Source organism: Anthonomus grandis, chromosome 17, assembly GCF_022605725.1.
Source record: "Anthonomus grandis grandis chromosome 17, icAntGran1.3, whole genome shotgun sequence".
NCBI classification, from domain to species: Eukaryota; Metazoa; Arthropoda; class Insecta; order Coleoptera; family Curculionidae; genus Anthonomus; species Anthonomus grandis.
This window is the reverse complement of record NC_065562.1, coordinates 6,183,756-6,472,113: the sequence shown is the minus strand read 5'-3', so window position 1 is coordinate 6,472,113 and position 288,358 is coordinate 6,183,756. Positions and strand designations below refer to the sequence as shown.

General features: G+C 33.5%; 1 protein-coding gene and 2 long non-coding RNA genes across 5 annotated transcripts; 2 read left to right on the top strand and 1 right to left on the bottom strand.

Annotated features, from left to right (window-relative positions):
* Window positions 1-56,924: 56,924 nt before the first annotated feature.
* LOC126746473 (elongation of very long chain fatty acids protein AAEL008004-like) lies at window positions 56,925-282,138 on the bottom strand. Of its 3 annotated transcripts, none has more exons than XM_050454749.1 (10): window positions 282,075-282,138; window positions 129,030-129,095; window positions 113,570-113,652; window positions 97,755-97,862; window positions 89,896-89,979; window positions 83,275-83,331; window positions 83,076-83,181; window positions 73,068-73,204; window positions 72,703-72,958; window positions 56,925-59,187 (listed from the first exon to the last, which is right to left on the bottom strand). In XM_050454749.1, the coding sequence occupies exons 2-10, from the start codon at window positions 129,082-129,084 to the stop codon at window positions 59,072-59,074; spliced, it is 1,002 nt and encodes a 333-aa protein (XP_050310706.1). In that variant the 5' UTR covers window positions 129,085-129,095; window positions 282,075-282,138; the 3' UTR covers window positions 56,925-59,071. The 3 variants fall into 3 exon arrangements, with proteins under 3 accessions (XP_050310706.1, XP_050310705.1, XP_050310704.1); XM_050454748.1 differs by lacking the exon at window positions 282,075-282,138 and adding an exon at window positions 282,050-282,074; XM_050454747.1 differs by lacking the exon at window positions 282,075-282,138 and adding an exon at window positions 214,713-214,923.
* Window positions 78,865-79,602, top strand: LOC126746474 (uncharacterized). Its single transcript, XR_007663903.1, has 2 exons — window positions 78,865-79,260; window positions 79,318-79,602. It is a non-coding gene; the product is annotated as an uncharacterized LOC126746474 (long non-coding RNA).
* Window positions 245,354-248,526, top strand: LOC126746475 (uncharacterized). The gene is made up of 3 exons (XR_007663904.1): window positions 245,354-245,486; window positions 245,539-245,798; window positions 246,668-248,526. It is a non-coding gene; the product is annotated as an uncharacterized LOC126746475 (long non-coding RNA).
* Window positions 282,139-288,358: the final 6,220 nt, after the last annotated feature.

Below are 288,358 nucleotides of genomic sequence, written 5' to 3'. Positions count from 1 at the left end.
TTTTACAGTACCTAATAGGTACAAAGACAACACTGCAGTAACTAGTCCAGTAACTAGAGAGGTGTCCTTGTAGAACCGCCAGAGCATTTTATGACAGACATCCAAGACAAGAAATTACGCCACATAAATATGCACTAGATTGGTAAGGAAGTTTAAGGAAACGGGATCTGTTTGCAATAAAAAGTGCACTGAGGAAAGAGATGTTAATGAAGCATGTCAAATTGAGGTACTGGAATAATTCACAAAGGACCCGACATTACCTATCCCAAAGTCGCAGAGTTAATTAATATTTTAACAGGTTCTGTACACAAAATTTTCAACAAAAAAATTTTTTTTCTTTACAAAATTCAAATCCTTCAACAATTAGGAGAAGACGATTTTGGAGAATTGAACTTTAGGAACTGATGTGGCAGCGAATTGATCAGGACTCCCATAGAAAAACCGTGCTTTTGTGCCTCTTAAATGTGTAGCACTAATTTTAAAAATTAGTTTCATTTGCCTCCACCAACATGCTATTAGGTCATATTTTACCAGTCGTCAAAACATTATTTTTTATTTTCCTTTCTAGAGCCTTGCTAGGAATGCCATACATTTTTGAGGTCTCTTTTACAGAAGAACCGTTTCTTACAGCTTCAATCATTCGGCTTTAGATTTGCTTGAGAATAATTTCCACAATTTGAGTTATTTCTGGTATAGTTCCTTAGCATTTTTCCTCAGTAAATGCGAAAGATGCGAATTACCTAATAATTATTTAAACGACCTTAATTGACTTACTCATTATAAAACAATAAAACAGTTTGGTTATATTAAAACGCAGATTCAGTAGCTAATGGCTTCTATGGTTATACAGGGAGGCTTGCCACATAACTCGTGTTTTCTCGACCTGAGGCCATTCACGCGACTCTAAATTATTTCCTTTGATGCCTATACCTTTTGAAGACGGGCTTTTGAAGGATATTATAAGTTGTAACCACCAGTTTTTCGAAGTCATGAACTATATTATTATCAGTTTCTTGCTCACAGCTTTGATTTTTGGAGATGCCATTTACGAGTCAACTTTTTTCTAAATGGAGTGGTCAAGCGGCATAACTGTAGATACTCTGATAATGAAAATCCACAGCTTTTTCGAGAGGATCATACTCAGTATCCTAAAAAAATTAATGTATGGGCAGGAATTTATAGTAGCGAAATCATCGGGCCATTTTTTTTTGGAAGATAATTTAAGTGGACAAATTTATTTAGACCTCCTTGAAAATATAATAATATTCTTCAATTGTCAAGTGGATAAAAATGGATACTAAGCGAAAATAATTTGTATTCCCACACTACGCTTTGACAGTTCAAGAATAGCTTAATGACCATGCCTTCCAGGGATGTGGATTGGCAGTCGTGGTGCAACTGAATGGCCCGCACGGTAGCCAGACTTACACTACTAAATTTTTTCCTTTGGGGGTATTTAAAAAGCAAAGCTTATAAGATCCCACCTGAAAATATTAATGATTTAAAGGATCCAATTTCTCGCGAATGTGGAGATATTAGCGGACAAACACTTGCCAATGTTCGTGGGGAATTTCAAAACTTTATTATTGTTGCGCGAATAACGAAGAACATTTTGAGCACATAAAATAAATTTTGTGATCTGACTAGATTGTTGATTTTTGAAATACCCTTTTACATCCTTACTGATTACTAGTCTATAAATTCATATTTTTTATACACCTTTGAGTGGTAGATTGTACTCCCTTAAAATTATGTATCACACTATAGGATAGCCATTTGACATACCAAAGTATGACGTCGATAAAATATTCATTATTATCAGACATTCTAGTTCACTATTCGCTGGTACGTCAACCGACTTAGTTTTTTTTGGCACTGTTAGACAATAGACATTTTAATGCTGCTTACAATGATGTGTCACACGATGGGATTCCCATTTGACATATAAAAGTGAGCTTATCTGGAGGTGATTGGCAGAACTTTGTCAGATGTAAAACTAAACGTCTCCGGTATATCTCGATTAACGGTTTTTTTTAAAGAAATTATTAAGGGTGGCTCGTTGGGAAATGAAAGCACTGTATAGCTTTTTTTATTCAACTGTGTCGATAAAAATATTTTATTAACAATATAGAAAATATATATAGTTGTCATCTACATTCGGGTAGAGTAATAAAACCAGCGGTGCTACATAACGTTGAACTCCGCCCATACAACAAAATATTGCTTATATGCTGCTTATTATTATTTATTTACGAAATGTACTTTTATCCTTTAATATTTATCTATAAAACGCATTCCATTTACCGAAGTGCAGTGATATAAAGTCTTATGGTATATAACTACACAATTTTCTTAGAAAGAATGAAATACCGTTTTTTTAAATCATTATATGGTGCAGAATTTTGCTTCCAGGGTTCATAAAACTTTTTAAAATTATCATGTGTGTAAGCCTAATGGAATTTTTGATAAAGTGTAATATTTTTTGTGCAAGTCAGCATGCGTATTTGTCCAATAAATCGACGCATACCTCTATTTTTTCACTTTATGCAGGCAGTTTTGAGACACTTGGAGGCATGTGATGTTGAGATTGATATATTCTTGGACCTTTCAAAGGCGTTCGATTGTTTGGATAAAAGTATGCTTTTGCAGAAACTTTTTTTGCATATGGTAAGGAGATACGCCCTTAATTGGTTTAATTCTTATTTGAGTAATAGATCGGTTAGGACACAAGTGCATTAGATATTTGGCAAAATACGGTGAATGCAATATATTGGATTCAGCTTTTAGCTTTTAATTAAAAAAAAAGTTTGTGACACAGTTCACACCTTTGATAAGTAAAAACAAATACAAGTGGAAAATCGACACACCTATATAATAAAATTACGTTACGAACAAAATTCCCGCCTCCATTTCACAATTTAGATGTTCGTTTTCTTAAATATGGGCGAACTATTGGCTCACTGCCCTTCTGAATATTAGAATGTCCGATCTTAAACAAAAAAATGTTAATTTGCTTAAACAGTAAAATATATATAAGAAAAGTAATCTACTTAAACTCTTATAATTGTTCTATTGGTTGCATACTCCTTATGCTTATGCTTACATTCATATAGATTTGATTTTGTTGGAATATGTCCATAAAAATATTTTATTAACAATAAAGAAAACATATATAGTTGTCATCTAGGCTAGGATAGAGTATTAAAACAAGCGTTAGTACATAATGTTGAACTGCCCATTCAATAAAAAATTATTAATATGCCCCTTATTATTATTTTTGCATGCACTTATAAATTGAAGAACGTTGGCTAATATTATTATTATTAATAGCAAAAATGAAAAACACCATAAGTCTTATATTATGCACTAAAAAAATAATTTACAAAGAAGAAAATACTACTTTATTTAATCACTTTCTCACTTCATAAGCATGGTTCCAAAGTTCACAATTTTGTTTTTAAAATTTTCATGTGTGTAAGGTAAATAGAATTTTTGAGAGTATAATATTTTTTGAAAAAGCATAGCTATCTACCGACAAGATGACGCATACCGCTATTCACTTTATACAAGCAGTTTTCAGATATTTGGAGGTATTTGATGTTTGTATTGGAATATTCTTGGATCTTTCAAAGGCGTTTAATTGTCTGAATAAAAGTATGGTTTTGCAAGAACTTTTTGTATGGGGTAAGGAGGCACACTCTTAACTGTTTTAATTCTTACTTGAGTAATAAGTCGCTGATAAATGGTACACAACATGCATTGGATATATGGCAAAACACAAAACGGGTACCTCAAGGCAGTATAAAAATAAAATAACTTGCAGGTAACACAAATTTGTTAGTGGAAGGACTGAAAACCTACATATGTAGGAAGATTTGTTTCAAAATATTTATACAATTCATCTAAAAGAATACTGTATTTTCCGAATTTTCAAAGCACTGGTATGGCTCTTGAATAAGAAGCCCAAAAAAGCTTCTCAATCAAGAGATTTCTGTGACACAGAGGCGGATTATAAGAATAAGAGGTTTTTTTTCTACAAACATGTCATCATTCTAATTATTTATGGTTTGTATTTTACTAGATAATCAAGTTTGTTTTTTGGAACAAATTGAATTTTTTTTGTCTATATCAACCATGAATATAATACATACCCATATATAAATATATAAGATACCTTTTTCAATCGACTGTCTACCTATATTTGAAAAAAGCTTACATAGCAAGTTTACAATAAAAACTGATATTTTCATGTTTTTGTTTTCTATCTAAACAAATTAAGATAAACAAAGATTTTTCTAATTTTCTCGAAAACGAATCGACCGATTTAAAAAAGTCAAACGTCAAAAGTCTCCTACGTCTCCTTTTTTCCGGTTACATAATTTTAATTATTGTTTAGGTCTGATGATGCTCTAGTCGAGCGAAACATGTAACCTTCGTAATTATATTTATATTTCGTAATATTACTTTATCTGTGATGCTGTAGATTTCGTGTTTTTTGCCTTTTATAAAAGTCAAAATAAAAGACTTCGAAAGACCTTTTAAAAAAGCTATTACTCGATACCTCTTGCCATTTAAAATTTTTAAGGCGATGACCCTGGAGGGTGAAAGGGGGTGAAGTAATTTTAGGTTAGAAATTTGTCCCCCTTGATAAACCTTTTGACGTATTTCTGCGTTTTTTTTTAAACAGTGGTTTTCGATAAATCCGTGGTTGGAAGTTTTCAAATGAATTTCAAACAGATTGTTCAAAAAAGTTGTTCCCAATTAATTCAGCAAAGGCAAAAACTGCACCCAATATTTAAATTATGTTAGCTTGATTTTGGATCAAATAAATTGTTGACTATATTCCACACATACATGTTACGTTACGCCACAGGTTCATCCATTCGACCGTTCCCAAATTTTAGCTGACGAAGAACTATAAGAAAAACGTTTGTGTGTGAACTTTTAAATAATCAGATTTGACTGTACCGCCTAAGTCGCAAGATCGACTCAATTTTGTATTCATATTTTTTTAAAACAGTTTTTATATTTTAACATATTAAATTTTTTATTGAAAAAAAGGAAACATTCTTTTATTCATTTCAAAACTGGCGCAGTCGGTAAAATAATTCCGGAGAGATCATAATTTCAATTTACCGGGATATCAAAAAATTTTACAAAAACGCGTTCGAGATTGCACGTTGTTCGCTGTCTGTCGTCCCTAGCCGTTTACCAAGTGGAATTTGGAACTATCAAGAAAAGGTCCTCTCAGCTCTCCCCTAGCCTAACGAAGGAATTTGGGATTTCTGGAAGACAGAACCTTGGATTTGGATGAAAAAAATTCAACACAGTCAAGGTGTAATGCCACCGCAATGCTGACTGAGTAGAAGCAGATCGACGAACCAACACAAACACCACAGGCTACAGTCATTCTCACGGAGTACAAGAGTTGCAGGGTGAGTCTTACTGCACGATTATTTAATTTTATCAAATTTATTTTATTTTTCGTTGTTTTTTTTTCTTGTAGGTTGTATCACTTGTACTCAATTTACCACCTTGCACAATGCAACTTCCGATAAAGCAATAAAATTAATTAACCTTTTTGATGGTGCTCGCTCTAAATTGCATAATTTTATTGATTCTGTTGATTTTGTCTATTCAAAATATAATCAAAACGAATTAGATGTTTTTCCTTTTATCGTAAAAAGCCGACTAGAAGGCAAAGCTTTAGAATTTATTGGCTCAAGAGAATTTAATTCTTGGGATGACATAAAAATTGCACTTCTAGAACAATATGGTGAAATACTAGATATTCACTGTTTAAATTTTGAACTCTGCCACTTTAAACAGCAACTTAATGAAAAACCTATAAAGTTTGTAGAACGCATTGAAAGTCAATTAATTAGAATTCATAAAGTTATTAAATATGACATTAAGCTTAACACTATTGAAAAAAATTGCTTGACCACATTTCACAATAAATCTGCCTTAGTGACAACAGTCACAGGTTTAAAAGATCCCTTGTCGCAGTGCTTAAGATCGTTAAAACCTGAGCCATTAACAAAAGTAAAACAATTAATTATTATTATAACTATTATAATAATAATAATTATATATTATTATAATAATTATTATTAATTATAACTATGAAAATCAACAATTTTTTTAAACAAACCAATATTCAGTTTTCAAAAATGAATATTCAAAATCAAAACAGTAATGCATCTTTTAAACCATCAGGTAGTTTTTCAGAAACAAATGCATTTCAACAAAAACCCCCAATAAAATTAACAATTCCCAAATGTAGAATATGCAATAAATTTGGACATAAAGCCGAAAAATGCTTTAAAAATTTGGAATCGCAAGTCCCCGTAAATAATTTTTATTCTGATTCTGCTATAAATATCGAGTGTGAAAAAGACGATGAAATCGAATTGGAAGTTGACGCCGATTTTTTATGCCAAAATCCTATATTACTAGAAAACCCACCTATAACGACCTTGGAATTTACCAAATAAATAATCAGTCATTATTATACATACACGTAAAAACATTTAACCTAAAATTATTGGTAGATTCTGGTGCAGCAATTTCTATTTTAAAACCCCTAAATTTTCTTACAAATTATAAGCTAAATTCCGAAAATTTAGAAGTTTATGGAATAAATAATATCCCCATTAAAATTAAGCATAGCGTTAATTTTTCTATGTTTGCAAAAACTCAAAAATTTTATATAAATAATTTTAATTCACCATTTGATGGCATATTAGGATTAGACTTTTTGAAAAATAATAAGTGTACTCTTGATTTTGATTCTAAATCTATGTTAATAAATAATGAAAAAATTCCTTTATTTTTATTAGGAGATAAAAAAGAAAAGCCTATTAATCATATTTCTCACACAACAAAAATTGAGTATATTTCTGAAAAAATAATAGTTGATCACCTTAGTTTGGAATTACAACGTAAGATTAAAGATTTATGTTTAAGATATCACGATATTTTTCTTAATAAAAACGAACCTTTAACTTTTAATAAAAAAATAAAACAATATTCGAACAACAACCGAAAATCCTATTTACACAAAAAATTATCGTTATCCACACATCCATAAGGAAGAAGTTAAAACACAAATAAAAAACTGCTTGATCAGGGAATAATTCGCGATTCAATTTCACAATGGAACTCTCCACTTTGGATAGTACCCAAAAAACAAGATAAAAGTAGTGTTCAAAAATGGCGTGTAGTTATCGATTACCGTAAATTAAACAACATTACAGTGGACGATAAATATCCATTGCCACATTTTAACGATGCTTTTGATTTATTAAGTAACTCAAATTTTTTTTCCACTATTGATCTTGCTTCTGGGTTTCACCAAATACAAATGAATATTTCTGATATAGAGAAAACTGCTTTTTCATCCGAACAGGGGCACTTTGAATTTACTAGGATGCCCTTTGGGTTAAAAAACGCGCCTAGTACGTTTCAAAGGGTTATGAATGAAATTTTTAAACATGTAATAGAAAAAATATGTTTTATTTATATGGATGACATTCTGGTATTTAGTAACACGATTGAAGAACATTTAAAAAATTTAGAAATAATCTTTGAGGTTTTGCGAAATCATAACTTAAAAATAGAATCGGATAAATGTAATTATCTCACTAACGAAGTTGTTTTTATCGGGCATTTATTAACACCAGACGGTATAAAACCGAACCCTGATAAGGTAAAATCTATAGTTTCTAACTTCCCTTTACCAAAAAATGAAAAAGAAATAAAATCTTTTTTGGGTCTTTTTGGCTACTATAGGAAATCTGTGAAAAATTTTGCAGATATTACAAAACCTCTCAGCAATTTGTTAAAAAAATCAGTTAAATTTAAAATAACACCTCAAGTAATAAATAGTTTTAACAAATGTAAAGAAATCTTGACATCTGATAGTATTTTAATGTATCCCGACTTTGACAAACAATTCATTTTAACGACAGACGCGTCTAATTACGCTCTTGGCGCGGTTCTTTCCCAATTAGATGACGACGGCAAAACAGAAAGACCAATATCTTTTGCTTCAAGAACGCTAACCGATACAGAAATTAAATACTCGACAACCGAAAAAGAATTGTTATCAATGGTATGAAGCACGGATTATTTTCGGCCCTATATTTTTGGTGTCAAATTTCAGCTAATAACGGACCATAGACCATTAGTATGGCTTTTAAATTTAAAAGACCCCAACTCGAAATTATCGAGGTGGCGTTTAAAATTAAGCGAGTATAATTTTAATATAAAACACATTTCTGGTAAATCAAATAAAGTTGCTGATGCATTATCACGAATCCAAATAAATGAAATCACCGTTAAAGATTATCCAGCTTTTCTTAATTCAAAACAAAATATTATGCTGACAAATTTTGATTTTTCAAACGAACAAATATTAGACCCGCAAAATAAAAATACCGTTTATATTTATGATGACTCCGAAAAAAAACGAATTTCACTTTAATATCATTCGTGAGGTATTTCCAGTCATAAAAGACTCCGATTTCGACTCAGTTATCGAATTAACGAACGAAACAAAAACACGTAATTTAATCTTAGCTAAGATTAAGCCGCACTGTAATGAAAACAATTTTAAAATATTGTCGGCTCTCAAATTAAAAGAAAATAAAGTTTATTATGTGACATATTTCGAAAAATATAATTTTTATAAAATGATACAGTTTTTATACCCTCAAACTAAGTTTATTATCTGTAAAAATATTATTACTGTACCCTCAATTGAAGAGCGACAACAACTTATTTTTAATTATCATAATGATCCCAGTAATTACCACAAAGGTATAAAAAAAACTACGAATAAAATTCGCCAATTATATAAATGGAAAAATATGCATAATGACATTGCAGAATTTATAACTTTGTGTCCCACATGTCAAATTTCAAAAATTGACCGTGTAAATCGTACCCAGCCTTTAAATATATCTGATGAAGCCCCAGATAAACCTTTTCAATCGCTTTCAACAGATCTTTTCTTTTTTGACAATGAAATCTTACTAACAATTATAGACAATTTAACAAAGTTTGCACAAGTGTATTTAATTTCTAATAAAAAACCAAAAAGTGTTATTGAGTCTTTACGTGCATATTTTAGTACTTTTGGAATACCAAAAACCATTATCTCTGATAATGGTGGTGAATTTAATAATAAGCTAATAAAGGAATTTACCGAGACTCTTAAAATCAAATGGCATTATACGTCATCAGAATATCATAGCTCAAACGGTATTGTAGAGCGCTTTCACGCTACTTTAGCTGATACTTTGCGGTGTTACCTAATCGAACATAATACCTGTGATATAAAGGATGCCTTATTAATTGCAATTAATTCTTATAATTCAAGTCAACATAGTTCTACTGAATTAACGCCAAATTCTTTAGTTTTTCCTTATAAAGAAAATATTGATCTGGAACACCAACGACAAATGATCTTAAATACTTTTCAAAACGTGAAACATAAGCAAATATCAATTAAAACTAAACAAAAGGCATATTTTGATGAAACGAAAGCAGCAAAAAAAAAATGAAACGTTTGATGTTGAACAAAAAATTCTCTTAAAACGACCCAAAAACCCAAATACACCTAAAACTATTCTTTGTACAGGACCTTACGAAATTTTAAATGTTAATAAAGAAAATAAAACGCTTGAAATATGTCTTGATAATAATGTAATTCGCAAGTTTCATTTTAATAATGTCAAACTTTACTATGAATAATAATTAATTTTTTTTAATAAACATGCAATAAATTAATAAAATATCTCCCCAATATCGACATTATTGTTAAACATTTTTTATTTTTTGTTTCTGTTTGTCTGGATTAATTAATTTGATGTTACAAGTTAAATTAAGTTTGATTTTTTTTGTAAGTTTATTAAATAAAAAAAAATAATTAAAAATTAAATCTTGCAGTTTGGCTCGCAAAGAGAAATGCAAACTCTTCATTTAAAAATGACTTGGCCTTTACTTATGCAAGTATTTTGTTTTATTGCATGGACTTGGCTGCTGATCTGTATGGAACCCATCCACATGATGACATAACGACATCAAGTATCGAGTATAAAAGAGATGCCATGCAGATTGCAGGCTCTATGACCAATGGACCATCCCCATGGTCGTCTTCTTCAGAGGGGAGGTGTTACGTTACGCCACTGGTTCATCCATTCGACCGTTCCCAAATTTTAGCTGACGAAGAACTATAAGAAAAACGTTTGTGTGCTTGTGTGTGAACTTTTAAATAATCAGATTTGACTGTACCGCCTAAGTCGCAAGATCGACTCAATTTTGTATTCATATTTTTTTAAAACAGTTTTTATATTTTAACATATTAAATTTTTTATTGAAAAAAAGGAAACATTCTTTTATTCATTTTAAAACTTACATATGTACATACAAACATAAAGTATCTGAAGGCTGGATAATATTAATTATACAAATCGCGATGAATTTCAAACAAGATGACCACATTAAAATACGCATTATTAAGCGCAATACAGGTTGCAACCAATAAAAACCAGATTTGTGCTTATTTGGGCATCTTTAGAAGCTGTCAGATACAAACAAATACGAGTTGTGATTCCACATGAATTAAATATCTTATCGCGAATTAAAGGTCATTGGATTATTTTAAAAAGAATTAAATATTTCCGGGTTTAATTAAAAATTTATTTTATGTTTACGAACCTTTTTTGTGCCAATTATATTTTTTATGATAATGATATTTTCCGGCATTATAAGATATAAACAATATTCCGAAAAGTTTTAAAATAAATTTAAAATAATGGAAAAATATTTTTCCTAATAATGCACAAAAAAATAGAAAATTTGACTTTGATGGTGAATTTTTCAATTAATAGTTTAAATTTATAACTAGAGAAATGTGTCAGAGATTTAAACAATTGTTGAACAATATAGATACTTAATGGTCAAAAAATTTTTGGAATAATCTAAAATTTAATTTAATGTAATTTAAAAGTCTTATTAATAGCAAATATATACACATCTAGGATAAGTAACGCTGAGAAAAATGCTTCGTAATAATCCTTGGAGCCTTAGTTAATATACTTATATTACTTGATATTTGTTTTTAATAAAATACTTCTGGATACAAAAGTTTGAAAGTGCTCAGACAGAACCTGTCTATTTAAAGAAAAATCAAGGACGAAATAATTAACACCATAGAGAAATTTTATTGCCAGTTTTAAAGCAACCAAGAACATATTGGGAGTCGACTATTGCCAAAGGTTATTAACCAAGGATCGGAGGAATTATGAAAAAAATGCAAAATGAAATTAGAAAAGCAATGAAGTAGAGAAAAAATGGTAAGTCCTCTAGAGAATATGAATGCCGTATAAATTACTGGAAAAAGACTATGGCAGACATGCCGTTGGCTCTTGTCAATCTTTTTTTTTATGCCTACAGGAAGCAGTAACACCAACCCATTGGCATATTGTAGAAATTATTTTACTTCATAAAAAGAATAATATTAAGGACCTCAAGAATTACTTATCGTAAGTCTTCGTATTATCGTATTATAGGTCGTAAGTTTTCTTTCAACACAATTTATCTCAGCCTAGAGAATAGGAACGATTTAGGAAAGGCTATAGAACAAACCATAACCTGTTAGCGATAAAAAATCTATTTGAGAATGTAAATAGGAGAGAGGCAAATCCAGAAATTCCAAGTGCAACGCAGAGTATGTATCAAAAGTATATACCAAATCGCCGAATCATCATTCATCTGAGGTTTGCAGATGACTATGTGCTAATAGCTGCTCGCCTAGATAAGACTACGGAACTGCTGCTTGGAGCTTTATGTTGTAGGAACAACAGTCATAAACTAGATAAGAACATGTAAATATCTGGGCACAAGATTTGCATAGAACCACCGAACTTCTACGTCGTATAAGGGTGACTTGGATAGCTTTCGGCAAGTTGAGTTATGCTTTCAAATATAACCTCCTGAGATGCCTGAAGAAAAAAAGAAGAGAAAAATCCAAAGGTGTAAGGTCGGGCGAACGAGGTGGCCACCGAATAGGAGCATCTTGACCCCTACCAATCCAGCGATTAGAAAATATTTGATGTAAATAGTTCCTAACATTTATGGCAAAATGAGCCAGAGCACCATCAAGTTGAAACCAAAGATTTTGTCTTAAATTTAGAGGTAAATCATCAAGCAAATCAAGCAGTATTTCTTGTAGAAACAACAGAAATAATTCACCAGTCAAATTACCTGGTAAAATGACAGATGCTAAAAGAAAGTTATCCACAACACCTGCCCACTTGATGATGTGTCTCAACTATGGCCCTAGGATACTCTTCAGCCAATATGTGTGCGTTATGGATATTTGTCATGCCGTTTCTCGTGAACGTGGCCTCGTCAGTAAACAGAATCGCCCTTATAAAATCCACATTTTATTTATTCATTTCACATAACCATCTACAAAAGCAAGTAGCAAAAGGCAAGTCTTACCTCGGGATCATCGTGTAAAAGACCCTGTACTTTTTGAAGATGAATTGGATAAAGTTGTTGACTTCATAAAATATGATGTGTCTCGGTTTTCCTAATATTTCCCACCCGTTCAGCCAAAACCTACTAATGTTTAGTGATTCTTCGACAATTCTTAAAATTTCTTCCCCTTGCCCTGATTGCATCGCACGAGATCCGCCGCAATTACCCTTCCATCTTTCGCTGAAACTTCCAGTCTCCCTTAGGCAGTTAATCAAATTTAAAAAATATTTTCTTTTGGGATGAAATCGGTTTGGGAATGTCTGGGTATAGCGTCTAGCGGCTAAACTAGCATTGGAGTCACATTTTCCTAGTTCAAAATTGACAGGTATTTATCGTTTCCAATAATATTTAAAACTTGCCAAACATCAAAAACATATCCGCAATTTCGGAAAAGCGTACATTTCTTGGTCTATGGGCCATTATGGTTTTATAAGTTGTAAGAAAACACACCAAATACAAATATGTAATTAAAAAACCTAGATTTATTTTGTGAGTAATTGAGAAGCTTGTAAAGAGCGTTAGAAGCATATAAATGTGTTACTTTGACAGTACGTAAAAAGTTACTGGATCCGGGAGGTCAGCCAATTTGTTTAGAAAGAAGTATCTAGATTTTAAAATTAAGATATCTAATAAACGAATTCTCAGGCCGACATTTACTAAGAATACTTTTTTTACAAGAAAAGATTGGATAATTAGAATTTTTTACTAGAACTTTATTATACAGGGGTACAAAAAAGTTTTGGTATTTTTAACAGATGCAATATACCGCAGGTGGCGCCCTCTGCAAGGTATAGCAAATCCGTGAACGGATTTCAATTTCTCGTTCCAAAAAACCCCCGCATACCAAATGTTAATTTAATATCTTATAAAACACTCGACTTATTTAAAAAAAACGATTCTATATTTATCACTTTGACGCCCTGTATATTGAATACCGAGCGCCCATTTAAAAAATGAGATAAAGTCGCATTATTTTGGTCCACCCTATATGTGGCCGGCGGATTGGCCTGCTTTTTCCGGACACCCTGTATAAAGCTAAATAATTTAAAAGAACTAAGTATAGGTACTGTACTTATTTCGATTTTTTTTTAATTACAAAAGTTATAATATTCTAATTTATGCACACTTGCTTGATTTTAACGTTCATTATAATAACTTTACTATAGCGTATCCACGTATTTCTTTCTTTGTTGTAATTTTATAATAATACTTAAATTGCAAACAAAAAATCTTTTAGAAATTTTCAATTCGTTCATATTTTAATTTTTTTTAAGGGATATCAAAATTCTCACACCTGCATAACGAAATAAAAAAAACCTCTTTTTATAACAAACTCTATTTTATCAAACTATTTGATATATTTTTAATCTGGTTCACATTAACACATACGAAAATCTCCTGACGCAAACCAGATCATAGCAGAAGTTTTAAAAGAGATAGTACAGCTTGGAGTAAATGTTATACACCTGTTCTGCAGAATGATTTGGGAAACTGGAGTCCGACGACTGGACAATGTCCACTTTCATCCCTATACTAAAAAAGAACTTTGTTAAATTGCAACTACTACAGACAGCCTTACTTGCATGTAATATTAATGCTCCCATGGCTTCATATAATACACGAAAGGCTAAAACCTTTTCTATTGCTTCAAACATCAGAAGAACAAGCAGATTTTGTCCTAGATGTCAGAAGGTAATCGAAAAAACTCTGAACTGAATTTAAGACCCCTCTATTTATGTGCTTTGTCAAATATACAAAGGCCTTCAGTAAATCTTTCGAAGGAGACTGTGACAGTGAGATACAATACATAGAACTATTTTAAGAATAGCTATGATAAAACTAATGATAATTTGAAATAATTTAAACATAACAATAGACATTAAATTAAGGCTGGTGCATCCGATACGTGAACCCTGAATAATTTTTTGAATATGGGTATACCGCCACATGTTAAGAATATTCTAGGTTGAACATCAAACAAATGTATCAATACTACAACAATTCAAAGTGTAAGAAAGTGTAAGACTTCTGAAACTAATACAACAGATATATTTCGGACACATTGCCAGAAGAATAAATACGATGGAAAACTATAGGCAGAGTTGAAGAAAAAAGACCTAGGGGAAGATCTTCAAGTCTATGAGTGGATCAAATAAAAATGCTGATTAATTAAGGGTTATACGAAGTCGAACAACCAGCCCCAGACAGAAGAAAATTTAAAAAAATTGATGATGGTATCAGCACATCCCTAAAAGAGATTAGGACTGAGGCGAAAGAAGGCACATTAACAAATCAAAATAAAATTATAACAGTCAACAATTTTTCGAATTGGCAAGTATTATCCTAACTAACTAGGTGAATGATTGAACCAAAAATATACATACTATTTATTTATATATTTTACAAGTATCAACATCTACAAGGCCATTTATAGATATGATATATAGCTTAAAAAGTACTCTAATAAATAATAATACAATAACAAATACCCAACACATCACTGACCAGTTCAGTTCTGTTTTAGTTTATTTTGTATTATTTCTTTAAACTGATTCAGACTAGTTGAATCAATGTCAATATCGAAAGCATATAAGTTAAAATATTCACAAAGTTTATAAATGGGAGAATTCTTATAAAGGTTGGTTCGTGGATAAGCCAGATAAAAAACTAATGGATAGCGAGTGTTAATTTTGTTTAAAGCGAAAGGTAACTGACTAAGAATCTCAGAACATCTATTTGTTTTTCAGTATTTTGAAAAGACTGCACAAAAATATTCTAATTCTTCTATTACTGCTGAGAGACCGTCTATCAAAAACCTGCAACAAATAATGATTATCACAGCTTCTCTGGGAATATATACCAAATTTCCTAAAATACATGCACTTCAAGAACTTTCTCTGAACGCCTACAACTATTGCCACCCAGATACTGCTCTGGAGGGACCAAATATTGGACTCATATTCCAAGATTGGCAAAACTAAGATATCGAAAAGATGGAGACTCACTTCAACACAACTATTTAGAGTCAATCGATCGACTTATTTCATTTTACCAGTTAATACCTACATTTTTTAATAAGCGGATATCCGTCCTTAAATATATCTATTTATATGATCAACGAAAAAAAAACTCAGGCAGTTCCACCCTGAACATTGAATCGTAAGACAGTGGGCTGCCAAAGGGGCTGCTACATGCTTAGGTTTCCTAATGGTTCCATTGTGCCCCACAGCGGTTATCAGAGCTTTGGAAAAACCAATGAGGCACACTGGTCTGAGCGACTTAATGTCGCTAGGTAACTGTAGGTATACCCAGATATTTGAACCTAGCGCCTCCTCCAAATACCACTGACATTCTGGGTTGTCCGCAATACCTATGGTGTGGAGATGAAATCTTAAAAGCCAGTGTCCGGTTAAAAACCTGTAACTAGCCGGATTTCACCACTCTTTAAGCGCAGTAGCTTTCTGGTGAGACAGATCGAGGGCGCATCTTCGTGTGCCTTCACCAGTCTCATGACAGGGATTTCCATCCATTTCTGGATAGTCAACTTGTCCATCAACATCTACGTTGATACAACAACTACATATTTGGCTATACTGATTGTAGGTTCGAGCTTTACAAACTTGTAAAGGTGTTCAAGTAGCTCGACTTGTCCATCAACATCTACGTTGATACAAGAACTACACATTTAGCTATACTGATTGTAGGTTCGAGCCTTACAAACTTGTAAAGGTGTTCAAGTAGCTTGATGTTCTTTAGGACGTCTTTCAAGATGATATCTGTTATCGACATTATAATTTCTTATTATTGTTTTACCTCGATATTGTGGTACCTTGACAAGAGTTGTCTGACTAGCATTCTTGTCTAAAGATGTAATATCTGGTCTATTATGCATCACACGCTGTTCTGTGAGAACACTGCGGTCCCAGTAAAGCTTATAGTTATTGTTTTCAAAAACAGACTTAGGGATGTATTTGTAGTACGGGAGATTGTATGAGTATGTATTTATATGAGTTTCAGGCGCTTTGCCAGCTCTTGATGCAGTGACTTTCCCACTGCTTCGTATTCTGTCGCAGCGAATGCCTGGCAGCCTCCAGTCAAGTATTTCCTGCGCCTAGCATCTATAGCGACAGTTTTGACTCTGTATAGATGGGTAATTTAGCCCAATTTCTCGACCATTAAATACGTTTTGAAGATATTCCCTGACTTGCTAGGAATTGTGTGCAGGACAGCCATCCATTTGAAACTAAATCTCATTTTCAGGTGCATTACTTTAAGCAGTTTCTTGTTGCTATGACTTGACCTTAAATAACCAGCAAGAGACCCTGCGTTTCTGGGAACATCTTTCTACATTTACTGGATTTACATTTTTACATTAAATTACTACTAAAATACCACCCTACTTCATATTTACTTAATCGCAGAGGTGTTGCTTGGTCTACCTGGCATATTGCAAGATGCAACCAACACGTTTCGAAAAGTATGATCGCAGACTGGCTATTTGGCTATCCAGATGTCTGCTGATATCCATGAGACTTTTTCCTCTAAGATGTCGAGATAGCGTTGCTTGCCCCACTGCACAGCGAGTACCGCGAATACTAGCTTTATTTTGCTCAGTAGGCAATAACAAATTTTGAAAAAGAAAATAATTCCACTTTACAGTAGCGTTACAGCACCCGCGTCGAGTAATCTGGGTGAACTGATTCGACTAATTTGAGACTCTACTTCGGACTGGCCAGATCTGGAATAAATTTGATAGCGCCCTTTAAAAAACGCAAAAAGAAGTTATAGTTATATAGAAGTTTGGAAGTCTACCAAGATTTTTCAATAAATTAGTGACAAACAAAATGTGCCATCAACCTTCATTTTAAAGTAGCATTTGTACAAGTTGGTACAAGAGGTATCATGTCACTTAAAAAATTATGAAGGGTAAATCTTGACCTGACCTGACCCCTTGTCGGATCACTTTTTCATGGTAAAGAAAATATGCGCTTAACGTCGGGATATTTTGTTTTTTATTTTCATACGTCTAAAGAGTTTTTCAATTTAAAGAAAGCGTTAATTTGTCTCAAAAAGAAGCCACAAGTGGCACCATCCCATTTTAAAAAATTAAATAGGGTCACGTTTGTTTCACTCTTTCAGAGGGGAAAAAAGTCCTTTAATACATTTTTATAGGCCGCAAAATTTCTACCTAGACGTAGAATTTATCTTTATAATTTTTTATTAGCGATAAAAGGATAAGTTTGTCAGAATATTTCTTACGATCTAATTTTAGAGCGAAGCTGAGCACTTTGGCATTTAAATGGCTCCTGTAAGGCAATTTTTGGATGCATATTTTCCGGACAGATTGGAAGAAAAGGCATAATAATATTAAATACGCTACCTGATCTCTTAATTAGCAACAATAAATAATGCATTAGTGGGCCTCGGCAGCATGATAGCAAAGGTACCTGCCATGCAGTCGTAAGGTCTTGAGTGCTACTAATAGCACAGAAAACAGACCAAGGAACAATTTCCTCTTTGTGTTCTGTGACTAATAGCCCGATTATGATTGCTTGTATAGTTTAGTTGTTGCTTGTTGCAGTTTAGTTTATAAAGTAAATAGGCGAAACCTACCCTGGAACCAAATAGTGCACTGTGAAATACTTAAAGCCATAAAAGTGCCTTTAAATTTTATTTCATTGTGAAAGCTGAATCATCAGGAGTAAAACATTTAAGAGTGAATTAATGTAATATAAGAGCTCTGAACATAAACATAAACGCCGCACACCAATATTTGCAAACAAACAGACTACATATTTTAGCTCTAACAGAGAGAAAAGTAAACTCGGAAATAACCAAGGTTCATATATCTGAGATATGACCTTATCCGATTTAGGTACAACTTCAGACTCGCCGTCTTCATTAAAAGCGACATATCTTGCCAGCGAGAAAAAGCTCTGAAATCCTCAGGCTTCGATATTATGTGCTTTAAAATAACAACCGAAAGATCTATAAAGTATTTCTATTTCCTCTACAGCTCACCCAACGATATAAACTACAGAAGGCTTTTCACCGAGCTTTTTGATAAATTCGATGATCTGCAAGCAAACCATCAAAGTGCGTGAGACTATTCTAATAGGACTGATGATGAGGGGCGCCAAGCAGAGGAATTTGCGATTAGTCACGTTCTAATGTAGCTTATACGGGAGCTAACCAGAATCCCTTATAGGCAGGGAGACTTTGTTAGCCTCCTGGATCTGTTTCTGATGACTGATCCTGACTCGTATAATATATGCATCACACATTAGATCACAAATTATTAACCATGAAATGTAAACTAGAAATGAAAACTCAGGTTCCACCCATGCCGCGTAGAATTTGACATTATAATCAGCCATCTGAAGACATTTAAAGCAGTTCCACTCTTCGTATCGTTGGAATAATATCTGCAGAACCAATAATCAGTTTGATTGATAATCATCATCAATAATTCAGCGTGTGCGATCGAGATTTTAGAGGCGATTTTTGTAGTTATGGAGGTTTATATTCCGAACATCTTGAAAAGCTCTTCAAATAGCAAGCCGTAGTTTGACAAAAGTTGCACCAAGGCAGTCAACAACAGAAATGCAGCTTATCGCAAATTGCCTCAAGACCCAAAACCTGCAAGTCGTGTCAATTTTGTTTTCTTGAGAAAAGCAGACAATCGATACCTGCAAGAAAAAATATAATGAGATAGTGAAGAAAAAATTTAGCAATTGCCCAAATAGAACAAGATCTTTCTGGTCTGTGGCAAAAGCAATTGGTTAAGATTTCTGTAGGTCAAAAATTCCAATATGGTGCCATTGCCATAACTTTTTTTAGACTTTCTGGATCAGATGTTCGCATTAAAGTCCACCGTAGACCCACAAGGCAAAACACCACCGACTTTGCCAAAAAGGCTTCTTCGATGCCAGAGATAGTCTTCCGTCACGAAGATCTTGAAAAGGTTTTTTAAAGTCTTTCACCGGCCCTGATGAAGTACCGCTAATAGTATTAAAAAAGTGTGCGGTTGTGATTACTCCACCGTTGTGCAAAGTGTTTGCTCTTTCATACAAAAAGAGTCCTTTCCCTGCAGACTGGAAGCTTGCGCGGATTCAACCGATACCTATAAAAGGAAAAAAGACGATGCTGTCCGATAACTTTAGTCCTGTTAATCGCCAATATAATAGAGAAACTTTTTAACCAGCGAATTTTAAAATACCTGGAGTCCACCAACATTAGGGACCGTTAGTATAGTTTTTGAAAACACAGGTCTACTGCCAATCTGTTAGCCTATGTCATGCATGTTTGGACCAAGGCTATCGAGAAATGGTTAATCCCGTGGAATAGCTCTGGATATTTCAAAGGCATTCTATAGGGTCTGGTATGAAAACCTCCTGAACAAAGTATATACTTCTGGTTCGTCACCAACTCTCATTGCTTGGCTGGGAAACCTCTTTGAGAACAGATCTATCTAAGTTGTCGTTGATGGACACAACTCGCAGATGTCTCAAATTAACGCTGGTATCCCTCAGGGCATCTTGTTTCCTACCCTCTTCCTGTTATATATTAATGACAGCTTTGCAGATGATAGTGTATTGGTGCCTGCCTTCAAGTCTAGCAGATGACTTCAGCCAACACCCACTGCTATAGGCGTCGCCAGGTAACAACTATTAATACCGACCTTGACATCATTCTGGAGTGGATTGAGTGCAATCTGATTGGGCTTAACGCAGCTAAGACTTAGGCTGCTGTACAAACAAGGTTGCCTCTGCTGCTTCAAGCCTTATTATGTACGGGCTTTCTTTGCCGCTGTCTTCGTCAGTTTGCTTCTGGTGTGGAGATTGGAAGCATATGTCTTGGCATGATCACGTATCAGAAATAGCTAAAGCGGCTTCTCAAACACTTCGGATTCTCTTCAAAACGAAATGGCCGTATATACCGCAATGGCTTTAACCCCTGTACAAGGCTCAGATTCGTCTATCTCGTAAATATTGCTACATACTGAAATTGTGCTATATTTTAAAATACACTTTGAATTCAATACACTCAATTCCATTCCAAAAGAAAGCCATACGTCTTATAGGAGATCAAGAGATAACTAAAAGATTGGAGAGTTTGGTTCATGGAAGAAAGATGGCTCTGTGTTATCGATATCATTACGGTAAATGCTTTTCCGAACTGATCCCTATTATTCCACATAGAGCTATACATGCAAGATCCACTCGACAGGCAGTTGCAGTTCATGAATATCGAGTGCATCTGCAGACACCTACGCTATATCGCGATTTGCCTTGGCATCTTTTTACGGAGAGACGCAAGTCTGTAGAATTAACTCTCCAATTACCAAAACTGACTTACAACCTCCAGAACTTTAAGAAGAATATCCCCAGATACCTTCGTAGTACTAGTGCTACTCGTGATACTCGAAAAAATGTATAAACAAACCAGAATGTTTTAAAAATTCGAACATTACATGTGTCTTGTCATCCTGATTACTAAGGATGTGTCATATGTCATAATGTTGCATGGTAAGAGTAAGATTTTAGCGCTGACTGAAAAGATATGTACAAAATTCACCTCTTAAGTTTTTCATGTCCTGCCATCTACCTAGAACAATTTGTCTAAAACGGAATCTGATATTGCATATAAGGCAAACAATTTGCTAAGGAACAACAACAAGAACAATGGATCTAAAAACTAAAATTTTGTATCTTTAAGAAGCAGGAAACAAGATAATACAATGGAAATATATCAACAGGTATAGAACTGACTAGTATAATGATGGTGCTTTTATCTCAGACATACATATAAAATGAAAGAGCATTGTGCTACATTATATAGGCTATAAGCGGCCGTTTCTACACATGAAAGTCTAGTAAAACCTAGCCCACATTATTTTTTGTTTTCCATGTGTACATAGACAGATCACTGCTTATAAGTTTAGAAAATTTGAATCTTCGAAGAAAGAATGCTCGTATATTCAAGGTTTGGCTGGTTCTAGATGTATAATACGAATATAAATGAAAGGCCGACAGCCATTAGGCAAGAACAAAGACCTCAGATTCATGTCTTGTAGACTTTATGTTATGTGTGCGAGAAACCGTAAAATAAGTAGTTCTATTTTTTGATAATGGTGATTATTAAACTAGAAACAAAGTACTGGTTAGTTGTTTTAAAGTGTGAACAATATTTGAGTCTAAACAAATTAAATAACTTATAAATAATATTACACAAAGGCGGAGGCATGTTACATTACTATACTATTCCCATACTATACTGTATGGGAAGCTATTGACACGCCCAGGCGGATCACCTGCTGCGAAAAAATGTGTTTGTAATTGCATATTTATTTAAATATATGAGAAAATTATGTAGTAAATAATAAAACGTTATCTATGTTATTAATTTAATAAATTGCTGTTTCACTAAACATGAGGTGTTGATTTCTTTCGCATGCCATACAATAATTTTGCTACAATTGAACTAATTAATTTGATAATCGTAAGCCTAGGAAAATCATCTCTAGCTCGTTTGATCGGCCAAGCAGATTAAAATTACTCAAAAAAAATAAACCACAATAAATTATTGAGAAATAAATATAATAATAAAAACATATAAAAATAATAAATATAAAAACTAATTTATTTTGTTAAAAAAAAATGATTTCGAATTTTTAAGAATTTAATACTAACTGAAATATTTTCCAGAATGACTGTTTTTGATGTAGACATATAAATAGCATAATTATTTTTAGTTTAATGGTGAGCTATTGGAAATTTAGTTAAAGCACGTTAATCGAAGCACAACCAAAAAACTTGAAATGCGGAAATGTTCCAAAGAAAACTAAATCAAGACAGACAAATTTACAAAAAATGAACTTCATGTTTAAAAGCTTTGTGAAAGAAAGTGTTCAAATACTGTTACTGAATATATATACAAATATAAGAAAAAATGTAAAGCAATTATGTAAGAGAATTATAAATTAGAAAAGTACAACTTGTTTTTTGTTAGTAACTTAGCTATACGTGTAATAAAAAATGCATCCCTTAAACAGGCGATATATTTAAAACATGAAAAAACTTTAGTAGTATTTGTAGTATTGTAATCATAAGTATTTGAAGGTAAATAATAATTATTTTTATAATAATAAAAACTTGCCACTCTTGGTTAGGAAAATTAAAAGATTTATTGCCGTGTTATTTGCCGTATATGAAAATCATAGAAATTTTAACCTTTGCGAGAAATTTTTCAGTATCAGATAAACCGCATGAATGATGAGAAGCGACTGCAAACAAGCCTCATGGATGTTGAGTATCGCTTTTAATTAACTAGAATAAGCATTGCCGACATTTATACAAAACTAGTTAACCCTCTAAAGAGCCAATTTTTATTTTATGAAAAAAAATCATAGGCGGGTAAATTCATAACATAAAAATGAATTCGAGGCTTAAAAAAAGTTTATCATAAACCTTTAAAGCTTTGGGGATGAAAAACCTTCCCCCAGTCTTAAGGCAGACCTGCCGACTAAAGGGACAAAAATAGTCAGGGTAAAAAAAGCGAAATTAAACTTGAAATGTATATTTTGTGCCTCAATACAAAAAAATAAGATTAGTGTAATGCTTTATTGTGTATGAAACTCTTGAAAACACTTTTTAGTTGAGGAAAGGCACAAATTTAAATTGCATTTAGTGCAAAAGAACTGAGTTTCAGCTTTACATCCTTTGTTTTTACACATCCTTTTACCGGATCTATCCAAAAGGTCGGGCATGTGGTTCAAACCATCAAATCGGATATATGGCTCGGGGATATATGTCTTAGATTTTTTTGCAGATTGCATTTCTTCCTGCTTCGAAGCAGATGAAGGCCTGCCAGGACGTTTTCTGACAGCTTCGTTAACGCATAGTACGACAGCTACTTGTGCTCGAAACACTGGTAAAGGCGGCGATTCTTTATGAATCCGTTTGTGTAGCAGATATGCGTTGACCATAGCCATGTCAATAAAATGATAAAACAGACGCAATGTCCACTGGCTAGTCTTTAGGCGAATATGGTACCTTCCAAGTAATCCATCCATTAGATCAACTCCGCCCATGTGATAATTATATTCACGTATGATGGCGGGGCATTCAATTTGCACGTACTTTTTTGCAGACCGATCATATCTTGTTGCCTTTGATGGTTGTTTATCTTGGAGAGCACTTTTAAAGAGTAGTACCCCGGCGTATGTAGAAGCCAAACGCACATTTTTGTTGTCCTTCCACAATACAGTTGTCAAATCTACACCATGCGCATTTCCCACATACTCAACAGAAAATCCCTTATCTGCTGTAGCAAGCTGTTTATCTTTTTCACTAGGCAATTTACAATTAGGAATACGACCAGAACGAATTGTCCCCAATGAATAAATGCCTCGGCTTCTAAGATAAATAAGTAGTGGCAGTGTCGTATAAAAATTGTCAAAATATAAAATATGATTGACAAAGTCAGGTATTGTTTGAGATAGCCGGACGACAACATTTGCTGCTGCTCCCAGATTAGGCGTATTGGGCAAAATAACATTGCTCCCTGCGCCAGTAAAGATTTCGAAGGCGTAAGAATAACCATTGCTATCACATAGAACAAATAGTTTGAATCCCCATTTATGGGGCTTTGCCAGCATGTATTGTCGCAATGAACTGCGTTTCATTTTAGTTGCGCACATTTGCTCATCTACGCATAAACGAGGTAATTTTGGAACTGTTTGAAATCGTTCATTTAAATGTTTCACTATCGGTTGGACTTTATATAATGGATCAAATCCAGGTTGATCCCGTTTTTTTTCTTTTGATTTATTATTGAAGTGAAGATACTTACGAATCATAAAGAATCGTTTGGATGTCATTGCCGTACGAACTGGTTTAAATGAATAACGACCCCAGTTGGGTTATCGTTATCCAATTCTGTCGCATTTGGATAACGATATATCGACATAAATATCAAGATGCCAATGTACTTCCGGATCTCAGCAGCATTGGTAACAAATGTTGTCTTGATGTCGTACTGTCGAGCATATAAATTTGTTTGTTCTGCAATATTTTCAAGAAACTCTCGTGTAAAAAATTAGGCGAAGCATTGATATGGAGTTTTTAAATCCTGAAAGTGTAGTGGAAGCTCTGTGGTTCCACGGAATACCACTTCATTTTTATGCAGCTGCCAATGCTGTTTACGCCAAATTATTTCTTTGCATTCTTTTGATTGTGCTAAAAGTGCACTTGGATTTCCCGTAAAACCACCTGTGTTAGGCTCGGAAACATCAGCCTCATCTTCAAATTCTGGCAGAGGAGAACGTGGTCGTTTTTGCTGTCGTTGAAATGAAGTAGATGGTTCACCACACCAAGTCAACGGGGATAAAACTCTTGCAACAACAGAAATTTTTTGTGATTCAGTTGTATAATTCCCTGATGTCGATGGCTGTGAGGTATCAGGTGTTTCAATATCTAATGTCAACAATTGGTCGTCAGGCGTAGAAGATTCAGAAGTTAAATCGTTGCATTGATTTATTTCATCTTCAAGACAAAAATCTGGGTCAGCAAGACTATCATCATCGTCAAAATCGTCTTCCAGCCCATCTTCAATATCGGTGTCAGGTCCTATATCTACATTGTCCAAAAGTTTAAACATTTCGTCCGAAGTCATTTGAGATAAGTCATATAATTCAGGCTCTCGGGGATCCTTCCCGGGCTGTCCTTTCTTGTTTGATGTCATATCTAACCACAAAAAACAAAAATAGTAAGAAAATAAATATTTCGTATGAATGAGATAATTTTCACACAAACCGGTCGATCCGCCTTTAGGCAGGTTGAGGTTATGAGTGATTTATATCAAAAACACATGAACTACTTTTTTTTTCAACGCGTAACTAAAAAATATAACATACATAAACTCACCTGTAAATTTTTTGGCATGAACAGATCGCTACATGTATTTATTTTATAGCACAGAAAATATCATTTGTAGCGAAATAATTATTCTGTAAATTTACTAAGGCGGCACATACGCGACTGACTCTACTGAAAAAACACGGGAACCAATAGCCGTTCTAAGTACGTCAGACACGAAACAAATTCCACCCCAAAGGCGGGATTGCCGCTATGTGGCAAAAAAATTTCAAATGCATCTCTAAATGAGATTTTGATAAAGCCTGCCTTAAGGCGGGTCTGCTGTTAATTAACTATACACTTAGATGCAATCGATATAAATTAAGTACCTACCGAATAAAATACTAATTATCCAATGAATAAATCGCCATATAAGCTCAAGGTCTATGTAAACGTAGACAGAATAATGATAGTTCTTGTATCATTGCGTAGTAAAATATAAGATAATTTAATCAAAACTAAACGATTTAATTTTGATGGTATATGTTTTTAATATACATATGCATCGCCGCAAGAAGAAACTCACCTAAATGTTCATAAAAAAGTCTTACAGGACGGCCGTGAAAAAGTCGCTTAAACGAGCATAGATTCATATTTCTTAGATAGGAAACTCTTATAAGAGCCAATAGAACACTGAACATCGATTGACTGTTGCGCCCTCTGAATGTCGATGAGTAGTACTAACTGAAAATGATAATGAGTTTTTGACGTCAAAAAAGCGGGTAATTTAAAATTTGATTATAGCGCCAAATTTGAATTTAGCTCTACTATATCGTACGCTTAAAATTAGTGTGAAATGTGGGAATGGTTCTTTCGGTATTTAGATTATAGTACGCAAATAAAAGTAACAGATCGAGGACTTTATTTAATATGGGGACAAAAAAAGTCCCAATTTAACACTTTTTCAGGCAGACTTGAAGTGATTGTGTTTATTATTATTAGTAAATTAAATAACCATTCTCTTTACTGTTTATTCTAAGTATTTAATTTTAATTCTTACTTTAAGCTATATTCATATAAAATTCAGGTATTTTTTCTTCTTTTATTTTTTGGACACATCGATTATTATTGCCTCTTGCGCGTCTTTTAAAATAAACAAATTTTATACAGGGTGCCTGAACTAGAAACTATAGCGTTAACATTTATTTTCTTAAATAGAATATATCTATTTACCAATTCGATTTAATGCGTCCTTTGCAACGAAAATTTGAGTTACAGTGTTTAAGTTTAAGTAAAAACTATGACGCCAATATTAAGTTTTTGATGTGATTTCTTAGCAAGTATATAGACCTTATTATTTTCAATCAATTTCGAATTTTAGAACTTACTTGATAACGGTTTGTCATGCGTTTGTGAATTTAATTGTCATATTAGTTGTGATTTCATGCGTCATTTTTTAATAAAATGCATTTATTTGAGAACGAAATGAAATATTCTTGATGAATGGTTCTAGGGACTGGGTACGTACATACCAAGAACGCTACTTGGATTTTCTACAGTTTGAACTTATATCTGCTTTAGTTATTTAAGTCCTTAATCCACAAAAGACTGACATACCTAATATCGATATGTGGTTTCAACAAAACAGAGCAGCTCCTCACTTCGCCATCGTCGTTCGCGATTTCTTGATTGAACCTTTCCTAATAGATGGATTGGACGAAGAAGACCGATTGAGTGGCCACCAAGGTCCCCGGATATAACCTTATTAGATTTTTCCTTATGGGGCTATTTGAAGTTCAAAGTTTATGTGACTAGACTAAATATTGTTGGTGATTTAAAGCAAATAATTCGACAAGTTATTTACCGACTTTAAAAATGCATTGAAGTAAATGGACAAGAAATTATACATCAGTTGCAATAAATATTGTACAAATTTTTTTTTATGTTTCATTTGAGATGTTGAGATGTTTATGTTTCAAGTAAAATGTGACAAACAATTGACTTTAGGCATAAAGTTTGCTATACAAAAAGTATTCAGAATATATCGTAGAATTGTAAAATGATATCGTGACAGGGTGTTTTATTTAAAAAGAAAATGTTGATGCCATAATTTCTACTTGAGGTACCTTGTATCGAAAATTTTTATTGCAAAAAAACATGGAAGTGATAATGCTAATTGACTTGTCTGAAACATAAAAGAAAAAAAAACACCTAAATTTTAAATGTGTTCCTTTTATCGTAAATGCACTGTATATTTAATATATATGATAGAGTTTAAATAATCTGATATACCAATTCGACTAATGGCTTTTGACGGCTATCAACAACTAAACACATCAAAATGGTCTAGGCGACAATTAATTGAAATTTTGGAAATTTATTTGGAAAATATTGAAATACATTTGAATTGATTTTAGAAAAACTAGTGAACATGAAACCGAACATGTGAACATTAAAAAAAATAAATTTGAAAGAAATTTTAATAAAAACGAAAAAGTCCCGCTGTTAATAAAGTGTATCCAAACCTATTATTAATAACAACTCAACATCCGTTTGGCACCCTCTTAATTGAATTGAAAATGTCGTCTTGCTTTATTTGTAGTCGTTGTTTTTGCATAGAGTTCAGCAACTCTTTCCTGGTCAGGAACACTATTCCCTGATTATATTTGTCCAAAAACCTATCAAAACTCCACCTCAGACCATACAAATTCCGACTTAGTACTTAACTTCTTAAATGGTGTGCAAGCGAGACGAGTTTCCAACTATTCGTCACACCCTCAGCCTTGAATCAAGACGACATCATAATCTCCTCGCGCGATTTCCACTTTGGAACAATAATAATAATATAAAATTACAAAATCCGCAAGGCAAAGGATAGAATATAAAAGCGAAGTTTACTTTAGTAATACTCATTAAAGTATTCTTCCACTCAACCCTTATAACTAGCTTAACTCAAAATAACCATAAAATGAAAACATATATTATAAATTGACAGCAGTAACTACTTCGTGTTACTACACCTGCCAAAACAAAAAGATAAAAGAAAATAAAATAAAATTGGAGAAATTAAAGCAACAAAAAACAGAGTCAATATTACAATAAAGTCTATACAAGAGTACATGTTACATACATACTACCGTAAAAGAGAAGAAAATTTATGCAAAAACCATTTAGCGTTGTATAATTCAGATTAAATCAATGAGAAGGATGTTTTTAAATTTGTTACTAGACATAGATAGTAGTTTATGCAGAAGGTCCAGGGGTATGGTGGCATAAAATAATGTTTTCTGGTAAGAAAACGACCTCTTAAAAAGTGCAGTTCTATGTATTGGTGGCGTCAGAGTTCTCTTAGGTCTAATATTAAGAATATGCTTATAACTCCAAATCTAATTTTTCGAAATAAATAGATGGGGTTTTAATTACGATAATTCTGTTACAGGTTACTACAATGAAATCGGCGCCTATTACTTATGTTCAACCATTTAACCTCACTAAATTTATTATTAACCAGTTGACGTCTTCATATTCCATAAATAATCCTGAGACAACAATTTTGTATTCTCTGGATACGTTGGACCAGAGATCCTGTAAGGCAAGCACAATAAAAAATAGGCAAGAATCCGCATAGTCAAGATTGAACGAACAAGAGAGCTACAAAGAATCCTTTTAAGATTTAAGTTTAATGAAGATTTTGAATTATATATTAATTTTAGTTTCAAGAATGCTTTTTTGTACAATTGTTAACATGCTTTTCGAACTTTAGTCCAGTATCTAGCTAAACTCCAAGGTTTTTTACTGTATCCTGGAAAGAAATAAATTCACCTTTAATACAGAGCTTTAATTTATCTTGAACTTATGTCCTAAAATCTCCAGACTTTTCTACAATTAGACAAGGTTGCATATCTAATAAACTTTCGTTTTCAAAATGTTACAAATGGAAAGCAAAGCACAAGAGGTTCCTAGTGCACTATGATGTAGTAATTATTAAGTCATTAAATATGGTCTTATGAAATCCGCAAAGAAACAAGGTTTACCACTAATGTCCAGACTAGCCATATCCTTAATAAATAGCAAAAACAAAATGGGACCTAATACAGAACCCTGAAAAACTTCATATTGTACCCACCAAGCAGACTTCTGCCATTGCCACAACTTAAACTATTCGAGAAGCACGCCTCTAAATAAGTAGTACTCTAATTTGTTAATTAAAATATTATGATTCATACAATTAATGGCGTTAAAAAGGGAAACATAATTATGTTTGTGCATTTTCCACTTAAAAACAATCTTTTTTTAAATTTAAACAGAAAAAAAGAAGTTTTTTTTTTAACCAATCTTTTAATGATCTTCGGTAACGTGGGGAGTTGACAGTTATAAGCTTAATCTTTAGGTTTATTCTCACAGCAGTAAGAAACAACCAATAAACATGCGCAGTAGAGTAAATTGCGTTCGCTGAGAAACATCTGATCAGTTTCAAATCAAAAGTTTGAAGTTCTTACACAAAGTTCTGATCATCATCTAATAGTCAGACTTGTTTTCGGATTTATTTAAAGCAAAGTGTCACAGGATTCGTGTAGCCAATCAACGCCGATCCTCTGAATATGAACATAACCTCTAAATTCTTGTTTGTTGTCGTTTTATATAATCCCTGATATTCGTTTTGAAATTATATTTTAAATTGTTGGAATAGTCTAAAAATACACGTTAAGGAAATTTTGAATCGTCGGAAGAGTCTGAATTATTAGAATTTTATTTATTTTCTCATTTAACATAAAAACGTGAGGTTATTTTTCTTGCTCTTCTTCTTTTAAATTGGACTACACTCAAGCCGTGTTTGATGTTCGCACAGACGGTTTCAAATCGATCAGAAGTTGCAGTGTCCTACGCATGCGCATCAAGAATGGCTTGGAAACAGTTTCAACCTTGTTAGAAATTTGCAGTGAGAACAAACCTATAATCTCCTCCCCTATACAAGGAATAATTATTGCCGCCTTAAGGCAGTTTGGAAAAAAATCGTTTTAGGATAACTTGTAAATTAAATTATTCAGATGATTTAATGTACAGTCCGGCGGATTTGCGCACATTTTTAAAGTAACTCCGTTGGTCTCAAATTTATTCTTAATTCACTTTAAATGTACTTTGAAGCTCTGTTGTTACTACAGGAGTTAAGAACAGACTGTGTAAATTCTCAGTTGCCTTAAGAAGATATGAAACTGAATCACGTGAAGCGAAGATTGTACTAGAAAAAGAAGAAGCTTTGTTTCTTAAATCATTTAAAATAGATAATTTCTTTAGAAACAGTTCGTGATTTTTCCTCTATTGTATTAAATGTCTTTGGCAGCTATTATAGTCTTATGATAAAGTTTTATGTAATCCTAAAGACATTATCCAATAATTTTTTTTAGGTAAGATAGAAAGCGCATATTCTTGGAAAATATACGTATGCCTTTGGTAGAATAAGGTTTATGTTGTTTATTATTGAAAGGCCTAGGATTTAGATTTTTTATAGAAAGGATTTAGATGCCAGACTGAATTATGTTTTTATAAATGAAGAAAATGCGGTATCGACATCTTCAGATAGGGATTCCCAGATGGTTATTTAAAAAATACAGCACAATTTCGGCGTTGGGATTTTACAAAAATTGTTAGTACTGCCTCATCATCTGAGATATGCCGACTAAAGATAAGTCAACAAAATCTGGATCAATTGATGATACTAGTTTTAGTTATTCTGATATATGAGTTAATATGCATAACTATACCAAAAGGATCGAAAATCAACTAAAAGGTAATGCTAAGATTCACATAAAATTAGTAATTTGCTTTTTAGGCATAGAATCAAGTAACTCTAGTAAGTTTTAAAAGAATATATGTACTTTAGCGTTTGATTATCTATAAATCAAATATATAGAGGTTTTAAACCTTATTGTAGGCGATTAAAAATTCAAATACTTTTTCATATAAAAAAACAATTGAACTTGGGTACTGCCAAAAAGTCGTCATTATTACCTTAATGCAATAAATAACTTCTATTCTATTTCTCTATTCACGTCACTTCAACTAAACATTTTTTGTTCTACTTAAAGAACAATATGAGAAATATTAACCGTAACGTTTAACTTCTAACTCTCTGGAGTTGTTGGAGATGAGACGATGAGACGAAAACCTTGAAGGTAAAGAGAAAGATCTACCTAAACTTCAGTTGCTTCAAAGCAATAGACATTGTAGAAGCGATAATATAGCTTACTTAAGAGATCCACGTCACCAGGAAAAGCTCTCTGATGCTAACGCTAATTTGATGTTGGACTTAGTATGCTCTTCAAAAGACACATTGGAAGGTTGGAAATCCTTGGAGAGCTGGTCGTCCAAGAACAGCTCATAGTTTAATCTTTGTATATGGTTAAACCTTTGAACAATTTTTGTAAATGATAATTTATGTATCAATAAACCAAATTTATAAATGAGTGAAAAGTGATTAACTTGTATGTGCAAAATAAGTACTAAATAGTTTTCTTACAGCCCAAAAGCTCATTTGTGGACGTATTATGTTTATTAAGCAAAAATACTTGTTTTGATGTCTCCTGCTTTCTCTTAAAGACATCCTGTATATGCCTTCTATCAATCTATATTTTATTTTGATTACACAAAATACTAATGCATTCGAATAATTTAAAGTTTAATAAAATAAAAAAAATGTGTTATATAAATGCTTAAAGGCAATACAGCAAATTATAAAAGTAATAGCTCATTTGCCACTATAAACTATATTAGCCAGAACAATAACTTTATTTTAGTACTTGTTTGTCATTGACAGATCCTATTGAATTTTTATGATAATAAACTATATAATGGTTATATTATCATAATTTTACCATTGCAGCAGGACCTAAGGCGACGACGTAAAAATTGATACTGTACAGGGTGTCTTATAGCTAGTTGGAACTGAAGGAGATAAGAATGGCTGATAAAATGTGTATATCCCATGTTGACTCTATATTATATATATATATATATAAAAGTACATATATTGTGGATTTCTGTCTGTGGTTTTTTTCGTTAGAAGTGAGCATGTTTTATGGCTCTAATAAAAACTAAGTGACTTTTTCCTTTGCTATTTGAAGCTTATACATTATATTGATAATTTATTTAATTTTATTCAGCATTTCATTAGATAACATCTCGTCAATAGTTTGCATATTTTACTAGTTATTAAAAGTATATCTCTAATTAGGCCCTCAAAAATATAACTTGTATACCACAGGGTTAATCGAATCTAGATTAGACTAAAATAAGGGTCCTAGTTTTAATCTCCTGCGGTGTTCTCGAAGGTGACACGGCTCCGTTAAAAACCATCCGAGAACGTCTCCGGGATGATCATCCCGGAGACGTTCTCTGAGGTGTTTCTCCATTTTTGAAAGCTCATATAGGTAAGTACTGTACTTGCCTATACCGCAGAAAAGTTCCAGTTCCACAAGCTGAGAGCTGGGACACTTCTTTGTTGGAGTGCACGTCAGTATACTTAGGTATCCAAAATATTATAAATTTATTTTTCGTTCCTAGCTCATTAAGTTTCCCTTAACAATACCTTACTATTTTATAACTGACGATATGTGAGCTCATTGCTGCCCTGGTCGCTCAACTGTCGATGAAGATTGCGATGTCCTGCTAGAGATAGTGTCTGTCCCGGATTAATGGAGCGCATCTTTCTATAGGGTTTATTTTTGCATGAAAAGTCCTGGTGTGTTTACCCAGCGACTCTGTAGTATTTGGTGCTTAACCTAAATACTCCAGCTCCTGTTCCTTTTTCGGTTTAAGATCCATCTGTGTACTATTTGATGCTTTTCGATTTTAGTGACTGGGTGACTTTTTCATTTTTTCAGTTACTTTTGCTATCAATCTTTGTAGAGAAATTTGTCACAAAGAGATATTCCCTATTTATATCGTCATTGGGAAGATCTAACAGGGGAATGGGTCTTGTTTGAGATGTCCAGGCTCTCTGATCGATATTCTTGCTAGTCGCTGGCTAATCTAAACACGGAACATGGATGAAGAGGTTCTAGGTCAACTATAACATCCAGTGGTGCTGTGGGACCTATTTTCCTCAGGGCTCCTGTGATGCATACGCATTTGAGTCTATGCAGTTCGTCAAGTTTACGCCTCATAGGCATTGCAGTATTTTGGGGGAACATCCCTAGTTATTCCCCGCTAGGTTTCTACAGATCAGAAAGGCTTTCTGGCTTTATTTTTAGATGTTTACACCAAATAAATTTACTATCTAGTGTGACTCTTAGTTATTTTACTTCATTCAATGTATGTAAAAGTTGTCCAACCAAGTAAATATCCCTGGTGTGTTCCATTCCTGGTGCATTTTCCTTTTATGAATGAATGATACAATGGAGGAGGTTTAGACCAAAACCTAGTAAATCCACCAAATATTATTTCTGGAAAAATACTATTTTTCTGTAACAAGAAAAGTAATATTTTTTTCATTTTTCTTACTAGCAAGCACTATTAGAGAAATCATGATGAAGCATTTGCTAGAATATAAATAAAAAAAAAATTTAGTACAAAATAAAATAAAAACAAAAATGGATTTATTTGGTTTTGCTTGAATTTGCTTTTGATTTGAAAAATTTGCTTGATTTTGCTCACAACTTTATTAGAAAAAATTAACAAAAGTGCTGAATTGAATTGAATTGTCGAAACAGTGGGTCAGGATCCGTCATGCCCCACCGGGGTTTACCAGAGCCCAACGGCCTTAGAGAAACCGATAAGGCTCTCTGGTCTGAAGGACTTAAAGTCACTCGGTACACTGAAAGTGTTACCCAAGAATTTGAACCTGGCGCGCGTGAGTGCTGGGCACTCCCCGACTATATGGTTAACGGTTTCATCCTCCTCACAGCACCATCAGCATTCCGGGTTGTCCGCAATACCGATAGTATGGAGTTGGCTTCTTAAGTGCCAGTAACTGGTTAAAAGACCTGTCACTAGCTGAATTTCATTTTGTCTTTTTAGGCGTAGTAGATTTTTGGTGAGACAGGCAGAGGTCCCACCTAAGTGCGCTTTGGCCTGTCTCATACTCAGTCCATCTTCGGTGGGTCCACTTGTCCAGCAGAACCTTCATTGACGCAAAACAAACGTAACAAAAGTGTTATTCTTACTACTAATACAAACAGAAACATTATGGCATTTCGTTAACTAAGAGCAAAACCAACGCGGTGCATTTTCAAGTTGCAAGTGCAAACTCTTCTTCTAAACAGTGACACTCATTTCTTAGCTCTTCTTCTTCCTGAGTAATACCTCAGTATGTTCAGCTTGATTATTTTCACAAACAGATTCTTGTACTACAAAAAAGTTTCGTCACTTTTCCAAAAGCTGCTGGACACTTTTTATCCTCTTTGGTGGAATGGCACTTAGCAAGTTAACCTCGGATAGCAATTTTTAGATTTTCCTCTTTTAAAAATTGGGCACATAATTTCGGATTGTGTACCGATAATGCTGAAGGCATGCAATTGTAATTTTAATTTATTTAGTTTTTTTAATCCGAGTCTTTTCCAATGAGATTCTTCTCTGTAGAAGAATCTGATAGTCTGATATTCCAACAATCTTGTTAAGGTAATTTTGTAACTTCTTAATGTCTAAAATCTTCCAGTCTTGTCCTAAGACTTTTTCGCTTCCGACTTGTGTATAATAACCAATATATTCCTCTTTATAAACAATGGTTGGGTTGCAATCTTTTCGCCCAAAAACTCTATCTGCTGGCATAAAACTGTGGCCTCTTACTGAGTGGGTGATATTTTTAGGAGAATACTTTAACAGCCAAAAGATTAACATATGAATCAAATGGGAATTTTTGTTCTGGCCCCGACATCCATTTTATCTGGGTTATATTATCGAGTTCCCATGATCTTCAGTCCAAATATAAAACGTTGGGTTTTTGGAGTTCATACCAACACAGCAAAAAGAATAGAGGCTTATTTGGTGCGAATAAAATGCATCGGAAATTGGCGTGCGTGGTAAGGGTGAACCTGCTGCAGGTCAAAGCAGAATGTCAGGGATTCTTTTGCTCTTGTTTTATGAACTTGATATTCAGTCATATATTTGGTTTTCTCTCTTTGGTCTTTTTCAAACTTAATTAAATGCTTTAGACGCGTGCATTGGGAACAGGTATCAGAAGCCGGGGACGAAAATCCAATATTAAATTTTGTTATAAAAACTTTCTAAACATGTGGTAGCCAATTTGGTACTTATTTTCAGCCTGATCATCATACATACGTTGTAACTTTTTAATGCTTATATATGATAAGTTTTATTATCATGTGAACAAGGACGCTTAAATTTCTTTAAGTCTGGATCTGAATTTAAAATAAAATAAATAATGTTAAAAAAATGTAATTGCCTAAGAACTATTTTTTTTTTAATTTTAAAACTTTCATACCTAATTTTACCTTTCATCTTTTCCTCCTAGCTTTTTCGCTTATTCTGCTCCCTTGATTGGCTTCTTCCACAGCTTCTGAATCTCTCAAAAAATCTTCCTCCATATTTTTTATATAGGACCTATTACTGCAGCTTGTATTTATTTTATTTAAAAACCACTCAAGAACAGTTCAAACCAGAAATAATATACAGCACGACTACGACTCAACCACATCAATCAAACTACCGCACCCAATGTTTATGTTTACACTACTTATTGTACCGACTAATATGCGCATGCTCAACATAACGTGTCATCTTAAAATACAGACCCAGAATGATAGACCAGGATGGAAAAATCATTGACCAGAAAGAGAATGGGCACAAGAATAGAGCGTCGTGTCAGTAAGTGACAACAACAAACTATAGGATCTACCATCCTTAAAATGAACACATAACTCCTGTTTGTTAAGGAGAGCTGACGCAAATTAATACTTTAATTATCAAAACTTTAATAGACGAGCCTTTCAAAAAGTATACTATGCTTAACACAATCAAAATCTCTTAGATCTACAACATTTTATTACTAGACATTATTTTACGATCCTCTACAGATCGTAAAATATCGTCTGAGAGAGGAAACTGCACCCCAAGCCCTCCAGAATTTTGTTACACAAGTTTCTGGCTGCTGTCTCCATTGAGTGTTAATGTCTAAAGCCATGTAGCCTAGCAACGGATTTTGCACAAAGTAATTTCCTAATTGACCCTTCAGTCTCAAACATTTTACCATAGGGGTTCATCTTAAACCGTTATGTATTGTATTTATGTGAGGGTATCTGAACTCAATCAGAAAATGCCCTTTGTGATAGGATAATTAATTTTGTTAAAGGAACGTTGTTAGTTTCTTATGGTTTTAATGAACATAGTATAGAAATCAAATCGGTCCCTACTTGAACTATTATTCATAGAATCAATCACGTAATGCACCTGAGTTTAGAATTCACTATAGAAAAAGTAAGGATCACAATTACCAATCAAATATGTCAAAGCGTTTCTGAAAGGCGGAGGCAGCTATTGTTTCTAGGTGGTCGAATCATTGACAAATAACTGATTTAAAATTACAATCATTTATTTTACTTGGTGTCTTTTTTCCATTATTAATAAAAGCTTTAATGATTTTCGACATAGCTTAAGACGGATTACACGAAAATTAAATTAAAAAAAAAAAGACACTTGGCCTCAATTTTTTTACATTTAATTTTTCTGCGATACATGAGGTTCTAGCTGTGTAACGTGATTTAGATTTCAGCTCAAAATGAACCAAGATAGAAATCAATAAGGGCATCCACAAGAATGTAAAGGGACACGGTTTTAATGATTTGAAAACTGTACATATGATCTCAATTTATTGACTTCACTGATCTGTAGAATGAAAGAAAATTCGCAGGTCACCTGACAGAGATACATCCCTAATACTGGCCATATATGAGAATTTGAGAATATAAGGAAAATTACATAAAAAGTACATTTTTTCTGTGACAATATTATATTATGATTACTTACTACAAAATTACCTCTGAAATTTAAAATTATTCAATTTAATTCGTAGTTCTCATAGATTTTATAAAACGACAAACCAATTCTTCTTGTATTATTACTTAACCCAAAAGTATTAAAAAAAAACAGAATCTTATGTATTTGGTAAAATGGCTCGAAGTTTGCAGTTACACTCTGCAAATAGACCGTTAAATCATTAAAAATATTTAATATACCAGAAAAATATAAAAATGTAATATGTAGAAAACTCTCATTTTTAAACCGCAAATGCTGTAATCCGAAAATCCTTTATTTCGTTGAAAACCTCTGCAAAAAGACAAAATGATTTTATTACAACAATCATTTTGTTGGTATTTCAAGTCTGGGTATGACCTAAATACGTGATACCGAAACAAATATGCATCTCGATATTTTTTTATCTAGTGAATGAATTTTAAGGTTAATTTATAACAAGTGGAAACGCCCTTTTCTCCTGACTGTTAAATGGGCGGAAAATAACATATTTTTATTTAATTTGGATTAAATGTCAGATTCGTTTATAATCAATTAAATGATTTTAGTAAAAATTTTGAATAGAAAACAGTAATAGGAGAATGATCGAGTTGAAGTAACAAAAAAACTGTCTAAGGCGTACTCTATAAAATGAAAATTATCATTTATAGCAACAACATTTTTGAACAAATCGAATCAACTTATAAATTTTTTGTAACGTTTATTATTCACCTTACAAAAAAGTATAAATATACTAGCAATACAATTTAGAACATAAAAATAAAACAATAAGGTTAATAAATACAGATGTATCAGACTCTTGCAACTTGCCAGCAGCAAGCTCTGTTATTCCTACATTGCAAAAAAAGTAACTTATAATATATATAAAACAGAAAAAAAGAAACATAAACATTTCCTGTGTTTAATCCTATAATTTAAAAATAATAGTTAAATAAAATGCCGTTGGTATGCTAACAAATGCTGTCTCGATTGTTTTTTAAATGTTTCAATTGAAATGCACAGGTTGAAGTTATGTACATCAGTTCTGAAAGTGATTTTATTAAATAAATATCGAAGTGAGCGATATTTTATAGTTTAAAAAAATAGCACTGTAGAATGCAGTTTTCTTCTATTAACCCTTTAAGACCCTCTGGGCATAATTGAAGGGTGGAAAAGCTAGAGAGCCTAAGTGCCAAAAACATAATTTTACAGGAGAGCGTGTTTTAATTTGTGGTACTTAGGTCGCCTAGCTTTGACGTGCTGAGAAGGTTTTAAATTGGAGGGCCTAAGTACCGTGTTATTATTATTGGGTATTTTAAACAACGGATTGTGAACAAAACTAAAAAACTTTATTTCTAGAAAATTTTAGTTAAAAAATAACATTCTGTATTAATACAAAGAAAAGAACCAAAACTTAAAATAAATGAACAAATTAAACTAGTTTGGAAGACATCTGTAGAATTCCTTATATTCTTCTTTACCAAGATACGGTACCATCTCCAATAAATTTTTCCTTTTATCTTGGTTTATTACTACTCCTTTAGGTTTTTCCAGGAATGTTGCTTCTTTTAAGTGTTGAAGTGTCTTTCCTTTTTTAAATATTTTAATTTTATACCAGTTTTCGCATGTGCCATTTGACGTTTTCATTTCAATATATCCTTCCCGTAAAAGACTGTCAGAAATTCTAATTCCTGTGGTTTTCGAAATGTTCATATTTTTGATATTTACAAGTGTATCAGTTGTTTGCTAAATTTCAAAAAAGTGCCCGACTGAATCCATATCTATGACTTCAAATGGGTTATGGTATCTCGCCGTTTTTACAATATCGTGTAATTCTGAGGGGATAAAAGCTTTTGAATTTCGTTTTCTTTTCTCTATTACAGCGAAATCTCGATCACAGCTGAGAAAGCTGTGTCCACTGATAAGAAATTTGTGAGTAATTTCTTTAAATTGGCCATGAGCTACAAGCCAAATTAGCAAAAACAGCATCATGCGATTTTTATTCTGGCCAGTACAGTTATCTGACCAGATGATTAACCGTTCCTTGTAGCAGAAAGTATTAGGTTCGTTGAGTACTGTAAGAAGACAGGAGGCAATTTCGTCACCACCTCTGGAAGCTGTGGCCTCATGCCACATACACATGTAGGCCTTATTAATATTGCTAATGTGTACTGCCAAGTTATAACACGAAAGCTGTCTTTTATAAAACATGTCACTATGGGTTAATGTTGGAACGAACATAACCTGTTGCAAGTCTATAGAAATGACAGTAAACTGACTAGATGGCAAGGTTGAATTAGAAACATCATTATGCATATCTGCAAGAGCAGCTTTGTATTTGCTATGATGCAAAGCTAATTTTGTTTTGGCCTCAGAACTTTCGGAGTTATTCAAATTAATAGAACATGCCAAAAAATCGCACGTCTTGCATGTGTCGGTCCTTGGTCGATGAAACGACAGATTGGGGAACTTTGTCTTAAATATTCGACTATAATATTTGTATGTAACCACGGAATTTGGATATTTATCTTTGAATGCATGAAAAAGCCGGTTGATGTTAAGATCCGGACTAAGGTACTTTTTAGAAGACTGACTTCTTCCATAATGACTCTCCTCTGCCGGAATTGAGTTTATATGATTTATAACAGATAACTCATCCCTTTCAGTAAACTTTAGGTTTTTTACTCCCCTTTTTTCTTTAAAGATGTATTCCCCATTTTGCTTTCTTAAAACAAGATTGTGTACTCTCTTGTCGGACAAAGCGAATGTGTTACAAAATGTTTTTTTACATACGTGAAGTAATTTTCCTGCTTTATCTGGAATCTGGTAATAAACTGAACATTGCCTTCGACTCGCAGCTGGCGTGTCATAGTGGCCATGATGCCTTCTTTGATTGCCTTCTTTGACCTACCTTATGATTCCCATTAGGTAGGTTCCTTGGTTTTTTTCATCAAGTGAATAGAAATTTTGGTGAAGCTTTAACCTTTGTTCAAAGGAAAGCATGCGGCAACTGTACTTGCATTTACAAGTTACCTACAAAAAAACAACCTTAAGTATCCAATGAAATGTATTAATCAATTATTTTAAGATCATTTAAATTAACAAAAACAATACTGATGTCAAAACTAGGTAGGTACCTAATACAAAGATATTGTAATTTGGTCAATAAAATTAAGCCATTTAAAGTTAACTAAAAAGTTTTTGTGCGAATTACTCTCTTATAAACAAAAATGCTCAATCATTTTATACCAAAAGCATCTACACCATGTTGTACCTACCTATAAAGTTAAGAGGCGTGGTTTTTAACCAAGCAACATGCCGGTCGTGAAACGTTATTGATATTTCCGCGTTAAATTATTATTGGAAGCAATTCGACATAACCATAAGCTTACCATTTCCGCTGGCAATGATTTTGCAGGCCGCAATCTGCCACTTTTAGTTTGATATTCCTTTCCACTGACTCTTCTTTTATTCCTGTCATTTTTCTTATTTATTTTAACCTCCATTTGCACGTTTTCTTCCATGGCAATAAAAATTTAACGCAAACACGTTCGAAGCAGAAGGTAAACTGACAAATAAATAATAAGGAACAATGCGACAGGCGCCGCTGTTGGCACTTAGGCCCACAAGCTCGACCTGCCTTTCTGGAGATAGGTCCTACGTTTATGTCATGCGTGTTTACTGGCGCTTTCAATGGTTATATGGACTTAGGTCGCTTACAGGACATCCATCCCAGTAGATAGGTCTGTTTTTTGCAAAAATGTTAATACTAAAATTTTTGGCACTTAGGCTCTCTAGCTTTTCCACCCTTCAATTATGCACAGTTATTTCAAGTGTCACCCTCTAGTGGTATAAGTTTAAACTAGTCTGTAATATTACTCTGGATAAATAAGTTGTACAGTTTTCTCTGAAGTTTTGGATACGATAGATGGAAGGAGTATCAGAATTTTCATTTATTTATTGGCAATAGCCGCCATGCACCAAATTAGCATATAAGTAAAAATAAATCCATAATAATCAATGAAATCTAAAATGTTTTTTGCATTTTTTTTGCACAAATATTTAGCACAGGGATAGACAAATTTAGTTTCTAGAGTATTTTGATAAAAATATGTCTTTATAAGCATAAAAACATAATCTGTTTTTGTTTGTGCATAATTATGCACACCTGATCTCGACGTTATATTTTTTATACTTATTCGATTTATATACATGTTTGGCATAAGAATAATAAAATAATTTTTTTTATATCTTATTAGTGTTTATTTTGTTTTGACGTTAGTAGATACAGGGTGTATTTTTTTAGGGAAAATGTACGATCCAGAAAATGAAAAAGATGCCGAAGTTTTATTGCAATTTTTGGAATCAACCTTCGACATTGAACTTAGTGAGGAGGAATGGGAGTGTAATAATTTATATAAATTTAAAGAATCTCAACCCAGTGCGCAAAATATTGTTGGCCTGGGTGCTGATAAAGAAGGGCCCACTACAGTGGAAATACCGGAGTTGCACTGGGATGAAGAGGATGACTTGCCCCTGTCAATTTTTGCTGGTCCCCCTACATCACGACAGTACGAATTCAGGAAAATTGTCATGTCGAAAGAATCTATAAAATGGACTAAAGACGATTTTTTGCCCCCCGACTTTGTATGGAAAGAAGAAACGGATATCAATACGTCTGTTGAGTCTGAGGTTCAAGATCCATTACAATACTTCGGTAAATATATAGACGATGTTCAATTTCAAGAAATGGCTGAATTTACCAACATTCACTCTTTTCAAAATGATAAAACTAGATTCAAAACTACAACTTCAGATAAAATAAAAAGCTTGTTTGGTCTACACATTATAGCAGGGTGCTTGAAGTTTCCGCAAGTACGTTTATATTGGAATAAAACTTGCCCAAAAATTTTGAAACTGCGTATCAACATTTTTGGAGAAACTATGTCAAGAGATCGTTTTTTTCAACTTCGTTCTAACTTGCATTGTGTAAACAACTTAGACATTCCCAAAGATACAACAGATAAATTTTATAAGGTAAGACCTTTATATGAAGGTATTCGAAAACGATGTCTGGAATTGAAATTGGAAGAGAATCTTTGCATCGACGAGCAGATTATTCCCTTTAGAGGACATTTTTCTGTTGTTCCATACATAAAAAATAAACCTACACCCTGGGGAATAAAATTGTTTGTTCTATGTGGAAAATCGGGAATGGCCTATGACTTTATTTTATGCCAAGGCGGGTCTACAGGATTGAGTGCCGATTTAATGAAAAGGTTTGGATTTGGTGCCACAATAGTACTTTAACTTTCCGAAAGAACAACAAATGAAGGGCACAAACTATACTTTGACAACTATTTTTCTTCCTATGCTGCCCTTCAAGTTCTCAAGTCAAAAAAAAATATCAGCGGTGGGAACCGTTAGAGTCAATCGATTTAGCAACCCACCATTGAGCAGCGACAAATATATGAAAAGGCAAGGAAGAGGCACTTACGAACAACTAAAGAGTAAGGATAATGATGTTGTTTTGGTAAAATGGATGGGACAATCGTAGTGTAGTTTTGGCTTCAAATTTTGTCGGTGTTGGGAATGAACATACTGTTGTTAGATGGGATAAGAATAAAAAATGCTATATAGATGTACCAAGACCAGAAATCGTAAAACTTTATAATCATTCTATGGGCGGTGGATAGAAGCGGTATTCTGGATCAGATGATAAGTTTGTATAGAATTTATATTCGTTCAAGAAAATGGACCCTAAGAATGATTTTTCATGCAGTGGATTTTCCTGCAGTAAATAGTTGGTTTGAATATCGACAAGATTGTAAGATCCTCAATATTCCAATAAAAGAACAATTATCACTTTTGGAATTCAAAATGCGGCTTGGTGAAAGTTTAATCAAGGCAAATAACACAGTTCAAGGTAATAAAAGAGGTAGACCTAGTGGCAGCGAGACACCACCAATACCGCGAAAAAAACAAAGATTAGGACATGAAGAAACCAGAACTATTCCTGCAATTCGGTATGATAGTGTTGATCATATGCCTCAACTTGATGGAGCCAAAGAAGGAAAACGATGCAAGTACTCAAACTGCAATAAGACTCATTTTTTTTGTGAAAAATGTAATGTGCACATTTGTATAAAAAAAGAAAGAAACTGTTTTTTATTGTCTCATAGAAAGTAATTTTGTTTTATTATACTATGCTTATACCACATGTATTCCATTCTAATGTCAAATTTTTCTTTACACATTTTAAAAAAAATAAAAATGTATAATTTCATCAATAAATATGTTATGCAAGTATATGAATATCTATTTATTTACTTTGTAAAGGTATTATTACATTGTGGTACAAGCCCCCTGTGCACAATTATGAACACACTTTTTTTTGTTTAAATGATTAAAAAAAAATATATATATTGTATATATTATCACTTTTAAGCTCCCTTTTAGCATTAATTTCTATCAAAAAATTGTTTTGCTCTATTAAAAAAAAATCAGGTTTAAAGGGGTTAAACATATTTAGCCATTTAATTTCTTTAAGCTTGTGAGATACTAGATTATTTCTTCTAATTCCAAAAACACATCGAATGCAGGGGTTTTGCATTCCTTGAATTCTTTGAATATCATGACTATCCAGCCAATATACACCACCACAGTGATTGAAATGTGATAAAAGAAGGGAGTCGCATAGTTCCTGCTTAATGTGCTGATCCAGGTAGTGCCTGTGAGGATAAATAGATTTCAAGCAGCTGTAAGATTTCTTAAGTACATTCGATATATGACTGGAAAACTTTAATTGTAAGTCTAGAGTTAAACCTAAGCTTTTAGTGTTCTCAACAACATCAAGTACTTGATTATCAATGCATATAAAAAATTATGAGGACGTATTATTTATGTTATTTTTATCGCCTAATAGAATAACTTAGCATTTTTAAGGGTTTAACTGTAATATATGTTAATTGGACGTCGATTAGTGCATTTAGATCAGCATTTATTTTATTAATCTGTATAAAGATGGTACTTACAGTTTTAATTATACAACAAGAAAACAAGATGTATAGATCCTAAATAGTAATGGTCCCAATATGCTGTCTTGTGGCACTCCAGTGAGAACTGAAAAGTCGTTAGACAAAAAATTATAAATCTTCACACGTTGACCCCTACCGTCCAAAAAAGATCCAATTATCGTAGTTGTAGTGTTACCAAAGCCCACATAGTGCGCAAACTATAAGTTGTGCAACTATATCCATTCGCTCATGAATTTTCATTTTTTAAAAGAAAAATTTGATTTTTTGTAAATCAACTCTTTAATTTTTTTGAAAATTTTTGACCTAAACAGTTTTTTTATTTTTTTTTTGTTTTTAGTTTTTTTTATGTACACATTTGTGTACATTGGTAGTCAATGGTATAAAAGATAAATTAAAACAAAAAAATACTTTGTATGATATATTGCAAAACAGTTGCTTTTTTTTTGTAAGGCACAGGTGATCTTTTTTATCAATGGATGGCAATTGGTCTAGTCTGTCCAAACGAACTTCGGCCACTGGTCTAATTTCTGGTCTTACTTTTAACAGTTTGGGCGTTGAAGGACCCGAACTATCAGCTGCTGGTCGCCCCCTCTTCCTAGTAGATGTTTTTCCTGCCAAGATTAAAACCTCAGCAACATAGGCTCTAAAGTGAAGCAAATCTAGGACATCATTCTTAGCCACACCCAAGTTAGCAGCTTTTTCTTTATATTCCAACCAGCCGTTTACGCATGCCATATCTATGGCATGAGCAAACATTCTCAGAGTCCACTTTTTATACCTAATAAATGTCCGATACAAGGTAATAAGGAAATCCATCTTGTTAACGCCCCCCATGTTAGAGTTGTAGTTGTTTATTACTTGTGGTCTTGAAACGTAAATATAGTCCCTCCCTTTTTTATCCCATCGCCACCACTGGTCTTTATCACCAACTCCCATATAATTTAATGCCATTACAACTGGCCGGTTGTCGTACCATTTTGTCATTATGACTTCCCCATCCCCGCTAATAATTTCTTCGGAACAACCTCGACCTTTTATTTTCATATCCTTATCGGACGAAAATGGCGGATTTTTAAATCAGCTCTTACTGTGCACGTTGTATATATTTGCCTATTTCTAAGGTACTGAAGTAAGTTATAATTTGAAAAATAGTTTTTTTAGCCACACACAATTTTGATTCCAATGGAAGGGAAAGGCATCTTCTCCTAATTGCATCATATAATGGACGCACCTTCCAAAATCTGTCACTGTTGTCCGGTTTTTCGTGAATATTCATGAAGTGAATATGTTGTTGCAATTTATAAAACCTGTTAACAGTAATATTATTGGAAATTAAAAGAATTTGTAATTTATGGGCCCAGTATAACTTAATTCTTGGGTAATGTAGAATACCCATAATGATATGTATTCCTACAAACGTTTTTAGTTCTTCAACCGTCGTAGGAATAAAGCGGGTTTGTTGCTGAACAGCGTAAAGATTTGTATATTCCATCATGGGTTGGAAAATATCTGCAAAATAATTACAGAAAAAAAACGCTGGGCTTTCTAGCTGAACTACTGGTTCTTCTTCTCTAACGTGCCACTCTATCGGTGGAGTGATATACTGCACATTTTTTCGCCAGAATATATCCTTTTTCTTTGAAAGACCATTGTTTTCCAAATAGTCTTCTATATTGGATTTCTTCGACTTTTGTGGAGTTTTTGCCATTATGTTGGGAACAGGTTTAGGTTCTGCTTGTTCTAATTGCTCAGTCTCTTCACGTTATTGAGTTACAGGTGTGCTGGGAACAGGTTCAGCCTCTTCCTCCTCATCACTCATTGCTTGTAATTCTACAAGATAAAAAGTATATATGCTACGCACATTATATAATATACTAGTTCCAAGTGTAAAATATCCTAAAGTAATTTATTATAGTTAATAAACGTATATTTTATAAACACCCTGTATTCATTTATAAGTGTCTCAACCGCCCGAGAATTATCGTACATCCTTGAAAATCTATACTCTAAACATAAATAATAATATAAGCAGAGATTGAGAGAGACCTAAAGAAGTAAAAGAGTCAGTGAGTGCTAGCACTTCGGCTTATAAAGAGCCATGTATATAGAGTGGTCATAGTTGATCAGGTGTGGTGGTGTTTGCCTACAAGGTGGATATTAGAATGGTTGTGATTGTTTTGTGCACAGGTTAATCATGTCGACATGTGAGTAATATTTTATATTGTTGTTGGATAAGTCCATGGCTAGAGCTTTATGGTATACCAGAGTTTGTCGCTGTTTAGCGAGGTATTATCAGGTTGGGGTCGATTATGTAGCAATCGACAGGGATGCCCTCTGAGCGCGCAGTTCCTTCGAGTTGATCTTGTAAGTTATAGAGAGCCCTCACTTGTCTTCTCGATTGACACATTTGGATTCTAAGATCTCGGTATATGTTATCTTAGTTTCCGAGTGTAGAGATGCTTACTGCTTAGCGGCAGTGGAGCGTCTGGGGTAGCCTTAACTATTTTAGGGGACACTAGCTAGTCGTCGAAGAAAGAAGATATATATGTAAATTATAAGCAAACATAAAGTAACTATATTGATGGTTGTTGGCATGACTAAATCAAGGGGACCGAGGTTCCCCGGTGAGTAAACTTAATCTCTTGCTGTATACATGGTGGAGCTCGCTGAATGAATTTCATTGTCAATACTCACGTAAGTTTAATTTTAAAATACCCAAATTTTACACAAGTAATATACCTTCAGGATCAAAATCAAAGCCATCATCTTCATTGAATTCGCCCTCCCTCAGTCCTTCAATGTCTGATAATCCGGCTTCTATTAAATCTAATAATTCTTTATCTGTTAGCGGCGATTTCGGCTCATTATAAACGAGGATTCTATAATATTTAACTATTTACTAATATAAAAAAGAAAAAAGTACCCTTGTAATTTTACTTCTCTGATTCACAGTGTACACAAATGTGTACGTGTCTTCAAAGACAAAAAAAAATTACTTCCGCGAAAAAAACTGAATCTATCACTGTTAGCACTCACAATACCACCTTTTATTAATTTGTTTTTATTTTTTTTTACTATTTTCACCATAAACAAAACACCATAATAATCTACCAGATAACCTTGCACGCGTTACTCAAATATTGCTCGCCAGCTGTTAAAATTACAGTAACAAACTTTTATTGAACGCCCCTAGAGGGCGGCATCTATACTACATGTAACATCCTAATGTACACAAAAGTTGACACTATGAGCAAAACAATAAATTCCTTTCTGAATTTTATATAAGGATGATGATAAATTCATGTACACAAATGAGTACACAGTGAGCGAAAGGGTTAATATACTGACGAATTTGACAATTTAAGACCCTTTCTAATATTTTTGACAAGGTTGGAAGTATACTATATAATTGACCTAAAATGAGAGTAATCTGTAGGATTATTTATTTTAGGAAGTGGAGTCACAATTGCCTGCTTCCAGCACTCAGAATTATTTGATGTACTGTATGAATTTCCACAGGTTGGACTCTAGTAGTGAACATATATTACTTTTTGTATTCTGAGAATAAAAACTTAGGAGTTATTGATCTAATTGATAGTTTAATTCGGTAAAATCGACGAAGAAATTGTTTAATTTTTCTACATCCTTAAACTGCTCAGGAATCGTTTTTATTCTCGATGGTGTAAGTTTATTACTAAGTTCTTGCCACTATTCTTTGCTACTACAATTTTTAAATTTATGTCGATAGTATATTTTGCATTCCATTCGTATAGACGATGTTACCAAGTTACGTAGCGATTTATAATAATCCCATTTGGCGGAGAATTGGTACGTTTGAATTCGCAAAAAGCTTTGTCTCTTAGATTTTGCATTTTTTAAATAGTTTCATGGATCCATGCTTGAAATGGTTTTTTACGTAGCTTTAAAGTTTTAAAAAGGGGCGTGGATATTATAAAGATTAATTAGAGCATCATTAAAGGATATAATTTTTACATCGATTTTTCTGACTTTCATAAGTAATCTTTTTATTGGATGGCTCTGCTTCTATTACTTCGGTTTTTCTTTTCCTACCACTGTTTGTAGATTGACTAGAATAAGGGGAAAACTGGAAACGGTTTTCTTTTTCTTTGTCTGCAGTTTCTTTTTCTCGAGGCATTAAAATTTCACTGCCGATCTTGTTACTATGAAGTAACCTTAAACATTTTGCGTCTTTCAAGTGCATAGCCGTGCATGACTGCAAAATTTTCATTAAATTCTGTAGAGCGTAGATTACTTTAACCATCAAAGTTCCACGTTGCTACCTGTCAACTTCTTGAATGGGTTGCAGCGAGACGCATTGTCACGCGACAGGTGTTTGCCACACTCGCATTCTTCTTGTATCACTTAAACCAAAATTTGATTCACAGGTAAAAAGAATGCATGCTCATTTACGCTCTTGCCAAATCTGATGTTTTTTGGCCCATGCTAATGCCATTGCGTGACTCACACGGGATAGTAGTAGACCTCTTACGGGTTGTTAGACGTAAAGATTATTTTCATCAACCTATTCCTTATTCTTTGAGCAGTGAAATTATTGCAATAAACAATTTGAAACTCACCTCTTAGCTGGGTGGCAGTAATATTGTGGTTCCATTTATACCTTTGCTTTTACTGAACCACTATGGTTTTCCCTTAAATTACTTTAAATTTCTACGACAACCTTTTTATAGTACTCTTGGTAGAATTTACAGTTTCTCCGCTGTATCACACCGCCCTGTATCACACCAAAATCTTGCTCTTTTATTATCAACAAGAATAACTAGTTAGTTATTTTGATATGGTGAATGTAATAAGGCATGTACAAAGGAATATCCAACTAATAATACACACAATTTAGTGTGGAAATAATTTTTTCGTCTATAAAGATTTTTTCACTGATTAACCGATGTAAATAGCATTACAGTCATCACATTTCAGAAAGTACCTTGATTTTTCAAAAAAAATCGATTTAACTAAATTATTAATGATTTTCAATACTATAATCAAATTAGAGTGTACCACTACACTATAATCTGACTATTACCAAAAAACGACATCGATCTAAAAATTGATTGTATTTATTTAAAAATTTTAAATATAATTTTTTAATTATTAAGAAACAGCCCCGAATCATGGTTGAAGGCAATATGCTTGACCATAATAGGTTTAATAAAAAAGGCTAGTCGTCGATTAGGCTAGTCTCTGCACATTGGGGATAGGGCTTCAGTTCATTATGCTCTTGTGACTGATGTTCTGCATCTTCCATTTTCTTTTTAGATTTGGAAAGTTTGATCCCTAGCGGCAACTAATTGTTTGTAATAAATAACTGGCTTTTGTTTTACGATGTTTTGTGGTCGAGACAGTAAGCAAAAAAGATTTTAAATTGGAGGCTTTGGACTGGACTCCCTCAATTTCGGCTTCATTTTAAGGTTCCACAGTATAGTGAAGCAAGAAGGTTAGTACCTGAACTATATTTAAAATGCCTAAAGATCCAAAATCTTTCCGTAAAAGACCTTTATTCAGAAATAAAAACTGACGCCCATGCAAGTAGAATATTATTTTCTATCGAAATACGATGTGTATGTAATCGATGAGACCAAGTGTCCCTTTTAAAATAGGAAAGTTAGTGTCACTTCCAATCAAAACGGAAGTGACACTAACTTTCAAACAATAACTTGACTTGACTTGACTTGACAAAAAACAACTGAATATGTCAAAAGATGCTCTTATAACAATTCCATTGATATTACATATTTCATTTGTTTATCTTAAAGAGTAAAATTGTTATTAGGTGTACCCTTTTTTCTGTGTCACCCGGCGTATATATCCAGAGATCAAAATGAAAATTAAAAATTATATAAGCAGTATGTCTCGTCGCGTTGAAGCTGTGTGGATTGCAAAAGGTGCTCACCAGAGGTTTATTGTGAGTGATGCACCTTGTATCCGTCTACTGCGACCCTAGTGTGCTTTGTGGCATACTCCTAAGAGTTTATACTTCCCCAATCAAGTCCGCCTTCTTTAGGAGTTCGATAATTTCATTAGAAGATGTCATCCATCTTAGGTAAGGCATTGCCGAAGATGGCCTGCCTGGTTCTCCTAGTGCCGGACATAGGATATGCTCTGCAGGCTCGTCCTCATCCATGCATAGACTGCATTCGGCGATTTCCGCTAAATCAATCCTATTCATGTGGTGACGCAGTCTGCAGTGGTCGGTACACATTTCCATTAGCCCTTTTAGGTCCTTCCTGTTAAGTTCGCTTATGGCATCTGTTATTTTCCTTGTTGCGTCCGATATGAAAGCCTTCGCATGGTTGTGTCCTGGTAATTCCTCCTAGTAGCTTTGTTATGCACCAGGGTTGTGATTGTATGTTTTGCCGTATCGTAGGCAATGCCTAATACTGGTTCTGGACCACTCAGGTTAGATTCTGTTCCTTTTTTGGTTCCTGGTCAGCCGCCTTATTTCTTGTGAGCCCAGTATGTCCCGGAATCCATGTTGGGGTAATTTTGTTCCTTTCTACAAGCAGTATGAGCTCGTTTTTACTGCTCTATTGCTCTAGATGTGCAGGTAGAGGACTCTAGCGCTTTTAGAGCCGTCTGACTATCGCTGTAGATTTTGATGGTTCTGCTTTCAAGTTGCATTCTTGCTCAGATTTCAATGGCATATACTTCCGCTTGAAAGATTGAGTGTTTCCCAAGGCAGATAGATATTTCTGTCCCTATATTCTAGCTCCTACTTCAAAATTGGTTTTGGAGCCCTCTGATCCCAAATCTACTCGGATGTCCGCTTTCTCTAGTTCAACTCGTTACATATTATATGATTTCTCCCTGCAGGTATATGTGCAGAGGGGTCAGTCCAAGTAGCACTCTCATAGCGGCTGTCGGGGTAGTTCTGATCGCCCCAGTAATGAGCAAGCAGATCTGTCTTTGAAGGCTGTTAAGTTTTGTTTTGGCCATTTGTTGTATTGCTTTGCCCCACCACACTACAGAGCCGTAGGATATCGTAGGTTTGATGACCTGTGTGTATAACCATTGCATCTGTTTTGGGTTCATTCCCCAACCCTTGCCGCATATCCTACGACAGATCCATAGGGACAGTTTTTCTTTCTTGATTGTTTTGTCAAGATGCGAGTTCCAGTTAAGCGTCCTATCTAAGGTTACCCCAAGATATTTCACCTCGTTTGTAAATTGGATGGTTTTACCTATCAGGATTGGCGGTTTGAGTTGTCTTCAACAGAAGGAATGTCAGGCTTATTGGCTTGAGCAAAGATGCCTCAGCAATTGGTGCACGGCTTTCTGTATGTACCTAACGTTCTGGGAGCTTTCCAGCACATAGAAATATACCTTCGTGCTAGACTGGCTCTAAGTAGTGCTAACAGATGGGGTTAAAGTAAACACCTTTAACCGCGCTTTGCGAGAGTATGGTTCTGGCAAAGAGCTAGTTTTCTTTTCTCAAAACCCAACGTTTTCTCCAAAGTGATGAAGGAATTCGGACCCAGAGAAGATTATATTTTCATGTAAGCTACCCTTCTTTTTAGTGACATTTATATAACACATTTTGGTGTTTTAACTTAAAATAGCATGTGAAAAATCTAGAGCAGAAAAACTTAAATAATTTAGCATGGATCGAATGATATGGTAAGGGACTGTATCTCCTATACGCACTTAAGAGCCCCCCACATCTACCATTGACTATTTTTTTAATCTTTATCTTTATTTTTCAACAGGCCAGAGCCCAATTAAAGGAAGATCAAAATTGGCAATGGTAAAATATAACACATAAAGTACTGAAAACTAACAAAAAAAATTAACTATCGACTTAATTAGAGAGACTTTTTTATTGCAACTCTGGCTCTTTAACAGAGCCAGAGTTGCAATTAAAGTATAAAATGTAATACAAAGTAAAATAACATTATAAGTATTATTAAAAAAGGTACATACAAAACAGAAAGAGAAAAAGTCAACCCATCTTCCAGCAATTGCCCATTGTGTCAATACTTAAAATCATTTGTAAAACTAGGTACCGCAGCATTGAAAGATACCATCAAGAGTGCACGCAAAATTGTTAGTAGTGAGTTTTTGCACATAATAAAAATGGAATCTTGATATTTCATGTCAGTTCTAGCACGGGCAAGAGCAACAGTAACATTTGTTCTTGAGGAAGGACGCGGCACCTGTAAGAAAATGTGACCAAGAAGAGTTGAAGAATCTATGTGACCATTGAGCAATTTCCACAAGAATGCTAGTAGTAGTCTCTCTCCGTAAAACAAGAGCGGGATAAGGGATGATTGTGTTTATAATAGATAGGCACCATCTAAATATCTAAATGTAAGATATTTAAAAAAGCGTATTTGGATGAGTTCAAGGGAGTTAATGTGGCCTTCATAAAATGAATACCAAACTAGAGATTCATATTTACCGTATTGAGATCGAGCTTGGATCGAACCAAAGAGAAATAGGGCATTATCATACAAAGTGAGTTTGCTAAAAAGTCTGCAATGGTAAATAATAAGCCCCAATAGTTTTGAAGAAGCAGCCAATATATAATTAATATGAGGGACGAATGTAAAAATATCGTCAAAAGTAATTCCTACGTCCTTAAACAATTTCGTTCTAAATAAAGTGAAATTGGCAATGGTATAGTTAAATATTATTGGGGGTTTGATTCTATAAGACATAACACAGTATTTAGAAACGTTAAGATTTAGATGATTGCGATCACACTAATTGTTAACCAGGTTGATATTGCCTTGCATTAATAAGCAATCCATCTCGTCCGTGACACGCTAGAAGATTATCAGATCAGCATAGGCTAGTTTGCAGCAAGAGATAATGACTTGAAATCAAGCCATTGACATACAGATTGAATAGTAATAGACCTAAATTGGATCCCTGTGGAACTCCAGAGGTAGGCATAAAGTATTTTGATTTGTAGCCTTCAGTGTCGACAAATTGTTGACGACCAATGATAATAAAGCAGTAAGCTTTTCAGAAAAATTAAACAGCTTTATCAAGTTTTCCAGTAAGATGTAGAGGTCTATCTGGTCAAAAGCTTTGCTGAAGTCAGTATATATTACATCAACTTGACATTTTTTTATTGAGAGTAGAAGAGAGAAATCGGGACAAGGTATAAAGATAACATGGTAAAAAAACCATGTTGATCTATCGATAGTTTCGATTGAAACAGTTTTGTAACAGTAATCTCAAAGTTTTTGGAAAAGTTACATAAAATGGATATGGGACGATAATTTTCAATGTGCTGTAGGTCATCTGTCTTGTGTATAGGAAGTACTTTGGCAGTTTCCCAAATAAAGGAAAACTGGCTGGTTTTGAGGATAGATTAAAAAGATGACATAAGGGGCAACACAGAATAAATGCACAAGCTACCAAACTGGAAATTCCATCTGGGCCAGCGGTCATTTTGTTTTTTAATGTTCTACCTGCAGTTGATTGATGGTCAGCAGAAATTGGTGGGAAAACTTCAACGTAATCCGTAATCTCACTGAGGAGAGAAATTTGTTGGAAATTCTTTTTAGCTGTGATTGTCCCTCCCAGGAATATATTCTAAATTCACCACTAACTATAATTATTGCAACTTGTATATGTCATAATATATCTTGATTGTTAATGATATGGACAAAAAAAAAAACAATAATGCCTTAAGCCTAAAGTCACAAAGACGGATTATCGTAAGCACAAAGGATTGTGTGAAATTTGAAAATGAAAATGATGTTTAATTTTTTTGTTTTTTATGGAGTTATTACTTAACTGCATACCCAGAGAAATTAAAATATTCTTTTATAGTAAGTAAGAATTTCGTTTCTAATAGAAGTTAGGTATTGTTATGTAAATAGGAAATAAAGTGTATTTAATTAACATCTTCATGCATTTTCCTCTGTATACCAGGAAATCTTTTTTGCAACATTTAGCCTTAGTTTATTGTTAGTTTTTATTGGTATATGAATCCACTAAAACGCGAGCATATCATTAGCTCATAATGATACCATATTTTTTTTTAATCTAACCCTGGAATGCTATTTGGGGTACATTTGTACCCCATCATTAATCATATCTCAAGTTAAATGGAAGTGGGCGGGGGGAACGAACGCCGACGGCTTATTAGTTTCAAGACGCGGCAAGTCAGTTAGCGTGCGACAATTGACATTGGCACACGGTTTGTTCTTTTCGAGATTTGTGATATTTGGGGTTAGCGTGTACCCCAGTGTAGCAGTTTAAGTTAAATATACTCTGTGATTATTTCGCTTCTCAGTAGATTTTGGTGATTACTATTATATGAGTAAGTATCTTTTTTTTGAAAAATATTTCTAAAATATGTCTATAATACTTTAAAAATATTTTAATTTTTTTTTTAAGTTATTATATTTTTCTTTGATTTTTAAGTTATTAATGATTTTCTTTGTTAGGCTGCACGAATAATGGCTGGACAGAAAAAGTTCTTCGACCTAACAAAGCCTGAAGATGTCGGAGAATTTCATCGCATTCTCTATGAATCTGATTCAGACAGTTTTTCGGATGACAGCGAGGAGGAAGATGCCGTTATGCCTGATTTTAGAGAGGAGCTAGAAGAGGATGAATTACGCGGCAATCAAATCAATCTTAATTCTTTTATTGCACCAGAACAGACTCAGGATACCTTTCCATCTGATACAGATTCGGAAGATGACAATATACCATTGGAAGAAATACAGGCGATATGGTGGAAATTTTACCAGTGCCTACCAAATTAAGGGGTAAAAATGGGTTTATGTGGTCAGGTAAGAAAGGCGCAATTCATCGTACACCAAAACGAAATCTGGTTTTGCATTTACCTGGAAACAAAAACGAAGCAAAACATATAACATCGGGAACTGAAGCTTGGAAATTATGTTCCACTCAAGAAAATCTCGATAAAATTACCCAATATACTAATAACGAGATCCAAGTTCAACGATTGAAATATTTAAATAAGAACGATGACCAAGATACTAATGCACCTGTTATTACGCCAGTGGGTAAGAGACCTTCTTGGACTAAGGATACAAACAGCATTGAACTCCAAGCACTTTTCGAGCTATTTTATTATGCCGGTGTTATGAAAATGGCCGGAGTTTTGACCAAGGAACTATTTGATAAAGACACAGGAATTCCAATATTCCGTGCTACCATGCCCGAGGCACGTTTCAGGTTTTTGATAAACTGTCTTCGCTTTGATGATAAGCAGTTCAGAGCTGAAAGAAAAGAAACCGATAAGCTTGCAGCTTTTCGAGAGGTATTTGAGAGGTCAATCGTTAAAATGAAGAACCTATATACTCCTTCAAAATATATTACAATTGATGAACAATTGGTTGGTTTTAGAGGGCGATGTCCTTTTAAAATGTACATCCCTTCAAAGCCCAATAAATACGGAATCAAAATTATGTTGTCCTGATGCCAAAACAGCTTTTGCACTTGATGCTGAAATTTATATAGGAAAAGGTTCCACACCAACTGATGTTCCTGTAGCTCAGTATTACTGTAATAAGCTAACCAGTTCTGTCCAAGGAACAAATAGGAACTTGACCATGGATAACTGGTTTACTTCTATTGAGACCGCAAAACATCCTTTGGAGAGGAAAATTACCATTGTTGGTACTGTGAGAAGAAATAAAAAAGAAATTTCTGATTCATTTTTGGAACTCAAAGAAGGGAATCAAAATTCTGCCATGTTTTGCTACAGTGGACATCTGATACTGTTATCATACTGTCCACCCAAGAGTCCAAGAGTGCTAAAAAAGCAGTAATTATGCTTTCGACAATGCACGAAAAAGGTGATGAGCCATTTACGACCAAGTTACCAGAAATTATTCAATTTTATAATTCTACAAAAGGAGGAGTGGATACTTTAGACCAGTTGTGCCACACTTATTCTACTGGTAGAAAAACACGTCGCTGGCCATTATGTCTGTTCTATAATTTGTTGGATATTCTGGGATATAATTCAATGAGTCTTTTGCGTGGCTCTGGTGAAGTGAATAAAGAAATTGTAAAGCACAGGAGAGAATACCTCAAGAAGCTTGCCCTTGACCTGGTCAGACCGCACATAATAAGTCGTTTGGAAGCTCCAACTTTGAGGCGCGAACTCCGTGAAACTATATGTAGGGTCCTCAAGATAACCACTTCAGAAGAAGTACCTACTAGGCTTACAACAACAGTGGGTAGGTGTGTGCTTTGTACCAGAAGAGAGGATCGAAAATCGAGAGTAAGCTGTGCTGTATGCAAAAAGTTTGCAACATAAAAAAAAAATATGCTCAGTGTGTGCCGCATGAACATTTTATTATGGATGTGCGTTAAAAGTGTTCTTAGAGACTCGGTTTAAGTTATTATTTTTCTATAAGCGAATAAATTTTTCGTTTTTCTAAAATACGACGTCTTTTATTTGGGGTACCGTTGTACCCCTGTGTAGCAGATGCAGAGTCGGAAATAAGTGTAGCATTCCAGGGTTAAATAAAACGCAATTGCATATGTAATCATTCGCATTTAATAAAAAATATAATAACATATACCTATACTATTAATTTTGTTAGTGTCGTATTGTGGACAACTTTGGAATTAGTTATTATGAACTTTAATAACATATTCGTTCTATGGCAAACAGTAACGTGTTTAATAAAATTATAAATCTAAAAACAGTAAAAAATACCGACACCTATAACAAAATAAAAAATATGTAGATATTAACCATTCACAAATTAAATTTTTAAGTTGCTGTATTTAAAACACATTGTATTGGGTATATAATCAACAAAAATTAAAATATAATAATACATTTTTCTCGATATGTTCTTTTTTAATAACAAATTAATTACAACAATCTGAATTTAAAAAAAAAATGCCCTAAACATCAGTTTCATAATGGCAAAAATACGAAACATTCTACTCCAAAACAGCTTATAAAAGTAATATTTACACCTTAAAAGTTATTTAAGAATCCTATTGGAAGGCACCCGTACCTAGATATTACTTAAACGTATTCTACTTATTCCTAATTAAGTAAAATTGTATTTTTTTCTAATACTTAAACATATTGCTTTACTCTTGACTTAAGTAAATCAACACGTATCACTATTAACATTTTACAGGAATTTATTTATTTATTTCTAATACTAATATGAAATATTGCGCAGCACATACCATAATATATTAGTAAAATATATGATAAATTGAGCAAGTTCTTACATTGCTATCTCTGACAACAGTATATATCCAATATAGTTTTAATAATCAAAAAACGAATTTTGGTAGCACTTTGTATAAAAAAAGGTCAATATTTGTTGTTGACTCACGAGAAAAACTACATTGGAATTTTTCTAGATATATTCCCTATTGCTTACTATTATAATATTAGACTAGAATCCTCTCTTAACGATTTTTTTCTGTTCACCAAAACCACTTTACTACGCTATATAATTTAAACAATTATAATTTAATTCTTTTTTATTGGTGAAAAAATATAAAAGTACTGACATTATCCGAAAACTGATGAAGATTAGTTTAAGGCTACAATGAATGTTTTTTGGCATAAAAAAATTATTATTTTTTTTGATAATTGAGTCTACGAGCACAATAACGGACTTTTGTTGAATTGATATTTTAGTTAGAACAAACAGTAAATAAAAAATCCACAAATGCTAAATAAATTCTGAATTTACTTAGTGGAAATCACTATAACAATACATTTCTTTCTGTAGTTCACTACTGCATTTCTAATATTAATTGTAAAATATGGCTATATGTTATATCTTTTATAAAAAACAGAAAAATAAAGTTTATATGAATTTTTGCACTTTATTTAAATTTGCTTCTCAATTGTTTCATATAATTTCAAAAATAAAGCTAATATATTACTATAGCTTTTAGATACCATATTGGACTTATAAAGAATATCTTTTTTTTTGTAAAATAAACAATTTTATATTATTTTTGAAGCCAGATCAAATTGTAGATTCTAATACATTTTTTTGGAATATAATTACAAGATATAGATAGATAACGCAGCATAACAAAACAAACGGGGCAAAAGTTTTAATGCCAACTGAATTACAACTTTAAATACATTAACTTATATTCAAAGACAAAAATCTGGATCCAAGAAGAGTCTTAAGTTATAAAACTTGAGTTTTTATAGCTTTAGATTAATTTTACAATTAACTTTTTAGTCAAAATAAAGTAACTAAAATCCAATATTTATATTGTCTTTTGTCTTTTTTAGTTTTTATGTACAGAAAAAAGTATATACATAAAACCAAATTCAAAATCAAATGCCAGTTACAATACCATAATATATATAAACTGAAAAGCATCAACTGCAATAACTTTTTTATACTTTGGTGTGTTTTTATCAAAAGCTAAATAAATATTCATTCAATATCTCAAAATTTTTACCAACCTAGTCAGTAACGTGACGATTTTATTTACTGATTTATAGAAATGTTCTATTAAATTTTATTAGTAAAATCCATTACTGTGCAACGCATTACCCAAAACTCTTTTGTTTATTATATCTAACTCGACTCTAAAGACGGGTATTAAAATATGGACATTCTATTGTATAATAATTAAATATAAAAGTTCCTTTATCACTATTAAACTATATACTGGAGCAGCATGTCATTGCTGCTTTATTCTTTGGTGAAGTTCCGTTGACCTATTTACACCGTTAACATAGTATTCGCTTGCGTCTTTTACTACGCCATTTTGTTTTGAGGCACCATTGATGGCAGTACCTGAAAATTAAATATATAAATGAAACATTTGTTGGTATAAATTTCATTATTAATCAGGTTAATATGCTAGCTTGGTAGGTAAGAGGCATATGGAAAACTGAACACAGTTTTTTTTTATTTAATATTCTTAGTATTTCTGCAATATTCATATGTACAGATCGTGTTATCGTGAGCTACGTATTACTCAAAATAATGGCAACACCACTTGGTTGCGGCTTGCAGGCGGCGGAATTTTTCGTTTTTATTTTTTGAACCGGGAGTCCGCAGACCTCACTTTGCTGTGTTACTGCACGTTGCATTAATAATTTTTGAGCGTTATTTTCGTGTTTTTTTCACTATGGCTGTTTATACCCCTTCCGAAAGAGTTCAACTAATTAAATGGTTTTATGGAGGCAATACGGCAGTACAATGTAGAGATTTATTTTCAGCGACATTTAAGAATAGACCGATTCCTTGTGCAAAAACGGTTTTAAATGTGGTTACAAATTTTGAGACATCTTTTTGTCTTCAAGATTGTAAAAAATGGCACACGAAACGTCAAGAACCACCTGTTGAAGTGGTCCAGGATATAGAACGACGGGAAGAAATGGTTTGCAGTACCCTAAACCTTGATTCGACACGGTCCACTAGAAGTGTTGGAGAGGAACTGGGAATGAGCAATAAAACTGTTGCTCGTATCTGGAAAAAATATGGGTACAAATGTTTCAAGTATTCAAAAACTCAGGAAATATTTCCAGAAGACCAGTGGCGAAGAATGAAATTTTGTGAAAAATATTTTGTTTTCTGATGAATCTTCTTTTCCATTACATGGCAAACACAATCCTTCCATTGTCTTAGGAAAACGAGCACAGAAGTTTTCAGTTTCGTACCCAGTATCCTCAGACATTGAATGTTTGGGCAGGTATTTTGGGCGACAATGTTATAGGGCAATTTATTATTGATGGCACTTTAAACGCCCAAAAGTACCTTGAGTTGCTGCAAAACCAAGTTCTTCCTGCCATTCAAATCCTACCTGATGTAGACCTGGGATCGGTTTATTTTCAGCAAAATAGCTGTCCTGCTCATAACGCGGCTAGTGTAAAAGAATTTTTAACAAATACTTTTCCTAACCGCCTTACCACTAATAAGGCGATATTAAATGGCCTCCTAGATCTCCAGATTTGTCTCCAAATGACTTTTATCTGTGGGGGTACCTTAAGCAGACCATTTACAAGCATGAATTTAGTAGGCCAACAAATTTAGAGTAGTTGCGAAATAAAATTGTCGAAGTTGCCAATTCCATTTTACCTGAAACTCTTTTGGAAGTGCGAAATAGCTTTTACGATAGGTTAAGTTTTTGTTTAGCGAAAGAAGGCGGTTTATTTGAGCATTTTATTTAAAAAATGATATGTTGTTAAGTTTGTTTATTAGAGTTTTATTTCTGATTTTTTATTATATTTTTATCAGAGTTGAAATTTCATTTTTTTATTAGAATAGCGCTTTAATTTTCATTATGCAAAACACAGCATATTAAACATTTTAAGATTACAATTCTATGCGGGTTTTACACATTGTCATGTCTGTAAAACCCGCATTAGAATAAATATTTTAAAAATGCCTGGATTTTCGCGTAATATTTTGGGACATTTTGTCGCCAAACGACGCAACTCCCAAGAAAGTCAGATGTTTACTAATCCCGTTCTCGGGCCGGCCGGGGCGGTGCTCTGTCGCAGGCACTCGTACACGCGCGACGTTGCAAAATTTCGCCTCTATGCTATTCAATAAAATTGAATAGTATAGAGAGAATTTTAGTAACAGAATTTTATAAAATTGTGAATCGATTTGGACTCTTGAAATTTCTGAATTAAAAGAAAATCGGACACGCTTTATTTTCTAAAGAAGGCATCTTATAGTGGAATAGTATACAGGTTGGGGAATTAAAGATTACGCATTGTCTAAAATAAAGGCAACACCGCTTCCTCTCGTAGATGAGAGTCCGATAGATATTTATTGTTTTAGTTTTTTAGAGAATAACGTTAATAATATCGGCATGCCTCATTTTGCTGTGTACTACAGGCTGCCCTGTTGAATTTTAAAGCATTATTATTTTTTTCTCAACCTACTATGGCTATTTATACTCCTTCCAAAAGAGTTCAAAATATTAAATGGTTTTATATATGAAGGCAATTCGGAAGTTCAATGCAGCGATTTGTTTTCAATTACATTTGAAAATAGACCGATTCCTTGCGAAACAATTTTAAATGAGGTTTCCAATTTTTAGACATGTTTGTGTCATCACGATTGTCAGAAATGTAATACTAAAATGCAAGAACCTTCTATCCAAAGGATCTAAAAACAAGAACGACTAGAAGAAATAGCAAGAATTAGCATTATCAAGAAAAACTGTGTGGGGGCCATAAAATTATTACCAGTATTTGGAGAAAACATTCCAAAACTCAAGAGATATACCCGGAAGACCGGTGGCAAATAATAAAAGTTTTTTAAACCATAATGGAAAGTAAAAATATGTGCATCGAATAACTTAAATTAACGAAAAACTAAAAATTCAATATTAACAAATTAATATCGAATTTTGAAAATTGTGTGCCATTTGTTTTGGGCGCCTTAAATTAATATTATTTATGATACGTATGGTCCGTGTTTTGATCTCGCCCTGGTAGGAAACTAGACAGCCTTGGGGCCCACCTAGTATGCCTGCACAAAAGACAACGGGTCTTTAGTAGCGATTGCACAATACAGTTATCCAGAACATCTCAAGTATGTTTGGCGAGGCTCAGACCATAAGCTTAAAGAAATTTATCAAGATATCTCAATATGGTTGGTGAAAATTATAAAAAATATTTATTAGGCAATGAATTGTTAGTTATTAGAAGCATAATGAAGCAATAATTAAACAAAAAAATAAAGAGGTTCAAATGATAGTTACAAGGGGTAGTTCAAGGCCTGAGTTGGAGAGTGTCCTCTTTCTGGTATTTATATCATAAGAAACCACAAGAAATAAAGTAAAAACTCTTTAGTCTGTTTTCTTTAAGAATCTGCTTAAAACGAAACCATCTGGGGTCTTAAATTTTCATATGAAAAAATTACCCGTTAACTGAAATCTGTCAAAATGGTTCTCACCTGATTATACTATGTAAAAGTCATGTGTCAAGCCTGAACAATAAAACTTAAAGAAAAAGAATGAGAAAGAAACTTTTCTAAACCAACTATTGCAAACCTCATACTTAAGATAATCAGATTCTAATTTTCATATCAACAATGACCAAGGCAAATCAAATGACCCAGACATTTGTGAAACCTTCGAACCGCACTAAATGCAACATCTAGATACAAACACCATCAACCCATTCCAGATTATGCTTTAATATGAATTTTACGATTCATCAGAAAAAAACACTGTTTTTTAGAAATCGATTTTCTTCACATTTTTGTATCATGATATCACCAAATACTAAGCGGTGGGCAAAATCTTTAAATAATTCCTGTACTAAGGTGATTTTATAAGGATGAAATTTATGGTGTTTAAGGACATTTCGAACCGATATAAAATAAGCATCTGACTGGTTTACAACTTGGCGTATTGATAAACTTAGGGCTTTAAAATGTTGTAGTATTTTTAGACTTTTTTGATCATGGCTTACAGCTTTTAGCCTCCCTGTTCGTTGACACTTCCAGTTATATGTCTATTGATTACGTCTATTGATCCAGTTCTATTGTCTATGTCTATTTAATGAAATTATCTCAACGGGTAAAAGACGTTTAAAAAGAAACTAGTAACATTTTTATTGATAGAGTATTCTTTTAAACTATCCTATCAAATGCAAAAATACATCATTCCATTAAAAAAAAAAACTTTGGTCTCTACTACTGTTGCGATACCTCCTGTATATGCAAAGTTATCTTCCTAATGTAAATCTGAAAGAGATCTGTAATTTTTATTTGGGATCCTTTTTGGATAAAAGGACGCGTGCACGAATTATTAACGGGGTCCGGGACTTTTTTAACACAGAGTATGTACCACTTTGTATATGTTTAAGTTAACTTGTGGAATAACGTTACATGTCACAGTTAACTTCAAAATGTAGAAGGTAACTTTATCGGGTGGATGGGGTATCAGTTAAAGTTAACTTTATAAAAAATCCTGGTTTTTGACATATAGTCTGTAAATAATTTTGAATATAACCTGACATTGAGAAAGCTTCTATTTCTCGACATATATATTGAGTAGCGGTAAAAAAGCGAAATTATCTTCTCAAGACTACCGGACTGTCAAGCTTTTGATATGTCATATAAAATGCCACCATTTTTCATAGTTCTTTAGTTTGTAGAGGTCTTCTTTCTAGAAGTATATTTATGATGTTGTTGTCTTTGTTTATTTTGGTATCGCAAATCGCAATAATGTTGGCAAACGACATATGCAATATTTTTGAAGACCTATTATCCGACGCAGTAAATATTGTTGAAAGGCCTCGGCGGCCAAGAATATTCAGAAATCTTTTATTTTGTCGAATAAAACAGAACTTAAAAAACGATTTCGATTAACAAAAGACGAAGAAGAAGAAACAAGACATTTATAAGACTGAAATTTTATTGCTAGGGTAACTTGACGGTTAAAGTTGAAGTTAACTTTGGAAAAATATTTATAGTAGCGGCCCTATATTTGTATTCTGTGGTAGCGGCACTAAAACGTACAAATCGCCTACATATTTTGCAGTAATTACTAATTGAGTTCATTTTTGCAATTGGTAACAAAAACGTGTCGGATCTATAATGCAAAGAAGGTATGAGTTGCTATTCGGGCTTAGGAATCTCAAAAGTCTTTTAATTATATCTAAGTTAAATTTAGATGAACATAGTGTTATAAATGGAGTAGTATTATGAATTTAGTAATTTTATAATTTTTTTTTTAGTAATTTAATATTGGATGAATAGTACTGGTCGCGACATCTAGTTAATGGCATTGTAAAACTAATAACTCGTAGATGGCGTTAGCTATTCTTCGCTTTGAATTTTAAATAATTTACTGGAATCAGGTTGTTTTTCTCTCTCTCTCTCTCTCTGAATAACGTGATATTTCTATCTGTCTATCTTTGTCATTGGTTACGTACCATAGAGAAATAAATATTAAATTAATGTTATCACCAGGAAAATTTATTTTTAAATGCAAGGCACCTACTTGTTCTAATACATACTATTGGCCTATTGAGGATTCATACAAAAATAAAATTTTCTTTAAATTTCCTAAAAGTGACATTATTAGGAGGTCCGAATGGTTTAAAATACTTGGTTTAATCCCAACCTCAACAAGGTGTTATTTATGTCAAGAGCATTTTGATGATATTTCATTTACTAGTACTATATATACTCGTTTAAAAAAGTGTGCTCTCCTAATTGCTGGCCCAAGTATTATTCAAAATGCCCCAGTACTGGTTCAGGCACAAGTACCTTGGAAAGATACATTGACTTTATTACCTGCTGTTATAATCCAGCAATCTCAATATAATGTTCTGAATGAACATAATTATGCTAGGCCACTTTTTACTAGGTCTGACGAAAGGTATTATCAGTGCTTGGTGCTAGGAAGTACTAAAAGCACAATAAGTAAAACAACTTCCATTCTACCAGGTCACTACTCAAGGAGGTACATCACCTCGATAAGATCCAGGGATTCTCCTTGAATATTTAAGAAAAAGGACCGATGACATCTAGAATTTAGGGTATACATCAGTGTCAACTAATTTTTAATATCATACTCTCCATAAAGAATATTTTAATTACAGGGTTAGTTTTTATATATTACCACTCCCCTAACATTTTTAGGTACTCTCTGTACAAAAAAGTACAACTTTTTTATACAAATACACTTGCACTATTTCATAATTTTTTAGAGTTTGTGATCGAGATTCCCAGCCTTTACGTTGTTAAAAATTGATTTAATGGGACACTAATTTTAAATTTCGCGCCATTCTAAAATTCTGAATAACACGCCTTTGATTTCTATGACGAATCGGTATTACAGTAGACTATTTTACCGACTGTGACAAATGTCATTTTAGTTTGGTTAGACCGCATCCGTGATGCTGCAATCGAGTTTAGGGTAAAGATGGTGCCTACTTGTTACTATGGGATTGAACCCTCTTATACTTTTAATTACTCTATGATGCACACGGGTTAACTTTTACGTATTGGCATTTTCGATACCGGGCTGTTGTCTTTGTTTTTCCTGTAATTTGAATACTTTGCCTTTGGGATTAGATTGATTTCCGTACTCGCTGCAAGGCAACGTTGTATTGTCAATTCTTGTAAAACTGGGCGAGGAAAACTTGGAAGAGGTACCCAGAAACTGCGTTTTGGCTTTCTTTCCAAATGATGTCGTCTTCAGGTTAATAAGTTCAATTGTTTGAGGTTGGGATTCGACCTCATAATTACCTCATGGCGACACTAGCCATGTAATATGAAAGATTACTTTAATACACTTTATAAAAGACCTTCCAAGATCTTGAGGTAAGCTTGATTCCTATTCTTTGCTAAACGTTTTTTCATGGTTTTTAAGACCGCCATTTTTGAGGTTAATCGTGTTAATTTTGGGGTGTTATGCCGGGTCATAAACCAGATATTATGCCGAGTCCTAAACCAAGTCTTAAGTGAGATCTTAGTTTTAAGGGCCATCCCAAGACCATCCAGGGCCATCTAAGGTGCTGTTCCCATTTCTCATCATAAATTAGACCTTTATCAGGATTTTTCCTTCTTCATGACGTTATTGATTCTGGTTTGTTTTGCCACCGAGATTATTTCTAATTTACACCTTTAAGTTTCCATCTACACTAACATCGTGCCTACATCACAGCTTCGCCGATGATACACAAGGGTACTTATCATTTAGTTGGGAGTAAAGCGAGCTGGCCGTCGCAGCTATTAACTAAGATCTTAGCAGAATCGCCGATTTCTCAAATAAACATTATTTAAAACTAAAAAATAATAAAACAGTAGGTATAATATTTAGGAGTAAAGTGAATAGAAAAAAGTTTCAAACCTATTATTCTCACTTAATAATGACCGTGTTGAATTTAAGGCCGAAATAAAAAATCTGAGGTTGATTATAGATCAAGATTCGAAATTTGTTTCAGACATTAATAAATGTCTACAAAAGGGTTTTATTAACCTAAAACCGATTTTTCAAATAAGATATTTGTTGCCCAAACATTAAAAAATTATCCTATATGATTCACTTGTGCTCTCACGCTTTAATTTTTGTAATACCGTATACGGATCATGCATTACCGCTTTTGACAGCACACGCATACAGAAAATGCAGAATTCTTGACTTCGTTTTATCCACGGAATGCGAAGATTTAAACCAATAACTGAGACAAAATGGATAAATATGAGAGCTCGAAGATTTCTTCACTGCATCACACTGTTCCATAAAATAATACAACAAAAGTCACCACCTTATTTGCACAACAGAATAACTTTTAGGACGGATATCCACAATATTAATATAAGGCACAAAAATATTATTTCCATTCCTCACCACTACACCGCTTTCTACAATGAACATTAACCAGAAATAGCATATTTTCATAATATAATGTTAATAAATAAAGCTTATTTTGGGTTTTACTATATGTTATATTTCTTAACATTCTTTTTGTTTATGTGAGAACCAATTTGCCAGTTAAAGGTTCTTACAATTGCTCTTTAAATAAACACATTAAACTAACTAGAATAATTCATTCCAACCCACCACCAATTAATATTTTCCAGACGGAAAAGCGGTTAGCATATGTGTCCTTTATTAAAGACTTTGAAAATCAGTCAATTTTTATATAAAAAAAACAAATCAAAATAAAAAGTGAATACATCAAAAGTTGTTGCAAAAAAATTAAATAAGACTGCTAGGAGTCCTTCACAAATATACCCGCCTGTGGGCGGATATATGCAATAACTAATTTTTTCGACAAATTTATTTATCAATTTGTCGAAAAAATCAGTTATTCAAAAAATCAGCGTTATTCGATATCATAAATTTCGGTATATTTTCAGTTATGGCTAAGTGCTCCAAATATTTGAATACTTCCAAAATGTCATCCGATAATGCCTTTCTTTGACAGTGAAGGATCTTCCTAATGACACCAATATCGAAGGTAATAGCAAAAGGCTGTAAGCAAATTGCAAACTACTTGCAAATAAGCTGGTTACTCCTGAAGATAATTTAGAACTCGACCATATTTATACTTCTGTAAATGTGGGGTCAAATGAACTCAGGTTTTAAGGTTTAATATTGACCTATTACCCTTTATTAGGCCGAAACGTCGGCAATATTAAAATGTAAAATCTGAGTTTTATTTGACACCACATTTAATTAATTTAGCAAGAAGTATAAGAGACTTTTGGATCACAAAGAAACAATTTATAAATTGGTGGAAAAACTGACAAAGGATATTGAATTTTTTTTTGAAGTTATAGATAATTTTAAATCAATGGAGCCAGAACCTGCCCATTCGTATGATAACTCATCAATAAGTGGACCAAGTACAACTTCTGATGTGCCTAAACCACCAAGTAGAGTTTATAAAAGTCTCTAATGGGACCGATCTCCTGAAGAATCTCCTACATGAAGAAGAAGGTGCATTACTCTCTGGTGCTATTACTTTAAAAACAAGATCAACTAATATAAGTATTCAAATCGCCTGAACCAGCTGTAGAAGAAGAGTTCCGAAGAAGGACCGGACGTTCCTGCCACAGAAACTTTTATGGAAAATATTACTAGCATAACACTCTTTAAATGAATTTTTTTTCAATATTTGAGCGAACAACCTAATTTGTATGCACGCCAGAAAAATATTTCCACGAAGTTCACTAAAGATGCCACTGAACTACGATTAAGCATCAAAATACTTATACTATAAATGTCGATTTATAGCTATCAAATTTTCGAACATATTGGGGATAAAAAATCCTGTGTTGCGATTTGAGCAGATTTGATGGCACTTTCATTTAAATTATAACTTAGCGATTGCAGCTCAATATAGACCAAAATAATAATTTGTATAAGGTTCAGCCACTCAAATAAAATTTAAATAACAAATTTTTATCTGTACCAATGGCTTTAAGACTTCGCGTGAATGAGCCAATGTGCGCACTAAAGATGACAGGAAGCTCTCTAAGGAAATATCTGGCTAATAAACCGCATAAGTGGGGTCTAAAAAAATTCCCCTTTGTAATTCTTCAGAGTTTTCGTATACTTTTAAATTATATGCTGGTGCAAGAGTATAAATCCACCAAATGATCTTCATCCTCTAATGTGGTCGTCGTATATCTTCATAATTTTTATACGCTTCTGGGCCCAGTCGTTTATCTCTGAAGTAGGGCTATCTACTCATTGGGTACGTCCAAACTACCAAGCAATATTAAAATAGCAGAAAACAAATGGAAAGAGGTTATAAGGAAGATATATTGGTAATATATTTGGCGTTGATATATCTTCTATTTTGAGACATGACGTCAAGACTGTTCGACTTATATTGTCTCATATAGTAATACAATCGGCATATTGGCGGTGTAAATTTAATGGATGGACTAATAGGAAGATATCACATTCAGATGAAAACTCGCAAATGGTTTAACTGCATCTTTTATGAAGATGTTCCTTTTGACCAAGTAGGTCATAGTCATAGAAATATGGATTGTGCAAAGTACATAATTAATATACGTAGTTAATTACAATATTCACGGTTAATAAACGCAATGGCTGTTATTCGCGTGTAGGGATCTTCCACAATACCGGATCAAACAAAATACATCTAAAAAATACAAATATATAGAATTTCACACAAAAGGTTTAAACGTATACAATAACATTTAACTTATACAAAAACATTATTCAAGTAAAACTTTTACATGGTGTTTTACGTATGTGTCTTTCATATACAAATTTGTCCTAATGCTAGTTTAATAAATTGTTGTGGATAGCATAACTTGTTCTAATATTTTATTTTAAAGGAGTATTGAGTAGAATTAACTTATAAGTTGGTAAAATTCATTAAGAAATTTAATACCTCATGCAAAGGTTTCTTTTAAACTTGAGTCTTTGATGTGCAGGAATATGAAAAGTTGAATTAAAATGCCTTAAATTAATGGTATGTAAGGAACATCTTGGAATTAGAAATTGTGATAGTAGTAGTAGTTAGAAGTAGTTTGCGATAGTTTTAGTATTTATAATTTTATGTATAATCAAAGAAAAGTGAAATTTGACACAATAGTTATATTTTAAGTGGCCATAACTCAGTTATATATGGCACAACTGAGTATATAATTAACAATAAGTCGACAGGTACTGCTACTGAAACCAAGATATGACAAGATAGTCAGCAATAACTAGTGGCTTATCCTGTCAAAGGCCTTCGAATAGTCCAGGAGGACCAAAGCAGTAAGTCTTCCGTGGTCGAATGCTGATAGGCCGTAGATGTCTCAAGTTTTCCCGGACAAGCGACCTTAGGTAGAGGAAGCAGAAATGATCGCTTCCAGGGCTCAGCAAACGTGAGTGTTTCGATGCTATAATTTATAATATGTGTTATATATGGCAAAATAATTAGGCAACATCTTAATAACATCGACAAGCCTATCCCATCTGTTCCAACAGCCACGGATTTAATTGACAGAAGTGCAGTACGTATGTCATCAATAGTTGCTAGCTGGAATTCGAAATCAGTAACACCAGGCTTTTTATAGTACTTATAGAAGTCTAAAGTATCAGAGTTGGGTGTGAGATGAGTTACTGACTTAACAAAATAGTTATTGATAACCTTTACGTTACTAAGCTGTTTAGGAATATCTTTATTAGCACCTGTAGGGACATTTAGATCCCTCAAAATTCTCCAAGTTAAGGTCTTTGTTAATAGAACTATTATACTAGCAGCATCCTTGTATATTCTGAGAGAATAATGCCCACGAGGAATAAGCCCCAGGTTCCGAGCCTGTTCAACACATAGAATAATGTCTCCATTTATATGAAGATAAGTAAAATTAAAAAGGTGAAATATGGACCTTAAACAATCATATCCAACGATTGGATAGAGGCCTTTTTTGCGTTAAACAAAAATCCATGTTTAGAAGACCACTCAGAGATTCTGTTTAGATCCCTGTTAACAACATGTAACCCCTGGATGAGTCCTCGACTTTAAAAGAATACAGAAGCTGAGTGTTATTAGCATATAGATGTACAGAGCAATCATAAATATGGAATGGCAGATCTGCGGTGAAGCTGGTAAAGAGTAATGGTCCTAGTATGCTACCTTGGAGAACTCCTAAGATTTAGATGTGAAGAGAATCACTATATATGTTTCAGTGGAAAAACCAAAGAAGCGCCATTTCGCAATAAGCCCATCACGGTTAATAAGGTCAAAAGCCTTACTGTAATCCAAGAGTAAAAGACATGATACTTCAGAAGCATCCATATTTTTAGAAAAGACACGAGTAATCTCAGCAAAGGCAGTTGCCGTGATATGACAAGCTTTAAAAACCGACTGAATAATGGTAGTTTCTGCTTGGAAGTGATGAATTCATTTACCATATCAAAATACCAGTAGTTTCGCATTTTGCTCATGTACTTTAAGGTCGAAATTGTTTATCGAATTAATTGGTTTTTATTTCATGTTGTCGTCCATGGATAATTTTTAGAATGAGTTAAAGATACTTTAATTTTTTTTTTTTGAAAACAAAGCCAGATATGAAGATAACATAAGATACGAAAAAGTTGTATTTTTAGTTGCTTAAATACAAAAATAAATAAAAAGCTGCAAAACAATTAATTATTGGCCTTGTTTTTTTCTCAACAATAAGCATGTGGTGCCCACTGACACGCCACTGGACCTAATAATTTCAATCTAGTTACAGCTAAATAAGCGTCTTATAACTTCAAATAACTGCACCAAATTTCAAAAAAATCGGTTTAAGGATAGTTATAGTATTTTTAAAATACCGTAATTTTTTTGAACCTTCATCGCCCTGTATCTCAGAAGCAAAGCAACTCCCGACATACGTTCATAGCAACTTTTTTTCATAAAACGACCTAACGATTCACCCTGTATAGTTTCGTACCGTAGTTAGGAAACACCCTGTATACGACTTTAGCAACTTTGGGAATTAGGTTTTCTAGGGCAGTCTTCCATAGAATAGGGAATTCTTCTTTTTGCAGGCAAATATTAAAAATACTGGTAACTGGATGCACAATATAATCAATACTAAATAATAGCATGTCAAAGCTTATGGCATCCACGCCCTTGCATTTAAATTTAATTCTCTTTAGTGATTTATATACATCATATTCAGCAATATTACGAAGTTGAAAAACAGTTTTTGTGGAAAACATAGTATTGGACGAGTTAAACTTTATAAGCTCTCTATCTACTGCAATGGCCCTCCGACTCATATTGGTAAAATGGTCGGTTATTTCATTTACATTTTGTAGATCATGTGGAATGTCAAAAGGTGTTTTGAAGTGAATAGAAGTCAATTATTCAAAAGTCATATAGGACCCTTTCTCACTGCGAATAGCGCAAGAGAAATAATGTTTCAGATCGCGATAATATTTTTTAGCTGACAAAGTAAGTGTGTCTTTGTACCTATAATATGCTTTTATTTTAAGCTTAATAATTTCTTTGATCGTGTTGGTTATGTAGGGTTTATACTGTGTTCAACAGCTAATAGTTTTGACTGGCGCATATTCAATAAAAACCGTATTTGAACCATGATTGCTACGAATTGAACCTAAAAAAGCGTCTTAACCTAGTTAATACCTTTCAATAAATCATCAAGTATATACTATATAAACTTGACTTTAATTATTGATATTCATTTTTTAAATATACCTGCTTACCATTTGGAAAGTGGTAAGATATTTTTTCCACCAGAGATACTTTTGAACCTTTGGTCAAAGGACTATTTAGCTTAAGGTTTAACAGCACTATGGATCCACCCACTGATTCATATGAAACTATAGAATTGAAATCAATTTTATCCATAGAAGCAATAAATAAGTTTTTATTGAAATTTTTAAAGTCTCGATATGCATAGGCTCTGTAAATTTAGGCTTAAAAGAATAAACAAACCTATAATCTGTCATGACATACAAATCTACAGTTCCTTCAAAATGGTTTAACATTACGATCAACACAAATAACATCTGCCAAACTCTCATTCTCACGATTTAGACGAGTGGGTTCCTTAATAAGTTGTGGGTTTCCAAGATTAAATTAAAGGTCATTGGTGCATATTTTGTGATCAAGAAATTAATGTAAATTTATGTACATCTAAAAATCAATGTAAATTGTACATCAAAAACTCAAAAGTGTAAAATGCTATTTAAGTAGCATTGAATTCAAATTCGATTTAAATTTTTCATAATAAAATTAAGCTAAAATAATTTTTTTCCTGCAAAAAAAATTATACATTAAAAGGTTAATGCGTCCGCACCGTACCTTAACTGCATGTTACTGAAAGTAATATAATTACCGTTTAATTTTGAGACCCCATTCTGGTAATGACTACCGCCATTTGTAAGAGTAGCTTTGGTTTCAGTTTCTTCATTGCCCTTGGCTTTGGCTTCAAGCGCTTTTTTGCTGCCTTTATAGGACTTTTGGTAAAAGTCTTTGAAAAGGAAGAAGAAAAGAACTGCATGTGATCCTATCCACCAGGCGAACACTCTTGGGTAGTTGCAATCAATAAAAAGAAGCTGGAATGCGTGAACCATGATTGCTACGAATTGAACCTAAAAAAGCGTTTTAACCTAGTTAATACCTTTCAATAAATCATCAAGTATATACTATAGAAACTTAACTTTAATTATTGATATTAATTTTTTAAAGATACCTCCTTACCATTTGGAAAGTAGTAAGATATTTTTTCCACCAGAGATACTTTTGAACCTGTGGTCCAAGGGCAGTGAGGAAGTAATAAAAATACATAATGATGTGAACAAATGTGTTAAGTAGGCCGAAAAACGTACTGTGTCCACCTAAAATAGGATTAGTAAAAATTAATTTATCGTATATAATAACTTTTTTAATATAATAAGAAATATGTTTATTAAAAATACATTAAATAATAATAAATAAAAATAAGCGTATTGTATACAATATATAGGGTTGTGTTTTAATAACTGTTAAATTCAATAAAAGGCTAAGTTTTTTTTATTTTTGGATCTGACATTTTTTGACATCAAATGTAAATATACAGGTTGTCCCAAAAAAGGGTGACACAATTATTTTTTCTTAAATGGAACTTCATGTATATTTTTAAATTTTCGGATTCTCTAGACAAATTTCATTTAACTTGTTCAAGAAATAATTACGTGCAATAAATAATCATAACACTTTATTGTAATATAAATTGTTAAATCACATACCAAATTCTTAAAATTTATTTTACCAAATATTGGAAGTGGCCACCATTAATAGCATTTCAAACTACTTATACCCAGTCATTTCAATTACCTACACCCTTATTAGTGAATATTTCGCATATTCTTCAAATAAGTAATTATTTAATAATTAACTGTATTGTTAATTAAAATTACTTACTACAATTTGTTTAACTAAGACTCTGATAATAGAAATATTAATTATGCTTGGTTGTAGTGAGAAAACACAACGAAGATTAAATAGTCATCAACAATAAATATTCGAACAGAGAACGTGTAAGTCAGTCTACAGTCAGCCGAATTGAAGCTAAGTGGAAACTGTTAAGGATCTTGGCAGACTAGGTAGGACTGCCTTTCCTAATGATAAAAAACTGGATTCCTGATTTCGTTAATAAAAATCCGAACCTCTTAAGTACTTAGCTTGCTTTGGATATAGTCGCCTTCGCTCTTATCGTGCGGGTTCAAAGGTCACCACGTAATATGAATCAAATTGAAAAATCAGTGGCTGCCAAAATGTTATTTCCTTGAGAGTTTGACAATACATTGAACGCCGTCATGTGACATATTAAAGCCGCGTATACACCTTAGATCATAATTATTAACTGACGTGATGCCTTTAACGCCGTAAAAATGTCTGCGGAATACTACGTATCCGAGATTCGACATGTAAAACTTACGTTGGTTATTTCCTTTCATGACGTGAAAAAGCCCATAAGTATAAAGCCCGTTGGGTATACGCCTCATCGGTATATGTCTAGAATCCCCGATATTCTGCTAAGTTGCCAGACATAATATTTACTTTTCTTTTTTGAAAAATTATATATTTTTCAAAAAAAAAATTAAACATTTTATATTTTTTTATGAGAGTAAAAATGCCTCCCTAGCCTTTCATTAAAGTTGTACATATTTCATTTAAAAATGGTTGTTACCTAAATTTTTGAGAAATTAGTATACGATTTAGCATGACCCTATGTATGTGCATAACATACTAATTTGTCGATTTCAGGGCACAGCGTCTAATTTTTAACGATTATTTGATCTTGTCTTCTTCTTTGTTTATGTGTGAGTGTGTTTTTTTGTAATAATTATTGGGAAACTATACATTTTGGTATAATGACAAACAATTAATTTGTATTGTGTGTGATGCAGTGCAGTCAGAGACCAGAAAACTACTTTCTTTGTTTAAAGGCAAGTTTATGTTACAATCTCACTTTTAAAATGACATTTTAATTTTATGATTTATTATTTGTCGTTCGACCCAATCTATACGTTGATGCACAGAAAATTAAAAAAGTTGTGTTATCTTTTCTTTTATATGAGCTAAAAGTCAAAAAAAGATAAAAAATAACTAAAAAAAAACTGGTGAATGCGGCGGGCATTTCTATCTCCCAGGGCATTCACCAATTTATTTACTTAGCTTTTTTTAAAAAGATAAATACGAGGGAAGCTACGACAGTTCTTTAAAATGTAGTTTTCTTAATACAATTTTTTTTTACACATTACAGGGCAAAAAAAAAGTTTAAAAATAATTTAAAAAAAAAACAGGTGAATGCAGCGGGCATTTCTATCTCCCAGGGCATTGACCAATTTATTTACTTAGCTTTTTTTAAAAAGATAAATACGAGGGGAGCTACGACAGTTCTTTAAAATGTCGTTTTCTTATGAATATTTATTTATTTACACATTACAAGGCAAAAAAAGATTAAAACTAACTATTAAAAAAATGGAGAATGCGCCGGGCATATCTATCTCCCAGCGCATTCACCAATTTATTAACTTAGCTTTGTTTAAAAAATTTTTTTTTGTACTTTTTAATCATACCTAAATAATAAACGAAATGCAAAAAGAAAACTAATTATTTTAATAGCCGAAGACTAAAGATTTAAGTGAATGTGTAAAAATGAAGTAACAAATTTGACTAAAAAAAGAAACTAATTATAACTATTATTATCACTAACAGAGTCGGAAAACTCTTCGTCATTTTCCGAATCTTCTTCAAATGGAGCAATGATCAATGGTTCAACTTGGATATCGAGTACTTTTTCTCTCTTCCACCAAGTTCTAATAATGTTTTCTGTGTGATCCACTGATTTCCGCCAATACTCCTTTGTGATGTGATGCCTCATTCCGAAACAGCTTCAACCTGGTCAGATCTAAGCCCAGCACCCACATGCTTCTCATAATAAGATTTTGACTCTGCTCATATAAGCTCAATGGCATTAAACTGACAATGGTATGGTGGCAATCTTAAAACTTCATGGCCATATTCACGTACTATTTCGTCAACAGCATATATTTTTGGTCTTTTCAGCGATTTTGCAATTGAAAGAAGTTCGGATTTTAGCATATATGGCAAGGGATTCTGATTTTCTTTTACTAACCATTCATAAATTTTGCTTTTTCTCCAACTTCCATTTGGTTGTTTATTCAAAATTCTTGAATGATACGACGCATTGTCTAATACTATTAAGAAAGGTTCTTGCAAGTTCGGTATTAACTGTTCTTTTAACCATTTTTCAAACATTTCGCAATTCATATTGTCATGATAATCCATACTTTTAGACTTAGAAGAAAAAATTAAACTTGCACCTGGAACGAATCCCGTTGAAGACCCGGCATGTAAAATAATAAATCGTTTTCCCTGACCACCTCCTTTTTTTCTTTTCACGCTTTTCACAGATTCATCTTGCCAAGATTTTATTCCACTCCAGTTTGAAAATATCCAAGTTTCATCTAAGAATACCACTTTCCTTAACTTTGATTTTTCATGTTTTTATTTGTGTATATTGTCTTAAAAATCCTATTCGTTGGCTCACAATATTTGGTAGTTCACACAAATATCTTCTATTGCAGTCTTTTTTATAGCGAAAACCTATGCTTTTAATTAATTTTGATAAAGCAGAAAGTCCAATTTCCAAAGTGCCGCGTTGCTTTAAAACATCCCTCTTCGAGAGGAAAAGGAAGAAGCCGAAGAAGTCTTCTTCCTTTTACACTTTTTTTCCTTCTTGAGAATAAGATTGTTCTTGTTTTCATATACAACCTTTTGCACCATTCTTAAACTAATTCCAAGCGCTTTAGCTACTTCTTCTTGTACATTCTTAGGCTACCCTTTATTTTCTTTTTCGTTCTCGAAGTAATTAATAACATTAAGTACCATTTTTTCGGCGTGAGGATTTAGAAATCCACAAAAAGGCCTTTTCTTTTCCATAATTTGAAATTTAAATTATCTTGTGACAAATAATGTCATCCGTCAATCGAAACGAGACAGGCATGTTTGTTATGAAAGTAATTGTTTTAGGACCACTGACATTTATCATTTTATCTTCTTTTGATACATTAACGCTGCATATATCTGTTTCGTTTATCTGACGCGTTGTAGTTAAAAACGTTGTTGCGCAAATTGAAACGAAACGTAACTATAAAAGTTTGTCGTTGATAATCCGATACACCCGCACGATAAGAGCGATTTTGACTATAACATGCTTCATGTTATGTAAGCGACTGTAATAAAATTATTAAAGGAGGAAAAGTGGCATCTTTATCAAATTTAATTACTTTAAGAGCTATTAGAAGATAATCTAGATCGCAGAACCATCTTTTGACCAAAAAAACTGATAATAATCATAGACTAGTGAGACAGATATGATTCTCAGACGGAGCAACTTTTTGCTTGAATGGCCAAGTAAATAGGTATAATTATAAGTACTACTGGACACCTTAAAATCCATACTAGTTTATACTCGAGTAATAGGATCATACTTTTTTGAGGAACTTTTGACGAGAGAGCATTATCATGACTTTTTAGTACACGATTCCAGGAGTTAGTAGTTAAATCCAGCACTAACGAGACAGTATTCTAATGAGAATGATTCAGATATGCCAAACCACCTTTTGAAAACGATATGGTTTTAACAGGCTGGGGCGCCTCCTCATTATACTGCGATTGCTAGAAGATTCCTAGATAATGTTTTCTTAAACCGGTGGACAGCCAGCGTGCATCAATAGAGTGGTCACCGAGGTCACCCGACTTCCTTCTATTGGATTACTTTTTTTGAGGTTATGTGCAGAATTTTCCGACGAATTTAAAGATTTAAAAATATACAGACGATTTTATTTAAGAAAAAAATATCTTTTCTGTACGACTACTTTGTGACACCCTGTATATTTACATTTAATATCAACATGTGCCCGATCCAAAAAGTAAAATCGACATGTCTGAGGGTTTAAAAAAACTTTCCCTTTTATTGAATTTATCCATTATTAAACCAGAACCTTGTATATTAGTAGTAAATAATTAGAAAATAGAATGGAAAATTGTAAGAGAGTATCGATCGGTAACCAAAAATAGCAGTTCGTGAAAGTGATTAACATCTGATAAATGTATTATAGAATTACGAGTATTATATTGTATATCATTTTTATGTCCAAAGTTAAACTCTAAACAATCAACAGGGGAATGGTTTATACAGTACAGATAAAAAAGATATTTGAAAAGAGCGCATCGCTTAACAAGATAAAGCATGTACAGGGTGTCCCAAATTCAAGGGTGACCATTGGGATCTCGGAAACCGTAAGAGTTACGGGGTCGGTTAAATGGAGGCAAAGTTGCGCAATTTGGAGCTTGATAAAATGACGTTTAAAAAATTTTAAAATTCCGGATACTTCCGGAGATATCCAAAAAAAATAGAAATTTGTCAAAATCTTTTTTACCTTCTACCGACTTTATTTAAAGAGATATCGAAAAACTAAAAACAGTTTTTCATTGCCACTTTTTATGCTCTACAACGTGACGCAAAAAAAAATAATCCAACGTTTCTTTTTTTTCGATCATCAACTTTATTTTTTCTTAAGGGCGCCATATTGGATTTTCTTATTTTTAAAAAGTATTTTTAATTGCCTTCAAAATGAGGTATCGCACTTTGTACCTTGTGGATACAAAGTACAAAGAGATGGAAATCCCATATATCAATGGGATTTCCTAATAAATTGATTTCATATAAACTGAAGCTATAAAATACTCTGTATTTGATATAGTTCTTTTTTAAACCAATTCAATGAAAATGTATCCTTTCCTAACCTAATATTTTGATTTTTTAAATTTATATAGTAGGCCATGACAAAATGACATTAGTCGGTTAAATTAAAAAAAACTATATCAAATACAGAGTATGTTATAGCTTCAGTTTATATGAAATCAATTTATTAGGAAATCCCATTGCTATATGGGATTTCCATCACTTTGTACTTTGTGTGATTGAGGATAACCTTACTCTTAGCGTAAGATCAATTGCAACTCAGGAAAATATTCAGAAGAGTGCAGTTCATGAAATTTTACAAGAGCAACTCCTACATCCCTTTCATTATCAAAAGGTTCAAGCTTTAAGCCCTGAAGATCCAGTGACTCGACTTAATTTTTGTAGGACCATTAGAAACCTTCATAATTGTATTCAAAATTTCACATGTTTTATTTTCTTCACCGATGAAGCTAAATTTAGACATGATGGGTTAATAAACCGTCATATTAAACATTATTGGTGCGACAAAAACCCCCATGTAGTTATAGAACAACGTTTTCAGAATAAATTTTCCCTCAATGTGTGGGCTGCTATTGTCGACGATCATTTAATAGGGCCACATTTTTTTCCGCAAAGGTTAGACGGTGAGATCTACTTTAAACTTTTTAAGAAATGAGTTGTGTAATCTACTAGATGGTGTTCCTCTTCAAATAAGGCGTAAAATGTAGCTGCTACAAGACGGCGCTCTATCTCCATTAAACAACCATGCCCATGCCAGGATTTGAACCTAACGAATTGAACCATACGACTGCATCGTGAATATTTGCCCACGGTATCACCGGGGTCAGATTAAAATATCTTCTTTAATAAATTTATTTTAGTGGAATTTTCTGTTCTTTCGAAACTTTCCTTTTCCTAAGATATTCTAGGACACCCTATATACAAATATGAACTAAACGAAATTCTTTTTGTGTTAAAGCCTTAGTTGGTATTGCTATCGAGCAATTCCCATTTTAAAAGTAACAAAAAAATCCTAATTACGTAATGAAAGACATTCCGAGATCCGAATTTGTGGTTTTTTACTTTTTATTATGCCCAATAATTATTATAGGTGCATAAAAATATAAAATAAAATTAATAGCGCCCTTTTGATTATTTCAAAAATAATCAAAAGGAAAAATTTTCGTGGACAATTGCTAATCAGCTTTCATGAAAATTGTAGTAAATTATATTAAAAAACAAACTTAACACACAATCAAATTGTAATTAATATAATTGTAAATAGTATACTATTTGGCTTTCAGTTAAATTAAGATTAAAATATTAAATATTTAGATAAATTAGAGTAATAAAATAACTATTTTACCATTCATCAAAACACTTAACATGTGTTTCGCTATCATTTTAAGAAATGTTCTATTTGAAATCTATTTAGTCCTCTAGTATTAGGAAGGTAATAGGAATCAAACAGAATTGATGAAACATAAGAATGTTCATTACTACTAAGCAGTTTTTTGTATGATTCCTAATTCAAAAAACTTGTTGTTTTGTCTATTGATTTTTGACCTGAATACCCTTTTGTAACACATTTTTCGTTACCTACAAAATGTTATTCAAACATAAAACTACAGCAGCATTTTTGCTTTTTAAAAGAGGGCAAGATAACCTGTTATGAGAAAAAAACAAATTTTATCTGAATACATAAATTAAAATGCAGGATAAATTATTTGAGCTTGTTATTAAAAAGCTAAATAGATGGTTTCATTTAAATACTTAATTTAGTTTAAAATAAACAAATAAAAGCATTATTATTACAGTAGGGTAATTCAAGGATAGATGGCGCAGAAGGTGAGATGGCGCAATGGTTTTACAGCGCCGCCGCTAACGTTAAAGGGGAGCGACTGTGCTCTGAGGTACTTCAGTTCATATCAGGCATGCCACCGCACCGTTTGTGTTCATCGGTTGAATGTCTACTTAAATATCAATTTATACGTGATCCGTATAGTGCAAAAATATTTGTCGGAATTCCTTCTTTGTGGTAGTGAGCTTTAAATTTAACAATAATTTGATTCACAATATCGTGTCAGGTAAGTAAAAACATTTAAGTTTTGTTATATAACCTCAAAATAGCGCATATTTCAAAACCTGTTTAGTTTTTGAGGTGCGCCATCTCTCCTCTCACAACGATGATAGATGGTTCACTTATTTTTGAGGTGAGATGGCTCATTAATATTTATTTTTCTTTTCAGTATGCCCACCTAATACAAGCGTACTGGAAGTTGTTCCAGGGCTAGTTGGACCGAACAACAGTTAGCCGACGCCATTCAAGCCATTAATGAAAATAGAATGGGAGTTAATTAGGATGCTCGTAATTTTGGGGTACCAGCAACCACTCTACTAAGAAGAAAATTGGCAGACAATATAAAGAAAGGTCCTCTTGGACTCTCCTCCACGTTAGGCGAAGCTGCTGAAAAAAAGTTGGCAACACATATCCTAAAACTTCAAAAAAATGGATTTTCTCCTACTCGAACTGATGTGCGAAGTATGGCTTTCAGATTAGCCGAACAGCTGGGTATTAAACATAATTTTAATAAGGAATTGAGATTAGCTGGTTATCCGTGGCTGCAGTTATTTCTGCAGAGAAACCCAAGGCTGCCAGTGAAAAAAGCAGAAGGGGTCTCCATTAATGGATCCTTGGGTATGAACAAAAAAGATGTTGAGACTTACTTTCAGCTGCTAGAAAATACTATGACCGAGAATGATCTTACGAATAAACCTGGACACATCTACAATATGGATGAGACCGGTTTACAACTTAATAATAGGCCGGGGCATGTTATTGTTAAGAAAGGATCTAAAAACATCGCAAGTATCAGCTCCGGTGAAAAGGGAGAAACCACTAGGATTATAGCCTGTTGTAATGCGGAAGGCATTTTTCTTCCCCCAACCTGCGTCATGAAAGGAAAAAACAAAAAGCAAGAGTTCGAGGATGGGATGCCTCCGGGATCCTTGGTTTATATGTCAGAAAGATCGGCTTATGTCAACAGGGACATATTTTTTCAGTGGCTCAAAGATTAGTTCGTTTCGAGAAAGCCGACAGGGACAGTTTTGTTACTACTTGATGGTCATGCTTCACACTGCAAATAACGTTGAGATGCTAGAATACTGTATTGAACAAAACATCATACTGCTTTGCTTGCCATACTACGCAATTTTTACAACCACTAGATAGATGTTTTTTTAGATCGTTAAAATTAAACTACTACTCAGCTTGCAGTTTATATATTAAAAATAATCCAGGACGAAAGCTCACTAGGTTACAATTTGGAAAGTTACTTGCTGAAGGATGGAACAAGTCTGCAACTGTAAATAATGGAACTTCGGCATTCAAGGCTACGGGAATTATGCCATTTAATCCTTCTGCTATCCCAGATGACGCCTATTTGACTGAAAATAGTATCGTACTTGAGGCTCCCGATGCAGGTGAAAATAAAATTCCAGATGGTAGTTCTCAAAGTTTTACCAAAGCTTTATCTGATGATAATCAACAACCTTGCTGCAGTTGGCAGACTGAAGATGATTCTGTACCAGAAAAACAAAATGAATCGGTTATAGAAACTAATGCAAATACTCCCGTCAAAAGTACCCCTGGAAAAATGCTAGATATAATCTCACCCGTTCCAGTTGTTTCCGCTAACATTAATTCGGTTCGCAAAAGGAGCAAGCAGCTGGCGGAAATTTTAACTACAGAGACAAGAAATGGCGAAAAAAGAATAAAGCGTCTAAAAAAACACAGAAAGAAATAAAGACCAGTAAATTAAAACCAGTTTTAAAGAAGCCAAAAGTGACCAAAAAGAAAATTGAGAAAGCTGCCAAAGGCGACTTATCCTCAGACACGACGATCTAGAGCCACCGACATTGGATGAATCTTCAGATGATATGAACGATGATGACCAAGCTTGCACCGGTTGTGGCGAAATATACTCCCAAACCACAAAATCTGACGATTAAACTTTTGCCACGACTGTGGTGTGGTTGTATGCAAAACAAAGTGACATTTTGGCCAAAACACCTTTTTTTTCGTTGCGCCATCTCACCTCAGCACCGTGAGGGAGATTGTTTTTGTAAACTATTTTTATTTTTTTTGTGAATTATAAGTTTTATTTTTTAATGCATTTAATTGCTTAATACATATTTCTAAACTCAATAAAGATTCGTTAAAAAAATTAACAGTAATTCTAATTCAACATATAGAAATGTTACCATGACATTTTAAAACCTAAGCCATCTATCCTTGAATTACCCTATAAAAAATTAAAAGCTTTTATGAATATTTCTACTCCTTTTTTTATTACTTGAATGGAAAAATACCGAAGAGCTGAATAATACAAATAAATTAAGTCAGGAAACTTTCCAAAAATAAATTGGTATAACATCAACAATAACGTTACCTGGGCAATATTTAACGCCAAACCATACCGACATCGGCATAATTCCATGATGTATGACATGTAAGGTGCTGATGTGATTGAATTTTTTTCTCATGACAAAAAATATCTGAAAATTATATATTAATACAAAATCTTATATGTATATGGGAAATCAGTAAATCAATAACAAAGAACATCGATTTAATTTTGAAATACATACCGTATCAAAGAACTCCGTAAACTTTGAAAAGAAGTACCACCATGAGGCGTGCACCATCTAAAAGGAAGTATCCACTTTATAAGATCTTGTCATAATATACAGGGTGTTTGCTAATTAATGGAATATGGAAAACTGACAGCCTTCTTATCCAAAAATATTATGATTTAAGCATACTTACCTTAAAAAGTTCATCTTAACTGAGATACAGGGTGGTTAAATTTGAAATCTAGTTGTTACATTGTTTTCGTATATTATTAGCTTACAATTTGTTAGTGCCTGAGTAATTTTAGATAATGGATAAAAATAATGCTTTATCAATATCCATATACTATAAAAATAAACAGGAACATCCGAAAAGATTTAAGAAACCATAACATGAGCAAGATTTCTACAGAAACCTGTACAGTTATATAGTCCAAGGTTTATATAGTCCTATAGTCAAGGCTGTCAATATCAGAGGAAAATAATAAAAAATGTAGAATGTAAAGAGGTCGCAGAAATAAATATTGGAGGGTTAAAGACAGCACTACATCAAATAAAAGACAGAAAGAGTCCAGACGAAGATCAAATCACGAGCGAAATTATTAAAATACGAGGTAAGACGCTGATTGAGCATGCCAGAGTATTGCGTAATGAATGTTTAAGAGAAGGAAAAATCCCAATTAAGTGGCAGAAGAAATGCAGAAGTCATGCTGTTATTCAAGAAACGAGATAGAAACAACCTAGATAATCATCGACCTATCAGCTTATTACCTCACTTATATCAACTGCTTACAAAAATAATTACTAACCGGTTGACAAGCAAGATGGACTCATCAACCATTGACAAGTGGGATTTCGTAAGGGGCTCAGCTTTATCGACCACCTACAGACACTCTTATTGAAAAAGTCTCAGAGTATAATATAACACTCCATTTAGACTTTGTCGACTGTGAGAAGGCTTTTAACTCTGTCGAAAATTGAAATATTCTGGAATCACTAGACAACGCAAGGATCGACATAACGAATACTCACGCCTTATCAAGCAAATCAATAATAATGCTTCTAATTATGTAAAAATAAATGAAATTTCAAAAAAACAGACAATATTCCAATCAAAAGAGGAGTCAGGCAGAGAGATACCATCTCACCAAAACTTTTTACCCTTGCCTTGGAGGATGTCTTCAGAAAACTTGACTTGCAAGCACGCGGGATTAATATTGATGAAGTGCGTCTAAACCATTTACGATTTTCCGACGATACAATAGTCATTGCTAACACAGGGGAACAGCTTAAAAACGTACTTTGGGAAATTTATCGAACATCGCTATAAATTAAACTTAAAGTGAATTTAAAAGACAAAGATTATGAACATAAAAGACATCCAGGAATTTGTGAACGATCAACCCCTAGTCTTAGAATATATTTACTTAAGCGATAAAAGTCATATTGAGAAAGAAAATAAGTTTTCTGAAATCACAAGAAGAATAGGCCTCCCCTGGACAGCTTTTCGCAAACTAGAATCTTTCTTTAAATCTTGTGAATTGCCTATAAATTTAAAAAGGAAAGTGAGAAAGGAGACTACTGTGTGTGATGCCAATACTCACATATGGACTGGCGGGGACTGCTGTTCTAGTTAGGAGACATTTTCAAGACTTTTTCTGTACTGTTGATAAGTTTGGTGATGCCTCAGTTGAACGGGTTTTTGAAGGTTCGGTGTGTTTTTGTAAATTGTTTAATATGTACGTTATTTGTATATACCGCTCGCCCTCTGGGGATATCAGTGTGTTTCTTGACAGGTTAGATTGTCTTCTGTCCCAGCTCCTTATTCACTCGCGTGTTATCTTGGCCGGAGATTTAATTATTAATTATTCAAAGGTTTCCTTACCGCAAAGAATTTCTCTTGATGGAATCTTCAAATCATTTACACTCACCTAACATGCATATGTTAATGCACCCACTCGTATTTCGTCCTCTTCATCGACCACTATTGATTATTTCTGCAGTAATTTGGACGGTGTTACCTGTTCAGTGCACTCAGTGGGTATATTGGATCACGAGGGGGTGTAGTCACCAGGGAGTGACTTTAAAAACAAATCTGGCCGCCGCATTGGGAGAGTATTTAGTGGGAACAATTTGAGTTTATTTTCTCAATCCATTCAGGCTGCTCCACAACCATTTTCTTCGTTTTAATATACATTACGTGATAAAATAAATATCTGCTTTCCCTTGATTAGACCTAAATCCAAGAGACGAAAACCATGGATCACCGCGGGACTAAAAACATCTGCCCAAAATTTGCGATACTTAGCAAGACTTCGCAAATCTATTGACAATCAATTTATCAGGTCTTATTTTCAGGATTATCGGAAAATGTATAGGCGTCTGACAAAAGTCAGAAAGGAACTGTATTACAATGAGCGTTTAGACTCTTCCGATAACAGACAGAAGGAAAGTCTTCTCGTCGGCGATTGATTCAATCGGACTTGGAGCCCGATGATTTCAATGACTATTTTTCTAATATTGCTGAGAAGTTACTGGAAGCAGTTCCCAGTGACGGCGATCCATTGCAGTATCTTAATCGGAATGCTATCAACCAATCATTTTCCACCCTGTAGATGCCACCGAGGTCCTTGAAACAATTCAGTGCTTGAAGAATCATAGGTTTTCGGGTTCCGATGGTATCTCTTCACGTCTGCTGTCACTTCTGCCTGCGAGCGCTTTAGGTGCTTTGGTTTGGCCAACCAATTAGTCATTGCTTCAGGGCGAGTTCCCATCCTGTTAAAAGGAAGCTATTATTCTCCCTCTTCATAAAGGTTGTAGCTTGGACCGACCCTCTAACTTCCGTCCCATATCAATTTTGTCTACCCTCTCCAAGGTTCTTGACCGGCTTGCAAAAAAGACAATTGGCTCTTTTTTGACCAAATACAATGTGCTGTCCCCTAATCAGTATGGATTTCAGTCATCTAAGGGCACGCAGGATGCTATTTTCAGATTCTTGGAAAGTGTGTATCTATCTATGAACTCCAAGGAGGCTGCAGCAGCGGTATTCTGTGATCTGTCCAAGGCCTTCGATTGTGTGGATCTTGGAATACTGCTGTCAAAGCTTAATTTTTACGAATTTAGGAGAGTGGCTTTGGGGTGGTTGAAGTCATACCTGTCTGGTCGCACCCAGAGGGTGGCTGCATCTGGATTTTCGTCAGGGATAGTACACCTTAAATGTGGTGTACCTCAAGGGTCAGTGTTAGGTCCTATTTTATTTTTATTATACGTTAATGACTTAAGCTCTCTATCACGGCATGGACTAGTGGTTCAGTTTGCCGATGATACTACAATTCTGTGGCGTAACAAAGATCAAAAAGTAGTCAGATCACTCATAGTAGAGGACCTTCACAAAATTAAAGAGTGGTGCATCTGCAATCAGCTTGTATTCAATGTAGATAAGACTTTTGTTCTGGGCTTTAATTTTTTTTTTGTTTGATGAGCAGAGCCACTACATGGTGAGGATTATTGCCGATTTCTCGGCCTCTTCATTAATGAGAGTTTAAGGTTTGACAACCACGTTTTGGGCTTCGCTGCTAAACTTCCTTCGTAAACCTCTTTTTGTAGCTGAAATAATTTTAACAGTTTTCTCACTCTTTATATTGGAAACTGCAACACTCATACATAAGTCCCTAAGTTCACCATCCTGCACCAGTCACAATACTCGTCAAGTAAATAACTTATCTCTTCCAATCCCCACCTCCTCACGAGAAACTCTCTTATATTTATGAGTCGTAAAATATTTAATCATGTTCCTTTTTCGATTAGGAGTGTTACAGGCCTTAAAAAGTTTAGGAGAGAACTAAAGAAATTAATCTTACCAAAAGCTTACTACAGCAGTGAAGAGTATTTTAACGACTCATTTTAATATTTAAAATTAATTATATATCTGTTGATCAGATTTTTTTTTATTATTCTCGTTTTATGTTGGTTCTTGCCTTTTCTTTTCTTCTTTTTTGGTTTTTTTCTTTGATTATATAAAATATGCTTCTATGTACAATCAAAATCGATTCTGCATTCTGTTTTTATCCTGTATAACCAAATAAATACTAGTATTATAAATTCTAGGATTAGGACGCTTTTAGCACAAGTTTGTAAACTTAGCAAATAAAGTATATTTTGACTTAAGACAATGGCAATTACATGCAAATTTGCCAATAGACTGCAAACTACTTAACGAGCTATGGAGAGGGCTATTATAGAAATCAATTTAAAGAATAAAGTTAAGAATGCGGACATTCGTAGAGGAGCTAAAGTGAGACATGAAGTAAGGTTTGTCGCACAACTTAAATGGAGATGGGCTGGTCATATAGCAAGGCAGGATGACAAAAGATAGGTTATTAATTTGACGGAGCATCGGTAGAAACGATGGCGAGACGGTATCCAAAATGTCACAGGAAGGAATTGGATTCGGACTGCTAGGTATAGAAGAGCGTGGAAAGATTTGGAAGAGCCTCATATCCAGGAGCGGATAAACACGGACTGAGAAAAAGAAGAGATCAGTATACTCCATTAAAGTCTATAAATTATCGTTGGACAGGTGAAGGAGTCTTGGCCGGCGCGAAGTCCGGATTTGAAATGGCATTTTTGTGTGTGAGGATATATGAAGACATACTTGTGGAACTTCCGCGTCACTCCTCACTTAGTCAACAAGTTATTCTTTGTCCTCTTCTTTCCTCCAAACCTATTCCCAGACCCCTTCCAAACCCTAGCCTATGGTTAGCTGATCCTACTCACAGCGGTAACGAGACCTGATAATACCGGAGGCATGGTGGAAGAAGCAGACTACAGTTATCCAAAATTGAGAAAAAAAAAGAAGTCTACACCCTTTACTCCTGTACATACAGCATGGCGTGGTCGGAATAGCTAAAGTTGCTTAGACTTAAACAGCCTTACTCTAACTATCGCAGTAGGAATGTAAATAAAGAAGAAGACGCTGGTTTATGAAAAAGTAGTCCATGCGAGGGAAGAATTATGGCAGATAATCTTAGATGTTGCGTATATGCTACAAAACAAACAGCTATTTTTTTAATAGGTCTTTCAGTAAAAGTACGCTTAAATACATTGTATTAATTGGAAACTAATTTAAACACTTATTATCAAGACCAGATCTCTTTACCTTATTAATTTATTCATTGATTTTAAAATAAAATAGTTAGAATTTATTCATTTATTGTAAATAAATGCGGGTGTTATTTTGTTTAAAAACTTTTTTTTAAGGTGGTAGATATTGGTACCATACTAATAACTAAATCTTCAAACTTGCAATGCCCTTATTTTTTAAATTTAACACGACGTTTCAGTTGGTGTGTATCTCTAACCATTATGAAGTGTAAACTAATAACAACTACTATTCTACGGGCTGATATACTAATGATGTGCGTATTTATGTGGAACTTTTGGCCATGTGTGAAATGCATTATATCATGCAGTCATGAGTCCCGAGACTTGAGTAGAGGTCTCCAGGTCTTGGGAATTTCGACATTGGGCTGCTTGAAAATTCCTTGATTTTGCACGATGTACGCTGTGACCGTTAAACCAATCGTGTTCTGCAATTCCTGATATGGACTCTTCTCCTGTTCCAATTCACTTTTGGTGGTCTTTTTTTCTTCTTCAGACAAACTTCCAAGGGTCGTCTTGTCTCGCCAATATATGAATCCCCTGCATTCACATGGTATTTAATATATACAGTTCTTGGTGTCCACCAGGCTTTCTGGTTTAGTTTTCAACACTAAACCTCGTATGGTTGTTTTCGACGTAAAAGCAGCTTTCACGTTGAACTACCTAGTGATTCTCCTGCTTTTCTCTAAAGTTCCCCGATGTACAAGAACGTTAAAAATCCTAAAAGGATTCCTCTGGCTCTTGTGGTTCTCTCTTTTTTGTTACCGCTGCTCTCTTCATTGTTGTTCTGATCAACTATAGTGGGTACTCATTTTGTTAAAGGTGCTTGATGATATTTTCTATCTCTATCTTAAGGTCGTCACTGTTGTTGCGAATTGTGGCCGCCCTTTCATATAGTGACTTGATGATTCTCACCTTTGTTGACGCCGGATGATTTGAGTTATAGTGCAAGTACTGGCCAGTATGCGTGAATGAAATGTTAAGAATGTGGAATGTAGTTTAAAAGTAATTATTTCGTAAATACTTGAAGATACAGCAAGTTCCATTAAAAAGAAAAAAAAATTGATCACACTTTTTTGCGACACCAGATATATTTACATTTCATGTCAAAATATTCGGGGATTTAAAAAAAACTTTTTAATGAATTTATACGTTATTAAATCACAGCCCTATTTTTAGACCTGATGATGCTCTAAAGTGAGCGAAACACGTAAGCCATACAAATTAAAATAAGACTTTAACTTTATTTGTTTTTCAAAAATATTTTTTTGGTCGGTTGGAGAAGGTGGATGATATATTTTGTTATAGGAAATATTTTTTTAATTTTAACATTCTGTACCTCAGTTAATAAGAACTTTTGGATATAAGTATGGTTAAATCGTAATACTTTTTTAAATAAGAAGAGTGATTTTTCAATATACCATCAGTTAGCGGACTCCCTGTAGAATTGCAAATTATACCACCAATCCAATTACTTACTCGTATCGTGCTCGGCTTATTTGAATAATCTACAGGCTGACATCTTAAACTGTATTCTCCTGTGAACCAACCACCCATACCAATCTAAAAATAATTAAATTGGTTATCAAAATCATACATAATAAATGCATAAATCATACAGGTAACATTTGGAATGTGAATTATAATATGTAGCGTTATCTATTGAGCAAATTCTATTGAGTTTCTCTTCTTTTTGCCCTTGTTTTTGAGTAAATAAATCTTATAATATTCAATTTATTACTTTATAAAGAAACGCTTAGTTTGCTCAAGAGCTCTTCAAAATTTTTAAATTTTAGCATGTTTCTTTAGACATTGCAAACATAATATAAGCAAAAAAGAAGAAAAAGGTTTATTTTTCTGATTTCAAATTAATTCGTTAAATCAATTATGAAAACACTTGAGGAAGCATTACACAATAATATGATGTTCCTATTCACTCTTTTATGCCGATAGTGAATATTTACTAAATTTTCAATATGCTTTAAACTTGAGTTTAAAGCTATCGAGTTGGAGCACTTATGGAGCTTAAACGATAGAATGATAGAAGCTAAAAAGTAACTATGGTTCCTTCTTGATTCTGCCAAAACGTCAATCTCATTATTTATCATTCTTCTTTTTCGAGTACCTTGCAAATTCTTGCGTGGGTGTCCGTCATATGCTTCTGTCAACTGCAGCATTTTGGAGATCTTAAGGACTACTTATCCCCGTTCATTGTTTACTGCTCCGCAACCACAAAAAGCTTTCTACTTCGTATTCCCCTCTTGCTTCCGTCGATCTTACTTTGAAGGATAAGGCGCTAGAATTCATTGCGTTCTCCTCTCCTGACTAACTTAATAAAATGTAGAAAAAAAGTGTAATATTTTTCTACATTTTATTAAGTTAGAAAAGCTCACCATCTTCTATTTGTGCTCTACGAAGAACTTCTTCATTTCTTATATGGTCTACCTATGATCTTCTTAGCATTCTTCTCAGACACCACATCTCAAATGCTTTTAATGTCCAGGCATCTACATCGTACAAAAGAAGTGACCAAACGTAACATTTTATATCTTAATTTTCTGCATCTTAGTTTGAAATTTGTATTTTGTAAATTTTTTTTGAGTTTAAGGAAAGTTGCTCTGAATTGTTCTATTCTACATCTAATCTCTCGTTCTGGGTACCAATTTTGGTTCAACATTTTCAACATACTTCAGCTTAATGTTCTTCTCATTTACCTTAATTCTGATTTGTGCTATATAAGTATGGTTAATTATAAATTATAAACTTCGTTTTTTTTATATACATTTTTAGGCCTAATCTTGTGCTTGTTTCATTTACATGATTCAATCATTCCTGAAGATCGCTTGCATTATCCGCAATTATTACAGTATCATCTGCATATTTGATATTGTTTGTCCTCTTCACTTTAATACGTTGAAGAGGACAAAAAATATTGTTTTGGTAGTACAAGTACATCAAAGCCTGTCATCTGGAATATGTTCCGTGTGTCAACGTCCTATGCTGTCAAAGAGTTAGGGAATTATCTTTATAGTCCAAGATCCCAGGCCCTTCAGACGTTACTTATTTTCTCCTGCTTGAAATTTTCAGAAAATGTACAGTAATATGTCTAAGGACACATGCAGACCCGTTAGCTTGGGACGAGGCCCTTTTACAGGTAATAGGTAAGAAAGGTACGTAAAAATATAACTTGCCTTAATTAAATTCTTCCTGCTGGTTTTTGGATATGTTTTACAAAATAGTATATAAAATCATTATCCAATATTGCAAGACACTTCCTGTCGACGGTAACTTCCGCCAGACGCATTAAAGTTGCACTAAAAATATTTGCATCTCACTTTTAATTTTTATATATGACATTCAGGGGACTATTTTAATAACTTTTGTATGCAGCCAGACCAACCGCATTCATCATCCTCTCAGACACCATTAACGTTATGCTGTGTGTGTAAGCGCGACAGCATTATCCATGCGCTTGAGTGCGAGCGAGATAGTTATTGGCTGTATGAGATGGCTTCATGAAATTAAAGTGGTTAATGGTTTTGATGAATATCAAAACAATAATTTAGCATTATTTCCATAAAAATTTAATTAATTGCAGTATAATAAATTTAAAAGACTTTATTATTCAATAAAATTAAAAAAATAAAACATCTAATTTTTGTCCTGATTTTGTGTCTGATTGTCTCATTCTTGGCAAAGAAATGATCGAAAGGTTTAAATTCTTGTCAATAATAATAAAAAAAAGTTTTTAAAATCTACTTAAATATTAATTTCAAATTTTTAATACTCGTCAACAAACTCAGTGCGCACCAAAGGATTTAATATAAAGTTATACAGATATATATTGAATTTTACTAGGCTTAAATGCTGAAACGATAAGTTTTTTAATTAATAATTCAAATAAAGTTTTTTTAATAGTAATAAATTTATTTACATTATATTTTATTGTTTTTTTTTAAGATTAAGTACAAAATAAGTAGATAAGTATAAAAATATTTTTTATTCGTATTTTATTGACATCTAATATTCGCTGTCAGCATTGTTAGAGATATTTAAGATATTTGGTAACTGTACAGCATGACTAAATATCCAAATCGTATCAATTGAATTGTATAATGGTAGATTAAGAGGTTGTACATGTTAAGCTTTGTAGACTGACGATTGCAGAATATCCATCAACATCGGTTTTTTTGGATATAAATCTTCTAAAAATATAGCCTCAAAAGTTCTACGTATCCTTTTCTTTGGGTTCAAGTCTTCTTCACCATTGACAGAGATACATTAAATTCTTCTGATTCGTCGGGAAAATCTAAATCAAAATTTTGATATATGATCCCGACAGTATCATGAAACGTATCCTTGCCACTTTTTGTTTCTACGAACCGTCGAGTGCAAGCTGTACCCAAAAAAGGTAAGAAGACGATGCCCTCCAATTACCGCCCGATTGCACTAGTTCCAGTAATATCGAAGATTATGGAGAAAGCAGTCAACCAACAACTGTTAAGATATCTGGAATCATCTGGACTAATCAGCAATCATCAATACGGCTTCCGAAAGCTTAGATCCAATGGCGATCTTCTGGCCTACGTCACACACTTGTGGACGGAGGCCATGGAGAAGCACGGCGAGTCCCGCTCAGTCGCTCTTGACATTTCCAAGGCATTTGACAGAGTGTGGCATGAGGGACTACTAACCAAGCTCTCCTCAATCGGCATACAAAACTCATTATTGAATTGGATCAAAAGTTTTCTTGAACAACGAACAATCCAAGTAGCCGTCGATGGATACCTCTCCGACAAATTTAACATTAACGCTGGAGTCCCTCAAGGATGCATTCTATCCCCCACCCTTTTCTTGGTATAGGAATGGCTAGGAACCACTGTCAATCCAATCTACAGCTTTGCGGACGATAGCATACTTATTTCCACATTTAAGTCAGCCAAACCAACGACAGCCGCAAGTTCTCAGAATCTTAGGCAGCAACAAGTAGCTTCAACCAACAACGATACTAGAGCAATCTTGGAGTGGGGCGATAACAATTTAGTTAATTTTAACGCTAAAAAAACACAGGCTGCAGTATTTACGATGAAGAATAACCTTGGTGGCCCGGAGCTGGTTATGGCAGGGAAAACATTGCCAATGAAATCATCTTTACATCTTCTAGGAGTCGAGGTCACCAACAGTGTCTACTGGCATGACCACGTTGCCGAGGTCGCCAGGGCGGCTTCCAAAAAACTCGGAGTGCTTTTCAAAACGAAAAAACTGTATACACCAGAACAGCTGCTGACCCTTTATAAGGCTCAAATACGCCCTTCCCTCGAGTATTGCTCGCATGTCTGGAGCTCTGCACCCAAGCATAGTTTAAACCTGCTGGATTCTATACAGAAGAGAGCTATTCGTCTTATCGACAAACCAGAACTGACAAAGAGTCTGGATAGTCTGGAGCACAGGAGAAAGGTGGCCGATCTCTGTTTATTCTACCGTTATTATCATGGTAAGTGCTCCTTTGAGCTGGCAGGCCTCATTCCACCCAGGGCTGTTCCGGCAAGAAGGACGCGTCTAGCAGTTGTGGCTCATCAACATCGAGTCCACCTGCCTACCCCAAGGACGTCGCTGTATCGGGACTTATTCATCTGGAGAACATCTTCTTTGTGGAACGGGCTTCCACCTCACATATTTCCCGACGCATACAACCTACAGCGATTCAAGTTAAATTCCCACAAATATCTTCGCGCAAGCACCACTCCAAGAGTGACATAGGACTTTCCTCTTGTGCTTGTGTTTACCATAAAAAAAAAACCTTAAAATTCCGATGATATTCAAGCTAGCAATACATATGATTTGTTGGAGGAATTCCGACTGGCAGAAGAAATTCTAATTGATGAAAATATATTATTTGATAGCTCTGTGGTGATATCAACTAATTTTGTTAATAAATAATATTAATGAAGATGAAGATAATCATTGGAACCTTAATACAACAATTGACTTGGAAGTAGGGGAGAATGTAAGTAAAACCGATGAAAAAGAACTTGAAAGTAAAAATGTATTAGAATCATACCAAAGAAAAGAACATAACCCAAATATTACGAAAACCTTGAACGAGCTAAATGTGTTAGAGCACAAAGATGTTAAAATAGTTGAAGATCCAGTCAAAAATCCATCAAATAGATGATGATTCCAGTTTTGAAATGGAACAAGAAGAAGAAAATGAAGCGACCGATGGTGAAGCGAGTGATCAGAGTCTACTACTGAAGGAGGAAGAACAAAAATTTCTTCACGTGAAGATATTGATAACCAGGACTTAAACCGAAAACGAAAAAAAAAGAAAATTTAGCAATCCTGAACAGTGGAAGTATAATGGAATAAAAAAAGACGAGAACATGGTTTAGACTACACAGGCAGGAAAGATAATGAGTTTAAAATAAACAATAGGAAAAATGAGTTTAAAATAAACAGAGGAAAGAAAACTCTAAAGGAAAGGTGTAAATGTGTTAAAGTAAATACAAAAATTCAGTGCTTTAAAATAAGTGACCAAGAACGAGACAAGATGTTTCAGAAGTTTTTAAAATGGCAAGAGAAAAGAATTTATGTGTCATCTAGGGTATTAGCGCTGCCGACAGCTCGAACAAGAAACAGAAAAGAAGACGACAAAAGCCAAAGATCTATTTCGAATCAATACTTTCTACATACAAAAAAATGAACAAGTTCGCGTATGCAAAACTTTGTTTTGCAACACTTTGGGAGTTTCAGTAAGAACAATATCTGCATGGATTGAAAGTGACACCAAAAGTCCTAATAAAAGTGATGCCAGCTCGAGCGAAAATAATGATAATAATACTTCAAGAAAGAAAAACTGAATATTCATCAAAGAAAAGGAAAACCTAAAATCTTTTTTTCATACACTGCCTAAGCTTGAATCTCATTACTGCCGCAAAACAACATCGAGACTGTATCTTGAACCACATATTAGATCAAAAGCCGAAGCGTACCACATTTATAAAGAAGATTGGTGTGCCAAAAACAAAATAAATGCTCTAAGTATAAAGACTTTTCACGAAGTTTTTGACGAACTTAACTTGGCACTATATGCTGCAAAAAAAGATGAATGTGATGTATGCGTGGGATATAAAATAAAAAATATAGAAGAGCAAATTTACATCGAGCACATTGAAAAGAAAAATGAAGCAAGAAGTAAAAAAGAATCTGATAAACTTTCTGACGACAAAGTATTCACAATGGATCTACAATCGGTTCTCCTTTGCCCGAAGTCGAACGCTTCGGCTTTGTATTATCAAACAAAATTAGTAGTCCATAATTTTACGATTTTTGATCTCCATACCAAAGAAGGGCATTGCTTTGTATGGCATGAGGGTGAAGGAGAACTAACCGCAAATTGTTTTTCCTCTATTATTTCCCAATTTCTCATGACTGATATTATTCCAAACCTTACCCCTAACCAAAAGATCATTTTAATTAGCGATGGATGTGCAGCACATAATAGGAATGTCACATTATCAAATGCTCTTCCTAATTTTTCTGTAACAAACCAGGTGTGTATTGAACAAAAATATTTAGAAAAGGGTCACACCCAAATGGAATGTGACTCGATGCATTCCTCCATAGAACGTTATTTAAAAGGACGAAATATCAATGTGCCCGCTGATATTGTTGCTGTCTGTAAATATGCGAGAAAATTGCCGAAGCCCTATAAAGTTAATTATTTAAGTCATGCACATTTCAAGAATTTTGACGAAATTAAGTTAGTGAACTCCATTCGACCAGGATTTAAAGCAGGTGATCCCACTGTGAATGATATACGGGCATTAAGATATTATGTAAATGGAAAAATTGATTACAAAATTAGACACAAGCACAATTTTAAGGAATTACCTATCAGGCAAAGTAAAAGTAGAGTCTCTGTACCCTTTAATTCGTTACCACCGCTTTATAAAGATTCCTTAAAAATAAAAAAGGAATGTTTTTGAAGAAAACAATGGAGGCAGATGATCATCCTTTCTACGATGATGAATAACCTTTTATTTAATAAAAAGATTTTAATTTGTTTTTGTTTAATAAATGTTTCTGTTCTATAATTAGTGTTTTTCTTAAAATGCATAAGTCCCTTACTACATGGTAGTTTCCAAAAAAACATTAAAAATCAAAATGTTAACTATTTTTAAAATAAATACATAAATTTGATTAAAAAAATTGCATCTTTTTTAAAATATTACCCCGAAAATACAGTTTTTTGCTTCTTCTGTAAAATTACTCATTTTGGACTTATGCACTTTTCACAGTAAGGCGACGATATAATGTACCTACATATTCTGAAAATTTCGAGCGGGAGAAAATAAGTAACGTCTGGGAGGCCTGGGATCTCAGTCTATTATGTTCTGTTCATTAATAGATTGGAACATGTCAGAAAACATATAACCAGTATCTGAGGTTGTGTTATTCTTCTTGTGTTATTCGCAAGAACCGTTGGGTTGTTTGGTCGGTTGTCAATGAAAAGCTTAATTGCCTATTTCTTCCAGATTTCGGATATTCTGTCTGTATCCACTACCATTTAATTATTTTTATCTCTTATAATCTGTGCTATTTCTTTTTTATATATCTCAGCTATTTCTTTGACTTTTTTGTATAGGTTGAAAGTATCATTAAGTCGACTGAGATGTTCAGCTTCTTTGTAGGTCTCCGTACTTGTTGAGATTGTAATTCCGAATTTTGCATAGTCTTCGTTCTTCCATTAACTCTATTTCTCGGGTTATCTATTCGTTTTTTGTTGTGTGTTTGTCATTTGGGGGAAACTTTCCATTTGAGATTTTAAAATCTCCATATTTTTGAGCAGTTTTTTGTGGAATCTTTTCTTCTTATATTACCTTTTAGGTTTAGACAGACGTAGCAAGATTTCAGCCCTAACTAAGTTCTTGAACCTATGATTAATCATATTTATCTATTTATTTGCGTACAATGCGTTAATATTTATCTTGAGGTGATTTCCAAGTAGATTTCTAAGTTTAGAGGCGGCGGTGTGGTTATTTATACCAAGTATTTTTAATAACCAAATTATTTTCCTCACAATACTGGATTAATCTTCCTCCTGTTTCATTTCTGTCACTTACGTCTCCTCACAGCTCCTACCCACTTTTACATTAAAATCTCCTATTAGTATGTTGATTTAATCCGGTTTGGTTAGTTTAAGGCTTTGATCTATTTGTTTGTTAAAAGTATTTGATCTCATTAATAATTCAATATATTAAATATGAAATATAGTTTTTATTAAAAAATTATTATAAAACATAAAAATTATACAGATAAATATTTTTAATACGTACCGAGTAAAATAACCAGGCACTAAATATGACTTGGAATAAATTGTAAAAAATTAATGTATTCTTTAACTGAAATGGTTTTCTGTTCTCCATTAGTTTCGGCCCTAGGAACTGAAAAAAAAAATTATTATTAATATAAAAAAGAATGTTATATCTAATAAAATTAAAAACAAGGCCAAGGCATAAAGGACCGCAATAAAATTATATGCGATGCTTAAATATATAGCAGATATCTCTTTATAAATTATGTCTTTTAAAATTTTCCAATGTTTTTTTCCAAAAAAAATGTAAAAACAATATTTAAATTGTTTAAGCAATTTAACAAAGTCCAACAAACTTTTAAAAAATATACCATTAATGATAAATAAGCTGTTGTTATTTGACCACTAATGAATAAAACATTTTATTCTTTTTTTATATTTAAATTAAAACTATAAACAACTTAATTAATTGTAGCAGTTAACAATAAGGTTTAATGAATGGAAACGATTTAATGCTCTACGCAAAATTATGGATGAGAAATGGATAATGGATAATCAGTGTCACTCGTTTAAAATTTTATGCTTTTTCTACAATGTTTTCGATGTATTACTCAAGGTCTTAAGTGATGATTAAAGTATATGTTTTATATTAAATCTAATAAAAATTATATACAGGGTGTTCCGTTGATCATGTTACAAACTTCTAGGGCAGATAGAAAACGTCAAAAGAAAAACAAAAGTTCATATAAACATGGGTCCGGAAAAGCTTCCTCAGGGAGCTAAAGCTCTTTGAAAATAACCTTTAAAAACTAGTTTTTTTTTTTAATAGCTCCGGAACTACTTTAGCTACCGCAACCAATTTTGGGAGGTAAATTATTGTTAGTACGTTTATTCTTTTAAACCTACTAAATAAAAAAAAAATTACCAGGGGCTTCAGAATCAGGGGGGTATTTAATAAATTTAGGCCCATTTCTTTAAGACTTTAATGTCTGCCCGTTTCGGCATTAGATTATGATGTTCCTATGCTTTTTACATAAAAAAGGTGCTCTTAGTAAAAGTCGGTAAATGGTAAATATCACCGTTTTTGTGAAAATTGACGAAAAGCAAGTTATGAGATACAAAAATGAATTACCTATTATTATTAATAAACAATTAAAAAAAGATCTGGCGTAAATAAAAAATAAATGTTTAAAAAAAGTTAAGGTAGCCACTTTATTAAATTGGTACTCAAATTAATTAACTATCACTTTAATTACCTTGAGGCATAAAATGTTTAAATGATTTTAAGTGTAATAAAAAACAAACAAATTAACAATTTTAGAAACGTAAACAAATTTTATTAAAGATTGGTATTACAAAAATAAACTTCAAATATTAATTGCTCAAAATGCCGGCCGCCACGATCGATACATTTATTGTATCTACGCACCATACCACCAGGTTGACGTGGTTAAAAATATCAGACGTGGTTTGGATTACTTCAGCAGCTGCGGAAATTCTGGCCACCAGGTCTTTTTCTGACTTGACTGGAGTTTCATATACGAGACTTTTCATATGCCCCCAAAGAAAAAAATCTAATCTGGTGAGTGCGCTGGCCAGGTGACAGGGCCTCCGTGGCCAATCCAGCGCCTTCCAAAATTTTCATTTTTAAACTCGCGGACAATAAGTGAAAAATGAGCTGGCGCTCCATCGTGTTGTAGCGATAAGTTCTGTCGTATATTTAGGGGCAGATCATCTAATAGTTCTGGCAGTACATTTCTTAAAAAATTTAAATAAATATTTCCCGTTAAACGAGGAGGCAACATAATTGGACCAATTAAGCGTTCTCCAACAATGCCGGCCCACATATTGACCGAAAACTTATGTTGATAGCTCCTAAAATGAATACCATAAGGGTTGTCCTCACTCCACACATGATTATTCTTAGAATTAAAAATGCCTTCTTTTGTAAATAAGGCCTCGCCAGTAAAAAGGACATATTTTGGAAATGGAGGTTCTTCTGTACACCGGTCAAGAAACCACTGGCAAAAATTCACGCGGGGCATAAAATCATTGGGTCCTAATGATTGCACCTTTTGCAGGTGGTAGGGCCGAAGAAGCTGTTTATTAACAACGTTCCATACCCTAACATGATTTACATGCATCGCATCAGCTACTGCTCGAGTACTTACTGATGGGTTATCTTCAAATTGCTGAATCACCTCTTCCTCAAAATCCGGGATTCGGATGTTCCTTTGCGCGCCATTATCTTGGCGTTTTATTTTAACGAAGCCAGTCTTCCTGAGCCGTTGATTGACCCTTTCAAAAAGTGTGTGACCTGGGATTCGCCTTTCGGGAAACCGCTCTTCATATAGTCAAGAAGCAGCTCTACCATTACATCGAACTTCCCCATAAATTAAAAGCATATCGGCGTATTCAGCAAAAGTGTAATCTTCCATTACTTAACCGTAATAAAAAGGGAATGAATATCATGTAAAAAATACTGACAGTGACAAATTTAAAAAAAACTGAGAAAGGCAATGAATTAGCATTATTATTATTAATAAAATAATTAATTCAGGTGCTGTATCTTAGTTTGGTTTTAGTCAATTTCCACAAAAACGGTGATATTTACCGACTTTTACTAAGAGCACCTTTTTTATGTAAAAAGCATAGGAACATCATAATCTAATGCCCAAATGGGCAGAAATTAAAGTCTTAAAGAAATGAGCCTAAATTTACCAAATACCTCCCTGATTCTGAAGCCCCTGGTAAATATTTTTTTTTATTTAGTAGGTTCAAAAGAATAAACGTACTAACAATAATTTACCTCCCAAAATTGGTTGCGGTAGCTAAAGTAGTTCCGGAGCTATTAAAAAAAAACTAGTTTTTAAAGGTTATTAAGAGCTCTAGCTCCCTGAGGAAGCTTTTCCGGACCCATGTTTTTATGAACTTTTGTTCTTCTTTTAACGTTTTCTATCTGCCCTAGAAGTTTGTGTAAAATGTCTGCAATTTTATTTTTATCTGTCATTTAACACAGTATTATGACAGTTTATTTTGTATGTTTACAGCCGTTTGCACCAATTTTTTTTTATGAGACCCTTAAGGCACCTTATGTATCTGCTATACCTCTGTATAGTACTTTTAGTTAAGTTACTAAATTTGGTCACTTAAAGCTTCCTTAGCGGCCTTTTTAACGGCCTCCCTCTCATGTAAAAAGTTAAAATTGAAAAAAAAAATACTAACAATGTTTGTACACAGTGACGGTAGGTATATGAACATCTATTTAAAATCAAAAATAGGTTAGTTTTAGCCTTTAGGTTAGCTTTATTTTTATTATCAATATACAGTGCATCCCAAGAGTTATGTCTAAATAAATTTAAAATTCAGGGGTGTGTTCAAAAAAAAAAACGCTCGGGCCCGTCGATTTTTATTTCAAGTTGCGCATTTTTGTGCGTGAAGTTTGTATATACAGGGTTGCTCAAAAATAAATTACGACCATCAACTTAATTTTTTCAAATGAAAGCACCTTTTTTTATTTCATTTTTGAATTTCGCGTGGAATTCTACGTATGTTTCATGCATCATGTCCTATACATAAAGTCAACAGTTATCGAAAAAAAGACGATTAAACATTATTATTGAAGTTCACCTTACGAGTCACCTTATCTCTGAGAATTTTTATACAGAGCAAAATTCCATTCATTCGTGTATTTTCATAGAAACTGTATGACAGTTGTACGCCAAACAGATATTGTCAAGTGTGAAGTGTACGAGCAAAGTTGCGGTTTTCACAATGGTAAAGTTAAGTACGAAAAAAAATAGAAATTCTGTGCATGGTTGGGTTTGGTGATAGAACACGTACTCAAAGAGAAGCTGCTTAATTATTCAATGAAATCCATCCAGATCGTCCTCCTATATGTCGAAAGGTGATGAGTAGAATAGAGGCTAAATTTAGAGAATTCGGTCATGTTAGAGATCTGCCGAAATCTGGTCGTCCTGCTCGAGATGAGAATGAACAACTTGACGCAGATTGGGCAAATTTACACATGACGAAATCTATAGTTCACCGAATAGTTAAAAAGCACAAATATCACCCCTACAAAGTTATTCCTGTGCAAGAGTTATTTGATGACGATTTCGATAGGCGAAATGAGTGTTGTGAACGCTTACAAAACATGTGCAATCTAAATAATAATTTAGTAACAAATATTATTTTTTCCGATGAAACCACGTTCTGTTTGAATGGTAGTGTGAACAGACAAAATTTTCGATATTGGGCAACAGAAAATCCGCATTGGATGATGGAGGTAAACACCCAGTACCCTCAAACACTAAATGTGTGGTGTGGAATAGTGCGCGGAAGAGTAATAGGTCCCTTTTTCTTTGAACAGACTTTAACGGGACAAGTGTGTCTCGATTTTCTCCAATTTGAATTAGTTCCAGCATTACTAGCTTTATTTCCAAATTCATTGGACCCAGACTATCCTGACGAAGAACTAATTTTCCAACAAGATGGCGCTCCTCCGCACTATGCTGCCACTGTGCGTACATTTTTGGATGAAACCTTTCCCAATCGGTGGATAGGAAGGAGAGGACCCATCGAATGGCCTGCTAGGTCGCCTGACCTAACACCAATGGACTTTTTTTGTGGGGATACCTCAAGTCGAAGGTATTTGTTAATAGTCCAAATAATCTAGACGACTTGAAAGAGAGAATTCGCAGAGAAGTGCGCGTAACTCCGGAAATGATTGAAAATGTGCAACGAGACTTTATTGATCACCTTGGATATTGTCAAGCCGTGAATGGCAACCATTTTGAACATTTAGCTTAATTTTTGTTATTTTTTTATTTGTCGCATGAATCGTCTTTTTTTCGATAACTGTTGACTTTAGGTATAGGACATGATGCATGAAACATACGTAGAATTCCACGCGAAATTCAAAGATAAAATAAAAAAAAGGTGCTTTCATTTGAAAAAATGAAAGTTGATGGTCGTAATTTATTTTTGAGCAACCCTGTATATACAAACTTCACGTAAAAAAATGCGCAACTTGAAATAAAAATCGACGGTTCCGAGCATTTTTTTTTCGAACACACCCCTGAATTTTAAATGAATGTTGACATAACTTTTGGGATGCACTATATGTAATATGGAGAATTATAGTTTTATTGTCTGTTAACAATTAGTACTTCAATTGTTACAGAAAATATGAAATATGTTAATCCTATGGATGACTTATTAATGAAGGATAAATTTGAGGAAGACATTAAAGTCCTTGACTTTTATTATTTTCATGACATGGATGACTTGGATGACTGTTAATAAAGTCCACTATGCTTCGTTTTTTGGAACTAGTAGATGTTGAACTGGCATATCTTGATGATATGTAAGCCTGTGTTGCTCCTTTAAGATAGATAATGATGAATGTAAACGTTCTATTTTTAGAAATAATAATTTGTCACGACTGAACCTGATACTCTAACACTTCGCTTTTATGCAAGTACCAGGCTTCAGTCTTTTTACAATTCGCATTTACATTCATCTGCTTGTTTTCAATTATATTGATTATATGTTTTAATGCAATGGAAAACAGTATAATCTAGTTCCCTTATAGTAAAATGTACGGGCCTTTTCCTCTTATTTTCATTAGTCATGGCAACCAAAGCTTATGCGGGTTGGTGTAAATATAAGTGACACAAAGAAACTAAATGAATACGTAGAGAAACTGGCAAAATTATTAAGTGCTACGAAAACAACAGTCCAGAAATCACAAGGGTTCCATCTAGAAAAACCGTGTAGTGGAACAAAGACCCTGAAAGAATGAGGTCTGTTAGAAAAGAATTTAACAATGCCAAATACAGTGGAATATAGGACATCTCTAACTAACTACCATAAGCGACTAAGGCAGGCAAAAAGGGACTCTTGGAAGAAGTACTGCAAGGATTTTAAAAGCATTCCAGACTGTGTTAGACTCCAAAAGGTTCTTGCCAAGAAGCAAGACTGCACGATTAGCTCCCTACGCAATGGCGATGGTAAGTATACAACCACAGGAAAAGAAACACCGACCGCACTTGGTGGGTTATAAAAGACAATATAACTGGCAGTCAGGACAGTGCAAAACGACGTTAACATAAATCACATGGAGAGAATTGGGAAGCTACCAAAAAAGTTATGGCATATGAGAAGATCAAATGGGTCAACTCATTTGAGCCCTACAAATCTGCTGGCCCACATGGAATAATTTCAGCAATGATGCAAGAAGGACCAGAAGAATTAATAAGTAAACTGACTGAGATATTAAGGGCCACTCTAGATTATGGATATATCCCTTTGAGATGGAATTGCCGGTACGGGTTGCTATTATATCCAAGCCCGGGAAAACTGACTGTTCTCAACCCAAATCTTTTAGACCGATAAGTCTTATGTCTTATGACACTAGAAAACTGCTCGACAGACACATTAGGGATGGAGCATTCGTTGAAAATCTTCTGCTGAAAGACCAATGTGTTTACATCGCAGGCAAATCTATAGAGACGGCGCTGCATAGGCTCGTAACTATGGAAATCAAAGAGGTATTACTAACTGCCTTCCTGGACGTCGAAAATAGCTTTTGACAATACACCTTTCGAATTTATTACGGACCGCAGAACAACTTGGAATAGATGCGAGAGTATGCAGGTGGATAAACTGTATGCTCAGTAGCAGGAAAGTAAAATGCGAACTGCTGAATAAAACTGTGGCAGCCTTTGTAAATGAGGGATGTCTTCTGTTGCCTATCCTGTGGTGTATGGAGATAAACGACTGCTATTAAAACTAAGGGAAAAAAGCTTTAAAACCTTAGGATATGCAGATGACTTAGTGATATTAGCCCAAGAAAAAAATAATACAACGGTGAGAGAAATAATGCAAACTCCTCTGAACATTGTGAAAAACTGGACAGAGACGGAAGGTCTTAAGATCAGTCCCCAAAATCCGCAATTATACCATTTACCAAAAGAAGCAAGATTGAGGACCTTGGGCCACTGTTCTTGCATGGTAAAGAAATTCCTATGTTGGGAGAGACAAAATATCTGGGAAGTAGCTTGGACTCCAAATTACGCTGGAACCAACATCTCGACAAAGTAACCAAGCGATCGGAATCAACGTTATTGGCGACCAAACGCATGCATGGGCAAACCTAGAGATTACAGCCCAAAATGGATCTATACCAGAGTAGCGCCCAATATAACTTATGCTGCACTAACGTGGTGGCCAAAAACCCTGCAAGTAGCAAAAAGGCTTAAGTTAAGCACAATACAGAGGCTCGCATGTCTAGGCATAACAGGAGCCATTAAATCTGCACCACATCTATGCCCAAGCCCTTATTAACCTCTCACCATTACACCTAGTGATTCAAGGAGAAGCAAAGCTGGGACTGTAGCGAATGGGAAATGATAGTGAAGCTAACTTGACAGAACACCAAAGAATATCAAAAATCTGTGAGGCAATCAAATCAATGATTTCGGATCACATGATTCCAACACCATTCCAAGTTGAATATCCAACCAGAAAATAATGAACTGACAGCAACCGCAAACCAGACCGAAATCTTATTTGGTACACAGATGGATTCAAGACCGACAAGGGAACGGGAGCTAGAATTTTTATAGAAAAACCTTAGCATAAAACGTCCCATCTGCTTAGAAGACATGCCACAGTTTTTCAGGTAGAAATACTTGCGGTACTAGAATGTGCTAAGGAAAACATGAGGAGAGCATACACTAATAAGCAGATGCTAATAATAACAGATAGCCAAACCGCCCTAAGGGCCCTATCGAACCCTAGGGTTACATCAAAGCTGGTTTGGGAATGCCTCCTAGAACTGAAAACCTTAGGAGACCGTAATTCAGTTAGGCTTATATGGGTTCTAGAAAATGAAAAAGCCGATAAACTAGCAAGAAAAGCCTCTACGGCAACGTACATCGAACCGAAACTTGCACTGGGAGTGCCAAGAAGCACATTCCGCAGTGAGATCAGGGACTAAGTGAAAAGAAAACATCAAGCTCGCTGGATAGAAATGAGACAGCTGAAGAGAGAAAACACGTTTTTGAACATTAAATTAGACGAAAAAATGACTAGAGACCTCCTTACATTTGGGAGGATCAAACTGAGAACACTTATAGGTATCAGAACGGGACACATGGCCGTTAAAGAACACCTGAACAGAATTGGAGTGTATAGAGGAGACTTTAAATTGTCATTGTCCAAAAAGGAATCAGAAATATTTCGACTTGTGATTTGCAATTCCAAGGTCTTGTGCCACAAAAGGCAATGAATATTTGAGAGAGACACCCTGGACCCAAAAGCACTAGGTACACAGCAGCAAAAAATCTGTACCAGCTGGTACAGGGCAGCGAGGCGCTAGGCTGAGTAGTATATATTATGTATATCGGGGTAAGCACAATAAGTCTTTAGGCTGAGGTGTATTCGGGCACAATGGACGAACCCCAAAAAGGAAAAAAAAAACCAGAGCAAAGTCATAAATTGTTTAATTATTAATAATGAACGAAAATTTTTTTATCGATTTTATGACATGACATAAAAAATAAATAACTAAACAACAGCAAAATTCCTAAATAAAATACGATGGTGTCCATGCAAATGATTTTTAAATTAAGAGACTCTTAAATTTGAAAGGCCTGTTCGCTAATAGCCAGATAAGAAAAAAGTCAGTGCAAATGGCTGTTAGTAATTTATTAACTTCAAATTTAGTACTTAAAATCTTACTCGGATTCTAATCTAAGATGTTTGTTTCCAACGAAAATAACCTAGTAGAAAGTTCATTCTAGGAACTTACGATGTTACGCAAAGTTATGCTTAGTATTAACTAAATTAAATTTCAAATAAAAATTAAAATTACGCTTACGTATATTTATTTCATTTACCTTTTTATATTATGAAGTAAAGATAAAAAACACTGCAGAAAATACAAAGTAAAAGTTGAGATTGAGATTAAGATTAAAATATCGGCATTCGACAAATGGAATCTGCCTAGCTATAAGTCAGGTGGAAAGGGCAGACGCTGACTTACTTCCAGAATGCAGCTACCTATAAATTCTGAACAGGCTTTAGGGTCCTCTATTAACTGGATAGGGTCACCCTAAAGGCAATAAACCCGAAAACACCCCAGGATAATAAGGATACTTTAGATAAACCTGCAGACATTCTAAGGCAAGGTGGAGAAATGCCTTTGTTGGGAGAAGTCAAATACTTAAGGTAACAAAATGAAGCGTTCGGAAGTCATCCTTATGATAGCTTAACGATAGCATGGACATATAAGGAATAACATATCTGTCCATGCATGACCAGGGTGGGCAGTGGTACCGATCATTACATGTGAAGCTCTGGCGTGGTGGCCAAAAATTGCAAATTACAACAAGACAACATCTACGTAAAATATAAAGACAGCAGAGAAGAGTAAAATATCAACAATCGTAGCATTTTTGAAGACCTACTCGAATACATAGAGCGATCAAAGGCTGATAAAGACACAATAGCTGAAATTTTTGGAAAAAACCAATATAAAAGATCTTCCATCAATTAGGAAATCTTTGCAACACTGGCGGTGAAACAACACATGCAAGAGGAAATAATAAAATCTGCAGATCCTGATAATATCAAACAGCAAGGCCGTCCTGAAGGCGTTTACGAAGGACATCCCAGGATTACATCGAAGCTGGTAGGCAGCTGCCTACAGGAACTAAAGAAACGGGGAAACCGCAACAGACGACAAAGCAACGTCGTACAAAGTAGGATCTAGCTCCCATAGGATACATTAATTTTGCTTATCTGCCTCTATGAAGGCCATAGCCTTATATAAACAAAATAACAAAATTCAAAATAAATATTCTAAATATATAACATAAGTTACAATTCTTATCTAAAAGTAAAATTATAAAAACATTTAATCTGCAACCAGTGGTAAACCCTTTTTTTTAATTGGACTGTAGATTCAATGCTTCTAATATCAGCAGGTAGCATTCTATAAGCCCTGATGGCCATATAATGAGAACCCCTTTCATAGTAAGCTGAATTATGCAATGGAATGCGGAGATCGCTTCTATGTCGTCTAATTATAGTCACATCCTCAGCGTACATTGCCCTATTCTCAACAACCAAATGATTGTGTTTTTTCACGAATAACACCAAGGAAGAAAAGTATAAGGAGCGAAGGGTGAATATTTTTAGTTTGCTGAAGTAAGTAATATAACTACAGGAAGTTCTGTAGGTCAGGCCCAATAAACAACGAATGATACGCTTTTGTACTCTAAATATATCTAGAGCTCCTCTTGCTGATCCCCAGAAACAAATACCACATTGTAAGATACCATACCTGTCCGATATAATATAGGCGAAGAGATACCTCAGACACTACATCCCTTAATCGTCTAATCAATCCGCACAAGCTAGCTAATCTGGAATAAAGGTTTTTAATATGTTTCTCCCAATTTAAATTGGGATCAATGTGTATTCCTAAGAATTTAATACTATTGGCTACAGGGATTGACTGCCCACCAGACTACACAAGTAGAGATTCTGAGACAGTGGCCTTCGAAAAATTAATCAACTCCGTTTTACTAGAGTTCAAAGACCACTTACTGTCCAGACACCAGGTCCTCATGCGCTCCACTGCGGTTGAGCCCCGTGAAAGATCTGCCACTGTCCTTCTGGCAACTATAACTGATGTGTCGTCGGCGAATTGACAAATCATATCAGAAACGACCAGCTCAGGCAAACCATTGACATATAATAGGAAGAGCACAGGTCCCAAGATTGAGCCCTAAGGCACACCTCTTCCTATAATTTGCGGGCGAGATAACGTTGGTGAGCCGGAATGTGTCACACAAACTATTTGTTCTCTTTGATCTAGATATGAACTGAGTAATTTAGATGCTGCACCCCTGATGCCATACCGTTCCAGGACGACCAGCAGTAAAGAATGGACCAGCAGTAAAGAATAGTCAACCGTGTCAAACGCCTTAGACAAATCGAAGTACAGTCCAGCTACACTGGCCCTTCTCTCAAGATTTTCCATGATATATTGTATTGCACTATGAAATCGTACAACTAATCTGTATTGGTGTTTCTATTATTTGATGGTGAGTTAAATAATTCATAACTATTTGATAGATAACCCTTTCAAATACCTTCGATATGGATGGTATTACGGATACCGGCAGATAGTTGGCAATATTCGTTTTTTCTCCCTTCTTAAAAACAGGTACTAATTTTTCCCGCTTAAGAGCAGAAGGGAAAATTTGGATAGCAAGACTTGGGTAACCTCCACCTGTCTCTTAAAACAAAAATTGAGGATAATGATCACACAGATTAGAAACAAGGACTTTAGAAGATATGACAACACTTGCATTCATATGTGTAAAGATGTTGACCAACTGAGAGGCACAATGAGCAGTGATTCTAGTATTGGAGTTAATGTAAGGTATTACACCAAAGGTCTGCATTAGTCCAAGCAAGGCCATCACGCCATGGTTATCAGGATTACTAAAGTTAAAATTAAAGTCTCCTGAAATAATAAAGGAAATTTTGTTATTATACATCTCATCAAGTAGGTTAGCAAGATTGTGGAGAAAAAATTGGCTGTTACCACTAGGTGATCTGTAAACACAAGCAACTATTATAGAACTATTGCTATTAATAACAATTTTAGAAATGCAAAATTCAAGTCTTTTTCTGTGCCAGTCTGTAGACTGTTTACTTCCTCTTCTTTAACATGATCACTGAGATAATCTTCATAAAATATAACAGTGCCGCCTCCTTTTGAACAAGAGCGACCGTAGTAACTTGAAAGGTTATACCCATGTATCTTTACAAGTGTTATGTCCTATTTTTTTGCCAATATTCAGTAATTGTGAGAATGTCAGGAGATAGTGTAGCCAGCAGTACCCTACCCGTATTACCCCTAGGGTATTATTTATATCGTAATGGGCGATTTTAACGCCAAATTGGGAATAGGGTTGAAGGCAAGCACCGTTTGGATTAGGACAAAGAAAATATATAAGAGACAGGCTTGAGACTTTGCAGAAAACAACGTATTAGTAGTATTAAACCCATTCTATAAATTGCCAAAGAGAAGACTATATACATGGAAGTCGCCAGCCGATACACCTAGTAACATTGTCCGGAACCAAATTGACTATTTGTTAATAAGTTAACAAGAGAAGTATACTTAACAGTAAAATTAGAGAAAGTTAGGAAGAAAATGATTCCTCAATATGACATGAAGGCTTTACAACAACCTCTAATTAAACAAAAAGCAAGCAAATACGTTAACATAAAGGTAAAAAAAAGAGGTGAATGACATGCAAACCGAGATTAACGAATTCACCAATTATAGGTACAATTCTAATAATACATTCAACAAAGAAAGAATTATTAAAAGGAACCCAAAAATAAATCTTGAATGACCAGTGAAATTTCAAAGCTAATGGAACACATGGAAGTAGCAGAATACATAGAAGTAATGAAGAAGATTACAAAAGGATCCAGACACAGATTAAAAAAAAGATTAAAGAAGCCTAAGAAAAAAGAGCTGCAGAGGAGAGATGCGCAGAAATAGAAATACTGCAAGCACGACAGCTTTAACCTACAAAAAAAAAGAGGAAACTGGAACCTTTAAAAGCCATAAGTTATAAAAATCATAGACATAAAAAGAAAAATTATCCTTAAAAAACATGACCTGAAAAACAGGCGAAAGTTTATAACTCTGAAAATATCCTCGAAAATGGCTGCAATCAGAATTTATAGCATTGTATATAAAAAAGTTTTGTAGAGGAGGTGTTTTCTTTACAAATAAAATGCCAATTCCAATATTATCAGACTCTAAAATATATTACAAACAATTCAAAAAACAAAATGGCAAGAACACTAGAGAAAATACTTCCCCTACAAAAATTTTCTATATTCTTATAATGGACTTTTCCCTTAATATTTATAGCGTTGCCCAAAAAACCTGGAGCAAAGAAGTGCGAGGAATATCGGACCATCAGTCTGAGGAGTCATATGCTAAATATTTTTCTAAAATCATATATAGAAGAATTTATTAAATTTAACAAATGCGAAGGGCAGATATCCGAAAACCAATTTGGTTTTATATATACAGTCGGAACCAGAGAGGCACTCTTTGGAGTTCAAGTCCTAATACAGAAATGCAGATACGTCAACTGTGATGTATACGCGTCTAATCTATTATGAAAAAGCATTTGATCGCGTTCAACATCATAAAATGATCAAAATCCAGGAAGAGGTAGACTTGGATGATAAATATATCAGATTAAATTCAAATCTCTACTGAAATGAGACAGCTTGTTTAAGATCTGATGGAGACCGAACGGAACACATGAAAATACCACGTCGTGGGGTAGGACAGGGATGTGTTCTCTCACCTATGATATTCAACTTATATTCCGAAAAAAAAACCACGAAACCCTGAACGGAATAGAAGAAGGTATCCTTTTGAACGGAGTCAGACTGAATAATATTCAATATGTCGACGATACCATAGTGGTAGCAGATAGCTTGGACTAACAGAACTATAGCACTGCAAAGATTAATGCGCAGTACGGTCAACAATAGGGTCTTAATATAACGTAAAGGAAACGGTAAAAAAAACGAAACCAGTGACCATCAGCAAAAGAAATATAAACGAAGATCACCTGTATGTCGAGGGAACTCGAATTGAATGTAGTCAACATATAGATAGTGCATAAGAAATAAAATGTCGTATAAGAAAAGCAAGTTAGTATGTCACAAAATGAGTTACTCGTATATCTTCAAAAGTCACAACATATGTCTTGAAACGAAGTCTTTTCTGTTTTATTCTATGGCGTAGAATCCTAGACCACTAGAATTCTGGAAGCATTTAAGATGTAGCTGTATAGGATAATGGAATGAGAAGTCCAATACGATGGACAGCTCACATCATAAACGTAGAAGTCTCAAGAAGAATAAAAAAGAAAACTAGATTACCTTAAATAAACATCGATACTCCTTACTGCAAACCATAATACAAGGAAACGTATAGGAGGACCCGGAAGATGAAGAACATCATAGTTTTGGACACTACGGACTTAGTTTGAAAAAAAGCTGAGTAGAACTATTTTGAGCTGTTACAAAAAAAGGTTTTAATGGCCAAAATGATTGCCAACATCCGAAACGATAGGTACCTAAAGAAGAAGAAGAAGTAGAGTATGGAATACAGTGGTGTACCAAGAAATGGTAAATAGGATGAACGTGCTAGAAGTGGATCTACTTACTTTATTAAACCAGAGCTTGCACTAAAGGTATCAACAATTACTAGGCGCAAATACGAACCTGGATGAAGTTAGACACTTAATTCACTGGACAGATATGCTAGTTGAATAGGGACATATTTAGGAAAATTTGTATAAACAAGAAAGGGGTCGGAGACCTTTAAACTTTTAAAAAGAAGCATTAAACGGGACACATGGTAATTAAGAGACACGTAAATACATTCTGTACTCGGAATAAAGGCTGCAGTTGTGACAGTGCGGATTTCTGTCTTCATTAGATCATTCAGGCGGATTATGTAAATTTGTCTTATTTTCCTTTTAAAACTTCGAATGGTCGAGTGCAATTTAATGCGGATATTTAAAAAAAATTGATAAACTGAGATATTTTCTTTCATGTCGCAAGATTCTTTAAGCATTCCGTGCCGATATACCATTGTCAATAATAACGTTTAGAATGCTTGTAATGAGATAATAATTAAAGGTTTGCAAGATAAGATATTCGATTTTAGAAGGATGTTGACCTGGATTGGTTACGTTGCACATTTTTAGCCACCTAAAAATGTCGGTATGTGTTATAAAACAACCTAGTGGTGCCTCCCCCAGGAGGTTGTTTGGTCAATGACTTCTCAATTTCGCTCATTGGAAGAGTAGAGTCGAGTTTATCCGATCTATATTTAGGCTTTTTATTCGCAAGGTTTGGGTCAACAGCCGGGCAGACATAAATTGACCGCAAACCACCACTGAAACAGTCCGACATTGGGCCATCTCCTTTTAGAATATCAATCTTCCAGTATATTGCTATCTGCTTTGACGTGCAGGTAACAATATCTGCGTAATTCTCGTTAGTAAAAGAAGCCATTTTAAAAACGAATTCATTTATATTTCTAGTCGTTAGAATCTAAGTGTGCTGAAGTAGATGGGATAAGCAAAACTATACAAAGCACACTCTTCACTCAAATGGTATGTAGTTTTCAGTTTTTAGGTATTTATGACTTTGTCTTGCCAAGTGGCTTGCGATCTTGCCGATTATTAATCTTTTCATTCTTAAATTAATAATATCCTAGTCCTATTTTATAAGATGAAAAAGACACTGCACACATATCTGTTAAAGAACGTGTGCAAAGAAATAAATGTCAAAAAAGTACCAACGACGATTAAAAATGTACAATGACTAAAGCCGACTTAATTGCATCATGACAATACTTTCCTGTTCCTACCTGTTAATAATCTAGTATGATGATCTGTTTTATTTATCAAACAAATAAGAAATTATGCAAAACATTTTTTTAATTACTGTTGTTTTAAAGTGGAACACAGAAATTTTTAATTATTATATTATTGGGGGTTTACTACGTTTAATAATTCCAGTAATTTCTGATATCCATAAATAAACGTCATAAATAAAAGGTTCGTAAAGTAGTATTAATGATGCGATAAGGATAATTTATTATTGGTAACTAATTATTGAAAAATTAGGTGTATTCTGAAAAACATCGATAAAAAACCACTTAATTATTAGTTTTAAAAAAATAATTATTCCACATACCTTTACGGTATATACATAGGTAAGGCATATTCCTAATGTGTATAAAGGGTTTGACACCAGCGGCCAATCCACTGTTCGGGGATCTGGAAACAATAAAAAGTTTGTAATTAAGTAACTTCATGTGTAATAATAATAAGTAATTAAAACTTATTTTCATAATACGGACATCAAACGTGTCTTTTATTACTTGAATGAAAAAAAATCGACTGACAGGTCCGAAAGTTGAATTAGTCGTTAGGAACAACATATAAAATGCCAAAAAGTTTACTTTTCTTCTTTTTAAGTATATAAGTATACAGGGTATTTCGGAAGGAAAGGGAAATATTTTGGGAACATGTTCAGAAGGTCAAAATAGATAAATTAACCGATATGGTTTAATCCGATTCTCAACCGTTTCTGAAATAAACGGTTCTAAAGTTTTTTTGAAAGATTTTTTATTTTAAAAGCAACATAAGCAAATACTAGTAAAAAAACAAAATTTAAAATGTTTTCGAAAATACCCCTACCAACTTCAAGGCAAGCTGCAGCACATTTGTTAAGCGCTCGTGTTGCACGTTTAATTGCTTGGGGATTGTTTTTAATAATATTTGAAGCATGCAAAATTTGATTGTGGAGTACTTCTACTGGTGTTTCGTACACTAGAACTTTCATCCACGCCCAGAGGCAACTATCTAGTGGATTTAAGTCGGGTGACCTCGGTGGCCAAACTTGAGGTCTTCCTCTGCCAATACATCTGCAAAATTAGCGGAACATCATCCAAGATGTGTATTAAATGGTCTTCCAAAAAACGTAAATATCCTTCTTCAGTAAGACGCTCATCTAATACAAAAGAACCAAGCAACTGGTCATTCAGCATTCCACACCACACGTTAACACTGAGTCGACGTTGAAAGTTTCGTTCAAACGTGGCATGAGGATTTTCATCTAACCATCTATGTTCATTGTGTCGGTTATTAATTCCATCGCGGGTAAAATGAGCTTCATCGCTAAATAAAATGTATTTATGTAGGCCTCGATTTTGTTGGATCCATTCGCAAAATTGAACCCTTAAGCCATAATCATCCTCTTAAAGATGTTGAATCGGTTGAATAGGGAAAGGCTTAAAACCATTTTTCCTAAGTGTCTTCCAAAGTCCACATGTGATGCTAATCGAAGTTCTTTTGTTATCCGCCTCGTACTAACACCCGGGTTCTCTTCAACCATATCCAGAACATTTTCTTCAATTTCCACATTTAGTTCCGCCTTTTGTTCAGAATTAATTCTTACGCTTGGAAACATTCCTGTTTCCTGAGCATTTGCAAAAACTGTCTGAAAAACTTTCCGATTAGGTATTCTTTGATTTGGAAAACGACGTCGGTATTCATCAACAGCACGTAATGCGTTATCATTACAGAAACCATACATGAATATCATGTCAGCATACTCCCTCTGGGTGAATGTGTGAGGCATTACGTTATGGAAACTTTGCGTTTTTCAAATTGAAACGCTCAGAATCAATCAAACGGACGACCACGCTTGTCAAAATTACCTGTAAATTAAAATAGGTATTAACAATGATGAAATACCCGCAACGTGAGTTAGAAATATAGAAATACAGAGAACGTAATTATTCCAAAAATTTACAAAAAAACTTTAAAGCTGATTATTTCATAAGCGGTTAAGAATCGGATTAAAACATATGAGTTAACTAATCTTATTTTGACCTTCTGAATATGTTCCCAAAATATTTCCCTTTCCTCCCGAAACACCCTGTATAAGTATAGGGCGGAAAATGCTTATTAAGGGAATTAGGGGCACTGAAAGTGTCTACATTATCTTTGTTTTCTTTATTAGATTTACAGATTTATAATCTATATAAATCTATATTTCTTTAAAATGTAGTATTTATCACCTTTGTACATATTTTGGTGAATCATGCCTTGGCGCTGCGCCGCTAGATGGCTAATATTTATTTTACCGTGTGGTCTGACGGTCAACAGGCGGCCATGATGATGAGAGTTCGGTTGGGCCATGAGAAATGAAACAAACGTGTTTTTGGAGATTCCTGAGTTTTTTTGAGTCTGAGTATTTTAAACAGAAAGGGTGAATTTAAAAAACGATTCGTTTTTAAATTTTAGGCTTAAAAAAGAAAAAGGAGGCTATAAATAAAGTAGCCTCTGCCATAAGATTTGATCCTAAATCAAATGGTGATACCGTTGATTGAATATTTGGGAAGATACGCAATCCTGTGTTAAAAAGTGTACCCGGTCGACTATCGGATTGCCGTTCAGTTTCGTGCACCGTGTGGTGCTGCCGCGAAGCGTCAAATCTAGGAACGATTTTATTTTAGCTGTGTGGACATGGCTTTTGGCTTCTTTGAGTCAGGTTTTCAACGACGCTGGAATCTCCGGTTACGCGGCCGTGTTGGATATTTTTTTAAGATATGGGATGATGCTGCCAGCTATGTTTTTATTTTTTTTTTGAACATACAACACGGTGTCATTTATGTGGTGGGCAAGTGATAAGTGATATACTTAAGGGTGGAGGCATATTGAAATTTCTTAAAAGTTTAATTTTATAAAGAAATAATTACTTACCAAAATATGTTTTTGAGACAAAAATTAATACATAAATATATATAAAAAGCTATTTTTACAAAGTTTAATACAAGTTATAATTCCAACAAACATTATGTTTCCTCCATTTTGTGTTCAAGAGGGTCAAGTTTTTAAATAAAAAGCCCGTTGCACTTAATTAACTAAAAACTAATATACATAAAATATATGGAACAAATTTTAAGATATAAGTAGGTTTCACGTAAATATTATAAAGAATAATTGAAATTATTCATAAGACTTAATACCGATGGTAATATAACTTCTTGATCAATAATTTGTTGTAAAAAGTAACCCATTTTATCATGTGATTCAATATCTGAAAAATTGTGCAGCGTAGTGAGATCTGTAAAGTAAGGGGTTGTAAGTGAGGATGTTAATAGAAATAGAAAATAGGCCACATTTTAAGTTTTAAGCGACACAGGAAAATTCTCAATTACCAGTTGTTACAACTATACTTAAAACTATAAAAAGATACCTAGTAACAAAAAAAAACATTTTGTTTAAAGACCCCGCATCACGGTTATAAAGGACGTCAATAGAGGTGGTATAATTAGAGGAAAGTTGAGCGATATAGTGTCCTTTTATAATAAAATCTAAATACTTTGTAGGTAAAATCTAAATTTGGCAAAATCATTTAATTTTTTTTCTGGCGTTATTTCAAAATATATGACAAAAGTATTTATTAAATGAAGAAATTATTGTGGCCACTTTTTCTCGCCTATACGATGACACTTTTAAATTTAAAATACGACGTTCTGTCTTTAAAGAGCCATCATCAACTTTGTTTTTCTTTGTCGGCGCTATATTGACCATTTGCAGTTTAACGACGCGGGAATCTTTGGGCGCCCGGCCGTTTTGTTATTTTTTTAAGACAAGGGCGATGATGATAACAGCGCTTTTATTTATTTTGTTATTGCCGATATTTAAATGAGCTGTGATCTCGCATAAATAACTAGATAAATGTGGTGGTCAAGTAATGTATTGGAAGGTGCTATCTCTTACAACTTAAATTTTATTAACAAATAATAAATTACTTACCAAAATCCTTTTTTGAGACAAAAATAAATAAATAAAAACAAAAGAAAAATTCAATAAGCTTTTATTTATTAATTAGAAAATTAACAAAAATATTAAATAAAGGTGATGATATAGGTAGGTTTCACGTAAATATAAAGAGTAAATTAAATAATTAAAGATTTAATATCTATATACGGTACTATAGTTTTTTAGAGTCAATAATTTTTTGCAAAAAGTAGCCCGTAATGTGATTTTTGACAATACGGGTTTGTGAAACCAGCCAATATCTCAAAAACTGTATAGGGTAGTGAGATCTGTGAAGTACACTTTTTTTGGACAAAAATATTGAAAAATAGATACCTTTAACTGAAATTAATATAAAAATAAAATCGCAAAATTTAAAAGGTTTTGAATAAGGGTGTAACAACACTATAAAATTTAGAAAATAGGTCATATTTTAATTTGCAATACAGGCAAATACTTAATTACTAATTCTTGAAACTAGAAAAAGTTAATAAGAAAAAAAAACAAATATTTTGTTTAACAGTATGAAGGGTCTCATCGCGATTATACAAGATGTCCAAAGTAAGGATGAGCAGTAAATGGTTTAATTAGCAATCTAAAAATTGGAAAAATGCCAAATACTTCCTAATATTCAGGAAAAAGGTGAAATTTGGCAAAATGGTTTTTTATTTGTTTCTGGCGTTATTTGAAAACATAAAATAAAATCGTTTATACATTGTTGTAAACACTTTCTCTCATTTACAAGTTAACATCTTTAACTTTTAAATACGACGTTCCTTCTTTAGAGAGTCATAATCAACTTTGTCTCTTCTTGTCGACGCCACGTTGGCCACTTGCAGTTTTGAATAACCCTTTTAATTGCTTTTCCAACGAGGTAATTTCTAGTGAGTAGTTGTAATCATCCCTATTAAATATTATATACCTCTCTCTCTTTAAAATACAATTTCGAATTTCAAAAAATTCAAAACATACTTTATTCATAAATACATGGTACCTACTTGTTGACATGGTACTTCTATGATATAAAATAGGCACATTAATCGACATATTACTAACACATAATTTAAAAACAATACACAATAGTGGGTTCAACATACTAGTATAAACACAAAATGTATTTTCAATTTTTCACAAATTCTAACCTTTACATCTTTACCAAAAACTAATTATATACTATTGGCCTATTCCTAACTATCTTCAAAAAATTCTAATGCTATAAAAATACTTGCTTTTAAGAAGTTCGTTAAGGACTTTTTAAAGCGAGGAGAATTTCTAGAGACTTTTATGACATTTGGATAATGATTAAAAATTTTTATGCTCAAGTAAATAAGAGAATTTTTAGTTCACTTTTCGGGATGGGCATTGGAATATTATATTTTTTTCTGATATTATAATGTTTTAAGGAGCCATTATTTTGAAGATACAATTTATATTTTTTGTATATTAGGCAAGCAGACTCAACAATAAACAAGCCACACAAGGAAAGCATCTTTAAATAGGGGTCTGCATGTCCTGTGGAGATTTATGACACATATATTTAATGGCTCGTTTTTTAAAAACAAACATCGAGTCAAAAAGCCGTTTATTAATGCAACTCCAAAATGTTATTCCATACTGTAGGTATTTTTGTATGAAAGTAAGTTCCAACTTTCAACAAAAAAAAAATAGACCGTTTTTGCAGATATCAATCTCAGTTCATTTAAAACCACTCTAACAGCATAACATCGTCTAGCCAGTTTGTGCCTTTTGACATATCTCCATAAAACTAAGGTTTATGATCGATAACAATTCCAAGAAATCTGTTAAAATTATTCACTTCCAATTCTTTGTTGTGAATCATGAACTGCTCTGAACATAAAAACTTAATAATTAAGTCTTATCTATGTTTAAAGACAACAAATTAGCATCAAACCACTGTTTAATCATTAATAAATCTTTAGAAATTGTTCTTGTTAATGTGCTTTTATTATTGTCTGCCCATAAGATAGTGGTGTCATCTGCAAAAATAGTGAAGAATCCTCTTATCTGGAGAGACGCCAGGTCATTTATATACAATAGAAATAAAATAGGACCGAGAAACGAACCCTGCTTACTACACAAAGTTCAGACAAACTGCCATTTGGCCAAACAAACTTTTTTCTGTCTAACAAAACAAAATGTTAACCATTCTAGAGCAACTCCCCTAAACCCATATTTAGAAAGCTTACCAAGCAGTATTCCATGGTTGACACAGTCAAAGTCTTTAGAGAAGTCGCAGTAAGTGAACTTCTTCAAGCTCAAATATAATCTCTCCAGGAATGAAAACATTACTCGACATTCATTTAATATGTTATTTTTTTTAATTAGGAAAGCTACCATTCGTACTATAACCAGTTTCTCAATAACTTTAAAGGCTTTTTAGGCTTTATTTTTATCTTTTTCATGAATGAATTTCATCATAAAAACAATTATTGAAAATACTTAAAATACTAAAGACCATAAACATAATATATTGATTTAAAATTTTCTTAAAGTAAAAAAAAGAAAAAGAGAAAATGGCTCTCATAGACATGAAGAGACAATATCTTTAAGAGTTCGGATTGATTTTTGTAGATAAAATAGATAATTTTCTGTGAGGTTTATAATTAGATTTTTTTAAAGATTTTTTAATAAGATTTTGAGATTCCCATTTTAGGTTGTTATAAATCAAAGTCTTAATTAATAAATGCAAAAATTTATCAATATGCTGTGGACATAGGTTTGGTTTATTTATATTTATTTTATCTAGTAATATTTTATTAATTTTTAAAGGATTTTATTGTGTTTTGACATAAATTTGAAAAATTCTCTGATGGGTTCATTAGAGAAGATACATTATTTAATTTTGCAAAACTTTTATTAATTAAAAATATTTCTATCTTAAAAAACTGAGAACATTGTTTTTACATTTTCTTACATTATTGCACCCACGATACGCACACTGATTAATTTTGCCTAAAGGAGCCATTGTCTCACAAACTAAACACATTTACATATATCTATCTATTTGTGATTATGATATCCAAAAAAATTTTTTAACAACTACCAAATTTTAATACGGCAAACACGAATCTGTGCAAAAACTCTCCCACACGACTCAGGATGATCGGCCGATTACCAATGAGAAGCGACGGACGAAATTATTTTCGCGCATACTGGAGAGAATCGCCATCTATTTTTCACGCATATTTGCGGTCACGCTTTAGCCCATAAGGTTGCGTATCTTCCCAAATATTCAATCAACGGTGATACTGACAAATAATTTGGAATCGGAAAGGGTAGTTTTTGCAAAGGTACGGATTTGTTTCGTGAATACCTTTTTTGAGGTTACTTTTTTCGCAACGTGGGTTTATTTTTTGAAAAACAAGCCACTACAAACTTTTTTTGGCAAATGTTTAATGCACGGACGAAACTGGGTTCACAAGAAAAGGAATGTTTATTTACCATAATACACATCAGTGGTGCGATTAAAATCCTCATGCTGTTGCGGAAAATCGACTCCAAATTAGATTCTCAATTAACTTTGGACGGGAATTCTTGGGATATACTTATCGGATCTTTTTTCTACCCCTGAGTATAATTTTACACTTTTCGAAAAGTCACTTTTCTTATAATAGTAAACATTTTAGGCTAAATGGTCAAAATTACCTTCATTTTCTAATACATGATCTACCAGCACTTTTGGAGGAAGTTTCCATAGCACAGAGGCAGATAAGGTATTTTGTGCATGATGGTATTCAAGCACATTTTCCGCTAGCACTGAGGAATCATTTGAACTAAGTTTTTAAGAAGCGTTGGATAGGACGTGGTGGTCCATAATGATGGGCCAGCAAGATCACTAGATCTTAATCCACTAGATTTCCACTTCTGGAGCTACTTGAAAACTTTGGTTTACTCAGTGCCGATTAATACTGAAGAGCAACTACGACAACGCATTATTGGCTGTTCCAATCAAATTTAAACAACACCAGGGATATTTCACAGGGTATGCAGATCATGGAGAAGAAGACCAGATGTGTGCATTGAAATGGTGGTCACCTTGAACATTTACTAATTCTTTCAAAGCGCAAACTCCTTGCCTTAAATTTTCTCAGAAACTATCGCTCTGGGCGATGTGCAATAAGAGAAAAAGTGTACCCTCTTTATATGAACGTTGAAAAAAAACATAATCTGAAAAAAGTTATTCACGAAAAAACACCCCACCCTTGCAAAAAATACCCTTTCCAATTTTTCAAATTATTTTCAAATTATAATCTTATCTCGGTTTTTAAGCCTACAATTTCAAGAAACCCGTTTCTTAAACTCACTGTTTCAGTACCCCTAAATATGTTAATATGCATTTTCCGCCCTATAATTAATTATAGGAACCTTTTTTACTATTTTTAGTAGTACTATCACCCTCCGATTTTTTTACACCATTTCAATGACAATTCGAGAATAATATTAATATTGCCAACACCAGTGGAGGAAGTCGAAAATGTTTTGTTTGGATATTATATGTTTAAACACTACATTATCCAAATTATTAAGGATTGAAAATTCTACAATGTTAATCGAAATAACGAAAATGCAAAAAATACAACATCTCAGATCTTATTAAGATATCGAAAGGGTCGTAAATACGGATTTTAAAAACAGTGAACACATTCTGAAATTTTCAGATTATCCAAAATTCGGGTGATTTCGGTTTAATCTGGAAGTTGTGCTTTCGCTGGAATTCTTGATTGGATCATTGCCTGTTATAGAGTGATATTCTTGAAGATGCGTCAAGAATGGTAGCGGAAAAGCAAGATTGCCTCATAGTTGAAAGACCAATATCCAAGTGCAGAAATTATTATTGCGGGTAGACGTATCCTAACAGGACTGATAATAAGGGGCGCCAAGCAGACGACTTTGCGATTAGTCACGGCCTAATGCAGGTTAGCGGAAGGTTATACAAGAAACAACCAGAATCCCTGATGACGGGAAGACTTTGCTAGCCTCCCGGCTCTGTGTCGCGTAGAGTTTGGCATTATAGATAAGCCAACTGAAGGCAATTAGGCTACACAATAATCCTTCAGCGTATGCGAGCCAAATTCCAAGAACAAACGCCTCAATTGCCCAAATGGTTCAAGATCGTTCTAGTCAGTAGCAAAAGCAGTTAGTCAAAAATTTCACAATTGACTAGAGAAGATGGAAATTTGCGCGGATTCAACTGATAGCCAAAAAAGGAAAGAAGACGGTGCCCATCAAATACCGTCCGATTGCTTTAGTCCCGGAAATCTCCAAGGTAATAGAGTTTATCAACATCATTAGCAACCGTCAGTATCATTTTCGAAAACACAAGTCTACTAGTGATCTGTTAGCCTATATCACGCAAGTTTGGAACGAGCCTATTGATAAATATGGAGAATCCCTTGCAATAGATCTGGATATCAAATTCAATAAGGTCTAGCATGAAAACCTTTTAAACAAACTGTATTTTTATGGTTTGCCACCAACTCTCGCTGCTTGGCTTGGAACCTTCCTCGAGAATCCATCCATGTTGTCTACAATGAACACACCTCGCCGAGGCTTCAAATTAACGCTGGTATCCCTCAGGGATGCATCTCATCTCTGACCCTCTTCCTGTTATAAATCAACAACTTAATAATTTACTCTCCTAATTTACAACTTTGCTGATGAGAATACATTGGTGTCTTTCTTCAAGTCGATCAACCAGATGACTTCAGCTGACACTCAGTGCCATAGACGTCGCCAGGTAATAACTTTTAATGCCGATCTTAACATAATTTTAAAGTGGGATAAGTGCAATCTGATTCAGTTTAACTCAGGCTGACTTAGGTTGCTGTATTTAGAAAGAAGGCTGCTCGCTTCTTCGGTAGTTCACTTGTTAGGTGTGGAGGGTGGAAGCAATATGTTTTAGCATGATTATGTAGAGAGAATAGCAAAAGGGGATTATCAAAAACTTAGGACCCTCTTTAAAACGAAAAGGCTGTATACACTACAACAGCTTACAGGGCTCAGATTCATCCATCTCTTCAGTATTACTCTAACATATAAACACACTTTGAAGCTGCTTGATTCCATCCAGAAAAGGGCCATATATCTTATAGAAATAACTGGAAGCTTGAACATTTTGGCACATAGAAGGAAGATGGTGGACCTGACTGTTTTATCGATACTAGTATGATTCCAAACTGTGCCATATCATTCCACGTCGAGCTATACATGCAAGATCTACTCTAGATGCGACTCATGAATATCGAGTACATCTGCAGATGCCAAGAACGTCGCTATATCGGGACTCTTTTTTATGGAGAAGTGCAAGGCTGTAGTATTACCTCCCAAAGCACCTCTTACATCATTATAACTTGCAGAACTTTAAGAAAAATAATCACACACCTTCGTAGCAATTTGCCCTTTCGTGCCAGTGTATTTCGTAAAAAAAAATTCAAGGCTTCGTATAATTCTATAATTATTATTCTAAGAAATCCATCAGTTTTCAGCAGTAAAATCTTTTCGAGCTCAAAACAGACAATATCGTTTTAAAAAGTCCTTTTGACTGTGAAACTAGTAAAAGCCGATGTTGAATGGATAGTAATGAATGTCTTATTTTTTATGATGTTCTCCGAAATATATACAGCAAAATGATAGTGTTAAATTGTTCATACCAATTTCTGCTTACAAAAACACTTTATGTACAATGACGAAATAAGAGAACATGGTGAAGACTGCTGTTGAAATCTATTGAACTATAGACGAATCATCTCCGGAATAACGAGATTTTGTAGGATGGTAGATGTCATATTTGGCTTTCATTATGTAATAAAAAGTATGCGTTGGTGGCTTAATGTCACTAAGGCTTTGGTGTGCTTGTGTGCTCTATAATTTACATTGCCGTTAATATAACTGTATATTTTACTGACAATTCTCTTGAAAAAATTAGCTTTCCTATCAAGATTTTTACCTCAGAAAAATCTGTTCTTGTGGAACAGATTTCAAGCGTATAAGTGCTGACTCATTTTGCCCTTATGACGTCTATGCAACAAACTCAAACTCTTTTCAGAATTACATTCTGGAAACATGGGGCCTCGTAAATTAAGTTAGATGATAAATGTCTGGGAATAGCATCTTTTAATTTAGTGAAAATTGAGCCTATTTTTGTGTTATAAATCATAATACTATTCCTTACATTTCTTATATTTCTTGTAAGGGGATAGGATGCGCCTTAAAGTCTCTGGCAAGTAATTACCTGGTACTCTCTATTTGATGACTGACGAGGCTCTAACGACCGAGTGATTGCAAATGATTGAATAGAAGCAATCAATTCAAATCTATTTCACTGGCCAACAGCCTGAAGTGGAAGAACTAGTAAATGGCAGGACAGTCTTTTGTTTTAGGGTACGGCAATTGGCCTTAAAAAGGGATAAACCAAGAAATCAGTCAACGACATAAGTCAATATTGAATCACAAATAACCTTAGTTAGATCGAAATTTTCAAGAGGTAAAAATAGTCCCCAATCGAATCTCCGAGGGGAACAGTGTCAAATGAAAAAAGTAAGGAAGTCAGAGTATATTTACGGAACAAAATGAAGATTGATATATGGATCGTGCAAAGTCTATATGAAGCTGGGAAATTGGATAATTTATTACAAGAAATTGACAGGTTGTAAATAGATGTCCTTGGAGTAGCAGATACATGGTGACGAGACATGGAAAAATGTGTGACACAGGGAGAAGTTTTTTTCTACTTAGGAAACCAAGAAAGAAATCATTGGAAAGGGATCGGAATACCAACTTTAGAAAAAATATCCCCGTCAGTAATTAACTCTCTCCTACATTTATATCAGATGGTATTACTGAGATTGAAAGAACGACGGTTAATCTTAACACCATCCAAGTACTGTGTGAAATGGACTGGTTTTAAATTAATGTTCTTGTGGTATGGTGGCAAGACGTTGGTGAATGTGTGACACTGAGAAAAAAGGTTTGTTCTACTTAGAAAACCAAGACAGAAATCATTGAAAAGAGATTGGAATACCAATTTTAGAAAAAATATTCCCGTCGGTAATTAACTTTTTCGCACATTCAGATCGGATGGTATTACTGAGATTGAAAGAACGCCCGGTTAATCTTAACACTATCCAAGTATACGCCCCTAACTCAGATGCATTGGATGATAAAGTTAAAGAAATCTATGAGACAGCTAGTTCATAAAAATATTAAGAAACATGAAATGAACCTCATACTAGGCGATTAAATTAGGCTGCCACCCATGCGTCTCTACACGTGGCGAGCCCCAGCAGACTGGCATATTGATGTTTGTTATTAACATCAGTATTGAGAGCTTGTACATACCTTGGAGCCGACGTCTTATTAGACCACATAACAGAAATAAAAATAACGATCACTAATAGAAAAAAACAAAAACAAGAACCAAAGATAAATTATTATAGAATTAAGGATTTGAAGCGTCAGAAGTAAAGTAAGCAAAAAATGAAATGAGGCCTTAACGACGTTGTTCATATTACAATTGAGTAGACCAGTCTTACGAGTACGATAACGCATGGAATGACATGGAGGAAAAGATGGTAAATACGACTAAAATGGATATGCGATACAAACAATATGGTAAAAAGAGAAAACGGCTGGGAGGCAAAAAATTAACAAGGTTTAAAGAAAAAAGAAAATATAAGAACCAAGACACACAAGATAAATATATGACGTCGTGAAATACTCCAAGAAGAGCAATAAGAGCAGCAAAAAAGTGGCAAAAGGAGCAGTACAAAGAACTGAAACATTTGCAAGAACAATACGACGAGTATAACTTCAAGAAAATAAAAGAATACAAAATTAAATAATTTATTATAAGAAATGGACTGGTTGTGAATTAATGTTCTTCGGGTATGGTGGCAAGACGTTGGTGAATGTGTGACACAGAAATCATTGAAAAGATATTGGAATACCAATTTTAGAAAAAATATGTCCGTCGGTAATTAACTTTTTCGTACATTCAGATCGGATGGTATTATTGAGATTGAAAGCACGTCCGGTTAACCTCAATATCCTAATATATCTAATATATGCTAATTTTAATAGAAATTAAGGATGGAAGCATCAAAAGAAAAGTAAGCAAAAAATTAAATGAGGCGTTAACGACGTTGTTCATATTACAATTAAGGAGACCAATCTCACGATTACTATAACGCATGGAATGACATGGAGGAAAAGATGGTAAATACGACTAAAATGGAAATGCGATACAAGCAATGTGGTAAAAAGAGAAAACGTATGACAGGCGAAAAATTAGCAAGGTTTAAAGAAAGAAGAAAATAAAAGACACACAAGACAAATAAATGTCGGGAAATACTCCAAGAAGAACAATAAGAACAGCAAAAAAGTGGCAGAAGGGACAGTACGAAGAAAACATAACATGCAAGAACAATACGACGAGTATAACCTGCACAAGAAAATAAAAGAATAGAAAATTAAATAATTTAGTACAAGAAATGGACTGGTTGTGACTTAATGTTCTTGGGGTATGGTGGCAAGACGTTGGTGAATGTGTGACACCGAGAAAAAAATTTTGTTCTACTTAGGAATCCAAGACAGAAATCATTAAAAAGAGATTGTAATACCAATTTTAGAAAAAATATTCCCGTCGGTAATTAACTTTTTCGTACATTCAGATTAGATGGTATTATTGATATTGAAAGCAAGTTCGATTAACCTCAATATCATCCTCATATATGCCGGTACCTCAGATGCATTGAATGATGAAGTTGAAGAAATGTATGAAGAATTTTATAAGGAACACAAAAATGGTTAAAGAAATGGGTATAGGTGCACTGGAGGTCAGAAGGTACACGACAGAAAATTCCTCAAAAATTGTCCCCCTTGATATGTAAATTGATATGTTTTGTTTAATGTTCATACTATCGTTGGTAGAGGCAATATTAAATACTGTTTGTTTTCAAATTGTGACCAGGTATATAAAAACCGAATGTCTCACAGACCAGTTGCACGGCAAGGTTAGTGATTCCCATTAAATTTTAAAAACTTTTTTATTTTTTATTTTTCATGTTTGAATTTGTTTTTATTTTTTATAATGAAATATGTAAGCAATGCATCGGATTCTAATAATATTAATTACAATACACGATATAGTTACCCTCTCACGTATACTTGTAGTTTATTATCATAAGTGTTCTTGCGTGTTATTCAACTTAAAAAAGTATTTTTTGTGAATTATTATCTAACCATAGCTGCATGTTTTAATCTTTATCTTAGGTCTAATGATGCCGTAAGGCAAAACGCGTAAACTAACTAATGGACGCTAGATTTGTGAGACTTTGACTTTAAGTTTATTTTCTGAGTTATATGTTTGAGAATAATGGATGAGTTTTTTTTTTAAATTAATGATTAGTATTATCTTCAGGTATCGATGAGCTGACAGTAATTGGGCTTGTACCAGGACCGTTATCCAGATCAAAGATTAGCAAGCTTTAGTCACTTCAAAGCACCGTTCGATTTAGCGAAGTTGGCATTGGCAATAACCGGGTAATTGGTGTCAATCCTGGTCGTGATGTAGAGATTGACGAGCAAATACTGGAAAGTTTTACCGCGGAACTTAAGTAGCTAAAAACCTTTCTAGCTGGAAGGTGTGGGCGAGTACGCACAAAGATGGAAAGTATCCCTTTTAGGGTATGAAGGTGCAGGGCTTGCAAAAAAAGACTCCGCAAGAAAAATCCAGGTTTCCGCTTTTTGTCGAACATGGACATCGAAGACCCATTGTTTTTAAAAAGTATTCTGTACATAGTAGATGGATATAGATGAGCCAACATTTAAAAAAAAGGGTATTATCAACATTCACGAATGGGCACCTAAGGACGCAAATCGGCACTGAAAAGAAGAAAATTCATTTCCGTGTAGATTTTTTGCAAACGTGTCGGTTGTAGTAATAGGCAATGCTCTTAATGGATCACATCTACCAGATCATTTAGATGGAGCTTGCTATTTACAGTACCTGCAAAATGATATTGCCGATCATCTAGCAAAAGCTGATGATTTCCAGTGACAAGATGGTTTTTCAGCGCATTTGACCTTAGCTATCAGGAATTACTTGGACGACTGTTTCCTGGAGGGTTGGATTGGCAGAGGCGGAATCTTTTCTTGGCCCCCCGATCACCTAATTTAACTCCTCTGGATTTTTTTCCTGGAGCAAAGAAACTCGTATACACAACAGGTATAAGAACAAGGAAACAGTTGATTGGCAGAATCAATCAGGTATTTGACACAATGAATGAAAAGATGATGAAAAGAGTGACCAGCACGAAAGTAAGAAATAAGGCCCGTGCTTGTATTAGAAATAGCGGATCACATTTTGAGCATGAAAAGTAAATGGTTTAAACAAAATTGTGTTTTATTAAATATTAAATCTCGTATCGCGTAATAAGAGCCCCACAATAGAGCCTCTAATTCGGAAAAAGTATTGAATGATGAAGGAATTTTTTTTTAATTGTATTCAAGCATCAAAGTTCTTTAATTCAACTCCACAATTATTTTTCAAGTTTTAATATCTCCATTATTTCTCTTAGTTAACATAGATGCTTGGAATTCATGCTATTTGATTAAATAATTGGTGATTAATAATTGGGAAATGATTAATTTGGTGATGTGTATCAGATTAGATGTGAAATTTAGGTACTTTTGGAAAATAAGCAAAAGTTTCCATAAAAAGTCAGCTATCATCCCCTTAAAGGATTGCCTGCCTTCCTACCACCCTGTATATTAAAATAAAAATGTTCTTTAAGTTTATTTACCTGCTTTAACATTAAAATAGTTTGTGTTATCCCTACTGCTAGTGAAATTTGACATCTTGAAAAAATCTGAAAAATAAAAACATTTATTAAAAACAACAAAATTGCAAATTTAATATATATAAAAAAATTATATTTAAGAGTTAATAAGTTACTTGCTAATAAAAGTACTTTTACGTGACTTTTAGTTTATTTACATATTTATTCCTTGTGTGTGCCTTAATAAACCCCCGCCCTCTCTCTCGTGGTTCCTGCGGCTCGCATTCAGTCGAGTCTCGGCAGCATGATCGTTGCAATGACCTTCGCATCTGTTATCAAAACGTTAGAGGACTTCGCTCGAAAACAAAAGTACTTTACAATTCTCTTTTAACATGCAATTTTGACGTTATTGCTTTGGCCGAGACTTGGCTGAATGATGGGATTTATAGCTCGGAACTTTTTCCGAATGCGTACTCTGTCTACCGCTGCGATAGAAACTATGCAGAGATGTTCGAGAAGAGGGGCGGGGGGGGTGGCATTAGCAGTAAAGCAGTCATTTTCGGTGGTAAAGTTAAACTTGGCGCTTTCTTATAACCTTAAAAATATTATTGAAATCATAGGTATAAAAATTATATTTGAGCACTCTTATGTATATGTTATTTTAATATACATACCACCCGGACTTAATGCTGATATATATGAAAATATTTTTGAATACTTATCTTCTTTAACCTATCTTTTCAACTCAAAAATAATTTTGCTAGGAGACTTTAATATACCTGAGTATATTAATTATTCGGAAAATTCATTATCATCCAACAGATTAAACCAGATTATTTATACTTTAAACTTTTTTGACTGGAATCAGGTAAATTTTATTAAAAATTCTCAAGGTAAATTATTGGATCTGGTCATTACATCAGAGCCTCAATTATGTACTGTGGAGCGATGCTACGACTTCTTGGTTGACGAGGAAGCTATCCATCCTTCGTTATTTATAAGGTTCAATTATACCCCTGACAAAAAGTTTAATAACTGTAAAATAGATAATATTTTTTATAACTTTAAAAAAGCTGACCTCAGATTGTTATATGACAGTTTTCTTAGAGTTGATTGGAGTGATTTGGAAGCGGTTAAAAATGTTAATACTGCTATGAACATTTTCTATCTGAAGATTTATTCTTGTCTTGATATGTATGTTCCGAAAACTGCAAAAAGAGCTCGTACCTACCCGCCCTGGTTTTCTTTTGAAATAGTAAGAGACATAAAACAAAAACATAAATTTTGGATAAAATTTAGACGCTTTCATTTTCAACAAGATTTAATAAATTTTCGAGAATTGCGTTCTAAAATAAAAAGAAATGTTGAGCTGTCATACAAACAATACTGTGCGAGACTTGAGAATGATTTAAACTCGCAGCCTAATAACTTTTGGAAGTTAATTCGGAGTTCACAAAAAAATAACTCCCTGCCCCAAAATATGTTTGATCAACAAGGAACTTTGTTATCGGATCCGCAGAGTATTACTGATGCATTTGCAGCTTTCTTTCGGAGCTCATACACGACTTTTAGTTCACCTCAAGCCTCTAACTCTAATAATATTCAGACACCGTACCCGGAGTGCATAACCATAACTAGATTTACTGAAAACGAGGTATTAAGTGCTTTAAAAACTATAAAACCCACACCGATAGTTGGACCTGACAAAATACCCGCATTTCTTTTATCAGACTGTAGACATGTTTTTGCAAAACCATTAACAATTCTTTTTAACTTGGCCCTTAAACAAGAATGTTTTCCTGATCTTTGGAAGTCGTCTAAAATTGTTCCCATACATAAAAAGAATGACAAAAACATGGTTGAAAATTACCGGCCTATCACAATAATAAATAACTTCTCCAAATGTTTTGAGCGCGCACTTCATTCTGCTTTATATCCTAAAATGGGGAGTCTTATAAATACTCGACAACATGGATTCATGAAAGGTAGATCTACCACTACAAATTTGATTTCTCTTACAGAATATATCACCGAATCAATAAATGCAAACTCTCAAGTCGATGTTATTTATACAGACTTTTCAAAAGCATTTGACCGACTAGACCACAACATTCTCATTAATAATTTCGACCTATATTATGGATTTTCTTCTTCTTTGTCAAATCTTTTACAGTCCTATCTTACCGAGCGACCACAACACGTGGAATGTTTTGGTCGTAGTTCGGTGCAGATAGTTGCCACTTCCGGAGTCCCACAGGGCTCAATTCTGGGACCACTTCTTTTCAACTCATTCATTAATACAATATCTGACCAACTTGATGTTAATATCCTGCTGTACGCAGATGACAAAAAACTATATATTAGAATTGACTCTATTTTGGATTGTGAGCAGCTACAAAATAATTTAAGTCTTTTGAATACATGGTGTAAAAATAATAATCTACCCCTTAATGCGGCTAAATGTAATGTTGTCTCGTTTGGCTTAAAGAAAAACTTCATTACTTACAACTATACCATAGATGATGTTATTCTGCCTAGATCAACTGAATTTAGAGATTTAGGGGTGATCTTTGACAGCTCTTTCTCTTTTCAACCGCATATTTTAGATATTGTCAAGCGCAGTTATAGAATGTTGGGATATATCATCAGGAACTCGCAAAATTTTAATAATGTTCTTAGTCTAAAAATCCTGTACTTTTCTTATGTCAGATCAATATTGGAATATGCATCCCAAGTTTGGTCACCATATTATACAAATCATATTCATGAACTTGAAAATATTCAACGAAAATTTCTCAAATATCTTTGGTACAAGAGTGACGGAGTGTACCCAGAAATTGGTTTCCCACATCAGCGTTTATTGGAAAGATTTTCGTTTGCTTTGTTGGAGGATCGGCGAAAATCCGCTGATTTGCAATTTTTATTTAAGTTGGTAAATAATATTATTGATTCACCAGATCTATTGCAGCAACTAAATTTTCATGTGCCTCGCATATCAGCAAGGAATACATCAACTTTTTACCTATCAAGACCTAGAACCAACATTTGTAAATTTTCTCCTCTGCGCAGAGCATGTAACATACATGACTCTGTTCTGGATCAGTGTGACATCTTTAATTGCAGTTTGTCGGAAATTAAAAGAGTACACTTTTCCTAGATGTTTTACTTTTAATTTACTTTGTCTATATTTCTTTTAATACCATTTGCTTGTAATTATTGATAATATTGTATTCTTTTTAATTTTCTTAAGATACCTATGTTTTGTAATTTATTGTTGTAATTTTCCCACTCATTAATTGGAATTTATTCTGTGGAGTGGTGTAAATAAATAAATAAATAAATAAATAAATAAATAATAAAAAACATAATAAATATTGTCATTGCATCCTTTGCATAGAATATAAAATATATACCACTTTATTACTCACACGTTTTTGCTAAAATATATGATAATATAATCATTACCATAAAAACTTCGGTTCGGTTAGTTTTTATTGGGCTTTCCCATTTTTAAGGTTAAGCTTGTGGATTAGATGAGTATATAGACATTCCAAACATAATAATTTAATAACTTTGAATATGAATAATGCTGAATCATTTCACAAAGCATATTTGGTAACGTCTTGAATGAAATCAGTTTTAAATCTACGATTTTGGGATATTTCATAATCTATAAAATAATTAATTCCCCAATCAAAATTTAGTATACCTTTGTTATTAAGTAAACAAATTATACGTTAGTTACCTCATCTGTTAAACCTTGAATTATATATAGCTTAATCGTCGATATGAAATAAAGGATTTTATTACTATGTCACCTTAAAGTTAAAATAAATTAAGCAAGAATGTAACTAAATAAACTTGAGTAAAATTTAGAAGTAAATGGGGAAATGGAAATATAAAATAAAATACGTACAACTGGAAATAAATTTTTTTATAGAACATTTAGATAGTAGTAAGTGTTTTGCAACAAATAGCCATGCGATATCTAAGATGAATCTAAAATACTAAAATCATAAATGGCTCAACTGTATTCGTCAAACCTGTCTGAATTATTTGGAAACAACTTAAGATTCTATGGGGAAGAGTTGATACAGGCGGAATCATGACTAAATTAATATTTACTGTGGTATTTAGATGGCGTTAAATACAGTACGCACACATCTAACACATTCATTTACTCTACTATGAATCAATTACACTGGGCATGAAATACATGCTCATTATAACAACATAAAATTATTAATGAGAGCACTAGAGTCACACCTTTAATAGAATGGAATAAGTAATAATTCCTTAATACTAAGATTATCAGGAGTTAAGAAATAAACTGCAGAACCATGGAAAGATAATTATACAAAGACGTAACAGATATTGAAAGACTCAGTAGGTACTATTTAAGAGCCTTAAATAGGAATCCACCCTAGGCCTTGCTAGTTGGTGCCTCCTATGAACAAGTTTGCAATGTACAGGAGATCTAAAGTGTGAGCCATCACAAAATATCAATATCTAGCAGCACAGAATTGAAGCCAAAAATCTATTTTACATATTCGATTTAGATATCTTAGGATATTTTGATGAGCAGTAGCGGAAAGAGTATTTTTAAGGAAGTAAGAAGCGACGAAAAAAAACATTGACGCGATCACAATTGCGATTCTCGTTTAACTTACTTTGCTATAGTAGAATTGTTCATGTCTATCAATTAATAAATTGAATATATATTTCTTCGACTTGTAACGTAATATTATACTAGCGATTGATCACCTTTAAATAAACATATACTGGAAAAGTACTGGAAATTCAATAAAGACGTGCACCAGCTGTTCATGGACTTTAGAAAAGGTTACGACATCGTTATACGCGATAGTGTCTGGATAGCCATGGCAAATATACTCCAGAAACTCGTTACTCTCACAAAGTTATGCATGTCGCGTTAAAGTAGAACACCATATTGAGATTGATTGAGACAGGCAATGGACTGTTTCGATAAATCCGTGGTGGGAAGTTTTTAAATGAACACCCTGTATACACGAAAGTATTTACTAACCAGGGGCCACAGCTGATCCTGGCATTCGCGGACGACATTGACGAGATCAGAACAACTATTGTCGGAGTCAACTAAAGGTACCTCGAAAAATCGAAAAGAAATATAAAATGTTTCCAGTTCTATAAATAATTATCAAAAATATTGTCAAAATTAGTGATTTAACCTCTTAAAATGCACAATTTATTAAATAATAACCAGTTTGGTTTTTGGGCGCAAAGAGTACTGGTGATGCGTTTTTTAATCTTTTGGAGAAACTTTATTTGGGCTTAAACCCAGGCCTTTGATTAAGTGAATCGCAAAATATTGCTGCAAAAGATTTCGAGGCTGTGCTTTAATGTAGCTTGAGTCATATCTAGCAAATAGAAGACATGTGGTTAAGGGCCAACATAGTACTTCATCTGTGCGGAATATTGATCGTGGGGTTCCCCAAGAAACGGTCCTTGGCCCTTTATTGCTTTTCATTTACATCAACGACCTAGCCTCTATCAGTATTAATTGATCCTTTACATTATTTGCTGATGAGACTACTATTCTGTGTCTCGGAGCAAATAATAATACGTTGGAAGAAACAATAAATAATGATATTAAATTTATTAAAAATTGATGTGACGCAAACAAGCTTTCAATACACTTTCTCACAAATATTGTGACATTTAAGGGTATTACTACAAAACCTTCATTGAATGGGGAGCCGATAATGAATAGAGAATGCTCCAAATTTCTAAGAAGATTTTATTGACTCAAAATTAAATCTTAAGACCCACATTGTTGCTTTGAAGGGGAAGATTGCCTCTGCTTGTTATGCTGTTGGAGTTGTTGGCATTGAGATTAGTATAGATACGGCTAGTGTGTACTTTGCCTTAGTAGAGACATGGAATTCAATTTTGGGGCTTCGCTGAGCAGGGGTCTTGTTTAGTCACTTTTTGTCTTGCAGAAGCGTGCTGTGAAATATATTTCTGTCAGCAGGCTTTAGAGACCACTGCAGACCACAGAATAGGTCAGAATATAACGATGGACACCTTTAACTTCGAATGCGTCAGATAGTTTAAGTAGGAGTCCATACTTGGAGTCCATATGCTCAGACAACGATATAAATGAAAATTTAAAGATTCGTTACACAGGTGTTGCTTTACCATACGAGCCCTTCTGCAGTTCAGAACAGTATCGACAGTGTCAAAACTGAGGCTGAGCCAGGCTCTAATCAAACTGTTTATCTGCTATGGATGTGCGACGTGGGCCTTTACGAAACACAATGAGCTTCTACTAAAGCGTGCTTAAAGGAAAAGGGAAAAGAATATTTGGCCCCGTAAGGATCTAAACAAAGAGTAATATCGCGTAAGGACGAATACAAAACTCCAGGACCTATACCGAATATAGTAACATAAATCAATAAAATTTCAGCGTCTGAGCTGGACATGTACAAAGAGCACTTGAAGATAGTATGGGAATGAAATCCACCAAGGAACAGATGGCTGGGGCGGCTAAGACTCAGATGGAGGAACATAATTTTGAAAGACCTACATACCATGTAGATATATGACTGGAAGGTCATGATAGACCGGGACCGATGGAGGTAAATCGTTAACGCAGCCAAGAGCCACCAAGGGTTGTAGTGCTGCCAAGAAAAAGAAAAACAAGAATAAGAAGAAGAAAATGAAGTGTCCATTATAGAAAATAGGATCAGACAAAATAGATAGAAATATATTCCAAACAACACAATAAAAACATTTATACTGCTGAATTATACCCTTATTTCGCGCTTAAATTCCTACCAAAAATTTCCAACATAACCAACTAAGGAAAAGCAAGATGGGTTAACACATATTCAAGTCTGTCTACATCGGATAAATCACAAAACTATGAGTATAAAAATGGTACAAAACTGAAGGAAATTGCAATGTTTAGATCATCGGAGCATTAAAAGAAGTCGGTCAAAATTCGAAATAAACCTTTATTAAAATGATGGCCCTTATCATTGATGGTTAGCAGAAAACAGTAGAAAATCTGAGAAACGAAACTGGTACCTTCGCAACTACTACAGGATGAGCATAACTTGCAGAAAATAAATAGAAATTCTGAGGAAATTATTGACTTCCTACTGATATTTCAGGAGTCCCTTAACGACAACTCGGATTGCTCGGTTCTCGAGGAAGCTTCCAAGCCAAGTAAGGACTGTTAGTGGCAAACCATAAAAATACGGTTTGTTTAAGAGGTTTTCTCCAGATTTAGATCTCCAGATCTAGGACTCCAGATATTTTTCTTAAATGACCTTTATTTTTGGGGTTATCTTAAGGAAACCATTTACAGACACGAATTTAGAAAGAAAACAAATTTAGAGGAGTTGCAAAAGACAATTGTTGAATGTGCCAATTCGATTGCACCAGACATTTTCTTGGAAAAATTACGGCTTCTAAATACGTTGTTAACTAACTTATTGTTTAGTCAAAGAAGGAGGTGTGTTTGAGCCTTTTATTTCAAAAAATTAATTCTTGTTTAGTTTATTTTTGAGTTTTAATTCTATTTTTGTAGGGTGTTAACATTTTTCTACTATTATTTTACTTTAATTAGAATAACGCTTTAATTTTCGTACTCAAAAACAACGACATAGCAGGCGAGTAGCAGACTGCACGAAATGCATTCATGCGCGTTGCCATATTTTGCCTTTATGTACCTGTCTATGCTTAATAATCGATTCCCCAACCTGCATACGACATTACTGACCGTAAAGCAATTTAATATAAGAAGTATAAGTCAAGTCAATAATAAGTTTTAGAAAAATTGAAAATGAATCTTCGCAGATTCAGATGTTCGGACATAGATTTATGGGAAGTTTTGTCAATATTTTCACCTAAAGAATAGGCCTTTAAATTTTCGTGCAATAATATTAACTCACCCTGTACATGCAGTTGAGGTGAGAAGTTTATTATTTTAATTTAAATGACATAAATAAATTTTGATTTTAAAATACTTAAATACTATATTTTGCTTTAGTATAACCGCACTTAACGTATGGACTTAATGGATAAGTAATGAGCAATACGTTTTATTGAGGTAGCCATTTACGGCAGTTATATGCTCAAAAATTGCAAATAAACCGGCACAAAGGAATTCAAAATAAATTATTTCAAAGAATTTTTCAAATATATGTAGGAGACTGGATACAACAGATAGGCAGAGAAATATTTAAGAATTTAATAAATAAAAGTTTTAAAATAACGTAAGGTCATAAAACTGACAATTTTCAGATTAGAATTTATTATAAATATATATTTATCAATTGAAAAATAATATATGCTGAGACATTAAATGACCGAATTAGATTAAATCAATCTCTAACTGATTTAAACTTACAGACAAAGATAAAAAATTAATATTTTTTACAGAGAATTATAATAATATAAGAGCAAAGTATGGTATTAAGTATCACGTACAAGTGGTATATTGGTACTTTTCTGATTATTTTTTATTTACATTTTTTAAGAATTGCTTTAAGTAAGTTGATTATATAATATTATTTATTATTATTATTATAGACTCGTTTAAATTGTTTCTAAATTAAAATAAAGTGGTGACAATTACACCTCCTTATGTCCACTTTATGTCATTTTGAAATGCAACATTTAAAAATTAATAGTTTACAAACCTATAGTGTAATAAATCATTTTAAAGAACATACAATCTCTCTATTTTCTCTCTCAATTTTCCTCACTTTAATATTTTTCTATATCTGGATTGTAATATAGTTCTTCCAATTCTATATTAGTTCTTATTTTATATTACTGTGCGATGTTATTCTTAACTCGTTAATATATTTTTTCAAGAGTTCTTTTTTCATTTAGTTCTTAGAGGTTTCATATGCATATCTTCTATCACTATATGGTCTCATCACTAAATAGTAGATTCTTATTTTCGTATGCCGGGATATATATGTTTTGATTTTATTATTTTTTGATAGCATTAAACAGCATCGACTGGATGCACTTTTGCCAATGCCGTTTCCACTGTTGGTATGATCGCTGAAAGTCTTCAGGTGTTAGGCTCTTTAATTGCCGTGTCGTTTTGGACTTGATGGCTTCCACATCACCCAAGTGCCGCCCCCGAAGCACCATTTTGCATTGGGGGAACAGAAAAAAGTCACAAGGGACTAAATCGGGTGAATAAGGCGGGTGTTCTGTCACAATGATTGAGGTCCTAGCCAAAAACTCACGCACCACGAGAGATGTGTGTGCAGGCGCGTTGTCGTGATGAAGGATACACTTGCCCCCTTGAGCCAAATCCGGCCGAACTCGAGCCACACGAGCTCTGAGACGACGCAAAACTTCAACGTAGAAATTCCCGTTCACTGTATGGCCGGGAGGAACAAATTCCTGGTGAACAATGCCCCGAGAATCAAAGAAAACAAACAATATTATTTTCACATTGGACCTTGATTTTCGCGACTTTTTTGCTCTCAGATCTCCTGCTTGCTTCCACTCCTTGCTTTGAGATTTCAGCTCCACGTCGAATTCGTAGAACCATGATTCATCTCCAGTGATGACCCTATCAAGAAACTCGTCCCTGTTCTCTGCCATCATCCAATCCTGACAACAACCAACCCTCCTTGCTTTCCGATCTGGAGTCAAGATCTTCGGAACGATTTTTGCATACAATTTTTTCATTTTAAGTGTTCCTGTCAGGATTTCGTGGAGGATTGTTTTAGGTATTGACAGTTCCTCAGCTATCATCCTAACTGTCAATCGATGGTCATTAAGGACACAACCACGAATTCGTTCAACGTTTTCCTCAGAAGTCGATGTGGAGGGGCGTCCTGACCGTTGGTCATCTTTCACGTCTTCTCGGCCTTCCCGAAACCTTTTCAACTACTTGTTGACAGTTGGTTCCTTTAGTTAGAGAATTGTCTCCATAAACTTGTTTCAAACTCGAAAATTTCACGATCATTCTTACCTAGCTTTGCAAGAAACTTGATGTTAATTCGCTGTTCCTCAATCAGAGAGAACTCCATGCCGACGGCAGGTAGACTTTGTCTAGCTAAGGAAAGATACAACACGTATTGTTCGGCTCGGTTGCGCAGTAAATTTGTTTACGCCGCTGCCAAAGCAACGGTATCGATCGCCCCAATTTGCATATAAACAGTGCCGTTGCGTTAATTCTTATATTTGTGTTCTGTGCCTTTTAGTGTTTATGTCTTTTTAGAGTGAATAATTTTTATTAATTTGTCTCATATTCCAGACTAAGCAGCGCACCTAACGAATGTAAACAAAACACAATACACTATTATTTAAAATAATATAAATTAACTTTTCTAAAATTAAAATTAAAAAAAGGCGCGCTACTGTCGCTAATCGCGCGTTATTAGGGGACAAAACTTGGCGCAGCTTTGAAACAGATGGTGTACCTTTCCTTAGCTAGACAAACTCTAGAAAAAGGGTTACTTTAAACGTGTAAACGCAAATTTGTTATCACTCGCAGAGCGCTCTGGCTCGAACTGAGCGTTTAGTGGATGGTATAGAGAGAGGAAACCGCCGGGCCGCCCCTCCCCTACGCGTAGATACGACGCCACGAACATTTTATACGTACTTTCCGGACAAACCTCGTATGCCTTTAAGTTATTGCGTTATATGTTGTTATGTGTGTGATCGTAGTTTCCAAATATTTAAACTAATCAATTCTCTCAAAGTTAATTGGAAGTTCAACTTCTTTTGCGGTCTTATCCGGTTTTATTTGTAACTCTTCCTTACACTGACAGTTATATTTTTTTAACATTTTAAGAGTAGCATTTCTGTTCTTGCCTTTGGATAATGATCTCCAAAGCGATGTTAAAGAGAACTGGGGATAAGGCATCTCCCTGTTTGAGAATTCTGTTGATTATTAAGAAGATCGACAGATTTTCTTCAAGTCTTACTGCACTTCTGCTGTGTTCTCAACGCTTCTCCATTAGCTACCTAATAGTGAATATCTGACGTACTATCGGTCGGTTTTTTCTAAAACCACACTGGTATCTCCCAACTGATACTCTACACTAGGGCTCAATTGTTCCAATACCAATATGAAGAACACTTTATATCAAGTGTTAATAAGGGATATTAACTACAATAGTTTATGCAGCACATCTAATAATAATAACGTTTATTAATCCACATATACATATTTACAAAGCTGTAAGATAAAAAACATCATTGTAATAAAAAGTGACAGACAAAATGCGGATTAAAAGGCATAATTTCAGCTTCTCAACGAGGGCTGTTACCTATAAAGTAGAATAATTTATCCAAAAAAAGTATCTAATAGTAAGTACCCAAAGAAAAATAAATAAATAGTGCACTAAAATCGAGGAAACACATTTAAAACATTTTTCCATAAATAAAATGAAAAAGAGAATATACAAAAATAAAAACCTATAACAAATTCAAAATTCATATTTTTAAATGCATTGCTCTGTTTTTAAATAATATTCTGGAGCTTAGATTTCATGCATTTTCCGAAGCCGTTTGTCGTTAGCGAAAGATCAGTAATATATTTATTTACTACAGTTTCAACTTGTGCGACACTTCATAAGCCCTGCGAATACCAAAAATAAAGCTTATACATGCATTTTGCAACTTTTGTATATGCTTTTTATCTCTGTCGTCTAAACAAGGGCCATACACAGTATCACAAAAGTTAAAATGAGAAAGAATGAGAGAGTCGAACAGCATTCGCTTAGTATCCACATTTAACTCCTGGCGCTGCGGATATAAAGTTTTCAACATTGAATAGGCTTTCTGCAATTTTAATGTCACATGATATGAGAATCTTAATCCTACATCAATGTACAAACCGAGATTTTTGCAAATATCTTGAAATACGATAGGCTCGTTATTAATTTGTATCTTTAAATTTTTCAATAGGTGCTGCCTTAAATTTTGTTTGGTAAACAACATCGCAACAGATTTCTTAGGGTTTAACTGTAAGCCATGTTTTACAGATAAATTATATAGACTTGACAAGTCTTCATTTAAACAGTCACCAGCCTTGCCCGGATTTGATGAATCAAAAGACAACATCAACTGAGTATCATCAGCATAACTATGATGTTTAGTATACTTTAAACATTTAAACAAAATGCACGTATAAATCAAAAAAAGAAGAGGACCAAGAACACTGCCCTAAGGAACTCCCATAACTACAGCCATGTCTTCCGAAAAATGTCATTTAAACAAACTCTTTGCTTTCGATGTGTGATAAAGCTTTCCACGAGTTTCATTGCAGCATTAGAAAATCCTACAAAGCCAAGTATCGACAATAAAAGCTCGTGTTTAAGCATATTGAAAGCTTTGCTGTAATCTAGCATCACTAGTAAGTACAACGGATTCGTTTTCGTCTAAAGATCGAATAATATTATCCGTCACATTGCATAGAGCGGTCGCACAGCTATGATTAGAACGGAATGCTTCAAAGGAAGGATAGAATTGCTGTTTAAAAACAATGTAATTTGCTGCTCAAGACATTTCTCTAGAACCTTCAATAATATAGGCAGAATCCAAATTGAACTCTAAATTCTTTTGGCTTTTTTACTTTGGGCAATGGAAGTATATTAGCTAGCTTCCAACTGGTCGGAAATATATTTGATTTTATGCATGAATTTATCAAATGAGTGAACAACAGAGCAATATAAGCTCCAAGTTTAAATTATCACGACCAATTGCTTTTGACTTAAGTTTTCCTAAAATTTTTATGACGGTATTTTGTGACTGAATATTAAACTTAAATGAATTATGCGTTAGACTATTAGTACGGTAATAATTAAGAAGCCCTGTATCGATGTTAAGTGAATTGACAGAAATATTGAAAAAATGTAAATTTGCGTCATTCAAGTTTTTTGATAAATTCTCGGGTAGAGTATTTGGACTTACAAATTCCTATTTTTCTCATTAAATTCCACTTTTCCTTAGTATTACTATGTTTTAGTTCATGGTTAAGAAAAGCCTTTTTTTAGCACGAATAGCAGAAGTAGTATAATTTCGAAGTTGTTTGTTATACGACCAGTGATTATTATTTTTCGTATGTCAAAACCTATTTAAAGCTTTATTTCGTAGTTTAATCATTAACCGAACATTCTCAGTTATCCACGGTGCATAGGGTTTCTTTTTACCTTTGATGGTTCTTGTTAGTGCATGACGGTTAAAAAGCCGAAGCAATTTGTCTGTAAAGAAATTAACCTTTTCGTCAATATTGTTGGATTCAGAAAAAATATTACAATTAATATTTCGCAAATCAAATTGTAATTTATCTTTATCAATGTTTCGGATGTCACGGTAAGTAAAACTATAGGTTGGAGGCTTAACAATTTTTTCAAAATGAAACATTAGGGTCTCTAGTCCCTATTGCTGTGACATTATCACCATTGTAAAAAATCAGGTCTATTAATGTCGAGCTATTTGCATTTATTCGCGTAGGTTCGGTAACGAGTTGCGACAGATTAAAACTCTCCGTAGCATCAATTAGTGCAGAGCATAACCTATACCCGTTGGATTATTCATATTTATATTGAAATCTCCAAAGCACACTATGTTATCAAAAGATGAATGCAAATTCAATAAAATATCCTCAAAACGGGACAAAAAATCATCTGTGTTTCCCTGCGGTGGACGGTACATACTACCTATAAATAGCGAAGTATCAGCCGAGAGAGCGACTTTAACCCATATATGCTCGATATAGTTTATACATTCTTGTGTAATTATTTCAAATGTAATTTTTTTTTCCAAATAAATGCCGACTCCGCTTCCTCGACTATCTCTATCCTGGCGCACAAAGCTATATTCAGGCATACTGACCGATAATTAATCAATGTCTGGTCGCAGCCAAGTCTCAGATACTCCCACGACATCATAATTGAACTCACTTACATGATCTTTAAAGTTGTTAAACGAGTTAAGTATGGACCTTACATTAATATTGGCTAACGACAGGTTCATGTTCTTTCTATATTCTTAAATAACTTATATAAACATAAAAAAAATAATTATTAAATATACAATCAAAATAAGTGACACGAATCCTAAAAATGTAATAACTGCTACGTCTACCACCCTAAAGACATTCTACAATTATTAAAAACAACTATTATAAAACACGTATACACAGACAGAAGTCTTAAACATCTAATCTAAAATTTAGTCGCCCTTTTTATTTATGGGTATTACAACACTTTCTTTCCAGGAGGTTAGTATGTCCTCTTCTTTCTAAACTTAGTAAATAAGCTTATAGAAAGAAAGCACTAGAGTTTTTCCTCCATTTTTCAGGTAACACACCGGTAGAGCATTGTTTGCTAGGGCTTTGCTGTTTTTGAATTTTTGGATAGCACGTGACACTTCTTCCACTGTAGCTTCTTTCACCAAGGGTTTGGCTGTATGTCTAAGTAACTTCTCCAAGCCTCTATCACTTCCGCTTCATTTACAAAAAGGTTATTTTAGTCATTCTTTATAACAGTTCTAACTCTAATACATTATAATCAAAGGCATACAATCTGCTATCCAAAAAAATTTAAGTTAATAGACTGATAAACAATTAGAATGTAAAAAAGTGAACTAAAAATAACAGTTTATTCATCTCAAAGAATTTATGTTTCAAATTTATAAAATGTGCGCCGTTATTAGTGAGAGAATAATAAAGCCTATTTTGAAGTCCCTCACGGACATTCGCTAATAGAGTATAAAAAAAAAATTAATTAGAGGTAGGTTTTGAATTAAAAAAATATTAATAGATCAAAAAATGCTACCATTATACAGGATTTTGGATGTAAAATGATGCTACTTTTTGGTATAAGCGGCAACACTGCTTCGGAAAAAATTCGAAAAATCTCCGTTTTCATAAACCTCTAACCTACAGTCGCCTGTGATATATACACCCTGTATATCGAAATCTAAAAACTCCGAGCTTCTTTGAATAAATTCTGCTTCAGGGTTTTACCCACTGTATTTACTCTTTGTTCATTTTCGTGTTTGTAACGAGAATAATACGTATATTAAATTAAAATGCAATAAAACGCTCGGTCTTACAACCTCTTGACAATTTTTTTACCTTGTATGTGGGTGGCATTAAACAGTCGACGAATGAATTTCGCATTAAGCAAATGTGCTGCCAGTTCAACGTTTCTTGTCATTTTGATTTTTTAAAAGAATGAATCTAAGATCAATATTTTGGCGTAGCCTAGCTTTCTAAGCTTATAGCATACGAAATTGCCTATTAAAATGTAAAACAATATAAAAAGTTTAGATGAAAGCCTATGATGATCATATGAATACACAATGACTTTAACATTTAATTATCTAAAGAAATTATTGGCAAATGCGAACTTAGCCTTAGCAAGCCAAGTAAAACAAAAACACTATTAACTTAGTAGGTACTTATATGTATAGCATATATTGTGTAATATGAAACCAAATACCTTAAAAGCTGTACTATAAAGAAAAATCATTTGATTGGTATTCATTGGTGTCATTACCACATTGTAACATCGGTAGAAGGAATGTCAGTGACAGTCCTAATATATGTTCGATTCGATGCGTCGCGGTGATATAAACCCACGACCTTGTGTGTTGGATCTTCGTTGGATAATGTTTTATTTGCATTTTGTTACATTTTATGGTCTAACTAAACTATTGTATCAATTAAATTACTGTTTACTATTTTTTAATTTAAATTTATTGCCAACTAAATTATGGTTTATAATAATTGCTTAAGACTTTGACCAAATTGCTTCAATACAAATATTGCAACGTGACATCATTGAATTTTTTGGAATATTCCTGGAATAGCTTGTGATCAAACTAACTTAAAAATACAATTAATGACAACTTGCTAAGGTCTGTAAGAGACAAAAAAAAATGAGATTTTTATCAATTCTGATCCTGCGTCATACGTAGATTTCTTTTGGCCAAACCAGTACTTACTTATATAAATTTATAAATCAAGGAAGGAAAATAATAAGCTAGAAAGTAGTTGCAGTCGTAGTAGAATTATGTAGTCAAAAATGTAAGTCGCGATGCGTAAAGTGAAAAGTTGCTCGTATTTGCTCTCCATTCTCTCCATGGATCTTAATCTCTTTTTCTATACTCGCAGTGAGCGTATAAGCAATAAGTGAGTCCTATTATGTGAGCCGTGATCGGTAAAGCAAAATGATACCAAGTGAAAAAGAAGTGGGCAGTTACTCATGAACTTTCTCTATTATTTGCATGCCTCAATATCTCAAGATATCTTTCTTTTTTACTTTCTTGGTGACCTATTGCAGGTTCATTCATTACGTTATAATCTGCTCCTACACTAAAGTACCTTTGTTATTAGTTTTAGAACGAAAGTAAAGCTATCTGTTAGTTCTGCACTGGACATAATTGGCAGGTTTGCAAGGTTAAATTTGTCTTTTAAATATCGGTCAATGTCAGTGAAATGCATCGATTTGTAAATCATCCCAGCTTAAACAATATGGATCTTTATAAGATTGTATTAAATGTAGATATGGAATAATCTGTTCGACAATTAGAGGAAGTAAGGTTAACTTTCCGTGCAGTAGTATATAAATTTGGAAAGAACTTGGTATTCAGCCAAACAGTTAGGAATATTTAAAGACTTAATAAATTTAAATATTTTGTAAGAATATTTTCATCATTGATGAGTTAGGTATCTTTTTTCTTCATGGACATCAAAATCCATGTGTTGCACAACTTACTTGGTACTGGTTACTAACAGAAACTAATCATTTATATTATTGCAATTAAAACAGAGTACCATCAAAAGATGTACTCCGCGAGAGAAAGGAAATATCCATTAATCAGCATAAAATGATAATAATGCCATTCACCAGAAAAAGAAATATGAATGAACTCTGCCAACACTGAGAGGTGAAACTATAAAATTTTGCAAGGGAGGCGAAATATCTTGGGATAACCTTAGATAGGACGCTTAATTGGAACTCGCATCTTAACAAAACAATCAAGAACTGTCAAGAACAAAACTGTCCTTATAGAACTGTCGTAGGATATGCGGCCAAACCTGGGGAATGAACTCAAAACAGATGCAGTGGTTATACACACAGGTCAATAGACCGACGATATGCTACGGCTCTGTGGTGTGGTAAAGCAAAGCAACACAACAAATTGCCAAAACAAAAGTTAACAGGCTTCAAAAGCAGACCTGCTTGCACATTACGGAAGTGTTCAGAACCACTCCGACAACTGTCATAGAAGTACTTAGTTGGAATGACGCCTCTGCACATATACCTGCAGGGGCAAGCTATGACAACTACTTACAGGCTGCATCATGTCATAAATAGCAGCTGGGCAAACAAAATCTGGATCGAATCAACTAAACTGGTTGAGAAGGTGTGCAATCACAGCACACTTGGTATGTTATCAGACGTAATACCAAGAAAAACACTAAACACGAGTTCATACTCGGTCAACATACCAGACCGAGTGGACTGGGATCAGAAACAAATGGAACTAGAGAAAGCGGACATCGAGTATATTTAGACGGCTCCAAAACCAATTTTGGAGTAGGAGCTGGAATATACTGCATTAACCCAAGAACGGAAAGATCTATCTACCATGGGAAACACTCATCCATTTTTCAGGCGGAAGTACATGCCATTGAAATCTGTGCAAGAATGCTTAACCAAATGCAAAAAAGTGACAGTGAAAATCTACAGTGACAGTCAGGCAGTGAATGTCACTGTAGTGCTAGAATCCGCTACGTGCACATCTAGAGCAATATGGAGCTGTAAAAACGGGCTCATACTGCTTGGGGAAGGGAACAAAATTACCCTAACATAGATTCCGGGACATGCTGGGCTTACAGGAAATGAGGCGGCTGATAAGCTAGCCAAAAAAGGAGCAGACTCCAGCCTAATAGGTCTAGAACCAGCATTAGACATTGCCTAAATACGGCAAAAACACACAATCTCAAGCCTGGTGCACAACAAAGCAAAGCGCTACTGGGAGAGATTACAAGACACAACCATGCGAAGGCTTTCATACCGGACGTAACAAGGAAGGTAACAGATACCATAAGGCAACTCAACAGGAGCCCTAATGGAAATGTATACCGGCCACTGCAGACTGCGTCCCCTCATGAATAGAATTGGTGTGGAATCGCCGAATGCAGACTATGCATGGAGAAGATGAGGCTGCAGAGCACATCCTATGCAGATGTGTGGCACTAGAGAAAATGAGGCAGACCATCTTCGGCAATGCCTTACCTAAGACGGAAGTCATTAAAAATGCTTCTCTTAGTCAAATTCTCGAACTCTTAAAGAGCGCGGACTTGATTGGGGAAGTATAAACACCTAGGAGTGACCCACAATAGACCTAGGCTCGCTGTGGAGGGACAAAAAGTGGCCCACTCACAACAAGTCTAACCTAACCATCAAAAGATTAATGTATCCTGCTCATAACACAAATATGTTTGTCAACTTTTTACAAGCTACCTTCCCTAATCGCATTATTAGCCCAAAGGGCCCGATTAAATGGCCTCCTAGATTTCCCGATTAATCTCCAAATGATTTTTTTTCTTCGGGAATATGTCACAGAAAAAAATTCATAGACACAGTCATGAACGTTTTCTTAATGTAGATGAACCTCGTCCCAAGATGAAATACTGAAGAATATTACAGTTGAAACGTTGTATAGCGGGGAGATTTTTTAACATAAGACGGTAGTATTTTTAAATATATAATTAACGCTGTTTTTAAAGGTGTTATTAATTTTATTTGAATTATATCTTTCATTGCGCACCAAAATTAACGCATGATCTTAGAAATTGCATTTTTTTACCTTTTTTTTGTCTGTTTTAAAAATTTTATACCAAAAAAAATTTTAAATAATTTTATTACAAAATATATAAATTATGACATCCAAAAAAAATCAATAATGGGCTACAACGGCTTGATAACGATCTCTCATACTGATAATTAGGATCCTTATTTGAGCTTGGTCTATCTGATCACAAATTTCTACCAATTTGAAATAAAGGTCACTTAAGTTGTTTGGGGGTCTTGGCAACTGTCGCAATGTCCTCATGTGCTCTATTGGGTTTATATCCCGGCTTTTCCAATCCAAAGTAACCAATCCATGGTAGCGATTTGGACTTGTTCAATGTACTCTGGTACCACCCTTTGCACAAGTGGTCGCGTATTATTGTAACCATATCATGTTCATAAAAGGTCTGTAATGTACCTCTGTGCAGTAAGCCGTCGTTTATGAACTAATTCTGTGCGGCTCTCTATATTAATCCCGCCCCACACCATTACTGACCTGCTACCATAACTAATGCACACTATATTGCACTGCGCATATCTAACCAACGTGTTTACGAGAAAATTGTAGTCTTCGCCTCCTATGCTCTCTGGTGAGGAATAAACCAGTAGCAGCTCCAGCAGGCCTTACATTGGTCTCCGCTAGTCTTCTCCCGATTGTGTGTTGACTTATTTTAAAATTTTAACGCTGCAGGAGCTCGTTTTATAAAGAAGTGCTAGACACAAACCTTTGCCTCCAGGTACGAATTCGTATAAATTGGTCTTCAGCAAAGGTTGTGACTCTTCTACGATCCTGGTCAACTCTGGAGATGGTTGACTAGTTGACATTAAATCTTTCAGCAAGCTGAATTTGGGTATACCCTTCTTCATGAAGAGTAACAACTCTAAACAGCCAGCTTCTGACAAATTGCTTTGTTTTCTCATTGCGGCGGATTCATTTTACAAGAACTCAATATGTAAAGTTAAAATCACGTGAAATATCGAAACTCTCCTGAATCAAAACGCATGAAATTCTGAATGGAGAAATATCAACATAAACACTTTTTACCTTTGTTCGGTATGCGTTTATTTACAATTCATCGAAAATCAACCAACCGTAAAATTTTAACAATCCATATACTTCTATGACTTCAGAAATAAAAAAAAATAAAATAAAATAATTGAAAATAAAAAAATAAACTTAGACGAGCAAAAGCTGATATACAACAAGTAAAAAATGAAGCTACCTTGGAAAATATTCAACACGATGTAAATATAAACCTTAAGTCTCTCAAGTTGTCAAGATGCTTCTCAAATAAACAAAACATGTAATGAAATTAAACAGAAAATCGTTACGGTCGGTCAGGACAATTTAAAGGTTAAACACAAATCAAAACAAACTTGGATGACGGACGAAATATTAAATCTCATGGATAAGAGGCGTGAATACAAAAATAGTATTGTCAAGTATAAAGAAATTAATCAAATAATCAAGAAAAATATCAAAGATGCAAAAGAAGATTAGTTGCACAGGGAGTATAAGGAAATTGAAGAATATGAGAGAAAATTTAATAGCTTCAATTTACATAAAAAGATTCAAGATATGTCTGGTATCTGATCTTGGACTTAGAACAACAGCTGGTTAGTTGGTCAGAATACATAAAAAACTTTTCCATGATAATCGTCCAAAAAGTATGCCAAGTTATTCTAAAGACATAGATCCACCAATTTTACGCGAGGGGATTTTACATGCTGTCAAACGGACAAGGGGAGGAAGGGCTAGTGATCCTTATGGACTGCCAGTTGAACTTCTTAAACTTATAGATGATGATGATGCCATCAAGGTATTAGTTAATATTTTTAATGTCATATATGCAACGGGAATTATACCAGAAGATTGGTTGTTGTCAACATTTGTAACGATCCCTAAAAAACCCAATGCAAAAGAGTGCTCTGACTATCGAACAATATGAGCCATACTCTTAAAGTTTTTTAAGAGTAATAAACAACAGAATATTTCCTAAAGTGGACTCCGAAATAAGTGACAATCAGGTGGGTATCCTAGAAAAGGTTTTGGAAGAAGAGAGGCTCTCTTGCTATAAATGTTCTGGCACAGAGATGTTTAGATATGAATCAAGATCTGTATGTGTGCTTTATTGATTTTGAAAAACTTTTCCTAAGGTAGGTTCATAAGCTTATGAAAAGACTTACAGATCTCAACATTGATAGCCGGGACATCAGAATTATTATCAACGTCTACTGGAAACAAACAGCAAAAATTAGTTCGTCAAGGACTGTGCTTACTCCATTATTGTTTAATTTGTACAGCGAAGCAATTTTCCGTGAGGCTTTAAGTAACAGACGAGAAGGCGTTAACATCAACGGTCAAGTTTTGAACAATATGCGATTCGCTGATGATACTATTGTAAAATCAAATAATCTGAAAGGTCTCCAAATACTTTTACAACGATTAAATGATGCATGTAATTTCTACGGTCTAAAAATGAATCTTAAAACCAAGTTACCAAGCGAGAACGTATCCAATTTATCATAGATAATGCACCTATAGAGAGATTAAGGAAATATAAATATTTGAGTAGCTGGATAACAGAAACGTTGGATCAGTCAATTAAAATAAGATTCGGAATAGAGATAGCAAGAGTAGTGTTCGCCAAATTACAAAAATTTCTATGTAGCAAGAATATTAATTTAAAACTTAGAATACGAATGTTCAGGTGCTACGAATTTCCGACTCTATTTTATGGCTTGGACTCTTAAAAAGACTCAAATAGATAAACTTGATGCTTTTGAAAAGTAGTGCTAACGTCGCATAATAAAAATATCCTACAAAGATAAACCAATAAAGAAGAAGAACATGAAACTCTTTTGAAGATGAGAAATAGCTTTTACGATAGGTTAAGTTTTTGTTTAGCGAAAGAAGGCGGTTTATTTGAGCCTTTTATTTAAAAAATGATATGTTGTTAAGTTTGTTTATTAGAGTTTTATTTCTGATTTTTTATTACATTTTTATCAGAGTTGATATTTTATTTTTTATTAGAATAACGCTTTAATTTTCATTATGCAAAACACAGCATATTAAACATTTTAAGATTACAATTCTATGCGGGTTTTACACATTGTCATGTCTGTAAAACCCGCATTAGAATAAATATTTTAAAAATGTCTAGATTTTCGGGTAATATTTTGGGACATTTTGTCGTCAAACGACGCAGCTCCCACGAAAGTCAGATGTTTACTAATCCCGTCCTTGCAGTGTTGCCAGTTTGATTTTGCAAGGGGTAATAGAATGTCCAATGAATAGGTAACAGATTTGAAAAAAGGTAATAATTTTCAAAAAAGTTGTGATTGTTGGGTTAGGCATATTCTGGGCCCGAATCTATATTTAGTTTAAAAAATAAATAAATTTTGACTGTTTAACGGATGCCGATATGAAACGGAAACATTAAACCATCATGCGCGAAGAAAAAGACGCCTATTATGAAGTGTACTACCATTCAGTTTTTGCCTCGCGTGCGAATTTCAAATCAAATCAGGAGTCGAAATATGAACTCAATTCATTATGTAGGTAGAGCGCTTTTATTTTCTTTTTAAAAGGTAATAGGTAATAGATTTTAGCAAATGGTAACAAGGTAATAAAAGTTTTAAAAAAGTAATAGATCTATTACAATTGTAATAGACTGGCAACCCTGCGTCCTTGGTCCTTGGGCCGGCCGGGGCGGTGCTCTGTCGCAGGCACTCGTACACGCGCGACGTTGCAAAATTTCGCCTCTATGCGGTTTCCTATAAGTAACGAACGAAACCACGATCTGTATAAGTGCTAATTGTCAGTGTGTTTATTCTGTTACATTTACACAATATAAATAAAAGCATTGAAGGGTACCAATCTCTCCCTTTTTAAATACTGTACGTCTTTTGTTAAGTAGTCTTTATGTTTTTAAATGTATTCTTATTTATTATTTTAACTTGTGAAAATGTTCTCCCATTATATAGAACTCTTGTGCTTAACTGACAATGACCACTAATGGTGGCTCATACGTCGAAAGCGCAATACTAAGCTAGTAATAAATATTTTACTCTAAATACATAATTTCCGGAATTGTGTGAAGATGACCCGGATCAAAGAATTCAATTTTGTGAAGAAATAATAGAAAAGTTGAGTTGCTTAAAAATATTTATTTTACGATGAAGGTACTTTTTTTTAATGGTTCTGTTAATAAACATAACTGTAGGTACTGGTGTAACGAAAACCTACAAGTTTTCAGGGAAGGACACACATATAGTACCCAGAAAAAATACATTTATGGGCGAGAATATTGGCTGATGCTACGAGGGCGGGTCAATAAGTCCGTGACTTTTTGAATTTCCCGCCCTTTAATGGAAATGGCAACTCTGCTCCTGTCAACAGAGAACTGTCAGTTGACGCCTGTCAAAATTTGAACAAGCTACGTCATTTAGTTTGTGTTTGACAGCTGTTGATAGCAGACTACTACTCGTTTTCAGAAGAAAATGGAAAAAAGTGTACTCATTAAGCATTATTTTTTACGAAAAAAAAACCATCACTCAAACCAAGGCTAAGCTTGATAAATATTATGGGACTCTGCACCATCCATTTCCATGGTAAAGAAGTGGATTTCGATGTGGCCGTACAAGCACAGAAGATGCCGAACGTTCTGGACGCCCAGTCGAGGTCTCTACATCCAAAACAATCGAAAAAATTCACGAAATGGTTTTAGCCGATCGGAGATTGAAAGTGAGAGAGATTGTGGAAGCCATAGGCATCTCACATGGTTCAGTAGTTTCAATTTTGAATGATCATTTGGGTATGAGAAAGCTTTCCGCAAGATGGGTGCCGCGTTTGCTCACAATCGACCACAAACGCAACCGTGTGACAATTTCCCAGGAGTGTTTGGCGTTATTCAACCGCAATATGGACGAATTTTTGCGACGTTTCGTCACCGTGGACGAAACGTGGATCCACCACAACACGCTGGAGACCAAACAGCAGTCAAAACAGTGGATTTCTCGGGGTGAATCGGCGCCCAAGAAGGCAAAGGTGGGTTTGTCAGCCAATAAAGTCATGGCGACCGTTTTTTGGGATGCACGCGGTATAATCCACATTAACTTTCTTCAAAAGGGGAAAACAATCAATGGAGAAGATTATACCAACTTATTGGATAGAAAAAAGTTCTTTTCCACCAGGAAAATGCAAGGGTCCACACATGTGCAGTTTCCATGGCAAAAATCTATGAATTAGGTTACGAATTACTTCCTCATCCGCCCTATTCCCCAGATTTAGCCCTCAGTGACTATTTCCTATTCCCAAACTTAAAGAAGTGGCTCGGCGGAAAGAGATTTGACTCCAACGACGAAATCATCTCTACTCTCACGAGATGTGTTGATGATCTCGACAAATCATATTTTTCCGAAGGGATAAAAAAATTGGAGAAACGTTGGACTAAGTGTATAGAACTCAAAGGAGACTATGTTCAAAAATAAAATAACTTTTTATATAAAAACCTGTCTTTCCAAAAAGTCACGGACTTATTGACCCGCCCTCGTATTATTGGGATTTTATTTATTAATAGTAACTTTAATGGCAAAACATAATTGGAAATGTTCGACACCATTCATCCACTTATTGTTAAATAAACAGAAAATCTAAATAATGCTAATAGATAATCAGTAGATTGAAAAAAGATATTCAACAAAATGCCCAAGGATCAATCCCTAGATTTTTTTCTGCTGTGAGGTCACTTGAAAACTGCTGTATTTAAAACACAATCAGATTTTGATGATCTTTGGCAACAAATTAAAACCAAATGTGCATCTATCAAAAAACGTAATCGTAATCGTAAATGTAAGAAATTAATTTCTTCATGGGCATCTTATTTATTAAAATACCGTTTTAGAAAAATTAATTTTTTTTTTGAATTTTATAATTTTTTTATTTTATACTAAATTGTGCAGATTATTACAACCTAAAAAGACCTTTAATGTGAGGTATCACAAATGGTTGCTCATCCCATGACTTAAATATAAAATTTCTTTCCCCTACCTATAAGACGTTTGTATCAAATTTGGTTTTCCTAACTTTTTTAATTTGGAAGATATTCGCATTGAAAGTTTTTAAATTGACTCCCTGTATATATTTTTTAAATAAATTTAAATCTTCTATAGTATAGTATTGTGACGTAAATAATTAAAATCCAAATAAAAATAATTTCACTTTTTGCAAGATTTTAACGTGACTTGCTTCTATAATTATCTGATATCCATTTAAAGTGAGGTCGTCAAAGAAAACCGACTAATTTATTAAGCGGTTGCATTTTTTGGCCTTCGGTATACTTAAAAATTCCGGCTAATTGATTCAAAAGAAGAAATAAATTTTAAATATATGTCAGCAGCCAATTATTTACTGCGATTTGAATTGTTTTAAATGCTCAAAAAAAAAACAAAATTGTTGATGTTCTTCATTCATTAAACTTAATATTAATTAAAATACAATAAATTAGAAACAGTAAGTGTATGAGCCGATAAATTATTATAACATTGTCTAGCAGCAATAATGATGCAATAAATAACGCATAACAGATTAAATGATTATTTTGCATCTGGTTTTCCGCTAAAGCATAAATTGATTGGGTAAAATACTCTCTACATATTTTGTTAAAAAATAATAATGTTATCTACTCGATTAGAGATAAACAAAGTATTATTTATATGAAAACCGATAAAACCGATCAACAGAGGTAGTAATTTTTTTATGGTCTTAAAATTCATAAAAATAGTTTATTGCCTTGCATTAGAAATAGACCAAATTACAGTTTTATAGATAAATACATATTTTACAGATAAAATCTTATTGTGACTAAATAAATTCCTTTATAACTAATTTAAGAAGATTATAATATAAATTTTTTACATTGATTAATATAATTAGCATAAAATCATATAAAATAAATTGTCCATAAATTTATTGGTTTGTCCATAATGTAGTCCATATAAAATTTATGTTGGTATTTTGGGCGACCATATTATAGGGTAATTTTTTATTGATGCTACTTTAAACACCCAGAAATACCTTAAGCTACTGCAAAACCAACTTCTTCCTGCCATTTAAATCCTTCCTGATTTAGACCTGGGATAGGTCCTATTTTTAACAAAAGGGCTGTTCTGCTCATAATGTGATTATGGCAAAGATTTGTCTCCAAAGGACTTTTATATTTGGAAAATAGGAGTCCACTTACAAACACGAATTTAGTTGGGTAACAAATTTAGAGTTGCGGAAAAAAATGGTTGAATGTGCTAAGTCCACATTTTACCAGAAACTCTTGGAAATACAAAATAGCTTTTATGATAAGTTAACTTATAGTAGCCTAATGAAATAAATAAAAATAAATGGGGGCGTATTTGCAAAAATGATCAAAGCTACCTCCGATATAGTTTTTTTGTTTGTTTATTTAATAAAACTTTTATATTTAATTAATTGTAACTTTTATAATTTAATGAAAAATTTTATTTTATATAATATTATTTTCCCGACGACTAGCAATCCCGTGAGAGGGTGCTAGTCTTCTATCGGGCACCTCTTTAGGTGACAGATGGGGGTTAACCTTAAACCATAGTAATATACCAGAAGGTCAGAGGTCTTAACACAAAAACCCATGTTTTCTATAAATCGGTGTCGGAAGGCGAGTTTGACATTATTGCTATTTCTGAAACATGGTTGCAGGACGGAGTCTATGATCACGAACTATTCACCAGCCATTACTCGGTTTATCGTAAGGAGAGGTACTTGAATGCCCTTAGTGTTTCTCGTGGAGGTGGAGTTTTACTTGGTGTGAAAAATGATTTGCCTTCAATCAGAATTGACTTAAAAGAACTTGAATCAGAAATATCCAAAGTGTATGGATGGTAGTCTGCTGCAAAATTGGTATGGACTCTACCACCTAACTCGCCCACGGAATTGTATGAGGCTCTTTTTGACTATATCTCAACTCTAAATTGTGTACAAAACTGTAAGATCCTAATCGTTGGTGATATTAACATTAATTTGCAGGTACCAGGACAGGGTGTTGATGAAAAATTAACGTTATTACAAGATTTTTTGTCATTTTTTGACTTACATCAATATAACACTATCTCAAATACTCACAACAGAATCCTTGACCTGGTACTATCCAATTGTATATGTCAGGATACTACGGGTTTTCTACTAGTTTCTGAAGGTTCTTATCATCCTGCTATTTCTATTTTTGTAAGAGTTGATATCCAGAGTCAAAGGAAGTTTGAGGCTAACTCTCAGAGTGTGGTCTATAAGTTTAGAAAAGCCAATTTTCCATTGTTATATCAGCTTATTTTTGAGATCCAATGGGACTTCTTGCATGAAATAGTTGACATTACTGACTGTGTATTATATGGCTGTATCTAGCTTCTACACTAAATTAAATACCGCTTTTGCGCAATCAGTCCTTTTGTTTAAAAGGCGTAATAGCTAATATAATTATCCTAGTTGGTATACCTCTCAAATTGTAAAAGACCTAAAGGAAAAATCTAGGCTACATAATAGATGGAAAAAAACAAAATCCATTGTTGGTTACAATGTCTTTAAAGCATTAAGATCCACCAATAAATCAAATATCGATTTAGCTTATAAAGACTATATACACTATATAGTCAATACTGACAAATATATTAAAAAAGACCCGAAAAAATTGTGGAAATTTATTAGGAAAGGCGAAGAACTTCTAGAATTCCTGGGTCAATGAGTTTTAATAATATCAGTTTGTACTAACCCTGATGACATAGTCAATGCATTTTCCGACTTGACTTGAGATTTTTGGTAATGTTTTTAATTAATCTCTACCCTCCCCTAGTTTATTTAATGATGATCTCTTTTCTCAAAATATAACAGTTTCAAAACTAAATCATGCAGATGTGCCAAATGCTTTTAAAAAACTTAAAAACAAAGAAACTTCTGGTTTTGATGGTGTGCCATTCTATCTGTTGCGTGATTATGTTTCTGCATTTGTGAAGCCTCTCTGTACTATTTTTAACTTATCTCTTTGTACAAGCACCTTTCCTAAGGATTAGAAATTTGCCAAAATTTGTCCCATCTTTAAATCGGTAGAAAAAAATGTGGTGGAAAACTATCGTCCAATTTCCATACTATCAAACTTCTCTAAGGTCTCTCAAATTAGCCTATATGATAGTCTCTTTCACCAAGTAAAAGATTTAATTTTATCAATCCAGCATGGTTTCTTTCAATCCAGATCTACAGTAACTAACCTAACATCATTTTTTAATATATTCATATGAGGCTATAAATAATAAATGTCAACTAGACGTAATTTACACGGACTTCGCCAAAGCCTTTGATAAGATGGGCCATGGATTTCTTGCTCAGAAACTTATCAAGCTTGGTTTTCATTCTAATTTTGTACAATTTTTTGCTTCCTATCTGGCGGATAGATACCAGTTTGTAGAGTATAATGGGTTTAGGTCATATGTTTATAAAGCATATAGTAGTGCTCCTCAGGGTAGCAATCTTGCATCTTTTTTGTTTTCCATTTTTATCAATGACATATCTGTTAACATTTTAAGCAATAGTCTTCTGTTTGCTGACCACCTAAAGATATTTCGCATCGTAACTAATTGGGATGACTGTTTGCTTCTCTAAAAGTGGTGCAAGATTAATAGGCTTCCTCTCAATATTGAAAAGTGTAAAAAGATGTCAATTTCTTTGCTAAAAAATAAAATTAGCTTCGACTATACATTAAATGGTAGAATTCTTTCTAACTGTGATTATGTTTGTGATTTGGGTGTCACTATTGACAAGAAACTTAATTTTTGCAATCATATTAATAATATCATAAAGTCATCTTTAAAATCTCTTGGTTTTATTATAAGAACTACCTACATCAGACTTCACTAGTATACAAAGTAGAATCATCTTATTTAATTCCCTAATAAAATCGCGATTATTTTATGCGGCTCCACTCTGGTTAGACTGTTAGACATTCTCAGACTTGAATTTGTTCAACGTAAATTTCTGAAACATATCGCTTTTAAAACTGATGGAATTTATCAGGAACAAGGATACGATCACAACTTATTACTCAGCAGATTCAATATGCTTTCCTTTCACCTGGAAACCATTTGTGCAGGTTTGCTTTTTATGCTTAAATGTGTAATGGTTGTATTAACTGCCCGGAGTTGCTAGCAGGTCTACACTTTGTTGTGCCTTACGTTAATACTAGAAAACAAAATATTTTTTACTTACAAACACAATTTAGCAAAGAGAGGGCCTTTATACAGAGCATGCTCTTGGTTTGACTTCGTCCATTTGAGTCTGGATGTCGATCTCTTTAATATGTCTTCTCGTCATGTTAAAAAATTATTGTCAAATAATATCGTAAAGCTATTTAGTTAATATGCCTCTTATATATATTTTTTTCTTCTTGATCATATTTTATGATTACCTATTAGTTATATTTTTATATATGATTATTAATATTTTTCATGATATATGAATTGTTATTATTTATATTTTAATATATTGTCTTAGTGATTAGGATTAGATTCCTGTTAGACAATAAACATATTTAAATATAGGTGGTACTAGGGAAATTAAATCCCCAGGCCGGACCAAAACTACCATTTGATGAAAGGCAGCAGTATTAATAAAAATCAGTCTCCTGACATAAGAAGAACGACTTCGAGGTGGTAGATACTGAAAACTGGAGAGCAGAGCTATAGTAGCAGAACGGTCTTCACATTGCGATGCAAAAAAGAAACGGAACTCTTATTGTACTATTGTTTCCAAACAATCTTGATGGGTGAAGAAAACAGATGAATGGTCCAGAGCCCGGAGCACTTCTTTAGTGAGGAGAGGGTGCTGAGAATCCCCCTGTCATCGTCCATTATTCAAAATGACAAAAGTGGAGAACAAGAGAATACACATTGAGACATAGAACATACGAAGTCTCTTGATGGCGATAAAAATTGGGAATGTGAAGAAAGAAATGAACAGGATCAATATCGATATCCTCAGGTCTCAGCGAAGTCAGATGGCCCGGATCGGGTAAAATACCAGAGGATCTGATAATGCTCATAGATCCGGAACGGTAATGCTTATCAGAGACAATATAGAAGGGATCTCCCAACCGGATCATACTGATGAAACTTCAGACGTCTGATCGTACTATGAATATCATACAATTAACCACGCCAACCTCAAAGTCCTATGCAGACATATCCTATGCAGAATTTTATAGCAAGGTGGATGAAACTGCATGTGAAAGTAATGAAAATCGAAATTCCAATATTCATGGAAGAACTAATTGCTAAAGTTGGCTGTGGTGCAGATGGCAGGGCGGTCAGGACTTTCCATCTCGGTGGGTAGAAACTCTGACGGTTTTCATCTCTGATATTTTCTTTAAGCAACACTCTAGACGGTTATATACCTGCAGGAAACCAGCATAGAATAATTAGATTACATAATGACTGACCTCAAAATAAAAAAAATACGTTAAATCAGTAAAAACATATCATGAAGTGGATACCAGTAGAGATCACAACCAGGTTGTTACGAACTACAGAATGGTGAAACACGGCACTTCAAATAAACAAATTAACTTGGAGAAACTTAACATAAAATTCCAAACAAAAGTAGGCCTAAAACTTGAGAAGGACCTAGAGGAAATTATGACACCAGAATAACTAGACATAGAGGATATGTCATGACAGAGGAAAGAAAGTGCAAGGGAATATTGCTGAAGTGTAAACAGATAAACAGGACTGTGGGGAGGAAGTGTAGAAAAGCAAGGGTTGCATCTATTGCATCTATCCGAGAAATGCTAAGCAATTAAGTTACTGCAGCAAAAACATGATTCCTTCAGCAAGCATAAGAAAGTAAAAGAGGTAACAGGAATAGAGAGGAAAATGCAGATGGGAATCTTCAGAAATGCGAATCAAAGAAAAATTAATCAGATAGAAGAACTACGTGGAGCAACTTTATGACAGAAAGAAGGAGCCTTCTAATACAAAGAGCGAAGTCATCCATGCATAAAAAATGTAGAAAAATAAAAAAGCCATAGAATCAGATAGAGTACATACAGGAGAGCTTAAAATTATCGCAAATCAATCAGGGAAAGGCCTAGTTTATAGTTGGATCAATCAACACCATCTATAGGTAAAAAAAAAATCGTTCCTAATGGCTCAAGTCATGGCGATTCAAAAAAAGCCGAACTCCAGTCAATGCGATGGCTATTATATAATTAGTCTGATATATATACATATATGTCATCAAAGTATTCGTACGAATAATCAATACACGGATTCATAAGAAATGAGACGAATAAATAAGTAACATTCAAAGGTAACATTACGTATTCATAGGTAACATTCGGATTTTAGAGTGGACTCGGCACTCGAGAAGCTCTTATTCCTGAACGTGCTAACACATAGAAATTAGGATCAGAATAGGAATGGCTCGAAAGGCATTTGCCAAATACTCCTCAATGCTGGCAAATAGGAATCTAAATCTATACATCAGAGGGAATTTCGGGAATATTTAGGGAATGTTGTGTGTCGTTTGTATTATTGTATCGAGTGGAAACTTGGACCTTGAAAGCTCGAACGACCAAAAAACTTCAACTTCAAACTGACAGAATCACCAACGATGAAGTATTAAGACGCATCAAACACAAAAGAATGCTGCTCACTTTCATCAAAATAAGAAAAACATCTTATATAGGAAACATTTTGCGCAACGATAAATACCTACTACTACAAAATATAATGCAGGGTATAAGGCAGAAAGAAAAAACCATGGCTCCACAACAACGTAAGAGAATGAACAAATTTCAGCGTCGAAGCAGTCACTGCTCATTTGAAGACTCTATAGGTTCATTTAAATGAGTAAATTAAACTAATATCAGAATTTTGCTTTACGTTTACGTAATTGCTAGAAAGCTATCTTATGACTGGCTGATCCTTTTAAATTTACCGATGATGGGTGCCCTAATTCCAGAAAAATTAGAAATTGATGAAATGGAAAACAATTATCATGAATATTATTAAGACAACTGGTCATGTAACTATTTTACCCATAGCATCCAAACGAACGTGCTTTTGACAAAGTTTTGCTTATCCCTTAATCGACTGATGTATCTCCTAAAATACAAAAGTTTTGTTTTTTTTTTTTTAATTTCAGTTTTTAAGCAGTCTCAATAACCAAAGAAATAGGGACGTGGATTATGTTATTATTACCTGAAGACTGCTACGTTTATGATGTCGGGTCTTCATCAGATAATGAAGAGGTAGACTGAGACATTTTAGATTAAGATTATAATCCTGAAATTCAACCATTTCATGTACCAATAGATCAATCTAATGATTAGGACTGTTTCGACGATGATATACCATTATCCATTATTGCTGCCAATTTAAAAAAGAAAATCGGAAAAAGGAAAAAAGGACCATAATTTTAAATGGGAAAAGGAAGACTTTGAGCTTTTTCAAACGCCCATCGAGATTGAGTACCATTTTCCAGATATTATACTGTTCTATATTTTTAATTCTGGGAAGTGCCTATTATTCAGCATTGTTGAGCAAATCAATATATACTCAACATCATCAATTGGTACATCAATAAAAAGGTCTTCAAATGAAATAAAAGCCTGTATAGGTATGGAACTTCTTATGAGAGTTATAAGGAAGTCATCCTTTGAAGATTACTGGTCTTTGAGTCTGCGATATAGTCTTATTTTTAATGTAGTGCCGGTTAAAAGGTTTAAAAAACTGAGAGGAGACTTATACATTTTTAAGACAACAATGCTGACGCCAATGGGGATCGTCTTCTTTAAGATAAGGCCTTTGTTAGACATGATTAGAGCTAACAGTGTAAAAACCAAAGTTGAAAACCTTTATTCGAATGACTAATTGGTGTTACTATATAAATATAAAGGGACTAAACTGGAAACCTTAGATAACACTGCACAACAAATCGAAGGTTATTTTATGTTGACTGAAATATTTTTATTGTTGTTTACTAATTCGAGGCATCTGATTTCGAATCTGTCGTCAGTTTTACTCTAACAGCTCGAGTTGTTTAGATATAGCTACGTTCTTCTCATTTATCTTTATTTTTGGTTTTTTATCTATTATAGTCGCGTTTTAGATAAATTATTGTAATTTTCATCATGACTTCGCTAAGAAGGGTCTGCATTAACGATCCGAATTGAAATGGATTTACCCCACATCAACATCAGCTGTGAGGCCTGTAAGGAGCTCAAAAGATACATCCTTTACCATTACCATCTACATCTACAGAAAGTTCTGATGAATTGAATGAACTGAGTAGCATAAGCGATGACGAGTTTGTTCCAGAAAATCTCTTTGAACCAAAACCATTCGATCAAAGTGCACTTGATGATTTAATTAGAGACCTTGGACTATTCAAAACTTCGTCTGAATTATTGGCCTCCAGATTAAAAGAGAGAAATCTTTTAACTAAAGAAACTAAAGTTTCTTATTACCGCACTCGAGAAAAAGACTTACTTCCATTTTTCGCTGAGGAGGATAATTTTGTATTTTGTACTAATATTTCTGGTTTAATGACTGCCATGGGCTTGCAGAAATATGAACCAATCGATTGGCGTTTATTTATTGACTCGTCAAAACGGAGTTTGAAGTGTGTACTATTGCACAACGGAAATAAACTAGGCTCCATACCAATAGCACATTCAACTAAAGTTAAGGAAGAATACCCCACAATAGCACTGGTCATGAACAAAATCAAATATAACAATCATAAATGGGTGATTTGCGTTGATCTTAAGATGGTGAACTTCCTTTTAGGACAACAAGGAGGCTACACTAAATATCCTTGTTTTATGTGTTTATGGGATAGTAGAGCAAAATCAGAACATTGGTCAAAAAAAGAATGGCCCTCTAGGGAAGCACTACTTCCAGGTAGTCTTAATGTTATAAATGAACCTCTAGTGCCACGAGATCGTATCATATTGCCACCCCTGCACATTAAACTAGGTTTAATGAAGCAATATGTTAAGGCATTAAATAAAGATGGTGAATGTTTCAAATATATTTCAAGGAAATTTCCAAGTCTAAGTTCAGAAAAACTCAAGGCAGGTATATTTGATGGTCCACAAATTCGCAAGTTGGTAAACGATCCTAATTTCACCAGCTCAATGTCAGAAATTGAGAAGAATGCATGGGATTCCTTTGTTTGGGTTATCCAAAATTTCTTAGGTAATAGGAAGGGTGATGATTACATTGCGCACGTCGAAGAGATGTTGTCACACTTTCAGCGACTTGGATGTAACATGAGCATCAAAGTGCACTTCCTACACAGCCATTTACACCATTTTCCTGAAAATCTCGGTGACATGAGTGAAGAACAGGGTGAACGATTCCACCAAGATCTTCGAACCATGGAGGAACGATTTCAGGGTCGCTGGGATGCACATATGTTGGCCGATTTTTGCTGGAGTATTCAGAGTAGCAGTTCATTCAAAACTAGTAGAAAATCATATAAAAGAAAATTCCTGAGTGTATAGTTCTTGTAATTAAAAATGTTTGTACGTTGAGTGTATTTTTAATTCCCAAAAAATACTCCCTCCTTTTAACTCAAAAACTAGATCTCCTGATATAACGCCGTTAGACTTTTTTCTATGGGGTCATTTGAAATCTATTCTGTTTACTCCCCAACCTGAGAGTTTGGATGAACTTCGTCAGCGCATCATCGACAGCTGCCATGATATCCCACAACATGTTTTTGAAAATATCCGTCAGGAATTTGAACATCCCCTATATCATTGTTTGGCCAAAAACGGGCAACATTTTCAACACTTATTGAAATAAAAATATTGACGTATTTCGGCGTTTTTTTTTAAACAGTGGTTTTCGATAAATCCGTGGTGCGAAGTTTTCAAATGAAAACCCTCTACTCGTATATACTGGCTCTACTACTTTTGACAATATGAGTTTTTGTGAAACTGACGCTGAACTTGGCTCTTGTGCTAAAATAGTTATATAGCTTTGTAAAATAATTCCAGACCCCACTGAGAGTTATATGTATATTTTGATAACTGGGACACAAAGTGCGGTATCATAAACTCACATAGAATGTCCACAAATTATAAAACAATTTAATCCCCACATGAGTGGTGTACACTGAGTTGACATACTAATAGCTCTTTATGAAACACCTTATAATTCACGGCGTTGGTATTTTGGGATATTCTGACAACTTATTCACATTTGTGTAAATAATGATTGGTTATTGCACAGAAGAGACAGTGAAGCCCTTGGGACTTTTGACCATTTGAAAGAATTCCGGGTAAGTTAGGCTTTATCGCTTTTAAACTCCAAGTAAAAGACAAAATTTTGAAAATCTGATTTTGCAAACAATCAGTCATCAAAAAAGACCAAAGTTATGATTAAATATATATATACCAGATATGCCAAAATATATTTTTTTAATTATAAAAATAAAAACTTTATTTGCCCGATTAAGGTTTAAATCGGATGGCGGGAGAGACTCCATTGTTAATAAAAAAGGCAGCTTGAAAAACCGGTGCTAAATGAAACTTCCAATATACCAGTATTGGGGTAAGCTTCAATCTATAATAAACTAAGCCTTAGATATTTAAATGTTTTGACGGCCGTGACTAATAAAACTATCCAACAAGTATTCACAATTTTCATCATTATAAGATTCGACTGGTGCATAAAAAGAAAGGCGCTAACAGAAACAGACATTATAAGAACTAATAAGAAATAATCTGGAAAAGTACATTTTTATAACAAATTGTTGAAATCTTACATTTTTCACATCTCCTTTGTAGATATTAATAAAGACTAATAAACAAAATACATATTTTTCAAATATAAATCAAATAAATAATCGTTAAGTAAGCCCATCACTAATCATCATAAATTCCATCAATTAATTCAATATCACTGTGTGACACAGATACCCGATACACGCATTGAGAGAGAATATAAATCCACAACTTAATAGATTTTTTTTTACAACCACACATTCATCTAGGCTAAGGTCACCTGTTGCAATGACGCAATGGGTCACAAAGGTGGAGGATGGTAAGATTTTGTGTCATAGTAAGCAAAACAAGTCTTATAAGGTCGTCCTCGCAAAAATTAACTGTCAAGGTTTTGGGTCGCACACTAAATATATTGCAAATAATTATTTCCGGAATGGTGGTCATTAAGAAATTACTGTTTTATACGTCTGCCTACGAATTGGTATATAATCGTTTTGTGTAAAGCTTTAACAACCAGCAGCTGTTTTGAAATATTTAAATGCCTCCTCTTTATCTCCATTACGACAAGATACACATATGAGTATGTAAAAAATTGTATACAGGGTAGCCCATCGAAAACGCACTGTAAGGTATTACAGGGCGGAAAAGAGCTTTTTGGCAAGATCCAAAAACGTGTCAAGCGTATTTCTAAGGGGGGCAAATTTTGACGTAGAATGCATAGAAAAACCTTCAACCATTTAAGAAGGGATGTCTTTCCCCAATTGTTTTCAAATGGGATAAAGTGATACCTTATTACAAAGTGCTTTTAATTCCCTATACGCTGCTGCTTAGTTTTTGGAAATCGAGTTGCTCTTTTGAAAAATATGAAGCTTTGAAATACCGTATTAGTCGAGTAAATACTTAAACTGCTGTCCGTCAACCTTCATACAGTGATATATACTCACTGACATAAATGTTACACCTAGAAGAAATAATTTCTACAACTTTAATAATTATTACTTGTTTATGAAAAATCTTGCAAATTTTATCTTAATATAAGACTACCTCTTTTTCAAAAAATAATGCTGAAGAAATTAGTCCTTCTGGGTGTAACACTTCTTATGTCAGTGACTATAGGTTCAAAACTGTTTTCGCTTATTCTGGAACATTTGCGGAGTCGCTTCGAGATATACATTAATAATTTCATCCTTCCAAAACTAATGTCTCATGTAGAATACTGAAAACTATACACTATACTTTTATATATAGTGACCGAGGGAGATAGGCAATTGCACTTTTTCATCTAATCCAGGGTCCTGGAAACGCGTGATTTAAATACTTGCGCACATTTAGCGAGGAGCTCCGTTTTTTTGGAAAATCAGTTCTTGTTTATTGTATGTCCGGCTGCTTTCTATAATGTTTGTTGGCGCTGTGTCGTATGCATAGCAAGGAAAAATGACATCCATTAGAATTTTTAAAGATACCAGTCCATACATTCAACCTCTGGAATTGCTGTATCCTTCTTGAAAAATCCTTATTGGATTAATGTTGCCCCTGTAACGAAAATTGTGGCAATTTACTTTTAAGAAGAAACCATTTAAGAAGAAACTGTAGACATATCCAACGAACATAAATTAAATAGAAAATTGCTATCGCTCGTTCAACTGTAATTCTGCTTAATTGCAACCATCGATCAAAGTCGTCTTCATTTAGCTCTTGCACTAATGAAAGTTTTTTAGTATTCAATTGGGCACTTGTACGAGTTACGTCCGTGGCAATAGCCAATTGGATAGTACTTAGCTTTACTATACATTGCACTTTGCAATTCTTAAGTCAATACGAGTTTTTCGTAAAATATAGTCACCAATTCGTGAAATTTTTTTTTCCAGAAACATGTTTGTCACAATGCCATTCTTTAAACAGCTCCGTGCTCCGATATCCACATTAATTGATTGTAAAAAAAAACTCATAATATCTACTCTTTTTGCAAATGAGTATACCATAACTGACAAATTTGAAAGGTTTAATAATTTCCAAACTTTTCAATTATAAGTCACAAAACAACTAACTGGCCTATTTAAATGTGAAGCACGAATCCGAGTATTGTTTACTCAATGAGTCTGTTATTTACAAATCAACAAAAATAGCGCCTTTTTTTAAGGAATATACTTTAACTACGATAAGTTTTGAAATAAAATGAAATTGTGTGGAATGGATTTTTAACGTATAACATATAGGGAATTAAAAGCACTTCCTAATGAGGGATTATTAACCCTTATTCCTACTTGAAAAATATTGGAGGATGAGACCTCCACTTAGAGGGTCAAAGCTATTGCTGTTGTCTGCGTCACAACTTACCCTTTCATACACAAACGTAGTTTTGGATCTTGCCACAAATTTCATTCATATCTCAAACAAATATATTGAACTAGTAACTAATGAGGAGCCAAAGATGATGATTTCTAAGTTTAATGGATCTTCAAATCCTATACCGACTTTTTACAATATTACAGAAAAGATGTGTCTGCTCTAGTAGCAAAAGTAGCTATTTTCGCCCGCTTAAGGTTTATTCTCACATAAGTAAGAAACATGTTTTCGACAAATAAACATCCGCAATAGAGTAAAATGCGTTCGCACAGAAACTTCCGATCCGTTTCAAATCAAAACTTTGATGTTCTTACATAAATTTCTGACCGTCATCTAATAGTCAGTCTTTTTTTGGGGTTTATTTATTAATTTATTTATTGACTTATTTATTCCAAGCAAAGTGCCAGACAATTCGTGTAGCCAGCCAGTCAACGCCGAAAATTTTGAATATGAACATAGTATCAAAATTGTTGTGTGTGTTTTGTCATTTTGTATAATCCCTGATATTGGTTTGAAACTGTATTTTAAATTATTGGAATAGTCCAAAAATATACACCAACGAAATTAGTGACTTGAAGAATCTGAATTTTCTGATTCCGACACAGACTTATAAGACTTACTTAAATAACGGATAAGGCTTAAAATTAAAACTACAAAGATGAAACTGTGCCCCAATTTAATGAGATAGAATTTATCGACCATTTTAGAGTAAGCCCTGAAGAAGCAAACAATATTTCTAAGCGGTTTCAAGCTAGTAAGTACTATACACAGCAGGCCTCTATGGGAATTTAACCCCCCGCCCCCTCCGCCGACTGTATGTTTATGTTTTTTTGTGATATGTGATATAAAAGTGAGGTTATTTTTCTTGCCCTTCTCTTTTTAAATTATACGCCACTCAATGCGTGTTTGATGTTCGCACAGATGGTTCCAAATTGATCAGAAGTCGTAGAATACCTATTTTACGCATGCGTATCAAGAATGATTGGAAACAGTTTCAAACAACAACATCTGCAAACAAACAGACCTGAGAGAAAAGTGAACTGGGAAACAACAAGGGTTTACATGTTGTATCCTGGATCCAAATCTCCACACCCGATTTAGGTAGAATTTCGGACTCGCCGTCTTCCTTAGAAGCGATATATCTTGCCAGCGGGAAGAAGCTCTTAAGTCTCCAGTTTTCTATGTTCTGTGGTTTAAAATAAAAACGGAAAGATCCACAAGTATTTCTACTTTATCTACAAACCATCCAGCAGCACATACTACAGACGTCATTATAAATCAGCCAACTAGAAACATTTAAAACAGATCCTCTCTGCGCTTCCTTGGAATGATATCTGTTTAAGAACAAATCCTTCAGCTTGTACGAGCGAGATTTCATAGGTTATATTAGCAGGTATGAAGGCTTATATTCTGAACACCTTGTTCAGTTCTTCAGAAAACAGACCGTGGTTCGATAAAATTTGCATCAAGGCAGTCAACAACAAAAAAAAGCTTATCGCAAATGGCGCCAAGATTCAAGCCTTGCAAATCGTATCAATTTTTTATTAATTGCCTTGAGAAACGCGAGCAAGAAGATGATTATTACCTGCAAAGAGAAATATAATAAGAGAGTAGAAAACAAACTTCCTAATTGCCTAAAGGGATCAAGAACGTTCTAGCCTGTAGTAAAAGCAGTTGGCCCAGCTTTCTGTAGATCAAAATTTCACCATTGACTAGAGAAGATTATTGCATTGCAATAACCGCAATTAAAAAGGTAAAATGGCTTGGTCAGATGTTCGCATCAAACTCTACCATAGACCCAGAAGACAAAACACCACCGACTTTGCTAACAAAGGCTTCTTCGATTCCAGAGATAGTCTTCCGTCACGAGATCTCCGTGACGGAAAAAGTTAAAAAAGTTTCCTAAAGCTTAAATACTAATAAGGTCACCGGATCCTGATGGAATACCGCAAATAGTATTAAACCTTTGTATAAAAGTAAGGGTGATACTGACTCATTTGGTAACTATAGACCCATGAGCCTGCTTCCCAGATTTTCAAAAGTTTTTAAGATGTCATGTTTGTGAGACTGATTGATTTCATGACAGAATGCAAAATTTTAAAGAGATACCTTTTGAAAAGCCCTACACAGAGTGCTATTTTTAGCTTTAATCGGGGAGCTTTGGAATACTTGGAGGCGGGTGATGTGGGGCTCGGTATATTTTTGGACCTCTCAAAGGCATTTGATGGCCTAAACAGGAAATTGTTATTCAGAAAACTGTATATGTATGGAGTTAGGGGACGCCCTTTTGAATGGTTAAGATCGTATTTAAGTCAAAGTTATCAGAGAGTTATTATTAAGAAAGATGACGCAGTGCATAAATCAGATATACCACAAAGTACAGTAGGAGTGCCCCAGGGCAGCATATTGGGACCTATTCTGTTTATAATTTTTGTTAATGATTTCAATTTTAAAATGTATTACCCATATTGCAGGATAACACAATTTGCAGATGATTTAGCATCTAATATCAATGAACTTACTAAAAGGAAGGAGTTTGTATTTCAATTAGCAGATAATTGGTTTAAGAACAACAGGACATTGGCTGTTAATAAAGAAAAAAACTAATTTATTCTATTCAGGACCAAATTAAATAAGTGAGAAAAACCTGATTCACTTATAATAAGTAATTCCCCGTTTAAAATAGGAATCCGTACCAAGTTTTTGGGTATTTTTATTGATGAGTTTTTAACCTCGTCATACCATATAGAATTTCTGAATGGAAAACTTAATCCAATTTGTTACTGCATTAGACCTGTTTCAAAATATATGGATGAGTCATCTAAAAGAATACTGTATTTTGCGAATTGCAAAACCGCTGGTAGATATGGTATAATTTTTTGGTCTTTTAACTCTAAGGCTCAAAATTTTTTTAAAAACATAGAAACGTTTTATTAGAATAATGTATAAGCTACATTTTCTACAATCATGTCGTGGCATCTTTAGATCTAAGAAAATTATGACCATATATGCTCTGTATATATTTGAACTATTAATGTTTGTTTTTAAAAATAGGCAGATTTTCTTCCCGGCGATATCAATCACAAGTATAGTGCACGTACAAATAATATTCCTTTTCCAGTATATCGCTTAACCTTATATGAAAAAGGTCCTTATTATATGGGCATTAAGCTTTATAATAAGTGAAGTAGCAATATAAAAAACGTTACAAGTGAGGAGAAGTTTAAACTAAAATTAAAGCAGTTCTTAACTAATCTTGAGCCTTATAGACTTAAGGAAAATTTTAACAGTTAGAATTATTAATATTATTGATTTATTAGTATTAGGTTGTTTGTGTTGTGTACTTAATGCAGCTACAATTCAGTCTGTTATATTTATAAGGAACGCTGTCTCTGCCGCTCCAAGTTTAACTATGTTCGGACTTACTTTGACACTGTCTTCGTCAGTTCGCTTTTTAGGTGTAGAGACATGTCTTGGCATAATCGTATAGCGGGAATAGGTAAAGCAGCTTTTCAAAAACTTGGGGCTCTCTTTAAAATGAAAAGACTGTATGCCGCAATAGCTTTTAATGGCTCAGATTTGTCCATCTCCTAAGTATTGCTCTCACTTTGCTGCTTGATTCCATCCGCAAGAGGGTCATACGTCTTTTAGGAAATCTAGAGATAACTAGAACCTTGGATAGTTGTGCGCACACAAGGAAGATGGCGGACCTTACTCTATTTTTACGATACCATGGGGGTAAATGCTCTTCTGAACTGTCCCATTTCATTCCACCTAGAGCTATACAGTGCATTTTTTTTATCTTGGGTCATAGGGTTTTACGTGTACTATTTTCAACCCCATGTCAGAACCTGTTCTATTTAATCGATAGGATTGAAACTTGGAACAAGTGAAGTTTAAGTTAACAGACTTTAAAAAATCCCATTATTTTGCAAAAAAAAATTGCGAGAAACCTATTTAAAATACGTTTTTCTGATGAAAAAGTTTGCTTTTTCTGCACCTCGTAACCTTCATTACCTTTACACTTCAAAGCAGGTAGACAAATATCTGACAGTGACACAAAATAATTTTCTCAAAATCTCAAAAATATATTTTCAAAAATCAACAATAAATAAATAAAACCTTTCAAATAAATTGTTCAAAGTGACCTCCAAATTGAGCCAAACAAAAGCCCAGGCAGTTGTAGAAATGTCTTTTAACATTTAGGAGCTGCCGGGGAGTAATGGCACGCGAAGCCTCGATAATTCTATTACGAAGTTCTTCGATATTGTTGATCAAACACTTTCGATGATAGATAGCCCCAATAAAAGTTATCTAAAGGCGAAAGATCGGGGCTTCGCGCCGGCCATTTAGATGGCCCAAAACGTCCAATCCAGCGTCCTGGGAACGTGGCATTCAAAAACTCGGTAACAGTCGCTGCACTATGAGCGGGGGCTCCATCATGTTGAAAAATTATCCTGCCATTTTGAACAGCGTTTCCCAATGCGGGAATGACCTGCACCTGAAGTAATTCCAAATATTTTGCAGTATTCAGGCTACCCTCTATGAAAAATGGTCCAATTATTCGATCTCCAAGAATTTCTGCCCACACGTTAAGTTTCTGTCTTGTTTGGGTATATGCGTTTCCTGGATGACGTGAGGATTTTCTCGCGCCCATATTCGAGTATTTTGTTTGTTGACTGTACCATTTGTACAGAATGTACTTTCGTCTGAAAATAGTCTTTTGTTTGTAATTGTGGGGTCGTTGCTAATTCGTTCCATCCACTGTTCACAAAACTGCATTCAAAGAAAATAATCATTAGGCAAGAGTTTTTGAACATTTCTAACTTTAAAAGATTTGTATTTTTCTTTTCTGATTGCCTTATAGCAACTACTCCTACTTTTTCCGGTAACTTCAGCAAACTGAGTAAGCCTTTTTGTTGGATTTTCTTCAACGGCCAAGCATACCTCCATTTTAAATTCTTCGTCTACTACAGTTTCGGTTTTTTTTCGTTTTAATTGAGAATTGGCGATGCATCCAATCGTAATAAATTTTTCATGAAACCGTTGTACAGTTGATCTAGACGGGACGGGACGGTTATGATAAGACACGGCAAAATTATCTACCACTTCCTGCGCCGACATTCCTCTAATGTAGTTTGAAATCTCAATACGTTCCTCCGTAGTGTAAATCGACATTTTAAAGAGTTTTTGAACAATTTCAATGGAGCAATTTAAAAATTATTTTGTGTCACTGTCAGATATTTGTCTACCTGCTTTGAAGTGTAAAGGTAATGAAGGTTACGAGGTGCAGAAAAAGCAAACTTTTTCATCAGAAAAACGTATTTTAAACAGGTTTCTCGCAAATTTTTTTGCAAAATAATGGGATGTTTTAAAGTCTGTTAACTTAAACTTCACTTGTTCCAAGTTTCAATCCTATCGATTGAATAGAACAGGTTCTAACATGGGGTTGAAAATATTACACGTAAAATCCTATGACCTATGAAAAATGCACTGTATACGCAAGATCTACTCAATGCAGATGCGACTGCGCAGAAAAATATCGAGTGCATCTGCAGACGCCTAGAACGTCGCTATATCGGAACTGCTTTTCACTAGGGATGGTACAGACTAGTATTTTTTTGGAACTGTTCCATTACGTTCCTGTTCCTATTCCGGAACAGTTCCAAATACCTGTTACTTAATAACAGTTCCAACCGAGATTAAACAACTTTGGCACGATATAAAATTTAATTTAATACCTACTTTAAGGGGAAACGGAACGATTATGAAAAATTATTTGTATATAAAGTTTTGGATTTTGCGGTGTAAAAGAATGATGCTGATGCTAAAATCGACCAATACGCCAAACCCTAACGGTTCCATCTTTCGTCTATTCGTCTAAATAAATCCCCAATCCGGCCAATCCCCGTTTTGAGTTTCGTGTTTCGTCGCATTATCGTATCATAGGTCGAATAAAAAAGGAACGCCAAAAGGCAGTTTCCTTCGCTATTCTGTTCTCTCTCTTTTGCTATTCCCACTGTTCCGTCTGTAATCTGTTATATTCTATTACTCCGGAACAGTTGATATCTTGGAACTAGTATTTTCTTAAATTTTAAATTAATACCTGTTACAGCCGTTACTCGTTTGGAACTGTTCCAAAAGAACTGTTCCTAATATTTTGTATCATCCCTACTTTTCACTCCGTTTTGTGGAGAAGTGCAAGTCTATGGAATCAACTCCCAAAGCACGTTTTTCTTGAACATTACAATTTGCAGAATTTAAACAAAAATTTCCACCTTTATAGCACTGGCGCTACTCTTGATACTAGAGTACCATAAATTGTTCCCTTTTTGTGCCAGTGTATTCCGTAAAAAAAGATGCCTTTGTAGGCGAAATATCTAATCAACCAAAAATCATATAAAAATAAACAATACTGCAGATGAGTTTAAAATTAAAAATATTATGATATTGTACATAGATTTTTAGATATTTACTGTTGTATAAGTTTTATTTTTAAATAAATTATCAAATATTTATGAACAATTTAATATAGAACTATTTTTTATTTTGTATAAATAGAAATCGTTCAATGGCAAGGTAATACTTTTTCTTCGTTCATTTAGGTGTCTATCATATCAGAAATCCTAATCGTAAAAGAACAATGAACTGATTTATGATATAACTGCTTAGGCCTGTTTTAAGTGATACAACCATGGCTATATTAAAAATCCAAGAGATGGTAAATCAGAAAAAAGTTGTGCATTTGTATAGTCAATAAAATTGATTTCGGTCAAATTTTTATTTGTTTACTATTTACAAAGGAAAATGTAAAAGATATCTAAAAATTATTTTATTGGTAAATAGGCAACTAGTATGATTGCAAAATAATATGTAACTTAGAGTTTTATATTAAAATTCCCGTGCCAATATTGTGGCGTTAACTTTACAGTGTTACTATTTTGCCAAGAGTTTGCAGACGGTAGCTCAGAATTATTGGAGGCTTGGGATTGTTCGAAGGTTCACTTATGACTGGCTATTAAAAAATATAATCTTGATTATAACTATTAAAAAAGAGGGCGCCACTTAGTTTTTTTTTTATAAATGAGAGAAAACTAAAAAAAAACTTGGTATATAGGTTTCAATTAACAATTAAATGACCCTGGATAAAGTAGATTTAAAGAGGCAAAAAAAAATATCTTAATAATACAACCAAATTATATTTACATCAAAGATAATATACACCTCATGTTAAATGTTAATAATTTATTACCTAATCTGTTAAATGTTAATAATTTATTACGAATTAAAATATGAATAATGTTGATATGATTAAAATAAGTTTGTCAAAAGTAACATTTAAATTATGATTTCACTATTAGGTAGATTTCAGCACTTGAAAAATTAATTGTAATTATTAAAGTTTTTAGTAAATATTTGTATTACGCAGCGGAAAGTTCTTGAACCTTTTTACCTAAGGCATATCGGCCTTAACCGAGTTATATCTACTTAACTACCAAAAAAGGTACTGAAAAATACTGAACAAAAAATAACTAAAATTATAGATAGGAAATTGACATATTAAATTATGATATTGATTAAATATTTGTAGCAATAAATTGAAATTAAAGGTATATTAATAAAAATTTAAATATGTGAGACAAATCTATGGTTAACAATATTTAAATAAATGGAATAAACTGGCCTGTATATTCCTCCAAGAAATGAACGGCTGGCCTCTAAAATCGAGGCTGTGAATGTATGCCATTTGTAGCTTAGCTATCCGGACTGAGAATATCTAATACTAGCTCTAACTCTGGCTCCAGCTCCACAGCTTACAGCAATTTCCCGGGGAAATCAAAATCCTGCAGCCATCAACAATTGAAGAAGAATAAAGAGGAAAACGAAAAAGTAAAATCCTAAAACAACGGTTGCCATTGTACTCACTGTCGATAAAAATGAATGGCGTTCAAAATGTGACACACTCACCTTGCTAAGTTTCATTATCTATCCATCAAAATCTCGGGCATCCTGCGCCAGAATTATGAAATAAACGGTTCCCTAAAGGAACAAGATTAAGGACTATAAATTATATTGGCCACTTCCTGCTTCACAAACTTCGGAAATAAAAAAACTGGCCTTTTACGTGTGCTTCTACCTGCAACACGGGAACAAGTCCTCTAAAAATGGATGCAGTACCGACTAAATAAGTTACGACCCCACCTCTCGCCTGAGCTGTCAATGTCAATCCAATCAGAGAAAGCATTAATTAAGACCAACCAGAAGAGTGACGGACCGTCAACAGAAAGCTTGAATAATAAAACCAGGAGAGTGATGCGTTACAGTAGTAATGTGTCATTGACAGTGTGAATTTAAAGAAATATCGATAAAAGAAGTTGACTGAAATTATTAATATAATTATTGAAATTAATGAAATATCAATGGAGCGTTAGTGAACATAAGAAATAGAAAAATAAAACGCTATAATATGACAAAAGAAAAACAATAAAATTAATATGGCAAAAAATCTAAACTTGAGATCTTTAGATTAAAAAATAAATCGCTTTTAGAAAAAATGGGAGCTCGTTTAAATGATATGGCAATATATTACATAGTTTATTGTTAAATTGTGCTTGCATTTTATTAAGCAAATATTTGTTAAAGATAACTACAAGTACTTTAATTATTAATAACTTCTAGACTTGTATCCTCTATAGTTATTAAATATAATAAACCTTGAACATTGATGTTTCCTAAACACGTTAAATAAAAACATTTAATATTTAGATGCATAAATTCTTTTTTTTTATAGAACGATATTGATTTTGATGTTCCATTACAAATTTATAATTAGCTAGTTTTTTAACTCATACTAATATAACTTATAAGTTAAAAAAAAGCCAAGCCAAAGTGACATCCAAAACGTCGAAACAGTTAAATGATAACTCAAATCAAATCATTAATAATTGCCCTTGTAATTGGTCAGAACAAGTTAATTTGTTTGCATGTTGAAGCCATAATATAAAGCGCATACGGATAATTTTGCAACAATTTTTAAGTATTGGTTTGACGTCAACTTAGCAATGGTTTTACTATTAGTTTGAGCGCTAATATATGTCAAAACTAACTAAAATGTAATTAAAATTTTCGATAACGTGTTGTCTAAACTTAATATATAGTTTTTTTGTAATACTTATTAATGAGGTAATTATGCTACAGTTAGTGTGGAGCCGTTATATTGATGATGGCTAATTTCTGTTAGCAAATTTGAAATTTTTTAATATAGAACTAGTTACCTAGATTTTGTATAATTAAAAACTGTAAAACACAAAATAACGCATTTGCGGACTATATTTTTATGAATCAATTTGCAACGATGATATCTATTTGAAGTCAATGACTGATCAAAAAAAAATATCTATCAAGGGGATCAAAATGTATATATTTACATCATTTGTAATTCTGATAATTTAGCCGTAATTTTGTTTAAGCTCGTGTTGACTTTCATAATTAGTTTGCTTCAAAAGTAATTAAAAAGTTACAATAATTATTTTACTTATTATATATGCATATCAAATTAAATCAATTTATTTATACAAATTACGGATAAGTATTACACAAGTCAATAAATGGTATACGCATAAAAAAAAAATAAAAAATCTCAGTAGCAAATTACGTCACATTAAGGATTAAATAATAATTAGGGACAGCTTTTTAGAGCCAAAGTACAAAGGAATAAAAAGCTTGGGCAAGAAAAAGTGCTATCAGGCGCTTTCTAAAACCATTTTAAATCAAATTATTTTATTAATTAAATCAAATTACAGTTATATTACCGTTTAGAAATACAAACAATTACACAAATAATATGGTTTTAAAGATTGAACAATAATTAATCATTAGCCTGTTCAAGCGAGGGGTGGTTAAAACCAAAAGTAAATAGCGCTTCATTCAAGCGATATTTGGTATTTACCGAGAGATGTCAAATGGCGTCATAGGTTTAACCGCCAGTAACTAACCCTGCTTAGGAGGAAAGTGGCTATAAAGTTATAACAGCTGACCAATAAAAAAAATCTAAAACGGATTGTATAAACAAACAAAAACTATTATAATATTATATATATTTGTCAAAATATACAAAAATGTATTCAGCCCAATATTTTTTAAACTCCATTTTGTTCAACAACGTCCATGTACCAATACAGCGCCACAGAATGAATATACATGTAAACACATAACTGATCGACCGCAATATTAAAACATTCCATCTAAGTGATAGCCTTAATCGTGGCGTCATTTGACATTTTTGACAGTAGCCGTTGGTTCTTACTAGACTAACGATTGGACAGGCTACATGCCATTCAGCGCATGTGTGGTACAACCCGTGTAAATATAAAATATTAGAAATAACAGTCACAAAATATAAACTACCCACAATAGGTAGGTTTATATTTCCGTAGGTTTATATTTTGTGTTAACAGTATGTATGCATTATAGCCTATAGTCGGCACGCTTTACCCCAACACATAAGTAATAAAAGTTCTCCTGTTAAGAAACCAGCGCCAGCGGCTCTCAAACTATTTTTTAATTTATATTTTTAGAAGATTTTTTTTTTATTTGATGGTTATAAGTATTAATTTCTGTGGGTGTAAGTAATAATATTTCATTTTCTACTAAAATAAAGATATAAAATAAGATCTAAACAAGCTAAAAAAACTTATTATATTTTAAAAAAACGTTAAAAAATATAAACAGAGGAGCAAAAATATAAACATTAAAAACTATAACATTAAAGGAAGTTTAGTATGAAATTAAATACATTAAATTAAGTTTAGTCTGATTTTGAAGATATGTCAGTATCGGAATAATTAGATTCATTACTACTTGAATAGTCGTCTGTGCGTATAATTAGGGGTCGTACCTCATCTATCACTTGCTCGGTTTCTAAGTTTTTAGCTATAATTTTTTTTTGTGTGATTTATAGGTTTTCTCCATGTTTCTTCCTTTATTTGATGTAAACAATCTTTCCATAAATTAAGGACACTGGCTTCATCGGTTGTTTTGGCAGTGGTAAGGCGATAATCGCAGGACTTCATGCCCATATTTAAGAGCCATCTTTCACGTACTTCTTAATATACCTGTACGTTTCAAATCTTCGCAGCAAATCGTGATGAGCAATATTTTTTTGGTCTAGCCACGTTTTTATTTTCTCTTTCTTCCAACTGCTAGTGAGAAATTTCTCTTCTACTCTGGAATGGTATGAGGCGTTGTCCAAGACTCTTATACAAGGATTTTCCAACCGTTTGAGGAGTTTTTCTTCAAACCAATGTTCAAAAATATCGGCATCCTTATTTCCGTGGTAGTCGTCTATTTTTTCGTCGAAGGGAAAATCAAACTAGCGTTGGAGATAAAGCCCTCATCATTTCCTGCATGTAGCACAATGTATTTTTTTCCACAGATAGCATTGCGTGCTACCATCTTGCCATGATGAGTTTGATGAGTTCCCCTTGGCAAAAATCCAAGTTTCATCTAGAAACACAAATTGTTTGGGATCTTCCGAGTTTTAATTTTTTAGATATTTTCTCAAAAATTTCCATCTTTTTGTCACTACATGTGAAAGTTCACACACTACTGTCCGATTATTCCTCTTTTTGTAACGAAATCCCAAATTCTTTAGAACTTTTGCCAAACTAGTTAAACTAATGTCAAAAAGTTCTTTCTCCTTTATTATTTGTAGTACATCGTCACGTTTTGTTTACTTTTATACAGATCGTGTTATCGTGAGCTACGTATTACCCAAAATAATGGCAACACCGCTTGGTTGCGGCTTGCAGGCGGCGGAATTTTTCGTTTTTATTTTTTGAACTGGGAGTCAGCAGACCTCACTTTGCTGTGTTACTTACCTTACTAAAAACTTTTTCAAATAGTCACCCTGTATAGTATAAATATACATAAATAAGCAACACTTTAAAAATTAAATTTTACCTGGTTCAAATGAGGGATATTTGAGTAACAACAGAAGCGATAAAAGATACTACACTGGTAAATCAACGCTCTATTGTATTTAAAAAAGACAGAAGCATTGAAAACCTGGTGGTGTCGTGCTAGCAGTAAAGAAGAAATTCTATCTATTGATGTCTTTATGTGGCCTCCTAATAAATGTCTTGATGACTATGTAAGGTTTTTTTCTATTTTTGATGATATTTTATGTACTGATGTATTTTTTTTTGTTGTTAGCTGATTTTAATTTGCCTTTTTATAGTAATAGAGGCTATACAAAATGAGATTTGTTAAACAATTTTATTGAAATTTACAATCTTATCCAAAACAACTCAGTGCGCAATCACATGTAAAGAAGGTTGGATTTTCAAACATGAATGTAACTAAATGCGATGTATCATTTGTTAATCCTTGCTTTGATTTATTGTCATATGGGAGTACTTGGGATGTGGATGTATGTGCATACATAGAAGTAGAAACGCTGCATAGCTTGTAGTTCTTTGAAAAGCTGTATGCACGCATTGATTAGTCAATGCCCGAAAAACCGTCAAGGAATGCATTAAGAACAACAAACAGGTATCCGAGTTTCTTTACTTCTGAACTTATATTTAAGATTAAATACAAAAATCATCTTCATAGGCGGGTAAAAAAACTGCAAATGGTTTGGTTCCAGCTAAATATAAATCATAACTCTTCAAAATATTTATTTACTAGTTTTAAATTGCTTTATATAAGAGGATTTAAATTCTTTGGCAGTGTTAACATTCGCTGTAACTTCGTAAAAAACGGAATTTTCGAGACAAAAGTTAATGACATGGAAAATAATAAGAAGGTGAGTATATTAATTTCATTAATGCCTGTGGCTGTAGTTTAAACCTTATATTTTTTCAATGTTGTGCCATTAACTCGACCATTAAAAATTATGGTAACTTTCTTTAATATTTGAATAAAGGAAATTTTATAATCTTAACAAAATCCAAGGGAAGGTAGAGAGTGTTTTAATAAGAACGCAAGAGTGTGCACCATCTTTGACAGTCCTAAACAGAAAAGGATGGGACAATTCAACAGAAAATCTTCAGCGAATTCTCACTAAAGATTTATAGCTGCATGCCTACAAAATCTAACTGACTTCTTAACAACTTCTGCCAGCAGGCCATGAAAAGCAAAGAGAATTCATCAATAAGATCGTTCGGCAACCTGCAGTTTTTTTTAAATCATTTTCAGTGACGAGGCCCAATTTCACCTCGATTGCTTCGTTAATAGGCAAAACTGTCACATTTGGGGCTTAGAAAATCCACGAATAATTCAGCAGAAAGCAATGCATTCATAACGTGTAGTGAACAATTCTCTATATTTCATTTAATTCACTGCAATACACTATCCACCACTTCCCATGTAGTGAACAAATTCACGATATGGGATACATTATGGAATAATTGGACTACTTTTCTTTGAACACGAAGCAGTAAATGGGAATGGCGAAAGTTATCGTGATATAATCTTAATCAAGTCATTTCCCGATTTGGTGACCAGTATTGGCCTCCACGCTCTTGCGATTTAACACCTTTAGACTTCTGACTGTGGGGTTATCTGAAAACACTTATGCCACTAAGCCTGCAACCGTCGAAGCATTGAAAGCCTAAAATAGGCGCTGGATCAATGATATGCCACCATATGTATTCAATAACATTATAGAAAATTTCGTCAAAAGAATATGTATATGCCAGTAAAGCTGTGGCCATCATTATACATAATTACCAAATGTAAATTTTCTAAATCAATAAATATTTTAATACTTTGCGACAAACCATATTCTATTGGACACTGAGATCTTGCGCCCTTAATAAAACACTTTATAAAGCAGAATGAGAAGTTGAAATTCTAACGAAATGAAAAGAACTAGACCGAAAGACTAACATTTAAAATTTTATGAAAGCAGGCTTCGAAGGTGTATACTTTAAGCTATTTCAAACCATATAAATCATATAAATTGCACCTCAATAAAATTCAGGATTTTATATAGTGCAGTATTTATAATTGATGTCGTAAGGCTAACAAGCATTTACAAAATAAATTGAAAAAGATCTTGAAAAACTCAATGATATTAAAAGACGACGCGGAGACGGCGGCTGACCTTAAACAAATTTTTCTCTTCCGTGTATAAAGTACCGAAAATGTATATTGCGAATGCGTTGGTAATGGCAATGAAAAGTCATAAAAAAGGCCATCTACAAGGTGATATTAATCCTTGCATAATATATTTTAGTAAAAACTGGTGAGCCTATGGATAGTAATTTAATCAATAATAAATCCATTAAATGACTAAATATAGGAGTCTGTTAAGCTAGCGTTATTATTATTATTTGTTAATGTGCACATTTTACATTAAAAAGGATCTCAACAGGTTCTTGTAAATGCGTATCTTTTATTTAAGCTTATCGTACTTCAGTATATTTATAGCTTTACATGCTTTCGATTATATATTTTGTGTTTTAGTTAAATAATATACAAGGCGCCTCCCCTAAGTCATGATTCAAACTAAAGTAAAGGATAATTTTTATAAAACAATGAATACATCATATGATTCGACCTGGTAACGATCTTGAGTATTTTTTCTTACAAAAACCTCGTTTTTGTTAATTTGCTCTTTAAGAATTACAATTTTTTACGTTTGTTTCCATTACAATTTTTTAGAATCCCGATCTTTTTGATGAATGTTGCCAAAAAATATGAGAGCCTATTTTTGTTGTTTTTTAGTTTAAAAAAAATTGGTAAATGGTGAATGGTGAAGCTTGTTTCATACATTTTATATTTTTATATTATATTTTCAACATACCTCAGCGCTTTACTACTTTAAGTAAAGACCCTCTTGATTTTCATGAGCAATTTGACTATATCACATTTGCTTAGCTCGCCCCATAGCCTTTGAAAAATAATAGATAATGGCGGGTATATGAATACTATTTTATAACACGTTAATAAAATGTTATTTTATAACACTTTACAACAAAAACACTTGTTTTAACGTAATCTTATTATAGATAAAATGTAACTAAAAACCCGGGGAAGACAGCATATTTTTTGCGTATCGGGTGATGAGAAACAGAGAGATCGAGAGAGAGAGCGTACAGAGACAAAACTAGCAAAGCACAGTCTTGCTCCTTTTTTCTGGGGATTTACCACTTATATGTCATATATGCACGAACTTAATAAATATACCTGGACTGCTAATGCATATGGCTACGATACCCAAAAATGACCACTGCCTGGTGGCCGCCATTTTTATAGTGGTTGTGTCCTTTTGATGTTGGTCACTCTGAACATTTTTAGTGTTGCCAACAAAAAATATATTAAATAACGGTATTGAAGTTGATGACGCTGGCGTTTGACGTGTTTCACGAACTAAATTAATTTTTTTCATTGACATTCTTTTTAAACCATCATTTATTTCGGATTCTAAAATATCCACTCGACACGATCAGTCGATATGCCTGATTCTAAATAACATTCTCAATTGTGAGTATAGCGGATTGCCCAGTTTTTGGCAATTTGTAAAGGACGCTTGGATATCGTCTGCAACAGGCGATGTAGCTTCCTCCTTATTTAATACGTGTATAATGTATCACCATCCTTATTTAAACGTATGTTTCAATTTCACGGTTTCTCACAACTGAATTATTTTGAATTGTCTGTCTATGTTATTTACGACAAAATTATATATAAATTTGTTTATTTTTACTATATAAACCCTTGCTAATTACAAACCCTCATAAACATATATATTTTGATTTTTATTGATATTTGTACCTATTAATGTGGAAACACTGTACATAGAAGGAAAGTAAAAGTCGTAATATTAAAAATAGAAAGAAAATAAAAGGGTTTTTAATCGAATTTGTTAAGTAAATACAAGCAAAAATGTAAGTGAATATCATCATTTTCATGGAATAAGGATTTATCAGATTCAAGATTATCAGAATAATAAAACAAATATTTTAAAATGCATACATCTATCCCAAGCTAATTGAGACTTTGTCTCATTTTAGGTGAGGATTACTTTATTTCATAAATTTTAACAAAATCCCTAAAGTACAAGAAAATTCTTTACTAAATGTAACTTTCTATTTTGTATTTGTAAACATAACCTTTCAAAAACCTTAATTTTTTTGTTTCCCTACAATTGGCATAACTGAAATTTGTCAGAGCGACCAACATCGAAAGGACACAATTACGCAAAATGGCGGGCCCCTAGTAGTGGTCGTTTACTTTTCATTGAATTGGCAGTCCAAATATATTTATTAGGTTCATGCATTTATGTCACACTTGAAGGTGTGCTTTTCACATTCATATATAACCCTTTTGGACCCAATTTTATTTTTAATGATTTTAAGGATGTTTTTGAAAACAATGCTTGCACAACCCTACATTGCACAAATAGTAGTGGTTCTACGTTCTTTTTTCTGAAGAGCACAACGAGCACATCTTCGCCGTTTCGAAGTTTCTATTGGAAGGTGATCACCCACATTTTTCACTACTTTTGATCTCTTTGATGGCCTTCCACAACTGTTTCTTCGAAATTTGACTGAAGTTTGCTGTTGTCCTTCTTCGATTAGGTCCTCTGATAAGGTAAATAAAAATTCCAGTAAGGGTATCTTTTTTTGGGTACGACGTAAGTCATTATATATTACCCAGCTGTTAATAACAGCAATCATCAAAAGTCGATAAAATACTTTTTTCCACCATTTGCATGATTTTCTGCCAAGTCATACACACCACTCATCTGATCAGCCAGATCCACACCACCCATGATTCCATTGTAGTATGCAATAGCAGTGGGACATGGTGCGTCAACTCTCTGCCCAGTCTTGTCTTTTCTCTTCACACAGGTCATATCAGGGGTATGGCAGTTACTCAAAAGAATAACCTGCTTTGTATCTTGCCATTTGACCGCAATAGAGTTTGTTTGATTTGATAAAAACTCGCATTCACCCCTAGACATTTTTCGTTATTCGATGAATTTTTTGGCATGTCTTTTCTTGTAATAATGGCTGTTCCCACAGCTGGGTATTAGAGGGAATCCATCAAACGAACTGATGTAAAAAAACGATCAAAAGCCAGAACTACGTTTGGATTTTGTATACTTTCACATAATTTTTTTACAACAGTTTCGCCCAAAGTTCCGCTCCTTTCAACGTCGTCCTTGCCGCAATATACATTTGCATCGTATGTATATCCTGTTTTGGCATCACATCTAGACCATTATTTTATGCCTCTTTTCACAGGTTTTTGTGGCACATATTGTTTCAGTGAAGATCTTCCTTTGAAGCCCACCATGCTCTCGTCAATACTTTGACTTGTACTGTCGGATCAATATTTCTGAAACGTATATTTGAAGCAAGATTTCTATCTTGTACTGCTCTTGTACATAGGAAATCTTACTAGCAGCCCCTTCTGGCTTGACTGGATTATTGAAATAAAGCTTGGATAGTAAAAACAAACACCTGTTTTTGGATATCGCCGATTTGATGGCCTTGTTTCCCATAGATGGATGCGATGACCAGTAATGGCGAAGTTTTGGCACCTTATTGAAACACATAACTAATGTGCAGCCAATAGTAATCATAATCTCCCCTGTATCAGTGAAAGTCGCCTGCTTTTTTTTATTTTCTTTGTAAATTTTGATTCTCTGGTTTGTAGACTCAGGAATAAAAGTAAATAAACTTCGAGGACAAATTTTAGTGAATATGTCCAGCGGGGAGGGATTTGCAGTAATTGAAGGAAGTATGATACATGTATGATACTTTCATTTGGAATGCTAAGTCTTGGGACATAAGTATTTGTAGGTAATGACCAAATTATATTACGAGTTGTAACAGGAGTTTCGGCCTCTTGATCTGAATTTTCAGCAGAAATAACGCCGTCATTGGGTTGGGTTAGGTTCTCTTTTGCATCACTTTCAATGTCTCCTCTATCATCGTCCGAAGTATCCGAGGGCTGATACAACTCGTCGGACTCTTCACTATTATGGAATGGGTCTTCTTCTGAGGAAGAGTCTTCATATGCACCTCTACTCCGAATGACAAATTTTTTAAATTTCAGCAAGATCTTGAAGCTCTGCCCTAGTCAACTTCTTTCTTGACATACTGTAAAATACCATTGGGATATAAATCACCCTATCAGAAAACCCACTGGGACACATATATCCCATAGCCAAATATTACACCCAAAATGCAAAAACCAAAACAAAAAAACCATCAAAATTTTTTGCTATTATATATGCTGAACTTACCTAAACAGATTGTTTCAAAAACGACACAAAAACTATCAAATTTGTAAAAAACAGTGTCAAAAACCAACAACGTGCTCGCTTTTCGGCGTTTACAATCAGAATGACCTCCAAAAAGTGTGTCGCTGCCTGTCGAAAAATTGTTAAAACCTTAAAATACCCGCTAATGACATTTTCCATTAAAAACGGGACAGATAGCGCCCAGCAGATGTTATGAAATGTATGTTGGGATTTATTTGTCCCATTGGGGCCGAAAGGGTTAAGTCAACAATCCATCATAGTCTTTTAAGGTGCATATTCACTGGATGCCCTGGGTAGCAACACGTCTTAAGGTATATATTTACTGATTGTGCCGAGTCTAGTTACTCTCTACACTTAGTTACTCCAAAAATTAAAACAAGCTTGAACAAGAGATCTTTTAACTATCTTGCAAGTGCATTAGGGCCAGGGGTAGGATGATGTGTATTTATTTGTTCTCAGTTCGTTTTTTTGATGGTTAACATATATTTTATTTAATTTGGTTTGTAAAAATAGTTAGTTCGAAAATTTCGTATGTCTATGTTATGCATTATATTTATGTATGTAGATATATGAAATAAATACATAAAATAAATTAAGGACAATCTCAAAAAAAATTTACAGTCAAGAAATTTAGACGCATTCGTAAAAAATACTACGCCCTGTGCAAATTAAAACAAGGTCTCAATATCTTTTTGAAGATTTTTTAAAATATTTATTTTTAAAGCTGATTAGCAAAAACTAAACAACTTATGAGTACATTATTTAAATCTTTATATGGACTACAAATCAAAGTTGGTAATAACGCCACCATTTTAGCTACTAAAGATCTACAAGTTACAAGTCACAAAATAGTGTTTTGATAACGACTTAAAAACGACTCAAAGGTGTATTAGCAAATGAAATATTATATCATTGCTTATCTTAATTAATATTTAGCAATACATGTCAATACAAAGTTGTATAGTATTCTTATCAAACTGCTGCAAATTTAATACCGGTTCCTTCAAATTTTGGATAAATTACTTCACTAGTTAACCTCCTAACCATTTACTTAACCAGTTTAATTTTTAAAAAATTGGTACCTTTTATGAGCAAACTAGAAAAAATTATAAGTAAATGGAGCTAGCATACGTTAAAAGACAAATATGCCCAGCCAATGAGAATTGAAGATGGGACCAAATACCGATTGATCCCTTCGTTTACGTCCGTAAAATTTCGCGTGTCTATTGGCATTGACAATATTGGCATATTAATTTTGTTTTGTTTTCCCTAACCTAGATTGCAAATTTTATTTTATTTGCTTTGCTTCCTGAATTATTTAATTATCGCCGATAATTATTATGTATATCGATTTTGCCACTATTTGAGTACTCACAGCAGTCATAGTGCTTAGTGTTGACTCCGTTGTCTATAATATTCGGTACTACGCTAATTTTGAGTTCAAAAACAAATATTTTAGTGTTTGATTTTCAATTTCTAGTAAACTGTTCAGTGATTTCTTTCCTCTATAATTTTTTTTTTTTAGCTGCTGCAGTATCTGTTTACGATAATTATGGCAACACTAAGGTAAGATATAATTTTTTTAGGTTTAATGGGAATTATGTATTTTTTAGCCAACAAAATGCAATCTGCGAAGTCTGCGAGAAGGAGTTTCAGGAAGGAAGTTTCACCCAGAATTTTTTGGTCAGGCATACAAGGAACACATTATATGTCCAATGTGTACCAACGATACCTAGACATTTTCGTATTTTAATAGTTTAAACAAACATTTTTGTTTAATATCCACAAAACAAAGATAAAACAATCATTTTTAAACTTTAGGAATTTTGAAGAATATACCTCTTATACAGAACAAAGTAATAGGGAAGTCGATTATGCTTGTCAGATCCAAAATAAATTTGAGAATGGAGGATAACATATATTTTACAATTGTAACAGGAGAAACATCAGAGGTTATATAAACTATTAGTTATCAGACATAAATGTATATTTTGTTGTTTACTTTTGGGATTTAGTAGCTTATGTAAAATGAGAAACATTAAGTCTGGGGGAAGCATATGCATCAAAGGACATGCTCCTCAAGAATTTTAGTTAAGGTTTCAAAGAATTGTAATATTGCATTAATTTTTATATTCCTAGACTAATTCATAATTTTAATCCTTTGTAGGATCAGTTGTGATCAGAAGTGCTAGTTTATAATATTATATAACCATATTTATAATATGGTTATAACCAAGCTAGATGGATTTAGTTTATTCTCTACCATTTTAGTTTTAAGTTGTTGATATAATATAATATAGTACATTTTAATATAGTATAGAGTCCATAGTATAGTTTATTATAAAATATTTTATTATAAAATTTAAAGTATATTTGCTAAAGGTTAAAACATTTCAGTAAGCTAGTCGACATTAAGATATTTGATAAATATGATGGGAATTGTTTAATTTCAAAGTAATTTCAAAACTTTCATCACAATGATTTATATAATTTTCAAATTGTCTTTGAAAACTACTCAGCAAGTAAGCTGCCTCAAAATATTTATGAAATATTTACTTCTTATGGCCACTATGATGATGCATCATCCATGGGATTTTATCAAAACAATGCCTAAACAGTTATTTAAAAATTAAAATAAATACACATATTTTTTAGGATTATATCTTTTATATATTTTGATTTTAATTGTCAAATAAAAGTTTAAATATTATTTATATGGTGATTTTTTCTTGAAAATTCATATAATTTTAGTTGTTTATTGCCTGGCAATCTTTATCATCTACCTACTCGATATTCTCTGATCCACATATTTCAATCTCCTAAGTAATGTATAATTGGCTATTTAAATGCTTTTCAAACGTTCATTGACAATTATTATTTTATGAAAATTTTAAATTACCGATACCTATAGGAATATGGCATGTAAGAAGTAATTCTACACTAAATTTTAATATAATACCATAAAAAACATCTATAAAACAAGCTAAAATAAAAATACCAAAAAAACTTTAAGTGTTATCATTAATAATAATGCCATAATTTATGGATGGTTTATACTTACCGTTACACGGTATATATACTATTTTCACTCATGCACTTGTACTTATTTATTAAAGAAACCTAGACTTAGTGTCCTGAGGATAACTGGTTTCTGTTTTTTTTTTAATTTCTGACCCCATGCAACAACTGTCTATTTTTATTTTCTTAAAAATCTTGATCACGCTGTAAATATAAATAAAAAAATCAATAATTTACTAATCTATAACAGCTACAAATATTTCTTTATTGAGCGTATTTTAAATGCACATCGCATTACTTTTTCGATCTAAATGCCTAACAAAACAAAGTCCTAGAGTAGCAAATATATAGGTTAGAGATGCCAAATCTCGCTGTTTAACTACAGGCATCGAAAAATTCGTATTTTGAATTTTGGCGGCACGCAAGCTACGCCTCTGTAGTGCCGGAATGCTCTTATTGGCTGGGCATATTTGTCTTTTAACGTATGCTAATGGAGCTTACTCTAACGCCTCACCTCAAGAAGATAGAGCGCACGTGGTGGATGGAATTAGTTGGCCAGTTTTCAGAAAGAAATAACTTTGACAACTGACAAATTCTGTATTAGAAATTGCCCGTAAATTTGTGAAAAAAATTAAAAAGTTAGAAAAGATTATTCTAAGGTGGAAAAAAACAAAAAGAGAAGATATGAAATGTAATTTGTAACTTGTGTGTGTTGTGTATTTTATTTATTTGTGCTAATTGAGCAATATTTAAGATACCGCCGTTTTAAAATTAGGAATTAATATTTTCACCTAAAACAAGCGAGTCAAAACAGAAGGGGTGACCCTTTTAACACACGCGTCATTCCACAATGCGTGTAAATTTTAAATATTTTCGCGCAAATCAAAATACAATTATAAATATTTAGGCACCTAAGTTGTTTTAGTTACGCTATGCGTAATCCTAACACAACTAAACACAACCTTGAATTCCATCGTGAAATTTTGTATGTGTTCACTAATTAGGTCTATAATGTAGATCATGTATACACACAACAAAATGGTCTAGGGGACAAAGCTATTAAAAGGCAATTAATTGAACATTTGGAAAATATTGAAATTAAACAACAGAATTTTTTTTGGAATCACTGCTGAACATTAATTTATCAAAAATGCATCCTAGCGTACCTCGATATTGATAAGGTGTGACATTTTAGCTCGATATCTCTTTGGCATGCTCGTAATTACATTGTCAATGTCATTTTTCTCAATTTGGACAAGGAAAAAAAGCCGTTTTATTTTTAGATGAAATTGTGTTTTACTATACAGTGCCTTTATGATGAAAGGAACAAACTCATTCAAAATTCAGGTGTTTTTATCTTATGTTATTTTTCATATACCGTGTACCTTTTAAATGGAACACCCTGTATATCGTGACATGTTCGGGACAATTGAAATTTGAAAAACTGGTCGTTTGGAAAAATTGACATTCGGGAAAATTACTGGGAATCTGTTAAATTTTTACAATAAAATTTCTCTAGGAATAATCAAGTGTACTAGTCTGAATGATTTTTCATTTCGATTTAATTTAAAAAAAGAGAGTTGACAGGGCAGTTACAATAACAGTCCTGTCTGAAGAAGACCGCAGAAGATGGGGCATGTCTCTTAGAGCAGATTTAATGGAATTATATAACGAGTTAGCCACCAAGTCCACTTTATTATTAAATTAGTATTCACTATTTTTCATTTTCATTACAATTTATTCATGTCACATCGTAATTGGCTTATAATCATATCCTCGCAGGAAAGTCGGACTTGTTACAAAGACTATATCCCGAATTCTTCCCCAGAGATATAAATTAAGGTCGGTTAAATCGGGAGACCTAGAAATATCAATTAATTTTAATAACAACTAAAGATTCTTGTTTTAAATATTTGCCTTAGAGGCCAATGGAATAGGCTAGGAATAGGCCGAGCCAATTGTTCGTACAGTGGTTTTAGAACTGATTAATATTAGGATAAAGTAGCAGTGAGTTCTTACGTCTTTTTGGTTTTTTAAGATCAGAGGATGGTTGGGTAGAATATGATTTTAGATCAGATGATCAATCAGATTTTCTGGGATGTTTCTAGTAAATGTTAGTAGTTGTCAATTGTTTATTATCATTGCTATTGGGCTGATTTGATTATAATTCGATATTTAAGGTAAATTAAATTTGATTTTGAAGTTGTCTTTTGACTGAATTTGGATATAATATACCTATTTGGGTTCTTGAGACTTACTTTTCAAAATAAAGGTAAGAATTCCGAGATTAATATTAAAGTGACTTAATAAGTTCAGGATGCGCTTAATCCCTTTGAAGCAACATGAATGTTCCGATGATATACAGGGTGTTCCTTAAAGACGTGCTAATATTTGGATGATTTCTGGACCCATTTAAAAAAAAAGTTCCTATCAACATATATTCTAAACGTCTTAACTTTTGAGAAACAGGGTGTTATTTTATGGCAAATTTGATTTCTTGCTTTTTTTTCGTCCGACGCATGGTTTTCGCTTAAAAAAATAAAAACAATTTTATTTCTCTAAAAAGCCAGCCAAAAAAAAACCACAAACCCCCCACAAACATTTTCACACCGAATCAGATTTTTAGGGAAGTAAAATTGTTTTTATTTTTTTAAGCGAAAACCATGCGCCGGACAAAAAAAACCAAGAGATCAAATTTGCTAAAAAGTGAATTAGGATTTGAAAAGTTAAGACGTTTAGGACATATGTTCATAGGCTCTTTTTTTCTTATAATGGGTCCAGGAATCATCCTCTTAAATGTTAGCACGTCTTTAAGGAAACACCCTGTATATTTTTTAATAATTTATATTTTTTTGGACTCACAATTGCATTTTTAACATGTTTTTTCATTTTGTAACTAAATTTCTAATAGTTTTAAGAAACTTACCGCGCGATCCTAATCTAATTTTTCAGTATTTGAGGTTAGGAACGAGATTTTAAAAAACGGTTTTTACTGGCTGCTTTATTTAAAGTTATTTGGCTATTTTTTCATAAAGAAAAAGTCATATCATTTCATTTGATTTTTTTAGAATTTTGAGTCATGGTGTAAAAACTAGGCCCCTGATTCAACTAAACTAACTGTATTTTGATTGATGCATTCTGCCTATATATGGACAGTGTTTGTACGATCGTACTCGTAAGCATCTTGGATTAGACATTTTAACTATTCAAAATATAACTACGAAAAATAATGAAAATATTTAATGCAGTTTAGATGAAAGTGGAACTCGGCAGTGTTTGTGACACTGCGTGCCTAGAGGGCGCCCTAGAAGGGTGGGGAAAAAAAACGAGTAGTGCGTTGGGTATCCAGATATCTTGTCTATGCACGTACCAAAACACGTTTTCGTCACTATTATAGTATTCGTGCAATAGCGGTTTGAAATAAACGTATTTTTTTTCTCGTGCCGAAAACCATGTGTGACGAAAAACAAGAGCAACGCATCAATCTTAAATTTCTCGTTAAACTAAAAAAAACTCCGACTGAGTGCCATAAATTGTTGCAACAGGCCTATGGGGAAAATTATCTCTCTCGTGCGCGTGTTTTTGAGTGGTGTAAGCGCTTTAGTGAGGGCCGAGAGAGCACTGAAGATGACCAGCGCTCAGGTCGCCCTGTCACTGTTTCAACAATCAACTATCGGATGATTGCCTCGGCAAAGAAACGGTTAGAAAAATTTTACACGGGGAATTACACATGACAAAAGTCTGTGCGAAGTTGGTGCCAAAAAACCTGACTCCTGACCAAAAGCTCTTGCGTCAACAGGTCTGCTCAGATTTCCTTGAAAGGTTAGAAAAAGATCCCGGACTGATGAAAAACATTATTACTTGCGACGAAACGTGGATTTTTCAATACGATGTTGAAACCAAGCGGCAACCGATGCATTGGAAGACGTCTGAATCGCCCAGAATAAAAAAGCAAGGATGTCTAAATCAAAATTCAAGGCAATGTTGATCGTTTTTTTCGACATTATCATCGGTATCGTGATGACTGAATGGGTTCCAGAGGGTCAGACTTCAACCAGACTTACTATTTGTCAGTTTTGGCAACACTGCGAGAACAAGTCCGTAAGAAACGGCCCGAGTTGTGGAAAAACAACTCGTGGATTTTGCACCAGGACAACGCACCTGCCCATAACGCGCTCTCTGTGAAGCAGTATTTGGCCGGTAAGCGCACTTCAGTGCTCGAACACGCGCCGTATTCGCCAGGTTTGGCCCCGTGCGACTATTTTTTGTTTCCGAAGATAAAATCTGCTTTGAAAGGGACCCGATTTGAGTCGATGGAAGCGGTAAAGCAAAAAACGGCAAAGCTCCTAACGGCCCTCAAAGAAGACTTCCAGCACTGCTTCGCTCAATGGAAAAAACGTATGGAAAGATGTGTGGCGAGGGGAGGGGAGTATATTGGAGGGGAGCATTCGAATGTATAATAATTTTTATAATAGAACCCTTTTTCGAAACCAGTCTCGTTATTTAATAGCCAGACCTCGCATAACGGTCATCCAATCAGCATCTTCCACCTTCGGGACATCGGTAAAGAGCATGCAGTTGTAAATAAAACATCGATGATTTCATTCATAAAATTCCTAGTGTCTTGTGCAATTTAATATAATCATGATCACAGAGCATACTAAGCATACAAACTACGAACTAGAATACTAACATACAAACTTAAGAAAATGCTGAACTAAACAGAAGCACACGATATTAAATACGTTAATATTAACACAACCAAATCATGTAGGGCTACGTGAGATCTATGTCCAACCAGGAGTGGAATTTTTTTATAACAACAAGCATAACAACCAATAAAGTGCGATTTTAAAACGATAAGTTAGTTCTGTAACTAAATTTGAAGTACTTGAAAATCAATTCGGTTTTCGCGAAAAATCAATTACGTTTATGAATTTACGCTTATGAGGCAAAATATGTGTATATGGTCCATAAAGATTAAAGTTGCGACTTAAAATGAACTCACTCGGATAAAATCATCACCCGGTTTGCTCAATTCCAGTGGCTTACTTGCCAATTTTACAGTCAATTACTTGCTTACGTAAGATTAATGACTAGTCGTAAGCCTTGGTATTAAACAATATGAATGAAAAGTAAACACCAATTCTCGGTCTCAAGCATATGTAATAAAATAAATAACGCTACACGTGTTTCCTTCCTAATGATCATAATCTAAGCTTTAACTTACAGGGTTCAAATTACAACAAAAATAAAGAAAAAAGCAAGGTGAGTTTAAGAACTATATAAATAAATAAAAAAACAAAAAATTTTAAATAATAACTAAAGATCTTCTTTGATGCTCTAACTATGCAACAGCTAGAAACTGATATTACGTCGTTTCCAAATAACAATAAAATTCTAGAAAGGTAAGAATAGACCTACTAATTTTCAGCTTTATTATAAGTTAAAAAATGAGAGGCTTTAAAGTAAAGATCACTTATAAGAACAGGTTTTTTTTTTGGTTTGGGTTTTTCATTTTGGGTCTCAATTTTTTACACAAAAACCCATTACAGTTGTCTATTTATTGGACATTTATTCTTGGCAAATTATAAATTTGGGATTCGTAATATAAAATCCTAGATATAGAAATTATATTGATCGCTTAAAAGCAAATTTCTAAAATTTCAATTTTAATAAGAAGAATTTCCCGATTATTAGGATCGTGACGCGGTAGGTAAATATTTTAATAAAGTCTAAGGCTGGACGCATACAGAAAGAGCAAAACAGTTTTAGTCAAAAACGTTTTTGCTTCAGACGAAAACTTTTTAGTTTCTACATGAAACATTTTGTTTAAAACCAGTTTAAGTCAAGATGTCGACTGAGAATGACGAATCAGTTGAGATTGTACTTATTTTTTGGCACTGGTTGTTACTCCAAGATGAAACAGCACCTAACAGACAATTGTGGGTGCATCCAATAAATAAGAAAAGAAATGTTAAATAAGAAAAAAATCTTCAATCTTTCCTGAACGAACTAAGGGCAGATGAAAAAAAAATTAAGAATTTCACTAGAATGAGCTCCACTTCTTATGACTAGCTATTGGAACTGATATCTAATAAAATTAGGAAAAAAGTACAAATTGGAGGCCAAGCATAACACCAGAAGAAAGGCCATTGATTACACTCAGATGAACTTTTATTTACAACATAATATAAATTAATAATAATAAATTACATTAATTTAATTATGTTTATAAGTATTCATAATTATTAACCTCACTAGGGAAAACAGAAAACTCTCTACTTTGATCTGGCATTGGTTGTATGTTTCTTTCAGTACTAAACATATAGCTTTCCGTGGAAGCAGGAGATGTTAGTGGTGTTGGTATAACAGACGAACTTCTGCCACGTTCATCATCTTCTTCATCTATGAACCTATTTAGTGATAGCATAACTTGTGCCTTCAATTACCGACGTTTTTTGCTTGATAATTTTTGCATGTCGGGTATTAAACTTTTGAAAAAAATTAAAACACTATTATTAATGCCTTCGTCTTTTTGTCCCGTTTTGGATTTCAAAAACGCAACCATTGGTTCAGCTACTAACTCTGCCGCACTTTCTTTTCTTAACTTCTTGGGTAGATTTTTATTAGGTGTGATGGAAGGCGTGGGTCTCGGCGTGGATATGACAAAAAGCTGGGAGTTATTACTGTCTTCAAGATCATCAATACTTTCAGTGAGATTGTCATTCGTATCATCTTCTGTAAGAGTTGACGTTTTAGGATAATTACTCTTCTTTTTTTTGTGTTGACCCATGAAATCTTTTAGGTAGTAAAAAGGTACCATTTCTTCTTTTTAGGACAAGCTGCACCACTAGGTATATTTTTCATTTCCCGTATCTGTCGTGCATATGAATTTCGCAATGAATTCCATTTTATTTTGTAATCTGCAACTAATATAAATACATTTTTTTTTCAGATTTCTTGCGACCAGTGAGCACTTTCAATCGTTTTATTATTACTTTCAAGTTGGGGCAACGACTATAGGACAAATATTAATGGAGACATGCAAGGCGATCTGGGATAATTTGTCACTAATTGATATGACTACTCCAATAACAGATAAATGGTTAGCAATTGCGAGAAAATTTGAGCAACTTTGGAACTATCCCAATTGCTTAGGATCTATAGATGGGAAGCATGTTCAAATGCAGTGCCCGATAAATGCTGGTTCGGCTTATTATAATTATAAACATTTTAATTCCATCATTCTTCAAGCAAGATTCAAGCTGATGTAAGGTTTATAGCGGTAGATGTTGGTGATTTTGGCCGGAATAGTGATAGTGGGGTTTTTAGTGAATCAAATTTTGGAAAATTATTTCTCAGGGATGAGTTAAATATTCCACAGTCCCAAAAAATATCTAAAAGTATTAATAATATACAATATCTCTTGTTTTCATTGGAGGTTTTGATGGAAAAAACAAGACTTTCAAAGTAGACCGTTGTTTATATTTCTTAAATAGACGAGATATAAATAAAAATATCAATGTAGTATTATATTAATATTATGTCGATGACGTATTAATAGCAACAGGCAATACAGACACTACGGTCAATTTAAAAAAATATTTAGTGATTCAGTTTGATATGGAAGATATCGATGGAATAAAAAGCTTGTTAGCGATTAAGGTAAACCGTAATAAAAATAAAATTTCTTTAGTTCAAGGTTCATATTTAAAAGCTGTTTTAGGTAAATGTAATATGAACGATTGCAAACCAGTTACTACGCCTTTACCAAATAAACCGCATTATGCCCACTTACATTCTCATATACAGGGTGTCCCAAACACACGATTTTTTCGCCCCTGTAGATTATATGAAAATTATATAAAAAAAGTTAAAAAATATTTGTTGGGAAATACTAATTTTGTTGACAGTATTGGTAAATGTATGTCTATGAGTGTCTTAAAAATAAATTTTTTATTCTCAAGTAAATTTTTTTAATAGAACGCTCTATATTTTTTTGCCAAATTTTTACTCTTCATTTAGTTCTACATAAAAAATGTATAATATGATGATATTATTTAATTCCTAATCAATGTATTATTAAAACAGTTAAAAACGTTTATAAAACTAAAATAATTTGAAAAGACTTATAGTAAATGTTCAAATTGCTGACCGTTCTCGGTTTGACAGAGTTCGTACCTTTTTCTTAGCTCAGTGGTACACGCACTTCTTATTACTTTTTCCGGAATTGCTGTTAAAGTTGTTAAAATTAAAAATTATAAAGTTAAAATAAAAACTGTTTGTTTATAAATACTAACTTTTTTGACAGTATTGATAAATGTAGAGTGTCAAAAAAGAAAGTTTAAAAAACAAAATTTCCCTTGTCAAGTAATTTTTTTTTAATTTAACTATTCTTCAAATTTTTTAAGTATGTTTTAGTAAAATTTTTACTCTTTATTTTATGTTACATCAAAAATGTATAATACACTATACTTCAAATATTGATTGAATTATTGATGAAATTCCAACGCTGCTGGAAGTTCCTCTAACAGAACGACATAATATGTGGCTTCAACAAGATCGTGCTCCACCTCATAACTCGTAGATTTTATCACATTTTCTTGACAGTAGATTTGGAAAGTACCGTAAAACGGGGTTACTTTGGCAGTTTGTAACATGTTTAGATAATATACAGGGTGTTTGGAAGGTGAGTAGCCAAACGGAAATGGTGAATAGGTGAGGTTACTGGCTATTTAAAACGCATAGTATTTTTTTGTTTTTTCTCATATTTTTTTCTTTTTTTATTAGATTTTCCCCGTTTTTTTAATTTAACCTCTAATCTTTTTTTAATTTTTGGCCAAAATGGCGCACGACTAATTTTATTTTAAAGACTAATGTTGTCTCATTCAGATTTAGGTAATAACTGAGAAAAATATTTAAAGAGAAACTAATAGTGGAGTAACAAACTTCCTCAAATCAATAGAAAAAAAATGTTACGTCAACTTTACAATGGAAAAAATAATAATAAAAAAAAGGTGTGGGGTTTTAAAATGTGTTAAAAAACTTCTCTAGTTAATAGTCTTTCTAACGATATGCCACATGTAACAAAAATAATTAGGTAACTTACGAAAAAGAAATAAGTTTGTCTTCAAGGACGCGTGAACCAATTTCTTGAAAGCAGCCTAATTAAGCAGGTATAAACTTATGCCTCTTTCTAACACAGCTAAACCTGTTACGCTATAATCTCCTTTATCATTCGTCGACACTCCCTTTGTGCCCCGCTACCTTAAACTCTTACCTGTCACTAACCATAATACGAGTATTATTTATTCGAGACTTGTCTTTCTCCGCTACTTCACGTATTTTTAACTCCGCTCTACGCATATTGTTTCGTTAACTTTGTTTTATTGTTACTGTTGCCTACTATGGCTGGTGCCTTTACAAACGAGGAGTACGCCGATATCCTAATGGCATATGGTAGAGCTGATGGAAATGGACGAGAAGTAAAAAGAATTTACCAAGAGCGTTTGCCCAATAGACGCCAACCTAATCGTCATACTTTTGAAACGACCTTTAGACGCTTAAGAGAAACTGGTAGTCTAAATCGCCGTGAACCTGGAGTTCGCAGACAACGTAATGTTGCTGATGACGAACGAATTCTGGAAGCTTTTGACGAAGATCCCACAACGAGCATCCGGACTGTAGCTGCCAATCTAAACCTAAGTGTATGGAAGGTCTGGTCTGTTCTTCATGCCAACGGAAAGCATCCCTTTCATGACACTCCCATGCAAGATCTTGAAGAAAATGACTACCAAAGACGCATTCAGTTTTGCCGCCTCCTGCTACATATGGACGTGCATAACCGCGATTTCTTGAAAAACATACTGTGGACAGATGAATCCAAGTTTTCAAGGGAGGAAATTACCAACTTTCATAATTTGCATTATTGGGCCCCAAAAGATGAAAACCCAAAAATGAAGAAAGTCGTGTCCTTTCAAAGGAAATCCTTAGTAAACGTTTGGGCAGGATTACTTGGTAATACCCTTATTGGTCCACATTATTTACTGGATAATTTAAATAGGGATAATTATATAGATTTTTTATTAAATGATCTGCCCGAACTCTTGAACGGGGTTCCAATTTTTCTCAATGAAGAACAAATGACGTTCCAACACGATGGGTGCACCTAAACAATGCATTTCCCAATACTTGGATTGGCAGAGATGGCCCTATCTTATGGCCTGCGAGATCACCGGACTTGACGCCACTTGATTTTTACGTCTGGGGCCGTGCAAAAGAACGTGTGTATTTCGAACCTATGAATACAAGGGAACAATTGATAGGAAAAATTTATGACGCTTTTGTAATAATGAGACGGGAACTAACATTACAGTATACCACAAGAGAAATAAGAAAGCGATTTTACGTGTGTATTAGAAAAAAGGGCCATCAATTTGAGCAAGACTTATGAATAAACGATTTGAAGTAAAAAATATGTTTTTTTTTAATAAACCTGTAAAGGAAAGGGTCATTGAAACCAAAGGGCGCAATAGGTTTAGCTGTTTTAAAACGGCGAGAGATAGCGCAACAGATTTAGCAGTGTTAGAAAGAGACATAAGTTTATACCTACTCAATTAGGTTGTTTTCCAGAAATGGGTTCGCGCGTCCTAGAAGACAAACTTATTTGTTTTTCATAAGTTACCTAATTATTTTTGTTACATGTGGCACATCGTTAGAAAGACTAATAACTAGAGAAGCTTTTTAACACATTCTAAAACCACACAACTTTTTTTATTATTATTTTTTCCATTGTAAAGTTGGCGTAACATTTTTTTTCTATTGATTTGAGGAAGTTTGTTACTCCACTATTAGTTTCTCTTTAAATATTTTTCTCAGTTATTACCTAAATCTGAATGACACAACATTAGTCTTTAAAATAAAATTAATTGTGCGCCATTTTGGTCAAAAAATAATAAAAAGTTAAAGGTTAAAGTAAAAAAACGGGGAAAATCTAATAAAAAAAGGAAAAAATATATTACTCCTTAAATTTGAGGAAAAAACAAAAAAATACTATGCCTTTTAAATAGCCAGTAACCTCACCTATTCACCACTTCCGTTTGGCTACTCACCTTCCAAACACCCATTGTTTTATATAGAGTTATATTTTTGACTGTTTTTTTTTAGTGAATCTCCATTGTTATAGGTTTAAAACAAGTAAAAATGCCTTAAACTATCGAAGAAAACTAGAATCACGTTTCTACAAGAACTATACTGAGGATGATCTTCAAAATGCGTTGGTGGCCATTAGGGGCGGGATGAAGCTACATGCCGCAGCAAGTTTACGCAAAATTTCATGCGGGACACTTCAAAATAAGTTAAAGACAGTGAGCGATTAGGGGTTTCCATTTTCAAAGGCCGATATTCGCGTATTGCTTTACAAATAGCTGCAAAAGAAGGGTCGCATGGTTAAGGAATTCAAAAACAATATTCCCGGACATGATTTTCTAGAACATTTTATTAGTCGAAATAAACTAAGTGTCCATTTGGCAGCAAACATTAAACGAACTCGTGCGGCAGTAAGTCCAAATCAAATTGTCAAACTTTTTTATAATTTTTGAGATATTTTAAAAGATGCTGTTTGTTGATGACCCTTGTTTAGTTTCTAACTATGATGAAACTAATGTTCAGGATGATCCTGGTGCCAAAAAAGTCGTAGTTCCAAGAGGAACCAAGCATGTGGAGAGGGTTCAACAACATTCAAAGGCCTCGATCAGTAATATGGTGTGTGGAAACGCTGCAGGCGATTTATTACCCTCGATGATCGTCTACAAGGCCGGTAATTTATACGAAGTTTGTACAAAAAGAGGTCCTCCTGGAAAAGTCAACAGCCACACATCTAGTGGCTGGTTCGATATGGATTAATTTGAAAAGGGGTTCTTTGAAATTCTTCTACCTAAAATTAGAGAGATTGACATTCATGAAAAGAAAATTATTGTCGGGGACAATTTAGCGTCTCATTTCTCACCTACCGTATTAAAAGTTTATGAGGAAAACAATATCTATATGACAGCGTTCCCACCAAATAGCACCCATTTGATGCAACCACTGGACGTTGCAGTGTTTGCACCAATTAAAAAAAAAATGGAAGCAGATTTTGGACAAATGGCGCAGCGAAACAAAATCCAGTGCTTCAATTCCAAGAATATTTTCGGAAATTCTTAAACAGATTGTGAATTGGAATACACAAAAATGTGTCAAACAATTTCGGAGTTTAGGGCCAAAGGACTCTATCCCTTTAATCCCCAAGAAGTTCTGAAAAGAATTCCAGACCGTCCTTTAGAAAGAGCACCCGAAAATGCCCACGAGGCGCTAAGTGGAAGACCAATTAAATTGTTTCAAGATATGCGCGGTTCAAATACGGAAAAAGGAACTAGAAAGCGTGGCAAGAAAATAGAACTCGGTAAAGAAATTAAGTTAATAATACAGGAAAAATTGAAAAATTGAAAAATCACAGCTTCAAGGATCAACTAGCAAACAGCCATTTACAGGACAACCAGTTGCTGGCTCTTCAGGAACCCAGAAATTTTTCTTAAATTGCAAGTTTGGTGCCAATATTTACAAGGACAATACAGAAACAAGCAAAACGATTTTGGGGACTTGTGCGCCATATGCTCAAAAAATTTGAAACCTACATAGGCCCTGATTGGATTAATTACACTGAATGCAAACAATGGATTTGTGGGATCTGTAATGAAATAAGTGTGTGCCATACGTAACAAAATAAAGAATTATAGCAATGCCTTAAAGGTATTTTGAGATATGTAAAAGGTACATTTGAACTGAAATTAGCTTATAAGCAAAGTAATTCTAATAATATTTTTGTAAGGTTCTTTTCCAATATGTAGTTGCCAACATCCACTGAGTGGATAAGCAAGTTTATTAAATGATTGATTCATTTGGTGGAGTAAGTGGCTGTATCTCAGGACCTGTACATCTGGCAACAATGGGATTTTTTTATTATAATAAAAGTAGCTATAAGAAAATTCTGGAATTATTAATATTTTGTATTTCACCACTAGAGTTTTCACGGCGTCTTTTTTGTCGGAAACTTATATATAAACCTGTACTTTTGAAAATACTGTTATAAAGCCTAGACAATTCTCTATCATTTTGGTTTAAGGCTTATTGGCTTACAAACGATAGTAGGGGTGGAGGAGGTATTGAAAGTGTAATCATTAAATTCGGTGTAAATTCTAAGCCACTTATTCGATTATAGCAATTCAAAATTTGTTTGCAATGTAGCTGTTTTTAATGATTTTGATTCCGATCTCATTATTACTCTCTAGCTCCTAATAAAAGAGCTAAAAGGCGCAAATATAATCAAAAAATTCTTTAAAAGTTTTGATTTATATGTATCTTTTTCAGTCTCTATCTCTTTTTGAATAGGAGTGTTGCATGTACCCTGTATATGTCAAACAAAAAGTAAAATGTATAATCTCCTTTAAAATCCGCATAAGGAATATATTCTTTTAGTCTCACAACTAACACTGTATAGATAAATAGTGAAATAAAAATCGCGTGTAGCGTGTTTCGAAATTGTTGTTTTTATTTAAATGCCTTTTTTCTATGATATATCTAATATTAATATATCAATTTTTAGTTTCACATATTCACGTTATAGTTAACTTCTAAATTATTGCTATCTGCCATTTCATATATTTAGTTTTTTTTAACTAAACCGAGCACATGACCTGACTAAAATACATTTTATTCAATATGCTTACATATAAGCTTGTCTTTCAACTGATGATTTCTTATCTAAAGCCTCTAAGGACTTATGTAATAAAATGATGTAATTAAAATCTATATTGTTAAAGCTAAATATTTAATTCAGGATTTAAATATTATGCAATATGATATAGTATTGTATTATAATCCATTTTTGTAAAAATAAATAAAACATTTATCAATGTTTATTTATTTTTCCGATATTATAAAATAACATTTTTATAAAAATAACCACGTACTTACTTAGGTATTTTCATATAGTAGAAATACATAAGGGTGAATTTGATTTTTTTTTTAATTATCCATTTTTCGAGTTGAATTATTTAAGAAAGATATTATAAAAAGAAAATTTTCGATCAGATAATCCTAATCAACCATCAATATTTTAGCATATTTTTATTTATTTAACAAGAACAAAAAGTTACAAGTCTTTGGTAATACATCTTGTATGATCATTTTAACTTATTAACTATTGTAATAATGCCTAAACGTACCAAGACTGATGATGCATACAAATGCACCATCAACATCATGTAATTTTTTAACTATTCTAGCGATTCTATATTATATTAAAAAAAACCGAGTTGAAACAATGGACTGAACCTTATTCATCCAAAAATATACAACTAAATTAAAGTGTGAAACCTATCAGTATTTTATACATTATCTCATAAGTCCTGCAAATCTATCAAAATTATTAGTTTTGCTCTTTTTGTTAAACATTTTTATCCAGTTTATAGATCTATATGTTCTATAGACCTATGATGTTAATACCCTAAGGCTAATACCAAATATTCTATCATAAAATTTAGAAGCAAAATAATCTAGATATTTTAAATCCATAGAATGTCCGAACATTTTAAAATGTCTTTTTCCTGTGAAAGTATGAACAGACACTGTGCACATACAGACATTCAATGCTACAATTTTTTGCATTTGCAATATCATAATTCTGTTGAGCAAAGCCTCTTTCTCTTAAAGATTATCTTTACAATTGATTTCTGTATGATCACTAAAGGTATCAGGTTTGTTTTGTAAGAGCCTTAGGTAAAAGAGCCAAATAGGTAATCCATACTGAAATAACGACTCCACCAGTAAACTGTAAAGTCCTGTTAGGAGTATGGTATAGAGAAAATCTCTCAGCAATTATTCAATGACTCATCAAAAACTGCTCGAAGGACCATAATGGTCCATAACCAGCAAACTCCAAACGGATTCTGAATTTGTAAACTATCATTGCACCTGACATTGTACTTTAGAGAAAACAATTTGCATAATTTTTTGCGGCGAATATAATTTGTAATCTAAGATTTTTGATAACTTAACTAAATTTGTTTCGTAGTTTATAACACGTGTTGTTATGGTTTTAATAACATAAAACTATATATTTTTTAAATTTGTCTATTTATTTCCAATGAGTTACTTATTTTATTGGGTATTACGTTACTTATAGCTTAAAAATCAATTTAGAAAATACTCATCTCACACGCTCAAAAATTGAAAAGAAGAAAATAGACTTATTCACGTACTTAAAAGAAATATGAACTCATGAAATCTATAATGATACCTTTCGATATACTGAATTTAATTTAAGTTTAATCAGTTTTAAATACAATGATTTACTTGAGGTATAATAGATTTTTTATATACCTAGGAGCTGAGGTTTAATCTATTAAACTGAGCTCGTTTCTTCTTTTCAATATCCTACCCAACTTTGTTATGAATATTAAAATTAAAAACGATAAAAAGAACATGAAGACCTACGTTTCAAATAATACCTAATTTGAACCAACGTTTCGGTAGTTATATCTACTACCGTTATCAAGGTAAATAAAGTTAAATATGAACAAACTGTTTTGAAAGATAACAAAAAATTCAAAGGGGTATGATTTTAATGTAATTTAATGATAGAAAATACATAAATATCAAATATTTTAAATTATTAATTAATTTTGAGAATGCCCTGTTCTACCTCTCTTTTTAGCAAAGGAATCCATGTATTATTAAAACCAACCGAATAAGTAGCTAAGCATTTATCTTCATTTAACATTATAAATGCACTTTCCTTTAGTTTACGTAATTTTGAAATTGGTTCCTTTGCTAAATATGAGTAAGTATTCCAGTTTATTCTACGGTTATTCTCGAATGCATGTTGTATAATTTTGGACTTTTGAAAATCATTGTTTTTTTTTGGTAATGGTCGACAGGTTTCACCTATGTAAAATTTACCACAAGTACAAGGAATTTTATATATTACATTTTTATTAAATTCATTTTCATTGTAAGGTTTAGTTTTCGTTAATAAATATCGTAATGTGTTTTGTGATGTAAAAATAGTTCCTATGTTAAATTTTTTAGCAATTCTTTTTATCTTATCAGAAAAACCTGGAATAAATGTTAAAATAAGATTTGTCGTAAAAGTTGGTTGGTTCAATGTTATACGTGGATTATCTTTATCCTAACTTTTTTTTCAAATTAAATGGAGAATCTAACAGCTGACTTCTTATAAAAAAATATTTTATCATCTCGCAGATTCGAGGCAAAAAAGGACCTCCGTATGTTACGCCACTCGCAATTTTTTTAATAATTGGCTGCATCAGTAATTGACAATTCACTACAGTAACCTGCATGCGAAATTTAATTAAAATTGAGCTGGTAGTTTAAAAGTTATGATAAATAAACAAATAACTATTTTTCACTTTAACACCCTGTATATTTGATAATAAACATTTCTGAGAAAAATGTTATAATGAAAGTCTATTTCTTTTTAAATTCTTTATGACGTAATAAAATTAATGACGTTTAAACTGGACCACCCTTTATGGAAAATTTTGAATCTGAAATTATTAATACATTTGATACAAAACCTAAAATATGGTGGCGATATATTGATGATATTTTTTCAATATATCACCATAACGAAATAGATCTTATAATTTTTTTTAATTACATTAACTGCAACGAATCTACTATAAAATTTACTCTTGAAAAGGAGGCTGATGGTCCAGCTTCCTTTTCTTGATATTTTAATTAAAAAAGATTTACACCATTTTGAAACTAGTATTTACCGTAAACCAACTCATACTAATAGATATCTTAATTATTAATTAATATAATATAATATAATATTTAACAACTGAAAAAAAATATTAAAAATATCTTAATACAAAATAATTATCCCAATGAATTTTCGGTAAATTGCTTTAAAGGCTTTGATAATCCACGTATAAAATTGAATCAACCAATTTTTACGACAAATCTTATTTTATCATTTATTCCAGGTTTTTCTGATAAGATAAAAAGAATTGCTAAAAAATTTAACATAACTATTTTTAAATCACAGAACACATTACGGTATTTATTAAGCCTTCAATGGATTCATCTTTGGTGAAGATAATTTAGAGGAGAGACTTACTTTATCTGGGAATGTTACAAGTAAAAGAGAACAAGAGGTTCATCGACTAGGTGGATCGATCAATTATAACAAAACACGGCCCGCTCAATTTTTTTTCCTCAGTTTTTCGCACATTTAATTCAGATGTAAATAAACATTAATAAATAACATTGTGAAATTAAATAAGTCGTAATCAAACGTTTCTCAAGCGGTGAGATGTTGAAGTTTCAAGATTTCACTTGAAACTTCTTACGCCGATAGGCGGACCTTCCATCCACTAACATCTCACCGCTGGTTTCATGGTGATTCGAATGAGGTTTTTTTATTAAACGGACGTTTTCTGGGGCAAAGTTGGGGAGATTTACGGAACACTAAAAAGTTTCTACTCCTCGAAATCTAGATTGAAAGAATCTCTCTAAGAATGCAAAACTAGTTAAACTACCGCTTTTACCGAGGGTGCACGGACTGTCAAGAATCAAATTATGTCATACAAAATGCAACCATTTTTCATAGTTCTTTAGCTTACACAGGCTTTCTTTTTACTTCTGCCGAAAAAGTAACTTTCATTAATCAAATTTTACGAAAAATCTTAACAAAATGGATCTATTCTCATATTTTGCACAAAATGTCTCCAGTTGTTCAGTTCAATGTGTCAGCTGTTAATTAATTCATTTGGATGTGCTGACACCTGGGATACAAGAAAATGTCTAAAAAGGCAGTGAATTACATTGGTAAAAACTTTGAATTGAATATGGACATTGGCGACATTGCATTTGCATAAATAGTTATTGCAATGAACTTTTTTTGTGAAAATGACAACAAAAATGTAAGTGCAATGTAAACAACAAAAATCAAAAATGGATTTTGAAGAAGCTGTGTTAAATCTGTGCAAACTACAGCAAAAGACACAGATTGCCTTTATTAAGCCTTGAAAGCGTGAAAATCTTAGTAATAAACAATTCTTTGCATGTGAAAATTATTTTACTCTTTCAATAATTTAGCTTTATCATAGTAAAACAAATATTATACTTAACTTAGTATTGTGTCTCTTCGACCTACACTACTGTTGTGTGGATAAATATTTTGTATGATATATTTGAAATCATCAAATAATATCTTTTTATTTCTTTGAGTCCAAGATGTATAGGACATTTCCTTTACAAATATCTTTTTTCAGATCATGATTATAAAGAACTGGTCACTTTTGATCACATAGAGCAGCAGTCGACAACAGAATATGCTGATGAATTAAAAGTTAAAAACTGCACCTACATCTTTAGTAATATCAGAGGATTCTAGGCGGATAATAGGGCAGAATGGAGTAAGATTTTATTTTTTTTAATAATTTAAATAATTAATACTTTAAAATATGATTTCTATTTCTAGACATTGGATTCCAAAATAAATGGCCCAGTGAATCTCAATATGAAGCAGGATTGATCTTGTTTCTGTATACTTTTTGACAGCCTCAATGCCAAAACTGAGAGAAGAGCAGTTTCAGCAGTTTTATTGCATAAGCAATTTTGGATCTTATACAAATCTTAGAGTCTGAAATTTTTAAAGGCAACTAGAAAATTGGTAACTCCTGTAAATTTTACTTTTGCTATATTTACTTGTTGCCTCTTTCATTACTAATTTTTTGATAGTTATTTAATTTATAACATTTAGTAAGGAATACTACTAGTGAATTGAGTATGAGTAATTCCTTGGTGATTTTATAAAAATGTTATTGCTTTTGTATATTTACTATAACCTTTTGCCACACCCTTTACAAACTCTAGTTTATACATTATGAAATTTGGAAGAATTTTTATATTTTATTTAATATTTTAACAAGCATATATAACTGTTAATTTTGATTGTATAAATTGTGATTTATTTTTTTCAATAATTTCTTTATAATATAGTAATGCATTTGTAAATTTTTTATCTTTTATTTCTGCTGCTATAATGTTTACTTGTTCCCCTTTCATTACTAATTTGATGATAGTTATATAATTTATAATATTTACTAAGGAACATTACTGGTGAATTGAATATGCAGTCTTTTTTTGATGAATTTATTAAATTTTTATTGACCTTTATATATTTACTATAACGTTTTGTAACACCCTGAATAAATCCTAACTAACAAAGTTTGTTTTTCATACAAAAAAAAGTTCCTAATTAAAATGTATACATTAAGGAATTTGGAAGAATTTTTATATTTTATTTAATTTTTTAAGAAGGGTGTACAAATGTTATTTTTTATTGTATAACTTGTGAATTTTTTAGTATAGTAGTACATTTTGTAAATATTCCTTGTTTAATTTCTGAAACCCAGACCTATGCATATACATAGTAGGAAATGTATGGGTCTTTCAGAAATTATAGTAGGTAAACAGTAAAAGGAACAAATCGAGGAATTTATTTAATATCGGGACAAAAAAGTCAATTTAATACTTTTTCAATCTGCCTGAAATTATCCTTATTTTCGAACTATGATTTCTGGAAGAACTCCGCATTTCCACTAATTTTAGGCGCACGGAATAGTAGAGCAAAATTCAAAATTGGCGCCATAATCAAATTTTAAATTACCCGCTATTATGACGTCACAAGCCCATTTTCACATCCAGTTAGTACTACTCCTCGAAATTCAGAGGGCGCAACAGTCAATCGACGTTCAGTGTTCTATTGGCACTTGCGGGAGTTTCCTATCTAAGGAATATTAATCTATGCTCCTGGATATGGTGCATCTACAATTTTAACATCAGGCAAAACAGCACTGGAAAGAGCACCATCAGAAGTGAAGACATCTTGGGACTTATTATGAATTTTCCGCTCATTCTATCTATGATTTTTGGTTTGATATACAGGGTGTTCCGTTGATTATGTTACAAACTTCTAGGGCAGATAGAAAACGTCAAAAGAAAAACAAAAGTTCATATAAACGTGGGTCCGGAAAAGCTTCCTCAAGGAGCTAGAGCTCTTTGAAAATAACCTTTAAAAACTAGTTTTTTTTAATAGCTCCGGAACTACTTTAGCTACCGCAACCAATTTTGGGAAGTAAATTATTGTTAGTACGTTTATTCTTTCGAACCTACTAAATAAAAAAAAATTTACCAGGGGCTTCAGAATCAGGGGGGTATTTGGTAAATTTAGGCCCATTTCTTTAAGACTTTAATTTCTGCCCGTTTGGGCATTAGATTATGATGTTCCTATGCTTTTTACATAAAAAAGGTGCTCTTAGTAAAAGTCGGTAAATGGTAAATATCACCGTTTTTGTGAAAATTGACCAAAAGCAAGTTATGAGATACAAAAATGAATTACCTATTATTATTAATAAACAATTAAAAGAAAATCTGGCGTAAATAAAAAATAAATGTTTAAAAAAAGTTAAGGTAGCCACTTTATTAAATTGGTACTCAAATTAATTAACTGTCACTTTAATTACCTTGAGGCATAAAATGTTTAAATGATTTTAAGTGTAATAAAAAACCAACAAATTAACAATTTTAGAAACGTAAAATTTTATTAAAGATTGGTATTACAAAAATAAACTTAAAATATTAATTGCTCAAAATGTCGGCCGCCACGATCGATACATTTACTGTATCTACGCACCATATTAAGGTTGACGTGGTTAAAAATATCAGGCGTGGTTTGAATTACTTCAGCATGCGGAAGGAAATTCTGGCCACCAGGTCTTCTTCTGACTGGAGTTTTATATATACGAGACTTTTCATATGCTCCCAAAGAAAAAAATCTAAGGGTGTCAAATCTGGTGAGCGCGCTGGCCAGGTGACAGGGCCTCCGCGGCCAATCCAGCGCCTTTCAAAATTTTCATTTATAAACTCGCGGACAATAAGTGAAAAATGAGCTGGCACTCCATCGTGTTGTAGCCATAAGTTCTGTGGTATATTTAGGGCAGATCATCTAATAGTTCTGGCAGTACATTTCTTAAAAAATTTAAATAAATATTTCCCGTTAAACGAGGAGGCAACATAATTGGACCAATTAAGCATTCTCCAACAATGCCGGCCCACATATTGGCCGAAAACTTATGTTGATAGCTCCTAAAATGAATACCATAAGGGTTTTCCTCACTCCACACATGATTATTCTTAAAATTAAAAATGCCTTCTTTTGTAAATAAAGCCTCGTCAGTAAAAAGGACATATTTTGGAAATTGAGGTTCTTCTGTATACGGGTCAAGAAACCACTGGCAAAAATTCACGCGGGGCATAAAATCATTGGGTCCTAATGATTACACCTTTTGCAGGTGGTAGGGCCGAAGAAGCTGTTCCTTAACAACGTTCCATACCCTAACATGATTTACATGCATCGCATCAGCTACTGCTCGAGTACTTACTGATGGGTTATCTTCAAATCGCTGAAGCACTTCTTCCTCAAAATCCGGGATTCGGATGTTCCTTTGCGCGCCATTATCTTAGCGTTTTATTTTCACGGAGCCAGTCTCCCTGAGCCGTTGATTGACCCTTTCAAAAAGTGTGTGAGCTGGGATTCGCCTTTCGGGAAACCGCTCTTCATATAGTCGAGAAGCAGCTCTACCATTACATCGAACTTCCCCATAAATGAAAAGCATATCGGCGTATTCAGCAAAAGTGTAATCTTCCATTACTTAACCGTAATAAAAAGGGAATTAATATCATGTAAAAAATACTGACAGTGACAAATTGAAAAAATACTGACAGTGGCAATAAATTAGCATTATTATTATTAAAATAATTAATTCAGGTGCTGTATCTTAGTTTGGTTTTAGTCAATTTCCACAAAAACGGTGATATTTACCGACTTTTACTAAGAGCACCTTTTTTATGTGAAAAGCATAGGAACATCATAATCTAATGCCCAAACGGGCAGAAATTAAAGTCTTAAAGAAATGGGCCTAAATTTTCCAAATACCCCCCTGATTCTGAAGCCCCTGGTAAATATTTTTTTTATTTAGTAGGTTCAAAAGAATAAACGTACTAACAATAATTTACCTCCCAAAATTGGTTGCGGTAGCTAAAGTAGTTCCGGAGCTATTAAAAAAAACTAGTATTTAAAGGTTATTTTCAAAGAGCTCTAGCTCCCTGAGGAAGCTTTTCCGGACCCATGTTTATATGAACTTTTGTTTTTCTTTTGACGTTTTCTATCTGCCCTAGAAGTTTGTAACATGATCAACGGAACACCCTGTATAATAAGAGCTGTCGTGAAACATTTGAAAGTACAATATTTTAACAATGCCCGGAATTTATATATTTAAATTATTATCATACATGTATAAAAATCAAAAACATTTAACCAAAGTAAGGGATTTTAATTAATATAATGTAAGATGTAAGGATGCTCTTTATCTGCCAAGACTCAACTTTGTTAATTTTAAAAAGACTCCTTTTTATGAAAGAATTAACTTATTTTGCTAACTACTTCAATATATTTAAAAATAAACTAAAACGGCTCATTATGAGCTTTGTGGTCTATGATATCAATAAATTTAGCAACATGTTGAAAGTCACTTCTGCCTCATCTACGTCTGTACTTTTTTTGTTCTGTTAGAACTTTTGTAGTTATTAGGCAACTTTTGTAGTTATTGTAGAATAGTAGGCCAACATTTTATGAAGGAAAAAGGCTCATATCTGATTTTGTTCTTACAAATACGAACTCGTGGTTTTAAAACAAAATTTCGAAAAGGACTCATCTCGCTAATTTGGGTCCTTTTCGTAATGCATTGCGACGCGTTTAGTAAATGAAGCGAACCAAAAAGGGGATTTCTTATTTTTATAGATGAATTTCTTTTTAAGACGTGAATTTTACTGGAGTATAGGTATCGTAAAGTTTGCTTGTTTCAGTCGCTTTACTTTGGTGTACGTCAAGTTTGTCATTTGAATTACTAAACAATCACATATTTTGGGTACTGTTTTGTTCAACGTTACTAGTTTTTTTTTTAAACAATGAGTGAGTCTAGTAGTTCGGACGAGGCAGATACAGGAGTGGAGAAAAAGAAGCGAGGAGTAAGAAATAGTAAAATGTATAAAAATGTAATTATCAAAAAAGCCAAAGTTAAGGGACTTGCACACACAAACCACGTGGGTAAAAATATTCCTTGTTCTATTACATAATTAAAAACTAATAGGAGATGTGGATAGAGGTAGATAAATAATGTTATTTATTTAGTAGGTAGATAATATATTCAATATATAATATATACAAAAATGGTTTTGTAAAAAAATAGTTTTATCTTTGTAGGTGCATTCGAAAATTTCCGATGATGCCAAAAAAGCAATATTGAATCGCATAAACGGTTTTAATACCAAAGATGAAGAGGACATATATATTCAAGGATTGATGGAGGCGTTCCCTGTGAAGGATACTTCTAAACGTCAAGAAGATAAAATTAGTAAGCCAAAGAGTTACTCTTATAAGTATTTTATCGAAGCAGATGAAAATAGAAAAGCAGTATGTAAAGTAGCCTTTCTAAACTTGCATGGTGTTACCGACAAGAGAATAAAGAGAATTCGACTACTAAAAATTGCAAATAAAAGCCCCCACGATATGCGAGGTTATTGCATGAGAGATTTTCGGCAAAATATCCAGAAACTAAAGTAAATTATCAGTTTTTTAGAAATTATTTCAATGTAAATTTTGACTTGGCATTTGGTAGGCCACAAATTGATGTGTGCTCAAAATGTGAAGAAATTAATCGTTAAGCTGAAGAATCCCCATTTAAACGATAATGCCAAGAGGGTCGCCGCAGTGCGGAGCTAATCATACATAAGCGTCGGGCATCAAAGTTTTTTAATAAAGCCAAAGCTATTACAGAAAAATGTAACGAGAACGGCGGTACCATTTTCGGATTGTCTTTCGATTATATGCAGAATCTACCACTGCCAGTACTTCCAGTCCAAGAAGTGTTCTATTACCGCCAACTTTGGGTATACGAATTCTGCGTACATAATATGAAAACGGGGAAGGCAACTTTGTATTCCTATCACGAGGGCCAAGTGTTGAAGGGACCAAATGAAGTAGCTTCGTTTTTAAATAACTTTATATGTAAAAATGTTCGTGAAAATATTACAGAATTACATTTATTCTGCGACGGATGTCCTGGGCAAAATAAAAACAATACCATAATAAAATATCTTATCGCTTTGTCACTTACTCGAAATTTAAAAGTTATTCTTTATTTTCCCCAAAGAGGTCATTCCTTTAATGACTGTGATAGAGATTTTGCATCCATAAAGCGTAAGATTAGAAGAGAAGATCGTTTATTTACTCACGAGCAGTATACGAATTTAATACTCAGTAGCACTAAAACAGGCAAATTTTGTGTAAAAACGATAACTTATACCGATATCATTGATTTTAACGGATGGTGCAAAGTACACTTTAAAGCAAAACCGTTATCGGAAAGATGCTATGGAAAAAAAGTTGCTAAAGAAAACAAAGTATCTTTTCAAGTTTCAACTTTTTATGAATTTTACTTTAATCCAGAAAAGCCTGGAGAAGTTTTATGCCGCCCCTTCACTGACAGCGAAATTAATACTGAAACTTTTAGCCTTTCAAAAACTAAAGGTATTTGTGCTAATCTTCCTACTGTTAAAGACTTTCCATGCTACTCCTCAAAACTGCCAATAAATAACTTAAAATTAAAAATGACTGACTTGAAAAAGTTGAGGCAGTATATACCTGCAGAATATGAAGACTTTTACGATAGTATTTTGAGCTGGCCGACTACTGACAGAGAAGCAGGAGCTGACATCGAACAAGACTTTTAGCAGAGTTACTTTTTATTTGTTATTATTTTCCAAATAAATTAACAAAATAAAATTTTGATCTTTAAGGATTTTTTTTTAGTTTTTTGTATCTTTCTTTAAAAAAGTGGAAGTTTCTTTATTAATGTTCTTGTGATAATATAACCTCTCAAGTGGTCCTTAAATTTCGAAAACAGCTCATCTCGGAAAATTCTAAAGTCCATTTTCTCCATGTTTACTTATTTGAAAAGAAAAAAAATTGGCAAGGTTAAGATGTCAAACAAAGGTTGTGAATATTAGGAAAATTCATATTTTCGTAGTTCAAATCTGTCAGAAGCAATTCAGTTTTTAGCTTTTCCTGGAAAATTACGTTTTTTGCGAGATAAGCCCTTTTCGAAATTCACGATTCAATTACTACAAACTACAAACATGTATGTATCATTAATTTAATTACTTAAGTCTTCTAAAAATATGTTATCAACCACTGGTGATGGTTACGAAATAGTTCGTCAAGCAAATAATACGTCAAATTAGAAATGATTTAATATAAATACCGACTTTTAATATGAAATAACACATGGCCTTTTCTATTAATAATTTTAAGTGAATAAATGCCATTCCCTATATCGAATTTAGGCTTTACATGTACATTCCAGAAGCACAACAATCATTTAGAACGCTTTTCTAAACTTTGGTCAAGGGTATTCTTAAAAAAATAAAATTATATCACTAGACCAAATATAGTTGGGAAAAAAAATTATTGAAGAGAACTGTAAGTAATTATTTATTATATACTTACTAATATATTATTAAATAAATTAAACATAATATACAGTGTCTCAAATTAAAAAGTGGTCATTAGGATATCAAAAAAGTAAAAGACACAAAGTCTGTAAATTTCATGCTTTTAGATGATTGTCAGAAATATAAATATTACATATTAAAGATTTCCGGAAAAATTCTAAAATTTCGAAAAATATATAAAATTACAGATAAATTAATCCTTAGTACTGAAATATAATAAATACTTTAATATGCAAACGATACGTTATTGAAACAGTAAATAAAATGACTCATCAGATCTGAAAAAAAAAGTTGGTGGTGGTCGTCATAAAACGAAACGTCGTGACTATAATGTAGGGTGAAAGAAGTTATCATAAAATGTTAATTATTATACTCTAGAGATTTAAATAACACATACATTTGGAAAAAAATGTCAAGTTACGCAACTGCTATAATTTAACCGATCTTACAGGTTCCAATTGGGACACCCTCTATGTAGCCTTGAAAATGTTCTTCATTTATATCATATCTTATTTAATGTTCTAAATTCGCTTATCTTAAAAAATGTCTGGTAGATTTACTGTAATCATTTTGCATTCATCATTTAGGTATCTTTCAATTTTATAATTTAGAATTTTGTAACAAACAATTTTTTAATTTTTTACGTGCTTATTAAATTATTTTTTTTTTAATTTAATAATTTAAATATTGATTTAATATAAATACTTGCCCAAAATGGAATATAGCTAAAACAAACACAAAAAAACAAAAATGTTAACAACGTCGCACTATTTCCATCAGCACTAAAATATGACTCGAAAAACCGCTATATTTAACAAAAAAAACTAATTGGTACCGGCAAATTGGTTCCGATAATTGTGGTGCTAATCAGCTGGGTAACTGATAGGATGTCGCGTGGTACTGAACGAATTGTACGCGGTATGTCAAAACGATAGTGATCCCCCACTTTTGGATGTGACCGTCAAAAAAGCGTACCTCTATGTATTGTACCATCGATAATATTAGACTTTGTTCTTGTATTTTGTTGTGTTATTTTCCTATTGCTGATAGATTATTGGTCAGTTGTTCAAGTTTACAATGAAATTCGGTTTAGACGTGACGGGTGACGTTAACTTTCGAATTAAAAAAACATTCCTTTTTACGTAAATTTTAATTACAATTATAATATATTTGTTTTTACGTAATGATATGCCTAGAAATATGTAGCCTAGTTACGTGAAATGATAAAAATTTAAGTTACTACCTTTTTAATTGGTTTTTATATTACTATATTTAAATAAATAAATAATAAAAAATACATGCGGCCTTCTCGAATAAACGCAATAGCTGAAACTCCTCTTAAATAAAATTCTTTTATAATGAAGAGGTGTTATGAGATATGTATTTCTTATATCCAAATTAAATAGATAATAGTTCCTTAAGAACTATTTTCTATATGGCTATTTTGCCTTTGTTTACATACTGTTCAGGCTTATTTGAAAATAGACTATTTTATGTTAGATCTAGAAATATACTAGAAAAGAACAGGGGCTTAATTGCAAGAACAATATGTGGTGCATAATTCTTGACCTCAACAGAGGCAGCTGCTGTCCTAGTCAATATTCCTCCACTAGAAGAACTTTTAGTGAATGCTCTGGACAAATTAGGACACAAATATGGATTAGTAATCAATAGATAACAAGTCATTATTTCTGCTGAAACAAAATTATCTAAAAGTGTTCTAAACGAAAGACTAGAAGAAAGATTACTTAATGTTTGGCAAGAGAGATGGGAGAATTACCCATGAATTCATTCCTGATGTAAGACAAAGGCAAAACTTGTTTTTCATACTTAATTGCAAAACTACTCAGATGTTAACGGGACATGGTCAATTCGCTTTACACTACAAGAGGATTGGAGCTATAGAAGATGCCCGATGCAGATCGTGTATTAATGATGTTATAGATGCTGACATCAAGCAAAGGACACTCCTTTGCACCGTCTTAAATACTATGAGGCCTTTGATCAAGCTAGAGTTAATTTAAGTAACAATATTAATGTGGCGAATTTAGAAGTTTTGGCTCCAAATATTCCGTTAGGGAATTTAATAAATCATGGCTTTATAAATTTGCTTGAACACTTCGTTAGTGATAGATTCCTAGCTTAAGTGCCGGGTTATATTAAAACAAAATTTTGTTAAAGTTTACAGACTAGTTTTAAGTTTTTGTTTAAAATAACATTCGTTTATAATATGTTAATGTTTATTTAAATTCATTGGTCAATGCGCTTTGCTCGAACCAAATATTTGTTTTCTTTGTTATTATTAAATGTTGAATAAAATTTAATTTTCTATATCGGGAACGTACTTTCCGGGTTTTTACCTATTAGTTAGGAGTAGTTCTAATACACATGTACTCTTGTAATATATTATATTATATTTACAAAATTGAGAAAATAAAGATTTATAAAAAAGAAAGTGGCATAATAAAGAAGGAAGGAATTCTTTTTTGTAAGGCGCCAAATTGCCCCTTCAGAACTTTGGGTGGGTACGTGTGGGTTGGGACCTTCCACCTTTATTTTTTTTTAATGTCCAAATTACGAATATCATACCTAAACCTAATTTTCTGATAATGATAATTGCCAATCCTGAGAGGCCATCCAATTTGTAAAGGCAGCGAAATAATAATATACATGGGATAACTTTAGATAGGACGCTTAAGAAGAAAAAACTGTTTCTATGGTACTGTCGCAGGATATGCGGCAGTTATATACGCAGGTTATCAGACCTACGATATCCTACGGCTCTGTGGTGTGGTGAGGCAAAGCAACACTATAAATGGCCAAAACAAAACTTAACAGCCTTCAAAGGCAGGCCTGCTTGCTCACTACGGAAGCGATCAAAACCGCCCCGATAGCCGCCATGGAAGTACTACTTGGCTGACCACTCTGCACGTATACCTGCAGGGGGAAGCCATAAGAACCACTTACACGTTGCACCATGTCATAAATGGCATATCGGCAAAAAATGTCTGGATGGAATCAACTGAACTGGTTGAGAAGGTGTGCAATCACAGCACACTTGGTATGCTATCAGACTTAATACCAAAAAAAACACTAAACACGGGTTCATCCTCGGTCAACATACCAGACCGAGCGGACTAGGATCCGAAGCTGTTGGAACTAGAGAAAGTGGACATCCGAGTATATTCAGACGGCTCCAAAATTAATTTTGGAGTAAGAGCTGGAATATACTGCACTAGCCCAAGGACAGAAAGATCTGTCTGCCTTGGTAAACACTCATCAATTTTTCAGGCGGAGGTACATGCCATTGAAATCTGTGCAAGAATGCTTAATCAAATGCAACTTAAAGAACCATCAACATCTACAGTGACATTATCAGACAGTAAAATTATCGACTCTTAAAGAAGGCGGACTTGACTAGCGAAGTATAAATACTTAGCAGTAAGCCACAATAGATCTAGAGTCGGAGTGAAGGGACACAAGATGCCCTACTTACAACAAACCTAACCTAACCTGAACAGCTAAAATTTCTCCTGAATCTATATTGAACCGCAGGTATTCTCCGATCTAACTCTCCAAAACTCTCTCTAGTACCTTGGTAGGGAGAAGTTTAGAGAGTTCAATCGGTAAAACAACTTAAGGTATAAGAATAAGTTATGAAGATTTTTACGAATCTGAAGAAGTTAACGCTTCAATACAACAATTAACGCAATGTACCAAAAAAGGGAAAATAAAGGGATTGCAGCATGGATACGCCAATGCTGTCCATACCAACGACTTCAGATTTGATGGAAAATAAAACTGACTTCGCTTCCTCTGGTGTTGCCAACTGCAATTCAAAAGAAAACTGCGTTTCCAACATTCTGCTTTACATTTTTGTAGATAATAAGACAAGGTCTCAGGGAGGAGTTTCGGTAAATATAAAAAAAATTAAATAAATATTTACAAAAAAAGATGTTAATTTCGGGATCTACCAAGTGGCCCAAAATAGAATTTGTAGGTATGATAGCCTCACGCAGCACCTTCCCGTTATCTTGGAGTCATCTTTACGTAATGTGTCAATGATACTACTACTTCTCTCTTTCAACTGTCGCTGTAACTTGGTTTCCAAGTTGCCTGTAATTTTCCCAATAAATTTAAGTTTTTATTTCTTTTGTATTTAAATAAAGTTTTATTCCTAAGAGAAATAAGGTACTTTATATTATCTGTAATTTTTCGTTTTGTTAGTTGATCAGTTTTAAATGGTGCATAAAATCATCATTAAAACAGCACTCTATACTAGTCGTCCATTGTAAGACCCGTTCTCACGTACGGGGCTATCGTTTGGTGGCCGTGTATGGAGAAAGCGAAAATTCATGCTCAACTGGACATAGCTTAACGTTTTGCAGGTCTCAGCATAACGGGTTCTATGCGAACTGCGGCAACTAGAGCACTTGAAACTTTGCTGAGCCTTCCGCCTCTGGATCTCGTTGTGCAAATCGAGGCAATGAGAACTGTACAAAGGCTATACATCCACGGCTACGTGCTGGCGCGACCCGTCACGCAAATCTGGTTACGGTATAGGAATGTCCTCTCCTTCTGATGGGTAGTGGCTGCATGGCTTTAGTGGCAGTGGATTGCAAGGGATTCGTGACGCACAATGCGGGCAGAGAGGAGGGGCAGCATTTCAACAAGCCTACATTGCTAAACAGGAGGATCATCTGGTTTTAGAATGTCAACCGATGGCTCTAGAATGAATAACAGAGCTGGATCAGGGCTTTGTGATGGGATCCCACATATCAGTAGGGCATACTCGCTGGGGGAGCACGCCACTGTCTTCCAGGCCAAAGTATTCGCTTTATTGAAATACGGACAGAAAATCCTAAGCTGCGGACACCGCAATATAGTCGTATGTTCGGTGATCAGAGCTGCCACTAAGGCTATCACGGCCGTAAAGGTAAGCTCCAAACTCGTACTAAAGTTCAGAAAAGACCAAGAAAAACTGGCGCAGGTTGGCTGCAGGATTCAGTTCGTCTGCAGGATTCAGTTCGTCTGGGTACCTGGCCACGCAGGCCATGCAGGTAACGAGGAAGCGGACTCTTTTGCCAGACTGGGATTCGCGAAAATGCTGATGGAGCTGGAACCCATAATTGGTATTGCCAAATGCGTAGCGGTCGCGTCAATGAAGGATCCACTGGGCAAGTAGACCCACCCAAGATGGACTAACTAACCTGGTATTCGACAGGCCAAAGCACGCATAGGTGAGCCCTCTGCCTGTCTCACCAAAAATCTTCTACGCCTAAAAAAACGCAAAATTCGGACAGTGACAGGTCTTTTAACCGGACACTGGCACTTAACTAATTGCGGACAACCCGGAATACCGGTGGAGCTGGGAGGAGGATGAAACCGTAGACCACGTGGTCGGGTAGTGCCCAGCACTGACGCGCGCCAGGTTTAAATACTTGGGTAGCACCTTCAATGCACTGAGCGACTTTAAGTCCTTCAGACCAAAGAGTCTTATCGGTTTTTCTAAGGCCATTGGGCTCTGGTAACCCTCGGTGGGGCATGACGGCTCCATTAGAAGACCTATATGCACAACTGCCTCTGGCAGCCCACTGTTTGACAATTTTTAATTTTAACACTCTATACATATATCTATGCGTTCTTTATATTCCATTAAAAAAATGCTTTTATAAGTATGCCAGTAATATTTTTTAACCCTGTAGAAATTGAAATTAAAAAATATCGTTATCATGTTTTTTCTCTTTATAGCGAATACCACTAATAATCGGTAGAAGCTTAATTAGGGCAACGTTTTTACGCGTAATAACCTTCAAATTAAAAATTAAAACTAATAATGAGCCATTAAAAACGTGCATTTTCCATCAATTCTGTCAACTATGATTAGTATTTAATTATTTATTTTATTTGTGTAGCCTCCTAGACACAATTTGGTTTAATATCTGGTCTGGTCTGAGTGTATATATATAAACAGATTTTCTAAATAATAATTATTATTTAGTATATAGGAATAATTATTGATTTGGTGCGTGTTTTCGATACTGTAGACCGCATAATACTAGTTTCGAAGAAGAAAGTTGTTAGAGGCAAGTCCTATGATTTTGTAAGTCCTACTTTAAGTAGGACTTTATGTATATTTCTGAGTATCCGTTTTAAAAAAATAGGAAACGGAAGGTGAAAATTAATAGCAAGCTAAGTAAGCGAGATATGGTTCCCAAGATATCGTCTGTACCTAAGTCTGTGTCTAGTAAGTCTGTAATCTAGTGTCAATTCTTCTAAAAAAATTTCTTGTTAGGAGCATATAAAAACGCCACAATGCATGTTGATTGATAAAAACATAAAAACATCTCAAATAAACCTAAATAGAGAAGTTCGACAAGACAACACGATATGACCAAAACTGTACACTCTGGCACTGGAAGATATATTTAGGGTCCTTAGTCACTTTATACTTACGGATAATATGGTTCTCGCCTCTGAACATCCAGATGAGTTAAAGAAAATAATGCAACAATTAAATATCAGATTACAGACATTAAACTAGGAAAGAAGAATCCAAAGTCGGAAATAACGCGAAAAGTAAAATTAACCTGAGCTGCTTTTGAAAAAACTAAAGGGCATTCTACATAATCCAGGCAATCTAATGCAGTTAAAACGTAAAGTTTATGACTTCGAAATAATGGCACTCACAAAAGCCAGTGCAGACCGAAAGATGCAGAACATCAGGCAATGGAAAGATGTTTGGAGTTTCTATAAGAAGCCGAATCAGAAACGAGGAAATACGAAGACGAACAAATATAATCGACATAATTGGCTAAATGGCTGAGATAAAAATGAAATGGACATTTTGCAAGACTGGATAATAGTAAATGGACCTACACCAGTGGATCACTTTCCACTGGCGTTGCAGAGAAACAAAGAGAAGTAGAGGACGATCTTTGTGTGGGATGCTGGCTGGATGATATCAGAGAGGTAGAAACTGGGTACAACTAGTTCAAGATCGACAGGAATTGAAAAGATTCAGAGAAGCCTACGTCCAGTAGGCGACCAGATAAAGGTGATATAGAAAAGGATTTGTTAATGACAGTGTAATGCTAATTTAAATGTGGATGAAACGTTATCAGCTTTCTGAGTATCTATTTGACATTAAGTGAAACTAAGATACTTTATATTTTTTAGTCTTTAAAATATTGACATACTAAAATCACTTTCTAATGTCTATACCGCCTAGAGAAAATACTTCCATGCCCAGCATGACCTACAAAATTTTATTAAATATTTACATAGATTCTTTAGAAAGTTTAAAAAAACAATCTATAGATTTTATCAGCTACAGTATGTCTTTAAAACTAATTAAAATAGTTATTAATCCTTGGTAGACTCTGTTCTGTTATTTTGTTGTTTGTTAGATGCAAAAGAACCAAGTCAAAGACAAATCTGATACCAGCGATGGCAAATTTCTCGGGGCTAGTCAAAATAATTGATTGAGAGATTGAGTTGATTAAAGCACTCAAAAACTAATAATTGTAATTTTGTTTTTAAAATAGAGCAAAATCTATCTAAATCTAAAACTTACCAAAAAAAAAGAGAAAACTGTAAAGATTTTTTTTAGTTTTTTTTTTTCATTTTTTTGGATGCTTGGACGTGAAGACAATGAGTGGCAGTTAAAGGTAGTGAGTAACGTGGTTTCAATTGATAATATTAATATCGATAGTGATGCGCCGCTTCACATCTCATTTGACCGGAAATGTTAGTGACAATATGAAAGAGAAGGAAACATTAAATTGTGATAAGATACAAAAAGCTTTTGATGAAGCAAGTAAAGCAAAAAAGGGGTCAGAATTCATGCGACAGTCTAAGCAGGATCTAATGGATTTCAAACGACAGCAAAGAAAAAAACTGGCTAAAAGAGATAAGGAACAAGAAAGAAAAGAAGAAAAGAAATTATTAATAGACTGGTAAAGTTGTTAAAGCATTAGAGAAGTGTAAAACAATCTGGATTGGGGAATGACAACGGCAACTGTAAGTAAGGCCTATATTGATTTTAAACTATGTCATTTTGATTCTGATAAATCTCCATGTAGTATGAAGAATTGGCGAAAAATAATTGTTATTAATAATAAAACACGAGGATATGATTGCAAAGGCGGATGATGCATTACTAAAATAAATTGTAGTCAGTGGAAATCGAAAGAGCAAACTTATGTCAACTTCGATATACATCTTAGTAATGCCTTTCTAGTAGTAAGTACGCCTTATCTAGACAGTCACGTCAAACCTACTACTATCTAACTTACGTAAAATTTAGAATATGCATAAGTTTAATCATCCAGTTACTACTACATTAACCGAGTTGATATTTTAGGATGGACTTAGATCGGCATTGATAAGTTGCAAGGGAAAGCCTCGCAAAAAAAAGAAAAGAATGCAAAGTTTGTGTAGATGACTCCACACCACTTAAACGTCGAGAGCTTCTAGCTCAAACCCATCATAGTACCGAGAAGGATAAAATAGAAAGTTGGATTGGAAAACAACTACTTCTTGGGAGGTCACCGTTAATGAGATTCGACAGGAGTAGATCAACATCGCAGGGTCGCCAACTATTGGTTGACCTCGAGAATTTTGAGTAGCTATACAAGATTAAGAAGTTTCACTGAGAAACTATCTGACTTTTTTTGGTACTAATGTATTGCCTGCATAAAACCATTTAATGAATTGAACTTTTTCGGAAGAAGTCTACACAGCCATTATGATAAATATTTGTGCAGTATGCAATCACACAGCAAAATGAAGTCTGCTGATTGTGCCGTACCAAAAATAACGATGGCAGGCAATGGAATGTTTGGAGTTTCTATAAGAAGCCGAATCAGAAACGAGAAAATACGAAGACGAACAAATATAATCGACATAATTGGCTAAATGGTTGAGATGAAAATGAAATTGACATTTTGCAAAACTGGATGATAGTAAATGGACCTACACCAGTGGATCACTTTCCACTGGCATTGCAGAAAAACAAAGAGAAGTAGAGGACGATCACATAAGTGCTGGCTGGATGATATCAGAGAGGTCGCCGGTAGAAACTGGGTACAACTAGTTCAAGATCGACAGAAATCGAAAAGATTCGGAGAAGCCTACGTCCAGTAGGCGACCAGATAAAGGTGATATAGAAAAGGATCTGTTAATAACAGTATAATGCTAATTTAAATGTGGATGAAACTTTATCAGCTTTCTGAGTATCTATTTGACATTAAGTGAAATTAAGACGCTTTATATTTTTTTAGTATTAAAAATATTGACATACTAAAATTATTTCCTAATGTCTATACCGCCTAGAGCAAATACTTCCATGCCCAACATGATCTACAAAATTTTATTAAATACTTACATAGATTCTTTAGAAAGTTAAAAAAACAATCTACAGATTTTATCAGCTACGGTATGCCTTTAAAACTAACTAAAATAGTTATTTATCCTTGGTAGCCTCTGTTCTGTTAATAAGAAATAATATGGGTAGTGATGAAATTCTTCAGAGATGTTTGTTAGATGCAAAAGAACCAGAGCAAAGACAAATCGGATCGAAAAAGCTTCGATGGCAAATTTCTTGGGGCTAGTCAAAATAATTGATTGAGAGATTGAGTTGATTAAAGCACTCAAAAACTAATTGTTGTATTTTTATTTTTAAAATAAAGTAAGACCTATCTAAATCTAAAACCAAAAAAAGAGAAAACTGTAAAGATTTTTTTTGTAATTTAATTTCCATTCTCATGCTTTTACTTGATGACGTGAGGACAATGAGTGGCAGTAAAAGGGACGTGGTGCCAAGTGATAATATTAATATCGATAGTGATGTGCCGCTATCTCATTTGACCGGAAATTTAGTGACAATATGAAACAGATGGAAACACTAAATTGTGATAAGATACAAACAGCTTCTGATGAAGCAACTAAAGAAAAAAATAGGTCAGAATACATTCGACAATCTAAGCAGGATCTAGAGGATTTCAAACGACAGCAAAGAAAAGCTAGCTAAAAGAGGTAAGGAGCAAGAAAGAAGAGAAGAAAACAAATTATTAAAAGACTGCTAAAGTTGTTAAAGCACCAAATAAGTGTAAAACAATCTGAATTGCGGAATGACAACGGCAACTGTAAGAAAGGCCTATATTAATTTTAAACTATGTCGTTTTGATTCTGATAAATCTCCATGTAGTGTGAAGAAATTGATAAAAATTGTTATTAATAATAAAAGACGAGGATATGATTGCAAAGGCGGATGCAAGGTATACTGAAATAAATTGTAGTCAGTCGAAATCGAAAGAGCAAACTTATGTCAACTTCGATATACATCTTAATAACGCCTTTCTATTAGTAAGTGCGCCTTATCTAGACAGTCACGTCAAATCTACTACTATCTAACTTACGTAAAATTTAGAATATCCATAAGTTTAAATATCCAGTTACTACTACATTAACCGAGTGCTTTGATATTTTAGGTTGGACTTAGATCGACATCGATAAGTTGCAAGGGAAAGCCTCGCAAGGAAAAGAAAAACAAACAAAGTTTGTGTAGATGACTCCACACCACTTAAACGTCGAGAGCTTCTAGCTCAAACCCATCATAGTACCGAGAAGGATAAAATAGACAGTTGGATTGGAAAACAACTACTTTCAACGTTAACGAGATTCGACAGGAATAAACCAAAAACGCAGTGTCGAACTAGTTGACCTCGAGGCAATTCCATGAAACTGAAGAATTTTGAGTAGCTATGCAAGATCAAATAATGGAGTCTATACAGCGCAATATAGTAGGTTGTCAAATATTTGTTCCCAAAGTATAATGAAGAGCGAAATGATCCTGAAGCGAAAAAGCTTCGGATAGCCCTTGATGGAGCTAGCCGTCTGATGATTGCTATGTAGAGCCACATAATTAACCTGGGAAAAAGCCTTAGGTTTTACCAATTAGCTACCCTTAAATCGGATTTTAATTAGTTCTAATTTACTTTTTCATTAAACTTTGATAGCTCGACGCATAGCATAACTGTTTATACAGATTGGCGAATGGATCACTATACATATAAAGTTCCTAGCAGGCGAGATCTTGTAACGCCGCCGCCGCTTATGTTCGAGGTTTGAGCTTAATTATTTTAAATTTTATTTTAGTGAGCGTCGGACGTCGGTGGGAGCTGTATCTCTTCCGACAAAAGTTAAAAAAATATTACGCGGCTTTGATATATATAAATTTTCTAATGTAGGAATTACATGTGCAAAACCCGCACAGATTCGTAATTACATTTTTTTTATTGTGTGCATTGCATATTAAAAATTAAAACCTTGTTCTTATTCAAATAAAATATAAACTTAAAAATACAATTTAAACATTATAAAAAAACAGAAAATCAAACTCTAAATAATAAACCTAACAAATAATTCTTTAAATAAAAGGCTGAAACAGCCTTCCTTCTTTAGATAAATAAAACAAAAGGTTAGCCCATTGTAAACGTGAGTTTAAGGTAAAATGGAATTAGCACATTCAACAATTTCGTTTTACAACTCCTCTAAATTTATTGGCCTACTATTATGATGTCTATAAATAGTCTTCCTTAGATTACCTCACAATTACAAGTCATTTGGTGATAAATCGAGAGTCCCACTAATAAGGCGATTAGGAAAAGTATTTATTAGAAATTCTTTAATTCTAACCGCATTAAGAGCAAGACAGCTATCTTGTTGAAAATAGACTGATCCCAGCTCTATATTAGGGAGGAGTTGAACGGCAGAAAGATCTTGGTTTTGCGGCAACTCAAAGTATTTTTCAGCGTTCAAAGTAACATCAATGAAAAATGGCCCGATAAAATGGTCACTCAAAAAACCAGCAGAAACATTCAACTTTTAAGGGTACTGAGTACGGAACTAAAAACTGCTATTCTCGTTTTTCTTTCCAGTAACGAATAATGGAAGAATTGTGTTTATCATGCAATGGAAAAGGACTAATCTGAAAACAAAATATTTTTTACGAAATTTTCATTTTCATTTCCATCATGGTTTTACAAAATGCAATTCTTCACCACAGGTCTTCAGGAAATACTTCCTGAATTTTAGAATATTTAAAACATTTTGTATCCATGTTTTTTTCCAAATACTCGTCACAGTTTTATGGTGCATACCTATTTCCTCTTCACCACTTCTACCCGGTCGTGTTGAATCCAAAACTAAAGCACTACAAACCCCTTTTCTTCCCCCAGTTCTATCTCCTGGACCCTTTCAATAGGTAGTTCTTGAGCTTTGATGTGACAATTTCTGCATTCTTGGCGGCAAAAAGATGTCTCAAAATTTGACACGACATTTAAAATAGTTCTAGCACAAGAAATCGGCCTATTTTCAAACTTTACTGAGAATAAATCCCTGCATTGTACTGCCGTATTGCCTGCATAAAACCATTTAATGAATTGCACTTTTTCGGAAGAAGTATACATAGCCATTATGATAAATATTTGTGCAGTATGCAATCACACAGCAAAATGAGGTCTGCTGATTGTGCCGTAACGAAAATAGCAAGTCAACTAATCGCCATCCGCCGCGCTGCGCTTATCAACTAGAAAGTAAGCAAGAAGCGGTGTTCCCATTTATAAAGTCTTTTATTCGCCGACCTGTATAGTGCAAGAACTACATTTTTTCATATCCCTGTGAATTTATATTGTTTGATACCTATAAATGACTGTTATTTTTTCACTGAACTTTGATAGCTCAAGGCATAGTATAATTGGTTATAATTATGTTTTTGTTTTATTTCTTTGAGTCGCCTTTTGTGGTCTAAACTGGCTTTTCTTATTTTCCTCTCGTTCCTTATTTATTTTGGTGCCTTTACTGTTCCCCAAACTTCTTTAATAATAAATTTGTCTTTAACTCTTCTTTTATAGTAAACTTCTCGCTCTCCATCCTAGTTGATCAAATAAGGCTTTTAGATGTCTTAATTTTGACACTAAATACTAACTTCCTTCTTTAGATTTGTTGTGAAAATAGAAGCTTCCTCAAGAATATCAACAATCCCTTTTATAGATTCATAAAATAGTTTGAATAGAATTTAAAAAAATAAAGAGAATACTTCAAAATTATTTTGATGAAATTTTCATCCGGCTCTCATAACTCTACATATTCCTCTACTTTAGGGACCAATATATAGTTTTTAATTATTTTATTAGTATTACATTTAAAAGGAGTACATATCCTCAAAATACATGTGAAGCAAGAGGAAATCACCAAGAATTAACATCCTAGAAATGACAAGTTCAGTGAGCTGCGTTTTTTGTCAGATGTCTTCTTGTGCGACAACTAATTATATTCTAGATATTAAGAGAATAGGTTGTAGAGTTAATATTGTTATATAAATATTCCTTCAGTTGCTGTAAAGGAATATAATCGAATTTACATTTCTTAGCACCGTATTTCATTTTCAACGTTTTACCTCTAAGGTGCCAATTTTAATTTTTACATAAATACATATGTAAGAATTAAAACAAATTAAAAAGTAATAGTCCATAGTATAAAATGAAATAAACCAATTTATAACCTTATTTAAACATGGTCATACCCAATTCTCCTTAATTATTTAATAAAACAAGTTCACAGTAATTTTTTTACTTACACATTTTATTTAGAAGTACTCGTTTTATATATTTTTTTGTTTAATATGAATTATATTAGCTTCTAATAACTAATCATTACGAGGAAATATTTGATACGCAGTATCTAACGACTTGTACATTTTTTTTAATATAGCACACAAAATGTTTACTGTAATTAAACCGTCAGGTTTTAAAATTTAACAATATGTTTTTGTGATTAGTAATTATAGTTCAATTATTATTTACAGCAAAAATAAATTAAAGGTGATACGGTCATTAACGATTTTAATAAAAACGATGTCATTTATAATTTTGGGTCTTGCAAGCGACTAAAACAATTTAATATTAATTCTGTAAAAGCGATACCCTTTTGAGGATCGGAGTTTTAGCTTATTGTTTTTATTAGGCTACGCCCATCTCGAAAGGAACATTAGGTTTATATAGATTATTTCTGCATCTTATATCTGAATGTTGCTAAAAATGTATTTAAGTTCCTCATGGCTTACGGTTGCAGCAACAAAAGTTGCTATAAGTTGCTTATTTCTATATTTAGCGGCAAATATCATAGCAAATATAGAAACATTCGTAAACATTGTTTGTATGTCGACAGTATTCTTAACCCTCCGTTGGTAAGGTTGGTAATTGTCACAAGATTGGTATGCTATACCCCAATAGAAAAACGAAAAAATGTTTCGAATATAAACTAAACATTTTTGAAATATTATCAATAAATAATGTTTTTGTATTGATCTGAAACTAAATAAAAATAAAACACATGACAAATAACCAACCAAAACAAATTAAACGTTTAATTTCAAAAGACCTACATTTTTACAAAAATGTCGAACAAAACGCAACCAGGTATTAAAAATATATTATTATTTTGAAAATATTTAATTAAAAATTAATTTTTGATTAAGTATAAACTACAAATAACTAAAGAAAAATAAAAACTAATACATTGGTTTATGTTTTATGTACTATCTATAGATCCACAGATGTCGCATGTTTGCGCTGCATGACTCAGGCAAACAAATTTATTACAGACCCTACAAGTGTAAAAAGATTTGCGATCTTTATTTCTTGGACATATATAACACCTTCTGGAAAATCTTCGCCGTTTTGGGTTTTCTCCAATTGTTGTTGGGAAAATTTTCCCCTGTATATCGGAAATCTTACGTGGCACTGCTAGACTTATTCGCGGATTTTGCAGTTCACTCATTTGGAACGGTTTTACTAAACTCAAAGATAAATCTTTTAGAAAAAAGCGCCGTTTTAGATTTTCTTTCGTATTGCAATTAAAAATTACAAAAGCGTTTATAGCAGCTGGGTTTAGTAAGGAAAAGAATAGAGTTAGTAGCCACCTGCGGTTATTCCTTGATATACTATAAGTGGCAGACAATTGATCAACCGTATCTACTCCTCCTTTTGTCATGTTGTAAAACATTATTATTTCTGGTTTATTTTGGTCCCTAGAATCGGGATCAATTGTGTTGTGTCATAATGGATAGTTGATAAAAGAAGAATATTTCTATTTTTTTTGGAATATAAGAGACCAATGTTACGTCTGATTGAAATGCAAATTTGAATCGCTTTGTTGTGATTTTCCAGGAATTTCTCTTTTATTTTTTCTCAGCGTCCCTACTGAAGTAAGTTTATATTCTTTTAGTAACTTTATTACCAAGTCATAACTTGTAAACCAATTATCAAACGTTAAGTTTCGCCTTGTTCCCCTAATTGGTTCTACCAATCGCAGAACTATGTCAGCCGGTTTGTTGCTAAGGGCGTACGGACCTTCGGGCTGCTGGCCTACATATGCTTCTAAGTTTAGTACATAAAATGTTTTTGAGTCTACAAGTGCAAATACCTTGAGACCATATTTAGCTGGCTTGTTTGGTATGTACTGCCGAAATCCGCACCTACCGCGGAAAGACTCAAGTTTTTCGTCTATTGTTAAATATTCCGAAGGTACATAAGCTGTTTGAGAGTTTTCCACAAACCGATCAAATATTGCCCGAATTGGAGCTAGTTTATCAATTTTAAGTCTTTCCTCCCGAAAATCTTTATTGTCGAACCTCAGGTAGCTTAGTAGGAACCTAAAACGCTTTAGGGGCATCGTTGCTCTAAACATGTCTATACCGGATCCTAGCCCAAAGCTCATCTAAATTTAACCTACTAACCCTAAAACGACCACACATATATAGTAGTCCAATAAGGGCTTTCATTTCTAAAGCTGTTGTTTGTTGTACGATAGATTTGCCATTATAGTTTTCAGATTTCGTTTGAATTAACCGATTAGTGCATTCAACTATAGAGTCAATAATAAGTTCGTCTATAAAAATATTCCAACAATGAAAAGGGGTTTTGGCCTCTTTAGCAACACCTTTTGGTACCGGAAGATGGATAATAATATTTTCCTGACGTGTACGCACAGCCTTATTTCCTGGATTAGCTACCCATTTAGTTTTTTTGTCAACTCCCCATAAATACCTTGACTTTACTTCAAGCGAAAACTCCTCGACAATGTCATCTTCTAATATTTCTTGCTCAGAATCAGACTCCTCAGAACGTTGGCTAACGTGGTCGTCAAACTCGCCCTCAGAGCCGGATTCAATGGGCTCCTCATCAAATATTTCGGGTACCTCTGATGAATTATCCGAAATTTCCCAAAGCCTCAACAACTTTTCTTGCTCTTTTTCATATGACTATCGAGCAGGCAAAATATCTACAAATGAAATTCAAGGTAAACAAAAAATATCAATAGAGTAATAATAATAATTATTATTATAGGTTTATAACATATTAATATTATACGTAATTATTATTATATTATATAATAATAATAATAATAATAATAATAATAATTTATAAATAATATGTCGTACTTACCCCTAAAAGAATCAAAGAATTAAGAAAAAAAAATTACGAGAATGGTAAGCTGGGGTATGATATACCCCACCTTACTAACGAAGGGTTAATAGTATGGACACGTTGTTGATTGTTCTCACAACTTGAAACTTGACGCCGTGCAATATAATTAATACAATATAATTTATGTATATTACAAATGATTATTAATCATAATAAAAACTCTAATAGAAAACGTGTCGTTTAAATGGATATCCTCAATTAAATTATAACGTAATGCTGAGTGTTTGTGCCGAGCATAAAGGACGTTACCAAAAACAGGATTTGTGGGTGATATTGAGTTAGATATTGGAATTGTCGATATTATTAGTGTGGATAAAGAAAAATGAAAAACTGTAATAACGAGAAAAAAAGCTGAAATAACATTATTTTATTAGTCCCATTACCATGGTACTAGTCCCTGTAGTAATACAAAAAAAATGTCATACTCTTGTCGAATATTTTTATCTTTATTGACAAATTATGAACTTGCTTCTATAATGACATCATTTGAAAATTGTATAAAGACACAATTGCGGTGACAATTTTCTCTACTTTTTCAGAAATTAGAGGCAGTGGATTTCTAAGTAATCTAAATACTGTCGACATTATTTCAAACATATTATTTGAAATGCTTCTGGGCCTCGAGAGATGGAAATTGAATATTCTTTTACACAGTCTGTTTTCCTGCTGTCCAGAAAAAGGTTTCAACAAATTACGAGATAACGAAAGGGAATTATCTCCCAAAGACATATGGGGTATTAAACTTTGTCCATGAAAGTTATGATCAGCTAGAAAATGAAATTGACATGAATTTTTAAAGTAATTATTGGTAAACATTCCTACGAAAGAGACCAACATTCATGTTAATAATTCCATAGTTTGCATTTGCTACTACAAACAATACAATATTCTTAGATTTAGCATATCTGTGAAGTGATGTTCTCATTACTGTAGCTTCTGATTCACTATTTTAGAGTAGTGTTCATCATACTAGTTCATCATCTTGACATACTATAACTATTACTATCATTTTAGCAGCTTTCTGACTTCTATTGACTGGTATGAGTCTTTAAATGTGAATTATTTGAACCTAACTACCAACATATTCTATGAAATAATTGCCACGTGTGTGGCCTGCTTTGTTCAGTTGAAGAAGTCCAGAACATCTTCATTTCCTAAGTGGTTTTCTTTAGAATTGGAAAAGTTAATCCGCAGTAAAAAAGAGCTCATTTTTTGTATACGCATGATCGCAAATATGCAAATTATAAAAAATTCTTAGAACTGCGAGCAGAAAGTAAAAGGCTTTCAGATGTCTGTTTTTCTCACCATATCAAGGGTTTTTGACATTATATTAAAGGAGGTTCCCAAATCTTTTGAAAATTTATCAATGACAGGAGATCAAGCCATACTCTGCCAAATACGCTCTATTATAATAATGAGTCTGCTTTTACTCGTCAAGTTATTGCTAATCTTTAAAGATTTTTTTCAGAGAGTTAATACTGATAAGTAAGATTTGCCATTTTCAGGTGAGACAGTTACCGACCATAATATAAACGGTTCGGGATTAACAAAAGGGAAGATATTTGAGCCAATAGTTAAACTTCCCAATTTGCCCAACAGCTTTGCTGGTTATGCAAAAATTTAATATCTGAGAATGAACATGGCCTTTGTCAAAGCAAATCTACTCTTATGAATTTTATTACCTACCAATCAGATATTCTGAAGAGTATAGAAGGGCATGAACTTTTCTAAGGCTTTCGATCGCGTTAACCTTCGTATCCTATTGGGAAAGTTGGTGCAGCTGGGTTTTCATTGGCAACTAGTATTATGGTTTGCCAGTCTATTGTTTGGTCTTTGTAAATTGGTGGTTTCTTATGTGATATCATATACGAGGTGTGATCAAAAAATAAGGTAAATTTTAATTTTTTCCAAAAAATATTTATTTAGTCATCAATTTCTATTTTGTCTCCTATAAAGTAATCCCCCTGGGATATATAACACTTATGTCAACGCTTTTTCCAATCCTCAAAGCATTAAAAAAATTATTTTTTTGTGATCCTGTTCAGCTCCCCCTTCGGTACCTTAATCGTTGTAAAACGCGATCCTTTCATAGGCCTCTTTAGTTTCGGGAATAAGAAGACGTCACAGGGGGCCAGGTCGGAAATACGGTGCCTGCGACATCATTAGTGTGTTGGTTTTAGCCAAAAATTCGTGCACAAGCAACGATGTGTGAGCAGGGGCGTTATCATGGTGCAAAAGCCATTTTTTTTCTTCCACAATTCCGGGCGTTTCTGGCGGATTGCTTCGCGCAAATTGTGCATAACTTGCAGGTAATATTCTTTATTGACCGTTTTATCTTATAGTAAGAACTCATGATGCACCATGCCCCTGCAATCAAAAAAAGCTGTAAGCAAAACCTTTACATTTAATCGAACTCGGCGTGCTTTTATTGGTCTTAGTAATCCAGCATACCTCCACTGAGAGGAGCGAGTCTTAGTTTTGACGTCATAACCGTCTACTCATGTTTTATCACGTGTTAAGATTCTTTTGAGTAAGTCTGGATCGTCGTTGACGTCATTCAATAACTCTTGAGCGATGCTTATGCGACGGTTCTTTTGGTCGAAATTGAGCAATTTCGGAATAAACTTAGCTGAAACACGTCTCATGCCCAAAACACCCGGTGAATCATCCGATATCATCAGCAATTTCTCTAATGGTAATTCGACGATTCCTCAACACTATTTTCTTGACTTCTTAAACGTTTTCATCAGTTGTTGACGTGCTGTGGCGTCCAGAGCGAGGTTCGTCATTGGTGTCTTCTTGGCCTTCTTGGAAGAGTTTATACCATTTGTAAAATTTTTTTTGACTTAAAGTAGACTCACCGTTTTTTCACACAACATTTAATGCAAGCTCTTTGATCCATGTTTTGCGACCACAGAAAATCATGAGACACGCAAAACACGTCTAATATTTATGCTTCTTACAAACAAACTAAATATACTATACAGCTGAAATTTCGGACATATGTTCAAGACAAGTGTACCAACATAAAATAAAATAGCATGTAGCCCGCAAAATTTGAAAATTCATGTGAGTTTTTTATCACATATTGTACATCAATTCAGGTATTTTTCAAGCCGAGCACTGTTCGCTTTACTCTTTATTTTATTTCTATGTGATATTACTTACTATTTTGAAAATTGTAAATGTCTAAAATTGGCTGATGATTTGAAGTTTTGGAGATATATTATGAGTCTAAGGTACAGTCATTCAGTGTGTCACCATTATTAAGGATCTGGATGTCCTTTCAGATAGCAGGTTAACCTTTGTTACCACATCAATTTACTTGTCAGTATTCAGTTCAGTATTTTTCTGTGCGTGTTACCAGATCGGTCTGCTGTGCGTTACTAAGGCGTATCTTGGAATACTGCTCAGTTGTGTGGTCACCATATTTTCAAAATCACATAGTTTCCTTAGAGCGTGTTCAACAAAAAATTCTGAGAGTATGTGCTTTTAGGCAAGGCATTAGAATGGAAAACCATGATTACAGTGTGATGAAACAAAAGTTAAGCTTGTCACTTAATAATCGTAAAGAGTGATTTAGTATACTATGTATGTTTAAACTTGTGAATGGGATATATATTCCCTTTCATGGAAACTTGTATGGTGTAAATAACCCTATAAATAGGAATTTGACCCTAATAAATAATCTAAACATTGATGTATTTAATATGTCTTTAAATCAGTAATAAGTGAGATTATATATGTGCTCATATTAATAATTTAATTAGTAGTATTTTCAATGCTTATGTACCAGGTTACCACTGGTAGGATTTGTATTTTTTGTTTTCTCGATTATCTGATATCATTTATTTTTTGTTATTTTTTTTAGATTTTTATTTAGTTTTGAATCAAACTTTTATTTGTATTTTGTAACAGCTAATGGGGTTTTCCTTTTTAAATAAAAGTTAAATTAAAAGAAAAGTCAATAAAATGTTTGCTAGAAAATCACAGTAATTGTTCTTCTTCTAAATCATATCTTCATTCCTGAAGAGTTGTGACGTCATGTCTATGAACACTGATGGGTCGATTGTCTCCACTGTTGTCGATCTTCTGCTACTCTTATATTTGTCTGCAAGGCTTGCCCTGTAATTTCTTTAATTTGGTCTATCCACCGTGATGTGGATCTTCCTCTTGATCTTTTACCTTCTACTTTGCCCTGCACGATAAGTTTTTCTAGATTGTCTTGGTCTCTCCTGGTGATATGTCCGAAGTAACCCAGAATGCGGCGTCGGCAGCTGGAGGACAATCGATCGGTGATTCCTAATTCGTTTAATATCGACACATTGGTCCGGTGTGCAGTCCAGGGTATGCAAAGGATCCTCCGCCAGCACCACATTTCAAAAGCATCTATTCGGTGCCTGTCGCTCGACTTTATTGTCCAGGATTCGGAACTATACAATATCGAAAACACTAGGGTGTTTACCATGGATCTTTTCGTGTTTCTGGTTATGGATCTGTCTTTCCATATCTTGGATAAGTTTGACATTGCTGTCCTCACTAATGCTATCCGCCTTCTTATTTCTGTTTCACACCCTTCCTTGCTGTTTATTAGGGACCCTAAGTAGAAGAATTCATCTACTACTTCCATTCTATTTTGCAGATTTCTTAACTGTATGGTGTTACTCCTGACAATGACCATTAACTTGGTCTTGTCTAGATTTATTTCGAGGCCTAGAGCTCGGCTTTCATTAGCGACCTGATCAATAAGTGTAACCATCTCATCTTCATCTCTTGTTATTAGGGTAGTGTCGTCGGCGTATCTGAGATTACATATCTTTCTACCATTGATTGACACACCTCCTTCAAAATTTTCCAGGGCTCGTCTCATTATGAATTCACCGTAGGCATTGAAGAGTCTCGGTGATAGGATACATCCTTGACGGACGCCTCTATGTACTTTGAAAATGTTTGTTTGAAAAAGTTTTATTGTCGAGACTAACTATGGCATTGTTATTTTCATATAGGTTGGTTATTAGAGATATAAAATGCGGAGGAACTCCAATTTCTTTCAATACGTTCCAGAGACTACTCTATCGAACACAGCCGAAAACCTTTTTGTAATCTATAAAGCACAAGAGCATGGGGTTATTGAACTCCCGGGCTTTCTTGATTAATTGGCGGATGTTGAATATTTGGTCCCTAGTCCCTCTTCCCTTAACGAAGCCTGCTTGTTCTGGACGGATTTGACTCTCTAAGTAGTTTTGCAATCGTCTATCTATTATTTTAAGCAGGATTTTGCTGGCATGTGTGATTAGAGATATCGTTCGATAATTTTCGCATTTTTTGGTGGATCCCTTTTTGTGAATAGGTATAAATGCAGACGTTGTCCAGTCTTTAGGCCATTGAACACTTTGCCAGATCTTATTACATATATCATGTAGGATTTTGCTTCCCGGGTCTCTTAGTACTTTTATGAGCTCAGCACGAACTCCGTCTGTTCCTGGGGATTTGTTTAGCTTTAGGTTTTTTATAGCTTCTTTAATTTCAGAAATAAGAATATTGGGCTCCATTTCAAATTGTGTGTTTTCTTTCTGTTGTTCGATCGCTATTTTGGTTTCTTCGGTGTATAATTCCTCACAATATTGTCTCCATCGTTCGATCACTTTCTCATTTTCCCATACTACCTTTCCGTCCTTGTCTTCAATTGTGAAAGTCTTTGGTTTGAATTTGCGTGTTATTTCCCTTACTTTTTGATACAAGTCTCTGGTGTCATGGGTGAGTTGATGTTCCTCTATATCCCTGCATATTTTTTTAATGTAGTTGTTTTTATCCTGTCTGCATTGTCTCTGTATCTTTTTATTTAACCTCTTGTACAGGTCGCAGTCTTCTCTCGTTAGGATGCCCTTCCTTTTCATTTTTTTTCGTTTGTTAATTGTTTCTATGGTCGCTTGTGTGATCCAGGGTTTGTTTGGCCGATTTATGGGGTTATGTGTTAGTTGAAGGTGATCTGCTGTGGTCTTAATAACATTTCTTAATGCTTCCCATTCTTGGTCTGGGTCTTGTTTATTCATTATGTCATGTTTTTCGGCCTCCAATTTGTTTTGTATTTCTTCTTGAAATTGCCGTTTGGCTGTTTCCGTCATGTTGATCCTGTTGCGTTGGTGGTAGATTCTTTTTAGACGGAGCCTGAACTTCATTAGTAATAAATTATGATCTGAACCACAGACAGCTCCAGGGTACGTCTTGCAGTTAACGACGGAGGATTTCCAGCGAGATCTGATCATAATGTAGTCAATTTGATTTCTGTATCTATCTGCTGGTGATGTCCATGTGTATAGGCGTCTTTTATGATGTGCAAATAATGTGTTTGCGATAGTGAGATTTTGTTCTTGGCAGAATTGAAGCATTCGTTCACCTCGTTCGTTTCTTGTCCCTAAGCCGAACGAACCAATTATTTCTTTGAGTTGTTCATCTACATCTTTTGTTTTGCCAATTTTAGCATTCATGTCTCCAGTAACAACGAGAATCTCATTTTTAGGAAGTTCATTTAAGGTAGCATTCAACTGCTCATAAAACGCCTCAATAGCTTCGGCCGAGGAGTCACTAGTTGGGGCATAGGCTTGTATGACGTTGACGTTGAAAGGTTGCGATTTGATCTTTATTGTTATGATGCGATCGTTAACAGCATTGTATCCTAAGACAGCTTTGGCGGTTGATCTGGGCAGTAAGAAAGCAACTCCATTGCGGCTTTCTGTATCATTTCCTGAAAAGTATACTGTGTTTCCTGAGTCTGTGGTGTAATGCTCGGATCCTTTCCAGTGTGTTTATGACATGCCTAGCAGATCTATTTTGTTTGCGCGGGCTTCTTTTTCGATGATGTACAGTTTTCCTGCCTGGAAAAGCCCTTGGATGTTCTATGAGCCGATTCGTGTAATGTAGCGGGTATTAATTCCTTCTCGTATGACGTTGTCCAAGACCGCTCCCCCCGGAGATCCGAATGGGGAGCTATTTAAACCTCCGGAAATTTTCGTATTGAACATAGGCATGATGTTCTCTTGGGAAAAATAATGAAGGTGGTTTCCCCTTGCCTTCCTTAATGGTTGGGATAGGAAAGGATATGTGGTGTAGGTAAGGATTATAGGTAGGACGTGATGCCTCCAAGTCGGGAGGTGGAGAACATCAAGTGCTTCGCGTGGGCAGGGATGCTAAACCCTGAAGTAGATCTATTCTCCCTTGGGAACGAGAGAGAAGTATCTACCCGCTACCATACAGTAATTGTAATACTGTGGATTTTGTTTTGTTTAATATTATAATTTAAACGAAATAATTAAGATAGTTCGAAATTTTTTGGAGAACAGGTGGAACATAAACAAAACACCATAGAACATTTCATCGGAATTACATTGAGGGCAAATACGATAACCAAACGGCCAACACGTTATTATTTACAATGCACTGTCATCCATTTTTTATGTTATATCGTTTTGACACTAACATTTTTATGGCCCATGCTAATCTTTATGTATAAAAATACTTGTCCTAACTGATAATCAACGTACAGCCCAAACGGTAATTTAACAGGGTTTCTGGAACCTATCAGATCTAGGGAGTTGTTCTTGTTGTTTAAAACCTTAAAATCAAGACTGTCGAACAAACTCAACTCCCTAGAAATAGCCCCTAAAACAAGTTAGTCTTGCTTGACTATTATTTTTTGACATAACAATTTACCTGAATTGCAAAATATTAAGTAGGTACGATTAATGGCAAAAAATTTAAATATGTGTGTATATTTATACCAAGAGTTTAGTCCAAATTAACACTTGTGATGCTATAGGTCTGTAAGTATTATATATACCTTTACGTCCGTAATTACCTCTCTAGGGTCTAGTATAAATAAGAAAAAACTGAGTGTGATAATTTCAGTTCTAACTAAGTTCTTTACGAGTTAACTTAAAAGGCTATCGTTGTAAGCAAGTGATTTAAGCAAGTTATTTTTTTGTGGAATTATAGCGCAAAAATGTGGTGACTGGGCGGATTCTCATAGTAACACCTGCCATCCTGTAGTAGCACCTTTAGAAGAAGGCATTTGAGTTCTTAAATGTATACTATCAAGAGATTTTAACTTTGACGATGCTGCAGCCGAGACGTGCGGTTTGACACAAACACCTTTGTCTACAGTTGAGGGTATACTAGGAAAATATACAATTACCAGTAAAAGAGAAGCAACTCCGGCTTCTTAAAGTATGTGGATAAGAGTGATTTGGATCTATTGAGAAGCAATATTTATCAGATGTATGAAGAACAATCAATACCTACTGTGGTTACCCTAAGAAAAAGACTAATTAAGGAAAAATTTCTTGTAGCATATCTAGCTTAAGAAACATTTTGATTAAAATGGGTTTTAAGTATAAGACGATTAATCAACTCCAGGCAATAATGGAGTTTGTGGGGAAGATAATCGGCCCAAATTGCTCCAGTCAATTAAATCGACTATTTCTTATATCTACTTTGGCAAGGAGTATGTCATGTATGTATGTATGTATATGCAAGTCAAAATATGCTAGCTATACTAGGTGAAAAAAATGCAGAAGTTAGCTCATTATCTAGTTTGTAACAAGCACCATCTAGGAACTACATTCAAACTAATATCAACCTTGGATTTCTCATCCTCCAAAACCTCAGTACACTAATAAAAATTTGAGCAGTAAATAGTACTAATGCCTTCAATTGTTTTAAAATTAGTAGAAAAGTAAGAGAAAAATTTTACTAGGTAGTAGAAAGGGAGACATAAGGGACTGGTGCAGGAAATGCATCGTATGTGCGGCAAGTAATGGGCTGCAGAGAAAGTAGTCTGAAAGTAACGTGGAAAGGATTGCTATTGACGTTGCCGGCTCATTTCCGGAATCAGAGGCAGGGAATAAATACATCGTAGTCATGGTGGACTACTTCAGTAAATGAACTGAGGCGTACGCTCTACCAAACCAGGAAGCCTTTACCATCGCCGAGGCTTTAATAAAAGAATGGATCTGCCTATTTGATGTACCTCTGTAAGACGCTTTAAATCAAGAAAACGAGGACTGTGTCACTACTGCATTACACCCGCAGTCAGATGGCTTGGTAGAACGAATAAATAGAACCATTAATCGCTATTTGGCCAAAGTAGCCTCTAGCCACCAAAAAGACTCGGATAGGTTTCTTCTAAGATAGGAACATGAAAATTTATTGAGTTAATAAGAGTGCATCTTTGGTATTTGTTCAATGTTATTTCCTTCTATCACAGGGTTTTTGAAACCTATAGACTTCTAACAAAAGAAAGAAAGAAACAAGGTAAGGATATTCGTTATTATCTTTTAAGCATAGAAATCTGAGAATTTTGAATTACTTTGAATGACAATGAGCTTTTGATGACCATATTATTGCCGCATCCTCTAGGTGAGGTCTCACAATTGCATTGTTAAGTTTTACAACAGTGCCTAGGTATTTAAAATTTTTAGAGTTACAAATAATAAAACACAATTTTTTATATGCCTTAATGACAACAAATTCATAATGAGATGTGAATTCTAAATTGCTCTGCATGTATATATCTAGATCTTTTACTTCTTTTTTTTTTCTAAAACTGAGTTCTTGATGGAGTAGCCAAATTTATAGTGTTGAGTTTTCTAGTGTACGTTACTATAACATATTCAGCAGTGAGTGTTAAAACACATTTTGTTTCTCAAAAACCAATTGGCCACAGAATCCAGATCTTTTTGCAGAGGAAAACAATAGAAAAAAAACGTAAACCTGTTGAGCATACCTGTTTTTTATTTATAAGCACCTATTAAAAATTAAATAAAAAATTGCGTTAATTTGTTTACTTTTTTTATTTTATTAAATATTGAACGTCATTAGAATAATAATTATAAAAAAAAACTATTACATGAGATATTAGGTAATGTGTTAATGAGTTGGCTTTTTATATATGTCAAAGTACATATTTGTTATTTGCTTACAACGTCTGCTTAAAAAAAAACTAAAAAAGACACATTTTTCATTAATTACTAAAAAAAATTACATCGTTAAATTCGTAATATTATTATAAATATATATATCGTATAAATATATAATATTATTATAAATACAAGTGCTGGTCAATTAATAATCCCAAATATTATTTTTTTTATGATTCTAAAGCACTAGGGTAGACTATCAAAATTTGGTCGGTTTATATTTATTGAGAAGCTAATATAATTTGTCTTTAATAATTTTAATGATATTTGAAAGCTTTCCAGATAATACTTAACATCGTTACATCTATTTAAGCCTTATTGTTTTCTTTCATTTCATGCGTTTCATTAAGATACCGTGTCATCTGGATATAAAGAGATTAAACCTCAATAGCTAAGCTCAACAAAGAGTTTATGTATAAAATAAGTTACACAAAGAACAATAAAGCAGTTAGCCTAGCTGTAGTACCTTCCGAATTACTGAAATTTCTGGACGAAAGAGACACTACATAAAGTTTTAACATTATATAGGATGTTGATCAGTTCCCCGAACAATGGTTATGCAATTGTTACGTTACCAATGGTTACTTGTATACCCGTGCCTAAGAAGAGTAATGCAACAAAATACGGAGACCATCAGACTTATCAGACTTATCAGTCATAAATTGTATGCCAAAAATGTTCCTTAAGATAATACACGAAAGAATATTCAAAAAGTGTGAAAGAGATATGAGCGACTCACAATTTGAGTTTAGATAGGGATTGAGTACGAGCAGTGCCGGTTGAACCAGGGGTATTTTGGGTGCTATAGCACTGGGCGGTAAATCTTAGAAGCGCGAAGCGCGCCGCCCTTAAGTTTACCACAAAATTAGCTACTCCCGCCTTTTATTATTAAATAATTAAATTTTAAAACCACAATCGAAAAAAGCGACAACTTATTTCAGAGATTACTATATTTCGCAGAACCCAGACCTATAAAAAATGTACAAAATAAAAGGTAGGTATTTTATTAACTCAATTGCCTTATTTGCTAACAGACATCTATTATTAAAATCGTAAAGTGGAATATGAATGCGAAATTACGAGTTAAAGCACCGCCACCAACGGTAATTAAAATCGCCAATGCCCAGCCCTAGTTTCCTACTTGTACAGCTCCGCATTACTGCCTATGACAAGCGATAAAATTTAGCCGCCAATTATTTCAAAACAACAATTATTTGGCGGTGCAGTATAGAAAGAAGTGACGGTATAAATTGGTGATGTTAGAAAGTTTAGAATTATAGGTTTAATTTAAAATTACAGTAAGTTTGGTGTTTAGTTTAATCGGTGATATTATTCGGATAAGGATTTTTAAAAGATTAAACGGCAATTAAATACGGTAAGTTATGATTTTAGTTGTTTTTTTCTCTTAATATCAAAAAAAAACTAGGAAATGGACGGACGAAAGTTATCTGGCTCGTATTGGCGCAAAAGAAAACTGGAAAAACAGCAAAAGGAAAAGAAAGCTTTAGAAAACACTCTTAAACTCACAAGTTTTTTTACACGGGGTAACACAGACGTAGACGAGAGCAGAAGTACGAGGCATGTCCAGAAAATAAGTGTACTAAATTTTTATAGGTTATAAATTTTTTTATTTGAACAAAAAAAATATCTGTTTACATTAGTACATATCTAAACTTTTTTTCGACATAGTCACCATTCCTCTCAATGCAGGTGGTGTACCGGGGTATCAGTTTTTTGATGCCCTCCTCGAAGTAGTTTCTCGCCAATCCCTTCGTCCACTTCTCCACCTCCTCCTTCACCTCCTGGTCGGTTGAAAACTTTTTTCCACCCATGTGCAGCTTCAGGGAGGTAAAGAGGTAGTAATCTGACGGTGCTAGGTCAGGGGAATGCGCAGGATGGTCCAGGACATCCCATTTAAACGAGGCGAGCAGGTTTTTCGTGGCGTTAGCTGTGTGTGGTCTGGCATTGTCGTGCAGCAGGCAGACTCCCTTTGTCAGCATGCCTCTCCTCTTGTTCTGAATTGCCCTCCCCTTGAGGTTGTCTGGGTTGAGATGGTCTCCCCTTGAGGCAAATATTTAATAAGAATTATGCCTTGACAGTCCCAAAACACGGATGCCATGATTTTCTTGGATGAAATTGTCGTTTTGAACTTTTTGGCAGAGGGTGAAGAGGTGTGACGCCATTGTTGAGACTGCCTTTTGGTTTCTGGTGTGTAGTGGGCAACCCAAGTTTCATCTCCAGTAACGATGGAGCGGAGAAATTCATCGCCATACAGTGTGGAATGTCTCAAAAACTCTTGCCCGGCCTCAACTCTATTCAATTTGTGTTGGTCTGTCAGCTGTTTTGGGACCCACCTCGCCGACAGTTTCCGATATCCGAGGGTTTCTATGATGATTTCGTGTACCAGAGATCTCGAGATTTGTGGAAACATTGCAGAAAATTCATCCACGGTCAATCTGCGATCGTCACGGATCGCATTTTCGATTTTTTCCAAAATTTCTTCAGTCACAATTGAAGGCCTTCCGCTCCTCTGATCATCATGCACAGATGTACGACCATTTTTAAACTCGCGACACCACTTGAACACACTTGTACGATTCATAGCTTTATCACCATATGCAGTTTGTACCTCATTACAAACCCCAACCGGAGTTAATCCCTTCCAAACGAGATAACGGATAACGCCGCGTATTTCACACTTGGCGGGAGATTGGATTGATATTTCTCACTAAACGTGTTGCTGCGTCTATAGTTTCAACGTACTGACCTCCAAGCGGTCTTGTTGTGGAGGGGAGAAATCACGCTATGCGGCAGTGCAGCCAACATGTGGAAAAACAATTCCCTACCGCCGTGACAGGCTCAGTACACTTACTTTCTGGACATGCCTCGTATATGCGAACCTCAACCTGGACCATTTACTTGCAAAAAGCAGAATTTTGTCCTTTTTACATCATAATGGCATTTTGTCTGCAAATCAGTTTGGATTTCAAGCCGGTAAAGGGACTCAAGATGCTGTTTTTAGCTTTTTGGAGAGCGTCTATGTGTCTGTTCTGGAGAGTCATCGGCGGCAGTGTTTTGTGATCTATCCAAAGCATTTGACTGTGTGGATCATGGAATACTGTTATCTAAGCTCGATAAATATGGTTTTAGAGGCGTAGCGTTGCGATGGCTTGAGTCCTATCTATCAAATCGTACTCAGAAGGTTTCAGTGTCTGGGCGTTTGTCTGCTTCTAGATCCCTAAAATGCGGCGTTCCCCAGGGTTCAGTGTTGGGACCACTGTTATTTTTACTGTATGTGAATGACTTGAGTTCATTGAAACTGCAGGGCAAGGTGGTTCAGTTTGCTGATGAAACCACCATACTATGGAGCCATACAAATTCTGACTATATTAAGACTTGTATCCTTGAAGACCTTCAGATTTTATCAGGGTGGTGTGCTTCCAATAGGCTCGTGTTTAATGTAAGAAAGACGTCTATTATGGGGTTTAAGTACGATGTTCAGGGTCTGATGTTTGACGAAAATTCCCTCTTGCAGAATAAAGAGTGCTGCAAGTTCCTAGGAATTACCATTGATGGTCGCCTTCGGTTTGAAGATCATATTTTACATTTAGCTGGGAAATTATCTTCTGGATGTTTCGCAGTAAGAATGGCAAAACAAGAGCTGGGAGGGGTGGTTGCACGTTCAGTCTACTTTTCACTTATTGAATCTCATATTCGGTATGGCTTGCCTTTTTGGGGTTTAACCAATAAGGGGCTACTTAACATTATCTTTGTTATTCAAAAAAAAGCAGTTAGATACCTGTGTTCTGCTAAGTTAAGAGATTCTTGCAAACCCCTCTTCATTTCTGAAAAAAATCTAACTCCTTTTTTACTCTTTATCTTAGAAACAGCTGCTCTTATTCACAAAATTCCCAAACTACCCTGTGACACTGGCCATTTGACTCGTCGTGTAAATGATGTTCCCCTACCTATTCCTACGTCTTCCCTTACCAAAAACTCATTAATTTACATAAGTAAAAAAATTTACAATCATGTTCCTCTGTGTGTTAGACATATATCGGATGTTAAGAAATTTAAAAGAGAATTAAAGTCGCTTTTATTGGCTAAAGCATATTATAACCTGGATGACTTTTTTAATGATAGGTTTTAACCTTGGACATGTTGGAAAGTTTTCTTTTTTTCCTTTTTTCTTCTCTAGTTTTGTCAACAAGTTTACCTTTATTTAGTAATTGATTGTTTTATTTAGTTATCTTTAATTTAAGTATGTTAAAAAAGTTTTGTCTTGTGTTTAATTTTGTTCATTGTTTTGTCAATTTTTGAAATTGTATTTGTGTTTTGTTTTTTTAGCTTGTAGGATGCTTGTACACAAGATTATTCTTACGTAATATAGCACATTTTCTTTCTTTCTTTCTTTCTTTCAAGCACGAGCACTAGCCTTGCAAATGAGATGAATACCCAAGAGACCGGTCTTGAGATGGAGCCACAGGAAAGTCTTTTGCAAAATAATACAGTTGGTGATAGTATTATAGGTAAGTATTTTTGGTGATTGCATATTGCTTTTACGCATAATTTCAGTTAAAAAAAAACCTTAAAGACAAAATCCTTTGTAAATATTTTAATTGTATTTGAATGGTATAGAAATGCATTCAAATGTATTTATTTGTAGATGCAAAAACAGACGATTGGCACAGATTACCTAAACCAGATGCGAATGTTAGCCTGGCGGCATGATCTGCGTTCCCCACTATTTTCGTCTGCTCAACGTCGGATCGAATAGTATGGGAGCACAATTATTTTAGTTTCACGCTTGCTTCAGTACCCGTGACACTGAGAAGTGGCATAGTGCGAGCGCAAATATATTTTTTTAACTATGACGAGTTATAAGTGCATAAGTAGATGCTGTTCTTCTGTGAACACAGAAGTAACATTTTTTGGTCTTCCAAGTGATCCTTTAAGGTAAACGTATTTAATTTATTTAGTTTTAAGATAATACGCACCGTTTGTTTAGACGTGAAGCTTGGCTTCGTGCAGCTAAAAGAGAAGACCTGCTGCAAAAAGAAAATTTTAAAAATTACAGAATATGTAGAAAGCATTTTGCGGAAAAATATATCTCAACTGGGGGGAAAAAGTTATTTCCAAACGCTATACCTACATTTTTTTGTAATCATATTTGTGTACTTACATCGACGGAAATAAATGAAACTGAAATTAATGTTAATCTGGAATCCAAAAGCGAAGAACCTCCACGAAAGATTTTGATTTAATCAGGTAGGTTAACTAACAATGACAATAAAATATAACATTTTAATGTGTTTTTATTAATTTATGTTTTTTTTTATTGCTAATTTAAAAAAAGAGCTAATTGTGTTATTAATCTTAATCAAACATATATTTTTATTTTTTAGTTTAACACGATTTAGTTACCTAATTCTTTCTTTACTGTCTCATTGGAAATTGGCTGAAGAAAGTTGCAATTTTGCTATGTTTAAGACTTAATTCTTGTGCTGTTATATGAAGCTTAAATTTAAATATTTTTCACTATGGTTCAAAAATATATAAGAACCGCATTGTCAGCAATATTCCTAATTAGAAATATTCCTAATTAAAAGGGGCTTTTGGTTTGCTGTTTATCAATTGCACTAAAAGTATAATAGAAATATTAATATAAAAAAAAATAGTTAGTACAATGCAAAAAATAAAAACTCTTTAGAGTTACAGGTCGCTAAAATATGTATATAATAAAAGCAAACAATAAGTCACATTTCTCTTCAGCAAAATGTCAAGTATTTGTTTTTATTCCGTTTGCCCCTCGGTTTCCCCTGCCTTATCAAGTCTTGTAATATTTATTTTATTTTTTCACTTTCACACAAATAAAAATTTGTTTTTTAAAGGAAATTTTTTTTTAAAATGTGCTTTAGAAAATAAATATTTTTAAAACTTTTTTAATAATATTAATTTTTTTGCTTTGTTATTATCTAGATGTGGATAACCTTAAATTAAATAAAGATATGATTGACCAAACGACCAATTATAAATTTGTTCAAAGTGATTTTTCAAAGGCATATGTAAACACAGGTATTAGCATAGGCATTATCTAAATATTTATAAAAATAGTATAGGAGTTAATAATTTTTTAGATGTGACAGGCACTAAAGATACGCTCATCAATTACATTACAAGTATAAAATCACCAAGCATAGGAACACAAACTTCATCTACATTGACTGCCAATAGCCCAAGAAAGCTGAAGTTGCGATACCAAGTCAGAGGTTTAAAAAGAAATATATTAAAACAAAAAAAAGTAATTTGAGCAGGCTAAAGCGATTAAACCGAAACTCGATAGTTTTAATAAATTAGGTGACAGCTTTTTAAATAAAACTTTATCTGAAATAATAAAAGTTCAAGCTAAATTACAGCATGAAGTAGGTAAAACTAAACGATATCCAGATAGTTATAAACAGTTTGCTTTAGTTTTGTATTTCTTGGGGCCAAAAGCATATAGATTTCTCGCAAAAATATTAAATTTACCTACTAAACGTACTCTGGAAAAAATGACACAAAGTATTGTTTCAAAACCAGGACTAAACAAACAAACATTCAATTCTCTTGCTATTAAAGTCAAAACTATGTTTGAAGTTGATAAGTATTGTACCATATGTATTGATGAAACATCTTTAATGTCCTATCTTTATTTTAATTTAGCAAAAGATGAATTTGTAGGCCGGGAGGATATTGGAAAAAATGACAATAATAATATCATAGCACAAAATGTTGCTGCTATTATGGTTCGCGGACTTTTTCATAACTGGAAGCAACCACTGGCTTATTTTTTTGTAAACTCCCAACTTAAAGCTTCAGATATTTTAAAAATATTAACTGAATGCGTTAAAAAATTATCAGATGCTGGTTTATTTATCCACGGCTTAGTAACTGATATGGGCTCTAATTTTATACAGCTTTCTAGAATGCTAAAGGTTAACGAAGAAAATCCTGAATTTCAATTGGGCGATTTGAAATTAGTTTACATTTTTGACCCTCCACATTTATTAAAGGCGACTAAAAATAATTTAGCCGAAAATAATTTTCATTTTGACAATAAAGTAACGTCTTGGAAGTTTGTCAAACAATTTTATGAAAAAGATAGCCAGCAAGTGTATATGTAGGTGTGCTCAGAAACTTACTAAATCCCACATATATCCTAATAACTTTGAAAAGATGAAGGTAAAACTGTCCACGCAAGTTTTAAGTCATAGTGTTGCGAGTGGAATGAATACATATATGACATTAGGAGCACTTCCTGTAGATGCTTTACCTACAATTGAAATTATAGATAAATTTAATACTTTGTTTGATTTGTTTAATTCTACAGATACGTCCCACCCGAATAAATTTAAAAATGCATATCAGGGTCTTGATTATCAAGTTGAGTTTTTAAATCACATGTGGCTATTTTTGAAAAACCTTGAAATATGCAATAATAAGGGAAAAAAATTGACAAAAAAGTGTAAATTTCGTCCGTGTTGGATGATATCTATCTATGGATTGAAAGTTTTATGGCAGAGCCTTTCAAATTGCGGATTTAGTTACCTAAAAACCAGAAAAATAAATCAAGACTGTCTTGAAAATTATTTCGGAAATATAAGGCAACAAGGATGGAATTGCGTAAATCCAACCCTAATTTAATTTCAAAGAGCCCATAAAAAATATTTTGTCAGAATTTTTTACACTCTGAATATATGAACTGTGAGGACGATTTAGGCGTGCTTTTAGCTGAGCTAAAAAACGTTTCAGATGAAAATTTAAGAGAAGTGATGCATACGCAGTCATCTCAAATATGTAAGGCAATAACTGTTTCTGATTGTGATTATAGAGAACACAGTTTAACCACACAAAATGCTTTTAAATATGTCTGTGGTTACTTAATTAAAAAAGCTTTAAATATTCATAAATGTCCCATTTGTGTCAGTTTTTCAGAAGAATCCGGAAACCTTGATGCTTCAAATTTATTAACTAAATAAACTAAAGGCATATTGCAACACCGAAACTAATATTTTTGGTAGTTTGAAAACACCTAGCGAGAAATTTGTATGTTTTATTTATGAATTAGAAAAAAAAAATTATTTTAATGTTTGATCAAATATCTACTAAACCTGGCATTTCTCATAAATATTTAAACGTTATGAGTTTAATAAAATTTAATCATCCCTGTAATAATTTCCCTCGATTATATATTGTAAAGTTATTTATAAGACTTACGATATTTTATGCTTTAAAGTATGCTAACAGAGATTTGAAATCTTTAAAAAAATCGGAGAAAACTAATAAAAAAATTCGAATTCTTAACCATTTATATATTTACATATAAAATATAAAATAAATATTTATTAATAGATAGTTTTTTTTTGAAACTGAACAACTGGTGCAAAAAAAATGCGTGTTAAAAAATAAAGAAAGTCTATGACCAATGGTGGAAATCATCCGCTACCGGTAAAGGCCTCGCTTTGACTGGAGCCGCGCCTTTCTACGCCGCTTGGGTTACGAACTTGAAAGGTGCCGACGCAAGCTTTTGCATCTGGTTTAGGTAATCTGTGCGATTGGACCGAATTTAAGGATCCGGCACTTTGGAAGGATGGTCAAAATTTTGTGCAAATTCTTTTGGATAACTGGACCGAACAAATTCTTGATAAAATTTACTTTTCAATGTCTAAAAGAAAACATGGGGACCAAAATAGGTATGCTACCAAGCAAATTTTTTATAAGAAGCTAGTTAACGGTGAAGTAGTTCGAAGAGATTGGGCAATTTATTCAGAAAGTACTGGAAATGTGTTTTGTTTATATTGTTGTTTATTTTGTAACAAACAAAACCAATTTAAAACCGGATTTTCCTTGTGGAATAAATGCATTGAGAGATTCGACGAACACGAGCGATCCATTGGTCATCTAGATAGTTTAAATGTTTACACAAGCCGCCAATTAAAGCGAGGAAAAATTAACGATGAGTTGGAAAAACAAATAAGATGCAGAAAGGATTATTGGGTCGAAGTATTAAGAAGAATTATAAGCGTGATTAAGTTTTTGGCCTCTAGAGAATTGGCATTTAGAGGAACTGATGAACGTTTTGGTGAAAAGCGCAATGGGAATTATTTGGGTTTATTGGAACTATTAGCAGAATATGATCCGTTTTTAAAAGACCATATAAATCGAATGGCAAATTTGGGCAAGGGTAAAACGTCATACCTATCCAAGGATATCTGTAATGAAGTCCTCACTATCATGGCGAATCGGGTTATTGAGGAAATTGCTAAACAAATTAAGGCGAATAAATATTTTTCAGTCAGTGTGGACTTAACACCCGATATATCACATCAGGATCAGCTAACAATAATTTTAAGGTATTGCAATAGTAAAGGGCTTTCATTTGAAAGGTTTATAGGATTCTATGATAACATTGCGCATGGGGCACAAGAGCTTGAGCAGTGCGTCACGGATATGCTAGACATTTAATTTAGACATTCAAAATTGCAGGGGTCAGTCATATGACAAGGCAAGCAATATGAGTGGTCGATTTTCTGGATTGCAAGCGTGTATTAAGGCACATAATGAGTTAGCAATCTATGTTCCGTGTGCCGGACATTCTCTCAATTTAGTTGTTCAAAATGCTGCGGATTGCTGCTTGGAAGCAACATCTTTTTTTATGCTAGTTCAAGCTTTTTATAATTTTTTTTCGGCTTCTACACATAGATGGAACTTGTTGTCTAGTACAATAAGAGATTCATCAGGCTCTGAGAAATCGCTTATGCTAAAAAGGGTCAATACAACTCGTTGGTCTTCTCGCTTTGATGCCATAAAGGCGCTACAAAGTAGTTACAATTCAATAAAGATTAGTTTAAATAATATAGCAACAGATGTTAATGAGGAAAATATTGTAAGAGTCGAAGTAAGTTCGTTATGCGAAAAACTTAATTTCTTGGAAAATGGGATAATCTTATCATTTTGGTTGGATATTTTGCAAAGGGTTAACGATGTTAATAAAACTGTACAAAGAGAGAATTTGGACTTGTGTACAACTTCCCAACTTTTCTCGTCTTTAGTAGAATATTTTGATTTCTTACGTGATCGCTTTGACCATTATGAGAGCTTAGGAATGTTGTTAACAGAAAACGAAAATTATATTGAAAGGCAAAATATCAAACGAAAATTGCAATTAGGAGAAAAAAGTTCCGACGTAAATTTGAGCCAGAGAGATAAAATCCGCACGCAGTGTTTTTTTTTTATTAATCGATAATTTAAAATCTGAAATTGTTCGTCGGTCAGAAATATATCAAACATGTTCAAATACATTTGAATTTCTTTTTAAGCTAAAATTAATAGAAGATGAAAATATTATCACTGTAGCAACCAAACTAAAGGAAAAATACAGCTCCGATTTAGATGAATATTTTCCTCAAGAATGTGTTCATCTAAAAAAAACTATCAAATTCTATATCAGAAATTAAATTAGAAACTCCATTAGATTTCGTTCATGCATTATATGAGAATAAACTAATATCTACATTTCCCAATTTCAATATTTGTTTACGCATTTTTTTTTCTATAATGGTCACAAATGCAAGCGGTGAACGATCGTTTTCTACTCTAAAGAGAGTTAAAATCTATTTACGAAACTCAATAGCGCAAGAAAATTTAAACTCTTTGGCAATTATTTCAATTAATAAAGATATTCTTGATGAAATAGATACATCTTCTATAATCGAAAAATTCGCGTCACTAAAAGCAAGAAAACAATCGTTTAGTAGTAGAAGTAATTTACATGCATTATTATATAAGTATATTTATGTGTAATTTATTTTTTACGTTCCTTTAAAACCAAAGAATCTGTTTTACTTTTTGTAGAAAGCTTAAGAGTTGAGTTTGTTTTAGTTGTAAGAGAGTTTATGCTATAGAATCGTTTATTTTTATTTGTATACTGGCGTTGACCTGATGTATTTTTTATTTTGTTTTTTTGTAAAATTTGTCTGAACTTTTTTTAAAAAAAAAGTTTTTTAGGGTACAACTACGTACGTACTACGTACGTACTACCTTAGGGTACAAACATAGTGGAACGACGAGGCTAGAGGCACAGCGACGAGGTAAGCGACGATATAAGCGACGTGGCAGGAGACATACACATAGTAACGAGACAAAAGTCGCGATTAATTGCGACTCTTCAAATTCAATTTAGTCAAAACAATGTTTTCCGACAGTGAAGATGAAATTTTATTTGACAATGCCGCGCTTCGCGGACTTATTGTAATGGGAGGTTTTAAACAGAACTTGCTCTGTACATCCCATTAATAAATCGCGCAAACGATTTGGGCAGTATCATACACTATTTTTTGAACTCAAGCAGCATCCAGACCGATTTTTCGAGTACTTGAGAATGGATATTGCTACTTTTAACTATATTTTAAAAAAAGTGTCTCCATGTCTACAAATGAATTGGACAAACTACAATAAACAACCCATTGGACCGGAAAAGAGGTTGGTTATTCCTTTAAGGTAAGTTGAATGTATATTTTTGTACAAAAAACATAATATTTATTAAGTATTACAACTAAACAGGTCAATTAACATAACATATTAAACACTGGAAAAAATGAACAAAAATAAACTAAGTAGAAATATTCTTTTCGGTAAAAACATAAAACGAAAGATTCAGTAGGAGTTGGCGTTCTGATTGATCGGATAATCGAAAGGTTCGATTCCTTGATTCTGATTCATTTGATTAGTATAGCCAGATCTTGAACGCCATTTCTAAAATGCAAAATGTTGTTATCCGTAATTTTTCTCACATGTGGTAGTAGACTCTTAAAAAATGACAGATGATCATCATCTTCTTTGGTTTCATTTATGTTTGCCCTCTTTGTTCTAATGAACTACAATTTCTGTTCCTCGATGGCCATTAAAGCGTCAACATTATTTTTTCTTTTACGGAGTCGGCCCTTTAAAACTGTTCGAGGTTCAGCAAAATGACTTGACGTGCCTGTAGATGAATCCTCAGTGTTTTCGGAAGCAACAGAAGCAGGTGTCAATGGCTCGACATTCACGGGATCTTGTACATCGTCTATTGTTTCCGTCTCCACTCTATCGTCATCAGAATTCACATCAGATTGCACGTCCGTAGCAAGCGATTCATCCAAAGAATCTACCAAATTTCCCGTTGCTTGTCGAGGCCTAAATTGATCCATTAAGAATAACAAACTTTTAAAATAGGGCCAGTGGGATTTAATTGCAATGTCCCCTGGATCACCAGACCGTGGAATGGGAAGTTTTTTCAGTTCTCTTCGGAAATAATCTCTTAAATTTTTCCATTTAGTTTGGGCCACCTTCACTGCAAAAAAATGGATTTCAGCTACGAATAAGCTATTTTTAACATTGATTTTTGTTTCAGAAGTGGTTCATTCTAGCATTAGTGTTAAAATAGAAAACAGCCAAAACACTGACACTAACTAAAATTTTATTATTTTTTATTGCAGATATTGTGCTACAGAGGAATCTTTCAAAAGCCTATCATTTACTTTTCGCATGGGAGCTACAACAGTTGGATCAATTGTTAAAGAAACTGTTAACGCGGTATGGAATATATTACAGCCAATACACTTGCCAGTTCCAACACAGGATGATTTCATTAAAATCAGTGAAGATTATATGAAAGTCTGGAATTTTCCCAATTGCTTAGGTGCATTGGATGGCAAGCACGTAAAAATTAAATGTCCCAGTCATTCAGGAAGCATGTTCTTTAATTATAAAAAATTCTTCTCGGTTGTTCTTCAAGCAGTCTGTGATGCAAATTATCGCTTTACTATAATAGAGGTGGGACGACAATCCGATGGGGGTACTTTTCAAAGTTCGGCTTTCTCTAAATTACTTTCAAAGAAACAATTAAATATACCAACTGAACAGTCTCTACCACATACGCAAATTCGAATGCCATTTGTTTTCATAGCCGATGAAGCATATCCACTACAAGAAAACTTGCTTAAACCCTATAGTAGACAAACTCTGAATCCTGAAAGGCAGTACTTTAACCAGCGATTATCTAGAGCTAAGAAGACGTTAGAATGTTCATTTGGTATAATATATGCAAAATGGAGAATATTATCGAAAGCCATAGAAACAAACGAACAACTCGCCGACATTACAATTAAGGCAATTTGTCTTTTACATAATATTATCATGGATAAAGAGGGTTTCGAAAGGCATTTAAAATTGGTCACAGAAAGTCCTGGAAATAATAATTTTACAAGACCCAATTGGAATGCAAGAGGTCGGGTTCCCAATCAAGCAATTTTTATTCGTGACACATTTAAAGATTACCTAAATAATTTCCCTATTCAATATGAGTGACTCTGTATATAAAATAAAGGTATGTACTTAAAATTTACTTGCCTGTTATTCCACATTCTGTAGCTACTTGTGACCAAAGCCACCGAACATAAACTAGAATAGAAGGATCACTCTAAGCGCCGCCCAAAATGTTGCCTTTCTCACTCGCTTTCTGATGCTACTCTTTTTTGCTGCCCGGTGGCGATTGCGTTATACAGGGGCGTCTTCAATATTAGAACTATAATAGCGTTATGCGGAAATTCTGTACTTTAAAAATGCCGGCGATATGTTGCGTAGATGGCTGCAGGAGTAAAAGAGGAAATACATTTTTTTTAAATAAAAATGGATTAGTTTACAGAAAAAAATACACGCTTTTCTTCAGTATTCCTTAAATATCTGGGAAAATTGAGATCGTACAAAAAAATCTAATAAACAAAAGTTGGTTTAAAAACAAAAGATTGGCTTTTGTTTGATTTATCTAGGTGCTATAGGCGCTAAGATACAACTGTGTGAACATAACCCCTTTTTTTAGATAACAAAATATAATGACGTAAAATAATAACGTGAAATAATTTTAAAAAAAAACGTTTTTTAGACAAATATCTAGCACATTTTTTTAAGTATGTACTATCAAAAACTTTAAAAATAAACTTGATTGTAAGTCATTAGCATAAAAATTAAAAAAGTTAGGAATAAAATAAAAATAATTGCAGTTTAAAAAAAATTTATCATAAAAAATTATGTATTTACTTCAAAAATTAAAGCGTAGCCTTCTACAATGGACTATATATAGGTACCAATAATATGTTCAAAAAGTGTCAGCGATTTAGAGTACATATTTTTTTTTAATCGTGATTTTAATCTAAAAAAATGCAAAATTTTTGGTAATATTCTGTTATTAGTGGTGGTTTTTAATAGTGAAAGCTATCCGATTTATTATTAGTTGCATTGCAATCATTTGAATGATATAAATTTTAGCCACTTATACCGTCTAACCATACTTAAAACTGCATTTTTTTCTTCATCAAGGGTGGTTTTTAAGGGTTTAAGTTTCAAAATATTGATGTGTACTATAATCCCCAATGTAAAACTATATTTATTTTGCATTTTTATATGAATTCTAGGTTGTAAAACACCTATTTTCGTTTTATTTAAATTTTAGTGGTTTGTTCTTTCATCCCCTATTTAAAAAGCAAATAATTAGGCATTTAATAAGTTTTTTTTATTTAACTGCTTTTTTATATTTCACTGTTACCGAGTTCCATATGCTGAGTGTTGTTATCACATTATTATGTAAGTTTTATTAAATATATAAAAAATGGGTATATTAACGAAGTTATTATTAATTAAGTGTATGTAATATTAGGTAGGTAGTTTCTTGGTCAGTTAAGAAAAGAGCATGAAAGGAACGTAAAGCTAAGATTTAATTGTGTACATTCTAATAAACTTAATTTTAAAGCTATCTACCAAGTGTTTTTCTTACAGTTATTTGTTCAAAAGAGATACTTAATAATATTCTTTCAATTTCATTTTAACAATAATACAAAGTGCCTTTAATTTCTAAAAATTCCATATATTATACGCTGTCCGCCGCGATGTACGAAAATATTCCTTATTAAAAATGTTTCAAACACCCCCCGTATCGTAAAGGATTGCCGTCGAAACTAAATAATGATTTACGACCGCGTAAAAAAAGTCGGCACTGTTTAGAAGTCCCTACTTCAAACGGCCGCAAGAGAGTGAACCTACTGTCTTGTTCTTTATACTGTGCCAAAGCTCATCTAATACATAACGGTTTCTATGATCTGGATGAGAAGCATTCCATATTGCACGCCTGTTGAACACGCAGGTTATTATGTTTACTTGCTCAGCCATTGCGTATATGCTGTACCAACAAACAACCTTTTCTAAACCAAAACATGCAAAAACCAATTAAAACCGTCCAGTATCAACGCGACAATAAATGCAAATTTTATCTCGACGCGCACCGCGTCGCTTTTCTCGTCGCCTAGTACCGCGTCGAACTCTTTACTATGTTTGGCTTCATTACAATACACGATGAAATAAAAGCCGCGTCGCTTACCTCGTCGCTGTGCCTCTAGCCTCGTCGTTCCACTATGTTTGTACCCTTAAACCGGCACTGAGTACGAGAGAGGCAATAGTCGCAACCCGAGTACTTGCCCAGAAATGCTTCGATTTCATAGATTACGAGAAAGCATTTCGTCGCAGGCAAAACCACAAATTAATACATCAAAACTTATATTGGAACCAAAACGCAGAAATAAAATTATATATTAACACATCGAACATCATACAAAGTAAGACAGTGTTAAGAAGATTTTGATGTCCCTTTCTGAATAATATAGTGACGAAACTACGATCATTAACAATGGTTTCCTTAATCACCGAAATACTCGAATATACGAATTACTGGGCTCAACAAAATCCGCGAGCTAAAAAAATATATATAGATGACTGCTTAGATGACTGGTCTCTGGTACAGGTTAGTTTTAATAAGTCGATGCTACTACACCTAATTCCAAATAGATTTGAATGTATTTTTTGCAGCCATTTCCTGGAAAGTGGATTGGCCAGAACCATCCCCTGATTTAAGTCCTCAAATTTCTTCGTATAGAGTTTTTTTTTAAACACGGAGTATACCAAAATTCTTTCGAATCTGAGCAACAGTTACGGGAATGTGTAACGGCCGAATTTAGCAGCATTATACTGGAGATGTTACGTGATATTTGGAGTTCTACCGTTAGAAGATCATACCTATCTTAAGAAAAAAATGTAAACCTTTTAGGAATACCTGTTTTCTATTTAATTTATAAACACCTATTATAAATTAACAAAAACATTCGTTAATTTATTTACCTTTTTTATTTTATTAAACATTGAATGTCACTAAAAAAAACTATTACATGAAATATTCGGTAATATGTTACAGAGTTGGCTATTTATATATGTCAAAGTATATATTTGTTATTTGTTTGCAAAAAACTAAAAAGGACATTTTTTATTAGTTATAAAAAAAATTACATCGTTGAATTTGTAATAACAATTGTAATAAAATACAGCATCAATTTTTATTACAGACCATATAAAAAATAAAGTTGATGATGGTGGTTAATATTAAAGACATTATGAACGTTGGCAACATTGCACGTCGTGTGCGTGACGTAATGAAGAAGAAGGAGTAGCAGTCGAGATTTAGCAAGCAGACGCTTCAATACACTTTGTTTTTATCTATATTTAATTTGTATTTATTCGATAATGCAAATAAAATAAAGTCAGTGTCTTTATACATATATGAAGAACCACGTCTATTTGTCATTATATGCTGAGTTTCGACCAGATGGTGTTTTGAGATTGAAATATCGGAAATAAAATCTAAAAACACCATCATCATCATAAATGCGCTTCAAAGAGTACAACTTTTTCTTCAACCTAAATTCTATAGGTACCGAGAACTCTACGCTTAGGATCGTTATCTTGGGCACCCTGTATATATTGACTTTCTTGTTCTTTGTTACGGCATAATAAATATATTGTATCCAGTTTAAGTGCTGGTCAATTAATAATTCCACATATTTAGTTTTTTAGCATGCTTTACTTGATTCTGGGTCACTAAAGCAAACTATCAAAATTTGGTCGGTTTAAATTTATTGAGAAAGAGCTAATATGGCTTGTCTTTAGTTAGTTTAATGATATTTTAAGGTTTATCAGCAAATACTTAACATGGTTTTTGAAAGGATTGTCCACGCTTCTTGACTTTCTAAGGCATCATGTGACTACAGTTGAATGGTGCACCAGCTCACTTCAGTGGAAATGTCAGGGAATATACCACACACCAATTTGGTAATAAGGATGGATCGGAAGGCTAGGTTAGTTATTAAAATTAATTTTTGGATACATTTTTATTAAACTTTATACTGGATGAGTCCCACTAGATGACCTCCTAGGTCACCGGAATTAAGGTCTCTGGTTTTCTTTTTCTTTTTCTTTCTTTTTCCCGAAGTGCTTTTCTTTTTTGTCCCAGATGATGAAGGTGTCATCTACATATCGAAGCCAGAGCTTCGGTTTGCACCGGGAGGCATCTATTGCATGTTCCTCAAACCATTCCATGAAGATGTTTGCTATTACTGGGGAAAGAGATAGCAGAGCACGCGTGGCATAATGGACACAATATCCATTGGTCAGAAGCCAAGATTCTGCACAAGGAACAGCACTGGCGGAAGAGGAAGTTCGTAGAGGCAGCTTTCATTTCACAGAATCAGAGGATCTTCAGCCAGCCAAGCGTCGATATACCCAACATCTGGAAGCCTCTACTCTCAGGACAGTGTAGGATCTAGAGAGACGCGTGTCCTTCCCCCCTCCAACTCTTTTTCACGGATGACTTTCTCTCCCTTCCCTCCCCTTCCATATCGCTGCACACATCTAGTATATAAGCCTATGGAATAGTAGTTTGCTGTCAGTTTACACTTGATAACGGTTGGAGATACTTACCAACCGAAACGTCGTGTTACAATAAATAAATAAGACAATGCAAGTCCGACAAGATGTTTTCACTGTACCATTGTCTACCACCTTCAAAAACAGAGTTTATGTATATTATATGTAACACAAAAAACAATAAAGCAGTTGCCCGAGATATAATACCTTCCAAAATACTAAAACTTCTAGACGAAAGAGGCACTACATTATTATTATCCACTATTTATTGCAATATGGTAAACATACAAATAATTTTCTTAATATAATTTTTAACATTATAATAAACACATAGCATAGCCACAAGACTAAACTTGTGCGTGGAGAAATATACATATACTATCTATTTATCCCAATGATCAAAGTTTTACACATTATAATAGAACGCTAACAACCTAGCTCTAAAAAATAAACCCAACCAACCCCAAAAACAAATTAAAACCAAGGTGAATACCTTTGGAGATCAATATTTTGATTGTATTCCTTTCGTCTAAAAGGGAATATACTTCATTTCTAGTGATTTCACTTGTTAAGAAGAATTGAAATGCCTTTTTAAGAGTGAAAATTGACTGTGCAGTTCTAATAATATGAGCAATTTTTTGATAAACATTAGCGCTTAGATATTTAAAGCATCTTTGTCCAATTGTTTTTTCAACTCGGAGCTTCAACACTGCCTTTTGTCTATATCTAGTATTCTGGTGATTACTTATATCTCGTAAGACTGTTTTTTCTTTAAAAATTCATATAGCCATTGTTTTAAAAGATAACAATCTAACATTAAAAACATCTATCTCAGCAAGAAACAAGTCTGATGGATACTGCCTATCTTTTTTTTAAATGATCTTTAGGAGCCATTTTTGAGTAACCGCATTAGAGTTTAAGTGTGACTGTAGCACTCCTTCCCATGCAACAAGACCATAAGTTAAATGTGGCTGAGCTAAAGCATCGTCAATAAGATAGAAATTAAATTAGGGTAATAACGACCTAAGCTTTCCATTCGTAAATGTATCCAGTATTGATGTATGATATATGATGACACCATTTAAGATGATTATCAATAGAAATTTCCAAATATTTCTTTTGTGCATCGACTTATTTTAATTTCTTGAAAATAATTAAAAAATTCCAGTGTATTGAAGTAAGATAAACCGCTAAAATAGCTACAAAAAGGCATAAAAAATGTTTTGCAAGACTTAATACTCAACAAATTATTATTAAACCATTGAATATATTTTGGAAAATCTTGTTGAATTAGGTTTTTAATTGCTTCCCATGAATATAGCAAATGCTCGTATCGTCAGCAAAGCTGGTCAATTTTGGTACTATTTCTAACTCTGTATAGATTGTTAATAATGTACATAAATGTTAAACAAAATTGGACCCAAAACGGTTCCCTGAGGAACACCAAAGAATATACAAAAAGTGTGAAAGACATATGAGAGACTCACAATATGGGTTTAGATGAATTATATTGGAACGCACAAATAAAGTTAGACAATAACAAGTCCAACACCTTACAAATTAAGAAAGGGATTCGGCAGGCATGTGTGCTATCTCCACTCATATTTAATTTATATTCAGAAGAATTTTCGAACAAGTTTTAGAAAAAGTGGAGATAGGCATAACGGTTAATGAAATATGGATTAACAATATCCAAATCTACGAATCTCAATGTATTTGAAAACTGCAGCTTAACTTTTAAAGCAATACTCAAATACTCAAAAAGTTTAGGAAGGTGCTTGCGTGTTAACCTTCACTAAGATTTGTAAAGTGTTATGTTAGGTCGGTGCTTCTTTTTGGACATTCAAGATGAGTGGAGTTAAGAAACTGGAGACCTTTGAGATGTGGGTGTACTGCATAATCCTTAAGATACCCTAAACGGCGAAATTGACCAATGAGGAGGTTTAAGAACTTTCCTAGACTTGTGAAGCGAACTCTTTGAAATCATTACTATATCATAATTTTTTTTTCATTACTTGAAATCATAACTCTTTGAAATCAAGAAGAGGAAAACAGCATACCTGTTCTTGTAGATGATGATCGAGGGCAAGATTGAGGAAAAAATCGGTAGAAAGAAAATATCATGGCTGCGTAACATCAGAGAGTGGACAGGGATATATGATATGCAGTCGCTGAGATACACCACAAAAAACAGAGAAGCCATGGAAAATGTTACCGTTACCGCACATAAACATTCAATAGTGGATTTGTATTGAAAGAAGATGTTACAAATAAACTTGCTTCCAATATTTGCCCTGCGGCACCTCTGTTATGATTAATTCTGGAAAGCTGATTGTATTGTTATTTTTTGTGATATATTTTTTAATTATGACGATATATTGCGAAAATATTATAATTATAAGTTGTCATATAACTCTAATAAGTCATTTACATAAACAAACTAAAAAGAAGTATTAACTTAAGTATGATATCTCTGGCTTGATATGATCTCATGATATCAGATATGTCGCAAATAAATATTATAGAAATTAGATAATGTAGGAAAGTTATTAATTTCTTACTTTGTTTATAATGTCAATAAATAGACTTCCACCGTAAACACGAGAATATTGCGGCACTAAAATAAGCGCAAATCTTTTTAGTAATATACTAAGTAAAAATTAGTCGTTGATTATAACATGTTTGCCAAATCTATATCATATAATTTTATTAAAGTAGAACGTGTCGATGAAAATATTACATTACCATAATATATTAAATGTAGAAGTGAAGTATAGCGGGTTAAGGACAGAAATCAAACCTCAAGATTTGAAATTAGCCGACGTTTCGACGTTTATTTACGTCTTTTTCAAGGCTGAAAAAGATACAATTGGTACAAAATGGTGAAAGTAATAGTTATTAATACAATAGTTAAGAAACCACCCAAACAAAATCACAAATAAACGAAGACTAAAGCATAAAAGTTAAAATTAAGACGACTTACCAAATTTACATTAGAGGTTTACGTAACAACTAAAACCTAGTGACATCTCCATCATACATACACCACAGATACAATCGTTATACATTAAAATACGCAGCACAACCACTAAGTAAAACCAAAAAAAAAAAAAAAAACACACAGCATAAATAAACTAAAATTGGCTTATGTCACAGATTGATTCACAATAAATAAGTAGTACGTATAGTAATTATAGTAAATAATGGCACCTTCTAAGTCAGTGTTTAGTAGTAACTGTACGCAGAATTTGTTGTTATAAAGCAGAAATGATACACATTCTTTTTATGTCTGTAAAATCGGTTTAATATTACCTAGGCTCGTTGAAAAGTTAAGTACTTAACAGTTTGGATTTATACAGCTTTAAGATGTGATTATATTGTGTACTTAAGTCCTGAGTATCGGTTCGGTGCGGTTTTATAAGTATTGTCATCACTCAATAAATCACGCACACCAGCTATATATTCATTCTTATACATGACGACAGTAGAGCCACCCTTGTCAGAGCGCATAACAACTATTTCGGGATGTTGTCTTAAAAAATTCTTACACAATGTAAAATCCTTCTTAATCTTATTTAAGTATGGTTGTTGATTAAAACAAGAACCATTTGTAGATGTTATAAAATTGGTTAGGCTATGGATACACTTGGACCTTAAATCTTCTTGTTCTTCTTCATTTAAATTTAATGATTGAACATAAAATTCCAAATCCTTTATTATAGTGGGTATTGGGACCTTATCCCGATTTACAGGCAAAGAATATTTAGGGCCAGCACCTAGGATTTTTTTAACTTCATTCGGTAAGTCAATATTCGTATAATTGTAAAGAAAATTATTATATGTACCTAGTTCAAACAATGATTGGCTACTACTAAGTGCAGTAATTTTTTTGATATTATTTATACAAATTTATACAATGAAAATTAAAGGTTTTTTAAGAAATAACAATTACCCCACAACATTGGTAAATAGAGTTATCAACAATTTTAAACTTTTAACAGATACACAACTGGTAAGGAGTAAGGAAACAAAATATTTCAGATTTCCATATGTAAAATCATTTTCAGAACAAATCCAACGACACATACGGGAAAAAAATTACAATTTTAAACTGGCTTTTTACAACATAAACTCAAGCAGTGTATTGTTTTCCCAATTAAAAGATCGTACTCCCCTTGAGTTAAGCTCAGGTTTGGTATACCGTATACCTTGTCGTAATTGTGAACAGTGTTATATAGGTATCACTAGGCAGCATTTAAAGAACAGACTATATCAGCATCAATATGATTGTAGAGTCATAAATATGAACAAAAAAGATAAGACCGCTTTAGCACAACATCACTTTTCCACAGGGCATAACTTACTTAACTAACAATTTTGATGATGTTAGCATAGTTGATAGAGAGAGGCACTATCTTAAACGCAATATCAGTGAAATGATACACATCCAATTACATAATTCTGTTAATCACCGAACCGATACTCATGGCTTAAGTACACAATATATATATCACATCTTAAAGCTGTATAAATCCAAACTGTTAAGTACTCAACTTTTCAACGAGCCCAGGTAATATTAAACCTATTTTACAGACATAAAAAGAATGTGTATCATTTCTGCTTTATAACAACAAATTTTGCGTACAGTTACTACTAAACACTGACTTAGAAGGTGCCATTATTTACTATAATTACTATACGTACTACTTATTTATTGTGAATCAATCTGTGACATAAGCCAATTTTAGTTTATTTATGCTGTGTGTTTTTTTTTTTGTTTTACTTATTGTATCTGTGGTGTATGTATGATGGTTGATGGAGATGTCACTAGGTTTTAGTTGTTACGTAAACCTCTAATGTAAATTTGGTAAGTCGTCTTAATTTTAACTTTTATGCTTTAGTCTCCATTTATTTGTGTTTTTTTTTGGGTGGTTTCTTAACTATTGTATTAATAACTATTACTTTCACCATTTTGTACCAATTGTATCTTTTTCAGCCTTGAAAAAGGCGTAAATAAACGTCGAAACGTCGGCTAATTTCAAATCTTGAGGTTTGATTTCTGTCCTTAACCCGCTATACTTCACTTCTACATCTATTGGAGGGACGTTAATTTTTGTACCATAATATATTAAATAAAAAAATATAGTTTTTTAGTTTCGTGCCGCTGCACAAAACAAAAATGTCACGTTTTTACCGAAAATCAGATAAATTAAACACAGAAGAAATAAAGAATACTTTGATGGAACTGGTGCGTATTGTTATTGTTATTATTGCTCGTCAGAAATCTAAATCTTTCAATGCTTGAAATACAGGGTATTACAACATTCGGTGCACATATTTTAACAGCGTATTGTTGGAGTTCAAATATTTTTTTTTCCTATAAATATGTATCTTAAAATGCACTCCCTCAGAGCTACAGCCTCCGCTAATTGCCTAAAGATAATCGATTATTTAGAACACTGACTACAGTTATCCGTCAAATCTTTTGAAAATTTGCAAATTCCCATTTTTTGGGTCTTTTTGACATTTTCCGTCCCAAAATTGGTGTAAATCCACTTCAGGAAGGCCTACCCTTATAATGGCCCATATCTTATTTTACAATAAATTTACATTTAATTTACATTAAAAATTACATTTAATAATCCTCCTTTTTCATTTATTGCGGATTTTCTTGAAAACGCTTAATTATATTAAAAAAATGCAAGAGACAAAAATTTTAGATTTTTTCATACTCAACTAGTGTTGCTAGATTTTTAATTTTTTTTATTGGAAATATAAGATAGGGGCCATCAGAAGGGTAAGCTCCTCTAAAGCATCTCCTAACATTATATTTACATTATTTTTGGGACCGAAAGTGAAAAGAGCACCCAAAAACGGGGTCATGCAAATTCGTAGAAGATTTGACGAATAACTGTAGTTACGGTTCCAAATAATCAGGAGAAACTCAAGAGAAAGAAACTGATAATCCTAATTAACTTATTTAAAAGAGTAAAACTATTATAAAAAAAAAACCTAATTACACACAACTAAAACTTAGAAACTCTAATAACCACAAAAGTACCAACAAACAGTACAAACAAAGTACAGACACTGACTAGGCAGGAGTGACTTTCAGCATGTTGCTAAATTCATTGATATCATAGACGACAGAACTTATAATAAGCCGATTTAGTCTATTTTTAAATATGTTGAAGTTATCTATTTGTTTTAACGAAGCAGGGAGTTGATTAAATAAGCTAATTCCTTCATAAAAGGGGGTCTTTTTAAAATAAACAAAGTTAAATTTTGGCAAATAAAGATCATCCTTACATCTAACATTATAGTTATTAAAATCACTTACTTTGGAGAAATGTTCTTGATTTTTAAATACGTATAACAATAATTTAAATATATAAATTCCGGGCTTTGTTAAAATATTATATTTTTTAAATGTTTCACGGCAGCTCTCATTAAATTTCAAACCAAAAATTAGTCTCATAAATCTTTTCTGAAATACAAATACCCTTTGTGCCTCTGATCTATTACCCCAAACAGCAACATGTGAGGTCAAGAGAGGGTACACTATACCATAGTACACACGCAGTAGACCCTTCATTCCTAGATGCCTTTTAAGAATAAACAATGAAAAGTACAGTCTAGATAGTTTGCTGCATATCTCGTCAATTTGAGAAAGAAAAGATAGGTGTTGGTCTATTACGCATCCCAGAAACTTAACTGACGATTCGCAGACAATTGAAACAGCATCCAACATATTCTTTGAGAAACTTATGCATTTAGTCTTTTCCAAACTTATTATAAGGTGATTTCCCTCACATCAATCGTTAAACTTTTTTATAATTTTTTATACAGAGCAGGCTTTGAATTCGATTTCCTCCATACTTTCTCCTATAACTACAATAGTAGTATCGTCTGCGTACATGAACAATTTAACATCGCTAAGGAATTCTGAGAGATCGTTAACATATAGTAGGAAAAGTAACGGCCCCAAAGTGCCACCCTGTGAAGTTCCAAGTTCGCAGTTATACTGACTTGAGAAATCATCATCCACTTTTACAACTAAGGATGATATGATATAACCCAATTCAATACTCTACCTCGCACTTCTAATCTCTCTAATTTATGCTTAATAAAAATCGGATTAATCGTTTCAAAAGCTCGAGATAGATCAAACAGAAAAACCACTACATTCAATCTTTTTTCAATATTATCCCAGACATACTGAATTAATTCAAAAGAAGCTGTTTTAATAGACATATTTTTTCGAAAACCATGTTGCGAAGAATGTAGAATATTATATTTATCAAGAAACCGTACTAATCGATCATACATAAGCTTTTAAAATATTTTGGAGAAGCTACTTAAAATGCAAATGGACCTGTAGTTCTCAATTCTATTAGGATCACCTTTCCTAAACACCGAGGTTATTAATTGCAAAAATCAATATTCTAAGAAAGTAAATGTGTGCTGTGGTATTTTAGAAGACCGTATTATTGGACCCTTCTTTTTCAATACGCCTTTAAATAGTGCGAGATTTTTGGTTTTCTTGCAAGATAAATTTTTGGATGCTGTTCTTGATTTGCCGTTAACTTATAAAGAGACTATGTATGTTCAGCTAGATGGCGCTCCGATCCATAATGCTGCAGCTGTTGTAAGTAAATGGATCACTGATAATTTTCATGAGAAATGGATTGGTCGCAGTAGTACTTTTGTAACATGGCCCCCTAGGTCTCTATATCTAGCATCTTACTATCAAAAATAAAGTTTATAAAATCCATCCACGAATTTTAGAGGAATTGAAAACTCCAATAGGATAAGCATGTAAGCAAATTTCTAAATAAGAATTACGAAAAGTCTGCTTAAGAAATTGAAAAATTTATGAAAAATGCATTTAAAAAAATATGGTGGTAAAATCAAGTGGCGTTGTATGTTCTTAAAAAAATAATAATAAAAATAAAAATTTCTTTATTTTAACCTTTTCGGCCCCAATGGGACAAATAAATCCCAACATACATTTCATAACATCTGCTGGGCGCTATCATGTCCCGTTTTTAATGGAAATTATCATTAGCGGGTATTTTAAGGTTTTAACAATTTTTCGACAGGCAGCGACACGCTTTTTGGAGGTCATTCTGATTGTAAACGCCAAAAAGCGAGCACGTTGTTGGTTTTTGACACTGTTTTTTTACAAATTTGATAGTTTTTGTGTGGTTTTTGAAACAATCTATTTAGGTAAGTTCAGCATATATAATAGCAAAGTATTTTGATGGTTTTTTGTTTTGGTTTTTGCATTTTGGTTGTAATATTTGGCTATGGGATATATGTGTCCCAGTGGGTTTTCTGATATGGTGATTTATATCCCAATGGTATTTTACAGTATGTCAAGAAAGAAGTTGACTAGGGCAGAGCTTCAAGATCTTGCTGACAATTTAGAAGAGTTATCATCCGGAGAAGAGGTGCATTCCCCATATGAAGACTCTTCCTCAGAAGAAGACCCATTCCATAATAGTGAAGAGTCCGACGAGTTGTATCAGCCCTCGGATACTTCGGACGAAGATAGTGGAGACATTGAAAGTGATGCAAACGAGAACCTAACCCAACCCAACGACGGCGTTATTTCTGCTGAAAATTCAGATCAAGTGCTGAAACTCCTGTTACAACTGGTAATATAATTTGGTCATTACCTACAAATACCTATGTCCCAAGACTTAGCATTCCAAATGAAAGTCAATGTATCATACATCCTTCAATTGCTGCAAATGCCTCCCCGCTGGACATATTCACTAAAATTTGTCCTCAAAGTTTATTTACTTTTATTGCTGAGTCTACAAAACAGCGAATCAAAATTTACAAACAAAATAAAAAAAAGCAGGCGACTTTCACTGATGCAGGGGAGATTATTATTACTATTGGCTGCACATTAGTTATGTGTTTCAATAAGGTGCCAAAACTTCGCCAAACACCTACTGGTTATCGCATCCATCTTTGGGAAACAAAGCCATCAAATCGGCCATATCCAAAAACAGGTGTTTGTTTATACTATCCACGCTTTATTTCAATAATCCAGTCAAGCCAGAAGGGGCCAGTAAGATTTACTATGTACAAGAGCTTCTATCTTGCTTCAAATATACATTTCAGAAAATCGATCCGACAGTACAAGTCAAAGTATTGACGAAAGCATGGTGGGCTTCAAAGAAAGATCTTCACTGAAACAATATAGGTATGCCACAAAAACCTGTGAAAAGAGGCATAAAATTATGGCCTAGAATTGATGCCAAAACAGGATATACATACGATGCAAATGTATATTGCGGCAAGGATGACGTTGAAAGGAGCGGAATTTTGGGCGAAACTGTTGTAAAAAAATTATGTGAAACTATACAAAATCCAAACGTAGTTCTGGCCTTTGATCGATTTTTTACATCAGTCCGTTTGATGGATTCCCTCCAATACCCAGCCATTATTACAAGAAAAGACATGCCAAAAAAATTCATCGAAAAACGAAAAATGTGAAAAGGGGTGAATGCGAGTTTTTATCAAATCAAACAAACTCTATTGCAAATAAATGGCAAGATACAAAGCAGGTTATTCTTTTGAGTAACTGCCATACCCCTGATGTGACCTGTGTGAAGAGAAAAGACAAGACTGGGCAGAGAGTTGACGTACCATGTCCCACTGCTATTGCATACTACAATGAAATCATGGGTGGTGTGGATCTGGCTGATCAGATGAGTGGTGTGTATGACTTTGGCAGAAATGTTGCAAATGGTGGAAAAAAGTATTTTATCAACTTTTGATGATTGCTGTTAACAGCTGGGTAATATATAATGACTTACGTCGTACCCAAAAAAAGATACCCTTACTGGAATTTTTATTTACTTTATCAGAGGACCTAATCGAGAAAAGACAACAGCAAACTTCAGTCAAACTTCGAAAAAACAGTTGTGGAAGGCCATCAAAGAGATCAAAAGTAATGAAAAATGTGGGGGATCACCTTCCAGTAGAAACATCGACACGGCTCGTTGCGCTCTTCAGAAAAAAGAACGTAGAACCACTACTATTTGTGCAATGTGCGATGTAGGGTTGTGCAAGCATTGTTTTATGCTTTATCATTCGTCCTAAAATACTTACCTTTGCGGGTTGTCTTTTTGTGAATTAAAAAAATAAAAATTTTGAAATACAAAAATGTAAGTGTTTTTTTTTGGCCTCTAGGGATATTTATAGCCCACCTAAAAATCCCGCTGGGATATATTTGTCCCACAATTTTTTGCTCTTCCTGTATATATATTTTTTATTTTAACTAGTATATATTGTCAAATGATCTCTTAAAATACCATAACTCGCAAAAACATCCTTAAAATCATTAAACATAAAATTGGGTCCCAAAGGGTTATTGTCACACCCTGTATCAATATTTATCAAAATTAGAACTTAAGTGCCTTAGGTAATGATAGGCCTTTCAGAAATGTATGGCCCTTTCAGGAATTATAGTTCACAAGTAGAAAAGTAATAAACCGAGTACTTTGTTCAATATGGAGACAAAAAAACTTTTTCAATCTGCCTGCTGTAGTTTACAAAGGCACCACACATTTCTCACTAATTTTAAGCACACGTTATAAAAAGGCGAAACTCAAATTTGGCGCCATAATCAAATTTAAAATTTTTCCTACTACTAGTACCCCTGTACTAAAGGTTAGTACTACTCTTCGACATTCAGAGGCTGCACTCAATTTTTCTTAAACGTCCGGGTTTTTCTTTAAGACAAGAAAGAACAAAAAACATGCAAAAAAGTCAATTATTTTGAAAACATTTAGATATTTCAAATCGCCGATAAATTTAGTAGTGTAAATTCACCTTTAGTCTTTAGCGGAATAAATAATGTGGCGTCGCATCGGTATGTCAATCGCTCGTCTATATCGGCATGCGCGGCAAGGTTTTTTCTTTCGGGGAATCCCCAATGCATTTATTTACATTATTTTCACAGTGTTTACGGTAACGTTAAGCAGTTCACGACTTTTTAGGTTTTATTAGTGAAGATTTTTAATTATATCTTGTTAAAAGTCTGAAATTGGTTTTTGGTGATGCCAAAACGCAAATGTACTTATTCAGATGAAATTTTTCGGTTATACCCTTCCTTTAAGAAAGGAAAAACCACCAGTGAGGTAATTTGCAATGTGTGCAATTCTTCAATATCAATTGCTCATAAAGGCAAGCTTGATATTGAGACCCATATAAATAAAGAAAAGCACAAACAAATGTTAAGAGCTCAAGCGGGAACTTCTGGCCTTCAAAATTTTGTGGTAACTTCTGGAGAAACCAAATCAATAAAAGCTGCTGAAGCAACATTAGCTTTCCATACAGTTTGCCATCACCAATCTTATAAGTCCATGGATTGTACAACCAAGGTACATTTTGAATTATTATTTTATGTCTGTAGTTTATAATAATTGTGTGTTCTTGTTGTTAGTTAAATAAAGCAATTTACCATGATTCTGCAATAGCCAAGAAGGTTACCTGTACACGAACTAAGGTTGAGGCTATTATAAATAGTGTAATTGGACCATATACTCTTGAAATGACTCTCCACGAAATAAACAAAAACAAGATTTCATATATTGGTGTAGCTACAGATGCAAGCAATCATAACGCACTAAAAATGTTTCCAATGCTGATACAGTATTTGTTTATAAAAATGGAGGAAATCAAACAAAATTATTAGACATTAGAAGTGCTCCAAACGAAACAGCAGAAACAATTTGTGATTTAATTTTAGATACGCTTAAAAAAAATAATTAAAAAAAAAATGTGTCGCATTCTCAGGGGATAATTGCAATACAAATTTTGGTAGCATAGGCAGAAAAGGTCAAAATAATGTTTTTAATAAATTAAAATCTAAAGTAAATCAAAATTTGGTTAGTGTAGGTTGTCCCTCTCATGTAATCAATAATGCAGTGCACCATAGTTGTGACAAATTAAAAGTTGATATAGAAACCATCATACTTAAAATGTTCAACTATTTTAGTATTTACACTGTACGAGTTGAATCACTAAAAAAATTTTGTGAATTTGTGGCCACAGAACATGAGACTCTTATATATCACTCTAAAACTAGATGGCCATCTTTGTTTCCCGCTATTGAAAGGGTTTTAAAAATGTTTCACGCTCTCAAGGCATACAAGATGATGTTCCTCATATACAGGGTGTCCCGGTTCATGTGGGAAATCTCTCGGATTCAGGTAGAACATCGAAAAATAATACCGAACGTTCCTATAAAAAAAATTCCCACGGGCCTTCTTTACGAAGATACAGCTTCCTAAAGGACGCTGCTGAAAATTGGTTTTTCATAAATTACTTTTAAACTACCCGGTAGAATTTAATCAAAATTTTAGGTGATGAACACTGTTAGGGACCTCTTAAAATGACATCCTTAAAATACATTTACTTTGTTTACTTTACCAGGGGCGGACTAGGTTGTACACTTTAATGCGTATATTTTTAACACCCTGTATGTTAAGTCTAAAAAAAATAAATTTGCATACTTTGAACTCTAGGCTAAAAAAAAGGTACTCTTGTTTATTATGGATAAAATGAACCGTTTTGCAGAGAAAAAATAATAAACGAGCCAATGTTTTTTTTTTAATTTTTTTTAAATGAGATAAGTACGCTAGTTATTTAAAGAACAGAGAAATTTCGATGTAAGTCATTTAATTTAAAATAATACATGTTCCTAAAAATACAGTGGTGTCCTAAAAAATACTTTTACAAAATATTTAAAAAAAAACCTATGATGAGTGTATGTTTTTAAATTAGAAAAAACAACTTACAAAAAAATGCCAAAAACCAAATATGTAAACAAAAGTTAAATTCTTCGACGGGGGCTCCGTGAACTCTAAAGCCGCGTATCCACGTTTAGAAACATTTGCAATCGTTTACAAACACGATGTTTATCTGGTGCATATGTCGGTCACTGACATTTGCAAACGTTTGCAGGCGTTTGTCACTGTTCCGCGAAAAGTCGGTAACTTCAAAAGATTTGACTTGTTTGTGGATTTCTGCCTGATTTCAGTGGAGACGCGATATTCTACGTTTGTAGATAAATAGATATTTACATAGCTCGCTAATGCTTTCATGATGGCGGCACATACTTCAGGAATTATTCTAGAAATGAGCTGCTTCGAAACTCTAAAGAGGTACATAAGACTGGCATAGGAATCTCCTGTCGCTAGAAAGCGAAGTGTGATGGCCAGTCTAATTTCGGCAGAGACGCACTCTCGATAGTTCGTGTCAATTTTAGATATTTCTGGAGAAATTCTTGAGAGCAGAAAATCAAAATCTCTTGGCGAAACTCGAGTAAAATTTTTGACTAAGCTACTCCTGTCAGTTTTGATATCAGAAATCAGCTGCATAGAAACTCTATTTTTTAAAAAATGAGACACCCAAAATCTATGTTTCCTTCTTTTTTTCTTCTTTTCTTTTTCTATAAGTGCACAAAATACTAATGCAGCACAGGCGGCAAGTTTCTTTCTACTTAACGGGGCCATTTTTACAATTTTTTTATTCTCGGTTTTCCTCAAAATAAAAAAAAAAAACCTGGATACGCGACAAACGCTCTCAAAACTGCTGTGTGAACAATTTCAAACAACATGTGCTGATCGGTGGGTACTTCGTTTTGCAAGCGTTTATCAATATTCGCAAACGTTTACAAATGTTGCTACAAATGTTAATGCCAGTGGATACGCGGGTTAACACATTCGCGGGCACGACGAATCGAGGACTGCTGTACTCGCCACAATAACCCAAGATTGTTTTTTATATATACAATGAAATGTAATTCTTTAGAGCAGTTCTTTCCGAGTATCGACTGAGGTGAAATACACCAATGTTTTGAGGTGACCCCACAGATAAAAATCTAATGGCGTTAGATCGGGAGAACGAGGAGGCCAAGCAACAGGTCCTCCTCGACATATCCAACGGTTTTCAAAAGTATTATTTAAGTGATGTCTTACAGCAAGGCTAAAATGGGGTGGGGCTCCATCATGCATAAAATACATATCTCGGCGGGTTGCAAGGGGCAAATCTTCTAATAAATCTGGAAGGTTGTTCTGGAGGAACTCCAAATAAAGTTCTCCGTTTAAACGTGGTGGCAGTTCAAATGGCCCAATCAAAAAATTGCCAATAATTCCTGCCCAGATATTTATTGATTGGAATTGATGTTGATGATGAGAAATAATAGTATCACGGAGATTTTCATCAGCCCATACATGCGAGTTATGTAAGTTTTCAATTCCATTTTTGGTAAACCCTGCTTCATCCGTAAAAAGAATCGTGCTGATAAAGTTGGGGTTATTTCGCTGCTGATCTAACAGCCAGTTTGCGAAGTGTATTCTAGGAGCAAAATCTCTGGGCAGTAGTTCATGCACTTTTTGTAAGTTATATGGGTACAACAGTTGTTCTTGAAGTACTATATGTACAATTGTTTTGGACGAATGAAGCTGAGCGGCTAATTTTCGAGTACTCGTTGTAGGAGTGTCAGCTACAGCGTCTAAGATATTTTCTTCCAATTACACTGTTCTCCTTCGACCACCATTATTCTTTTTTTTTTCAAAACATCCTAAAATTGCATTAAGGACATTTAATAGTATTACCTCATTAAGTGGAAAACAGAAACCTACCAGTTTCCCTTAGACGTTGATCAACACGTTGAAATGTTTTTTGATCAGGAATAATGCGATTGGGAAATCTATCGTACAATCTTTTTGCTTCCAATGCATTGCAAGACGCCAGACCATACATAAGATGCATATCTGCATACTCAATAAAAGTAAACTCCATATTTTGACGTAATTTAAATTAAAAGTTACCAAAAAATACAAAAATTAAAAAAATATTATCAAATAAAGGATGAATATGTTGACAAAGATTAGGTTTAAATGATAAGTATTTGCTTAATTTGGAGTATAGCAACGTTTATAGCAATAATGCGTTCAAAAATGCAAAAATTCCGATAAATAAGTCAGGTACAATACAATTGGTTTACATAATTTTTTTAGTTTTTTTTTATATTTAGTTTTTATCATAAGAATAACAAAAAAGAAATAAACGTATAATAAATAAGAAATATTTTGTAAAAGTATTTTTTAGGACACCACTGTATTTTTAGGAACATATATTTTTTTTAAATTAAATGACTTACATCGAAATGTTCTGGTCTTTGAATAACTGGCGTACTTATCTCATTAAAAAAAAAAAAAAAATTGGCTCGTTTATTATTTTTTTTCTCCAAAACGGTTCATTTTATCGATAATGAACAAGAGTACCTTTGTTTTAGCCTAGGGTTCAAGGTATCCAAATTTATTTTTTTTAGACTTTAACATACAGGGTGTTAAAAATTATAGGCATTAAAGTGTACAACCTAGTCCGCCCCTGGTAAAGTAAACAAGGTAAATGTATTTTAAGGATGTCATTTTAAGAGGTCGCCAATAGTGTTCATCACCTAAAATTTTTATTAAATTCTACCGGGAAGTTTAAAAGTAATTTATGAAAAACCAATTTCCAGCAGCGTCCTTTAGGAGGCTGTATCTTCATAAAGAAGGCCTGTAGGATTTTTTTTTATAGGAACGTTCGGTATTATTTTTCGATGTTCTACTTGGATCCGAAAGATTTCCCACGTGAACCGGGACACCCTGTACTTAAATCATTTTTTTAAAACGATTTTTCAGAGGCCTATCTTTTCCATTCTTTGATGTCTGTTTTCCATAGAAATATAGAAAAGATTGAACGTCAGAACAATTCTGTAGTGGAAACAATGGCAATTTTAGAAAATGTAATTTTTACTTTAGAAGAAAGAGCAGCTAACAAATTCATTCCTTTAAAAGTTCGAGAAATTTTTAATAAGTGCATTGAAAATGGTTTAGAACGTAATGTGACCAAATAAAATTAGAGTTATTTGATTTGTATAATAATTCAATTCAATATTTCAAAAACTGGCTCAAACCATTTGAAGAATTCCAATGTTTCAAATGGATAAGCTTAAATGATATTACTAATTATGATTGGGACAGGGACAGGGACGTTATGCCCTCATTGGTATATTTAACATCAAAAAGAGCCGAAATCGATGACACTAATTTTTTTGATATATTTTGTAACTTAAAAAAATATATAATGGAAAAGTTTGACTCTAATGACCACAATTTGCCCACTAACGAAAAATGGGCAAAATACTTTAATAAGAGTATTTCTGAAGCAATATTTTCACAATTACTAAAAGCAGCCGAATTTCTTTTTGCAATCCCATCTCACAATGCCAATGTGGAAAGAATATTTTCACTTATCACCGCTCAGTGGACCAAAGAAAAAAAATAGACCGCTTTTATCTTCTGTGAAAGGAATAGTTATGACTACCTATAATTTTTTTAGTAAAAAAAAAAAATTTTCCGGATTTTCTCCGGATCTTCGTTAGGGCTTATGCCGGATGCATATTCATATCGGACGTACCTTAGCGCAACGTCGGATAAAATCGTAAAAACGAATATCACTTTTATATCGGACGAACGATATTGCAATAAAGAATGCGGTACCATACGTCCGATATATAAATGATTATTCGATTATTGTATTTGTTTGGTTAATTCCACGAAGCAACAGAATTGAAGAATTGGTATATTTTCCTACAATGGATTTGCCAGAAGGTGTAGATTATTATAATCAAGAAGATGGTTGTGTTCGAACTAAATTTAGCACAGAAACCCAAATCGAGGTAGGTTTATAAATAAGCATTTGTGATAAGTACATAGTAAAATAAATAAAAGAAATTTGTAACCTAAAAATTTAAGGTTAGGTTTTAGAAGCTTACAGATTCATCGACTTTGTTGTTTTTAAAAGTATTGTGCATATTCTGCAATCTGTATTTAAAATGAACTTGGATCAGTGGTCGAGATGCAAAACTAGTTAAAAACAAAATAAAACAAAAATATATCGAATAGGCTTTTAGTGGGAATGTCGTCAGTATTACGTGGATTTAAGGTGTTGGCACTGACGTTTGAAAGAAAAAGCAAGAATTTTGTGGGCAATGTGAAATAAATTTGTTGAACAAGGCAAAAAAATCACGAATTCAATGGCGCGGTGAAACGAAGACCGAAGTAGAGGCTAAGGCATTAAAAGTGTTTTTTTTTTTACGTCGGAGACGATAAATAATTAAATTATGGTTCTCCAAGTATTGGTAACTATTGAGGTATCTTATAATGAAATAATAAATTAATAATATTTTTCTTAAAAGTCTGAAACTTCAAAATAACATTTTTTTTCCAAATGGTACTAAATGTGTCACTAAAATATAATTTGATGTTATATGTAGGTACAGGGTTATTCACTATAAATGGACATCCCTCTTATCTTATTTTTTATTTGACAATTTCGGAAAAAAAATTCAATATAAAAGCTGTAAGAAATAATACGAAGTTTTTTTTACAGGGTGTTTCAAAAGACCGTAATGGCATATTTTCATATTTTTAAAGTGGAACACCCTGTATATTAATTATTACATTTTCCCTGTTTAATTCAACTACTTTTTTTATCATTACTATGTCCTGTTTTTCATTTGCTTTGGAGATCTAGGCATTTGAAAATTGATTTTTTTTTAACTTTGAAATGCTGTAAAATCGAAATGGTGCGTTCTAGAGAAAAACGGTTTCTGTTTTTCTAACTTGCTTTTTACTTATCTATTCTGTGATACTAATTTCTCCGTAATATTTTCCCCGATTTGTCAAAAAAAAGATAATGGGGTGTCTATTTATAGTGAATAACCCTGTACACACATTTAATGTCTAGACAGTAAATGAACTAATTTGTTGCTTAAGCAATGAATGTATGACTCAATGTATGACAATAACTTATACCACTAACTTTTAGTATCAATCGGAGGAAAAGTTTTATCTATATATAAAATTTATACAGCTCCTAATAATTTCGATGCCTTTTAAGTTATATCTCGATAACAATAAGAGATACAGAGTGGGTTAAATACTGAATAATTTGTAAAAAATAAATTTAAAACATGGGATAATGTCCGGAGATGTTCGAGATAATTATTGTTATTATTTTCTTATAGTTTTATTACAAAAACAAAGAGCACTCTTTTGTTAATTTCAGAAATGGGTCAAAGATCTGATGGAATATACAAAAGTAACATGGGCTATTACCAGAACTATCCGCAACTTACCACAAAAAGCGCGGAAACATATATTTAAACGAACTTATCATTGCCATTTCAAAACCATAATTTACAATCTTAAAACTCCCAGAATTAAAAAACATCCCTCTAGAAACGTTGATTGTCCAGCTGAGATGATAATTACTATAGCTCATGTGCCTAAGAATAAATCAAGGGCCCAAATACCAGATGATCTAGCTAGTGAATGGCCCTGCATAATAACATTCAAGAATAACCGCAACCACACTATCAACAGCGCCGCTGCTTTAACCAAGCGACCACTAAGTGTTGAAGTGAAACAAGAAATAATTGAATACTTTCAAAAGGGCCATTCAGTTGCTTCGGCATATCATAGTTTTTCTTTAACAATGGAAGAACTTGGGGATCGATACGACAGCATGTCATCCGATCGACACTACTTCCCAAATAAAACCGATTTTTCAAATTTATGGAAGTCACATTTTAAAAACAGTTATGGAGAACGGTCAGGTCCTGAGATGTTTTTAAAACTAGAGGAAAATTTAATGAATAGTAAAGACGTATCATTTAAAATAGCACATATTGGAGAACACTACGCTGTATCATTATGCACCCCCAATTATGAAAAGAGCATCAAGCTTGTTGATGCATTCTTTAGAAATTCTTTTCGTAGACGCCACTAGTAACTGTGACGTGGAAAACCACAAATTGTATTTCTTTGCAACTCAATCGGGGGCTGGGGGTATACCTGTTGGGTGTGTAATTTCAACATCACAAAAAGAAGAAATATTTGATGCAGCAGTTAAAAATTTATTAGAAATTTTTCCAAGTAAAATTAATCCAAAAGTAATCGTGACTGACGATGACTTGGTAGAACGGAAGGTACTCGAGAGATACTGGCCCAGTTCCAAACTTACCTTGTGTACATTTCATGTGCTGAAAGCTGTCTGGAAATGCCTGAACATCTCCAAGAATAATATAAATAAGGAAGATAGACAGCAACATTACCAGCTATTTAGGAGCATTCTAGTATCTAAAACAAAGGATTTGTTGGAATATAACACTGAAAAATTTTATGCTGAGTGTAAATATGCTCAGTTTAAAAAATATATTAAACAAAAAATAGATCAAAATATAGAATGCTGGTGTTTATTTTTTAGACAAAGTTATCTGACACGAGGATTTAATACTAATAATTCGATAGAAGTCATGTTCCGGTTGTTTAAAGACATACCATTAGAACGAACCAAGGCATATAACTTACCGCAATTAACAGATTTTATCGTAACTGCGTTTGAAGGATATTACAAGCAACGAATATTGGATCTTCTGTTTGGCAAGGTAAGAAAAATTACCTTAGATAAGTTGCTATTAAATAATAAACCTATTTCTGCTGATAACATTTCTGAAATAGGGGATAAACAATTTAAAGTAATTAGTAGCACAAATTTAGAAATAAACTATTTTGTCGACATGAATATTGGGATTTGTACTTGTGCAATAGGTACAAATGGCAAAATCTGCAAGCACCAGATATCTATTATAAAACTTTTTAATATTGAAGAAGTGTCTAATACCCTTACATCAAAAAATAAAGCTATATTTTACGAAATCGCAACTGGAACTCCACCACCTGAAGGGTTATTGTCAGAACTCAAATTAAACCCACTACATCTAACAGAAAGTAAAAATGCAGTAAACTCAAAACACTACAATGACATCTCGAGTGAAGTAGACGACAATGTTACAAATACAAACGTCATATCTTCTCCTTCAGTATCTTTTGATAGACAAAATTTTAATAATTCCAGCAACAAAAACTTGGAAGAATGGAATGCCTTTATCAAAAAATTTGATGACGATGTGAAAGCAGCCCTAAAAGATGACCCAGTTGGTTTTACTCCAGCCGTTATTGTCATGTGTTAAATCTTATTCAAAAAATATTAATTCCAGCTCTTCACTGATGACTGGCTTATTTAATATATTTAAATCGCAAAGTGTCAAACCACGACGACTTATATCAAACAAAACGTGTCGAAAAGGAATAAAAATAGGAATCCAGCCAACATCCGTTTCAAGAAGGAAAGCTCACGCCACGGGAAGAAAAAAACTTCAATCAGGACGACCTGTAGGATGTCTTACTAAGAAAAAAATCAAAGCTCCACATTCACTCACAAAATGTGTGGAAAGCAATATATCCTTAGGTGATAATAAGATTATTAAATAGCATTAATAATCTTAATATAATTAAGATATATAAATAATATAAAATAATAATAAATAATTATATATAAATATAATTAATATTAAGAAGCCTTGTTTTAATATTTGTAAAATAGATATATATATGTAATAATAAGAATTTAAACAAATACAGTTTATAACTCCAATATTTGAATATTTTTTTTAATTCATTATTTTTTTTATACCTACGTTGAATCAAAAAATAATTTTTAGATGCTGTTTGTATCTTTGTTATTTATTGCAAATCGCACTTATCATAACTTCATAACCACCAAAAATTTAAAAATCAACTCTCCTTTTTGCACTCACTATGATTATATCGGACGAATGTGATCGCAGCAAAAATGTTTGCGATGTCCGATATAACATCTCTCTCGGCAATTTCCGAAGCTGCGCTAAGGTACGTCCGGTATGAATATGCGTCCCGGATGCGTATTCACCGACCATCTAGTGTTAAGACCGTAATGAGGATTCATCGACGCTGATTGGTCAAATTTAATTTGAGATGACGTATTAGACATATGTCGATACTTTAAACTCTTAAACTCGAACTCGTGTTTCGTGTTCGTGGTTAATTTTTCGTTTTTCATTTGTTCGGCGTTGTAGGGTGTTGTGTTGTTTTCAAAATCTCAAAATGTATGATTTAACAAATGTAATTACGAAACTAAACGAGACGTTTGGTGTTGTGCTAGAGAAGTCCGAAAAAGAATGTGCTACTGCATCGTACCGCAACGATGTGAAGAATGGACACTGTTTGCAAGAAAAGGAAATAACTTCTCCAAGACAACAGTACGAATAATCAAAGATGTGGTTTTGGGACGCACAAAAGCTTTTAATGTAGTTGCACTTGTAGAATTTCTGGTAGTAGTATTTGCAGAATACTTACACAAAAGAATATTAAGCTATGCTTATAATCGAAAAAACAAATCTGTTGTAAATTTTTATAATCTTTTAAAAAAAATGGAAAGTGTTGGTGCTGAATGCGTAGAAAAAATTGGTAATTATTTGTACAAAGTGCCAAGTGCGAAAGATTTAAATTGTAGTTATATAGTAGAAATAGGTATTTGTGAATGTCATTTTGGTGCACAGGGTCGTTTTTGTAAACATCAGGCTTTTGTGTATAATTGTTTCCAATATAGTTTGCCGAATTTGCCTTTAGTGTCTGCTAGTGAAAGATACAATTTAGGACAATTAGTATTGGGAGAAAAATTTGCAGAACTTTCATTATTTTTAGGTTTAAGCGAGGACATCCCTAATAACAGCGACGGTTCTTCCATCTCATCCAGTAACTGCAATCGAATAAGAGAAAAAATGGCAGAACCGAGTGAAGTTTCATCTGAATTATAAACAAATTTGTAGTGAGGTTGTAAAATTCAGACCATTTCTACAGAACTTGCCATTGAATTTGAAAAAGAAGTTAAACCTTTGTATAGCAAAAATACACACCCAAGAACAGTTTATCAGTTTTGTTGCTACTGCGGTAGCTCAGGTGTCTCGTAATTTCAAAGGTGGTGCAGCTATTCGCGTTCAACCAACTTCTATTGCACGATGAAGAAAAGGGCTCAAATAGCTGCTGGACGCCCTCCAACAAAATTTAAGTCTAACAGAGTTAAAAAAAGACCAAGAAATTTACATAAAAATATTATGGCAAATTTACCCAGTGCCAAATCTCATGGTAGGTAACCAATCAATAAATTGGTAGATGCTAACCAATACTTTTTGTGTATTGATATTATCTAATTTTTCTAATATGAAAATAAGATTGTTAATCAAACCCAATGTTACGTTCTGTGTTGTTATGTATCTTTGCAATGTGCCAGAGCTATCTACCTTATTTTATATTTTATTTTCAATGTATGAAATAAAGAAGTTCGATAATATAACAAGTCTATTTTATTTATTCTTTTTATACAGTTTCTTACAAGTTTAACAAAATAAATTATTTATTTACTGACAGAAAGATCTTTCACTCGCTTTACAACGTAACATTCTTGATCATTGTCAAACTCAAAATTTCATTCTTCATAATAAGTTGTTAAAAAGCCTCAATCAACTTCAACTATAACTAGATGAATGATTAAATTTATCTAGTTATAGTTGAAATTAAATTGAGTAATGCAATCTTATGCCCACAAAATCATAAAGATTAAGAGAAATAATTATTTAAATGTACAACCCCTAAAATAAAACTCAGACTATTCAATTTGTAAATGTTTATTAATTATAATAAGAAAAAAATAAAAGAAACAAAATGTGATTCACCCTAAAACCCAAAATATAACTAAACAGAACACTTCTCGTCACATTAACACAGGTACACATACAAATAGTTAATCATGTAATGGGCACAAACACTTTATACGGCACTAAATTGTTTTTTTTATAGTTTTATTGTTTTTTTAATTGAAATTTATCACGAAAATTAGTTCAAAATAATTAAAATTCAACTATAAAAAACTTAAATTAGATGTTCACTCCAAAATTCATTCGAATGAGAACAGCAAACAGCTGTTATACCTACCTAGTCGATACTCAAATATTGACCAATCAGCGTCGATGAATCCTTATTACGGTCTTAACACTAGATGGTCGGTGAATACGCGTCCCGGATAGGCAAGTTTTGATCTGGTAACCCTAGTTTCACATTACATGAAAAATAACTTTAAGTCGAATCACTAGCAAAAAGTAGTAGGTAAAAAAACGATATTCAAAAAAAAATGTACAATCGATCTCCAATTTTAATATTTGATAAAACTGTCCGATTCCTTACGTATTTACCCTGGATATTCATACCGCAACGATTTAAAAATGACATATCTCGGTGTTCTTTTTTTAAATCATTTTACTTAAAAAGTGTCTAGATTTATTTATTTTATTTAATAATATTCAATATAATAATCATAGGGTCATAAATCCAGCAGGATCCGTCTAGTACTTACTTATAAATGACAGCAGGTTTACTGCTATTATTATATACCAAATTCTATATTGCGATTATTAAATTACAGGTGTGCAGAAACAAAATGCCTTAAAAAAATTAAATTTATAATTATTTGTAATATGTAACCTAGTTGCGGCTACTTTCTAATAATATTAATTCATTAACAATTAATTGTTTATTTTCGTTAAAATAAAATTAGTCATTATCAATTTTATTTACACATATGTATATAAATACTTTGGTTAAAAATGTCGATCATTAAAATTATCTTATTTATAAATATAGGTTAGTTAAAATCAGGAGACACACAGTCTGATTTATACTTACGTAATATTATAGCTAGAACACTTACAAGTAAAATATGATCACAGATAAAAGATCACTTAAACCGATACGAATTTTTAACTAAAATACGAACGGTAATGATAAAAAATCACGATAATATTCCAGTCTATCGTAAAATAAAGGTTGGGCTTAAACAGCCCTCGAAACCGGCAACCGAAACGTAAGTGTATTGTATGTAAGAATAAACTGTCACGTGATCCAAAAGCGGCGTGCTTGCGGAAAAAAGTATTGAAGTGAATAGAAGCGCGTGCGTTTAAATGAACCTCGGTGCGCTCATTTACAGATTCGAAACTAGTTTCCCCTTCGATTGGAATCAAAATTTTTAAAGGTGTTAATAAAGTGAGCAGGACTCCCTGTCTGGCAGGCAAATGTTGATGTGCGCTCGTGTTAATTATCGGGAGAAGGAAACTTATTTTTTTTTTTCTCTGCTGTTTTCGATAAGTGCTTTTTAAACGAAAGTATTCTATCGAGTGTTACACCGTTGATTGAGAATATGGTATTATATACTATTAATATATATACTATTAATCTCGTTTAACAACAATTTATAAAGAGATTTAAATATATTATTATGTAATTTCAAGCTTTCAAAATGCGAATTAAATTTTCCCATTCAAAATTCAGAATCCAAAAATTCATTTGATGCCTTGATGGAATTCTTAAACTATAAACGTAGGTAAATCTGGCATAATCTTTATTGACCAATAATATTTCTTTTTCATCGTTAAGGTTGGATTATCAAAAATTCCTCACAATTGTTTTCACATTTAATTTTTTCTATAATTTTATGTGCAAAATATCCAGCTACATACAGCGGTGTTCATTTGAAAACTTCCCACCACGGATTTATCGAAAACCACTGTTTAAAAAAAAAAACGCCGAAATACGTCAAAAGGTTTGTCAAGGGGGACAACTTTCTAACCTAAAATTACTTCACCCCCTTTCACCCATTGCCCCCCAGAGTCATCCTCTTAAAAATTTTAAATGGCAAGGGGTATCGAGTAATAAGAACGATTTCGAAGTCTTTTATTTTGACGTTTGATTTTTTTAAATCGGTGGATTCGTTTTCGAGAAAATTAGAAAAATCTTTATCTTAATTTGTTCAGATAGAAAACAAAAACATGAAAATTGAAGAAAACCACCTACTTTTAAATTATATGCGTAGTATGTCATATTTGTTTGGATTTGGGATTCAGCATGTCGCGTCATCTGAAAAATCTTTTTAATTTTTTTTGATTGCATAACAACAGCCCTATTCATGCGCCGAGGGTTGTTTGTGTTAGCATTTCTGGGCGTTGCTTTCCGGAGATGTTTCGGTCGCGCGACTAGGCAACGGCAGAAAGTAAAACCCAGCCATCGAGGGTACTACTTTAAAAAAATTATTGAATCGTATTTAATTTGTGTTGAAGTGGTTTTCTGAAGATTTTCTACAGGTTAGTAAATTTAAAACTTATTAGTTTGTTTTTTTTTACTGGCAATGTGTACATATAGATTTTTATTAATGTTTATAAATTTAATATTTTGCGTGAATAGGAGAAAATAACTTATGCATGTATTTATCTAAAATTGTTTCATGCTGACGAGAAAATTAATATTTAAAGTGATCGACTGAGATAATTTATTTACTGAATTTTAGGTATATGTTCGAAATTAGTTTTTTTTTATTTGTGTGTTTCAAAAGTAAGCTAGAGCCTTGTTGAATCTAACTAACATTTCGACCCTGACTGGGTGAATATTCAGACGTAAATCATACCACAGATAAATGAATATATGTTTCGCGAATTTGTCCGTCTATCTGTGATAATACCTAGAATATTGACTCAACTATTCAACTCATAGCTGGGTAGCCTCCCGTATGGGACCTCAGTACCTTCTAGTGATGGCTGGATAACTAACCCAACTCTCTTCAGTTTTAAATGGATAGTATGTATGAGGAATTAGAAAGGAACAGTAAATAAATTATCTTTATTTTTTTGTTGTAACCGAAGTAAGAACTTATTACTCAGCATGATTCGATTTTTAGGGAATTGAGATCGAGGGTTTCTCTGCCGTGCTCTTTCCCCTCGTGAATTCCAGGCTGAGTACGGCATTATTTTTTTTACATAAATAAACTAAGTAGGTGTATTATCAAGATTGCATTTTCTTTAATACCATCCTAATAATTCAAGTTTCCCTAATTTTGTCTTGCCAAGCGCATCCGAGGTAAGTAAAAGAGAGAGTGATTCTATTACAAAAAACAACGTAGGGAGGGTATTGGTTTCTTATTTATTTATTTTTTTCTAGTTCGATCTTTTTCTTATTTATTAAAAAAAAACTTATCTCATCCATTCTTTATGGACGAACCTGGGTTTGTTATACTACAAAATATCAGTTTTTATTTCAGCCTCATCAAGTATAGGGTTTCCATCATCATTAATTTGGTTTTCAATGGATTCAGTGATAAGCGGATTGGTGGTATTTTCCAACATATCCAAATAAATGTCTCCATTTCAATTTCGGTAATAAATAATGGACCATTCACTTTATTTCCTAAAATGCCTGCCCATACATTAATTTTTTGAGGGTACTGGGTATGCCCTTCTATAAATGCATGAGGATTTTCATTGCTCTACTATCTACAGTTATAGTGTATATAGAACACCTGACGCTGACTTACAGACTTTCCTTCAAAAACTACTAAGCTTGCTAGAATCCTTGCCCTTAAAAGGTAAATTAATTTTGTGCGGCGACCTTAATATTGATTTTTCCAGTGTGTGTGCTGCTCAAGAATCTCTTCACTCTATTTTCGTCTCAATGGGTATAGTAATGCATATTAACTTTCCTACCAGAATAACTAGAAATAGTTCTAGTACCATCGACTATGTCGTGTCATCTTTTGCTCCTGAACTCGGTTTTTAATTCCGGATTTTCTGATCATGAAGCTGCACTAACTAAATTTTCCATAAATTCTAAAGGCAAAAACACGTTACGTAAATTAAGCCGTGTTTTTGGCAAAAATAATTTCTTACAATTCAAGAACTTATGCCAAACGGCTAATTGGGATTTTCTTTCTGACGATATAGATAGTGAATTTTCTAGTTTTATAAAGTCTTTATCAAGTATTGCAGATAAGTCGTTTCCTTTTAGACCTATCAAAATTAAACATCATAAGCCATGGACCACTAAAGGCTTACGTGTTTCTGCAAAAAACATGCGCTCATTATCACACCTGAAAAAATTTACAGACAGCGTATTTTTTCATAACTATGTCAAGCTTTATAGAAAAATGTACCATAAGACTATAAAAGCTGCAAAAGATATTTATTATAATAAAAAGATGATCGAATCAAGTAATGTTGCCAAAGAAACATGGTCTATTGTAAATGAATTAAGAAATAAGACTTCTTCATCTAGCACTATCCCTACTTCACCTGAGGACCTTAATCACTACTTTGTTAATGTAGCTAAAAATCTAATGGCTACCATAACACCTTCTCACGATCCTCGTTCATATCTCCCAAATAAAAATTTACACAGCTTCTTTTTTTCCCCCACTGTATCAACAGAGCTTCAAACTACAATTAATGAAATAAAAAACAAATCATCATCTGGTACAGATGGGCTCACTCTCAAAATGTTTTCCAATCTGCCAAATTGCACCTTAATCCATCTAACAAACTTAATTAACAAGTCATTCCAAAATGGAGTCTTTCCTACCTGCCTTAAGACTGCAATAAATATTCCTTTGCATAAGGGAGGAGATAAACAACAAGTTTCAAACTATCGCCCAATCGCACTCCTTCCCACTTTATCAAAGATAATTGAACGATTGGTTAAAAAAAGGCTCTTTTCGTTTCTGTTTGAATATAAAATTCTTACTCCTCACCAATTTGGATTCTTGAGTAACAAGTGCACAAATGATGCTATGTTTTCTCTCTTTAATAGTGTTTACACCAGTATAAATAATAATCATTCAACAGCAACAATTTTTTGTGATTTCTCTAAGGCTTTTGATTGTGTAAGGCTTAACATCTTAATTGACAAATTGAATCACTATGGGTTCAGAGGAACGCCACTTGAGTGGTTTAAATGGTATCTCAGTGACAGAAATCAGCTTGTAAAGGTTGATACGATGAAGTCTTCTTGCAAACCAATAGAATGTGGGGTACCTCAAGGTTCAGTCAGGCCCTATTTTATTTCTGACCTTTATAAATGACATGGCCAATCTTAACATCAGTGGCAAAATCTGTCTTTTTGCTGACGATACTAGCTTTACATGGAGCAATCCGGATGCTAGGGCACTACATGCTACTATTTCTAATGACTTAATTACCATTAAATCGTGATGCGATTCTAATCTTCTGTACCTAAATGTCTCAAAAACTAAAGTCTTATCATATAAAACTACTATTCAACCCTTTGTACTTAACAACACCAGTTTGGAGGTTGTAGAATCGGTGAAGTTCTTGGGACTTAATGTTAACTACTCCCTAAAATGGGACTTTCATATTGATGCCTTATATAAAAAATTAAGTTCAGCATGTTTTGCCTTAAGATCAGTTTCCAGGGAATTAAGTTTTGAAACATCAAGAACAGTTTATTATGCCCTTTTTGAGTCACATCTACGTTACGCCCTTCCATGCTGGGGCACATGCGGTATGACTCAATTTGAGCGCATCTTTAAACTACAAAAGAGAGCAGTTCGGTATCTGCTTGGACTTAATAGCAGAGCTCACTGTCAAGAAATCTTTAAAAAATACAAGATACTTACTCTTCCCTCTTTATTCATATTGGAATCTATTTACTTAGTACGCAAACATAAGTCAGAAATGCCAAGTAGACCGTCTTACAATTATTCACTTCGCAACCCAGTGCATGATCTTTATCTGCAAACCCCTCGGTCCGACTTAGTAAAAAGCTCTATTCTATACAGAGTTCGAGATGCTTATTAAAAAATCCATTTAGATAAAATGTGCATTCATCGCAGCAGATATTTTTTACATGAATATATTATGAGTATTATCATGAAGCGCTTCAGTCATTTTTTCACAAAACTCAACTTGCCTATCGAAATCGTCTTCGGTTAACTCTTGCAATATTTTCATTTTGAATGGATGAAATTTATGAAGTTTGGGAACTGTGTGAACAAAGCTAATGAAATACCAATGGCAGCAACAATTTTGCGTAATGAAGTATTAGGATTTATTCCAAAATGACCCAAAACTTCAACTTGAGCGGCTTCATCCAAAATTCGCCGATGATTACGTTTTTCATTTGCAACAGATCCAGTTTCAGTAAACTTAGTAACAAGGTCCAAAACATACCTATGCGAAAGTTATCTTCTTCAGATGTCTGGCGTTAAACGTGACGGCAGTTTGCCGAGCACATTGATTTTGGGCACCATAAATTAGAATAATTACCACTCTTTCGGCTAGTGTGTAAACCATTTTGGAAGTAAAATCTTCAATTCAACAAATAAATTTTCACTATTCCAAGACTGTCACAAATGTAACTGACGGCAAAATAAATTCTTTATTTTCCTTAGCAACTATAAATAACTAAGCAGGTATAACAATAAATACAGTTCGCCCAGGATATTTGTGTTGATGAAAAGAATGCGGAAAAAAATTCAGGTTGTTATTTAGTTTTTTCCACGTCTAATCTTCGGAATTGCTGTTTATGTTGGTAGTTTCGTTTTAAATTATAAACGAATTGTAGATTTGGCAAACCCTAATGGGCAACATTTTGAACACTTATTGAAATAAAAACTGATATTTTCATGTTTTTGTTTTCTATCTGAACAAATTAAAATAAACAAAGATTTTTCTAATTTTCTTGAAAACGAATCGACCGATTTAAAAAAATCAAACGTCAAAATAAAACACTTTGAAAGATCTTTTAAACAAGCTATTACTCGATACCCCTTGCCATTTAAAATTTTTAAGGGGATGACCCTGGGGAGCAGAGGGTGAAAGGGGGTGAAGTAATTTTAGGTTAGAAAGTTGTCCCCCTTGACAAACCTTTTGATGTATTTCGGCGTTTTTTTTTTTTAAACAGTGGTTTTCGATAAAACCGTGGTGGGAAGTTTTCAAATGAACACCCTGTATACAAAAATCCAGATAATTAGACTTTTACGTGTTACTTTATAAAAGGTAATAATATACAGGGTGTTTCTTTTCGGTGTAGCCGGTAGTGCCAAAACTGTGAAAATATTTTATTCGTCTATCATCCAACGATATCACCACGTTTCCTTTTAAAATGTTTTCTGAGCCTAGTACATCTTAATACATTTTATATTGATCTAGGATATTA

What these genes read in the sequence shown, in the direction of transcription:
- LOC126746473 (XM_050454749.1), bottom strand. Translation starts at nt 129,084, where the DNA reads ATGTCAAATTTCACTAGCAGTAGGGATAACACAAACTATTTTAATGTT. An exon ending in TGGCGTTAAATATTGCCCAG is followed by an intron (nt 73,205 to 83,075) that starts GTAACGTTATTG and finishes ATCCTATTTTAG; the next exon opens with GTGGACACAGTACGTTTTTC. An exon ending in TGGGGTCTCAAAATTAAACG is followed by an intron (nt 59,188 to 72,702) that starts GTAATTATATTA and finishes TTTAATTTTCAG; the next exon opens with GTACTGCCATCAATGGTGCC.